This window comes from Bombus flavifrons, chromosome 9 (assembly GCF_040668555.2).
Source record: "Bombus flavifrons isolate JBK064 chromosome 9, iyBomFlav1_principal, whole genome shotgun sequence".
Lineage (NCBI taxonomy): Eukaryota > Metazoa > Arthropoda > Insecta > Hymenoptera > Apidae > Bombus > Bombus flavifrons.
The window spans coordinates 6,042,458-6,269,211 of NC_138450.1; the positions used below are offsets into that span (position 1 = coordinate 6,042,458).

The following is a 226,754-nucleotide window of genomic DNA, read 5'->3' on the forward strand; positions in this document are numbered from 1 at the left end:
CAAACTTTCGCGTTTCCTTCGAAGAGGTAGACATAGGGGACACAATCTCCTTGGACTGTAAACACAGTCACGGGCTGGTGGCTCCATGCCACGGTAAATAGGTTTTCCACGCGCATAATATCACCTGGAAAGTCGATCGAATTATACGACATCGAGTGATACAGCGGCGAACCGAGAACTTTCCTAAATTCCGGTCTATATTCAAAGGTAAAAGCGGCTACTCAAGAATTCGTGCATGGTGGTTATGCGAAATTGTAGTTCTTTTTTTTTAATCGAAAGAGCGTAGTGGAAAATCGAGTAAAGACTAAAGCGTGGATTGTGGAAGCTTCGACCTGAGAAGTCGATAATGTATATAATACTGCAAAAATCCCTACGTTCGCGAAAAGAAAGTAGTTTCTTATGCATAAAAAAGATAATGTAGAATCAAGAGGTGACTAACTTAAAACAGTGATATCGGGAATCCAAGTTTGTAATTTAATCATACCACGATCGTAGTCCTGCTGTGATCTCAATCTGATTGTCGTCTTAAAAATCTTTATACGCTGCATATCTGAAAAAAGCACTCGAGAATGACCTGAAACTTCCAATCATCTAATGTCAAGATAAATTTTGTCCAGGTGTTTTTGACGATTCAGATATTTACGATGATTTTTCCAAGACCATTTCACGATCAGACGAATGAGTGCATTTAAATAACTGATATTTAAACGATGAAGGTTTCTGCTCTATTACGATTCCATAAACTCTGTGAACACGCATTACATATGCGTAGCGGGTTCTGAAAGACATCGTTTAGATCAGGAAAGGCGATCCGATCACGTTCGTTCATCCCTACCGGTGTACCTATTTGCTTTTCTATATAGAGAAAGGGACGAGGGTCAATAGAGTTTCCCAAAGGATTTCTTGCGAGAGCTTACGGTTCTCCTTTCCGTTTCTCTTTCCCACTTCTGGACCAACGAGATTAACGAGTGTTTCGAGGTAGCATCAAGGGACTGGCGCTCTCACTCTTTTAAGACATTCCGCGGCGGCAGAACGGCGTCGGCAACCACGGCGCCGAACTGATAAAGTCGTTCAAAGATGCACATTCTGTATGGCATTAACTACTGCGTACCATATACGTACTGGGTGATTCCTCTAAATGTCAGAGCTTAAATTATTCTTCTGAGAATTTAAGATGATACAGATACTTGACATATTCTATTTTTGAAAGAGACATCTCTTATTATTGATATTTTTTAAATGAGGCGACATTTACAATTAGTACGATTTGTATCTTTTTTGTATTAATTTTCAGATAGATGTGCATGAGATAGAATCTTCGTTGTCTATGTTAGGTAATGGTTAGGAACAAAACAGATGTTCATTGAGTCTATTACAAATAATCAATCATCGCTGTATACCAACTTAATTAAAACGATAAACTGTATAATGTTGTCTCGAGGTAGAATGTTGTGTAACTTTTTGCGAGAGTCGTTAGAATTTCCAAAAGAATTGGAAATAATAATCATCTCAAAAGTCTATCCTTCGGTATGTACTTTGTTAAGTCGACAGATATTTTTCATGTAAAGCTACTTTCCACGAAAATATTTCAACTTTGAATGATACATGTAACATGTAATCGTCGTTAAAAGTTATGAGAGCTTGATGTGCAACACTTACTTTCGCGTCAGAAGTTTTAATAGCTTTGTAAAAACTTTGTACCTTGGTTGTTCCAAATGTTAATACTCATGATCCTAACTTACAATTAACAATCCCGGCATGCGTATTCTATAAAATAACTTTTGCGGGTGAGAGAGTTCTATCTTTTTTTCTAGTTATAATTATTAGAAGATGTTGAAGAAAAACTGAAAATCGGAAACAGATAATTGAAAGAATACTATGTTCTTAGGATCACATGATATTTAGTTATATAACTATAGTTATATAGCTTTTTAAAGTACATATAGTTTCTGTTGCTTGTGTTTCTATCTATAAAAAGTAAGAAACCATAACACGCACATGTACTGCTACAGTTGCAGAAAATGATATGGTCTTGGAAAGGTAGCTCTTTCAACCATTCAGCTTTTTCACCAACACTTTTTTCCGATTATAACCAGAAAAGAGGTACGACATGGCCCAGTTGCATGGCACTACTCTCACTACATCTATCTCATTTTTTACGTATGTATATGTATATGTACAATGAATATTGAACAATATACCATAAAATTTTAAGACCAAAAAATTATTATAAGAAATTATTATAAGACAAAATAAGAACTTCTTAAGAGACCTCTCTACTTTACGTATATTTGAATAAACCTATACTACGTGCATTAACGTATTCATAACTTAATTCGTACAATTTTTAATGCATGAGTATTCGTGTCTTAGGGAAGAAAGCACATATTTGCTATTAAAAATGCTATTTTATTATTGGTTAATTATAAATCCTAACGAAACGTGTAAATATCGTTAAGAGACATTAGATTGGAATTAGTTAATTTTATCTGTAACATGGAAATTTTGGAAGCTGTATGTATATTTGTTCCACAAATTACTTGGCTAAATATACTTAAATAATTTGGTGTCTATATACACAAATTAAAATATGGATATACCTGTACTTACTCGTCCATCTGACCACATGTGAATTAGAAACCCGAAATGTACACAGGTATTGAAACGTATAATTAACCCTATATTAAGCACACGAATTTTTAATCCGTAAGCTCACATATCTACACAAATTCCGAATACTAGTTTAAAATGAACTTTATTAGTTAATAATTAACGTTCTCGCTACGTAGCTGTATTATTATAATTCCAATAATATTTTACCGTTTGCATCGATAAAAATTTATTGTATTAGATAAAAATAATAAGCAGACGTAATAATCGTTAATAAAAATAAATGTACGTTCTTCAAAAATGTGCCAATTAAATTGGTAATTACTATAAAGAAGATATGGCGTCTCGAAACAGTTAATAATTTTATAAATTATGTTTGCTTACTTACTTAAGCAATTATGAACTGCAATCGTTCCGAATTAGTAAGTAACATAAAAGTAGTTTACTTGACGCGTAGTCACGCGAACTTACAAGCTCATTAGTAACACGTCCAATTGCACGTTCCACGACGGCGCGGCGCGGCGCATAAAGACTCTACTGAGAAATATCTTCTCCCTAATCGCAGAACGTCTACATGTTTGTTGATTATATTTCAAAGGAGAAGCTTTATGCAATGAACAGCTAAACGAGAAAGTAATTCGAGAAAAAGGTATAAACGATTTATATCGAATACGCGGTTCAACTGCTCATGCAATGCTCGATCGCTCGCGAGTTTGACCTCTTCGTTAGCATCCTATTTCCGTTTTAACAGATACACATTGTTAGTCATAGAAATTGTTATGCTTGTTTTCGTTTAATACAATTCGAAGCATTTATGGCTGGAAAAATTAAGCATTTAGAAGTATTAGCACGTTCGAAACGTATTTGCTACCTATCGATTTCGAAGTGTCTCGTGCGTATAAGTAGAGAAAATGTTACATTTCTCTTTTTTCGTTCAAACCTATACCGATTCGGTAAATTTTGTTTATTGGAATTTCCAATTTACGAAAAAAGAAAGATCATACTTGATTGCAGGTTTGTTTTAATCTGAAATCTAGGAATAACATAAATAATTCGTTTTGTACCAATGTCGTGATAAAATAAAATTACGCATAAATAGGTAGGCGATATAAAATGCACAAAATATAGACACACATACATTTCTATACAATTTCCAAGTTGCATGGTGTTGTAGAAGATTACTTTCCTCTGGCAGTTAAATGCAATAACTTTAAAATAGCATTTTGTGAAATGATTATTTATAATTCACTTTAAGAACTCCAATTTAGACGTGACAGTCTTCCCATTAAGCAATATACAATTTCTTATTCAAAACTTCGCAACTTTGCGAGTACGGCCAGTGCATATCGGATTCCTCATTAACAGGCGCTCAGAAACACATTTTCAAAACATTCGTTACCACAGGTAAGAAGTATTGTATACGTCTTTTTTCTTCAAAAAATATTCCTTTCATTCCCTGTCCTAATTTGCAATTTTTTTAAATCCTCTATAAAATAGGACGGTTACAAGAAATTTTATTATAGAAATCGTACGAAAGCTCGGAGAAGTGAATTTGTCCATCAAATCGGAGATTCACCATAAAGGGATCGGTATTGAATTACAGGATGAATAAACGGTAATCGAGTATTCCGAAGTTTTATACCAACTGTGAAAAAGTCCGGTCGATCCCGGACCGAATATTTCCTTTATCTTTTTCAATTTATCAAAGAGACAAATCTACCTCGTGAAAGCCATTGAAGGTGTCGAAGTTAAAGTACTTACATTTTAGCGTTCCGATAGTCGCCGATACGGGGGTTTTGATTATCCGGACGTTCACGCGGAGACGTGTCCAAAAAAAGGTAACGTCGATACGTCCATAGAAATTACCCGTTTCCCTTGCTCATTTTCGCTTTCTGTCCCGTAAATTGTGTGCGACGATAAAAATCAGGAAACGTAGCTCGCGCTTAAGACTCGTCTAGGTTGTCGTTCCCTTGGCACCATTCGCGTGGAACTAGCTACCAGATTCCGTTCACGAGATATCGAAAGGAAACGCACTCCGATAAGGAACTACGGATCGCTATTCAACGATCGTCGATCTGTGTTTCTCGTTTCTCTTCCAGGTTCTCTCTCTCTCTCTCTCTCTCTCTCTCTCTCTCCACCCCCTCTCTCTCACTATCTTTCAGTCTCCTTTCGTCTTTTTTTCTACCCTCCTCTCTGGCTTCTGTGTGTATTTTCCGGGAGCGGGTTTCGCGAGAATGAATGGACACTTTATCCAACGTTGAATCTGAAACACGCCGTTCGGAAAGCTTTGCTCACACGGACCCGGATAATTTCTCCAGTTATCGCGATGCTCCGCCGGGGCTTTTACAAAAACGGTTACTCGACGATGGAGATAAAGAGGAGGCACACGGTGAAAAAAAACCGTGTGCTCTTTTCGACGGTGAAAACAGTTCGCACACAGGCCGGCGGCATGAAAACCACGCGCACAACCTACTCGTTAACGTAGGAATTGACTTTCAATTACCGGTACTTCAAAAGAGATGAAACATTGCCGAGCTCCAACTTTCCATACTGTATTGTCAACCATACAGAAATTCACCCCCTCCCTCTCCGTTATCGTCCAATTTTCTGCCCGACAGCGACACAAACTCGGTTCAAAGTCGAACTTTATCCTGCTCTGACCACTCCAGAGAAATTTAATTCTCCACTCTGTAGACCGCGTGAATCTATGCTAAATTTCCCTCGCAGATAAAATAGTACCAAGAGTGTATTATAAACAAGTAGGCGACATTTTTTTTACAACTTATCAAAGATCGATCGACAAATTTATGTATTATCTTGCTATATGTTTAGGAATAATAATTGGTTTATTAACAAGATTAATTATTCGAATATTACGTTATACTACAATTAATGTAACAAAGTTAATGTATATTGCTTATATTTTATAAAACAGTAATTGTTCTTTCTGAAATTTAATATGTATACTCCAAGATAATATTTCGAATTCTGTAAGAATTGTAGATCGCTGTCTTTTCTAATGAAACTCTCACCGATTTGTTAAACGTGAATAGAATCTTAAGGGGAAGTATTTAAGTAGAGACACTTTCAGGGAATTCTTCTCGCTAAAGTCCGAAAGGTATAAAACAATACAACTGTTGCATCACTCAAAGTTCACCAGGAGATAGAGTCTGAAACTAAAAGTGTTCTTCCACTAGCCAACACGGTGTTCTTCATTAGTCAACAAGTGTCTCTTTGTTCTACAGATTTGCCACAAGGGGCTCCTGTCATTATCGTGAAATCTCAGTTTCCTTATACTTCAGGCTAATCAGATTTAAGTAAACTAACTTGCACAGTGTTGAAGATACTCTTAAAACAATGCTGTAATAAGCAGTTGCTTTATCCTTATACACCTTTCATTATGTTACTTCCAGTGTTGTTGTCGAATATAAATTGTTAATGTTAAGTAGATGATAGCTACCTTAGGTGATAATTGATGTAGACTGCGGTTAAGTAAGTTAGTAAAGTTATGGCTCTTTGCCAAACTTAGACTAATGCACTTGTAAGTCTATTGCATATGTCTGGTGTCCAGTTTATAATTTATCAATATTAATTAATTCTCATTATAACAACAATAAACTAATAAGATAATAAAACTAATTAAATTACATTTTATAAATTAGAAATCAATATACTATTTGGCATCAAATAAAGTTTATAATCCATAACTTTTTAATTCATTAATATTCTTTTAGTTGGTAACTTACTGTGCAAAAGGTTCCTGATTTAAATATCAAATCAGGCAGAATAGATTTGCATGGCTCTTAGCGTGCTATTGGAATAAAAAATCTGAAATTTCACTTATTATTAGCTAAATTGGAATGCTAAGTGCTTACAATCCTTAAATTCTCCTAAATTAATTAATTCAATACATTTTTCGTCTTAAAGAAAAATTCGCCTTTAAACAGAACAATTTACTTTTTTTCACTTCTAAACTAATGCTCTTTATATTAATTTATAATTTATTATTAATTAATTATTAATTATATTATTATAATTAATTATTAATTTATAATTTATAATTATGTAGTTAATTTATATTCTCTTCATAATTAATATTTCCGTCGCTCACATCCCATTTTTCGATTATTTTAGAACTTTCAGCGAAAACTTAGAGAGACCATACGTGAACACACGAAATATTTAGAGAAGAAATCGAAATAACGAGCGATACAATAACAGACCCAGCCAGGAATTAACTTCTACACTGGCGAAATTAAATGGAAGCTTTCATGGATGGCGTTTTAGTGCGTTCTCGTGTAAAGAGAGTGGGGAAGGTTCCAAGCAAAATATGCGTACACAGACATTAATTGTTTATGTTAGGCGTACGAGCAGAAGTAGTGGCGAAGTTTCCTCGTTAAAATTATTTCAAAAGGAACGTTTCGTACATTTATCACCAGACGAAAAAAATTCCGCGCTAGGTAATTAAAACGCAACGACGTTCTACGCGGATGCATTTATTTTCACGAACAATCTTCCAGCGAATCCTCTTATCTTTATACGGATCACAAAACGGCCGGCGAAGATAAATAGGCTCTCTCTCTCTCTCCCTCTCTCTCTCTCTCTCTCTCCTCTCTCTCTCTCTCTCTCTCTCTCTCTCTCTCTCTCTCTCTCTCTCTGGTATGTCAACTGTGCACTTTTGCCTCACATTATACTTTCTTCTCCTTAACTTCGAACGTGCCACGACAATGTTATTCTTTTAATCCACAAAACCTTCATAACAGAGTTCTTAATCGTGGTTTTGTGCAGAGTTTCCCGGAAAATTTCTGGAATGATCTCTTTCTTTTTTACGTATAACATACTAATGATCATCAGGATTTGTGGTTGTTGGTAACATGGCAAACAATTGTCTTGACATCTTACAAGCAGTAACTCTCCGTACATTTCCTGCTTTGTTTCGTTGTGGCATGTAGGTACTGCATGTTTTCGTTCTCGCAGATTTTTTACCTCGTTTTTCCGTGAAAAATGAAGCAACATAAGCGGAGAGTAATTGCAAGACTTATTTTAAACGTGGTAAGACAGTATCAAATGTTTTTTTAAGTTAATGCAATAAACTTACGATAATTAATAAGGCAAATAGTACACAACATTTAGAAAATGGTATACTTACGAGATCTCTGATAGGAGAAAAGATTACGTGAAATATATTCTTTGACACTCCTTTGACAGTAGAATAAAAAACACGACTTATGTGTCTTAACGTCTTCGCATATCAAAATTTTACATTTTAATAAATAATCATTTAATCAATTAACTTTAACATAATTAATTAACATTAACATCAATTAATCTTTCCAAGGAGAGAGAGTCCTAAAAACAATGTACAGAAAAAATAGAAAATGATCTATATATTGTTAACGGATAAACCAAAACGTAATAACGCACGATAGTAAGATGTAATGACTATGAGATTATGAATCAGAATGGGCGTGCATCTGGCCAGAATTTCAATGAAAAAGGAATCAAGTGAAATCTCATTTTCTTCATCGCGATGGCACAGACGTACATAATCGAGACCCCGCCGCGACTTCCCCTGAGAATATCGTGACTCGGATTCGCCGATCTTGCACACTTTTCGCGGCATTCCCTACCCCCGTGAGGCGAAACGAAGTTTGCGGAACGGTTCCTCAGACTTCGAGGCTCTTAGGGCTTCCCTCGTAGTTCCACGGAACTACGCGGATTTTCCGTTTTCACGGAAAATGTTCAGATTGCACGCGAAAACGTGTGCACAGACTGATATACCTATATACGAAAAAAGGCGCCGTCTTGTGTACACACTACGAGGAATTACGTGATGATTTAAGTAAACGTAAACGGATGATCTGGCAAGAGTATAAAATTGATCAACGGAGGTATGATTGACGATAAATAATATGCATAATAAATTTTCACCGATTTGGTCAGATTGCAAGGATTTTATATTGAGTAGGATACTGAGTAGAATAACAGATTAGAAATACCTATGTGTAAATAATACATTATGTGAAAATTAATTATAGCTTTTAAATATTTAAATATTTAAATATAAATACTATAAATTTCAAATTTTAAATATCCAATTATTAACATTTATTTCGTATAACAAATTAAAAATATATATATGGAATCTTATTATTTTTTCATTCTGAAAATTGGAAGTCGCATTATTGTGATGCTAAATTTAATGTAGGGTTTTAAACGTCACGCAGTCAGATCAATTTGATTCTAGTGAAATAGTGATGTAGTGAACGCTACATTATGGTCTTGTAATAATTGGCTAACTCTACTTCAAACTAACATCATGTGAAAATAGAAGGAAAATAGAAGGACCAGAAGAACGATTAGGTATTTACTTCTCTAGTTTTACAATTGTTTAAAACTAAAGAAAATTTAAATTTCTCATTAGTTTTTAAGAAAATTACATATATCCTTCTACAATAAAATTTTATCCGTACAAATATAGAATTGATAAATAATTGATAAATAAATAATAAATTAATATCATAACTATAATAAATTTGTTTAATTAAATGTATAATAAAACGTGGTTACACAGATTGGATGAATCGTTGTATACTTGAAAATAACAAGCGATAAGCGTTTCAAGTATCGTCAGAAACTCTTTCAGTTAGCGTTTTGTAAGTTCTCGCATCCACGAGACAATAAGGAAAAAAGGGAAGTTCCGATCTCTTTTTCGTTCGTCGCCGACCGTAGATACTCCAGACGAAACTGTCGTTGAATCCTGAGGGAATATCGTGACTCGCATTCTACGATCTCACATACTTTTTCCCACGCGACACGAAATGAAGTTTGCGGAACAGTCGCCGACTGAGGCTCTTGGGCTTCGTAACTTGCTTGTAAGTCTCGCCGATTTTCCATTGTAAAGAAAAACGGCCGCCTAATGAGACTCGAGAATTCAAGACGACCGTCGGATTTACTTAAAACGAGGCTTTTTAAACTACTACCTACGCTTACACAATTAACCTTTTACATTCACCAAACCCTTTATAAATAGCACAAAAATTATCGCGTAATTAGTAAGAAAATATTTGTAAAAATATAAAAACGTTTTACTCTTCAATGAAATTAAAATGTTGTAAATCATTAAAATATACAGTAGCGGATACAGGAGAATCTAAAATTGATACATTATGAATTTTAGTAACTTTTATAATAAACATTTTTCGCCATATTGCTAACAGTCGCTTATCGTATATGCATATGCGGTATATATATACATATATATTATATTCGTTCATTACCTTTATTAGATATAAATGCATTGTGTAAAATTATAATGTCTTCTTCTATTTCTTATTTTATGAACATTCTGTTGCCTGTCACTATATGTGTACAAGTTGTGTAATCGTTGCCACTGTTTGTTGTGATATTAAAACATAAAAGTAAGAGAGCGTCGAGGTAGATATGTAAATAAACACACATATAAATGTCGTCGAGAACGACTATAGGAAGTCAAAAGTCGGTTGTGCGGCCGAGGTGCGCATCGGGAATATGCGCATTTTACGTGATATCGATTTCACCTTCGACAAAGCGCACAATGTCGATATCGATCTCACAGTCCGCGGAATGACGCAGCGCGGGACGGGGCGACTCATTTCTGTTTCGGTTGAGTGCGCGACACTCGCATTTCGCGACAAAGGGAATTAATCTCATCGTTTTTCTGTGTAAGTGCGAATTCTCGTTGTACGAATATATAACGCAGCTTATTGGCTTCATCCGCCGTACAAGATTTCGCCCGAGAGCAAAAAGTTAGTGAGTAGACGAGACAATCCATGTTCACATTTACATGCATCGACTTTGTGTGTGCTATGGTGAATGTGATTTCGTGCCAGAGAGCCTGTCCAGCGAGGATCTTTAAACAGCCGGGAGGATAACAGGGAATAAAGGCAAGGTAGGATACTTACATTTTACATTATCTTCTATGGAGGCTCATCGGGTTCTCTCCCATTCACTTTCCGCTTTTCACGTCTGGCATATGTAGCTCCATAGTGTGTTATTGGCAAGGTTAGGTTTCGCGATAGAAGCGCCCGCCACTTTTAAAAGTTGACAAATTTAATCCAGATACATATTTCGGCAAGGCAAGGTCCGAAATAACTTTCTACTAGCGCCCAACCAACTGGAGTAATTTAAAATATGTATTGTAAATTACTCCAGTAGGCGCCATTTTGTAGACCAACGTTTTATGCTCGAGTGTCATAGTCACGTTGTACTACCGAATCATTTCTGTTTGGAAATATTTTCACTCGATGATCAGATTTATATAAATCAAAGTTAGCTATATTTCGTAATTAATAATTCAGTATATGTACAAATAGATTATTAAACATCATTTAACTATTCTTATATGGTGCAAGAAAATATATGTATTCCTATATTGTGTTTTAGAATTTTATATAATTCAACGAGACATTAAATTACACAAAATTTAGAATTAATTTATCATTACAATCTTTTCGTGGTAACAACAGTGTGAAAGTTTATCGAGTTCATACGTACACAGTGTTTCTGGTGGATATTAATCTAGTTATATGTTTTAAATGCTTTAACATTTTTAATTTTTCATTTTAAATGCATCTTGAGATGCTTATGTATTATCTAAACAATTTTCAAACTCTATCTTCTCTGACACAAAGCATCGTATTGAAAAATATGATTTTATATTTTCGATTTACTTCTGTGAGCAGAATTACATACCTATATCATTTTCGATTATACCATTTGTTGTAATATAGAGAAGTATGATAGAGTGTTAATACACGACGTAATCAGGATATAATCAACGTTAATCTATGATCATTACGGAAATCAATATAAATTATACCGTTATCGAAATAAATGCTGAGAAATTTCTCCGTACCATTTGCAAAATAAAATTTGCTGCTTAAAAGCGGTTTCGTACGCGGCTCTAGTGCTAAAAATTTGAACAAGCGTGGCATTCGTTTTCCACACACTAATTTTCCGGCGTGATGAATGATTAATGTTATCGTTTCTGCGAGGCAAACCGTTCGTTTTCAGCGTCAATTGCGTTTCAATTGAGAGTAATTGATAAGTAGCAATAGCGAAACGTTCAGACGTGTAATAAATTGTAATCAAGCCCTTTTGCAAGGCATTTATATGGACCATGACGCGGCAACAATAAATTCAGCTAAAGGTTGTGATGAAAAAAGATCGTTAGAAATCGGTGGCGCAGTTACGTGAGTAAAATTCTTCTGGGAATCGTACCTCGTTTCTGGTCCCTGAATTATCAAACCAATTGACATGCGAAGGTACTTCCTCGGTGGATCCCTCCATTTTATGGTACTTCTGTTTCCACTTCATATGCGTATAGATTTAGCGATAACGGCATATATTCTTTGACCCCTTAGAATTAGGGAGTTTCTAATCTGAATCCAATATTTTAACCCTTTGCCCTTCTATTTGAACATCTATTATATTGGACATATATATGCAAAAAATAAAAGTAATTGTAATCTTGATTTACAAACTGATACATTATTATATGCACATGTGAAAAAATATTCTTATTGTAGTCTATAGATATGTACTTATGTATGTTAAATAAAATTTATAAATATTTTCTTAGAGTACAGATGTATGTTGTAGCTGAATTTTATGTGCAATTAGAAAATTGAATAGACATTTCTTTACAGTTTAGAACATTTATGTTATGATTGTAGGATGCTCATACTGTTCGTGATACATATTCTTTTTAATGTGTCCTCTGCTGTAGAGGATTGATACAAAACGTCTACCACAGATCATGTTTCTTTCCTTTTAAGAATATAATTTTTTTTTATTATGAACTGTCTGAAAGTTGTTTTTTTAAATTAACGTTGGTTATATACATATTCATTTATTTTCCAGCTTGAAATTAAATATAGTTAATACATTTCATAGCAATTGTATTAGTGTTTACATATTAAAAGATCTAGTGGTAAAGAATAGTTCTTAGTTCTTCTTATTTGCACAATTATTTATCGAAGTAAAAATATTCCATACTATTATTAGACCTGTTGTGTATTACATATTTATTCTTATTGCATAAAATTTTTCGAAAATGATAATTAGTTAAATTGATACTTGTGTAATGTTTGTTTCACAGATAATCAATTTTTGCGAAGCAAAGCCGAATTAATTACACTAATAAGATAATATCAATAATATTGAACCCATGCTCGTATGATGATATAATAATCATCTCATTATATATTCTAACATAATAATAATACACATTGTAATATTCAATAGGATAAGTTTTGTAGACATTTATTATGGAAAAAATTATTTTAAACCAATCCACGTAACTTGTACATTTTGTATATTATTTAAAGCGTATTTCTTATACTTATACAAATTATTATATATAGTATATTCAAGGTAAATTGTATAATATACTTAATACATTTAATTACTCAAAATGCATGTGTTACGCCTTATTCTATTCTTAACGAACGTAACTAACACTTATAAAAAACTAAAAACATTAAAACATCCTCTAGATTACATATTACCTGAATAATAATTTCTGATTCCATCTCATTATTCTTTCATAAGAAATTAGATTTCGTGGAACATCTTGTGTGTTTAACACGTCGTGTCAATTTTTGCATGCGAACATTCGACATGCATGCTTTCAGACTAATTGAGGGCACGTAGCAAGAAGTAAAGAGGGCACACAGTTCGTGTTATGAGGATACATTCAAAATTAACACGAGCGACTGGCGGCGACGTCCTTGCTCGTTCGTGGTTTTACATCGTTTAGAGGCGTAAATAACCCTTGGGGGAATGACATTTGACGCTGCTCGCCTCTTTCGGCGGAGTCACTTTAGCAAAAGCTGTTGCTAGACGGTCGAATTTCAAATGTACACCGCCTTCTGTACGTTCTTCACAGGGACTCGTGTTTCTCAGCAATCCAATGGAAAAATGCCCGACGAAATTCCATTTTCACTCTGATATCGTTCGCTGACGGCTTCACGGAGTAAGATACATTTATTTTCTTCACCTTCAAACTCGTTAATCTATAGCATCTGCAATTGACAAATAACTTTACAGATTATAATTGCTTGTTAAATAAGTAACAGTAATAAACGATATTGACACGATGTTGGGTTTCTCGTATCTTGGTTCTGGTTGCAATTTGTGCAGTTGAGATCTGTGTTTTAATTCAAACTGGATTAAACAGATCAGACTACTCTTAAAAGGTTAAATTACGAATAGATTTGATCAAAATTGAGAATTCTATGAAGACAAATTAATCAACTTTTCTTTCTATAAATTCTTAGTTCCGTTCTTCATACACGCTGCTATAGAATTCTTATTCAATTCTTTAGAAACGAACGACTTATTGTCACAAGTCTGTGGTATATATAAATAATAATAAATTTCACCCATCTTGGATATTTTGAAAACTTAAAAAGAAATGTTTATAAAATCATTATTTCTTTCAATTTTTTTAATTAATGGAGTGGATCAGTGTAGTTCTGTTTCTTCAGTGATTCTGATTGCTTCAGTCACGATGCATATTTTATATTTCCAGATTTTTATTCCATAAGTAAATATATAAAACTATGTAATAGGGTCTCAAAAGACTCTAGTCTTCCCTACCTTTGGTATCTTCGGAAGGTCTTTCCCTAGAGAAGGAAATAACGTCCTTGTCTTTCAAGACAGATTGACGTTGCGGTATAAGTGTATCTATCTGAGAATTTATTTCTCCAGAAGATCCATAATCTTGGCAAATGTCAATCGTCGCTTCTGAATACCGCCAGCCTCTTCGCATCAATAGACAGATATAAAAAAGTAATATATGTATATATAGATTTATGTTTACATAGAATATACTTCTAATGAAATTCATTTTGATTTAATTTTATATTAATGTCTTTTGTATTAAGTCGTCTGGAAAATTCGTGCCGCTTTGAAAACGTAGAATTTTCATTCGTAGTTTTCACTTTGTGTCTTCTGTTACGATGAAGATGTCAGTTTCTATTTCGTTTTACAACTTGTTCCCATTTTTCAACTAACTTTGTTACGTCAGTTATATCAATAATAGTATTTCCTAAGCTTTTTGTTAACAGAAATATGTTAACATCTTTGCAGATGACTGCTGTTTCAAAATGTTTTTCTTGATAATGAGTGTCGCAGTGCTCCGAATAAATGGTAGTTTGACGAAGTTGGAGAAATATGGTGCTTGCTATACAACTGGAGTGACTTACTTTGATTCAAGAGTTATGGTGTTTCGTAATTTTTCTAATCGTGCATATATATTTCGGAATTTACAGCGTCATTAGATTATAGAAATTCTTCGTAATAATTATGTTCAAGGTCTTTTTTGTACCTTTCCATATCAATATTAATAATTTCTTTACGTATAATGCTCTTTAAAACGTGTTTATAGTATTACTATGGCGTACGATTTTATCTACTAAAGATCCCTATCAATAACGCAATAATTGTTGTTCTATGCTGTTCTATACCATCCGATATTATCCTACCCTTTTCTATACTAGTTCGTAATTACATTAATTCTCTCAAGCCTTATCCTTATAAAAAGTATGTGTATCACATTAATCATATTAATGTAGAATTCGATGTAACGTCAAAACGGAAGAAATAATTTTGTCTCCCATTTGTATGAGCTACGTGGCAGGAAACTTCGTTAAACTCGCATCTCACGGTAAAAGTGCATGGGAAAAGATCTTGGAAGCAAAACCAAGCACAAATCGATTACCCTCGTAAAACTGTATGCAACGAGAGATAGAGGGTGCGTTCGATGTAGCCTGCGGGGCTTTAGAATTTTCAGAGCGGTGATGTTCCCCAGGTAAATACTTAATCTCCTTTCTTCTCTGGTTGTTCCGTTTTTACGAAGCTTCATGTGTAATTTAAAGTCACATCTTATGAACGTATAAACTTTATTGCGTAAGTTTTACCAAGTGGAATAACAGGGGTCCTATAAGGGATGGATCGCGAGGATTTGCCTTCTTCTTGTAACTCCCTTCTTGCAAAGATCACGAAATAAACTTAAAATCTTTTTTGTTCATCTGATCTGATAACCAGTGAATCGATTTTGTTGAAGGATAGGAAGGTCAGATGATCGTTTTTGTCCGAAGACATTGCTTTATTTCATTCGTTTGTTTCGATAAGAATCCTATTTAAATGACATGGAATCATTAAGAATTTGTCTTAAGTTAATATCGGATGAATATTAAATTTAATCAACTATTGGATAAAAATTGCTGAAGACTGAAGTTTTATTTTCTAACGCAACTAAAATTTTGATTTTTTTATAGGAATTTGTTAGTTACGTAATAAATAGAAGGTAGATTTTTGTAAAACACTTTCAGAGGTTAATAGAAATGAAAAAAAATGAACAAATATGAAGTTTCCAGTATCTTTCTCGTAAGAGGTAGATTTCTGAAAAAAATAGAAAAGCTTAGTTAGATAAAGTTTCGCTATTTTTCATACGTAATTTTTGAACTTTAATGATCTTAAACCCTATTCGGTAGAGAGAATTCTAGAATTCTAAAAATTTTGTTTTTTTTTTTTTTTAATATTTTTCGAGGAATATACTACACTCACGACAAAACTCTAATGACTAATAACCTAAATGTTCTATATGTATCATATAGCGGATAACCGCAATATCTTAATACCAAATTATTATCCGTCATCAAAACATATTACACGTTCGACGAAACACCACACTGAAATATAATTTATCTATTATAATCTCTATCGTACACTGAAAAGCCAACAGCAGAATATAATCGAAAATTTTCTGTTCACCACCATCAACGGCACACAGTTTGATAATTGCCGACACTAGGAATGTCACTAAACACGTAACGGTATTCAATTCTGCTGTCGATTTCCTGTCAGACCGTGGAATTCGTTCGTTTTAAAAGGCAATGGGAAGCTGACGCCACCCTCTTGGTCAGGCGTGATTTTTGTTCGGACAAGGTCATGTTCGATTGACGCGTTAGACGGGGCTACTTTTACAACGACAGCATAATATGACGCGATAGGAAACGGCGAACGAGGCTGCATTTACGTGTCCAGCATGAAACAATGCTATTTTCAAGCGTGTGTCGCGAGCTCGTGTTAAGCTCGTCACAAATAATAATAATGGCACTGCGAACGAACAGATAATACCCACTGTTTCATTAGCGAATCCGCGGAATATACACGCGTCCCGAAGCTGCGTATATCTCTAGCTATAGAGTGCTTCCTTCCTTCGATACACCTCATCTGAATGGAGTAATTCAAGTTCATCGCCACTCATGTCCGACTTACATGTATGCATTCAATTATTTCTTAGTTTATCGACCAACAAGTATAGCAGTCCATTTGTTTAAACTCCGTTTACTCCGGCCAAAACTTTGCGAAAGCCATTGATTTACCGAACTTGCCGACAGAGACTTTTGTTTGTCGAGAATTTGGTCGAGCTGCTATTCAGTTCTACGAATTATGATTGATTTTCTTAGCCGTGGTTAATAGGAGGTATAATTGTTTTCTAGAGTAAATAAGGAGGCGATTCGGGCGACGTTTATGCTTCAATCATGGGGCAATTACGGAGTTTGGAATTCTGAATGTTTCCAGGCGTCGTATGGAATTTCCTTGGTTATTTAGTTGGAGTACTGGAAAGTAGTAACGTTTTTTGGTTGATTTAATGTCTATTAGGGATAGATTGGTTTAAATTGAAATTAATCGTCTCGAATTTTAAAATTGTTTTATTAGGATGCTTTAATTTTCGATTGATACGTTTGATTTGAACATTTATTTGTTTTGAACTTTCACTTTTCGTTATGGAAAAATGACATATCTATTTTAATATGACTGAAAAATTGTATGAGAAGTCATGGTTTGTAACAAATGATAACATATGTAAGTCAAAATGTTCAATTGTAGTTGGAAAATTTTAAGTTGGATAAAAGAAAAGAATATTCTAGATATTAGTTTTATGCATATTAAATTAAAGAGATAATTGGCGGAACCCCTATTACTTGAAGCGCCCCTTACATTTTCCTTGACAAGTTTGAACGAATAGGACTTTTGCAATCGATTTGCTAATTTGGAAGAAAAATTTGTCATAATTTAAAAAGTTATAATTTTGTTTCAGTCACTCGGGAAAAAATTTAATAGATACTTCGATAAATAAGTATTAAATGAAAGTGATGCAAGAGATAATCATTAAAAACGATAAAGTCGTTGACCTTAATTGAAATATTTGTTTTCAAATTTGCATTTATCTAAAGAATTATAAGTAATCAGACTTTAGTTCTGCAATTTAAAATAAATGAGATAGATAACCAAATCATACGTTTGAAGACCAACAGGAATTTTCATTTCTAACCAAAATCTTCACTAAAATTATCATTCATTTTGTTGACTGTGTTTTACCTTACGAGGTTTTATAAAGTTGGAAATCCTTATTTAATTGAATTATCTTAGTTATCTTTGAAAGTTCTGAAAGCTTTCTGTCTTACAAAGTCTCGACAATTTCAAATTTTTTCAAGTAATTTAGCTGTCGTAATAAATCTTAAAAATCTTCAAAGTTTTACGTTTCATGGAGATATTGGAAACTTTGACTGACCTGAATATTTCAATAACATGTAAAACTCTTGCAAGCTATGTATGCATTGCTAGTTTAACGTTTGAGCAAACAGTGAAATTACTATAATTCATTCATAAGAAATATAAAGTTACTTTTAAATCAAATTTAATACGTGATCGAAATTTCACATCTTCGTTATACACTCAAAGTTCTTGAAAGATAATAACGATTATAGGTCAGAGAGATACTAGAAGGTTTTAAAAGGTTTTACATGTATCTCTCGGATCAACATTCGATGAGTTAAACATCTTACAACCAACACAAAATATCACTTTAACAAATTTCATATTTATAAAGTTAAACGGTTTAAAATATGCAACGATTGAAAAACTAAAGCTATAAGGAAAAGATGAAAGAAAAAAGAAATGCAAAACGACGATAAGGTCAGACACTACGCCAAACAATATTTTCTGCATGTGTTATACTAACGTCTAACAATAGCTGGGGCAGAATACAGTGGTCGTTACGTTAAAACGTATTCGCACGATTTCTTTGCGGAAAGGACAGAATTTCAATGGGGCGCAGTTAAACCCGACGCGCAAGGGAGAATTAAATAAAACCTGCTCACTGTAAACCTGGTTAAAGAATAAAAAAAAATATGGGCATGTCACGTTGAATGTTTAACAGATATTCCAATGGAAAAGTAATATTTCCCTCGGCAATCTCCTACGTGATACTGGACAATGCGAGCTCTTAACCGCGCAACCTTTTAATTATGAACGCACGCATAGATGTAAAAGTGTTTTATTTCCAAACGGTACTACACGTAATTCTTTCCTCTTACGTGGATACGAATCTCTCTCTCTCTGACCATATATCATCGTTTTACGAATGTGGATGTGCCACAAAGTACAGTAGCCCGAGCTGTTTTTCCTTCTTCCTGTCTTCTTGGTTAGTGGCTTAATGTGTGAGAACGTCGAGGGTGCGAAGACATGTAACCTGTTTCACGAACTTTCACTGTTGACATCATTTTTATCCTTGTCAAATGGAGAGACTTTGGTATCGAAGTTACCTATTGGATACTGTTTTGTTGAAAATTGTTATACGATACTATTGTACTGTGTCGTGTAGAAGACGGAAAGAATTCGTTTTAATAGATTTTTATACCACTTGTTAAAGTTAATTTGAGTGAATAATGGGATAGCAAAGTAATGATTAATATTTCAATCTCAGTATTAACTTCTAGAATTTATATATTTATTGCTTGTATTTTATACATGGATTAGTGGGTGAGGTGATGTTACGCTCCGAGGCTTGCTATAGGCCGTGTTCCTAACCGTCTCCCTTGGTACTACAATGTTGCAGACAGATCGTCTTACATGACCGGCGAAATATACACAATGTAGCGATAAGCGCATAGTTATCGTCAAGCAGCGAGTTCTAAAAAGTATCGATTCGCCTTCGGTTCGTTATTTTACCTACACAAAAAAGGTAGCATACATGATCATAGGCGCGAACGGTCGCGAGACCCGAGCGTGGTGGGGGTCATCTTCAAGAGAAGACAAAGGAAAAAATCAAAGGGCAATCAGTATCATACGAGGAGTCAAACTGAATGCATCGAGAGGTTCAGAGAAATAAAATGAAGGTCGCTTAGTCAAACAAATACGTCGAGAAATACTATAAAGTCGAGTCGAATTATAATAATAAACTAGTTGTATCGTTGTTAAATCATTTGTAATGTGTTAATTATAATTTTAAATATTGTTAAAAATAGAAGCTTATATTAACCCTGTTAATTCAGTGTTACAATTATTTGAACTACCTCTGTTATCCTAATCGAAACAGGGGAACGACTGATTCGCGGCGTCGACTATCAAAATCGTAGTGAAAATCGTAGCCTCTCGCTGACGCATTTCCTCGCGATCGTGTCTCTCCCCGAACGGTCGTATTAGGTGGATTATTATACGTATTGGTTGGTTTATTAAAGAGACGAGTGAGGAATTCACGTAATTGTCACTTATATTAAAATCACTTTAAGTACAAGTACAGAGATAGTGTATGCCGGTCGTAATCGTCGCTCGCTCAATGCTACTGTTCAACTATACGCTTGCTATTCGACTATATGTGACTCGCTATAATGACTCGTTATACTCATTGTCCTAGAGAGCACGTTCGTCTATTTGTATCGACCGGTGGTATTGTAAAAAGTTCAGATGTAACTCCAGTTGACGATTACAAATAACGGCGATAATATTTTGTCCAGAGTTCGTTTACCTTTGAACCTAGTAAACCAAAACAACGTTGGCACTCTAAGGCACAACAATACGAGTCTCTTCCGATTCGAATCTTCCGTTGACTCATGTGCTGCTACATTTAGTTGAATACTTGAATCTTTCCTTTTTGTGCTTTGGCAATTATACAACTTCTTCTATTGAATTGTTGTGTATAACAAGAATGTTTTTTAATGTTAATTTATAGCTTCATGATTCACGAGATAGTAGATCTTCTGTTTTGAGGTAAAGTAAGGTTGTTGAGATAAGTTGAGGTAGTGATTTTTGTATGCCTTGTCTTTGAGACTATTATTTAGTTGAAATTATCTTCTATGAGATTATTGATATTCGTTTTGTAGAAATAATTTTCATTCGATAATAAACGTGAATTTCTATCTTTTATTCCAATTTGATTTATGTTTTGTCTCTGAAGGTAAATTACTGCTATGGAAGAATATTAATTCCATTATTTTATTATTATATTATACTAATATCAGTTCATATAATTCTAGATTCAATATATTTTTTCAGCTTCCAGTTAGTCGAAATGTTAATACTTAATGTATCAAAGGCAGTCATATAATTTTTCTGCGGTAATATGTCATCTACCAATGACAACTGAAAGAATAGAATAAAATATCTTTACTCCTGTGGCAGTTTAAAAGTTTGATTACAGAGTATCTAATATAAGATTCCTCTCCAACAGATGTCTACCATGACTTCATTGAAAATTATCTTCCTAGAAATTTTTCTTTTTAAAATGTCTCCAAGGGAAGATACTCCCGAAAGTTTATGTCTGCTTTATTTTTACCGAATTTATAGTAAGTGCAGTACATTTTTAAAATTAATATTCCCTTTTTCAAAATGGGAATTTTATATGCACTATAGTGTATTCCTTGTGGAATATCTTTATATATTACATGGATATATCGCACAGCAAGACATGTGATATGGTCTCAATATATAATAACACTGATTTAATTATACCAAGTGTAACTTATGATTTTTAAACTATTTCATACAAATTTCATTTAATATTTTAAATCACAATACATAATCAATTGTTACAAATTTATTAGTAGCTTAACTATAACATTGTAACTATTTTACTCGTTACGATATATAATACTGAATATTCTCCTTTACTGATTATATGTATAGAAGCTTGTATCTATTGTCTATAGCGATGGACAAGTCAGAAGAAAGTTTCGTGTTTCAACCACTTGGTAGAATGTCCTGTTTGTAGTTGCAACAGAACGATGTAATGTAGAACATAATAATCGATTTTCTATGTAAAATTCTACCCATAAAACGATTCTTCGTAGATTTTAAGAAAGTAGGAATTTTATTTTAATAATTAAAAGAAAAAAATATTTCACTTTTGATATTCATAAAACTGTAAATATTGTTTAAGTTTTAATCATACATGTTGATTTATTATTTATTATTCGATCGAAATACATTACTCTTTTCTGAATTCTTACGTGAAAACCAGGAAATCAAGGATTTATTTCAATATCTTTACACAGAATCTGAGAGTAGTTTAAAGTAAATATTCGCTTTCCTTTGAGCGTTACCCTTACCAGTTGTCTAATTTGTCCAGTGGGATAGCTTGTCGATGCCATAAATTCTCGATAGCGTGCTTGTCTGTTATATAATTACTCCAGAAATCCAATTTAGTTAAGCTCAAATAACTTTCCGAGCATAAACAGTGTGTTTGAAAGCGATTTGGTAAGACGAGTACTAATAACTACCTACCGCAAAAGATACCAAGCTATCCTACAATAGTTATCTTTACATGGGAAGATATACTGTGATTTTTAACCAATGAAATATAAATTTTTTAATGGAAAATTGCCGCAAAATTTCTATATTTAAGAAAAGAGAACCATTTTCGAGAAATAAATAAACTTTTTCAATATTTTTCGAAAAATGAATCTTTAACGGAAAAGATTATTGTAAAGACATAATGATAAAAATAAGAAGGTAATTTTATATTGTAGTTCATTAAGAGATTGTTTAACCTACACATATAAAAAACATAATTTGAAAGTTTCATTAAAATGTATTGGTGACCTTTCTGAAACATTTTCTGCGTAAATTTTAATTAATGGTTTTTCAAAATAATAGACATGTTAAGGTAGGAACAAAGGAGAAGCAGGTAGCAAAAAAATGAGTTTATGTGTTTATTTAAAATATAACATTTTGAAGCATGAACGTGAAGATTAAACATGCAAAGTACAAAACTATAAAATGATGGCAAGATATCTAAATATATTCTTTGAAGTCAAATGAAATGTAAGTAGAAACAAATTTATTTATGCTTGCAACATCATTTTATAAGAAAAGTAGTTGATGAGATATTTTAACAGGTGTGGCCAAGAGATAAAGTGGCCGAATGCACAAATCGTATTCTCTTTGTACATTAAATAAAGAGGAAGACTGATGAAGTGTAACCGTATGGAATATTGCTCAAATTCAATCAAGTTTTATTTATAAATTTTCCAATAAATTCCGAAATATAATACAGTCACCGTGAACCTACCAACGGATGCCTATATTTACTGAGTACACAAAGGTCAGTTTATCATAAAAAAAGCCCATTCGAATATGATAGGTCCTATCCGACAGCGCTAGGTATTCTTTTGGCAAACATTTCTCTTCGCGTTATTATACTATTCATGTTAAAATTTAGTCTGTCAATGCCGCTGGTTTAATAAAAATCGATTTACGTGAATTGTAAAACGTAAAGTGAAAATATAAGCGCTTAACGTTAATTTGTGACTATTTTAACATGAAAATGTTTGAAACAGTAGAAATCATGACAATGCTGTAGTTGTATAAGAACAGTAAAAGTAATAATAACAGTATAGTAATGATCCAGTAATAATAAAATAGAATATAAAATATATAGGTATTTTGTAAAAGAAGGAAAGCAATTTCTCTTTTGCCGGAACTGAACCGAAAGAACGAATTCCTGCATAATTTAGGTAAGCTATTACACAAAGGATGCGCATAATTTTTATGTTGCATTTATAAAATGCGCTCCAGCCACGCGACTCGACGGGTTAATTTTATTTCGTTCATTTCTTATTACACGAGGAATTTTACGAAAGAATAACCGATTTTTCCATAAATGCTTCTCGAGATTTTTAACTTTTCTCTAAAACCATTACAGATCTCTCCATTTTATCTACGGTTATCACAAGATTTATAGTATTTAATTATATTTTGACTACAAAATTCAAAATTAAACTTATTAGAATATTCTAGATTAAAATAAAGCAAAAAATTTTGTCCTAACTTTTAATATTTGATATTCCTGTTCTTACAAAACAAATTGATATAAAATAAAACTTTTGAAGGCACTAATATTGGTATGTGCGGGGAGGCATAAATCATTTCGGCACTCTAAATATTATTTTTCGTCTGCGTGAAATTTTACGCAAATATAGATACAATCTGAGGCGTGCAAGTGAATTTGCTGTGACAATTTCGATAATATTGATTTTAGCAAAAATTCGTTCAAATAAATATTCCATCGTTGAGTAACGATCTCCCAAACGATAGTCCATTAAATTTTTTTTTTGTATTTTTCGAGATTTCGATGTATTAAATTTGTAAAATAAATATTACGTTCTGTTAATGTTGAAATCCATTACGGGATTGGTTAAAATAATTCAGTAATCCGGACATTCGTGTATTTGAGAATTTCGCATAGTTACCTTATTTCAGATTCTTTTGTGGATTATTTTGTTCTACAATCTTGATGTTATTTTTGGATAATATCAAGCCAATATTTATTAACAAATATTGATAAAATTGGTATAAAGATAGGTTAAAAAAACACACATGTATGTAGTATCGTGGAGGGAGGACCTGTGATGGTGCTCGATAATGAATACCACCACTCGACACTAACTAGTGTCGGACGACGGTAGCGCAGTGGTTAGCGCCTTAGGTTGCGAACGTTCGGGACCCGGGTTCGAATCCCGGCGACCGGAGTCCGATTTTTCTTCCACGATACAGAATTTAGACGAAAAGCGGCCGTACCCAGCAGCGCCATCTGCAGTTTAAAATGTGCGATACTACAAATTGGTGTCAGAAGTGGGATGTAGAGCGGGAAAAACACGGTGCGCGAGAAGACGACGACGACGATGAGATTGGCTGATGGGAGACCGTTTAGACGTCAACGGTCCAGGAGATCGCGATCTCAATCAAGACGGGGCGGAGTTGAGGTGTTACTCCCTCCATTGATGAAGACGAGCCTTGAGCGCGCACAGTGTCAACGCTCAAAAGACCCTAGAAGACTCGCCAGAGAAGTTCAGCGAGTGAAGTTGGCGCTGACGAGCACATCTGAGGGCAGATGTGATTGTCAGGTATGGCCGAATGTAGTATCGTGGAGGGAGGACCTGTGATGGTGCTCGATAATGAATACCACCACTCGACACTAACTAGTGTCGGACGACGGTAGCGCAGTGGTTAGCGCCTTAGGTTGCGAACGTTCGGGACCCGGGTTCGAATCCCGGCGACCGGAGTCCGATTTTTCTTCCACGATACAGAATTTAGACGAAAAGCGGCCGTACCCAGCAGCGCCATCTGCAGTTTAAAATGTGCGATACTACATGTAGGAGTAATATGAAGGTATCATAATGAAAAAAAAAGTTTCAGATAATTTTGTTTGCTGTCTATTCTTTTTCACGGTGAAATCCATTCAATATGTTTATTCCTCGCAAAGTTTCTTATCTTTATACCTTTGGATAGGTATCAGTCATTTAAGATTCATAAACACGAGAACAGGACAGATGCAGGCGTTCAGATAATTTTAGTCTACGTACATTTTCGCTTATCTCTCTTTATGATAACTTTATCAACATCATTTGTTAATAAATGTTGTTTATATCGTCCAAAGATAACATCAAGATTATAGGAAAAGATAATTAATTCATGAAAGAAGCTAAAGTCGTAAGATGTTTATGCAAAATCTGCAAATACCTAAATGTCCAAATACTTATGGACGAGGGTGTACTTCTTATAAAACACTAGCCGGATAATTATTAAAATTGTTAAAATTATATATATGATAGCTAAAGCATACCTACCTAGCCGAGAAAGTTTATCCTAAAATCTATCGGCCTAAAAATGATGATAAATCAATGCATTCATAGAAATTACATTGATTGGAACGAGATCCTTGTAACAAATCAGGATTACTACTTGCAGAATCTACAAGAAAGCGATGTTCATCACTGTCAACTAGTGAATCCTGCTAGTTTCGAACAATTAACTCTCGCTCATTTCCAACTAGTCATCCTTCTTACTAGGTTTTTACAAGTGAGCATCTTGTAATTAGTGTTCATTTCTTCATGTGCGAATCTGTGTAAGCCAACGACAATAATCAGTTTTATAGCAGGGTGTAATAGCTCCTGTAACAATGAATTCAGTGGTTTGATATAATCGTCTCCATTGTATATTGCGTGTAGGTAAAGTGCTTTTAGTCAATTAGCAATATTTCCTCCAATTAGTAGATTGAACATAAACTTTAAATAAGACATTGCAAGATGACATTCAATGGAGCTGTTCATCCTTCAAGTTCTATTTATCTTATTGTATTTTCTTTCATATATTTATAAAAAAGAGGAGAAAAAGTATTACCCGTTTATATGTAGTAAGACAACGGCAATAAAATGTTGTAATAAGAATTATAAAAGATTTGGATATTTATCATCATTATAATATGTGATAACATGTCATAGTAAAGATATAAAGTAAATAGTAAGCCTTAATGGTAGCAGGTAGTTCAGTTGTAGTAATCAGCAAATTACACCTATGATCATCTCATCATCGTCATTACGGGACAGTCGCATACACTCTCGCAATTAAGCTACTCTCTTAGTATATCCCGTGGGCTACAAGCGCATGAAACTGCAGATCATACATTACAAAGACACGTGTTCTCGGGATATGTGAAATCTGTATGAGGAAATTAAAAATAAATCTTCTTAATTAACGCAACAAACTCGTATTATTTATCTATCCATTTATCTGACATCGATTTAAATTTGATATCAAGAGAGAAATTTAGTTAGAAAAATAAAGAACAGGTGAGGATTAAGGAAACTATCCAACTTCTGTGTCGTATTATCGTGCTACATACAATTATATGTATAATTGTAAGTATTTAATATACATGATTATTAATAACTGTTCATAGCGCAATTGTAATTGTGTACGATGTCATTACTTTATTATTGATCCTACGATATAGTAGTTGTCATTTGATTTAACATTTCGCTAGCCAAAATCTTTCTCCAATCCAATATATCCACTATGTCCTTTCCAAAACCACAAGAAATTGATTATTTTCATCTCTGTTAATTGATCATTAAAATATCCATGCGATCTATAAAACAATGCCAGTACACGACATGTGCTCGTGTAAACCACTCTAAATCGAAACAATCGGTATTATCCCACGTGTTTTCACTTAATCGTAACCCGGAAATAAATCATACACGAACCCCGCTGACCGCGGTTGATTGATTTTCTTTTCCTTTCGCGACGAGTTTCGACCGTGACATATTTCCCGTTAATCAGACCGAGGTCGGAACTTTTTCCATTTGTTTCTCTTTCGGTCGTGGCCACCTTGGTCCCGTCGTTACTTCAACTTTCTCGGTTGCGCCTCCTTTTTTCCCCGGCATGCTCGTTGAAATATTTAACCGACCGCAAACTTTTTCGAAGTGTACGGGGTCAAAACGAAACGTAGAGTCGGCACGACGATTTGTTAGAGGCTGGTTGTGAGACCGTGGAGAAATTTTATGAATACGCGATGCAAATTCCTCGCTCGTGACGATAGCGTTTCCGTCGTTTCGAATCGTGCGCGAATTACCTCTCGCTCGGAACTGAAAATTGCAGTTACGCTTAAAAACTTCCGTTCGAAGATCGATACAAATCGAGCATAAATGCTCAACTTCTCTGCTCGATTTATCTCTTAACGCGTTACGCGGCTGACAGCGCGCCTGTCGATTCCGGATTCCGCCATGTTCTTCGCTTTTCCCTACAATAACGTGGAACTTGAGGCACGTTCAACCGAAGCTACGTCTCCAACGAATAGAATGCTTCTCTGTTCTTGAATAGTTCCGTTTTAATTAAGTAAAGCGGATTATTCGAAAATCTTTTAAGGTGTTTATTATTTCATTATGGAGTTTTTCACGTGATTTAATTTTCAAATTAATTTTCTAGGTTCCATAATTTACCGACTCATGATCTATTTCATATTTGCGGACACTGAAGTTAACTACAAATGATTGTATTCGGTTTCAAAATATTGTGATTAATATAAAATTTACTATATGAGTCTCGAATTTTGTTTTCACGCGTAGTATTTTTAAATGTAAATTGCGTGTAATATTTTAATATTTTATATCCGATTATTGTACAATAACAAACAACAGTTTATCATTCAAAGAAATTTTGCACGTATTCTTTTGTTCTGCGCCGTTTTGAAAACGTAAGGAATTTCGTTCCTTTGAAGAGGAAAAAGTTAATGGCGTATGAGGAAATTGGGGCGAGGGAAAATTCCGTTTGTAAGTGAAGAAGAATGATCGCGGAAAACACGCGTAGAAAATACTTAAAAACAATTTCGTAATTTGTAGTGTTTTTTAAGCAAGGTGTTTGGTTTACCAACTTTAGTCCCTATTTTTTTCGTCCAGCGTCACTGGCATCCTTCCTTTCTCTCCTGCGGTTTTTGTACAAGGGAATAATGAATGAAGGTTGGTATATGTCATAAGTGTATATAAGTACGTAGCAAAAATGAGAACGCGATGGAAGAAAATATAAGATTACCTGCTTTAAGCTTAAAAATGAAACAGTGCAGTGCAAATATTTGCATGTTTCTTAATAAGCTGCATAATTAATTGTCGTTCGTGTGTAAAATCGTTGTCATAAACCTTCAGAAATGATATCTTACCATTTTGTGTAATGGTAATTTGAAATTATTATTGTAATACTACATTGTAAGCCGTTTTAAAAGGAAAATTATTCTGAAAAAAATTTCATTACGCAGCTAGTATAGTTCATAGTTTATAAATGATTTTCATTCATTTTTATGTACATAATATATTATAATTTTATGAATCGAGCAAGAATTTCTAATTTTTTGTTATAATCCTATACATCTAAATTAAATTTGAGTTTGCATGCAGTATTAAAATATTGATGTAAAAATAGACTAGAGACAAACATAATTTTCTTGTTTTCGAGAGCACAATTCTACTCTAACGACTACATCGACAAAAACATCGACAATTTTAAAGTAGAAGGTTCTTATCCATGTTTATTAAATTAACATCGTTTGAATTTCTTGGAAATTATTGTTTGATATTTACTTGTAATAGCCAGTACTATGAACATATTACGTGACTGTACAAGTTCCTTTTCAAGAGAGACATTTTGCCGAGTCGTCGGTTTAATGTAGTTCGCAATTCTATTAAAAGTCGTAGCCTTCTTCTCTGCGTCTGTCTGAAAACTTTAACAAAAGCTGGCGTTAATGTCAAAAAGAAGGATTTTCATCGAAGCAGTACGTAAACATTCTTTGTTATTAGGTCAGTCTATACTACTTTCGATGAAACTTTGAAATTTCATAAAATACGTCAGTCTTTTTTCTCACGACAACGATACATTTTTATATTTATTATTAGTTAGCAATTTTTTATAGCTTCGTAATTTTCTTCGGAGTAAAATGTCCATTAACTGTCCTGATAAGTTTCAAATGACATCCGAAGTATAATATTTTCAATCTATTTGTGTGTTTTAATAATAATTCTCCTTCAGTAAAATGTGATTAAGCAAAATGAAATTGTCACGAATTCACATTGTAAATAATTAAATTATAATTGATTAAATTACTGTTTAACATAATTAATTAAATCCTCTTTCTTGGTCACAAATCTTTATAATTTATTTTCATGAATTTAAATATTTGTACATTCCAAGATAAATTTCCCAAAAATATTCTGAAATGTTCTGCATTTCAGTCTACAGAGTTGATCAGCATTTCCTGTGAGTGGTTCGAACTTTCCTATGATTTTTTAGCAAAGGTCTATGCATACACCATACATGTATCTTTTACATTATTTATTTAGTGCATTAAAGTATTTCACCAAAATTAATCGAACTCTTCTCCCGTGTAATGACCAGCCTCCAAAATATTCTGCAATTTTTTGACAAACAAAATAAGCAGAGGAATTCGCGAGAAAGGCTTGACATTTAATTCGACTCTGCTACCCCCGAATCGGTGGTTCTATTCGCGAAGTAAAGAGCGTCCTCGAGAATCGCGACCATGCCCGTCGTTGAAGTCCTCTCCGGGCTATGACAGAAAGTTTCTACGGCAACTATGAACGGGAAAGCACGCTAAAATATTACTCGTATCGCAAAAAAGCCACTTCTCTCGGGAACTTGATGCCCATCCCGACGATTTGCCTACCACGAAACTTATTCCGTTACCCGGTTGCATGGTGCGCGCTCCCGCCTCTCTCTTCTTTTCTTTTTGTTTTCCCTTCCTCTTTCTCCACCTCTATCTCCCTTTCTGCTAACGTTCTCCGTCGTTCGCGTTTGTGATTGGAGTGGAGACTGTTTCGAATATCCTTCCGGTAGCCGGCTGTTATTTCAAACAACTCTTTCTGTACGCTAGGTTCTCGCCGTGTAAACGCGATACGCATATCTGACTGAAAGGGAACTGCCTCGCAGGAAGCACCCACGTATAAAACAAAAGAGAGGGTCGCCGGTACTGTTTCCGTGATATGTTTCTCGCTCACAGCTCACAACCACACAATCTTGAAGCAAAAGTATTTCGTCATAAGCTAAACTTTCACGGATGGCGTTTAATAGATCGTTTAACCGGTTGGTGTTATGTTATGCGAAGGTGGAGCGCGCAGGCTGCTGGGTTCTACAATAGATTGCTTGTCTTTACAGTTTTGGAATTTTAAGGTGGTAGTGTTACATATTTACTATGGTATAGAGATTTGAGAAGGATTTCTCGATATATTAACGTTTCTTGTTTTTTCTTCTTTTGATATATTAGTAAATTTTCTATTCGGCGTCTTTGCGCTATAATTTTCTCCTTACTGTCGTTCTTAACTCTTGTCTAGAATGATAGAATTTGTTATTTAGTATCTTGTAGTAATTTTTGTTAAACTATTGGAACTATTTTTTAATATTTTTTATGGTTCTCTATATATCTATAATTAGTATCGTTACTATACCGCGAATGTCCATAGAATTTTATATTTTTATAAATGTAACTGAAGAAATGGAAGTTGAATAAAAATTTCATGCTCACTTTCTACATAGCGTAGCGAATATGCTGTTTTGAGTATTTTATGTGTTTTTGCATATTACGCGCATTCTGTAGATTTTTACACCCTTGAGCTTCCCATAAATACATAAATATCTGCAGTCTAGCAGTTACGTTATTTCCTCATTACTAGAATTCTTTCTCCCATAAACGCCCTATGAAAGATGGGCTGGAATCGTTCCGTGCTAGGATTACTTCCCAAATGTGAAAACTTTTCTAAGTCTTCACGCTAAGATATACTCTAGGAAAATATTGTTGAAGGGAAGTTCGCGGAATGATCGATTATTCCCCCATCACTGATTCAAGGTGGACACTGTTCATGAAGAAAGAAATGAAAGACGCTTGCTGTGGTTAACTGTCTCGAAAATCTGACAGAAGCTTCTCCGTTCTTAAAATATTTCGTCGTCCTATAAGTCAAAAGAAGAAAAAATATTTTGCCATTGAGTAAATGCGCTTTGACATCAATCAAACTAAGTAATTCATAGAAATATTTAATCAAAATCTCATTACCTTTTCATACTTAAACCAATTACATTCGTCCTTTCATATCGTTTGAACGAAATTCTCTGAACTTATTCACAGATGGACCTCTACCTTTGTTAACTTAACAATGAAGTTCACCATATCGTTCAAAATCATGCAAATCACATCTCATTGAATGAATGTTAATTAACTTTTGTTAATTAAGAAAATTAAATTCATCATATACTTTTGAGAATCATCCAAATTATATCCCACACATTAACTTCTATCTTTGATGATTAACACAATCGTGCTTGTCATATTTCCCAAAATTCTGCCAATTATATTCTATGCATTCTAACTAGAAAGACAATTAATCATATCTTGACAAATTATTCAAATCTCGTTCCATGCATTCAGTTTTTACCCTAAATTGAAACAATCGAGTCGATCGTACTTTTCAAAATCATGCGAATCCTACGCATTGAACTTCCAGCCCTAAATTGTACAGGGAGATATTTAGCATCCCGTCCCCGGGGACTTATTCAGCGCGACGCTAGTCCGAAGTACGGGAATGCATTGCAAATTTTATCACATTATCGGGGCGATTCAATGTTGCTCGATCAGCGACGCAAACACCTCCGAAGATGAACGCGTCCCATCAAGGATTTCGCGTTAATTTCCATCGTAATGAAGATAGAAACGAAATTCTGCGTCCGTCATCTGGACCTGACGAAATACAATTAGAAACTGAAAAGGCGCGTAATGTCTTTTTAATGTTAAAGTTAACGGGGGGGGGGACTGACGAGAAGCTGGGGAGGTAGTGGTGTTTCCAAGGTCTATCACGTTTACAAGGCGGGGGAAAGAAAGTTTCTTGTCTTTTTGGAGGCTAAAAAACTGCCGCCGACAAAGTAAGCGTTTGTTGAAACGAGAGACTGCCTCATTATTCATAAGTTCTGCCAAAGGGTCTCAGTTTCTCCGCCCTCGCTTCGTCTCAGCTGTTAAAGAAGAAAAGGACACCGCCATCGTCGCCGCTCATTTTGTCGGTGATGCGATTTACTCGGGTTACAAATCGAAAGTGCTCTCCTGGTGATCCTTTCGGATAGTGACTGGGCTGTTTATGACACGAAAGAGGATCACGTAGAAAGATAAAATAAGGGGATCAAGATGGCTGCTATAATTATTCGGAGTACAAATAAAACGGTTAAATATTCGTTTGGCTATTCCTTTTGTAGACAGAATAATTGATTACAGGGCACGGAATATATATATTCTAGTTTAACCGCGGTGCTCGAATTCTTTTTATGTCTCCATCTCTTGGTTTAATTTCAACCGAGAAAAAAGACTTTTGATGTTTCGAGGAAATCTTTAGCGTGTAATTAAAACGAGATATCGCTATTCTTTCATATTCTCCTCAAAAGGAAATGTTATACCGATGGAAAACATACAGTAGAGAAACAAGCTTCCATCCGTGTGTTTTACATCAAAAATTATTTAAATTCCCAGAAATGAGTCATTATAAATCCATAAAAGTACGAAAAATTACGAATTGATTATTCCGTACCATTCCGTTCTCGTGTTCAACAAACTCATGTATCCACGAAAAATGTGGAATTCATTTCCACTAAACCATCCTCCCAAAAGGAAGATAGCAATCACCGTTCACAAATCTAAAAAAAAGCTAGGAACAATTTAACCAAAAGATTTATCCAAATCCGAAACGAATATAAATCCCGCGAATATCACATTGATTTTCTTTTATCTAGGAAAGCACAGAGAGAGAGAGAGAGAGAGAGAGAGAGAGAGAGAGAAGGTAGGAGAGTGAGAGAAGAAAGAAAAAATTCTATTCCATCTAGCTGGTGTCGGTTTTTTTTTGCGTGAGAGGAGAAGGAAGGAGGATGCGTGAAAATGGGAAAAAATAAAGTATAATGCTGCTGGCCATTCTCCAGCGGAAAGAGGATGGGCGGTCACCGTTTGTTAGAAACAAAAAGCTAATGCGGGGATACGCGGCATTGGATTCCGATCGACCATTACAGGACGATCGATTCTGGTTTTATCTGCTGTTGACTCGATGTTAAGCGAATCGCTCGTTCAAAGTCCCCTTCGAACGACAAATGGTTGTTGGTGACACGGAACGAGTATCGAGGAGGCGACCAGGTACACGATTTCACCTACGCGCTACACATTCCATACCATGTACAGGTATTTCTAAATCGGGTCGATTGGCGGCCTCCACTGATGATGCGCGTTACGTTCGAGGGGTTGACCACTTGAAGTGATAATTTTTTCTGCTGCCAACGGAGCAACACCCCGGAGCATTACGCGGCCGACATGTTGGCTCCGCAACCTGTTTGTTATGTTAGACGAGGTAATTTGTTGTTTCCCAGAGTTGGACCGATGCGATGGTCTTTCGAGATACACCCACAGTGGCTATACGCTCTGGTATATTCGCGAAGCCTGCGATGCGACGGAAATTGAGGTTGAAATTGCAGTTTTTGAACGGATTCTAACTCTACAAATAATCAGAAATGCTTGTTAACTCGAATCACAGACCTGCGAAACCTTCCATTCGAAGACGAACGTAGTTTCGCTATTTCAATTTGTTGGGTTTGTCCGCGTGAAATAGTTTCAGTGGAATAGGTTGAGGTTTTTTGTGGGAAATAGTAGGAGAAAATTCGTGGAGAAATATGGTTGAACGAAGCTTTTTGTAACTTTGTGCCTTTAAAGGATGGTGTTATGTTTGGAGAATTTAATAATATTGTTAACAATATTATTATTTCAAAGGAATTAAAATTTAGTGATTTTACACTAGGATATTTGGAACTTCTAAACGTTTTAAGGAAGAAATTTCAAACTTATTTATCAGAAGGAGATAGCGCAAATAATCGATAATTGATAAAAACGAAAAAATAATATTTGTAATTGTTATTCTTCAAATTTCAATTTATTGAGTTAATTTATGGGGTATGGCTCCTGAGAAACTCATATTTAGGTGCATATTACAGATCGAGATTTATATTAATTTGCATGATAATAAACAAACCGAAATTAACATGCAACTTTTTTCTCGATCAGAGGCAAATAATACATTAGTTCCGCGAATAGCATTTTCCCTTAAATAGCACACCTCGTGCACATACGAGCATGGAACAAGAACCCGAAGTTGTCGAATACACTGGCATCGGTATAATTTGCAAGCAAGATAAATAGGAACTTTATCGATTCCCGTGGAGGTTGCTGTACGCGCAAAAGCTCGCCTCTCGCAAATAATTGCATAAATTGAGACCCATAGAATAGCCGCGGAATAGCAGGTTAGCACTGTGAGGGATTCAGCAAGAGGCACGATAGAAACGGAGCAACCGCCATAATAAGGGGGAATGAAGCACGTACTACGTATATCCCATTATACGTCACATGACAGAATATTCATCGGTTGAGAACTTGCTAAATAGCGAATTTACTATCGCCTGCATTCACAACCGATCGGAAGTAAATCTCTGTGCCGAAGAGAGAGAAGTTCGAACGGTCGCGGTATTCCAGATTGAATTTCCTTTGATTACCAGATACAGCTGCCTAGTGATTTACCGTAAACCACATGATTTTTCGACATAATGGTGGTTCAAAAGAATAAAACGTTTGTTGACACTCGTCTCCCTATATGGCTGACACAAAGGATATATAGAATATTTATGCGAATATTCGAAGAATAAAAAGAAGCACTTTACTAGTTACAATAGTTGATTTGTTATCAACTATCGTTTGTGTAAAACATTTTAAAGTGTTAAATATGCAACAAAAGTTTTGGAGATTATTTTGAAAAAGAAATATGTATATGCAATGGTTTGATAAAATGATTATATAGGAAAGATTTTTTAGTGATTCTCGTTCTCTTATTCTATTGACTTTATATTTTCAATTTAGATTTTTTGATTGTAGCTTTATAATACACTTGTTTCTTTTGAAGGAAAATTTAAAGTTTCAAGGCTGAGATTCTTTGAGACGTATTCTGCTTGTTTATTCACTACGGTTCACTAATAAATTAAAGAGTATCAGCACACACAGACGAATAATACATTTTAGATCCATTTATTTTATTACGGTACTGTATAAAATATTATACAATTTTTGTCACTTTAGTATCAGCTATTTTTAATCCGTCTATCGAATTAAAGTATATTAACTTATCGCTTGAAAGGTCTTTTCGGATGGATTACGGTTGTGTATTTTCTATTTGTTTGCATGTATCCTCACCTTTTTCGTCTCTATAAACTGAAACAGACTCTATAACTTTTTCAAATGGGAAGTATTTTTTATAACATTCTAATAGATTTTCCATGATTTTTAGCATACACATACATATTCTTTATTAAATTTCATTACATTTCTGAAGAGGATTCGCGGTTGTTCATAATAATAGTATCGATTTCTTGTTTAATTATAACAGAGCGATGAACGTAGCTTCCTTGAAAAGTTTAATATATCTTACCAGTCCTGCGGGATCGGTACAGCGGTTTCACGAAAATTCGCACGAATCCCACGGCAGCAGCGCGGTAGTCAACGTGTTAATTTTGAAATTTTATGCGAGTTTGCATGGCGAATTGCTATGCTGTCGGGCAACGAGGTTCACTCGTATCAAACAGACCTTCGTTCTTTTAAACGGTGAGGTGCTGCGTTTTAAGCTGTAACGCGTGAATACCGACTACCATTTTTCATATAACGCGACGCGGAGTAAGGATGAAACACCTTCTGACATTGTTTATTAAAAATATCTCTCTTACGATTTAAAAATCAACAGTTCTAAAGAAGCAAAATTATAACTTGCCTATTGAAGCTTGAAAATGATTAAACAACTGAAAATAAAAATTCGACATAAACTGTTGGATTAATAAATTCCTGTTCTTGTGTATCCCAAAGAGAACAATTGAATAACGGAATTTTTCTGAATGTAGCTCGTCGTCCAATCTTTAAGGGGATATTCCACTGTAAAACACTATCTATCATTTAACTGGATATTCTACTGCAGACACGCTTAGCATCTTTTTACGAAGATCTATTTCCAATCACTCGTAGTAGCTCAATAATTTTCGTAGAATGTTAGAAGATAATAAATAGCAAATGAAATGTAGTGTCGCTATTTTCCCGCATAGCAGTGCACGGTGACACGGTATGCTTCCATATCTGGCAAAGACTCATACACGTATAAAATTTCGCGTGCAATATCCGTGAGCAAATTACAAGGAGTTCAAACATTTCCACCCCATCAAAGAGTAAATAAAGCGCTTGCAGTATTTAAGGAGCAAACATATCTTTCCGAAAGAATCCTCGCGTCATATAGAATGACGCATAACGTTCAAGCTGTATCTTTTTTTCTCCTCCACTATATATACACTATATTCCAGTTTTTTCTCTTGTCACTATATATACATACGATAGTTTATATACTATTTTTCACTTAATTTCAAGTCATTTTAGCAAGTTAGTCGAACAAACAATTTCCCACTGATAGACCATAGAAAAAGTAAAAGAGCGACGTTTTACGATAATTTATTTTAAATTTAGTTAGACACGCAATACTCGCATGTCGATGTTTTCCCACGAAACGAATGAAACAACACTTGAGACAGGGACTCCGTTATTGAAATATTATTAACGCAAACAACTTACCACAGATTAAATGATAATATACTGACAAGAATCACGCGATATTGCGTGCAAATTATCGCTTATTCAATTTTTTCTGTCCCCTTAATTTTTCATATTCCGCCCAGCCTATCTTCGCCACTCTCATGTAATATGATCCTCGTCTGTAGCTTTTTAATTAACCTCTCAATGGTAATATTGAAATTACATTGATTATCACACAGCAATTTAATAATTCTTGATGCAATGCGTCTTCATGGCAATGTAATTATTCCGTTGTCTGTTGTTTGATTTCACTCGAATGCAACAATGTCTCGTTAAAGTAGTGATGTTAGAATTCCAGTACTCGTTCCGTATATTTTCATTATAAATTAAATTAACTATGACGAAGAAAAGTTCATCCTTCTTCGATTGTGAAATATGTTCGTGAAATTTACACGGAAATATAAATATTCGAAATTGCAGTGCGTTTAATTAAAAAACTACATAGACACGAAGATACGTGAATATACTAAAAAAGTAAATCTCCCGAATAATTAACGTATTTAATCACGATGTGCAAGGATATGATATTAAATAGCAGGCTATTATAATATTGTATGAGCGATTTGATAATTTTCTCCAATGATATTTTATGTAATATACATATGTGAGCGTGGATTTTCATTCATAAATATTGGGACACACGTTGATTTCACGCGGGATTAACAAGCAATCTTAAATTAATTGAAATCAATTTAATCAAGGAAACGATCGTTTGTTTATGCTTCTCAAAATTCTGCTTCTTAACAGGTTATTTCTAATTACACAGAAAAATCCTATTGTTTAATCGTGAGCCAACATTAAAATCAGGAAATTAACAAAAATATACTTATCATGTTTTCCTCCTGCGATCTTTACTTATGAACGGGATTGTAATATATAGTTAATTTTAATTATTATTAGTGATACGAACACAAAGTCGATTATGAAACAAATATCAGTGACACCTTTGCAAGATACGTGCAAATGACGAAGGGACAGGTGTAATCGTTGTATTAATTGTGTAACGTGTTGTAACACTGGCAGTTGCACTGACGAAGTTTTGCCTCGATGTAACGGAGAGACGCGATAACGAACCACGTGTAATCGAGCGATCCTACTGAACGATGAGCTGAATACAATGAAATACCGTAGTAATTACTTGCTCGTTCCCTTCTGGCGATAGCTCGTCGCGTTTCTAATTTGGATTTCCTTTGCCCTTTGTCTGAACAAAGAAACACGTCTTTGCGCGTTTGTATGTGTGAACAATTAATTCACTGAAAGTACTCTCTTATTTCAATGGATGGAAATATCTGTTTCACTGCTCCTCAGATCCGTACGCTGAAGATTTAAAGCTGCCCAATGATTTCACTTTGGTCTCTGCTTGGATATCACGGTTGATGTACGTTTTGCTTTTCCATATTCCATTGTAGCTTATTAATTGTTTGATAGAATGCTTCAGGGTTTAAGACTCGAATTAAACGAGTTATTCAAATTCAAACGATTTGTATATCTGAATCGAAATAAGTTGAAAATACTCTATCAAATTGAATTCGATTTTGAATTCAAAAATTTGTGTTCATACAATTGAAATGTTAGTCAGAAAGTACATTTAGTCGATTTATCATTATTGATTATATGTAATTTTCAGGTTATTTTATTTTAAATCCCAGATATTATCTTAAACTGTTACTGAAGATTTAATTTTATTTTTTAAATAATTTCTCGCGTGATTTAAAAACGATAGATTGTTAATATATCATTCTTCAACGTATGCAGAATAATTTCAACTTATTGTTACAATGACATTATTATCATTACGTGCGCAAATCTTGTCGGTGAAGATACAAATGATTGGTAATATTGTTGAATTGAAGGTTTTATACTCGCATAACGCATAGTCATCAGAAAATCCAAGTCTGTCTGGCTACTCTAAAAAGAAAGGAGGCGAAGTTCACTCTGGAGAGCGTAAAAATGTCAGAAAATGATAACGTAAATGGAATTGGAAAGTGACTGGCAAAAAATTTACAACCTAAAAAGCTTCAATCTATGTGTCTCACAGAAGTGCATAACAGGAAAACAAACCTGCACTTTGTCATTCGCCCTGGGGAGCTATTTTCTCGAGACACAATAAACAAAATCTTAGAATCTTACCATCCACTGAAGAAAGAAGGGAAGGAGATAGAAACCATATTCCTCGGATTCAGATAACTGGCAATTTAAATATTTACTTCCTACAAACGCATTTTTATTAGATTCTAATAAAATCTACTCGCCGGCTCATTCCTTAACTAGACAATCTTATAATTACGAAACCGATGGCTACTAAGGATAAACCAATCTCAAATAATATATAATTTATTTTCGATATAAATAAATCGAGGCATTATAATATAGGGGCGTTATAAGTAAAGAAACAACAATATTGTATACATGAAATTGGAAATTGAAATCACGAGTTAGTTTGTTTTCTCAATTAACAAAGCGTACCAAGTCGATTTTAGATATACATCAGTTTCCATTGGATGGCCGCCTGGACTTACGTTACTCAAATTGAAGTGATTTCAAATAATGCATGTACTAAATACTAGATACTGAGTATAATAATTTGATTTCATATTTACTTTCATTAATAAGTAAAATAAATTACAAACGGAAACAAATTTTTCTTAATTTTTCTCTACGTTTCTGGGAATAGATTCGCGCTAAGTAGTTTATTACTGCAACATCCCTCTATTATTATTCGTATCTTAGCTTCTGCATTTTCACGTTATCACTGTATTTGAAAACCATTTCAAATGATCGACTCGTAGAGACTCGGCGAAAGCCAAAATTTCATGTTATTCCAGACGGATGATTAATGGATTATCATTGTGTACAGTAGGAAATGTTTGAGCGTGGAACGAGCGTTCCAATGGCATCGCGAGTATGTTTCAGTTTTAGCAACGTTGCTGTCTCACAGAATTCCCGTGAATTACGAGTACTAGGTATTCTTAAAGCTTCTCACGTAATGAGAGTCTCCGGGATATAAGGAACGGAGAAGCTTCCAGGTTCGAAATTCATTAACGGAACCTACTCCTTGCTTTTGCAGTCTCCGTCTACCTTACCCTCGGCTTCTCCACTTGTCCTCTTTCACCCTTCACCTCCTATTCTCGTCTACCGCCCTTCCTGCCGCCTGGCTGTGTGCGAACCGTCGCACTTGTGCCGCTGGGATAATGGTATTTTTATAGGTTTACTTGTTTCTCACCCGGTAAGTGGACACAGTGATCGACCGCGCTAATTATTTTCAGGGATAATCCGGCCGATGGACGTTTTCTTTTCGTCGTTGTCGTTGAGAAAATAACGGGCTGCTTCCCTTGGATACATCGATTAATTTCGCCTGGAGCTCCAGGCACGATTCCACTCGACAATATGTTTTTATTCCGTGGCCCCCTTCGAAAATCGATCTGTTATGAGTAGACTTCAGATATTTATGCATTTGTAAGAAATCCAAATGTGCAAAAATATATGAAATATATATGCCATTGACTAAATGTTTGCATTGCAAAAATATAAAATGATTAAATGTGCAAAAATATACAAAGTATTTATTATATCGGCAGTAATATACATATAACTAGTTTCACATTTTTGTCTGGGAATATGTCTATTTACGTACCCTACTTCTCCATGTCTCCATTTATACAGGAGATTACTCTTTCTTATTTAGGCCTAAGAAACAGTCTATATTTTTTCTTAATTTATGAAAATACTTTTTCGTGACTACATTTAAAAGCTCCTTCAAATAAATATTGTTTTCGAGTACGTCTATTTTAAGTGTCTCCTATATATAAGCGTCGACACTACAGTGCCTCAGTAATTTATGTTACATATCTCGTTTTAATATCGGAGTAAAAATTGTAACTGTAGTCAGATGTAATTCAAAAATACGTATTGTTATATAACAAGTACCTTGAACATAATATTGAAATTTCGCGCCACATCCTCGATACTAGTCATAGAAAAGTACCAATAATGCATCTCGTTGAACTATGCGATATTCGACACTAATATCTGAATCCTTGTAAATTGTAATTACATTCAGGATACAATTCAAATATTTCGCAAATGCCAGTAATACCGTATTCTTGAACATCGTATGCAAAGTTCGCGCAACATCAAAGAAACGGGAACTGTCCATGAAACACCACGAATTCCATTGTAAAGCCGAAACAAAACCAGCAATTCCTACCATCGTTGAATAATCAATAGCACGGCTGTCGGAAAATTTACATGGACGAAGGCGGTGATTTTGAATCTTGTTAAATTTAATTACTTCCAACAAAGGGGATACGGGGATGGGGTTATGAAGGGTGTCGGCGTAGAATCAAGCGACCGCTGGGTAAATAATTTTCTGCTACTTTTTCTCTCCTCGCAGCAGCAGCTAAGGGATGGTAGTTTTAACTAATTTTGAATAAAGTCTATTTCAACCGGAACGACGCTTAAAACGTTTCATTTTGTGCGTGAAAGAAATGCAACGGCAGGCAAATAAAAAGCGCAGCGTAAGGAAATTTAGTCTAATGGAAGCTTTCGAAGAGCTACCCGGGCTAGTAAGAGAAGATAAATAATACAGAAACGTAAGGCAAATAGTGATGGAAAATAAATTATGATAATAATGTTGCATAAATATAGTCTTCTTGCGATTCGATACAATTTGAAAATTTTATGCAATAACTTGCATCTTTTCCCTTTATTACTGTATATTGAAGCAAAGAATGGAAGAGAAAAATGTATTTTTCTTTGTATATATAGTACTATTTGTACACATCCATTGGATCTTTATGAATAACTTGATTCATGGAAGCACAGAAGAAAACTATTATCCACAATACTTCATTTTATCAGTGAAGGATCCTGACTATATAAATGTATATGCTATATATGCAGGACAGTCCGCAAAGAATATTAAGAAGAAATTAGTTTTCACTCGTTTGTAGAGTATTATGCTTTTGGTCGCACATCGTATCAGTATTCCGCCAGCTAATGTTATTGCAACCCTTCATACGAAATTATTAGAATGAACCGGTGGAAACAAACTGATAGGCCCGTAATTAATTAAAACTTGCGACGTAAAAGACTCGACAGGAGCATTTTATCTATTTCGCTTAACCCGTTGCATTTTCGCTGAAAATTATGAAGAGAATTTCCGAACTTTCGCCTGACAAAATTATTGACACACTACCGACGATAAATTATCGTTGGTTCGCCACTTTGTGTTCAATTCATCGTGATACGAGCAACTCAATTTAATTGAAATATATAACGTGCATATTTTCTTCGGAATATCGCGAAGCCGTGCCAAAATGTAATTAATGTAGTTAATGATTATACGTATAAATGTAATACGGACAACTTGAGTCGACATCGAATCCATGTATACAGTAAACAATAAATTATCGAACAGGGTAAACACGATATCCGAAAGGATTGATCTGCCAAGTATTAGAAATTATTGTGAGAATTAGCAAGTGACATTGTATAGATTTCTCTTTTATAATGTTACGATTTTATATCAAATAAATTAATCGGATAATCTGTAATTTATAAAAGTCACTTTATAAAAGATTATTTATTAAAAGATTTCATTTGTTATATCACTAAACTTCTTTCGATTATATAAAGGAATCTACAGTGGTTCACGAAAATATTGGAATATTTAAACTAGAAAACTTTTATGTCACGTAGGCAGAAAATTTTCATACCTCACTTTCTTGAAAACTTAATTTCGATCGACAAAATTTTACAGTTCATATTCTTTGTTCTGTAGAAGATATCATTTAATGTACATTTGTATAATAATTTTGATTGTTCCCTGTCTATTTGGCAATGGAAGCAGAGGCACACAATTGCCATAAGAAAAGTTATACGTTTGACACTCGACAAACTGAACGGTTTTATAAAATTTCGCGTGATTGTTACCTGGAAAAATCGTTTTATACCCGCTACGATATCTTAGTACTATTTGATTGAAGGCGGTTAGAATTGGTGTCGAACGAAATGGTCCTATGAAAAGAGTTTCAACGAGAACTAGGAACTACGATTGATCCTCGAGATAGCTTCGATCTGGTTGCAGTTTGCTAGATACCTGATTCTTCGAAAGCTATTTTTCGATATCTATTGATGCATCTGCCTGGTTTTCGTGCGTCGATCTACTGCTTCTTCTAGTTCTCGCATTTCCTCGTTTATTTCGACTTTTCGTAGAACTACTTCTCTTACGTTTTTTTTCTACCCTTCTAAGGAGATTTATGATCGTTCCGTCGAAGCTATAACTCGCTCACGGTCTTCAATCGTTTCTCGTTCCACCATTAACGATTATTGAGAAATGATTTCTATGATTTGTGAAATAAGCTTATTATATTCTCTTTTGTTATGTATGACTTTGATTATAACTTACGGAACACTTGATAGAATCGTAGATTATATTAGTTTTAGTTAAAAATACGTTTCGAATGTTGTAATTAGCATTTTTCATTATTTCATATTTTTTTAGACGTAATTAAAGAATTGGAATTTATTAGTACATTATAGTGCTAATATCACTTTATACCTTGCTTGTGTATTTTATGGTGTTTGCTGCCATCTTACACGTATATAATGTACACGTATAATTACGTATAATACATATATACATACGTAACAGTATATATACGTAATGTATATATATACGTTATATATGTTAAATATTATGTATATATAAATATTATAAGTATTATAATGACAAAAGAAACCAAAATAATAATCTTCTTGACGTACATAACGTTCTGACATTAATTCTACTGGAAAATTGTACAACATAGTAACGTCATTTACAAGATAATAAAAAAAAAAGAAAATAGAATTTCGAATCGTGCGAAAGAATTTTGAGAATTCGATTTGAAATCTTGTTAATTTGTTGCGAAATTGGCAAAATTATGTAGTTATCAAACAGCAACGGAGTTATTTCGAATGAAAAATGTTGAGAGTGCAGCTTTCAGTTGAAAATATTGGATAACTGTTATATCCGATTTATTACTTCCCTCCGGTATTTGTACAATTAAATGTAAAAATGCACAACAGATGTTACAGAAGTTTCTGTTGGATAGTACGGTGCGATTGTACCGTTAGTTTTAATTAAGTGAAAAAAAAGCACATTTCGAATGTTCAACACGTAACGCACTAACGTCACTTAGTTATGAAAGGAAAATCTAACGTCTACCAATTTACCCATCTGTTCTGTGCATTTCTCTAATATTTTATTATCTTCTGCATTATATCGTGATTCGTAAATCACATATCTTGTACAGAAACAAGACAATGGCGGATAGAATATTCTATATGAAATGTTATTTAAATATAAAGCTTTAGAAATTGCGTTTTTAATAAAATATCAAAAATTTTGCTTTTCTGTCGTGTTCAGTTGGAAGAAATCTCGATAATGACTTTTAGAGACACACATTTTTCGCATTGATTTACTTTTTAAGTTTATTCTAGAATTTTCTACTGCTTTATTATTGCCAATATTATGCCAATCTCTTAACTTTATTCTCAAAATTATCCTTCTGTAACCAAAATTTCATTTGCTCACACGAAGAAATACGCGAATAAAGAATCGACTATAATGTTTTACTTTAACTTGAAATCTGACAAGCAATAGTTATCATATCAATGAATGATTAATAGTTATATATTTAGGAATAATTTACTATGCTTATACACTAGTGTATTAATAAAATAAGTAGTTAGTTTTATTTAGCGTTGCAACGGGTTCAATAAAGATATTCCTTAGTGCATATAAAATATTCTATTTGTTCTAAAAATTTGGGATATGATTGCTTAAAAGTAGGTGTAGAGTTTCATTTAAAACTAAGAGTTTTCAAACTAGAAACACTTACGTGATTAATATACATTTCATGTATTTGCATAAAATCGGGGATATGAAAGTTCAGTCAGAACGTATAGTAGATAGAAATACAATTTTCCAGGACGAACGGGATTAAGGTTTGCGATGGCTGCGATCGAAGAGATGGATACAGCCTTACTTGAAATTTCAATAAAAATTTTCATCAATCCACGATTTCCTCTTTTCCACGCTACATCTACAGGTATGTCGTTGGATTACGATTCAATCAGATCGATTTATCGAATTGTTACTCACTCAGTGGCTGCATTTGTTTCAAATCGTAAAAGGAATCGCGTTCATTTTCGAACATTTTAAATTATTATATTAATGAAATAATAATACAAATTATATCTAATTTATTTAGAAACTTCTTATAAGTTACTATAAAAAGTTTGATCATATTTTCTTTCATATGAAAACAAGTAAAAATGATTCAGGAATTTGTCAGCAGTTGCTTTACTCGATAATTTAATTTTCAAACTGAAAGTTTACAAACACCTATCATTAAAACATTAAAAGAAAAAGAACCTATCACATTATCTAAAAAGACTCATACTTGCAGCATATAATATAAGAACAAGATCCTATTTCTGTTTAATCCTTTCCAATTATAATTCTTCTTCAAAATAAAAGTAAAAATTCTTCTCTAACCATGTTATGTCAGTTTCACGTAAAGTTTTACATAATCTAAATTGCTGATAATTCTATGTGTAAGAATTGATTGTAATTAATCGAAATATAATATAAAAGACTTACTTAGTTCCCCTCAAACCCCTTCGGTAAACAATGCACATAAACCAGCAACAACAATCTTTTTCAGATTCAAATTCCTTCCTCTCTTCCCGTGTTCATTCGATCATCTTAAATAGACAGAGCAAGTTCACCCAGCCACGAAATTCGGTTCAAGCTGGGCACACGAAAGAATCGATCAAGACACGAGCCATTTTCCAACCTGCTCGTAAACCTTCCTTCGATCCGGTTGGTTAATTATGGAGAAAAAGCCATACCTCACACACAAGTGCATACCATTTTGAGTGATCTTGATACATGCTATCAAGAACAATATCCCGAGTGATGTCAGTTATATATATAGTCGTCGCTCAACTTTAGTTAGCGAGATATACATCTTTTGGAGTTTGATGCGAGGAAGCATCTTTTGGAGTTTGGGTTATATCAAACTTTATTTAAATAATAAATAAGATATACAATTTTAATTTATATGCAATTTTATATTATGTTATTATAAGTATTTGTTGTGAAAATCGCAGCCATAATACTAAAAATGCAATTATGAGATTGTCATAGTCGTATTGCTAATGAAATAAAAATTCTGTGTATCCGGCAAAATGTTTTTTGCGATGTCAATGAAATCGACGAGGTGTGTTCTCTTTATTCCTCTCTCGTTTCTATAATATTACCATAAAATTGCACATAATGAAATATATTCATAACGTAATTATATTCATAATAATATTCATAAAAGGTGTCTACATATATATATGTATATATACACAATATAAATAAATAAATAAATAAATATATATATTTATTTATATTTATATTGTATATATATATACACAATATAAATAAATATATATATATATTTATATTTATATAATAATGCGATATACTGATTAAATATAACAATATATAATAAATAAGTACAGTAAGACCAATAATATCGATACGAGGGACGTGTCCTTTTTTATAAATTGCTTTTGCAATTCGATTTATTTGTAATTGTATCGAGCTTATTTCATCGCTGTTCTGATGCTTCGGAATCTACTGAAAACTGTAGGTCCTTCGTGTTCGACCATTCACGAACACATTGTCGCTCATTCTGCGTGTACGTACTGACACACTAGAATACTAGCATCTTATTGTCAGTCCTCGTAACAGAGATTTCTGCATCTTAGGCTACTGTTTGGCCTTGTACGTTTACCTTTGTGTTTACCCTCTTTACCTAAAGATTCTTGTTTACGAATGGCACAATGGTTATGTGTTTTGAAAACAAGGCCTTGTTAGCAATCTCAAGGTACTAGAGACTGTAACAAAAAGAAGAATAAACATGTGCCTTGGTTTAACCAAAATGTAGCCGCTAATATCCCTGGCAATTGATGCGACTTTCGGTGATAAAGCAACAACAACCTATCATTAACTTCCTCGCTGCCATTTAGCTTCCACATATCTTTGACTCTCGATCGTTTCTGTCTAATGTGCGTTCCAGGTTTCTCCTCCCTCGAGGAACACAATATTTGACCGAACAGCCGCGAGAAACTGCGAAGTCCGCGCGTAAATCCGTGATACTCGCGCGTCCTTCCTCGCTGAAGGATGATAACCGGGTCCACGTTTAATACTCGGCGCACGTAGGGACACGTTAGGCCGAGGGAGGACGAAGCAAAGCCTCGGAACATGCCCGCTATAAAGTAGGTTCGCACTTTATCGAGCAAATTCGCACGTAGCGATGGACCAACTGCGGATTTCTAACGAGCCACGATCGTCGTTCGCGCGACCCTCTGACACTGCTAACTGTTGCAACTGCGAATCCACGGGTTCTCGTTTGCAAATGTCGAAACAGGGATTCGCTTTTGTCGTCGAAAGGGCTGACGGAGTTTGTGGTTTCGTCCGGAATTTTGAGTGGAAGGGTAGCTCTGTGTTGCTCCAACACGTGTAAATTAGCTGGATACTGTGAAAATTCCCGTTTTGATTATATTTTTACGGAGAAATATGTTTTTGTATTTTTTAAATAAATCTCGTGAGAATATTTTATGTATGGTCCGATTGTTCCCTAATTTTTTAACAGAATTTTGAAAAATTCTTATTCTGTAAATTATATTCTATAAATTTATTTTTTACACTGTTCATCTTCTGCCTCAGATATGTACTTAAATGGTAGTTGAAAGATTAAAAGATATGCATTAAAAGTGTCAACTGTTAGCTTTCAAATATTTGTCGAAGCTTCCCTAATTCGTATCTTTTACTGTAATTATTATAGGAAGTATAGAAGCAAAGTCAATGGAAGGAAATTGAACTTCGTTAAAATTTGTATAAAATCTCAAAGCGATAAAAGTTGGAGTATGCCAGGTTAAAAGTAAACGACCTTTGATAACCTCGATTTTCTGACAAAGTAGTATAGGTATTGGAATAATAATATTTAAAAGCGCAAGATAAGCTAACTACACGAATATGATAGATGTGCCAATTCCTTAAAGTTTAAAAAGTTTGCAGAATTTTCGAAAATGAAGCCTCCTGTGAGACCTAATCGTTTCGTTTTCAGTTGTATCATCTTTACTAGAATCATTTTTCTTATTATTCCAGCTCAACTGAAAGTTCATTCAGAAGAAGCTAGAATGGTCTGAAATTATAATAGCAATTAAAGGTACGTCCTAAACTATCAAATAAGGTACAAACACTATAAAAGATAAATGCAAACTTATTAGTAGCAAATTATTAAATAGGAAGAAATATTTTTAGAAAAATAGAATCCAATCGGATAAAGTACTCTAACGCGAAAGAATATTTCTCACCGATACGAAACAATCACAGTAATCTAAACAAAATTCACATACGCATCAGCGTCACAAACAATTAACGAGATAATGTACGTTCACGTCGTACCGTCAAAGTTCTATCAAAGTCATTGTTCAGAAGGTGCTTATCACGAACTCGACTTAAATCACGGATCGTAAACGGCGGCAGAAATTGTGCAACGCGATTCTGCCACGTTTATTTTCAGGCACGTGCTCATATCGCGCGCATAACGGATGGAAAAACCCAACAGAAGAAGTCGCGTGTATTCTAGGAACAAGAAACAAGGGGAAACAGCGTTAAGCTTTGACCGGTGAACCACGGACTTGCGCGTTACTCTGGTTGAAAATTCTTCGAGTCCGTCTAACGATACACACATAAACCGGTCGCCCGTAGCCACGCTCACGTTCACACTACCCCGCGTATGATCCCGTAATGAAGAAATGCAGAGAATATAGGGTCTGTGCTTCCAGTTTTCCAGCCACGTAGAGCCGTCGGCTCTCGTGCATGCGTGAATCTGACGATTCTCTCTTCGTTTCCTGTACCAATCTTGTGTACGCTTATGAAGCTTCCTTTTTCCTCCCTGACATCCACACGACCTGTTCGACTGTGCTGGTGTACGTACACAGACGTAAACATCGCCTGAAGAGTCGCTTCCTTCTCCAACAGTTCCGAGTCTGTTCGTCGACGTTTTCTCGGTCGTTCGCCTTCTAGACCAGCGACGGCCCAGGGAACGAAAGTACCAAGCTAGAAAGAAGGAAGAAAAAGAGGCAAAGAGAAAGGGTTTCCTACGACTGTGCTGTTTTAGAGTCAGCTCGGCACCCGTCTTCAACAAGCCGGCTATATGTGTGGAAGATTACCTTATTTGTTACGTCCTTCTAACAAACCACAAACATCTAGCCGTGGGAAGAGATGGCATGGCATCCGGTGAAAAGGATACTCTTGGGAGACTCCGGAGAGGTGGCAGGCAACTCAGCTCTCTGGATGAAACTGTTGGACAACTTACGCGAAATTTCGTTTCGATAAAATTGCAGCTACACGAGAAGTGACGTTACCACAGCGGACCAACCTTTTTGTCGGATCTTTTCAGGGAGTAACAACACATAAGGGACGGAAGATCATAAAGAAAGAGGCTGAGGCTATAAGGAAAAGGATAAAGGATCAGCGTTGCGTTACTCGACGCGTCAAAGTGAATCTCTTCTGTCCTGACCCCGGCCCGGGATCCCGGAACAATCGATTTGTCTCCAGAGATCTATCCAGGAAATGAAATTTCTGGCCTGTCGTGCTAAGACCCGTTCAAACGGTTCGTGCATACAGCTTATCGAGCCGATAAACTTGATTTCCAACCCCTTTAACTTCGCATTGTCCACTTCTCTCAAGATGCCCGCAAACAATTATGCGATCTCCGTCGTTGGGAACTATTTCGTTTATTTAGTGATTGTCATCGGGGTAAACGGGATTGAATGATTGAAAAATATTAATTAATCAAATTCGATTTTTGTTCTTTATGATAATTTATATAGCATATTTAACTATATAACTGAACACTATACTTGATACGTTTATGTCTTAATAAAATTCAAGGCTAATTTTGTCAAAAATTTCGATAGGTTTTTAGTAAAGTAAGTAATTTCAAAAACAAAAGGTGTGTAACCACCAATCATTTTGAGTAGTTTAGTGCTTAGAATGTTAATTCTAATACTGAACTATTTATTTTCACGTATTATAATTTTATGGAATAAATTTATAAACGTACATTTACATCACATATTACAATTAAAAGAAATATTTTATTTTTATTTTTATTTTAATAATCGGCTGTTTCCACTTGCGAAGAGAATTATCCTGTCTCTTCGGTTACGCTTATAGAAAGTGGCTGGAACAGTTGCAACCCGTTGATTCACGATCGCTGATAATGTTTATAGGTCGCACCCTCTGTATTCAAAGAGATCGTGTAACTGCGATTGCAACCGGAACAATACAATCTAGTCCACGAAGACAAGGCTTTCGACGACAATTTCAATAACCAAATTTGACCAACCTGTCATCTTTGTCTATTATATTAATGATGAGGTTATATTAACCAGCACAATACAGATTTCGCTTATAGGTCGAGATAGCATGCTTTGAGGAGGTTACGTTCTTGCGATACAAACGTACACGTCGAACAGGTACCGGGGTCAAGTTAAAGGAATTTGCTCCTGTAAATATTGGTAATGCTGCGGTTAACTGTGGCAGACTATCTAGAGGGGACTTAGCTATCGGCTGCATCGCATTCTTGCTTAAGACATTAAACGAGATATAAATTGTGAATGTCTATAATGGCCGCTATATACAATACGATTTATACATGTATATAGTGTATATAGTTATAGTATAACGTGTTATTCATTAATTTCATTAGCACTGTATGGAGATTGTAAAGCTTAAAACAAATTCTACTGCAAATGTTAATATGAAACTATATCTGCAGTAAATATCTTATATAATTCCTATAGAGATTTTCGGGTAGATTCCACTTGTTTTTCTTATCTAACAAGTGAATCAAGATCCACTTGAACTAGCTATCCTCTGGAGTCTACTTACTTAGTCGAGTTAAATCCGGAGGGAGACAGAAATTTCACACTACCAGTTAGTTATGCGCATATCATGTATCCGCATTTATTGCTTACATTGTCGAATTATTAGTGCCACTTATATGCCATTCGTTCCTCTTTTTCCTAACGTCGCATTATAAAATTTTCAATCGTTCGCTCTGTACTTTATTCTTACATTTTTCTGCATTTTGCTATCATATGAACGTTTGTGTATATAGCAGAAATAAAGAATATTCCCAATTTCATCTGAGCTCTCTTTTGTTTCTACGAATTTAGAAGATACCCAACTAAACAGTTCCAAAGAATGCGCGCGTCTAATTTTCAAATTACACTCCATTGCCATTAACACGATTAAAATGCTCTTAGTACGCAGCTCGACTAGCTCTCTACCGTAACCGAAACGTGAAATTTCCAGAAAAATAACACATACTGCTTAACGTTATAATGACACTACACGATGTATCCTTTGTGCGACGTTTACGGTAAAGAAGGCCGAACGAGACCGTGCGATTACACGCGCGCATGCACAAACTATATTTGGAAAAGATCGTGCGGTAATCCAGCTGGACGTTTAATCACGTTAATGGACAAAAAGCGTTATCGGAGGCATGCAAAGCAGTCTAGTGTCTGAAGCTACGCTTCCGGTTTATCGTGCGACGTCTGTCTGTCACGCGACAAAATGTACAACGAACGGTTCGCAGTTGCGTGTCGCGTGAATTTAAGGTGTACTTACCTCATTAAGACACCCCGATTCCACCCTCTGCACGCATTACATTAATTAAAGTTGTATCAAGTTAATTGCGTTTTGGCGTCTTGTGTCACCTACCCCCTGTTATACCGAGAACGAACATAATCATTTCGCTATCATACCATCGCGGCCCTGTTAATTACTTTACTTTTATCGCGCTGGTATCGGCGCGGATTCTACGCGCGTTCAATTATTTTCTTTCTATCGAACAAAGCGATGTAATCTGACACGAGCCAGTACAGATACGTTATCTCCTACTGATACAGCACGTTATTCCGTGATAATGGAACACAGATAGTGTAACAAAGCTTAAGCAACCCTGATTAACTCACTTCACCTATTCGATCCGCCAAGTGGATATCCAAGCCAAACGATACTTAACACTGGTATAACGTATCAAACAATACTACGCGAATCAAGTGGATATTCCTAATTTCAATTTAACACCCAAGTTTCTAGAAAACGAGATTATTCGGATTTATTGGTGATGAAAAATTGTGTACCGTTTGTGTAAAATTTAGTATATTGAGGATCTTTATATCGCAACGTTCTGATTCGATCTTCTTCCTTAGTCACATTTTTTATTTTATAATATTGTTACGTAACTATTGCACATGCATATATAATATGGAATATTATTATATAACCATGCACGAAGTTACGGAAATTATTAACTAGTTTCTCTACTTAATCAATATTCATAATCAATGTACCTCCGGTAAAGTTAAATTTAAAGCTTAATTTTTGGTCCGCTACACGTTGCTTTTGATGTTCCACACTGTAACTGTCAAATACACGCAACAATATGCATGTTTACACGTTCATCGGTTTCTAGAACTTTACAGAGGGTGTCCATTTTCACGTCACTCATTCGTTCGTTTTTATATTTTGACATGCATTGTATGCTGCTGACTATCTCTTTGGAGAGTTGCGGTCATCAACAACAAGAGTTCGCCAATGAAACGCAGTGAGACATCTCGTATCAAATGTTAAATATAATTCTCATAAATTTTTCAAAAATCTATGTTATTCTTTTTAGTTCCGCACAAACGATATTCCTATAATATAAACGCAAATACCGATATATGCTCTCATGGAAAGCAAATGCTTTCTCCAAATAAAAGCTACTTGAATATTCCTTACATCCATTTATTCATGACAATTCTTATAGCGCTCGCGAATCTTCTGAGTTTTCTGATTTATTTCTATTTTGATGTCTCTATATAACCAACACTTTTAAAACTTCAACACGTGCTTAACACCAAAACTATCAAACTTTAATTTCTAAGTATATCTAAGATACTAGTTAATTAGTATCAGAATCACTGGGATTTTAGAAAGCAATCCCATGTTTTTATCTGACTGAAACTCAATATATAAAGTCTCTGTATTTGGGAGAAGAAAAAGTTAAAACCCGCCAGTTCGATAATTCCAGTATCAATCATTAATTATAACATATTTACGATCTGTAAATAAAGCGATTTTATTTGCCAATTAATCGGCTCGACGAGCCCTATGGAATTCTTAAAATTCGTGACGAACGAAACACGGAAATAAATCACGGCACACGTTTCGAATCCTTTTCATCAGGCACCGCTAAACTCAAAGAGACTCCGGATCGTTTCATAGTACACCGGGGAATAGTGGAAAGGAGAAGAAAGGGAAATAGAGAAAGAGAGGGGGAGAGAGAGAGAGAGAGAGAGAGAATAGAGCTGCAGGCTAGGTGGGACAAAGAGAGCGCAAGGGAAGGGTGTGAGACAGAGAGAGCGTCTTCATTGCCGCGGCAAAGTCGACTTCTCAAAGTGCTTGGAGAAAATCTTGGAAGCAAATCACCCACATCACGAGAAGTAAGTTTCAGACTGAACCGTAGCTACTCCTCTTCCCAGTCAGTATAACGCTCTAATGTCCATTATTAAGTTAACCGATCCGCGTTATTGTTCACCCCTTGACTCTCCTAATACCCACTTATCCAGCTCGAAGGGGCGAGTCTTCGTGGTGCCTTTGCTTTCAGGCGAACTCTCCATGGTGAACCTTTCTCCAAAGAGAGAGAGAGAGAGAGAGAGAGAGAGAGAGAGAGACAGAAGGAGAGGGAGAGAGAGAGAGAGAGAGGGAAAGAGCTTACAACACCAAGAGAATGGAAACTGGGACACACAGGTGATCCCCCGGTGGTTTCCCTTGATTTTCCACGGGAACACGCGCCCAGTCTCTCCACCACCGGGCGTACGAATTACGAAATTACTGCCGTATCAGCGAAACTGTTCCACAGGAATGCCGTGTAAAGCTCTTTGCGTGTCCTTTTCCACACTTGGTCTATACGTGGATCCTTCAGACCGATCTCCACACGCTGATAACCGTTCGATCCGCAAGTATCGAAGCGTGCCACCGTAGTTTAACATCATCGGGAATGGCGCCGAGACTGTTTCAAACTATTCTAACTATTTCTCGAGCGAATTTTCAAGATTCTCGCAAACAAGCGAGTGGTCTTCGCAATTCCTGATGCTCGACTATCGGGAACATCATCGACGATCGGGTATGGGATAGAGACAGAAAGAATTCGAGGATGGACATTCTTCGGAATCATACCTATGATCTTTTTGTAAGGGATGATGTAGGGGATTGTTATGATTTTATTGACAATTTTCGTACAAAATTTTTTAGTGTTCGTAATATGGACTTGTGGGAATAAAACTGAGGATACAAAAGAAATGGTGCGCATGAAATTACCGGGGAAAACTGTAATTCTGTGTTCGGCAAGCAAAAACGTAAATCCACATGACCCATATTACAAGTATTAAGCACACGCAATTATCTGCTTTTTGTTTTATTGGTTACAATGGACACATACTGGCAGTTTTTAGCAAAATGTATGTAGCTTGAACTATATTTAACCGACTGTGTCTTTAGATTTATTAATGGATTTATGAATTGATATACACAAGTTAGAATAAAAATTAAAAATCTATTTATCTAATTGAGATTCACGATTTATTTCTCTTTACGATGAAAGCGATAAATTTAGCTACAGCCTAAAATTAATTCTAAAATTGAAGTCAGTTAAATGCCCGAACTTGTTAGAACTTCGTGGTTTTGGAACTCATTCTCTCTCTCTCTCTCTCTCTCTCTCTGTATTAAACTAAAATCCTTAGATGTTATTGAACTTGTGGACTTACAAGAGACTTCAGGGTTCTAAACTTATCGAATATATTCTACTTCCTTATTCTCTGCACTGTTGTGTCCTACAAGTTTGTCATTCAATAAATCTTACTACCGTGGCGAATAATGGCACTACTTGTCATAGATATTCAGCATTGTTAAGCTGGAAGAAATTTCAGTTAAAAAGAATATCAGTTATGAAGAAATTATATTCAATTATAATCATAATACTTTTACCATCAAGTAAAGTATCATGTTCGCTATTTAAGTACAAAATATGCATTTATATCGTTTTACATTCTAGTGGAAATGATGCTATGTATCTGTAAGAATATTCGCAAAGAAATGAAAGCACACATTTTATCTCAATAGGATTAAAATATGAAATAGTACATTACAAAAGGTTAGCTCTGTGAAATGTACATAAATGAAGAATATTCTGGCGATGAGAAGTTTAATGAATCAAACAAATAAATTTAATTATTCAAATAGGAATGTTTCATTAGTTTTTTGACAATATTCAGGCGATCTTTGTCACTGGTATCCGATGTAATACTTCATATGCATAGAATTAAGTATACACTATCAAACCCTTTGAAATCGCGTGTTCCATGAAATTTACAACATTAGAAGATGATCATCTTGAAATTCTGTAATCTTAAAAAAACCCGTTAATAAAATCTGTATGAAAGTAAAAGATATTATCAGTGATATTGGTAGGACGAATTTCGAATTAATAGTAAAATCAGCAGGTAATTCAATATATGTATATATAGATACCAAGTTGTTGACCTGTATATATATTTAAAGTTTTATTTCAGAATAAAATATATCACATTGCGATCTAATACACTAATGCATCGTTGTAACTGTCTATTCTTTTTCAGAAGGCGTACAACTTCTTCGTGAGGATCGGTGAATCGCGATACACAACCGAAATAGTCGACGGTGTTTTAAAAGCCATCCGCTACACGTGTAGAGACGTTTGGGTTAGGCTGTCCGCACCATTCTTGCTGTATCTTTTCATCGTACGTGCCAATAGGTAAACTCTGTCTTTCTCTTTTTATTCTTCATCCTGTTCCCACCAAGTACATACATATATACGATTCCAGAGTATACCACCTCCGCTGGATTTTACGGTTCGGGTTTTATGGTTATATTTATTACGTCGGGCTTCTACGGGGCTCGAGGAACGTTTTCCCTGGGAGCGATTGCGACGTAAGTAGTCTATAAACCAATTCTCAATGAGCGAAGAAAACCCTTGTATACCAACACGGTTATGTTTGTACCTTCACCAACCGCTAGATGCGTTCAAATGTGTATATATATAACTGCATGTGTATAGTTTCATTGGTAAGTATCACGACATATTTTTACTTTATAGAAAGTGTGATAGTTCGTTCAGGTTATCAATTTCAACGATTAATCAATCAGAATTTTACTTTCATGTAGGATAACGATCTAAGAATTTTTTCATTTTTAAACACGATAATTTAAGAATTACTTGTTTGTCTCTGACAATCTCTTACTCTAAATCTCATTGGGAACGTGTTGAACGAATTAGAAACAGAATTTATGTACCATACATAAAATCAGAGACAAATGTGGACATTTATGAATGGAGCTGTACCTATAGATAACTGTACAAGTACATTGTCGTTCATAAATTTTGGGGCATCTATCTATGTCCTATAGAACTTGATGAACGATCCAGACTACCCATGATAGAATTAAAAAGCTCAGATTCTTATATTCATACAGGAATGTTATATTATTAGTTTGTAGGTAACAATATGATTAATACAATATCGTTTGCACTCACACGAAATCGAATATAAAACCCCGTTTCATGTATTCGTTACTCACTATTTCTACGACACAACAACACAGCGATCTTCACACGACAACGATAAATTCAACTCTGACTCTCTCAACTCTCGTTACAATGTTTTCCGTGCTCACTTTTTTTCAAAACATACCTTGGTAACGCTCACAACACTCTTTGACAACGTCAACATACCTTGACAACGCTAATAAACAATTACCCCTCACGCCACATCCTTCCCTGATGTCACACTATCCCATATTCATGATAATGATATAAAATATACTCAACTCGGATGTCTTCCATTAGGACTAATTGTTCATTCCTTTCAGTTACTTTTATTTATACTGATTACTATTAACTGTTGTTTTCTATTATCTGTACCACATGGTTGTCTGAGTTAAGATGAGAGTGGTGAAAATTAGATCGAAGAATTTCACCTAAAATACATTTATTTGATATATTGGCAATAATTTGGACGCCTCCAAATACTTATAAACGAGGGTGTACAATGCGTGTGATTGCGCACGTGCGAAAGCAACTACAGATGATGTCACCTCGGGACGTAAAATAATTGTATCGCAACATCGCAACGACGACTCTTTTAATATCGATTTGGCGATATAGTAACCACGGGTTGCCGAGTCGAATCGCAAATCCTGCGTATGTCGATCGATTCTCGTCAACCTGTACCCTACCGGTCATTTGTGCTTTCACGAGCGCCGCGGCCGAGTTTACACGACCCCTGGGAGTCTTTCAAACAGGCACTGTGCATTCGGAACCGCGGCAGGGATCTTTCAGTGCCATGTATATCCGGGTCATTTGTATGCATGCGTCACCATTTGCTTCGTTATACAAAGCCTACAGTGCCTCTCAAATAAGTCTTCGTCTAATGTTTACCATTTCTGCGGATACTTATAGCGAAGTGGTTATACTTTGAGCTCAAATTCTCCGAGATGTACCGCTGCGAATGCTAAATTTGACTTTGATCATGACTTTTGATGAAAATAGGCAGTTGCTGGAAGTATCTTTTTCATTTACTCAGAGCCAATGTTGCGTTAATTGAACGTTTTATTTGAAAAAAGATTTTTTTAATCAATACATTGTAATTCATTTATGTTTTTTAACGTTGCTACGATAAGAGTGTGAATCTCAAGGATTTGTGTAATATTTTTCTTGGCCATTACTTTCACTTACTCGAGGATATAAATCGATCATTTTTCGTTCCATCTTCATAAATAAATCTTAAGGACATAATCAATTTAACCCAGATGAACGACTAGATGTAAATGATTACACAAAATAATTATGATATTTTCGTAAGAAAATTTAATAATTGAGAATATACGAGTCGTGTAATAGCAAGTGCTGCTTCTGACTATTAATGTACCATTGATCTGTACACTTCATATATTTTACTGTTATAATATATATACATATTTATACAATTCACATATCGTTATTACGAATCGATACACTTTATATAGATACCCTCTTTTAAATACATCAGTCCTAGAAGATATTAGAGATATTTTAACAACTGTAATCTATCGTTAGGTTTACTGTTGAAACTGATTTTCCCACTATATTTTGTAATATAATATACAAAATAATGGTCGTAACGAAGCAATTGGCACGAGTTTGCGGACAAGCTGGATCATTTGAAAAACACAAACGGGCAATCAAGGAATGCGATAAAGCGGCTTACTGACGAACGAGTCGTTCCACGATCACGAGCACATTTCTTTCTGCTTGAATCGTCGTCCTTTCTAAGGTGCATATAACGAAACGGTCGAGCAATGGGCCGTTGGAACAATGGTAAGACCAAAAGAGCAGGGAATTTCAAACGATAAGCGTTTCCACGCACAGCGAACCGTTTTACGTTCGTTTCTATGGACTCCCGGTTTTACGGTGCACTCGGTCTTTGGGAATGATCGCACGGCGAAATTTCTTTTGATATTTAGTGTGCACGGAACCGTACCAAGACCAGCTACGTGTGTTTAATAAAACGAATATTCCTCGAGGCTTTATTGACAAACGAATTTCGTCAGTCCACCATGAAGAATTCTATTCGAGATTCTGTTCACGGTGAATCCTGTAAATCCGACGAAGCCGGAAGAAACGTCTATCTGTACCGCGGATTCTGCTTACATTTATTCTTCAAAAGTATCCCGATACGCTGTTAAAACAATAACGCTGATAAAACAATAAGATTCTCTGTGAATCTTAAAAATGATCTGAAAGAAGTAAGGTGATTCTTTCGAAAGGAATCAAATTGTGCTTTAAATATTTTTCATGTAATTAGAAAGAAACACGCAAGTCATAAAGAATGTCTTACAGAAACGCAATTAAGTTTGACCTACCGAAACAAAGCGAAGCATTTTCTATTTTCTTCTTCCACTCAATGATACCTCTTGCTTCTCATTCCTGATATAATAATGTTTGTAATTATTCAGCCTCTGCAAGTGTATTCATTTTAAACACGAAAATGTCAGTATTGTTTCGATGCTTCAATGTTTTCCCTAACAATCACTCTTGACATATTTCTACGTGGAACTGAAATTACTCGAACTTCGTAATACGGTATCGCGTCGCATCAGTCGACGATACGTAAAATCGTCTCGAAAGCGAAGTTGTTTTCAACGAGCGCTACGTCGCATTTTCAATTGGTCTTTCAACCAGCAGCAGCGGTAATTACCTCGACGGATATCGAATCGCTAAATAGTGGTCGCTATTCGAAAGACATCCTACCACTATTAGCCCATTCAGCCCTCGGGAACATACTCGTCTAGTTTCCACTCGGTCGAGTCTTCGTCCCATGGTTCAAAGGGGATCGCATCATTAACCAACAAGTTTTCATCTTTATCACTCTTTAAGATGATCGCCTTCGTTGCGCAACTTCTCCGTCGAGGACTCTCGTAACGGTGACCAAGAAGACGAAGGCGACCGATCGTTACATGTAACTGCGAAGATACTCTCGAGTGAGTGGAAAGTTCGCAACGTAAGGTCGAGGAGGCCTCTCTTTTAACGAAAGGATCTCCTTTAGTAAACAGGCGACCCGATCGTTCGTATTCGTTACTGCGTCGGTGTGAGGACAGGCCGATCTCAGGAACTGGGACAGGGTGTAACTGCTTTTTAAGATTTTCCGCGGCTTAACCATCTTTACGTTTCTACGAGTTTTATGTGGCTCTCCGTAAGGGACATCGATAAAATTGGAAATCGTGGGCGAGCGCCTTCTGTAGCAGAGTTTTGAAAAGTTTCAGAAGAGGAATCGACTTTTTTAATAGTTGATGGATGATAGCATTAAAGTAGAGTTTTTAGCGATAACTTTGATTTTTGGCATTAGCGTGGACAAAACGCAATTACGACGTTAGGTTGAGGTGAATATGAAATCCTCGATTGTAAAAGTTAGTCGTACGATAAAATTTCTTTTTCATAAAACAGATACCAGAAGACGAAAAAATTAATAGCTACTCATATTCGTATTCGCGTTTAAATGGTTAAATACGTGATAATAATGTCATGATGAATAAATTCGAGCAAAGTTAGGACAATTATAGTCTACTGAATGATGGGGGCCCGGTGTATCGCTTACACCGGTTCCCGGGCCCCTCTCGATCGCAGCCGTGACGGTCATCGTGGAGGTTTTAGTAGGTTGGAGTCCGGCACTACCACGCCGCTTTTCCCCAGAAGCGACCTGGTGTCCGCGCGGATTTCCTCCACGTTAAACAAAAAAAAAAAAAAAAAAAAAAAGTCTACTGAATGATATCTTTTGCTCTATTGACGATAGTGACATTGTCTTTCTTGATCTCATTACGAATATTTTTATCACCAGTCTTTTAAAATTTGTACATACTTGACTTACTGTCTACTATTGAATATTACATTGGAATATTTTCTATTTTCGGATTTATCGTCTTTTTCTTTACAGATATTTGGAGTAATATGCAAATTACTTGGTTGAAGATATCCAGAATTATAGCCAAGGTAGGTTCTACTTACGTTGAATTAGCATAAATATAATCGAAGTCAAATAGGTCAAGATTACATTGAATCGGTTAAGTCAGTCAGATTAGTTTAACAAATTGACCAAAGTAACGTGGCAGTATGGAAAGTAGAGCAAACTACGGCAATTTAACCAAAGAAAGTTGAATATCAAGCTCGTGAACAGAACAACTTTCGACCGATAAACAGAAACCTTCAACTATTTGGAGAATGTTGCTGTATTTTCGTATACAAATGTTCCTTCCTCGAGATAACGATCCCTTATTGTAACTGCACAACCTATTCATATTTTGAACTGCAGTAAATTTCTTTAGAAATACGTTTCGCAATTAATACACAGTCACCAGTTATTCAGATAAACGATAATAAAACTAAATTTATATGCGATAATTATTATGAAATCTTTTAAACTTATACTATGATATACGAAAAATATCTGGTGTATAAATATAATTAAAGAGAAAAAGAGCTCATAGATCTGACAAATGTTAACATTTTCTAGTCAAATAATGGAATTATTATAAGACTCCTGTTTATTTCTCAAACCATAAATTTCAACGTAATTACTATTAAACAAGTAGATTTAGTACTTCTAACGTAATTTACTCAATTCACTGCTTCGTCTTACGAAGTTTTCTTGCAGAAATCTCTCCAATCGTAATGTTACAAGTTCAGTATTTACCGATACCAAATAAGATGTTTCGAGTTGTGATTCGTTATAAGCATCCACGATCTCAGTACCGTGGTAATCAACGTTTTTCCTAGAAACTTCGCGCGATACTAAAACTCTAACTAATTCCTAGAAGCCACAGCTTGGTCGTAGACTTTACAAGTATATCCGAAAATTTGTTACTGGCACCTTACCACCGATTTCAGTTAAAGCGCGAAGATCGCGATAGTATGGCAGGCAAAACTGATAGACGCTGGGTATGTGTGTATGTGTGTGTGTGTATCTCGTTACTTGGGTCCGCAACCTCTGCGCACGGTTATCCGTCATTCCCTTATCTGCGTGAGCGTTTTATGCCGCATAAAATAGTCGTGAAAATTGTCCGTGGATTCCTTTTCTGATTTACTAGCCGGCATCGATTCTCGATTCAATTCGAAAATCGTGTTACCACGAAAGCGATAACAGGTAACCGCGTTTCTAGGCATGCTGCCTTCTCTTCTGGCCGACGCGATAAACGCGCCGTGCAACCGGCCTGGATAGCTGCTGCTACACCTAATCGAGTCTTTGCCTAAATGTATGCAGTAACCGAGTAACGCCAAACTTTAAATCGATATCTGGAATTCGTCTAGCCAAGAGAGGAAACCGGTACAACGGCTTCTCCTTCTCTTTCGTCTCTGTCTGCTTGTCTGTCCGTCTGTCTGTCTGTCTGTCCGTCTGCCTGTCTCTCTCTCTCTCTCTCTCTCTCTCTCTCTTTCATCATCTCGTCCTCCCTTTCACGCCTACCGTGTTACCCACCACTAAGCGTACTGGAGGGTGCAAATGGTACATCCATTACTTCCCGCAGTCTAATGGCTGGAATTTATTAGGCGATAAGTTACTCCGCGCTACCTGCCTTACTTGCCGAGTTCCAGGACTCTATCCGGCCGGAAGTCGAGAGGGACACATTTTCAGGCTGCTTCTCCATCCCCTAAGATCCGTCACCTTTCTCCGCTCTCCTCTTCCACCCTGTCCCTCCCCATTTTGAAGAGACGCGGCTCACCGCAATGACGCGAAGCGTGATTCCTTGGGATCACACTCTTTAATCCGTGACGAGGGATGAGAGAGACATCGAGAGAGATAGATAGATAGATAGATAGATAGATAGAGAGAGAGAGAGATTCACGGCCAGTAGGGCGAATTAGGAGGGTCGTAATTCATGCTGACGTATTTTCAACGCGGATAACTCGAGTGGTTTGGCCGAAAAGGGTTGACTCGCCCCCACTCGTCTTATTTTTATCGTGGCCGTTAAGGACGCGTCACTGCTGGGATATTCTGGCTAGAATTTCACGCTGAAAATACGAAAGTGGAAACTAAAAATAATGGACTTTTCTCTATAAGCAATATGCGTTAGACATCTTCTATCTTTATAAAACGTTAAAATGTCGCAGCAAACGCGGCCTGGTCGTATTTCAGCCAACGCTAAATGCATCCTAAACGTTTATTGCATGCACGCGTATGGTCGAGTGTACTTTATGGGACAGGCTTATACGTCATGGTATATTGTGTTTCACTTGGGCGTTACTCGTTGAGTGATAATTCAGTGAATTCTTAATTGTTGCATCGTTAGTTACGCTTTCGAAACGGATTTTTCTTTTTTTTAACGCTGAGTGCTGTAATGCGATTGTATGGACTGATACGTTAAATATGCGTACATATTGGCATATTTATGAATCACATATTCAAATTTGAAGAAAAAAAGTTGACAACTTTTAAGATGAGATATGCATGCATCGCATCGATATCAGTTTTGTGTTACACAGAAACCGGATTTTCTAATATTATTTCTTGTAGGTTTCTCAATTTCATAGTCTAGATGCGTAATCAATGTTGAATTTCTCGGAAAACAAATGATTTATTTCCATGAGTTCGTATGTTGCACGGACAATCGAACATCGATAATTGCAAATTCCATAAGTTTGAAAAAATAACTGTAACATCGTCATCTTTTCCTACTTTTTGATTGATGAACTTGACCAACTATATTAAACATCTTGAACATATATAAAACAAATTAAATCTTCCCGTACCAAGAGGATTTGCATTTTTATGTAAAAAGGATAATAATTATGGAGCAAGACTAAGCAGCAGTCAGTATTATGCAACAGTATTAAACATCGATAAACACGTATCGATATAAACGTATATACGTTTGTACAGCTGCAAAGAGTGCCGCAAATCATGATCTCTCGAAATCATCGCGATATACCAACACGATCGACGCAAATAAATGCCGATGAATCAGCTAAAGATTTATCGAGCGTCTAGTCACGTCTATTCGCAAGAGTACCAGAAGCTACGGACAGATTGATAGAGCGTGATCTTCACCAACAGGGTTCACTCTTAAGCGTGGACTCACGGCTCACTTTGTACGATTCTGCTTCGAACGTCCGACAGAGAAGTATTACGACGCGGAACCAGTCGGTGTTGGCAGATCGCACCGTAATTTCACCCTCACGTGCTGGAATCTGGAGCTTCGATTTGTCATTCGGCGCGACTCGCGGCCCATTTGTCAGCCGATGATTCAAGCGACGAGTAGTTACGCGGCCGTTTTCCGTCGCGCGATAACAACGCGACCTGGACCGGCCGCATCACAGGCCGACTATTCAATGTTACAATGATTTCATTGTTATAATTGGTCGCCTTGTATGCAAAATCGATAAACTTTCAATTTTGAGACTACGCCGACAGATTTACTGTTCGGCGCTCTAGAATCGTCTATTTTGTTACTGATAACCAATGACGTAGACGCTGGATTGGATTCGAATTCGAACAAGTTTGACACGCACTATGGGCAAACACCGGCGTTTTTAAATGGACGATGTTCTCTTCGTGGTCTCGCTAACACGCCGGTACACGTGAATTTCGCATACGGCATTATTTGGGTCTTAACGGGGACAGTTGGATGAATTAGATCCGGGTTGACTAGAATAGGGAGGTTGCCTAGTTTAAAGTGGATTAATTATGAATAATTGTGCTCTGGATTAGGCAGCTTTAGGGTGTAGACGACTTGGACTTGTATGGTACCGTATACATAACACGCGTAATTGTTTGGAGAATCTTATGTTTCCCTGTGAAAAAATTGTATTTTTTCATATGTAAAATATGATTTTTCATCCATTGGAAATAGTATATATATGTAAGTTGTATAGAGGAAATTGATTTTTACATTTTTAATTCTACTGGTAGAATATGTTTACTCAGATATATTATTTTGGATAGGAAACACGAGCTCGTTTCAGTGTAAGTTACTTCATATATATTTCTGGCTGTCGTAATAAATTATCGGAAAAGATAACTATCCTATGTCTAGAAGAGGCCCATGTGTTAGAATACGTCAAACAGATGAGTTTCAAGCCGTAGTCGTTCGTATTTTTATTTATATCTTTAGTCATCCTCGTCACATACCTTTCAACGTATAATTCTTCACAATTAATAACCATTTACCGGTTTTAAGCTTTTACTTTGTGAAACCACTTTTATTTTCTTTAAACCACTTTCCACATATACATAATTTTCATGTTTTAACAATCTTTAGATACAATTTCTTCGAACAAGTAACCCATGTACAACAATCTAATCACGAAACTCGAGTACAATCAAGAAATAAAAGAATCCAAATTAAAATACTTCCAAACCAAAAATCACGAAACGACATAAATTGTTATAGCGAAGCATGGGAATGGAAAAAGGTACGAGCAACAACGATCTATTAAGCGGTCGCGTTAGCGTTCCGTCGGCGTTTAAAACATATAGAGCATGTAGAGAAGGGTTGGTTTAATGACGTCGCCGAATGTTAATTATACGTTCTACCACGAATCGTTATTCCCGTTGAAAACACAGTCCTCGACCATTGAACAGTGTCGATGTACACGCGATCGGGGATTGTGTGCGAAGGTTTCCCTGGTTTTTAGCCCAGTCTCGATACGGGTGCGTGACTCCGCGGCCCCTTGCTCTCACCCTATTCGCTGATAGTTGCATTGTAAACATTGTGGCTAACCAGAGTACCTCAAAAGGGTTTTAAAAGTCCCGGAAATTCGGGCTACAGCTGATTCGGAAGCTGGTATTTACTGTTACTCATGAACCTATCTGGCCACCACCGGGCTACGATTGTTTGCACGTTCCTCCGCTATTCACTCTTCGCGGCCACACGCTTCCACGCGTTCGCGTGCGTCGATTCGTTGGTTAATTATGTTTATGGGCGATCGTAAGGTGTGCCTGACGCGGCTTCGCGTCTGGTTTACGTGCTGTAACCACGTTAAGGCTCGTGGGTGGGTCGTCAGTCTTTTGTTGCGGTTGCGAATTATTGGCTATTTTATTTACAACCGGTTTCAGGTTATAATGCCTTGCCGTGGGCTCTTCGTGGCGATGTTACCAGCGATTATTCGAAAATTCTGTTTACGCTTCGTTTACTTTACGGAATGGTGTGGGAGTATGGGAGTGGAATGGATTTGTGTTTCGAATATTTGCATTACGAAGCGGTCGAAAGCCTTAGGCCACGTCTTATCTTTAATAAAATTATTTAACTTAAGTTGTCAGTATGTTCTATGAGTACAGATGAGAAAAATATGATACACAAAACTAAATTATTTGAAGCATGTATCTATGATTTTTACACTTACGCTGAACACATAATCTTTATTTATGAACGTATAGTGCGTGAAACTTGGTGATCGATTAGTAATATCACGTTAAATATTGAATATTAATATTTTTGAAATTTTATTTCTTCTGGTACTTAAGAAGAAATTAATTATAAAGAAAGTTTTTATTTCATTTGTTCAAAATGAGTCTCGAACGAGAGTTATTCACTATGCTCCTTTCGCAATAGCGAATTGATGGGATATGAAAGTAGGAATTTTCAGAGCTTAAACTACGAACTAGTTATAACAGTTTCATGCTCTAATGATGTTATCAAGTGGCTCTCACCATTAACTAGCAGCTAATGTTTGGATGTTTGTGAAAAGCGGACACGACACGTTCAAATGGTTAAATTTTTTAAAAATTACGTCCATATGTATTAAGCTTCGTATCTTCTTCATTTCATCATATCTTCTTAATTTGTATAAATATTCGCAGTCTAATTACGTATTACTATTCGTATTTTCCAATTATCTTTCTTTCATAGTAACTGTACGAACGAAAATACAATTGATTGGAAAGAGGACGAAGTTTATTAAAAGAAACCACTTCCGATCGATCTATTATTAATCGTATCTCGTACTCTTCTCGTGTTGAAATTGCTTGATACGCGATTAAATGACAGAGGAATCGGAAGGGCGACAGTTCGATTGACCGTTTCAATTTGCGTGAAATGATCGGGCAGAACGGAATGCCTGGTATACATAGAGTGGCAATAAATTTCTGTGGCTCCATCGAAAATTACGAAAGTCCGCTCGAAGTTTGCCGTGGGAGTTCCATGTAATTTTATACGATCGAATTTAAAATATAATTCATTTAAAATTGGAATCGAAGCTTCCGACCGAAAATTGCGATTGTCCATTCACGACTATTCGTGCTCGAGCGCAGAAATATCCACTTTATTTGCAAAGTATCGCGAGACCTGATGCACCGGCGTTTGTTTAAAAATATGTCATAAAAGTTCCGATGAGTGATTACAGTTGCAATGCATATTTCAAAGTGATACACGGAACTATCGGTTATCGTACAGATACACGTGGCTGGTTGAAATTTTTCGTCGGAAATTCGTCACGAAGCGTCCTTTTGTAATCTCCCGTGAATTCGTAATGAACATAGTTGAAAGAGATCGTAAGTTATTTGTCGAACGGTAGTGGAAAATTGTTTGTTCGATTTACGAGTCGTGGAATCCAGTATTGCACAACACGTGGTGTAAGCTTACTTACATGTATTATGAATTATGCACGCCAGGTATAATAATTGGGTCTAAGTGTGTGCATGTTGGGAAACTGTAGTTAATTAGTTATTAGTAGCAAGTATGTACCTGGTAATTAATTTTAAAGCTAACAACTAGTTTTTAGTACTTGATATTACGCAATTAGATTTCTTTCTGTCTCGCAATGCATATTAAATTATCATGTTTTCTAGTGTTTCGAATTAAGAGATGGTGGACAGGTGGGGGAATCAGTTGTTTTCTGTGGCTTCAAAAGAAATTAAGATATAAAAAATTACGTCACCAGAAATAAAAACCTTCAGAAATCGTTCATTAAAATCCGTTAAAATTATTTCAAGTACAACAAATAATATTTTAGTCGTAAATTTAAATCTCCAAGGTGATGATAATGTATTCTTTAATCGTACATTTCAATTAAATACTATGTCGAACGATGTAAAATTAATAATGGTTATTATAAAATAAATATCCCAAGTAATCATTTATACTGTATGTCATTAATTAAAATTTTTGCTTGTTATCAATTTATGAATAATTTACAAAATCTGGTGCAACAGAACTTCCATTAATATTTTTCAATATACTGTTAATTACTAATTATAGGAGTCAAAACGAATTTCATATCTTGCTTTCTTACGACATTTATATACTTTAATATAGCTAATAATAATATAAATGAATTAAAGGAATATGTTTTCATTGATTTTGTTATTATTGTTATTGAATAACATAAAACATGAATTTTGAGCGTCGTATCACGAATAACACACTATGGTGTCGCAACTTTTTTTTCAGCAAGCGCGAAAAGAAAGCACTGATATATCGTTATCGATTTGGAAACATTTCATTGAAAAGTTATAATGAAACACTGAAATTGATATGGACCACCAATTTCATGTAACTTTATAGATTGCTATTTGATGTATTAATAGAAATCTGATATTAATTCAATATTGAATTTATAGTTCTACATATCTTGTACCTATTTACATATCACAGCAAAGCTTTATGATATTCGATCGATTTGAAGTAGCTAAATCTAAAATTTCCAATAGAAAAGGTAATTTCTTTTTCAGCCTGTTCAACTGAATAATTCAATTGCTATTGAATTACTTAATTTATACCTATTTAATCGTACTAATATATAATTATAATTATACATATTTCTAATTATTAAACTGAAATTCTTGATCACCAGTTTTGTCGATATTAGCAGTACATCTATATTTCTGGTAAAATCCATAATTTGAGAGAATATTTAATTTGGTTTCTTGTAAATATTGTTATGATACATCTAGATATTAAATAAATTAAATAAATACAAATTTAAAAAATTTACCACATCGAAAAATGTTAACTTTTATAGCAATCCTCTAGAGAAGAATACTATACGTTGTAAAAGTGCCGTTCACAGCAATGTGCACATTTTAATCAAACAAATGTTATTTTGTTTTACGTTATCAAACGATAATTTCACATACTGCATCGGACTACTAAAAGCAAAGTATAAAAAGATAATGGGATAAAAGGATGAAACAGACATAAAACAGAACCAATTAATTACAATATTTATACCTCTTGGTATTATTTCCAAGTATTAATCATGAACGTCTACTGAAAGAAGAAAATCCTCCATCATTTCCCATTTTTCTCAAAGCGCAATTCCTCGGCGTTCCACGATCTCGTTTCAACTTTGCAGCGAAGCTTTTAAGTAAAACCTTTCCCTCTTTCTCCGTTCATACGTTATACCGGCTAAGTTTATCGACAAACACTCGGACGCCCTCTTTCCGTGACCGGTTCAGAAGCTTTCACGGTGATTCGAATATAATACGTTATAATCCATTCGTCCATTCTGCCCGAAGGGGTAGAAACAATCTGATGAATTTGTTAAATAAATCCACAAAGACGCCTGAACTCGATGAATAGCGGAATCGGCGCACGCATCTCGAGTCGATCGAACCAACTTTCAATGTTTGAACTAACTTCCGTACTGAAGCTCGACTTTCGGAGTATCGCTGTACGCCGATTACTTCCGCGAATTTATCAACATTCACCGGCAACAGTTTCACGGTGACATTCATCGTGGCGTTAGGGCTCGTACGATGATCGATCTCGTTCGCATTCTATCGGTCGATTTCGTACGGATCGCTGTCTTCTGTTTTCAACGGCATCGTCGTCGCCGCCACGACGAGAATGGAGGAATTCGTAGGAACTCCGTGGATACTCGACAACTAGGTAGTTCGTTCAATTATTAAAATAAAGCCCCTTCCATGATTCCGCGGCGACAGAGAAAATGAAGTCTGAAATTCCCGACGATTTCATTCGCGCGGAATTTAGAGGTGAATAGCTCGAACGCGTTAAAAACTTTCGATTCCCCGCATTTTCGCTCGTGAACGTAGCTCCAACACGCGGTGGGAAATCAGTAAATGCTCTGTGATCGCCCTTCGTGAATTTTTTGGTAATTAATGGACGCGAAACGTTTCGATGAAGCGTGTTGGAGAGAGATGTTTTCATTTTATTAATGGAATTTAATTAATTATTGCGGTTGTTATCGCGAGAAATTTCTAAATTCGAATAGATTTTAAAGCAAATGTAGAATAGTTATATTTGGTGTTTCACTAGATTAGTAGGAGGTAAATCTGTAAATTAGTATTGTACATCTCCAGAAACAGAGTATTATTTCGATAAATTTATTTATTATGAGCAAATAGCATATCTGAGTAAGTACAAATTTTGGGACGAAATTAAATAATTATGTTGATAATTATCAATTTTCGCTGTATTTCAGTCGATGAAATTCATTAATTCGGCTTCTGAACGACTCATTTAAATTGCTCTATTCTATAATAATAAAAATGTTGATCGGTTTATTAAAATAGTCCTTTCTTGTAATCGCATACTGAACTTTTGAAAAATACGATAAAATTCATGAAACAGTTTTTATATGAAATTCCTCGTTATTGCTTACAAATACCCACTTTGTAATAGTTGAATTATTATTTTTTAATAGTCGATAATTTGAAGCTACGAATTAAAATCTTTAATTTTCCACAATTTCAAAATTTGACATAAATACAACATCACTTTTGAAATAACCGGATACGTGTAGAAATATAACTGTCCAAAGCTCGCGTGAAACCGTGAAAAATGCAAGTATCGAGAGCAAGGTTTGAAAGAACATTTGTCCACCGATATAAACGACAAAGACACGACAACGGTGTTGTATCTGTCCTACTCAAATCGTCATCAATAATCCTTCGATGTTTCGAGGTATTGCAAATAAAATTACGATCCCCTTTTCTAACTTATCAACAAACCAATATCGCTATTTCAATGGTTGTAAATCACCGTAAGGAACCTTTTCCAAAAAACACATTGATGATTCTTGTCTCGTGGTCCCTACGTTACACGCTAAACTCGAGCGTGTTAAAATTCCACTTGCGGCCAGCTTTTTATCGGTGTTATTTTGACAAATCCTACTCCGGTTATCCGGACCCGCGTATGAAAAGATTGCAATTCGTCATCTTGCCCCACTTTCATTTATGTGCCCGCTATGCGCAGCGTGAAAACGGGCACGGATTTACTTTACCTGTATGCATTGTTGGACCACCGCGAAGAATTCAAACGGAAAAGCGTAAAAAAGAAACACGCGCGCAGAGGAAAAGAAAAGAAAGAAAGGCTTCCCTTTTCCAATAAAAGAACGAACGCGTCTACTTTTTGTTACCGTATCGACGCTAAAAGAATTAAGAGATTTAACGTGTCGGGAGTGTAAACGTAAAATCTCAGTTGCAGGTGTGTTACATGGAGCAAGGTGTGACGTATCGTTGTGGTTTTACGAAAGTTTTGCGCGTTATAGACCGCGAGAAATGAAGAGATCATTATACAAGTAAAATGTTCCCCGCTTCACTTTCCTACGTTCGTGTAGTTAACGTTTTATATTTCGCGCCACTTGAAATTTTTTCTGGCGTGGTTAGCGCAGTTCAGCCCCTCGTATCACTCATTTTTTCTAAAAGTGCTTAACCAGACACTGAAATATCATTTCCGGGAGAACGTAACAATTTTCTGTAAATTCACACGTAATTGCGAAACTTTTCCTGCTTATTCCACTGTTTCCCAAATTATCGTTACGGAATCTTCGGACGGTATGATGGAAGATCTGCGGTTAGAGTTCCTCTGTGATTTTTCTTACTGGCTTACCGTAAGTACCGTATTCTTCTCGATGGATGCTACATGAACGTCTACCAAGTTTTCTCTGTAACGAATTTTCGAATGTAACTAACTGAAATTTTAATTAATTCTTTCATTAGCAAAGACGATTGCAATCATTCAATTTGAGAATGATATATACTAGAGAATATTTATACATATCGTAAATATATTTCAAAAGCGACGGAGTTAGTCATCAAATATATCGCTGTTGGTAAAAAGAACGAACTCTAGGAAACAATGGTCGAATTACATATGTGAAATGTATGTGCGATAATAATAATTTAATAATTCATTATATATATTATAGTACTTACAAGAACATGGTTAGAACTGTGAATTCTTGAATGATTTGACTGTATGTCTATCGGATGCTTCACGTCGATGGTTGAACAATCTCAAAAAGATTTTAGTGAAATTATATCGCTGGTGCAACAATTTCTTATGTTTCAAATGTTTTTATTACATATTCCAACCGCAAAATAGTACAAATATGCAAAATTATTATAATAAATAAATGTAATAAAGAGTGTACCAAAATAAATTGTAAAAATTTAATATTAGAAAGAAACATAATATTAATAGTAAAAGGATTTATCAAGATATAAAATCATTTATTAATTTCTCAAAGAAAACAAAAAGTCATGTACCCAAACCCTTTTGTGGCTGTTTTACCATTAACCTAAAGCATGGAACCGACATAGAGCGTACTCATTGAAGATTTCGCAGTTCTTGACATCTCCTTGTCGGGACAACCACGAAGAGGAAATCACGATAATTTCATCAGAAATTAAAAAACTTCTTATTAACCAAGAAGAATCATGCTCATTGAAATTTACTTATTCATTGCAACCTAATGTACCATTTTATTCTGTAAATATACCAACAAGTATCCTACGAATATCTTTATAATTAAAATCACGATGAATTCGAGGATCTACTTCTATTTCAATTCAAGAGAACGATAACTTTTCTTTTTATTTTCTAGAACCGCGCATAAATTCGTCGTGACAGGATTCATAAATATATTTCACTGCAACAGGGAGGAAGGAGAGAACGCATGCTTTCCTTCGATTAACTCTCTTGCACGAAATTGCCAGGTTCGTTGTGAGACGAGTTTTGAGTTTACTATCATCTTATGCGTAATAAGTAGAGGAAGACGATTACACAGGTGTTCGTTCTCGAGTCATGATTATACGTGCAAGGGCAGATGAGACGTTTTATATTCTCGATTCGACTTGATATGAAATGAACGTAGATACATTAATTAATTAACCCGCAAATATACGTAGCTCGACTGGAATTTTCTTTGATTCAATATTTTCCATGTGATAATGCACCATTGTTGACTTATGTGTCGTATATATTACATTTACTTTATCGACTGTTACACAAATGTAAGATTAGATATTATATATCACTCCTTATATTATTTCTTAATCGTAACCAAATTATTGAATGGCAAATTGGACATTTCAGTGGAATTTAATGTTGTAAATGTATCTTAAATAGGCTTTTTAATTTTGTTGCTATCTGATATGTAAAAATTGAAATCAAACACCAATGGATAACTCGTTGAAACAATTATTAAAAATATATACACATATCGTAAAGTATTGTAGAAATAAGATGGTAATCGATGTTAAAACGTTTGTCATTTCTTTTGAATACTTTTCATTCAGATCATACATTATTAATACATTATTTCTTAATTCTTAATTTTATACTCTAGTTTTTAAATAATTAAATTGATAATTCTCACGTAATTATATAATCTAGGTAATTAAGGGTATGTTTTTTTATACGGCGACCTACATTTTTAAATCATATCATCTCATTTTCTACCATTATTTAATTTAGAGTTTACCCATAAAAATTAATCGTATTTAAAATTCCATATTACCCGTATTTTATAAAATAATTACATACGTTCAATCTTTAGTTACTTTAAAATGGTTTTTTCTCTTCTGTTGATAATCATATAGGGTTTAGAGTTTGCTTAATGAATTTTAATCACGATAGATCTTTGTATAGATATATATCCATTTATATCCGCATAATCTTATCTGCAAGTTTATTTTTATAGCCGATGGAAATCTTTTGTTTAAGTAACGAAATGGTGGATCGTCTATCGTATGCATAATCAAAGAGTTTTTCAATCTGTGATCTTTCGAAAGATTACTTTATGATGGAGAGAAAAGTTTGAAATGGAAAATTAATATGTGGAAATTATTATACATTCAAATACGAAACGATCAAGTACTATTTATCAAATAGTAATTTCAATATTAGGATACTACATATTTACATAATTACAATATATATAAAAATCATTTATTAACGTCTCCTTATAATAGAAGGTGTATTATTTTGTAATTCATACAATACTAAATTAGCAATAGAACACATCATCCTGCACACAATAAGAGGAATTATATTCTTCATACAGAATCCAACAATTCCATACAAAATTTATCATAAAGAACAATTTAAAACATAACAAATCAATACAAGCGTTATTAATCGCTTAAAATTGCTTTGAAGGTACATAATAATTTATAACTCCATGTAACTTGCTCTTCTTTCATGTCGCTAATAATCCACACAAATAGTTAGTGCAATTATAAATAACGGAAGGTTAGAAGAAAAACTTCGGTGCAGAAGTTGCCCTGAATTTTGAAAAAAGTTATCTTGTTTCAATGGCCTTTAAAAAACTCTTCGAACAGATCAATTTTATTCAGCATAAATATTTTCATCTGCAATTTCTTTATATTGTCTATTATCATCTGTCTATTACAGTATATTTACATTTGCGATACTTACGTTAAATGTTTTACTACCGTACAATAAAATGAATAATAAGCTTGTTATCTATTCATTACTTGGTAATTAATCTATAACGCTGCTAATTACTTTCATAAGTGTCAACGTATTAACATTATCTAATAATTTCGCAGTTAAATATTCATAATTCATAATGCACACTGTAATATATATGTGTGTGTATATTATGGATAAGACATAATAATAACACAGTTACTACGTTGATACGTGTATTTACATACTTGTAAATATAAGTCAATCATTGTTTAAACGCGTATCAGACACAAAATCCTCTATAAATTCTTTATTGAAGTAGAAATCATTATAAGGAAAAATTCTTGAAATTATTTCTTTGCCTTTGTGTCGCACGAAAGTTTTAATTTTCGTATTTCTCCTATCGATTCAAACTTCCCTAGGAGTTCTATGATTTGGAAGTATATATTTTTCTATACGCATACGATACAACTATTTTCAACCGGTAGTAAATTAATCATTAATTTCTGTCCTACGTTTAAAGTTTAAATATATTTACGCTTACTTTAGGAAAATTCCTTTATTCTTGGAACTCGGAAGGATTTACAAACGTCTGCATTAGAAATATTGATATACGGCATAAAAAGTAATCCATACTAAAAATATCAAGAATATTATCTCCACCATAACTCACCAGACTCCAATTGTTTGCCGCATAATCATCTCGACAAACCTAAAAGTTTAAACGATTGATATGCAAACATTTTGGACTTAGGTTCTCTAATAATAAAAAAAAATCAAATCACTCACGTAAGATCCATCAATTTTGATTCGCAATAAGGAGATCAAGAAACGTCGAGAATAAACAATTCATTCCGAGTTACCACTTATCGTTGGAGAAACATTGGACGAAAAAAAGGTTTTTGATAAGCCGAAAGAGCCGAGGGAAGGCGCGGCTGTCCCCGGCCCAGGGCTGTTAAAGGGATCACTTTTCAAGAAACGGGAACACGAGAAAGCCTGTGGTACGTGCTCGTAGCAGGGGGCTATAGCATCTTCGAAGGGGTGAGAGTTCACTGTTCAGTCTTGCACCGGGCCATTGTAGGAGCAACGAACCGGCCAACCGGGGGCAAAGACGCCAGGCGCCTACTTGCTGCCACGATCTCACCAATCATTTGCGCATTCAAGCAGCTACACGGGAACTCAGTGGTTCTCCGGCCTCTCTCGCATGACCGACCTAATTCACCCACCGGTGGATCCGGCGATATTATTATTTCGGGTCCGTCGCCGGAACGTCGGATCGACGCTTCGGGGTATGTATTCATAGGCTTGGTTTCCCTTCGCGTTGAGAGGTTTTGGATAATGGAGGGTTGAAGAATGTTGCTCGACTTACGCGCTCGACTATACTTACGATATTTTGTGGTAGTTGTTATATTCATCCAAGCTGATTATATTTCCTATTTATCTTAATAAAATTATATGTAGAATTAGCTACGATGAATTTAGGAATGTTGCTCGACTTACAGGTTCGATGCTGTAGTAGTTTCTGTGGTAGTTGTTATATTCATACAAATTGATTGTATTTCTTAATAATATTATAATTTTATTAAAATAAATAATATGTAGAATTAACTATGGTGAATTTAGGAAACAAAAGTTTGAGAACATTGGACGTAGGTGTCCGATCCTGTACGAACGCTTTGGTGATCTTTGCAAAGTATATGTTCACAGAAAATATTTTGTAATTTCTACATACATCTTTACATCGTTTTTAAATTTGACCAATACAACCACAGTAGTCAAATGTCATTGTTAGCGTTAATGAAGTTTCAAAATGTTTCGTATAATTCATGAAAGGTTTTTATGGTTTTTTGAATACTTCTGTGAGTATTGTATGTAGTATTAGCTAAGACGAATTTCGTTACGATTTCTCAAAGTTTTGTCCTAAAAATTAGGGAAGTTTGTGTTGTAGTGTAGAGGTAGTAAAGCACGTTCGTGACCTGAATTCGTTTTTGGTCTCCTTATACAGATTGTGAACTGAAATTAGGTCGTCTGTATCACAAACTTTGGATAGTCAATTCTAAGTTCCTAAACAGTGATCGTGTAGTTGTATCGTGCTTTTTGATTCGTACATGTGCGAAGATGAAAATTCTGTATCTAGGTTTGCAGTAGTAGAAAAGATTAATATCATTAACACGCATTATTCACTTTTTTCGGGCTTTAACTTATTTTAATGAGCAAACGTTTCTATGATCCTATATTTGAGACTTTTTCTGCAAATACTGCTTTAAAATGGCTTTTCATAATTGATTGAGAGGTGGTAATGAAGGTAAAAAGTATGATAGATTAGCTGAGCAAAGTAGATTGTCTGGTTAGTTCTCGCACACCGTTAAACGTATTTACATTTTACAATCCTGGATGGATAGGTTCTCGAGTCTGTTTTATACTAGTCGTAAGACCTTCTGGGAATTACAATCGAAGCGAACCAGAATCATGTGAAATGAATATTTCTTAGATTAAGACAAATGAAAGATATTAAATGTAAAATGTCGATATCGGGTCGGGAAATTTACTGTAGATTTGCCTGCAATATATCTCACATAAAATTTCAGATTAAAAAATAATTAGCATTAACAAAAGTATTATCGTTTAAAGTTTGCCTTGATTTCTTTTTGTCGAACATTTAACGTCACAACAGAGACTTTTATTTCTGTAAAACGTAAATATAATCATAAAAGTGAAAGTGTAAAGTACGCAGATTGATATTGCAAACTCTATGAACGGAATTAATGGAGAATCTGCAAGGAATAAAGTTTACGTCAATTTTTCACAAGTTAGTTGTTTAACCGACACTGGCTTTCTCCATAATTGTGCAGCATAGAATAACTATCTCGCATAACGTTTACCTTGGAACCCCATTTACAGATGCTCCGATAACACAGCCTGACAAAGTTTTTCGCCATAAATCAATTACTTTTACTCGCATTAAAGTACCACCTATAAGGTTTCTCGAAAAGTTTCCGCCGCGTGAAACTTTTGTCTCGGTCTCCTGTGGAAACCTTCGAAACCACATAAATTTCGTCGATAGCAACACCACAACCGAGCGTAATTTACAAGCTATATCCGATATCAATAATCGATGCTTTCGAGTGTCGCGTTCTTGAATTACAAATGCAATGGTCAATCAATAAACAATAATAAAGCGATATAAAGGCAAAGGGGAGAAAGTCAGAGTGAGTGGACTTGCAAGCTTATTTAAATATCGATGATATTGGTTCGATTGAACTGTACAAGTGGCCACTTCGAGGTAATTAAATTAATCAATTGTATCCGATACCTTTGAGACTAAGGGCCCGTCGCAAACAAATAGAAACTCTTGTTCTCGAGTAATAAACTCCTGGCTGGAGATGTCCACAGACATTCTTGTATCTCTCTAAATATCAAAAGCCAATATTGGCGTGCTGCCTTCGTTCGACTTGCATTCATTTTTCCACGGCGACAGCTTTTGTGTTTGAACAACGCCAGCCGATTCTTCTACCCGGAAAAACTGATAACAAAAGTTAATTGACGATACGATATAACACAAAAGACCAAGTGCACGGATACAGGCTGAAAAGGTTCATAAGAATCGTGGAATATAAAACGCTTCATGCCCGCAACTCTCTTAAGTACGGGAATCCATAACGTCGATAACTCTTATTTTACGTATGCATCAAATGATTAAAAAAAGAAATAGAACATTGCCATCCAGTTATACTTGCAACTGGAAAAATGGGATTTCTCCGATTTCAAATAGATAAAATGTGTTTGTATCATGACAGAACATGAACGTGTGACAGAAATTACAGGCAGCACAAATGTAGTAGCACTTGCGAACATGATCTTTTGAATATGTAAATATTTGTAAATACTTGTATAATTTAATAATTAATATATTGAATTCTATGTTATATTTGAAAATATAATAATGAAATAAATTTTACTATTGTATATACGTACATGCTCGTACAAAACTTAAACCATGCACGTAATAGAATAGCTGACTATAATTATTGAATACAAACAAGTGTACATACGACGCCGCGCCATTCAATATGAACGCATTACATTTTCGGATATACAATTCGATAGACTTGTTCCAGAATTGTGATATCACGGTAGAACGGTTGTGTTTCGATGTCGATATCGAAGTTGCAGAGCTTCTTCGGACGTCGTGCTATAATTTTGAGACTCTGCAACTATGCTATCTTCGCTACAAGTTTATGCAAATAAATCATGCTGAATAGGAGGAGTTATGTCATTCGTTAAACAAGACTGAGCATTTATGCAACGAAGGCTCTGAATGGCATTGTTTTTGAAGGGAAAACGGGAATAATTAAACTCTGACAGTTTAATTATGTTTCAGCAAAAGATAAAAATGAAATTGTATATAAATAACATATACATAATCAAAGTAATATTTTTAATTGGCAATTTAATTTATATTATTCCATTCGGTGAATGAAGAAAAAGATCTTTCATCGATACAGGTAATGTGCAATTTAAATGGGTTTCATTTTCGACGTTCACTCTTATCCTTAATAAACTTTCAAATACAGTTATTCGTTTAATTTCTATGCTTTTTTTATGTAAGTTATGTAGTTTTATGTAAGTTAAGTAAGTTATGTAAGTCGCATCTTATTACTGCAAAAATGTTAGCATTCGGAAGATATTAAATCAGTTACGTGCATCGCTGTATAAACGCTACTTATAAATCAAATCTTTATAAATCAAGAGAAAAATTTGCGTACTTATTCGTTTTCTAAATGGCATATTCACTGTATCGTACTGCGTACAGTAATATTTTATCTTCGTCGTACATTTTTTATTTAAAATATCCTTAACATAATCCTTGTATATTCGTTCTTCATATATCAACATTGGCCCAGAGAATTGATCTATACTGCAGCTTGAACTTCATCTTGTTAGTGTAAATAATTAGTTTATATAATCAACACTGTTTTCTAATGCTGCTTTACAGTTTAGCTTCTAAAGTCTCTGTATGCGATATTCACGAACGTCGAGTTACGTTCTCGGTACGTTTCAATTCTTAAATCGCGGACCGGACACATAAGTAAACGGTATAACTCTGTGTGCTGTGTGTCTGTGTGTATGTGTGTGTGATATCACGCAGTCATCCGGTGAAAACGATAAATGAACTCGTGCAACCTGGTCGCGAGACGAAAGACGAATGATAATAAAAGGGTGAAAGATGAGGGTGGGAAGGAAAAGAAGGGGGACCAGGTTGCACGAAAGACAGGATGGGAAAATAGTAGTCCGTAATTTTCGAAGGAGAAAGATCGGTCAAAGAGTTCTCTAGCCTCTGTTCTTCCGTAACTACGAAAAGCACGGTGATAGGGTCGTGAATCGAGTGAGTTGGACTTGATGACACACGACTCGCTGCTACAGACTTCTAGACCGTTCGTTCCTCCATTCCCCTGCGAATTGAATCGAGAACAGAATTCGAAAATCGTCTCTGCTTTTGTCTCTTTCCCTTGCGCTTGCTTCCTTTTTACCACTAGTCGTCTTGTCTTTGCCTCTTCTGTGTTTCGATGTTTCTAACGACAACAGTTCCCCGATCGCTAGCGTTTGGACTTTTTAAATGTTTACATAAGTCCTATGAACATATCCTTTGAATAAACTAGCGGTTTCATTGAACAATAGCTCATAATATAAATTTTTATTCGATGTGAAAGTATACGTATGCCCTGAGGATATTCAATATCGCTTCTCCAGAATATGAAATATTCGTATATTGTATAGATATACGTAGGTAACTCTTTCGATTATGCGAAGCTAGTAAAATCATACAATAATAGTTACCTGAATCAACCATAAATCAAATTGAATAGCTATTTATTCTTGTGTATAAGAAACATTGTAATTTAAACTAGCACATTATCTAATTGGACGATAAATATATTCGTCTTCGGTAAAATTGTTTTTAATTATAATGCATTATGTCTTATAAGTGAATCCTAGAGAAAGACGTATCTTCATTTTCAATAAGCGACGAAAAAAAATTATTTCCTACAGGCCAAGGAACATTTTGAAAGAATTAATCTAATCATTGAACAGTTCACGAACATGATTTCATATGCCCAATCCACTAAAAGACTGGGAAAATCTGGCAGTCGAGATTCCCGAGCATTTTAGACGGAGGAATATTTTCTGAGAAACAACGGAACGACGGGTGTCCTATCACGTATTTCTCCCTGAAGATAGTTTCCTCTCGAAAATACTGAATGTACCTCTTAAGAAGTACCCTGTACCCTTTACACGTAGCCGATGCGGCAGATCCGCTCGCGTGTACGTGTGCACCGCTCGAAGGAGAAAGAAAGGGACAGACAGACACGTTACGTTCGATGCGAACTCGTCAAAGTGCCAAATCCCCGCGGGTACAGAAGCTGCGGGGTTAGAGAAAGAGAGAAATAGAGAGTCGTGTGTGCCATGGTCTCGTAGATTCGATCAATGGGGAACAACGCGACGTCGGTTCGCCGCTTCATCGACGACGCGATCGAGCTTCGTTTCTCATCCCCTTTTGAGCCCCTCACCACCCTCCTGTCACTCTCTACCTTGTTTCTTCGTACGTTCGATCTTCCCTCTCCCCGTCGGCCACTCTCGACACTCGCTCAAACTGTCAATCTTCCTGCAACGATCTAGAAAAGGCTTCCTTTGAGAGGAATCGACTCGTCGAAGCACTTGGAAACGACGTACCAACCATTACATACATACGTGTCGTCTACTTAGTCGCTAATGTATTCGGTCGAGTCGAAAATCAGCGAAATTCCAAAGGTCAACGAGAAAACTATGGAGACAGTCTGCCTGGTATATAATTTTAGCACCCGTGATAACTCTTCGCCTCTACCCCGGTTCTTTGATATGAATAGAATGGTAGAGACCGAGATAGGTTAGGTCGCCCTACAGATCTCAGAACCTTCTCTGATAAATTATTCCTGTTTTCAGTTACTGGTTGCACGAACGAATTATTCAACCGGGAGTTAAGTAGTGTCAAGTGTATATAGCGACTCATATGAACACATTTGTTCTCGTGATTTGTGCTACGTATTAATTTTAATGGAAACCGTGCTAGATAGATTTCCTTGGTTCGAAGCGAATCTTCCAGTAGATTCGTCTTTCCTTTAATAGGGTCAAATATTGGTTGTTTTTAAATAAATTTACTGCATCAAGTAGTATATTCGTAAAGAAATCGTATAAATTCTACTGGTACCGAATGTAAATCTTAACGACATTGATGTGATAGTTTTAATTATCAAATGTTCATAAAGGTAGGGGATAGTTTGTTTTATAATCGGATCACGTTTTTTCATCGTTTTAATATTTTATTTATTAAGAATTTGTTAACTGGCCATTAACAAACCTTGATTCTACTGTAATTATTACTCGACCATTACTTTGTATTTCCTTAAATCATGACCGATTCTCTAAATATTTAATTTCGCTTAAAATGAATCACTTCCACGCACAATGCCCACGAATTAGGCAAAATGAACGACAAAATATTATAAGATAGACATTTCCAGAAATAACTATCTAAAAAACAAGCATCGTCTAAACGACTACTAACAACTCTTGATTCCTTCGTAATAACCAGGCTGCCACATTCCGGTTCCTCCTGACTCTATGACCGTCCATCCACGCGTCTATCTGGTCATTCGGCTGACTTTTCCTTTTTTCGCGTTGTGATCCCCCGGCATCGCTGTCGAATGAATTCAGAGCGGCTGAATTCCTGGAACCACGAGGTGAGGCTGGCCTCTAGCGCGGAGGGGAGGGGGAGTGGAAATCGTTTCGCATTGTCTGCAAGGCTGGATCCCTTCTTCTATCGTTATCCGACCGTGGCACCGAAACGCTGCTGTCCTCTAACCTCGAAAAGACCGACCCGGTTTTCCATCGGTGGCAACCGACGCTCTAATTGCGACGATCCTCCCGGTGGACCGGACGACAGACCACCACAGGGAAAATCTACTTGTACCCGGCCAAACGGTGAATCGTACCTCATCCCCTTTTTCTTCGTTCCAAACCTCCTCTCAGAACTAATTTCCTATTGTGCAGGAAAAAAATTTGTTTTAGCCAGCTTCAGCTTCTTTCGCTCCCCTCTTTTCCTCGCTTCCTCGGCTAGTTTGCTCGTGTTTACCACGATTTTGTTCGAGGTTCGTTCTCTTTCCTGTTTTCATTAGGATCTTGATTTCTGGTAAGGTTCACTAGGCGTTAAAAGATCGAGGTGAAGTTTGGTTAAGATTTATTGTAGAGATTTGTGAGTCAGATGATTTAGTATGTGTTTGTGGTTCGGCGTAATTGGTTAAGTGATGATTGATATTGATATTAGTAATACGTAACGCATGTATTAATAATGTATTGGTAGATGTACTTCACGAAATGGGAATACAATTTCATGAAAGAAGTTAATGTGAAATCCAGAAATATTTATTTGTTCTTTTATGCATTTTTCATTTATTTGGTTGGTTTAAACAAGTTTTTGAAATATTCATTTATTGTCACATGCTCGTGAAATATAGCTCGAAGAACAAACGTGGAAAGTTTTTATAAAGGAGTCAGCGTTCTAAATTGTCCGTGCGTACATTAAAAATTTTCCTACATTTGTCGACTTCTTAACAATGGTTCCCAGGTGCAAAGGATTAAGACCTCGTCCATACGAAGGAATACCACGTTTAGAAGTACGGAAACTTCTTTTACCCATTTATTTGCCTCGCACTGCGGTTACTGTATTTTTTCTGTTAAACACAACGACGGACACAAATACAGAGGGTTGAAAAATATTAACGCGAACTTTGTTAAACATTTTGCGCTTCTAATGGATTAAAAATAAATTTTTTTAATGTAACAGAATATGTCATGTCTACGACCTTCGCAAAATGTTACAAGATTATAAATAGATTGTGGATGATTTATAGACAATTGAAAGATATGAAACTATGCAAAATGTAGAAATGTATAAAATATTTAGAGTAATCATTCTATCATTTCGTGAATGAAACAAACTGAAAATATAACTAATAGAAATTTGCGTTTGCATGAAAATGTTCGAAAAAAGGTTAATTTTAAAAATATCCTGTAAATCTGGAACTATCAAATGTATTCATTATATGTGAAATCATATTTGAAAGTATTATGTTTTTTATTCATGAAACAAAATCATTTAAATCTGCGATGTAACCATGTGAAAACATTTCTGAAGAATAATAATGCTATTGAAAGTTGAATCGCTTGACTGCAGTGAAGTGCTTTCCAATGCACGGAAGTAGAAACATTAAAATATTTTAAAAGGGAGAATATAATATTTGGCCGATTTTTGTTACCATTGTTGTGCTCCATATGAAAGCTATTGTTAAACACACATAAAATTCTACATAGATAAATGCAGTCGTTTGAAACATTAAAAAAATGTTCCACTTTATGGAAATAAGTTGCGGACCGTGTTAATTTGCGTGCAGATTCGACGCTTCTTATAATTTTTGTCGCGGGACCGAACCGGGAATCTGGGTCGGCGAATGGGTCATTGAAAAAGTTGGCAATGACGTCGATGTCGCGTCAGAAAGGCTGGAAATTCTCGTTTATATGAAAACTGATTCGCAGCAGTGGGGGTGAGTCAACATCAGGTCACATGGAAAGCAGCTGGCCGAAATATTCTGCAACTATCAAACGGTTTACAGTTTACATAATTTCATGAACAGCTCCTGTTAAAATTTTCATTTCGCTCGTGTACCATGGGCGGAAGGAACGCCAAAACGCTTCAAAATCCATCGAACAATATCGCAGAAAATTCATAAGAGATTTAAAAGAATTACCAGTCAAAATAGTAGACGTACCGAAGTGGATGAAAATATAGCAATATATTATTCGCTCTTTATCTTGGTGCCATTACGTTTGAGTTTATTATCATTGACAAACTTCTGAAAAGTAGTAGCAAAACCACGTACACTGGCTCCAAAAAGTATTTGCGCATCATTGTGCATTGTTACATACTAATTAATTAAGTCTAAGTATATCAAATTTTTGTACCTGTTAGTAGTATTTTCATATGATTAAAAAAATTTGATGTTATGAAAATGAAAAGTAGAATATGATAAAAAGTAAACTACGCATAAGTCACAAAACGTAACATGGTATAATTTTACGATGACACAAAGAAATTAGCATTTGTCACGTTATTAGTATCAACGAATCCCTCAAGGCGTCAGATTCGTCAGAGAAAACACACTGCCTCAGTATCAGAGGGAACTTTAATCCATTATCATAAAATATAGCCATAATTACCTCTTAATTATGTTTCCCCAGAGGGAAAACCGATAAAGCGACCGGTCGGTCTGTCTTTGCTTAAAATTGCTGAAAGGACAGAACTCGTGAGTTGAACGAAAAAGACGGGGAAAACGAATTGATAAGATTTCACGTTAATACAACTTTCCTTTTTCGAAATATCCCGCGAGACAGCCTATAGACTTCCTATATTTAATCTGGTCTTATCGTTGCGCAAAGTGAAGCCGATTATGCCGTTGAGATATCGTCTCATTGCTTCAGATGGATATGGATAATTGCGGTTTCCATCGAATTATTCTTTTCTCCGGAAAAGCCCAGCCCATCGACTCGCCTGTGCTAACTTACAGTGAAGCTTACGCTTTACAGTGACCTCGTCGTAGCTCTTTTGATCCGATCTAACCTTCATAATTCATCCGTCTTCTCTGTGAGCCAGAATATTCGGAAACGTTGGAAAAGAACGATCAAGTAGGACTAAGGTCAAGCGTTTCGAAAGTTTATCCACGGAAAAAGGATATCGAGTATACTCGACCGCATTGTGATGTTCGAGTGTCGTTCGAATTAGTCTGTTGACAATTTGATAGTGGAAACGTTGTTGCGTGTTACACGGTACTTACTCTGTCGTCGATGTTTATGGTGGTTTGACGTTGAAACGTGAAAGTGAGATTGAAAATATGAAGTTGGAATTTTTCGAAAATAGTGCATTGCTGTTTATTGTGCAGGGTGATTCGTGGAACTGTAAAAACTGTAATAATAAGTATCTGTTACATGATTAACGATATTGAAATATGAAAGATACAATTTTCTTCTTTTGAAGTGCAAACATACGTGTCTTGAATATATTATAATTGTTAAATTAAAATTTTTTAATAGCGAATGTGGAAAACTGAAATATAATTTTTCTATACTTTGTGTGATTTTATTTAATTAATTTTAAAGTAGTTTCATGTTTATTTCAATATAATACTTCTATGTTATGTTTTTGGATTCTTTGATAAACCAAATCGAATTAAAATTATTAAATTTTACTTCGAATATTCGGTATAATTGATCTATGAATAAATAGTTCATAAGAAAAATCTTGATAACTGATGATATTGTAGACAACATAAAAGATGTCATAAAAGAAATCCAATTCGTTATCTTTTATTTCATATCCATAAAAATGTCTTTAACAGATCGTAGCAATTTTAGTGCTAAAATAAAGACAGAAATATTGCTGACATTTAAAAATACTTTCCTTGAAAGTATCGTGTTCTTTGCAAAACAGCGGCGTGATTCCCTTTCAGGTTTCAGATCCGAAATAATACGTACAATTTGATCGCCTTTGGTGGTCTTCTAAAGGAGCACAAGGTTCTTCGATCGTGTGTAGGGCAGTTTTATTACTACAAAAGGAGTTCAGAGGCCACAAACTGTTTACGTACGGGTCCTAACCCGATAGTACCTAGTGGTCAACTTCCTGTCAAGGATACTGTCTTCAACGTCTTGGATTTATGACGTGGGTATGTATAGCGTTACAAAGTTTGCAATGTCCTTTCGTTACGCCAAAGTCACGTAATCCAGGTGGTCTCAATACTTGATCTGAATAGTTGTAACTTTCTGATCAACCTAGTTTTAGGGAGAGATTTCTTGATATTTAAGATAATTTCAAAATTATTTGTTAACCAGTTTATTTTATTTTAGTTTTTTATAAATCAATACAAGGACCAATAGAGATACCCTCTAAGAAAAATGTCTACATTAACGTAGAACACGCAATTGCAAACTAAAAATCTCTTCATATAATTCACAAAACAAAATAAAATATAGTTGAACCTGTATAGCTAGAAGAAATTTGTTCATTGCCTGTCGTTCCGCTGCAAAAACCTGTAGAAATCTAAGATATTGGAAATAAAACTTACTTTTACTCGAATTATTTCACACACGTCCAAGTGTATTATTTTACCTCTGTAACTCGAATGTAGAATAGCCGGACTTCGACGTGTCGAAGTTTTCCTGTATAAGTCGAACTTCTATCGCCGCTGCCTCTGCAAATCGAAGTGCACCTATATATAGCTATGCTACGTGTCACAAGATGTGAGAAACCAATCATTTGATATTGTCTCCTCTTTCCCAAATTTTGGGATTGTCTCAAATAACGTGAGACGACACAAGCCATATCCCTTTGGTCCTTCGACTATAACGTCCACGTGCAGATCCATAGAAGCCAATCGCTTTCTGTCAGTCGAACACATAATTGTCATTATCTCTCGCGCCTTTATCTTTTGCATTTATGTACGTTGAATAAAATGAGTTCTAAGAGGAAGTTTAACAAACACTTTCTGAAAAGGTGAATGTAATTGTGCCTTTGTATAAACTATGTGTATGTCGAATATTCTTTTGCTGAACCTCTGTTACTCGAAAATTTCGTTAAGTCAAAACGACTATTAACTCAAAGATTTTAGCTTTTCCCTTGTGGTACCAGTAATAAAATTATAAAAATAATAAAGTGATACACAAAGTTCGATACTTTGAAATCACCAATTAAACACCTGCTTCCGCAATTTAAACAATCAAACCTACTCACAACCAGGGTGTGATTTAATCTTCGAAACTCTTGTCAACCATAAGAAAACATCAAACGAACATCGCTATCTCAGTTGAGCAGAGACGCTCTGACTCCTTCAGCATCAATAGATATTTCAAGTTCCTTTAATAACGCTCAAATTCATCGTATTCGAAGATATATACAGATGCTTTACTGTCTAAAGTAACCGGCAGGACTTCTTTCCCTATTGACTCGTCGAGGATTAGAGAAAGTTGATCGAGTGAACACGGAGAAGGGGGTAGGGGAGAGAATCCTTGCCACTGTCTGATGCAGGGAAGCAAAAGAGTCGGAAGTTAATTCGTCGATGGATGGCTTCGAAATGGTTATGTAACTAATAACGAGAAGGGAGGGGGATGGGAGAGTGAAAGTTAGAGAGATTCTTTCATAACGGTAAATCGATGAAGTACAACGACCACGCCTGAAGGGCGAGGGTAGAGTGAAAAAAAGGGAAAGAGAGAGAGAGAGAGAGCATTATAGGTTAGTACGCAAACGGCCAACTATAGTCATCCGACTTTACGAGCGATCGTAAATACCGATCAGAAGCCCCGGTTTGATGGAAAATTCCTTCGGGATAGGCAGAGCTTCATCGCGTTGCTAATGTTACCCGATTGTCGGGTCTCTACTACCTACGTTTGGATCTAGGAGAGGCTGATTTAGGAACACGTATCCGTAGTCCGCGATTCGACGTGGCGTTGGCCAACTCCTGACGACCTATTGTCAAGCTGAAGAGGAAACCGAAGTCGCGAACTTCGGAAGATTGAATTCTTACTCGGACTAAATCTAATTTTTACCAGCTACCGACGCGAACTCTGTGTCCGAGACTAAATCAGTAGAGAAGCTTCGCACTCTTTTTCTAGATAGGCGAGTTCTCTCGTCAAGATCCGAGAGTCTGAAGCACGCGGAGTAACCCCTGGCGTCGTGAGAATCGCGGATCCTAGAGGTAAGATTGCCAACCTTTTCTCCCCTTGGTCGTTGAAAGAACGAGAAGTGAGGATTGCTCGCGCGGAGGGTAGAGTTATCGAATATCAAAGTTTCGAAAATTCCGCGTTGCCAGGAAAGTTCACTTGAAAACATAACTTATAAGTAAGTTCGGCTACGTCGGTAGGGTCCGCTCTGAAAAGAGAAGGAAAATTGGGGGATGATAGAGAGAAAGAGAAAGAGAGAGAGAGACGAAGATAGGGTAGGTTGGGTCAGTCGAGTAAGGGTGAAAAAGCAAAAGGGCGGAAGTCGGAGAGCCGGATGGAAATGTTGGTGGAAGGGGGAAGAGATCAGGATCATTCGTCTCTCTGCGAGACGGAAGTTAGGCCGGGTACGAGGACAAAGTTTGGTCAGAGTCCAAGTTGTTAAAAGGAAGAAAATTTCGGAAAATACGAAGGAGTCGCGCGTGTACCGCCGCGCTGACCGGGGCTGAGCCATTGAAGAAATTTAACAGGAACAGTGCGCGGTGCAACCGAATTCGCCAACTCGCGAAACACTTTTAAACGAACTAACAGATGGAGACTCTCCCCAGACTATCCGCAGGAAGGAGACCGTTCAACGAGACAAAAGCAAGACAAGGTAAAAGGCTGTTCTGCAAGATGGACTCAGTGCCGCAGTGCCGGGCGCCATTCGAGAATGCTTTTTCGACGACTGGCAGCTGTACTACCCGAAGATCCTGCCTTTCCAGTCGTCTGTTTTCTCCTACGGGCTATGTACGTTGTCGGCGATGCATTCAGAGAAAGAAAAAGTACAACTTATGTCCTTTTAGTTGCTAGTCTTACCAGTAACAATGGCAAACTCTATAAATTGGTTTAGGTATCGCGTATAATGGTGGATAAAAGAAAGTTTAAGCTGATACTTTTATATTACATATCTTTCACCGAGTTGGCCATGCATTCAGAAACGAACGTAGCTTGTTAAAAGAAATTTAATAGTAAACTATGTTCTATACATTTTATTCCTATATATCAATATTTTTGTTAGTTTGTGAGCAGAGTTCGGCTTTATTATTAGCTACATGCATACTAGTTAACTTTGCTTCTTTCCTCATACTACACGACTTGGTAAATGTGTGTTTTTCTTCTTTCATATTTTCTAATACATTATGTAACGAATATTGTCGACCTAATTTAAAAAATGTATCATTATCTAACATACTTGATATAAATATTATTATCCTATTATATTTATCTACTGCCCTTGTAGGCTATAATCTCGTTTTATAACATCGTAGTGTATAATTATTACAATAAGATTGATGCGCTAAATAGTTCGCTCTCACAGTCAGTAGAATATCAGAATGATGAATCCCAGGCTCCATTTAATTCCTTCAAAATATGTTAAAGTTTCTTTTAATTTTACAAAACATTTGATACGAACGTGAAACCACGTGCGACATATTATCTTCCAAAAAAAAAAAAAAAAAAAAAAAAAGGAAACTTGCGAGTATAGGTTGAAATTGTGCAATCACATTTCAGCAGATCTATTCAGCGCTCATAACTTTGTATGGTAAAGCGTGGCGCGCAGTGTTCTATAGGAAATTCGTACGGATCTTTACTTTTTACGATAACGGGGGACAAGAAAGTGCTTCCTTAACGAAGTACTCTATCAGATTCTGTCCTTACTCGCGCCTTTACACGTACTGCGAGACAAAACTTCGAAATTGCAGAGTTATCCCTCGTGTACGGATACATCTTTGGGAAATCGACTTTAGAACTGAAAGTCGAAGTGCTCGTTTCAGAGCTTACGCAAATGTCTTCTACCTCGCTAAATAATCCTCCTGCTTCCGGCGAAATTTCGCTGAAAATTTCTTTCACGAAGCAGAAATAGTCGGACGCTGTCGATTTGCCGTGAAATTTCCTAGGTCGATTCTTATTTGCGATCAGGATAGTGTAAATTTATGAATTTATATGAAATAATCAAATCTTTTATAATGTTATAACTTATATTAAAATATTTTCTGAATTTTTCTTTTCCATTTCCTTCGTTTTAGAAGAATTTTGAAGAGAATCGAATTAAACAAGTAATTTTAATGATATGAATCAAGTACGATTTCCATCTTGTTTCCTTTAATAATTTAGTCTGGATTAATTGAAACTTTAAATTCCCGTCGTTTCATTTCTTCTAGAAAGTGTCCAAACTAAAATGTCAGATACGTTCATCAGTATTAAAATATTTCTATTTGAGTTATGTCTACACAGTAAGCGGACACCTTCTAGATCTTTCAAGATTTATTCGAAATTTCATTGAATTTGCAAAATATTTGACACGAGCATAAAACCGTGCGAGTATTACTTTCTAAGAAAAGTAATTATGAAAATAAATCATACAGCCGATACGTGTAGGTATTTTCTATCTGCTAGCGCATTTTCATCGCTGCGAAACAAAGTTGTTAGTTCATAAACTAACCTATATAGCGCCTATCAACCCGAAAAAGAACAAAGAATTGGAAAAAAAACGGAAAAGGGTAGACAAGTTCGTGGTACATGACGTTCAGTGATCGCTGAAGGTCCACGTGACGCAACAATCTGCAAAACATTGGCCACCGAATTGGACATCGTATCGGTCGCGTCGATTGACGTTGGACATCGACTACGATCGAATCGACACGGGTTACGGGGGATTCCAGATATTTACCTTTCATCGCGTTCACACGCCAATATTCATATCGAGCGTAACTGGCTGACCTATCGTTATTTCGGAAGAGTGGCGACCGGCCGACGCGGCCGGCCCGGAGTAATCTGACCAACTCGTTGTTCGCGTTCCGCACACGACCATTCGAAACATAGATACATAGGAACCAAAAGCAATCCTGGAATACTATCGTCTACGTACACGTGTATATTCGGTCCAACGTTACAGTCCATCGGCCAATGTTTTTGCTGGCAGTCATAAATTGAATACTAATTGACACATGCGATCCGAGCTCGTAGTATTTCACCGTTGTGCAACTTTCGTCGCGCCCTTCCCCGGATTCCATTGTGTTTAAACGCCGGCACATATGTACCGAAGATATAAATTTGCGGATAAATACGTACGACAGCCGGTTAATGCGAGCCGAGAGTTGTCCTCCCCACCCTAATCCGCCTCTGCAGCCCGAAACTCCACCTTTGCCATCTGAATCAATACCTACTTGTTTACTGGACCGTTGCCAACGGGATTTCATCGAACCGACGATCGTCCCATCCTAATTAATTCTATCTTTTGTTATGGTTGTTTCGCAACTGCGCCCAGTTACCTCGTGATCGCGAGGAAGGAGAAGACCTATAGGTTGCCACGCTCGACTTTCCTCTGGCACGGACGTCGACTAATTATCCAAGTTATCCTGTCTTTCTTCGACACGTTCAAACACATATAGTCTCTCTCTGACTCTCTTAGATTAGCTTTTCTCTGGTTGAAACTCTGGTTTGGTGTTTCCCTTTTGTTGCATCCTGCCCAAGTAGATGAAAACGATAATCGGCAAGACCTCGCGAGAACCAGTTGGCAAGTTGCTCCGTTCAGCTTGTACCGTCGGGAATAATTGATATTCGAAAGCGACGAGATCGACGTAACGAGTCATTCGGGATTCTGCTTTCGATAAATTGCTATGGAGCTAATACCAAAGGTATTTATTATTATCATCTGGAAATTTCGTTTCTGAAAAATGTTTCTCGATGACGTTTCGCAGATCGATGCGACGAACGGGAATGTTTTAACGGTGCAAATGCAAATGAAATGACTGTAACCAGTCCCGCTTATTTTACTCGACGTAGTATAAGAATTACCGTCACGGATGAAGAGGGGAACAATGGACGTTTGAAATATTGAATTCTACTTCGCCGGGAAAAGTGGATTATTTCGAGTGTTTACGCGCTGTTGTTTAAGTGTTCGATCATTTACATTTATTGTGGCGATGCGATGTTTCAATTTTATGATTTGGTTTTGTACAAGTAGAGTTTGGATTGGTATGTATACGTATTTATTATGTAATATCTGGAATTCTTGTCACTTTAGATTATTCTGTTTAATATAATTATGATTGCAATGTACATATCGTATTTAATACAATTGTTACATATATATAAAATTTTTTATACAATGAATCGTTTGCATTATCTCCTCAGTTTAGTAGTATCTTTAGAATAGAAAAAATATTTTATAAAATGAAAGATAAGTATAAAATAATTATAAATTTATTTATAAAAAATATAGGTGATCTTGTGAACTTGGAAAGAAAAGAACAAATGAAAAATATACTACAAGTGTGCTTATTAGCAATCATGATATGGGATTAAGTAATATGTATATTATGGGAAATTAGATTTTGGGACATTGAATGTTTCACAGAATGTTTCACAATTTTATATTTTTTTCAAATAATGTGTTTCGCAGTTATTTGACAATGAAATACGTCAAAAGTTCGAGATTCTTTTTCCGTAGGTAATAACAAAATTGTTGCCCGCTTACGGGGAAGAAAACAACAGGCTTTTACCAAAGGTATACAAACTGTTTTGGAAACCTGTTATTTGGTTATCTCGTAGAAAATGGAAAAATAAATTGGAAAAAGATTGTAACATACAGATATTTCCGAACTTTTTCAGCTGATCCGAACTTGAAAATGCCTGAAATATGATACCACTGCACCAAATTTTCATTTTTACGCATCTCTATAAGACGAATAAAATTGATACCATTTTTTAAGATTCACGTTAAAAATTTTCCTAATTTTTATTTTATTGATCAATAAATCATAACAAATTCTACGTAATTATTAACATAGTTCGAACTTCTAAGTTTTAGTTTCGAAGCGCCCGAATCATATTTTTTGTTTGATGAAATTTTCGTTGTATCTTTTTTATTAAGAGACGTGTAGAGACAAAATAGAGACAATACGTTAAACCAATCTACAGGTACATCTACCTGTGTACTGGACTGTACTTTTTAACTCGCTTTTCCTGCAATTTAAAAAAGAATTGATTACATTTTCAATCCATTTTTACGCAAATATTCCCTCCAATTTTTTAGACAATTTAGTCTATTGAAATTGTTATCGTCAAATTGCCTCAACTTTTAACTGACTTTCCGGAATTTAAATCCTTAAACGTAAAGAGAGCATACGTGTATATAAAACTTGTAATATACCATATTACATTTGTATTATAGAATATAACTTATACATATATAACTTATATAACTACGTGTATTACAGTATATGTAATCGAATTCAATTTATGATAATTCGAGGAAAATATGAATTTGAAACATTGATCGACTAATTTTTTTCTTCATTGATTTGGTTTAATAAAATTACCCTTTAGAAATATTAAATAATTTCATTACAGCATCGTATCAAATGGCTGACTGAAGATTACAGTGATATAAGTCAAAATTTTGAGAATTTGAATTTAATCGGTTATTGAAGTTTTTAAAGATATTATACATTTAGTTTCAAAATTGTATAACTTTTTTACCACGATATATTCCTACGACTTGAAAAAGAAATCAAACGAACTTTTTATAAAATGCTCTTCGTAAATGCAGGAAATTATTTGATAGAATATATCGGTGAACTGGCTTACACCATTATGATTCCTAGTCCTCGAAATAGCAATCAATCCTCTATTATCGCTATTTACCTAGTTTGGAACAGTATTTCTTCGAATCAATCTACTAAAGCGAGTCCCCTAATCGCCGATATAATAGTATCCAGCGCCAAATATCGGATCGGTTAAAACATGGGGACGTCGTTGGTATCGCTAACGACGGTGGATCCCAGAGGAAAAATATCATGGTATGTAGGGAAAGGATGAAATTCCACGTCATTAAACCGTTCGACCGATACTATGATTCATGCGAGGTTCGAAGCAACCGTCAATCACGCAAGTGCAGCTTATCATTTAACTTTCCAAGTTATCGATTTCCAATGATTCCGGCTCGTGCCCCGTAGGAAAGTTTCGTGGTTGCGTTTGTCTATCTATCTAGAACGTCCGTGGAAACGCCCATTGAAAGGAACTTCAAACGAATCGCCGTACATGGTGGCAGTATGACTACGAAATAAATCCCAGTACCATAGGATGTTTCAGTAATTATGTTGAAGAGCTAAAGAGGTAAAAACGAAGTGAAAAATTTTGAAATATGATTTTTTCATATGATGCTTCTCTTTGGGGAAAATCAAATTTAAAATTTGTTAAACATGCGTAGACTAATTCCTGACGATACGAACGAACGATTAGTTCTTTCTACGTATAACAGTAAGTCAAAAAGCAAAATTTACACGATTAAAGCCTCGTTTTCAAGAAAATATTTCAACATATTTATCGTATTTATAATTTGCAACCATATTTCAGCTGATATAATCTAATCATTGATCTAACCTGAAAGTGTATATAGAAATTGCTAGATATTTATCGCAAACATATATTTAGTGTAAAATTAGTATAAAGCATGAATAGCCATTCTAGGTGTATAACAAGCGTTTAACATGGCCCGTTGAATATCGAAGTTTGTTAATATAACGAATCATAGATAATTATCTATTTAAATACTTTTCTAGCCTCTATGAAGTATACACGTAAAACAAACATCTGGTAATTTCTACATACACATATGTTTTCAGACTTCTTTCAAGTTTTATCAAAATAAAATTGTGATATTCTAGTGTCATAGCAGTGCTAATAAAATTTCAAAATGTCTCGTATGACGCATAATATTCGTAAAGAAATATTTACAGGCTTCGAATATTTTCGCAAGTATTCAAGTTCGATTTTCTCGAAAGCAAGACGTCATATAAAAAATACTATGGCATGTTTTCTATTTATTCTTTTTTTCACACATAATCATCATGTCGATTGTACTATTACCACTGAGACATCCTGTACGGGGTTTGGAATTCGTCAGGATTACAGGATTCCGCCGGTCGCTACGTATCACTTTAACCAGCGATAGGATAATCGAACCGCAAAAGCAGCATGACGAGTGTATCTAGCAGTAACGAGTTTGTCATGTCGCTTCCGCTTCGCGAGATCGGCCGCGATTCTTTCTATTTTACATGGACGGTTATCTATCTTCCGCATGGCGATCGCGCGTTTACCGCGTCGGTTAATTAAATCGTTTTTTTCGGCGGTGAAATTGCGCGGCTGCTGTCCCGCGTGCCGGTTCTGAAAATCATCGACCGGACCGAAACGTTCTCCCGTTTCCGCCGCGCCGTCATGTTCCCGCCGTTTATCACGTTCGAACGGAATGACACGTGTCACGAACAAAAACGCGTCTTCGCGGCCAACTGAACAACCGCCAGCCACTACCTTTCGCGTTTTATCGCTGTAAGGAGTTTAATGATTGGTAGACAATCACGTATTTCAGGCATGTGTTGATCAGAAATACAGTCGGAGGCAAAAATAAATGGAGTAGTGGAAAAACAGGTGTCAATGAAGTTTCGTTAAATGCCACTCTTTTACACAATATTTATTAAATAATCTATGTACTATAAAGATATATAATTGTAGTATCGTAATCGCTTAGGCCGTAGATGTCGCTGCTGGGTACGGCCGGTTTCCTTCTCACCTTTGTATCGTGGAAGAAAAATCGGACTCCAGTCGCCGGGATTCGAACCCGGATTTCGAACGTTCGTAACATAAGGCAGTAACCTCTGCACTGTCGTCGTCCGACACTAGTTAGTATCGAGTGATGGCATTTACTATCGAGTGCCGCCACAGGCCTTTTTCCACGATACGACATAATAAATAAAACTTATGCATATAGCATTAGTACTAGTTCGATTAAACTTCGTTAATATCTACTTCCACTATCAACTTATTTTGGAATTGTAGAATAACGATTCGAAATTTTGGCTCGAACTATAAGGCTTCTATTAAGTCATTGGAGAATCAGGCGGATAAAGGCTTGACTTGTACTACTAGTTCTTCAAAATGATCGATGTACTTATATCTGAATTAAATACATTTAATACAATACTGAAATTTTGTTTCAAAATACAATATGCAACATACGATACAATAGTAAATTACCGTACGACACAATAAGAATTTTATATTACTTGGGTAGTGAAGTTATAATATTAAAGTTACTCAGGATATATCGTCAAATAGTTTGTGAAATGTAAATTAGCTTTTGTCTTAGTGTTTTGCAGCTCTCGTATGATGCGAAGATAAATATTAATGGGGTTAGTACTTAGTTATGTGGAGCGTGGTAACGTTAGACTGAACATGCTAGAACTGTTATACATATATCTTTGAAAGTGATTCGGTAATATCAGGAAGCCAAGATTATGTAATTTACCTGGATCTGTCTAAACTCCAGAAGTCAAATTCATTCGCTTATATCGTCTTCGTTCTACTGACATAAGAACATTAGTCACGAAGAGAATTATTAATGGAAATATCGTATCAGGTTCGTTACGATATTTCGTAAATTTTAATAAATAAAAATGTGTCGATGTAAATAAATATTCTTATTAAAGACACATATTAATAAATATCTTGTAGTTTCGAGTATATTTGTAGTATCTACTCGCAATGAGGGAACATATCAAATACTTGCCAGTGTGTTATAGATGATAGTTTAAATAATTTAGATGGAAAACATGTTTTTTAGAATATTTTAGGCACAGTATATTTCCCTCTGCAGAGGAAAACCATTTTTTTTCAAATTGTGTGCTGCTAAATGAAGAATTCAATCACGTGGAAAATTTAAACAAAAATTCATTCGTTTATATGTGAAACAATAATACTTCATGAAAAAAATTTTAATCTTTTCAGGCAATTTTTCTGGCTGCCAGTTAATCAATTTTCGTATTTGTTTCTGTAAACCGTGGAACGAAATAGAGGATACGTATTTTTCGAAATTTTTTACTTGCTACCGTACAATAATAATTATTCACACATTTTTACTTTCCTTTGCTTTATTTTACTTTACCTCATTTTGCTTTTACCTTAGTTTACTCTACCTTATTTTGCAGAATATAGCACAACTTCAACTCCATTTTAAGCAAAAACTACACCGCAAAGAAGTAAACAATTTGGAGCATTTAAATGAACATATCATGTACATGTTAAATCTTGATATATAATCGTACGCTAGTTACAAGGGGGTTAACGAAGTATGGCCATGAATCTAATCCACAACTTCCGTCGTCCCATTTTCCACATTCTTTTCTTCACTTCGACTCAGTACCGACACACTTTTCTATTACTGCTGTTCAACCAGCATCGTACAAAATTACGTTATTACGTGCCGTTCTTCCAGCGGATCGGAAGCTGGTTTAGAACTGGTCGAGGAGCAGCTATGTCGATTCACTGGAGAATTATGATATTGGTTTGGTCGCTCGATTCCGGGGTGACCAAAGTGTTTTCCATTACATTTACCTGGGCCAGGAACTTCGAGGCTTGTGCCGCTGTTAGTGCATTACCTATCTCCTGATGCGAGAGCAAGCGGCCACAATCCAGCGAGAAATCAAGAAAGCATTAAACTATTAGCTGGCAATTGGTGTACGCTACCGCTTCTGCATCGTATCGAACCATTTCGTGAAATTGCTACAGCCTTTTGAGTAGCGAACGATGTTTAATAGCTGCAGCCTGAAACGAGTATTCGAGGCGAGGTATTCGAATAAACGGGAGTTGCAGTGAAAGGAGACAAGATCAAGAGACGGAAGGAGAATCTAAGAGAAGCTAAATTATGCTCGATCGATCCCGCCCAATTTTCTTTCGGGCGAAATCTTCGGCTGCAACTGCACCAGCTATCGAGACAGAGACATCGAAAGCTTGTTATGGAACTAGTCACGAATTGCTCGAACCGTTTGTTGCGGAATGCATGGATCTGCCTTGTACTCGCCGTCGGTAAAGACGCCAAGAATCTCCTGAATCACCAACCTCGCGGTGACAAACGTATCGGTGGTATTGTTGCTCGAATAACATCAAGCTTAAATCGTCGAACGTGCGTCATGATAGTTGCAAGCGTTTGGTATTTGATGTAGTCGAGTAAATTTTTGTTGAAATTATGTGTCAATTTAGCTAATCTCTCTAACGGATCATCCTAGAATAGGCGACGTAGCAAGGATGTTGGATGGTCTTAAGGATCTTGGATGCTTAAACTTATCAAGTTTTCGTTCATGATTTTTGAAAAAATGTAGCCCAACAATTTGAGAAAATAACGTAACTGCAATTCGTAACTTGTCGTGTAACGAAAAATATAAAATATACTGCAAAACAATGTTTTCATGGAGTTTAAATGGGAATTTTCGAACTTTGTTGTGTCTCATTCAATGTAGTGTAACTTCATTGTTGAAATTAACATCAAACTTCTGAGAGTATATTTCTTAAATGTTTCTAGAAATCTAATTTTTCAGTGTGTTCTTTCGAATTTATGAAAAAGGATTGATTTTTTTCACTTGTTATGTAAGAGTTCTTCCTTTTAAAAATCAAAGTAGATGGAATTTTTCCTTCGACTTGAAAAATGAAACAAAATTTGTCGTTTTTACTTCCTGCAATGTGTAAAAACTTCGAAATAAAGTTGTAATATTTCAAATAATAAGTTTTAATCAAATTATTTTAATTAATGCTGGTTTTGTATTTGATTTTATAAAGTGGTATTAATAATTGTAAGATATTATATTAATACACATACAATATTATTTCTCTGGAATTTGGATTTGTCAATGTCATTTAATTAATCAATTGTATAATTATTAATCGTCCTATCGTTCGCAGATATTAACCACATCAAAGTAGAAGAAATTTGATATAAAATATACGTAGTGAATGTTAACGAAATTTATAACAGAAACATTAGAATCTCATTATCAACTGTTCTGAATAATTTGAATATTCATTGGTAAAAGTCATGCAAAGCTTGTTAAAAATACAGATTTAAAATTCAGAGACATTTTAATGCGTGTATATATTTAGTTTAGGTAAACACGAATTGTTTTTGAAAATTGAATTATTAATATGCTGCTTCAAGGAGAAGGCAGTTGACATTCTTTGTGTATTTTTAAGAAGAAAATATTGAAATCTCTGTTAGTCAAATTCGTTTCAGCTGCTCATACAAGTAATACAATAACGAAAGATATGTTTTTCTGTTTACATTTACTTTATTATTCTTTGCAATAATAAATTTGTTAAAAATATATGAAGTAATATTTGTTAAATATAATATAAATGATTACTTTCTTTTCAAAAACTAGTTAGTTACGTTGACAACTTAACATATAAAGGAAAAAGAGTGGTTGCAAGCGTTTCTTTCTAAAAATTTTCTTTGTTTTCTTATGGAGAACTTTGACCTAGATTTTCTATAGCAATAAAACATTCTGTGAAAGAAACAATCTGTACGAAACAGAATAGCTTTTTTCAAATTGGACCAAACGACTTTAGTTTCTGTGAGAAGTTAGAAGCATTAGTTTATTAGATAATGTGTAAAAAAAAAATAGTAAAAAAGTTGCAATTGGACAAAACCGCGACGAGAAAAGTAAAGGTCAACTTTTACAACTTCTTTATCCTAGCCTGCAATGAAAATTTAAATAACATTTGAAGTGTCATGTGAGTTGCATACATACTGAAAATTTCATCGAAATTGACTAAAATTGTTATGAGCTACAAACGGTTGACAAAAATCGCAGTGTTATACGACTTTCGGCCTATAGCTGTAATAAATCTATATTTTTGTCCATCTTTGGGTTTCTATGAAAATTTCAATGTGTATATAACTGACATAACTCTTTAGAATATGTTGTTTAAATTTTCATTACAGACCCGGATAGAAAAGTTGTAAAAATTGACCTTTTTTCATTGCGATTGCAATATTAAAAAATTTTTTTACACGTTATGTAATAAACTAATGCTTCCAACTTCTCCTAAAAATTCAAGTCGTTTGGTCCAACTTGAAAAAGATGTTTCTGTTTTCAAGTGTTTTACGAATACTTTCGTTCGGTACTGTACATATGTCCTTCTTTTAAATAAAAATGAATTTAGATTACATAGTTCCCCGCTGTAGAATATTTCGTCTATTAATGTACGATTTATGCTTAGCGCTGATATATTTTTAACACTGTCATTTACCGAAAAATGATAAACTGTTGTCAGGAATGGGTTACCACTTTCGATAAATTTGTGCATCCTGATATATACCCTTGATAATATTATTATCAATAATTTATTTCGTTCCATTTGTTGTTCTCATTGTTTTGCGTCTGACCCAGTTTGCTATGCGGTAACGCAGACGTTCTTGGTGTGTAATTTTATAATTTTCACATAAATATTCCTATAAATTTTCATGTTAAATATGTTCCAATTAATCGTGCGACCGTTAGGATTTCCTTCCTCTCTTTTATTTTTTTCGTTCATTTAGAAATATATTTTCATTTTATCTTTGACTTTTTGTCAATTTGAGATACAGGCATAACAAAGCAAAACCCTGTGCGCATGCTTTATCAATATTTCTGAACGATGCGATAAATTTCATGCCTGAGTGTTCAAGAATATAATTTTTATATTTTCAATAAAGGAATGCATAAATTGTTGCCACTATATTAGTATTTTACCATTGTGATAATTTGACAATTACATTGGAGAATTGAAATTTATACCGCTTTTCACTAAAATAGACACATTTTCCTTTTTTGGTTACTCAATAAGTATCATATATTTATCATTTAAAATTTGTAATGTGATATTAAATTTATCTTCAAACACTACGAAATTAATTCATTCTCCGTCGTTACAAAAATTATATTTCTGAAATTCGTCAGAGTAAGTAAATAATTTTGTAAACGAACTTAGAGCATCGTTACTCTTTCACTCTTCATTTCTTCGAGTTCTCATTCAAAGATTGACGCCGCCTTTTACTTCTGTTGTACTTCACAGTGAAATATTTTAAATATTTGATAATTTATATTCATAATTTATATCTTATCTTTTATATTCGGATGTTGTATCGAACCATTTCGAATTCAACCAATGCTTGCGAAAGAACTTTCCGTGCGTGAATTTATATCATAATATACGAGATTATGTCGAAAGATTACAAACTCCTCGTTATAGATACCCAATAGATATCGATAACAGGTCCGCTCGTATCGAATATTACTCTACGACTCAGGAATAATGTTAGATACAGATAGGATGATCCTTGTAAAATATTTGGACGATTGTGAGTAAAATTTAAGGAAATATGAAAATATCGTTCCTTACATCCTTTTTAAAGGGAATGTTTCTTGTTGAAGTAATTACTTCTGGAGAAACTCTACAACTTTTCTTTTGTATATCCGTGACCCGAAGACCGCTGTTACAAAAAGAATAGAATTTAGTGAAGAAATTCAAAATAAGGAGAGGTCCATATTATTGTGCCCTTGAATATAAATTTTGTTTTGGATTACATGGTCTAGACACAAAAGAGCTATAAGTAGATTTCTATTGCTGTTTCTTGTAGCCTTCAGCTAGACCTACACACCAAGGTTAACTTTTTGCTAATATCCTTTGCTATAAATACATGAACGTGCTCCCTATTATCCTTCTTCCTATTGTATTGTAACACTGTAAGAGTGAGGATTTGGATCAGCATACACTATACTTGTACTTATATCTATACTTATTTCGATATTTTTTTCTATTACAAATTCATCCACTCGTTCTTCTATTGGTCAACCTCAACATTTTTCAACCCTTAAGATTATGTATGTATATTTCAATGTTTACTATAGAACATGCAATAATTCCATTGCATTACAATGTATTACAATAATATTATGTGCGTTAGATACCTGTAATCAGTTTGTATATTTTGACACTAGAACTGAGTATAGAATTATCGATAATTACCCAGAACTATTAATAACTATATAATATATTAATAACTATAAAACTTGCATCAAACGAAATCGAATGAAAGATAAAGACGCGAAAGAAGAAGTTAAATAATACAAAACAAATGTATATACCGTAAACACAAATATGCGTTTGTAAATATATCGAAATGGGAATATTTCATTTAGAAAAATTGTCAACTTTATTTGCACAAGTATGAAAAAACAGAACGACACTGGCTCAACTAGATTTTAGATACTGAATCATTTTTTAAATTACGTCATTAATACGTCATGGAATATACGAGATATCGAGATAATAAAATTCAACTTCGAGATTAAATTATGCATTTTAATTAAGTCCGTAACTGCTCAAACACCACCAGGATAGAGTTAATTTAAAATATTAGAAATTTTCACAGATTAAAATTTGTGAAAATTTCTTGAAAAGATTTCTGTGGTTATAATGTTCGAATTAATCAATTTCACTTTCGATATATCTCATCTATATTTTTAATAGTATTTTAGGTAAGAAATAATACGATAGTAATATATAATAATAAATTGAGCCTTCTTTATGTGTGCCAATATAATTTACATGATAAATTTCTATTATTTCAAACAATATAAGAAACTCATATAAGAGGATTTATTTCAGTTTTACGAATAATTTGTCTTCACTTACATGATAAATTAGATAAAAATAATGTTTAAATTGTATTCGATGCTTGTTGCGAATTTAACATGTTTTATGAAATTTATTCCGTAAATTTATAAAATTCATAGGCTTCGGGTGATTTTTCGAAGAAAGAATCGCTGTTTATCATAATCGTCCAGTGATACACACAGATAGTGTTCTTGCTTTATCTCGATGTGGCTGAAGTACTATACATCAAAAATGTATACACGCGTTTGATGTAATGCACATAGTGGCTGTTTGAATATTCATGTTGCGCAGTATGGAAATTGATGATCGTAAAATAGATAATATGCTTTAGGCTTCGTTCCAATCCGATAGTTTAAATTGCATTCATGGCGTGATACACATTTTAAATTTGATAATTTTATCGGTCGCTCAATAATCCGCGATATTTATCCAGGACGTAAACATTTCGTGTCGCGTGTGAATTTTAACGCGTTAAAAATCCGTGAAAATCCCGATGCGCTTGCTACTGTTGGAAAGATATTCCAGGCATAGATTTTTATGGCCATCCTGTCAATCAAATATTTGAAATCAGTTAATTTTTAAATCCTTATGATACACGTTAAATAAAATACCAGTTCGTTAGACGTCGCTACACGTTGATCTGTTTCTCGATGTAGTTTAATACTTACGCAAATTTTGTTTATTTTACCGTTAAATTTGTTTCTAACGAGCAACTTCTGATTTCGCGCGGTTTTTGATTTATTGCTTTTAAAGTACGTTTATGTTTTGATGGAATATGTGAAGTAAAATAATATGTAATACGAGTGAAACACTGATATTGGTATAAAATTTATGTTCGAATGTTGTAAGGGAGTATAAATATGAAAATTATCCTTAAACGTTCCAGTAACTACGTTAGAATAATGAATTTTGCAGAAGCTCATTCTGATTGACGCGTTGACGCATTACAGAGTCAATCCTAAAAGAAAACAGCGCTTGAAGCATTTTCCATGAAACTTGTGTAATACATAATAAAAGGAGCCGCTCTTTTTGTTTCTTTGTACACAATTATTATTCATCAGTCGCATACAGGCAGAAAAAAGTGTGTAATATTAAAAAAGAATATGCTAGCTTTGTTATTTAAACATATTAATGAATCAATATCTGTACATCGATGAATAGTTGAAATCCTTTCCGTTCACATAAGTGAATTGTAGTATTAAATTTACGTATTTAAATCTATTACGGACGTATTATAAAATTGTAAATAAATGACAACGTCATGCAATCTTATTTTTACTGTAATAAACATATCTTCATTTTTAGAAAACACACTTGATCGAATGAACAACTTTAACTTTGTTCACAAAAATATTTTACAGATATATGAGATCATTATATAATTTTCTTTTCGTTCTAATAAACATTTATTTCTGGTCGGATAAAATTGATCGTGTTTAATTGAAGTAAAATCTTCTTTCCGACAATAAATCGTCTGGAACGTTTATTTTACGCATTACTTGAATTCACGATTAACTTTGTACACTGTAGCGAAGCATTTAAATGTTGTACGTGGAGAAAAGATAGATTCTAGCTACTTCTTAAGCGGTAATCAAGTGGATTAGGAAAGCAATTGGTTCTCTGCGTCCATTGATCAGAGAACTACTCATCTAAATCTTCACTAGCTGCTCGCTCACAGAGAATTCGAGTTCCAATCGAGGTACGTTTAATTTGTAAATTTGTTCGATGCTTGCAATACCAGAACCATTGTCAATATGTCGAACAATACGTGATGCACTACGCGTTACGGGTTAGATTAAAGATTGTTATTTTCAGTTCCACTGTGATATGCAAATAAATAATTGTTGACAGTACAAATAATTTTAATTTAAAACAAGAAAAATTATATTTGAATAATCGTATCATTTTATTACCATAGGTTAAAAAGTACTTTTTGATGTATCGTATTTATTTATGAATCGAAAAATTGGAACACACGTGATATTATCGAAGAAAAATTGTCAAGATTTTAAAATCTTGAAACTTACAATATTTACAAGTTAGAAATTGTAAAATTTATTCTGATAATATGAAGGAGTAAATTATGTAACAAATTTTCAATATTTCTCGTTCAATAATCAATATGTTTCGTTAAACAAAATAGTATTTTTTATGAAATTTGTCTGAATTTCCACAAAGAAAGAATTACATACGTCGAATACGAAATCAACGGTTCCCATTGTTATTCTATCTTTGGAATAACGTTTCAGTTACTCGTGAACGATTTTCGTTGCTTGTTGATTTGTTAGAAATATTTTCCAAATAATTCCGGAATATTAACCGGAGCGTACGTACGATAATAGACAGAACGTTTCGTAATACTTTGCGTAATAATTTAGTAACATAGAAGTTCTTGAAGAGTTTTCAATTTCTCACATTTTCAAAAACACAAAGAGAGGTAACGAGTGAAGAAAACACCGAAAGTAAAACCTAAACTCCCGAACTTCTGTTATATCAGCTTAATCACTTTCTGTTTACGTTAGTCTTCTCAGGGAACCCTCGAAACAAAGTCTTAAAAGATGAAGTTGGGAGCTCAACAAATTTGGTGATACCTCCCGTAGAAGTTCAGTGAGGCTTTAATTATTTGAACTCGTTTAGAAGTATAGCACATATAGATAAATTGAATAAATAAATTTATCTATATCGAAAATCACGTGTCTTATAAATTTTCCAAGCTTTTTTCAAACGTAAATTTCCAAGCATTTTCTAATACACTGAGATATTTAAAAATATGCCCTATAAAAGTAATGTAACAATCTCGTTTAAATACATTTCACTGGTTCCCGTGCGTTTGAAAGGGTAGAACTCATTAAAATCAGAATATATTTTAAAACGATTCTTTTCTTTCTTTTGCCTGATAATAATCCCACATGAATTGAAACGTGAACTCGTATATTCTAGAACTCGCTTTGATTCCAATTTCAAAGGCCTCGTTTCATTTTTAACTTTCATCGAATCATTCAATCGCTAACCAAATATATCTCCAAAAAGAAAAAGAATGAATGATATTCCAACAATGCTCGGCAGGGATCTGAAAAATTATTATATTATTATAGGAATAATATTTTAGGAATATAAGCGAAATAACAAAATAAGGATTAAAATAACGTAGAAAACGTACTAAAGGAGTTAGATAAGGAAGTAAATGAAATTGCCCCGTTTTTCAAAATATAAATTATTTATAACAGAAGACTTTCTTGTTAATAATTACCTGTTAATATTATAATATCTCGTTTTATTCAATTTTTAACTGATACGATCTTTCAATGTTACATGATTGGGTGAATTTCCATCCATATTATAGTTACCTATAATTATTTTTTTATCTTGTTAAACTGTCGAAAGGTTCCGATCAAAATATTTCATTTATTAATGAAAATACGTCAAATACAGAAATATTGAATTAACAAAACGATACATCTGAAACGTAGATCTTCGTAATTTTGTAGAATCCATTATCTATATAGAGTTGCAGTGCATTAAGCGTAGATTCTATCAAAAAATTATACATCAGCTTTAATCCGCTATAAAAACGTCACGTTGTTAATATAGAAATTTTCTCCGATAAATTTTCATCTCTAGTACCAATTAAGGGTTAAAGCATGGGAGGAAAACGAAGAGCCCAGTATCCGCACTCGTGCTACTTGATTTGCCGGTGTAGTCTCGGTTTTGTCATCGTTAGGTGTTCATCACAGGCTTTATTCCGGAGAAAAGGAAAGAGAAGGAATGAAAAGGACAGAGAGCTGGAGAGGCGGTACGAGATACTCAAGATCTCGGCGGAGGTGCTGATGTCGGTGCGCTCAGATTTATCGGTTTTCTGAATCATGGCGACGTGGCTGTCGGAGGCAGTCTAATTGATTTTTCTGTCCTTTGCTCTCGCGCCGTTCAGAATTTTATAGCCTGGCGTGAAGCTTTTCGTTCGGCACGCCTCCCAGGAATACTCTGTAACCCTTCTGGGACCATCCTCCTCGTTGCCAAAGAAATTCAACCAACCGGCTCTGCAGATACTTGCTTCCAACAAAATATCGAACATTACAGCAACGGATCGTTATGCGAAGAAAAGCCCTCGAACGTTCTTTTCCTTCTTCTTTCTTTTTGGTAATAAGTCAAAATTAAGCACAGATTGCAATCTTTAAGGGAAGTTTATTATTAGACTGCGGATAGTTATGCGTTTATGGAAAGTTCAATGGTGCAAAGATATATATGATAAGCAGACATATGTAGTATACAGTAAGTACTCGTTATTAGATTTAGTGGATGGGGCATACTATGTACGCTTTTAATTGTTATCATAAAAGTCTGGATTTGCATAAATACTTGTAGTGCTCTTATTACAGACCGCTGTTTCAATTTTGATTTCTTCTTGCATATGTTGTACTGTATTTTTGTATACAATTGTATGTGTATAACCAAAATTACAGGGAAGATTTTCGAAGAGAAGTGTCATTTATTTGATAAATTTCTGACATTTGGTATCAAGATTTTGCTATGTATAAAATTTTGTTAAGTGAGAAGATCTTGAATTTAATTGCAAGTATGGCTCTTATTCTAATTGGTCTTTAATTGGTCGTTAGATAGATCCTGCAATTGTTGAAAAACCTTTGTAATTGATCGATTAATTGAACCTTACGTTTCAGTAATAGAAATTTCTTTGAAATAAAAAAAGTGGCTTTAAAAAGAATACCATGTGGAGTTACCAACGCTGGTCTGGTCTTTTTCAGTAGCCATGCGATCCTTGCCCTTATAAGAAGACAGTTCTTTGAATCGTGGCCTTCGTCTCTTTGATTGTTTCAAGAGGACTGCATTAAGTGCCTCTTTATTTAGACGCGTATTGATCGCAGATAATTAAGTAATAAAATTATGCTTTGAACAAGCTAAAGAAATTAAATTTATATAAGTGTCTGTTTTTCATCTCCTAAATATTACACACATACATACAAACTATTTTATTTGCAATATTTTGCACATATTTGTACCTTATGTGCATTCTATACATTTTTATATTCTCCATAAATGCATCAACATTCTACACACATTCTATCGTTCCAGCTTAATCTTACTATATAATTTAATATGCACACCAGGTATCTTCAAAGTATACGAAACACTATATCTATCGAATGATATCGTCAAATCGTAATCGTAATATATCAGCCAACTTTATCAAACTAGATGCAATAGACTACAATTTTTCTTCTATACAATTGCTTTCAATAACCCCATATTCAACCATTATTGAAACTTTGTTCTGATGTTGACATTCTGGAAAATTGTCTGCTCGTAATAAACAGAACGAATTCGTAATTCTTTTATGTTCGCGTCGCCATAGCAGTTACTTTGACGCAGGTTCAACATGCGTAAATTCGCGTTCCCGGTGTTGGACGTCGACACTCGAATCTAGGATCGTTGGCGAACGAACTAGGCAACGTTACGTGTAAATTGAACGCGAGTTTCTGCAAATGTCGTGGTACTCTTGGACTACTCGTTATACACGACGCGACACGGCGTCGATTTGACGCGCTCTTTTTAGAACGCCATTGAAAATAATGGGACAGCGGGGCCGAACGTTACGAGCCGAAATGACACAGCGTCAACGCTGTACTCAACGTTGGCTACTACCGGAAACGCAGCATCGAAAACAACACGGACCGACTCTTTCGGATGTGTAGTCGGCGATCTCCACTACCCTTTCAGCAAAGGAGAAACTGGTCTTTGATTGTCGCTACCCAAGTGACAAATTCATATTCTCGATGGTCTTCGCGAAACTTATTTTCGGAATTTCTCGGGATTTAATATTTGGAATAAAATAGAAAATATGATGAGCACAAAAGATACGTTGGCACGTATCGTTATTTTCGAACGAAGCGTCTTTTTATCACGTTTTGTATTTCTTTTTCATAGTAGTCAATTTTTGTAATCAAGTGAATATTCTGTTAAATGATACGAAAATTAATATACTTAATTAATTAGTGTGTACGTGCTATAATAAACAACATGTCGTGCCAATGCTTTTCCTAACCGCTGTATGAGAAATCTATTAGAAGCATCAATTTTGCCCAATTAAATCTTAATTACATAGTACTATAGACTCATAGGTAATTCATAATAGTTCAAATTGAGTTACTTAATTTTAAAGTACTCTATCTTAAAAATTGTATTCTCTATTTTTTAGATTTGTGTATGTAATACAAGTTAGAATTAAATAATTGTATTTAAATCTAATTCAAGGTGTTATAATTATCTATGACTGATCGGTATCAATGGAGTCTTACGATGTGATATAGCGTAATTGCATATTGTTTTAACTTAAAAAGTGTTTTTGAAATTAAAGCAAAATAATGAATCAGAATTTTGATGTTATTCTTTTCATTTTCAAATTATTTAACAAGAACAAATATCCAGGACTATATTCGTCCTAATATTTGTATAGAGTGATGAGTCTGTCTTGATATTATATAACAAATTAATAACGATACACCATATGTTCGGCTGTAATGGAATTTGTCCCTTCAACGTTAAAATCAATTTCTTATGAAGTAAGTTTGAATAGTTTGATTTCGCTATTTCTGCATTACGCGGCTTTACATTCAGAAACCTAATAATTTGGACTTAAACTTCAAACTAATACCGTACAAGACGGATTAACAAGTTCCTCTTTCAAATGCTCCTTCGAGATATTAAGTAGTTACAAAATTAAACTCATTTTGATGCTACTGCAATTCTTATGCCAATAGATTGCACTTGTAAATTTAGCTACAGTCTTTACAATAATGTACAAAATAAGGATGATAAGGATTAAAATATATGTAAATACGTAATTACAGAAAACGATTTTAATTAGTTGAATATTTTAAATAGAGGTTTCATAAAGAATACAATAAGTTCGCGTTATAATAATTCAAAAATTTTCTAATTTTTTAACCTTTTATCTTCTTATCTTAATTAATATATTTCAAATGAATTGCGGTTACAAACAAGTTATCTGGTAAGTAAAGAATTGAATAGAATAGTATCAATGACTAACGTTGAATTCGAATCTTAAATCTTCCGGTATCTTTGACGTTATCCTAGACTATAATCTCTACGCTATCACGTTATTGAAAGTAAAATCGATTTAATCTACCGACGCGACGTGCGGGTTTAAATCAATTTCCTTTCCCAATAGAATATTGCTTATAAATCTTCTATCATTTATGCAGATAACTAAATAGATCTAGTGGGGTTCAAAATAGATACTCGTTGACTGTAATTATTGAAAAATCATCAATTTTAAAATAGAATATGATCAATCATTGTACCAAAGTCTCGTCAGTCTTATCACATATTTACGTTCGTTTCGTATATTTCTTCCGTTCTATATATCGCAACGAATTTTACTTTCTCAAAACAGTAACTAAAATAAAAGGAAAGATCGAGAATTCTTCTATTCTATTTAAATTCTATCTCAAACTCTAACGATATGCAATGTCTCAAATTATTTTATTTCTTGAATTCGAATCCTCGCAACATATTCAGCGACATTTCCATGTCTAAGGAATTCCCAAGAAACAGAAAGTCCATGTGCATGGAAGAGAAATCAACACAGAGACACGCATACAACTTTACACGATTCTAATCTATCAACTTACAACTATCCCTATTGAAAAATTCATCAATCTAAACAATTATCATTTGCTCACGCGCATTACACCTTATGAACATAATTTGACTGACTTATTTAGGTACAGGGTATTTACTCGTCTAACGATTCCCTTCATTAACTTGAAATTTTCGTTGAAATTGAATCTATACGAGGAATATAAAGGTGTGCCTGCATTTTTCATGCGTCATGCGCCGTTCGATTAATTAGTAGCATGAAAGAGCACCTTTTTCTCCGATGACTCTCGGCGCTGCGCTGGTCGACTTATTTTTCGTTAAGCTAATGTGACTCATGAAATCCCGGGAATTAGCGTATATAAGCTGGGACACGTATAGCCATCGTCAACGCGGTGGCTCCGCCCGGTGAGGCTAGAGATATACATACGTGCATGAGCTTTTGACGCGCATCGGTGTAAGCAGCAGCCCTGATGGGTAATCGATTTTCATTAATGGACGTCGCTCGCGTAACACAGAATTTCAGCGGACACAGTCTCGGCCTCGGCCTCGGTTCAGGGGAAAGAGACAGGGAAGTTCTGTCGCAGCGCGTGTCCTCGTTCAAGTCGATGGTGCATCATCGTATACTGGGTGTCCGCCTAATCTCATCTTCTCAAATATTTCTTTCTCCGTTGAAATGGTAAAGCAAGCTTGCATCACAACAATTAATAAATTTCCTATTTTGCGATCTCAGTTGGATGTTATTCTAATTTAAATGTTTTACATCTACACTATACGCTCGAATTTGCAAAGTAAGTTTTCTGGATTAATTCTAAGATTCTTCTAAGAATTTAAGATAAGAAAGAAGTAATGCATGATTTTCTTCTTAGGTGAGAATATCGACTATATATTAGCATATTCCACGGTCGATTCTACTGATAATTTGTTAGTTAATGATAATGTGTTGAAACATACTTTTCCTTATATAACTGTGAAAGAAATATAAAGGATTAGTAATTTAATTTACTAGGTTTGTCAGAAAGAAGTATATTAATTAGTTACTTATTCGTGTGGCGATTTTAAGATTCCAGGGGAAATGAAAATTGTATTACATTAGGAAAATTATGAACGTATTTCCTTAACTGAAAATATTGACGATGTAATCGAGTCCCTTTCAAGATTAAGTATTTTCTTAAAATATTAATTAGTATTCGAAAAATTAGGCAGAAGATTAAAATATTGAATACTTAGTTGTAATATTATTTTCGTCAAACGTACATAGTGAAACGCGAATGATACAGTTCGTCAAAATATGTAGCTTTTTCTATGTGGTAAAATACGAATAGTTTGAAAGTGCAGGATAAATATTTCTCTCAGTAGATTTGCTTTCGAGGAAATCGAGTTTGAAAATTTGTCAAATAGACATGCACTTAATGAGGACACGGCTCATGGGAAGACACTGTAAATGCGACTGTATTTGCTTAACATATATTTCCAAGTAACGAGGAAATTAAAGGCAATTGAGTTATTAAAGAAGATCTAATAAAAAATTGGAATTTTTGTTCCTCTGTTTTTCAAATAACTCTTAAGATTTCTAAAATTCTTTTTATTGGTGTTCATTGCGATGAAACCATCAAATCGTATGCAGACTAATACTTGTGATACTTGATATTTGTACTTTTTGAAATATGAATCGTTCAAGAGTCACGTTGATCAATCCCATAAAATAAATAGAAGAATACAGAAAAGTGCTAATTTTACGAACACTGTTCCTGTAATGGATGAATTCATTGACGTAAGTCATTTGTCTCTTAAGAATTGAACATTAAACGTGTATTTAAGGAATTAAAAAATTAAGAAAAGGTGGAAGTGATCAGTTTGGTCATCGACTACATTGATTACATGACAAATAGAAATTATGAGATTACGATATCGTACGTTAAAACTAACAATTTCTATTCACATAGGAAAGAATTTCAAGAAGATTTCTGCAAAATCTAAAAGATGTTCCCGTAAAAGCGACTGCTAGATCCACGCTTTCTTTCGTAAATCGTGTACAACCTTTTAGAGGCACGCTATGAATTCTTTCGGAAAAACTTAAGAGGATCCCCTCGTTTGCATACTAACGAAGATTTAATTAGAAAGAAACGCGGCAATTACCATTGAAAAAGCACGCAGATAGCCGCGAAATATACGACTAAGCGTTTTCGTTGCGTTGCAAATGATTTCGTCCATTTAGACATCAAATATGACACGCGAGTTTTCAGAAAAAGTAACTACACCCTAGTCGCTGCGTTACCATCGATTACATTGATTTCGAATGCGTCACAACTACGTTGGTTTAATGCTGTAGTAATTGAAAAACATTGCGAAAACGCATTGATAACTGGAGTTTGCCAATGGAACGCGAAACCACCGCGGCTATCGATTTTTACTCGGCGCTTTTAATTTGTTATATCCGTCATAACAGTGGAGAGCCCGTTAGCATCGAGTATAACGAATCCAGTTGTAATATCAATCGTTGGCCCGAGTTATCTGAATTATCCATCGTCCAACTGTGATTTTATTCTTATGAATGATTTTACTGCGTTTAATTACGTATTAACAACTCCATATCCAGAAAGAAGTATTTGCAAGAATATATTGATTTTCGACTTTGTAGAATTCAAAGATACAAGGAAAACATGTAATGATTTACGTACTTCATTTTTAAAAGAGATCAATTTTAGAGTTGAAAAATGCCTGAAGTAATTTAATATTAGGACAACCTGTTTTCGTTTCGAAAGTTGTTACTTTCTTAAATTCTTAAACTCTTGTACTATTAAACAATGTTCTTGGCTCTTTACAAACTTATTTAAGCTTATTACCGATTCTTAAAAAATATAAGTACATTCTTGCACTTAAAATGGGTCATATCTACATGATATTGTATTATTCATTTTTAGTCATTGTCAGATAATATTAGAATCAGAAAATTAACAAGAAGTGATGTGGATTTACTCTGTTTCTTCCCTGTGGTTTCTAATCGATAAATACGTTTCAACGTCTGTCGTTTCATTGAAGCTTGCCACGAATCGATTCCCGAACGTTTGCGCGGCGATAAGCAAAATTATTCCGGCTCATGAAATTTTTCTCCGCCGTTTGGATCCTGCCGCGATAATCTTTAAAGCGGAACTCGCGTTTCCTGCTTATCGGCCGGGGACTTTGTTTAGCCGTGCGCGCCTAACGGAAGGTGAAATTGCGGTTCCTGCCTAACGAGATTTTCGAAAAGGCGCGGGTTCCCTCAGACCGACCAATTATTCGCGACATTTATAAAGTCAGACGAGATCCAATTACAAAGCCGGCGATGCGCACGTCTTTAAGAAACACTTAAAGCGGATGTACGCTATTGCTTGTAAGTATCTGAACACTTTAGTCGATTTTTATTAACACCAGAACTACCACTGAGTAAAGCATAAAATTGAAATTGAGAAAATAAAGATGAAAGGTATATGAAGATAAGAGGAAAAAGATATGCATAAATACATTTTCGGTGATTTTGTTTATTTTTGTGTCACTTTATAGGTTGAAAGAATATTTGAATATAAAATAGTTGGAAGAGTGGTAACAATTTGTTGGATTTAGTTAAACGTATAATTAAGTTACAGCAAATATTTGAATATCTTCAATACTTTAATGATTTCCAATATTTTAATATTGTGGCAAGCAATATTTTCTAAATTATGAAAAGGATGGAAAAATGCATGTTTAATCTCAAGATCAAATAAATTGATAATTTGGAAATAAAGGATTAATTAGCAACTGAATTTGAAAAAAAATGGCAAATTTGATTTATCGTGTTCTTCTCTATATTGACAGTATATTGAAATCAAATTTGTAATAAGTGAATTCCATTTTAAATTTTGAAATAAATTTTGTCTCCGTATATCATTTATTTTAATATATTATTATGGTTAAAGATACATACGATCTTTTCCGACAATTGCAGGAAAAATACGGACTGATTTATCGTATAATTCAATGACATTCGAAAAATATCGGAAATATTTCCGAACATGAACAATGAAGGGCGAGTATCAGGAAACGAACCTTCAACGAAGAGGAAACGCATCTGTTGTTTTTTTCACATCGAAAAATCAAGCTTGTAAATCAAGCAAACTGAAAATTAAGCTGAAAATGTGTGTATCTCTACCACTGCAACGAAACACGGCTATTAAAATAAGGAATACGTCTAAGTAAAAATTTTAACAAAACTTCGCCTCTTTTTTATATTATGTATTAAGCACCTTTTATATCTGTGCTTTCTACTCTATTAATTTTTCGGTTAATAAAATATCCAGATAAAATCTCATCACAGGCCTCTAACGTTGAATTGCTTTATTGTCCAGAAACGTGTCCAATTTTTAATTTAGAATACGATCGTGGCGTTGAAACGCTACGCTATCTGTGTCTATGCGCGTTTCTCTACTTTTTTCTCGTCTTTTTGTAACTCTCTCCTTTTTTCTCCAGTCTGACCGCGTGCATGTAGCGAAAAGTGAAATGCCGCTATTTCAGAGAACGATACCTCTTTACGGTAGCCGGGACATTTGGGTCGCTTGGTTAGCTAGGGCTTGGTTTTTTTTTTGGCCTAGCTTTTATGATCCATCGAAAAAACAGTACGCACATCTACGCCACGGCGATGTCAACAATGAATTCGCCCGAGATTTCAAATTTTTCTTGTCTCGTTAAACATTCATAGAGATGCAGAACGCTGAATGTACGAATCACGTTAATTGCACTGTAATGTTAAATTGTTGTAAAGGAAATTTCTTTCTCTTCAATGCAAAATTTCGATAAAATGTTCGAGAATTTTTTGTTGTTTATCTCTGTTGCTGGTAATTATTAATTTATACACATATTATTCGTTAGAGATTGTTAAAAATTCTTGGATTTTTATGGGTGGTAAGTGATGAGTTCCATTAAAGAAAATATCATTATCGTCAAATGTGAGATTATAATGTTTTAAGTTGAAACATGTTTTTAGAAAATGTTGGTGTTGTGGATGACTTTAAGATGATATTAACAAAATTTTGTCCCTGATGAATTTTAGTAGTAAGTTTCATTTCTAAACATTGACGACGTACTTGTAATTACGTGCCGAATAATCCCTGTAATGATAGACTTAATTTAAATGAAAGTTTGACTCTCTTGATCGACTATCCAATCGAGATTCAACCGATCAAGTTCATGTAGCGATGCTGTAACCTATGTATCATTAAGGTTAATGAATCTCTAACACAGCTTAAATAATTTGAGCTAGAACTGTATCAAACTTACTTGTGCCTTAACAGAGACGTGATCGAGATTTAAATCTCTCCAACTCCTCATCAATATCTTTCTACGTAATTACTGGGAAATCAACGTTTCAAGAATTCGTACGTATGCGTTTACAAATAATCTACGTGTTTTTGGTATGTAATTACCTGTTTTGATGTTTTTACCTCGTCTTATCGCATTCTTATGTACTACTTTTGCCACATTATTTTAAGTTTGTAAAACAAGAATTTTGAAATAAAAATAAATTTGAACGACTCTTGAATTCTTTGAATACTTTTATACGCAAGATATTCAAAGAATACAGTCGTTTGAGAAAAGATTAGGAATAGTCATTACTTAAAAAAAAATTCTTATTGAAAAACACATGTTAAGAACACTACTTTAAATTTTCATACATTACTTTAGGATATTTAATCTATCCGAATACTATATTCATTGTAAGAGATAATAGTTAGTGCCAATTATATATTTGCTCCCTCCATACAAAAATTATAGCACTACAAATTATTCTAAAATATTGTGTAATCATGTAATTGAATTAGAATGAAAAAGTGAAATTTAAATTAAACATTGAGGAAGAAGTTCGGATTCTTCCAATTGTAAGAAGCAACTATATAATAGTGTATACATTACGCAAGTAGTTCCTGCCATAGTAAAAGGGTTAGAACAAAGTTTCTGAATATGTTACGTACGAATAACCTCCAAAACCAGGCTATCAATAACTTGCTTCCCTCCCATCTAAAATCGATAAATTACTCCCATAAAATCTTTCTTACACAGCACAACGCTCTTCATTCTCAACGAAACTTCGATTCTCAAAGTTTCAAAGATATTTCAATGACCGTAACCGGACCGTACTCGGTATAATGCGAGCCATCAAGAGGGATTGTTTTCTATGCTGACACCGATTAGTTTGCAACTTGGCGAATAACGCTGCGTACACCAAAGCGGATACGCGGGAATGTTCCGCGATTCGACGAGAAGTAATCTTTGAATGCTGGTCTCGGAAAAGAAAGTTCAATTCATAACCGGGAAAGGAAAGAATTTCCGTTATTACAAATAGAGAGTTTGACCGATGGCAGGATGGAAAATAACGAATCGGACATTATCCGTGGCGAATTCGCTGCCGCGAGACTATTTATGCAACCGAGCGTTCGAATATCGTTCGAACAACGGTATTAGTACCATGCATAATAAGTCTATGGATTCTCATTTCCCGTAGACGAGAGTTACGCAACTTCGAGATGCTTTTCATTGTTACTGGCAAAATGCCGAGCGCAAATAATGACTGAATATGAGCGGCTCGCGTACATTGCGTTTTACCCGACACTTCGTTCCCTTAATAACATCATCGTTATTATTATTACAAAGGAAATAACTTCCTCCCGAGATACTTCCGTAATATATGTTTCCATGTTCCTTTAACTATCAAGGCGAGAAAGTCTTTTGTCTTCGTTCAGTTACTTGGCACACAAGGTGTAGTATAAGGTGAATTAATTTATCGTAGAAATTTGGTGATTCTGTTCCTTGGAAAATCGAATGTGGTCTGCGTTATTTGCGTTTTGCACGTTATTTCTATTGCTTTTAGTTTAATTGCAGATTTTATTGCGAGTCTACATAATACAGGACGGTATGCGTTAACGTATACAGTAGTATAGGTCAATTAACAGTGGTGGTCCCGTATACATTGTATACATGTGCATATACTATATACATTGACATATATTGACTTATACTACTTGGACCTGTATACGTAATCTATTGCAGATTTAAGTAGTATAAGTCGATATTCACCGTTGTGTACGGTAAAATAAAATAGTAAACAGCAGTATAGGTGTTGATTTACATACACCCACAATGGACGAATCTATTGGAGATGTAAGTAGCATAAGCGTACGGTAATATAAATCAACGGATGGTAATTCGTGCGTTGACTTATGCTACATGGGGCTACAGTATATAAACTGGTTAAATCAATCAGATTTCTTAGAAATAATTTCAGTAGGAAACATTAGTTTCTAATTGATCAATTATGTATTAATAAGAACCATGTAAGAAACAATCTTCTCACTGTCGATGACACAGTAGTAATACCAATGGGATACGAAAAGTTAATTAATGAAATACAATACGTTAACCGATTGATAACTCAACACTGATCGTAATTATATTTATAACAGCCCACGTGCGATCGAAAAAGCAAGACAATTTCAGAATTTTCAACGTAAACCTCTCATTCTCTTGGCAAATTAACAAAAGAATCTCGTAACATCAGCGGTTTTGGTGGACACTACGTATAATAGCTACATTATCAGGCTTCCTGCAAAATACGTCGGACGTACAAGCAGAGTAATTATGCTTGCGGAATTCTCAAAGCCGGTGGTTTCGGTACGTTGAGTTTACTAATTATCCATATAACGTTGTTCGCATTCTAAAATTTTCGTTCCCGCTGAATTTGATGTCCGCCGTTTGAAAAATTATCGTGCAAAGTAATTGTACGTAGCAATATAGATGAACACGCGAAGAGGAGAGAGAAAGAGAGAAATAAATGCCTCGGCGTGGAACGAGCCACAACGACGTCGCGTTGTCGCCTTATATTATAAACGATTCACAATTATTCCCTTTCTTCTTCGTTGTCGAGAGAAACATCCGAACAATTCCTCGTTTGGACCTTTTACACAAAGACAAAGCAGCGACGACACCGCGACTAACCAACGAAGTCGCTCGTATTTCTGCTCGAGATGATGCTGTCTAGAAAGGTCGTTAGACATTAACCCGGAACAATTATTTTATCGTGTTGGCTGGTGCTTCATGCACTTTGATAAGTTGCTTAACGAGACGACGAATTAAAGTTTGTCTTTGTCCTTCGGGGTTCTCCACTTTAGCTACAAGCCACGGGGACGAGGAAAGCAATAAACGCAGCTTAAATGCGACGAACTGATCTTTTAACAGGAGTACTGTCGAAGGGAAGCATACTCGATTGTAAAACTGCTGCAGTTTAAGGCGTAATTTTATAGATTTATCAGACAAATTCAAGCTTTCGATTAATTTATATCTTCTTTCATTTTACTTAAATATTTATCCGATATATAAAATTAATTTTAATCTGCGATTTTTATCTGTCACAATGGGATAAGAAAAATCTGTGACTTTGCTTCTATATTTTAGAATAATGATATTTGCTAATATTTAGATATCACTTAAAAAATATTTTTTATTATCATTACTTGTGTAAGAAAACTAATATTTTTGAAAACCACGAAAGAGAAACATACGCCTAATTACATACTTTACGACGACATATACCGAGAATTTTCTTGATCTCTGTTTGAATAAATGAAATTTCATATCAGAGAAGTAGGTTTTCTATTATTCAAACTTCGTTTTACCTTCCATTTCCTAGATCTTTACTCAGGATTAATATAGCTATAGCTATAGTATAAATAATTAAGATACGTAACATAGCAACACGAAATGCTATTTGAAAACTGCAATCAAAGGAAGTTATTTGAAAATGATCCGTAGTATCGAAATCATTTGCATCACTTTGTTTCGATACATAGGAAACCAAACGTAACTACATGTAAAGAAAAGTCTAAGAACACATAATAGTTCGAACAGAGAATCCACGGAGTAATATCGTACAAAGGAAACGTAACAGTTCTTCTGTATGAAAGGCACGCAATACCGAAAAATTCGCAATACCTTTTGTTCCTAAGTTTCGCGGTCTTGGAAGTTGCGTTCGGTATAGCCGGGTCTGCCAAATCTAAAGTAGTTCGAAATCGCAAAGCCGCGCAAAACATACCCGGGCGATTCAGTGCCGGTCGAAACTCGGCGTCTATGTTAGGAAAAAGAACTACGGAATGCAGTCGGTTGTGGGAGCTTCCGATTCGGTGCGGCGCAGGAAGTCGGCGTGCACTTCTTGCTCGCGAAACTTCTAGCGAGTACTCGTTTGCGACGGATACGAAACACCGTTCCATCGAACGACAGCTCCTGTTGTGTTTCTCTGTTTGCTTCTCCGAAATAGACCTTCCAGAACAAGTCGCCAACGATAAAAAGGACCGTAAATGTGAATTAGCACCTTAAGTATGTGTTTCCTTTCGCATTACATTTCCCAGAGTTTAGAAATGATGATGGAGAAAAGATACGAATGTATTGTAAATTAATATCCTAAGTATGTGGTTCGTTTTATATTTCTGAGAGTTTGGGAATGTTACGGAATAAGAAAACGGAATGTGTTATTAATTAACACTTTAGCACGTTGACTGCCACGACACCCGTATTCGGGTGTCAGCAAAGTTTCTGGTCGGGCCGCGTAACCCATATTCGGGTGTCGCTTATTTGACTTCTGAAACTGTTGGATTGTTATAAAAGTAATACGAAAATGGTTTATTAAACAAATTATTTAGAATGTAAAACTTTAAAGCATTTTATACGTAGCTGAGATTGGTCGGGACAATTTGGACAATAAGTTGTTGTTTTCTCCAAATTCTTTTGTGCCATTGTTCGGTCCATTCGACGTCTTTTATTTGCATAACATAGTTTGCATGCCTGTCTAATGCTTCTTCCGGAATCATTTTTCCGAACAGCGATATTATGCTGACTCCGACGAAGACAAGGATTTTTTGTATTTTCAGACAACCCTAATAATATTGCGACTAATAATTGTCTAAATATTCTAATATTTATATTCTTCCTTGTTGCAATTTTGTAAACCATTAAAGCGTTTACAACAGAAATTCCCAGAAGGAATTGAATGCCAAGTTTTCTGTACCATTTGATTCCTTTTCTAATTGTAGTGGCATAAGAAACCATTTGGTCGGAATAATTTACACCACACTTTTCTTCGTTATATTCAACAACAGCTAGTGGTTTTAATGTTGCGAACAAACGAAACGAGAGATCATTCTGGAGACCACCGTTTGAGCGACTCGCATTACTAAAATATCGATGGGAGCACCTAGCAGAGAACGCTTGGTACTGCTGCACGCGTGGCCTGACGGAGATTTCTTTGAAAACACGCGTGGCAGTCAACGTGTTAAAGGAAGCATTAACTGGCGTATCATTTAGTATTTATGCTATAACGCATATAATAGTATTCACAATAGAAAAAGTCATTAGTTATCAGCAGATATTACGTTCGAGTGGTAGAAAGTTTGATTTAGAGTAATTTGAATACTGTAGTTAATGAAGTGTTTTGGATAATTTCTAAGTTTTTAAATAAAACGTTCCTAATATTTCGACTTTTTGAAACTATTTCTTGCCTTCAGGAAGCTATCTAAAATCGGAATTCTGGCATAGACTCATTCAGCTCTAAAGCTATCAGCATTATTATGGATTAGATACTCATCAGAGGAAATCATTTAAGCGTTTAAAGCAATCAATAACGAAATCCACGTAAGATACTACACACTTTACGTGTCATGATGGGACGGATGTGGATGTACAGGGGCAATTGCACACCTCTTGAGAGATATGCCGTAAGTGCTTGCACCTGACGTTTATCGCTTGCAAAATTGTCTTGAAAATTGTATCTGCAAGCGACGTTCAATGAACGTGGATGAAAATCCGTGATTCACCATCTTCAGCATTGCAATAAAGTTTAGTATATACATATGAAATCCTTGTTTGGATTCTATTTATTACTTAGAAAATTAAATAAAGCGTATTTTAGTTGGAAATAATTGGATGAAAATATATTTTCTCGCACTTAGATAATAAACATCGTTTGATTGATGTCACATTCTTAAAATTATATGAAAGTATTTTGAGTAATGGAAGAATTATCGTAAACAAAATGTTATTCTTAAGCATTAAAAAAATATTGTAATCAAAATGTTAGAAACGATAGAAAAGCTATTAGATAGAGAACATTATAAACAATATAAACTGAGTATATTTGCATTTAATTAATCAATATCAAGGTACCACGAGAATGAAGATAATATGTAAATATTTCTTGTATTTATTGCGTACATCCGAAACAGATGCAACATCACAATGCCGGTCAAAGAGATTTTGTCGATTGTGAACATCCGAAGTAATTTTCTCTTTTACAATCTCGTTACGTGTTTCAACTGTATTCAGTTACATTTGAGACAAAGAGCCTGTGTCTGCAGGTTTGCGCTTTCTGCCTTTAAAACAAACAATGGGGTAGATCAAACGTGCTGTGTAAACACAAGAGATGCAGTGACAGTGTTATGGTGGAATTTATCCTTCAATGGCCTTAAGCTATAAGTTGATTTTACACAAACTAGAGTTACTTGAGAGAATTCGAGTTTTGCCATTTACTTTCAACCTGCCACTATAATGGTTGTGCATAAGATAAGAATATTCGGAAAATAGAAATTAAAAATTGTTATTTTTGTTAATTAGTTGACGATAAAAAGTCCAATTTTTTAGAATATTTAATTTATACAAGTCGAAAGTATTACGCGAGAAGACAAAAGGTGATTACTTATACAAAACAAAAAAGGTGATTACCTATAAAAAAAATATGAAATGTTTGTTCATCCACGAAAATTGATTATTGAAAGAATCAAATTTTAATTACGCGCTTGCACAGTTAACATGCTAAAGAAAACCTAAAGAAAAATTTTATGAATAATATTTTATTTTATGAATGAAGTCTTAGGTATGCGAGTACATATGCTTGCAGTAGATTCTTAAAATTGATCTACTCGAAAACTATGATTTGGATGAATAAATTTTATTTTACACATTTAATTTATTTTTGCATAAGTAATTACAATTTATGACAACATATTTATTTTTTTGCAACAGATTTATACGATACTGTTGGTTACACCTTGTATATGTCTATTAGTCATAGATATTTTTAACGCTTTGATGTTTAAAGCTGTACCAGTTATCTACAATTAATAATTAACACGGTCGAAACAGAAATTGAGTTAACAATGGGCCGAATTACAAAGAGGAATATATTAATCCGTTACGTTTGCGAGAAATCTAACGGAATTCGATATTAATTCCAATTAAATGCTCGATTTAGACTTTGGAAATATAGCACGATATCAATTTCAAGAAGTGAAGCCCTGTAATTTTAATAAATTAATGTTAGATATATAAATTGGAATAAAACAAACCAAGACATTATTACACAGTGTAATGATATTATTAGAGATTGTTATGCTTTGAATTTCTTTGTTTTCCTTTGTTGAAATTTATTTGTTTCATCCCCAGCGATGTTTGGTATAAATGCAATTTAAATCTTGTTTCACTAACAAATCGATACGCACCTAAATAAATATAAGTATTCTGAATCCTTTCGACTGCATAAATATCGACACGGATTAAGAAGGTGTACTCTCTTAGTTTATGAATATACAGTCGGAGACGAAAATAAGCGTGTTCGTAAAAATATAAATTTTCATAAGAATCCGAAATGTACTGATAAGAAACAATTCAACAGTTTATCTCTTCAATCTGTGAACAAATCTATTAAAAAATAATCATTTTTCTATTTATCACGTATTCTACAAATGATCTTCCACCCCGATTTACCAAAAGATCAAGAACATTTACCCACATTTTTCTTCGTCTCATTTCACCCTTCCTTCCCCAATTTTCCCTTATTCACAGCACGCGATAATAAATAATCAAAGAAGTAAATGATACATATCAGATATTAACGATGATACTCGTGAGAAGAAACGATTAAGAATAATTCTCGCGTGAAAAGGTGAAACGTGTGTATTTATACATATAGTGAAAATTAATGATAGAAACTCACCCGAATGTGGCCACTCGTCCACTCATGTGCAAAGATTCCGAAATTACGAGACGGATAACAATAGGGCAATTGGATTAAACGAAATATAATCACAGAGAAACAAATATTCGAACGTGAACGTGAAACGTTAGATGGAAGGACGTAATAATAGCATTGAGCAAGCAACATATAAAGGATTGTTGTCGCAGAAAGGGGCAAGTAGCTGGATAGGACGCACGCGAAGCAAGACAGAAGGGAAGTTTGAAGTTCTCCACCCTCTGAGAGCTTGAGGAGAAGCGACATGACTGGAACTGTACGTTCTGCAAACCCTGTGGCGAATTTGTCTACTCAAGTCAATTGAATTGAATGCAATCCGTTGTTTCTGTTATTCTTGTTCATGAGATGGAGCGCTAGGCTAGAATTAATAATTATTCATAAACTCGAGATTCCTTTCCCACGGATCCGATCGATTTTACGAATAGTTTTCGCATTCGCTTTGTAGTAAGTTCCTATTCATTTGTATAATATTTATTAGTTGTATGCTTCTGTCAAAAGTCACTTATCAACTTCGCATTTTGTAATTTTGTCAATCGCGTCACTTTGGCTTTAGTTTTATATTAATAGTGTGTTTGAAAAGTAGTTGTGTATTAATGTACATATATTGGTGTATATGTATATATTAAATAATTATTCATTACTCATTTCGATTTTATCTTGCATCTTATAAAAGTTATTTAGATGAGCAAATCACGAGAATATAATAAATCTTATGGTTTTCAATGTTTCTAATAATTTTCCTCTGACAATACAATCCTGTATGATCATTTATTCTATGTAGATCAAACGCAATTATTGTTAATATGCGGGAATTGAAATATGGGTAACGGTATATAATATATTATTAATACAGAATCGTTTCGACAAAATGAAAGTATAATGAATGAATTTAGCAAGGTATAGTATACATTTTCAGGAGTAACGTTTCACGAACTTACGAGCTTTTTGAAAGTGATACGACACAGAAAGTTGAAACGTAATCAATCATGGTAATACAAAGCATTTTTGGCGAATATTCTATTTTTCCGTTTATCAGACAGACAGACAGTTTCGAAAGAATATAAAAGAAGAGCAATGGAAATTTAATACACGATTGATATATTTGAAAACAAAGTATGTGTATACATGTATATACTTCGATAATTGGATAAATGAAATTTTACAAACGTCAAAATGTTTCAAAATCATGTTTTCCAACAAGATATTAATTAATAAAAAATGGTGATTGAAAGAATATCAAATGTAATATCTGCGTGGAGAACAATTTTCGTTTGTGACGGTATACAAAAATAATTTCGTACGTAATTCGTTTTTTCCATTCCTTTATCTTCGACCTCCAGTGAAGAAACTTGGGAAATAGTGCGATGTTTCGGAAGCAATCATCCGTTTCCGCCATCGAGTCGCATCGATAGGAGATTGAACTCCTTGCTTTTTCGAGTACCGACGCAAAATGGATACGGGCCAAAAGAAGAGCAGCTCTTTTGGATGGCAAGAATCAACCTGATTGATTCACGGATCGCGTTTAATAATGTTCACTGACTACATATCGAAAGGGATCTAATTTTACTTTATACTATGGAGGATTCTCTTTTATGTTCTCCTTTCAAGTTATTTTTAAACTTGTATAAAAGTAGATAGATCGTAGCTGATTTATAAGTATTGTTAGAGGTTCTACAATAGTTCCCTCATTTCTGGAAAGTTTTAATACGTAACTGCGAATATCAATCGATTCGGTCTTTCAAGAACATCGTTTCGTTGAAATATATAAAGATAAGTTCAATTTAGTAACGTCTGTGTACTTTTTATATATTTGGATGTATTGAATTAATGTGTAAATTACTATATCTGTGCCAGTAAAAGTAGATTTGTCGATTTTGTAACGTAATATTTTAGAATTTAAAATAATTTTATTAATAATTTTCTTATTTTTTATTAATTTTTATTTTTTATTAATTAATTAATTTTTTATTTTTTTATTAATTTTTTATTAATTGCTTTTTAATTGAAGCAATCCACATCACCATGAAGCATATAATACATTGTAAGACGAATTGTACAATAATTCATTAATTCTCCTCATTATTAATCACTTTTGGTTCACATGATTGAAGTTAAATTTTTAGATACGTATAATAAATAGATTCGATCGACCTTGAGTTCACTTCATCAAAACGCTAACTAAAATTTCGTTTGAATAAATCAAGTTCTAGTCGAAAATACTAAATATGGTAAAGAAATGATGACGACAGATCATAATAACGAAACTATAATAATGGAACAAAAAGTTAAATTCGTAAAAATTCAATAGTCTCTGAGCACTAATATAAATAATACATAATTTATAAAAGAATCTCATCGTGAACAAATTTGTACAAACACAATAGGACAAGCTTGCAGGATGATCACTAAGCAACTAACAAAATTAACCGGACCATACTCGACTGAGAGAATTACCGTAATAACATTCAACGAGCGTTTGACACTTTGGAATATGCCAAGTCATATGTAATTTAAAGTGTTACGGGCAAGTTTGGTCGAAGCTTATAGACGTGTCGTCTTGTATTGTGGCCTTCCGGGTCGTAACACGTCGCCGGTAATATGGCACACACATAAATTGGACCGTACTTGAACCCTTCGGTTGCAAGTGTTACGAGTCGCCTGTACTATTTGCCCATGAACACGCGTCGTAAGTTGCCCGTGTCTTAAGTGAACCAAGTCGGCCCATTATCTCAGTTTACGTCACGGTCTTTTATGGTTCAATATAGAAACTCCCTATAGGATGTAATCGAAACCACAGTGAACTCGCTAATTGTCCGCGTGGAACTCAATGATCCGAAATGTCGATTACGAACACGTTTTACCGCCTCGACTACTGGAAAATATAGCTTTGAAAAATATTTTAAAAATTTATTAATTAGTAATATTATCTTTCTCTAAAAATTAGTTCTCTCGTTAGATAAGTCTAAATAATATTTTTACCTTTTTCTTAATATGCATGTAGAATACATATAAAATATAGTAAGCTACAGAGATAAAATATAATCTGTATCATTGGTTCGTGGAAAATCTAAAGTGGCATAAGAGCGCACGTTCGTTAAACAAATTATATTATCCTACACATGTTGAAACGATACCACGACTAATTGGGGGATTGACGGTGCGTACAATCGAATTTTTCAGCTAACAGAACGATTGCTTTGCTGGTCGTTTCCAACTGAATATAACAGGATATTTTGTTATGATGTGAAGATTTTATAATTTAGTACGAAGAGCTTTCAAACCGCAGTTTCGACTATTGAAAAGCACCACGACCGAAATATTCGTTCGAAATGTGGTATTTCCGCAAGTGATATGTTTTCAAGTGGCGTGTATTCTAAAGAACATTGAATACTTTAAAAATCCACGCGACAAAAGTGTTATGGTGCAGAGATCAATATAAATCGTTTACTGTTACGTGATGCTCGTATTCGTTATTCGAGTTAATAATTCACTTTTTGGAAAAAACATTAAGACCTCTATGAATCTTCTTTTATGAAATATTTCACAGTTAAAAATGTACAAAATCCGCATACAAAATAGCATACAAAAATATATCAAATAATAAATGTACCTATAATATTCATACGGTGATACAAACGTCTATTTAAATACGATCTTTTTCGTTGAAAAATTTCGTTAAAAAATCCCCTTTAGGTAGATTGACAATTTATTTGAATTTTTATATAACTTTTTGTCAAGAAAAAATATGCATTAACATTCTGCGAATATTAATAATAAACTAATTACAAAATTACTGGAAAGTAATTATAAGTTACAAAGGATATTATACAGAAAACTGATCAACATATAGATTCATTTCAAATTAAAAGACGGCGAGAAAAAGAAACAAAAACAATAAAGTTTATTAAAAGTACATAAATCACTTCCATCATATCGATTATTACATCCAGAAAGAAGCACGAAACTAAAATATATTGAAAGAAGGCAATTGTTTGATATTGGGTACCATTGTCCTTGCTCATCATTTTCAAATTATAATAGAATTTCATGTACAACGTTGTGCAGTTCATATATATGTATGATTCGATCGCGGACAAAATGTTTTGGAACGCATGGCCTTGATGGTGGTGTTCGTACGACAACTACGAACAACGTGTTAATTTTCATTCATCTTTTGACAGCGTTTCGTACTGGTAATGAATGTTGCATGTCTGAGCGATAAGAATAAATTGGAGCCATATGAAATTGGCACAGCTATACATTGTCCGTACAAAAGCAAATGCTCACCTCAGCTATAAACAAATCAATGGTTGACAGCTGTGTTGCATTACACGATGCCAGAATTATACCTTCGAACGTTTCTGTTTACCGGGTACACGCGTTTTAATTATTTACACATCTACGATTCATCGCGATATATTTTGCAATAAAACGCTACCGGAGTTCCGCCAATATATCTTCGAAGTTAATGCTCGTTTTGAAACTGCTTCGTTGCAATGTTCCGCGGAATCGACGTTAACATTCTGTACGTCAACCTTTCCTTTGCATTTTATTTTTGTCTTCTGTAATTCATTTCACGCATTACCCGAGGACACGTGCACTTGAAATTTTTTATGAATTGCACGTCGTTCGAATCGCTTTCAAGTGGATATCGGTATCCGATACGAGCTGCGGAATCCATTAAGCCTTGAATCGGGCGTTAAGCACAGTTCATTGATCACGGTTGTACGAATTGGATCGTAATATGTTTTGTCTTTTCATTTTTAATAAGCCTCGTATGTATGGATTCCCAACGCAAAACGATTCAGATCCTGTGCATAAACTTGGGGATATTTTGAACAAGTATAAGCATGTTACTTTTATAGTGAGAATAAGCAGTATTTGCCTACTACTACTATTTATATATTGATTAATTATCTCAAAGTGTATGCAGTTCTAATTTAGGAACAATTGAAGATCAAAATGCAAATTTCCGTACGCTCTGAACAAGTATGTCACAATTATTTTTCTAGCTATTTTTCTATTTTATCTTTCTAGAAATGATGAATTTATTTAAAATAAACCAAGTCACATACTTATAAATATTCTCTATATATAGTCTCTATATATATGCTCTATATAGTCTCTAATATTCTATTGTTTCATGCTTAATCAAATATATTTTAAATCACGAGATTAGTATTCGTTGCAGCATCAACATATAAATTTGGAGACATTATTTTACATCTAATTATTATGAAATTTGGAAATGAATATAACTGCTTGCTCTGAGAGACTAGTTAATTACCCTGAGCACTTCTGGACGCGTTCCAAATTCTTACGAGACAAAAACATTGAGATTTATAATTCGATTTTATAGCTACCTCTTAATTTTCTTTCGTAATTGAGGAAAAATCTACTAGGAAGACTAGCATACTTACCGATACGTCCTATCAAAGTGAACACATAATATATGAAAAAGTTTTAAAAAGATCCATCGGACTAACTAACTATCTAAAGACGGCTATCAAATCTGCTTACATTGTAAATTTCTCTTACTTACCTATAACTAGTACAAAATACAACGCCTAAGATGCGCATTGTTACAAAGAAATTTATTAATCCAATTTTCTTATAGACAGTGTACGTTTTTTTTACGAATGAAATGTACACATTAACCACGTGCAGTTTGCAGAAACCTCTAACTAAAGTTGCAAATATACAAGTCAAACAGGACTTTCAGTTTGCTAGGAAGAGTGATATATGTATGTATCTAACTACGAAAAGTAAAAAGTTTTCAGAAAAGTGATTTGAAACAGAAAGTTTGAAATTGTAGATTGTTAATAATTCTATCATCTAGCTACGAACAAATTTCTTTTCTTTTACAATTTTTCTAGTTTCGATTTCCGAGCGCTTTTAATAAAATATCTTTTACGAATATTATGAATTTTTGGAATTCTCCTCAAGCGTCAAGTACAACAATGATATTTCTGTTATTTCTATTATAACCCTGTTCTAAGAAATAGTTCACTGTTACAGTTAATTCTTTTCAGATATCCCAAAATCGACGATCTTTTATATGGTTTAAATATTCGAATTAACGTATCACCGCCGATATTGGAGGTATGTAGTATACCATTCCTTTAGCACGCTATAAATCGATATGCATATTATACATATACTTAACCCTTCTTGGAATAGATCTAGCGCTATCTCTATGCAGATAGAATAAAGCAATAGTATGCAGCCAGAAATTATCTGATAGAAGCTGGACGATATCACGCTTAATGGAGTATCGACGAGACAGTGACAGGACTTGTTTTGATGACCGGCGCTCGTCGCGCTGGCTGCACTTGAAGCTGCAAACGATGCATCAGCAGTGGCCATAATTCATTGGCTCCAGCAGGTGTATCCTCGTTTCCCCGGCCTCTTCTCACGAGCCAGCACGCACACACAGCACGCGGATTCCGCGACGTGGATCAACGCTGATATTCACGGCGAGCTGAAAACTAATCGGGATCGAAGGTAACGGATGAGGATACCTAGCTATGCTGAATCATCTCGGATGACGTAGAAAGCTATCGAGGATATTATACGTGGACCTTTTTCAACATCCAACCTAGAATGACCGATGGTATCCCTGAGAATCTTGATGGCGTTCCCGAGATTTATTTTGCGTAGTTAGTTAAATGGAGAGATTCATTTTTATTAGAACGGAGATTTTAATAACAAATGTGGGATTTTACTATGTAAAAATGTTTAGGAGATTTTAATCGAGCCTTTAATAAGTTTAAGGAATTAATAGTGTTTGTGTAAATAAGAGTAGAAATCAAAAGAGCTGCTAGTGAAATATTTGGCATTAGTGGAAATTATTAATATTAGGGGTACAAGTTATATAATTTGATAGTTCGTAAGGAAAATAAAAATGTTCTTCATGGTTCGTAAAGTTAATCATTATTTAACAAATCTTTCATAAGATGAACAAATATTTGAATTGAAACTAGGAATGGATAACTCTAAGCATTTAATAAAATAATACAGGAACGTCTTAGAGAAATCGTACTTATATTTTTATATAGTTGTTTAAAATTCCAGATTGCAGGAATTATTGATTTTGTTGAATCTTTCGCTAGAAAAATTGCAAATGAGAAAATAATATATGGAAATGGTATTAATTCATAAATCGATTTCAGTCCTAATGCCCTTGTAAAAAATTTGGACGATTTTATATTGAATCCGCCTACAAAATACGTATATAATCCATATTGCACTAAAATAAATGAAAAGAAGTCATTAAAACCATTAAAATAACGCGATTGATAAAGGCATGTTTTATGAGGCTGCGGTAGGATTTCGAATCAATTAAGAACGAAATAATATGTTATATTATGGAGAAAGGATTAAATCTTTTTGAATGATAATTCCTGTATAAGTTCATTTATGTCTACGTGTAATAAAATGAAAATTTCTGCAAAAGATTTTTGCATTAAAAGATTAATTGAAAGATAATGGAATCGATACCAAGAAAATATTGTAACATTCTAAATACTATAGCAGAGGTTGCATTTTGTATATTCTTGCACATTGTGTGCATTCTATAGACTTTTGTAATTTAAATTTCCTATAAATGCATAAACATCTACCGTCTACTGACATATTAGAGACGCGGTATGATTTTAATCTGATAGTTTCACAGTCTAGTTAGTAATTCATAATTAAAAACACACTAACACCCAATATTGAAACTCAAAGTGTATACTTAATATTATAACACAGCATCATCCTGAATTTTTTCTTGTATAAAGAGCAATTCCTTTAACGACTCTGCTGTTACTTTCACCAGATTCTGCAGTGATCTACTAATATAAATCAAATATTCGAATGTCAGATGCATCGGATCGAATATATATAGGAAACGTTATCCAGTTCGTTACATTCGAGTTTCTTCCTTAAACCCGTTCCTAACAAGAAACTATCGGATCCACGGGTCGATGTATACGAATTCTTTGCTTCTTAAGATTTACTTTGTCTCTTCCTCCGGCTAGTTCTCGGTGCCACGTTCCAGGGCCGTTCGTCTTGCTCACAGTGGCCGTTCTTTCAGCGGAACGGTACCACCCTCGAAGACACCCTTTCCATCGACAGCGTTCTTTAAACTTTCCACTGCCTCCCACTAGCATTCACTTCGCATCGATTTCGACGTTCACGCCTCGATGCGTCTTCTTCGCCCAGGGATGTTACCTATCGTTCTGCCCCCACGTCTCTACACGATCGCGCCACCAAAATGCCACCGTTCGAATCGCGCCTCCTCTTTTCTCCGGGAAAACCTGAAAAATGGCTCTGCTTACCACGGAACTTTTTCTCGAAACGTGTTCTCGGGTCGAGACTACACTCCTTTTGACGCACGTGGAAGCACTTTTGGATGCTGTTTGATTTAGTAATGGGGCGATTATGTGGTCGATGATAGTTGAGATGATAGTTTTCTTTATCGAGACAAATCGATAATTCGCAAAGAAATGCACAGCGAGTTGGGAAAGTATTTGAACGTTTACCATAGAAAATTTGTATGAATGTACATTACATAATAATGAATTTAAAAGTAATCTGAAAACGTATGGATATAAAGGTGCGTATTGAAAACATGCAGCATAAATAACGAATATAAACATAGAATTAATGAGCTCGTTAAATATGACAGCTAATTAATATACTGAATAATTAATTATTTAAATACTTTCGTGAGTAAGTATTGGTACATTTCTTGAAAAACATCGTTGGAGAAATTAAGAAGCTGAAATCTTCCGATCTATTTATACTCAAACTCCTGCATATTGAAATGAAAACAAGACTTAATTAAAAGTTCATAAATAGAAAATGTGCAAAGTTTATGAAATTCAAAGCTGCTTATGTTTCACGAAGTTCTGGACCAAAGAAGACATGATTCGCATGCTATGAAATAATAATTGCGTGTGCATTACGTCGTATTTTATTTTGGAAAAATGCCATAAAAATATCCAAATTTCCTGTACCTCGAAAATAATTGCACACTGTTTCTACTTATGTTTTAAACTTACTTTTACGTAAAGAATTGTATCGTATATGAATTATTTATGAGACACAGAACATAATGTTTTCACTTTTATTTTCCCTTCCATAAAATCAGAGCACGCTCTTCATAGCAGCATTAGAATCACTTCCAAAAGCTTCCAATTTAGGCCGTACTGGTAAATTCGGTAGGGAATTGCAAAATTATGGAGCTGGTTAAAAGTAAAGCTCACACAATTTCTTTCTCCAACACGCGAGGGAACCATGTTTAAGAAATGTAGACTGCACTGAAGAGGAGTAGGGTACAATTCTTACTAGAAACCTGCTTTATTTCAATCGTTTCTAATCTTTCGCTTATCTCATTTTCGCGTCTTATAATATCGCGTAGCTTAAGATTAGAAAATTATAATTAGATTACCATGCATATTCATATATTACACGAGTTTCTTAAAAGGGAGACTGATTTCTGAAACTGAGAATTTCATCTACTGCAAGAAAATTATATAAACAATAATAAATTTTAAGATAAAATTAAAAAGTAGGATTTGTCACATCGTCACTTTTCTTTATTTTTCAATTTATGGAGTTGATCAAAATGTTTTCTATACGGCTCGTATTTAATTCTCATTGCATTATCGTATTTATTGCTAGATAAACATTTTATTCTGTAGCAAAATTAAAATTTAATATATTACGTTACAGACTTTTTTATCAAAATTACCAGAATTAATTTGTAAAGTTGAATGCTATGAAAAAGTAACAAACAACAAACCTATATAAATGCTTTCTCTAAACGTGTTGCGTCATTTTTCACGACATAACGCAACGCCCATTGCGGTACAGTTATGTAGAATATAATTACATAAGAAGTATATGTATACTTGCTACCTACATTCGCAGAACATTTCATCCTACGTTTATTCAGAGAACTGTAACACTCCCTACGAATAGTCATTATCACAGCTATCGTAAATCGTAGGGGCTGCAATTTATCGTTCTGTAGCGGAACAATCGATTTTTAACTTGTAGCAACGTGATATTTCAACGAGATAATTGAAACAATTTATAAGTAGCGGTTCTCGTGCGATTGTACACGATTAATTCTATCGTTTGTCAGAAACGTGGTAAACGTTCTCGCGGCTAAAGGAAAAGCGTTTCGTTAAATCGGCAGGACAATCGTTTTTCGCTCGATAATAAGCCTCCATTGTGCCGATCAATCGAAAAATCGCAGACTCATAAATCTCATCTCACGTTACGACGCGTTTCACGATGCGGGGGAATGCGTGGGCGTTTACGGCCGGGACGTCGTAATTTTTTCGCTCGACGTGGATTTCTTTATGTAACATCGCTGCCCAGCTTCCCGGGAATTACTGTGAATGAAAATAAAACGGAAGCACTGAGGGCTTCCTTTTTTTTCCTCAGCGTTTCTTTTTCTTCTCATTCTTCTTCCTTCATCCCTAACAGTGTACTCTACGTTGCTTCTTATAAAGTGTTTACAACTGCTTCGTTCCTACTGATCCATTTTATGTGTCTCTTTCAGAAAGGTTACATGACTTGCTGGTGTAGAGATGTTTCTTAAATCTTGTTGGATATCGTTGATGAATTCCATTTAACTATCAAACGGAGGCCTCAGGGAAAGGAGAGAAGTTTATTTTTTTAAATTTTGATGCTATTTGTTATCTAGAAGGGTGTATTTTAGAGAGGAAGATTTGTTAATCGTAACAAAGCAATGACATAATGGTATGTTGATCAATATATTTTAAACGTTCTAGGAAATGGTGAAGGTATATATACATATATTAAATATTGAAGTCGTATGAGGAGAGAGAAATTGGAAATAAAATTCATAATCAAAGTAGTCAATTTTCTAACAATAAGACGGCATGACTGGATCAAAAATGCCGTAAAGGCCGCAGCTGTATGACTAAACGACGTAAACTATATTCACCGCTAAACATGAGATCTTTACTTTACGAACCAAATATTGAAGCATGTTCTCATGTATACCATTTCTGCAAGAGATACGTGACCAAACTTCGTATTCGTAGATATACTAAATATATTTTCGTAACGTTCGTAAACATACTAAATATATAATATAACACCTTTATGTAAAAACTAATGTAAAGCCTTATATCTCTTTACCAGTATTTTTTCTTTTGGGCGTAATAAAAAGAGCGTTCCAGAGAAATCAGGAGCAGTCATACGTCATAAATAACATACGGTGTTTGAAACAGCGATTCTGATTCCCAGAAACGGACGACGCGACGATATCCGTCAGCTTTATGGATCTCCGTTGCTCCGGCATGGAGCAACGATCTCGCTGTAACGCGTGCTCATCATTCAACGCAGTTCCGGTTCAACCGAAGCAGGCGCCGGATAACAAGGATTCCAGGGAAACCGCTGAAATCGTTAGAGAGAAGTGTTACGTACCGACAGTATACATATATAGTTGTTCTGTATTGTAAGAACGAAGCGTACGACGATGCGCGTTTACAAGCGGCGAGCCAGGTGAAAAGCGAGTGCGTAAAACCCGTTAGTGGCTTTTGCCGTTTGCGCCCAGATTACAAGCGGACCAAGATGACGGACCGCAATAAAATGAATCGCCAACTCACGTGCTTATATCCTGACGTAGTTGTAACAAGACGCTTAGTCTTCACGGTAATATGACACGTAATACGTTGAAATTGCAGTGGTTCACGAAAGTATTCGAATATTTATCATAGAAAGAAGCTTCTATGTGTATATTGCGCGTGATATATACAATCTGGACATTAACACTGCAATGTGAGGACAACAAAGATTATGATGAAAAGATTATACAGATTAGCCTCTTTCGTTAAAAGTGTAATATATGTTAGGAATCGTAAACTGAGATGTTTGTAAACATCAGCTATAAAAATGAATTATTTTTTAGAACAAGAATGTTATTAATTTGTAGTAGGATGAAATTTTCAAGAATAATGCAAGAAATATTGGGTATACGGAATTATCTAAACAAAGTATATCAACTTTTAAAAATCATAAAGACATTTTTCTCTTTATCTAGGTTTACAGTATAAAGACTAAAGTATCCCATTTTGGAAGAAAATATCGTATTAAATAGAAATGAAAGTAATTTTTAAAAGTGCCCTAGACAATTTTTGAACAAAGAACAGTTCAACATTGGTGACAGATCGGAAAAGGATAGATTTTGTTGGAAACACAGTTTACTGAATATGGAGTGGAAAGGTAAAATCACGTGGTAAATTCGTGTGCATCTCGCGAACTGGCGTCAGGAAATGAAGCGCTTCCGTGGGCTGCTACGAATACCGCGTGAAAACGCATAATGTAATATCACGTTAAGGCGACGCGACCCTGTTGTTCCAAGTACGAAGTCAGGTAAAAGTGTTTTTCTGGTTACCACACGAAGGATCTTGATTTCGATAAAACTTTGCAAGGATACACAACTCTGGAATACGTAAAAGTAATCTTACTACAAAATGCTTTTGACAACTGTTACATACCAACTGTAGATGTACAAAATGGTATATCTATATTTAAGTTATGCGAAAATACGAAACTACGAAACTACATTCTCTTCGAATAGGTCGACATATATAAATTCCACGTTGATTAAGTATCCTGCATTGCCGATGTAAATGTTGCATAAAACATTTACAGTCAAACTTTATGTAATATTCTTTTCTTCTTTCCGCTTGGGGATTACGGTTCTGCAGTTTGTCGAGGAAAAAGAGTGGATACATCCTCTACTTATCAAGAGTAAAAGGAGAGAAAAAAGTGATTAAGCTATTTCAAGTCCATTAAAATTTTCAGTATGTTAATTTAAACATTTTAAATTTATTTATTTAAATTTACTTTATATTTCCTGCGATTTTTCATGACTACGAAATTCCCCATAATACCAACAAAACTGATTATTACGCAAAAGTATTTTCAATCACAGACCGCTCTAAATTAATTCCCACGTAAAGATTCGTGTTTAAAATTCTACGGAACGCTTAAGAAAAAGTCCTGCGAATCTTCAATGACGCCGGTCTAAGGTGTGTTCATCGAATTACACTTAAAATCAATGAGCTTAATCGTTTTTTCCGGCTTACTCGGTCTTACTCGGATCGAGGACTTTCTTCTTCCTCTTTCGTTACTCTTCTTGCATAAATCCTACCTTGGCAAGGATCTAAATTACCGCGCGTGCTCGGTAATTACCGCAGGATTTGGTAGCGCTACTGTGTTCACGTTGGTATACTGTCTAGTATAGAGCTAATAATCGGTCTGTCCTTTTCCCTCTCACGAAATTCTCGTTGGCTCGATTTCTCAACAGCATCACTGCTCTATCTCTCGTTCGCTAACTCTACCGAGTGGCACAAAATATGTGGAAAATATTCGTAGTTTGGTCATGCGCATCAGAGTAATGAAAAAAATTCAAACACAAAAATTACAGTTGAGGCTCATGGCTCGAGTTACAAACAATTTCTAATTTTATGCTAGAAATAGATTGGAATATCAGTAAATCGATTGATGACATTCACATGGATAAGTCCATAAATTGAATGGTACGGAAAACTGATGATAAAAATAGCGTCTTTTAAATGTACTTTAGACCATTCTGTTCTTAGTATTTACCATTTACCATTACTTTATCATTCTTTATGTCATGTCGTTTAATCTTCTCAAGTTTGAAAATATTTATAGTTGCAAGATATTTACTAGAAGTATATATCCGCAAAAGACATAAAAGTATATAACTAGTAAATTATCCAATAGACTAATATACCTTAACATTCAGTGTAACACCATTTTTAACACTTATATGCGGGAGATGGTTGCTCATGTTGCATAATAATTTTATATTAAATATAAGCATAGAATAAATACCTTTTCTGTATATCATTCTTATGTACATTTTCAGATTGGTTTCAAATTTGACCAACGTAATAACGACAGTCGTATCTGCTTACAATACTAACATGCAACAAAGTATCTTAATAGGGGATATCATATAGACACAAAATTTTTCTATAAAAAGTGCTCAATTATTTAACCAGTGTATTTTGCGACACCCTATATTCCCCAATGTCTCTTTCTCTGTTCCTATACTAGGGGTGAACGTGGTCGGGATCGTGATGACCCGCGGTTTCCGAGCTAACCGATAGCGATAACTCTAGGAAAAGGCCGCGATAGATTTTCCCCGGTCCTCACCCGTGTCGTCATTATTCCCGCGCGCCTCGTCGTGGTCAATATGCTCACGTTACGGTCCAACTTTGGACCCCAGCCTCTCCGGATAATCCTCGAAACTTTTATCGGATTCCCGTCGTCAAGTCGCGCACCCAGACACCGAGAAAGTGTTTCGGTGTAAATCGACGACCTGGAAGTACGATGCGAGACGTAGGAAAGAGACAGGGATCGTCTATCGTGTAGCCGCGATGCCACACGGCCTTCGGTATCAAAGTCACCAAGAGCTTTACGGAAATCTTCCAGTGGTTATCCTTTTTATTAAGTTTCCAAGACCGGAACACCTCGCTTCGTGAAGCCCAGAATACGACGATCCAACTTCGACCTTCGACGCGTAAATTGAAATTCGATCGTCGCGAAATTCTCGTCTACTTGGAAGCGGAACTTGCTTGTTTGAGTTGAGAGTCGCGATGGATCATGAGCACACTGAGAACTATGTTCATGCACCTCTGTCAACTAATTTACGTGCAAGTTTCTGTGCAATGTGAGCTTCTTTTTTACCGAGGTTTACGGTCTTGTTTGCTTTTTGAATTTGTTTCGTTAATAACGCGCACAAGTGATCAGAGTGTTGCACTTGTTGCGTATTCCCCAGAAATTTATTAAACAGGTAATCGTTTTAGAGGAGAACAGTGTCGTAAACGAGGAGTTTGTTCGAGGAAATGTGAAAGCGAGGTTTTTTTTTTTTAAAAGATTATTGAGTATGCATATTACGTTTGCGTAAAATCTACCTGATTACTCCTCAAATCTCTCGTGACATTGTCCTTTAACATTCTCTATGATACACATAGTATAGTTTAAAATACATAAAGTTCTAATAAATGATAGGAATTGTGAGAATATCGGTTATTTTTTCAATCACAGTTTTAACCACGTATATTGAAAATCATCTCAGTTTTAGAATCTTCTGTCTCTGTGTTTTTCATTTTTATAGAATCCTGTTAGCTTTAATACTTTTCTTACACTTTTCTTAATTTAAGAATTTAACACTTTTACTGCTTCTGGAAGTTTTTAGTTATAGATAAAAATAACGTTTTTATATCGTGAAATTAATTTTTCACGGTAGAGTACAGTAATTGCAAATGTTTTTAATACTGAAGATTAAAAACCAATGTTAAATTTGATATATATTAATACCAGAATTTATTTTCTTTCATATAGCGATATAATATAAATGAGATATCATTTAATCGAACAAATCGGTCACTACATTATCAAAGGCAAAGCGAGTAAATCGGTTTTTCACATTTTAAATAATATACATATGAATCGACACTTTATCGAGATCTAAAAAGAATTAGTAATTACAAATATATTTTATCCGTGCAAACCTCCATGAAGTCCGTTAACAAAGAATACGCGTTCCATAAAAAAAAGGACCCAAACTGAATATGAAGTTTCAAAGAAAAAATGACTTTGAACAAATTTTTTTCTCTACTGTGGTACTTACTCCTTTAACAATATTTTCACACCTTTGAAAGTAACAGAGATATCTGAGTGCACCCTTTTAACCTATACATTTTATCCTGTATGTCACGTAAAAGAATAGGTCACTATTGTTGACAAAAATTCATTGCAAACTTTTAATACCGATATTAAATTTTGATCAAAGTGATGTTGGGAATTTATTGACGAATAGTTACTGTAAGTTTAGTAAAACTTTGAAGTTAGGAACAAATCATAATAGTGAAATCTTTGCCGATCACATGTTTGGTTTAAAAAATTTGACTAATTTTATCAATACGTTATTACGAGTTTAGTAAATAAAAAATTCTACGTACCATTTGCCAACAGTGCGCTGATTGGGTTATATTTCAATTCTGCTCTTGTTTCAACGATCAAAAAACAATTATTTGAAAGCGATATTTTAAAAACGATTTTATACAAAATATGATTCTATCAAAAATAATCCGCAGAATCCAAGAAAGTCAACAGTCGTAAAGTTGATAAATAGAAAATTTTGGAAAATCGTTGCCTCAGCTCTAACAAATCTGAATATAGTAAATCTAAAAGTACGAAAGTTGTATTATTAGAATAATACTTCTTTTCCCAAATGCTGAAATTAATGAATTTTCCAAACTGAAAATACTAATTTCCACGTGGCAAGATATCTTTCTTTAACACAGGCGTAGTACCTTTAAATTTAAGATTGAGAAAGATTGATGTAGAATAAAGATTCTTCTTGAGAGACACGTAGAATCAAAGATCTCTTACCGCATAGATAGGTAGATAGCATTTTAATTTTCTGAAGTCTCGCTTTCAGGTTCACTGTAGCTAATCTGATATTAATAGATGCGAGGATTCTGCACGTCAAAGGGCAAATGAACGTAGGTAAGAGATGTGTCACGAATCTATGTAGGTATCAAGGCAAAAGACGAATAGAGAACTTGGCTTTCTGATTGCAGCCTGCTCGTGTATTAGAACCTTTCCACTTCTGTCTCAGATTCACCGGCAAAGCGTTATTCCGAAAGGAAATAGCTTTGTCTGCTTCCTTTCTCGCACTCAATTCATCGTCTCTCTTCTGTCTTCTTCGTCCTTCCTCCTTTGTTTGTTTCTTCCTCTTTTCTTCTTCTGTCCTTAGTGTCCTTCTTTGGATATCTACCAGTACAATAGACTACTACAATTAATATGAACAATGAGATATCTGCCTGGTAAATAACTTAGTTCTATTAAAGCTTTTTTCCAATATCGATGGTAAATCAGGACCAGCGGAAAACTCAAGTTGGTAATAAGATGAAATGCTTATGGAGATTTAGACGTGAATGGAACGAACAGGATTGTATGTAACTTTTGTTTTAATACGATAATGATAAACAGGCCGTTTTTTATTTGGTACAATTATAGCTGCAAGCGATTGAATTAATATCGTTTAAAATTTTCAATGTACCTTACCTTTTTAGTGGAATTGAGTCTCATTAGCGGATTGTGATAGCAAATTTTGCATGATGCCTCTTTGCCTTCATTACTTATCATTTCCGAGATGTTCTTCTTTGTACTACCTTTATGTGCTCATTATTTTGATAAATATTGTAAATTTTTGAATAATGACATATCTCCGTAATTTTATCCTACTATGAAATTTTATACTTCAATGTAACATTCATTATGTAAATATGTTTCGTAAAATTTAATATTATGTATGAAATCTTATTACATTAAAATACCGATTCTGTAAAATTATTTTATTCTAAACAGCAAAATTTAATAAATTTTTAATATGCTGTAAAATAAGTACTCGAATAATTTGACAAAGTTTTAGACGTACTTAGTATCTAGTAACTTGAATAAAACAGAAATTTGCCATTTCTCTGACATAAGATACGTACACATTACAATTCTGAAAGTGAAATTTTTGTATGTGATCCTGGTTCGATAACCAGAAACGATAATATCGAATATTTCGATTTTCGACAACATACAGAAACGGAGCATCCAGATGACGTATTTACAGCGCTATGCATGGAAAGTTAATTCGCTGGAATCTCTACGAGAGCACTCTCTAATGCTAATGAATGCATTAATATAAGGACACACTTAATAACCCTTACATAGTTACGTGCACCCGCGTATATGCATAAATGCATAAACGTATACAGCATGAACGTTCCTCGCGTTAATCTGATACGATGTATTACGTTTGCTTCTTTCAGAACATATGCTACATAAGATATATTAATCATGCCGTGCTCAAGAGCAAATACTCGTATAAATTTCCTTTTATTCCATTTATGCTATTTTTATACTCTTAACGAAAGAGCTATAGTGCCAATTGTATGGTGAATCCGAATTTAATGTGCAACAAATGTATAACCGAGAATTACATTGTAGAGAGGAAGCAATTTATTTGCCAACACTAAAATGATTATAGTTTGATTTTTCAAGAACTATTTTCTTATTCGACCAAATTATTCTTTTAGAATTATAGATTAATAATTAATGAAATTTCTAATAGACAGATTAGAAGTCTATTACTAGGTTTAATGAATAATCAGAATATTCTTCTGATTATTTTATGTAAGTTTGAACTTGGAAAGCTTGTTACAAAAGTTGTTGAAAACATAATCATGATGCTTGAAGAAGGTGATATAAATACTAAAACATTTCAGCATTGGTTCGTGAAATTCAGAACTGCTGACTTCTCATTAGGAAATGAACCATGAATGTTAGTCGGAAAATATCGTCGACAATAATGTTTTAAGAGGTATTACTGAGGATAGTGCGTAACAAACAGCAAGAGAAGCAGCGTTTGAAACGAAATTAAGCCATTCTACCATTAGTCGTCGCGCGAAATAAACAGGAAAAGTGGAGATGAATTCTGTACGAAGCGATATGCAAAAGCTCAATTGGAACAAATTGAAATTGTCATAAAAATTATTTTAACTTGTTTAAACGCTTCTGTCCAACACTTTCGCAAATAACTATATCGTGAATATTCAGGCAATTGCATATCTCTATGATCATAGTTAAAGGAGTGGATAAATAAAAATTCATTCCATTCGCTAAATATTATAATAAGCGCTCTACTTGGAATACTTTCTATATTTTAGCAGGTTGTCTGTATTTTGTAGATCTTTGGAAACGGCAAATTTCCCAAAGCTACATGTACGTATTGACAGTCTACAAATAAATTTTACAAATTTTTGCCACGTACTTAGAATCTTGTTAGCATGCGCGAAGACAAAATTCTGACCGTTTAATCATTTCCCGAATAATCTAAATGAATTACCACGCTTTATATAGCGTCCGTATGCACGTCTAAATATCAATGTACGATGCTGTACATTTTTATATTTTTAACTTGGTTCTCGGTAATAATTGCTACTGTCGAGAAACAGCGTATTTTTGCATCTCAATCCTATAAGCAAACAAATAAACAAATCTGTCAGTTTCGTGAAATCGTATGTTAAATAGCCATAGGAGTAAGTTATTTCTCACGAGGTTGAAACGTATACAGGTTCCTAACGCGATCGCTTCGAAAGTTAGACGATATTCGTGAAAGCGAATGCACAGAAGGCGGGCACTGCGGAAATCCAAATAGCCTGAATACCGCTTTTCTCAGAAGTTTTCATTGCAAATATTTCCTACGTTCGATATTTGGCCGTTCAATATCTAGATTGACGCACTTCCTCCAACCGCGTTTGCGTTGAGGAACCACCTATTGATATTTTTTCACAAAAAGCACAAGAAATAGGGTAAAGGAGAGTAAAGAGTAAAAAGATGAAACAAGAGAAAAGAGAAATAATGAAGTTGAGTTATATAATTTGTATACATTGTACAACAAAATTATAAAATTTGTAAAATTATGAAATTATAAAATTTTTAACAAAAAACAGCAACGCCGTGATGAAATGTGATATATTCCGCTATTTGCTAGCTTGCGTGCAGGCCCAATCAGTAAAAGAACGACGGTATTTCTTTCAACATATTGCTGATGCATCTAGTTTCAATCGTATTATCAGTACGTTGCACTGGCGTTTCGTGCGCGTTCCAATTCGCTTTCTCAGGATAGACATGGAAGCGTAACGTACTAATAACATGATTTAAACAGAAGAATTGCAAATATTATTTGATCATCGCGAAGATACTTTTCTACTACTTTTTCTAGTATTCAGTAGAAAATTACCTACCTATTTACCAAATATTGCGTCGCGATATCAATCTTGTCTTCCCTTCTTGCTCCTCCCTTAAACTTATCCGGATACACGACTCTTTATCGCTATGATCGGTACACAGCAGCCACGCCCTTGCTAGGAGAGAGATCTTTTCCATTCAGGATCTCGAAGTATCCTCCTCAATGCCAGATATGGAAAGTTAGCGTGGAGCAGCCTGTAAAAGGATCAAAACTTAAATGAAGTTAGCGGTTGGATAGAGAATCCCTGCCGTGCGGAAAGGAAATCCAAGGAAACTGAAAGGAGGGTTGCAGGGAGGGAGGGTTGCAAGGATTGTATAGGCGATTCAACGGTATATACTTGCCACCTGCAATTCTCCCTCCCTCATCACCGTTTCTCCATCATCGCGTCCTTTATTTCATCCACGCTTTCCGCGCTGTACAGCTATGCTTTAAATAATATTTTGCAAAACAGCCGGCGCAGAAGAGAGCGACATTCGCCCGGCGAAACGTTTTACTTAAACCGCCATCTCTGCGTCTCGGTTTTCGCACAATTTCACTTCTCCCTTCTACGAGTCCATTAAGGCTGTTACATCTTTCCGTACAATTTGTTTTGCCTTTGCTTTCCGAATGCCTCGGCTCGACTGATTCCACGGGAAACCAACGGCAGAAACGCGTCGGAATAAGTAATCGTGCTACGGCCTCTTCTAAGGAGTTCCACGGCTACGCTATTCTCGCGGCATTCTGAAAGCGGAAACGGGGGATTCAAAGAGGAACGAAGGACGGTCTGATCAATCCTAAATTGAAGAGAAATGGAGAAAAGTCGTGCGCGATAAACCGGATTTTGTGTAATTCAGTTGCAACGAGGAACCATGGTCTTTTGTTGCGCCGTCTACTTGTTGACACTCTTCATCGTTTGCGGTATGTGTAGGTGGCTTTGTCAGTGGCTGAGGTTAGAAGAGTAGACAAGATAACTGGTTCGTGAGTTTTCATAGACATATTATGGATTCGGGATAGCGCATTTTGAGACTTCTGAATGACCTTTTGTTGTTCTCTTTGCATCATGTACTTCTTCATGTGCGTTCTGTTTTGTAATTATTTTTCTGGTGTGAGCTTTACATTAACACGGTTTTGATATTTTATTCTTGCAAGTGATATATTCGTTGGAATATCGGCGTTTAAGAAATAATCATTTCCGATTAATAAACTGAAATATAAACATGATTTTTTCAATACGACTAATAAATTCCCATTTATGTAATTGAATTTTACAAATTACAACTGTTTGTGAAACAGCAGTCAATATCCACTCATTAATATTAACAGGAAATTCTTGTTTATGAATACTCAAATAAGTTAATTATTCAATGTTCCAAGAAAAGAAAAATTTCTTGTATTTATTTGAACTAACAACAAATTTGAACAAACTATATAAAGGACGATATCTGGTAGTAAATTTTCAAATTCCTCTCATTTCCTTAATTACAAAAACTTGCGATTTTCTATTCTAAAATTTCCCTAAAATTACCAACCACGAATGTGTGAGGAGGAAGAAATAAGACTTCAGTAGCAGACAGAAAAATGTTTATAAAATGAAAAATATAAAAAAACTTCATAATTTTACGAAATGGATTTGTTTAATAAGAGCAACTGTTAAATATGTATCACAGAATAGGTGACTGCTACCAATACGGTAAACAATTTTTCGTTTCAAGTGTTATTACAGTTTATAGTGTGAATTTTAAACTTTCTTTCATCTTTCATTGTATATACTGTATCGTTCAAGTTATCATAATATCCGGAATAAGTTTATTTAGAACAGTAGCTTGTTTGACAGACAGTTACCTCCTTTTTACCAGTGCATAAAACAACGGTTCGCATCTATCGTCTAGGGTATACAAATTTCTGTAACACTCACTTCGGAAATTCGCCAGCAGCGGTGCCCAAGTAACGTAATACGGAATCGTGGAAATATCGGATTCCCTTGTTCCCCGAGAGAGTTTAAGTTACAAATATTCTCTGTGTTCCGTGCCAGTTTTCCCAGTGTCTTTTTACCGTTTCACGTTTAAATCGAAGTAAATCGTCTCTGGTGCACGGAACAAAAGGCAAAACCGACGTTATTCGCTTCTTCTAAAGAGAAACGACGTATCCGACCGACTTGTTTCGCTGTCCAGATCGATACGATTGAAACGCGAAAGTTAAAAGTTTATCAAAAATGAAAGGCAGATAAAACAAAATGAAAAAATAGAAAGAAGGGAAGAAGGAATCCGCATACTCGGATCCACGTAACATGCCTTGTTTGTATTCACCGATTAGACTCCGTTCCATGTTTGCCTCGAGTAAAACATTTTGTAAACAAGCGGCCAATATGGACAACGGGGAGTTGTACATGAAAAAACAGGTTGCGTTTCATCGTTGGTGAAATAGTCGAAGGCTTTGAAATATGCGATGCACGTAGCATCGTTCGTTTATCCAACGTGTGCCGAGTGTCCGGGCCCTTTGTATCGATTTTCTTCAACGAATAGTCCTGTTTACGGAAAATACCGGTGGGATCAAACTCGACGCCCACGAGTATCGACTTAGGGATCTGCGTGAAAATTAACACTGGACTCTTACAGATTTACGGTTTGCTTTGAGTCATTTCTAAAAGATCAAATAATTGATACATAAGAAAATCCTACGTTACGTTGTAAAATGCATTATGCAGAATATCGCTTCAATGTTTGAGGAAAAATCGCATTCAGAGATATTTTTGGCGATTAAGTCAGAAAATGTAGTTACGAAAAAACGTAAATTTTCAGATTCATTCCTTTCCGACGGGTTGCTCGAGTATTTGTCTTCATAAGTTCGTCGGTAGTTCGAATTTCGATACAATATTCTACATGCGTGAAACTATAAAAAAATTGAAAATGGAATTCATTGCGTGAAATCTAATTCACTGTGATTATGTGGATATTAAAGTACTACGTTATAGAATTTTTTAAGAAATTCTCGTGAATGAAGAAATGTGTAAACGATAAAATATGTATTCTTTTCGGATCATGCAAAAATAATAGCATTTATAGGGAACTAATATAATTACTTCATCGTTAAATTGTGTACTTCCTTGAGAATCATTCACTAGAATTTGTAAAAAATTATGTAACACAATACTATCATATGCATATAACCGTAATGAATTGGATTTTAATTCAACTTTTATGTAATATTTGTGGACGCAACATTAGTGCCAAGCCAAGCTGCAACTTGACTACGTGTACTGCTTTTTCAAATTTTGTTCTGCATATTTCATCGCATTTCGAGATACGGCTTTACGATAAGGTTAATCCCTCTACTAATTGAGAAACCTGCATGGTTGAAAACACTGTTCCGGCAACAAACCACACAGATTAAGATTAGTATTCACAAGACAGCGTCCAAAGAATTATAAGAAAACCATAAATATTCGAATCAGACCAATGACGATATATTATCAACATGTTGAGAGATTGCAAAGGAGATAAAAAACAGGCATTTCTTATTTCTTAATAATAATCGATTTCGAACCTGTCATTATAGATTATATTTTTTATTCTACAGTATATATTTGCATTCTATAAATAATAGAGTTATGATTTAAAAGAGTAGAAAAATCTGGGACACATGATATTCACAAAGAATAAATATGTTTCCAATCGACATGGGTATTTGCAAAAACTATTGATCAATATCAATTTTATATGTTCCGAGAAATTCGTGCAACATGCAACAATTTGTGGATGTGGTTGTTGAATTGTTTCACAGTTATCCTTTATTCTCTACTATAAATTCTGTAAACCATTAATTCGAAACAAAAGGTCCAACTTTTCATCTAGGTAAAATAGATTCCAACAGGGTTTGTCTCCAGCAGAATTTGTTTACGGATTTATCTTGCTCGAAAGTTTTATTCATTTCGAAAGATACAAAATGTTTTCCAAGTTCTTTGTTTCCATTTGAAACTTCATCGTAACTCTGTTCCCACAAATCGTGGAAGAATTCTGTTACAAATGAGAGATGGAATCATTGTGTAAAAAATGAGTCGAAAATGTGATACATGCACCTTTTCTTAGATAAAATCTCTTTTCAAGAAAAAATGCAAAGTTTTGTAAACCTTAAAATAAAGTCAAGCGTGCTTTTTTCTATTGAGAAACTGACTGACTTATATGTCTTCTGTTAAAAAGAAATTATATACTTTTTCCTTATCTTGAGTGTACATATGTGCGTATGTTTGGAAAAGTCAAAAATAATAATTCACGCATTAGCATAAAATCATAATATTTAATGTATTAATATATGCCAACAAATATTAATTTGTGTAAAAGCTGAAATTGTGAGACATTATTTACGTAACTGGATTTATTTTGGACAGTTCTTTGATTTATGATGAATTGCACAAAAGTTATATTTGTACAGGTTCCAACAAACGAATAACACGTCATTCATAATAAATATACATAATTTTAGGCGGAATTAACGTTCGACAGAAGAATATCCAATGAAACGATTTAATATTGATTTTATCATTTTAAACAGAACAGAAAGCAATTGGATCCTGGTCGTAGAATCACAACATACAGTTAAGTACATACACATAATCATAAAAGTGTTAAAAAGAACGAACGAGTACTTTAAAACGCGCCGCGTTTTATTGCATCAGACGACGAAAGTTTCGCGACAATAACAGCAGAAAATAATTTTGGGAAGTTTAAAATCGTCTGCGTAAAACACGTTGATGTTCTTGGACAATAAAAACTGACAATTTACAAGCTGAATTATCATTTCAAGTATGAATTTACGTGGATAATGATCACTTATATGACAGGAATTCGTTTATATCTTTATTACAATGAGGTTTGTTCAACACTGGAAATTAATTTCTTAATTTCTTATCGTTAAATATATGTAAATTATCATCACTTGAAATTTTCGAAAACGTTTCAAATGTATTTAGCAAACTATCAAGTAGTTTGATACATATTTGCAAGTTATACATGGCACAAATGGGTTGCCTAAAAAATCTGGGTTCGCTTTCCTATTTTTATCTGCGTATACCGAATATTCTAATGAATTTTGTGATACATGAATATATCTAACTACTAAATTCATTGAAATGATTCATTTCTCTTTCTTAATACTTCATCTTCGGTATAAAAATTAAACCTCATCTCGAAAAATAAACTTTTCTTTTATCTGCGATTTGTTTTGAAAGTTAAATTATTCGATGGCCGTATTTTTCATGTTATATATATAGTGAAGAGTCTTTATTTAAGAAGGAGATAGAAGAACAAAGGTAGGAAGGAGCTATGTAGGAATCCGGATAGCGCGAATAGTTCAGAATGTTTCCATAGTTCGAATAGTTCAATCACTCGGCGCATTACTTTCGCAAAGAGAAATATTCAAGCATCACAGATCAATTCTCTGTTTCGTAATTGCCTGTTCTGCAAAATAAGTGAATGAGTTTTAAGTGATTTGAACGTTAGACATTAAAAAAAAGAACATAGGGAAAAGTGAAATTTCTTGCTGTGTGAAATTTAAGTGGTTCAACTTTTCTCAATTTAAATCAGTATATCGGTAAATCAAACGAATTTTTCATCACAGTTACGTTAGGAAGTAGAAGCTGTCCTAGAATATTCTAAACAATAGTAAAAAATACCAAAAAAAACTTTTTAGAATAATAAGTTTTCTTTCAAACAAGAAAGCTCTAAATATTTTTAGAAGTTGCAGACTTGATTCCAGGCACAATTTCATTCGTAGTTTGTGTCATGTTGAAGATTTCATATCCGTTTCTCTTCCTCCACCGCGATCGTTTCGTTAAATCGTTGGATTCGACAGGTCACGCCAGTGCGTGACTTCTTTTCGCTCGTGCGGCGAAACGCACACCTGTGGCAGTTAATCAAGAGCGTTCCCACCGAAGTACCGGGTTGCGATTGCAAGACCGCACACGGCAGGAGCAATTTGAAAAAAAGAAAAAAAATGCCCAGCCCTTAAGCGAGAAACACGACAAATATCAAATCGATACAGTAGTCCCTAGATGCGCGCGCAACCGATATAGTCTCGCTTTCTCATTCACGCGCACGCACACGCATCGTTATTACGCTTAAGTATCGATAAATGCTCGTACACACCACGTTCCTATGTTTACGTTCCGCAAGGATAACGAGCGTTTCATTTATCCTTTGCGGCGAAGTCGATGAGGATCATCCGCACGCGTACTGTATCCGTAATATATGTATTTTTCTGCCCGATAATATTACCTTTATAGCATGTAAGTATAATATTTAAACTAAAAAAGTGAAAATATAAAATTCTTGCCATATATGTGCATGTGTAATAACATTCCAAAACAATGTTTCTTAAAGTAACATAGTAAATGTCAAGAATGTGTTGGAAAGCAGTAAACCAGTTAACAGTATATTCACATCTCTGCACCAATACAATGTAAGTAGAGTGAGTCTACAGAGAATGAATCACTAGACATAACAAAACGGTAGGGTTTCTCTACAAGCCCCATAACCAAAGGAGAATAGATATATGAGAAACATCGCATTAGCTATTAAAATTTTTCTGCAAGTTTATAAACTGTCATGTTATTTCCATTGTGAAGATCGTTACTGCTCCTTTCACTCAATTAACCACCTAATATTTCATGCTGCATGCAGTTACCATTGACTGAATTCACCTCTCGCGCTAAATCCTTTAGCAATTCTCTTTTTTTTTCTTTTTGACGAAGAAATAAATATCGTGACTAAATTCTAAAGTTCGCGGTGCCATAAGTTTCAACACGTATTACCATTAACACGCCCATTGATTCAGGTGTAAAAGCTCGTAGACGCTTTTGAAACCAGACCCGCTAACAAGTATACCATTCTCCATTCCCGCAATTTTCCTCCATTGAATTTGCCCGCGTGTCGTAGTTTTTCGAACAGTAAACGTACCGGTAGGAGGACAAAGAGAATGAGAGGGGACACAATGGGGAAGTTGGTTGTAGCTGAGGTCAATTATGACCGGCGCAGCACGAGCCGTATAACGTTCGCCTTGTTAATTCCGCGCGACGCTTAACGGCTACGCCTGCGATTCGTAAGTTTCGCGCCTCAAATACAAACTAATACATAATTTACGTTGTTGGATGATGAGTGGTGTACAGGTCGCCCGAGTGAATTATATTCCGGAAATAACAACGGCTCGTCAAGCTAACGATACTAACGAAAACCGCGCGGAATGGCCACAAAGGATTGTAATTTTAATTACAGCCGGTGCGCTCTTTTCGCGGTGAATATATGTACGCAACGTGACACAAAGCTTGGCTAGGCGCTGTCATCAGGCCGTCTATCGGATGTGCAGCGACGCGTGAGCCTGTTGGCCTGCCTTTTTGAAATGCAAATTTTACGCCTATGTCCGGATATTTGCCATGTTTCCACGGTAAACGCGGCGAGGGGCGTGTGTGCGCGCGCGCACGCATCGTTTTAACAAATATGAGGGAAAACGCGGGAAACATCACGCGTACAACGCACGATGTACGTTATCAGCTCGAACATAAATCCTTGATTTTTCCGACGGAAGGAATTTAGTGTGCGCCGTCGCGGAAACCAATATCAATCTGCTATATTACCAATTTGGTCTGGCCCCCAGTGAAACGGCCGCTGAGGCCTGCTTGATTTACCGTGTTTTCAAGAAGCGATTCGTTAAACCGTCGGAATCGTTATTACCACAGGGTTTGTCGGTGATAATCCTGGCCCAGCCGTTCGACGATTAATTGAACCGGGGCTGCGACAGAGAAACAAAGATGAATGATTAATGAAGTATAACGTGAAAAAGATGTAACGACGCGGTGAGAAGGGTTTCAAGGAACGATTAAAAATCGAAGTACTTACACAGGGTGTTTGAAAAAGAATCCTACACTTTGAGAGCTTATAATACTTACCGAGAGGAGCAAAAACATCTAATCAATATACGGTGGCTCGTGAAAGTAGCCAATTAAATAAGCGGAAAACTTTTGCGTGTACGTATTGCATGCGTTTTGTAAAACATTCTGAAGTTTCATTAACACTGTGAATGAAACACGACTGTCATAATTATGTCGGAAGAACTTCGGAAGAAGTCAGTCTGTAAATGTAGACAGATGCTACGAGACATTTAGTACAAAGTAGATAATATATTCAAGAAAAGTCTCTGAAAGTGCCCGAACACTTTTCGTAAGTAAGTTAAAATTGCTTATCTTCCATTAAGATGTTGTTTCAATTCAAATGTTTTTCATATCCTCTCTTGGGAAATAAAAGCATTTTAACGTGAATTTTTATATTCGATATAACATATTGCAATATCTTGGTTTTATTTACATGTTGTTTATTACGGTTTTATTACGTATTTGTATACACTTTTACAATTCAATAAGTCTTGTTTATCTTACGTTTATTGCAAAAGCTTATTTAGGACATGGAGCAACTGATACAATTTTATTCAACAGTAACATGCAATAACAATAACGCCAATTTTTATGTGTAAATGATATACCAGTAGGTTTTGCAATATTTTTATATTTCCCTTCTTTTGTTTACCGAATAATAATAAATTCCCAAACTAAATTAATTGAATTTCAACGATATTCTTTTCTATTTATCTTCTCGTACATTTATTTTTTATTGCACAAATAATCTGTTTGTATTTCTCAAACAAAGATAATGATTTTCATTCTTTAACAGAGATTATTCAAATTCCTTGGAAGACAACTTTGCTTTATTAAAAATTCTGTGGATTTTAAATCAGGAACAAAGATCCTTCTTGCTTTGTGGTGGCAGTAAATCAAACTTCTTTAAACTTCTTCATATAATCATAGTAACATTTGGAAATGTTACCATTCATCGGACTAAATCTTACGAACACGGCGTAATTGGTAAAAAAATAAGAAGATTTCTTACCTTCAGGTGGGATCCGGATCTAAATTCATGCTGGTGCTTAATAACGTTTCCGAGAAAAACAAAAAGGTTCATATCTGGGCTATAGATTTTCGCCTTGAAAATTAGAGAAATTCATTTCTAAAACTTAAACGCGAAAATCTTAGTTTGAAAAGTTTTTTTACAGTAAAATCCAAAGATATGTATCTTCTCACTCTTTTGAATTTTCAAAATAGTATTAAGATGTTGGTTGTCTTGCTAATTACACCTCTTGTTTCTATAAAACTTCATCAGCTTAACAGCTACTTTTAAAAGATCTACATCTCTGAACGTAATATATTCGGTTTTTGATTATGTTATATTAAAATTCTTCCCTTTAATCATAAAGTGACATTAAAATCAAAAAATCAACAAAAATCTACTTATCGTGTTTTTCTCCTGTGATCTTCAATTATTAATTTTATGATCATTCACTCAAGAAATTTGTGTATCTCAATTAATCACTGAATTCTTTTAAATAAAACACGCGTCAATTATTAATTAAATCAATCAGTTTGATAAGAAATGTTTTAACAGCAATAACAAAGGCCACGTCACCTAGAATTTTAACTATTCTTCAAATGATTCTCTCTATAGTATATGCAAATATAACCAGTGTTGCATGTCAACTTTAATTTGATTGTAAATGTCATATAACTGGCGCCTGATCGCTAATTTAATTTTCACTCTACTAAAACTTGATTGCCAGAAACACCAGCTCACTATTTAGGAGTGAGAAACTGATTGCGCCAAAGTTTAAACAGTTTAGGTAACGTTAGTTGACAAAAAGCTTTGAGCTCCTTAAGGAAACGCTAGTTGACCGGTTACTGATTAGAAACTGATCTGCCAAAGTTCCTGAGCCTTGGAAGATGGTAACTGATTAAAAACTAGCGACGAACTTCTTCTGATGCCCGTTTGCTTCACGGAGATGTTGCCTGAGTGGTTATTGATTAGAGACTGATTTCATGAAAGTTATGAGAGCTTCAAGAGTGTGTTCATTCGTCGAAGACTAATTGACTGCTTGGAAATTTGAAGATTTCAGAAGTTATATCGTTTCTTAAATAAAAAGCGTAGGTGCTGATCTGTCACTTGAAACTAGATGCTGTTTGTGGATTTTGTTGGAAATTTAAAAATAATACCCGATCAATTCGTCCATGATTCCAAAATATTGTGAAAAATAATGAATGGTAGGTTTAGCCAGGAAAATCAAGAATATCGAACATCCATTTTATTTAATTGAATTACATACAGAGTTGAGTCGAGTAATAATATTTTTCATCGATTCAGTCTATTTGAGAAAGGATCGCAGTTTACTAATAGAAACGATAAAATTCGATGATATTCAAGATTTTTAACCATAACTTATAAAGATACCGTTGACGTACCACGAATAAATGGAAGTGTAACAAAGTCATAACGCGATGTGAAACAAAATCAAATAAAGGAAATTCCAAAGTAAACGCCGCCGACTTCCGAAGCATATTTCAGATTTAACCGAACGGCATGAGTAGTGTTTTCCAAACCATGATTACCACCAATGTTATTCATTGTATCAGGAGCAACATCATAACATAATTATTTCAGTATTTTAAACGTATGCAAACAAAATGCATGGTTTCCAACAATACCTGTTAAATTAATCGAATAAAGTGAACGTTTTCGCATCTCTGTTGGTTGAAATAAACGAAAATAAGTGCCACAAAACGACACGATCTCCAACAGGAAATATGTCTGTTTTATTTTCTGCCACTATCGCTGCTAAAACTTTCGTACAACATGCAAAGCACAAAGAAAAAAGCTGGCAGAAACGAGAAAGTTCGAAGGTCGTAATATTCGAGAAATCCATTTGACGCGTATTACAAAAAGGGATACACGTCATCGTTTATTCGTTTGGAAGTGGAGGGCTGTATTCAATTAAAAAGCGTCAATTTGCCAGATCGTTCGGGCCGTTAAGCGGTCCACGGCTTGGAGAGAAGTCACACAGATTGTTTGGACGTATCGTATATCGTTGAATATAAATCCCTGATTTCACGAGGAAAGAAAAACAGGCAAAAGGAAAAAGGTACAGAGCAGGACAGCTGGAAAGTTTTCCAATTAAAGTACTCGCTATCCGGCAGGACGATCGGCATGCTACAAGGTCCGTGTGCTCGGTCTCATTAACGCTTTTCCAAAGTGGATACAGTGGAACCGATCGAAAGTAGCGGAGTAGAATGGGAATAGAGGGTTAACAAATAGAAAAAGTCGAATTGAGCGACCATTTTTCTTGACTGTAGCCATAAAGTCTGAGTTTGGAATGACAACAGTGGATTTCCTCCACAACCCTATGCCGCCCCCCTCGAGATGGCTGGTAAACGTTTCAATTTCCATCGGCGGTCGGTTTGGCCTGTGTATCGCGGAATCATTGATAGCTAAGGGAAAGAGGGAAGGATAGGGTCGACCACGGCCTAGCAATTTTATTCGAAATCGTCCGAGTGTTAAACTATGCCCGATTGAAAATCGATATTTCATTCTGGCCGACCTGCCGATACGAACTAGCCTGGCAGAGAAGATCGACAGATTTTCTATGGCGAGTGGATGCTGCAGAGTCAGGCCAGCGAAAAAATTTGGCTATCCCGAATAGTTTTGTCTACCGTCAGGGATTATCTTCGATCCGCATGCAGATCGAACCGGCTAACCCGTGTTTCCGCGACATGCGAACGCTTTCGTTACTCTTCCACCCAAGGAGCGAGTTCTGAGCAATCAACGGTCAACCGTGCAGCGTGATTCGCTTTGACAAGATCGATAATTGTGTTTCGTTGGAGTTTGGAATGGTTTTTAAAAACGATATGGTTACGGTGTAGTTGGTACGCTCGCGATAAGGCTGAGTAAACGGAACTTTTAGAGAAATGAGTGCATAAATATTGGACAGGATCGAAGTAAGTTTAAGTAATTTCAGTGATTTTACAAGTTAGCGGTTGACCTTTCGTTACGTGAAATGGATGGTGTTCCCGCGAAATTAAATGTTTATTCTCTTCTTGGGAAATGAATTTTGTTAATTTTGTTTTTTATAGATGTATAATCATTTTCTGTCATACATTTTGTAATTATATGGGTAATTATTTTTTATGTAGACTTATGATCAATAAGAATGTAGATTGAAATTAAATATCAAACGAATGTTTCTTTAATTTTCAATAATTTAAACTTTCGTCAAAATACTTATTTTGTATTTGCGTTTTAATATTTCACCGATAAATGTTAATTAACTTATGCTGTATTAAATTACTATTATGTTTACCACATCAAATTACATAAAACTAAAGTAAGTTATTTTAGATAGTATAACTTTTTCTTTTTATTAATATATTAAAAAAATATACATCCTTGCCTATAAAAGAAACCGTCTTTGTTTTTATGACACTTTCGTCGTTTACAATCTGAACTTCTCAATCTTTTCATACCTTTTGATAGCTACTTGACAATATCGTGTAAGACACATGCTTCGTGTAAATGCTGGAAAACTGCGTGTAACACCGTGCATCGGATAAAACATAACATTATGGAAACGTATTCAGCTAATATTTGCAATCCGCATTGAATCAAGCGTAACAGGTATACGAATTTTCCGTGCGTTGTTTGGTGAGAAAACTATCGTCGTGTTGTCGACGTCGCGTTTTAACTTTGTAATGATACTGATTTCGTGTAAAAGCGCCCAATAGAAAAGCTTTCACGACGAGCAATAAAACAAGGTAGTAAAAGAGCTAACAGCAGGTTATCCGGTTCGGTTATATAGCGATACTTCATTGTTAGTAGATTTACAACTGTTTGTCGAGTTTGGTTCTTCATTTCCTCGTGCTTCAAATTTACAAAGTTGAGCAAGTTTCACTCGTAACGATATCAAAGATCAACTTTTATTGCGAAAAAATTAACTTTTAGTACTCGTTAATAATGCTGATCAAATATTAAATCTAAAGAAAATATCGAATGAGAATTATTGCTTTAGTTTAGGAAGCTTAATATCTTATAGTGTTTGAAATTTCATAGTAAATAATAAATGGAAGCATCTATTAATTTAATCAGAATAAATCTTAAACTTCCATACAAACAGCAGAGGACAATTTTCCAACCATGCCAGGTTCTAACATTATCTGAAATAGAATCACTATTACATCTTCATACATCTGTTCATATTTACAACTTTTCACAATTTCAATTCGCCAAGTACCCAAGTAGGAAACACGAACGCGAAACTTTCATAGCGATTCCGGAGTTTCTTATCGTCCTATTGCCCAGAAGAAACACTTGGCTACTGGCCAGACACGGTGTGTTCAGAGGACCAGTATATGTTAATTTAATAGGTGAGACTCGATTGGGAGCGATATGTGTTTGTGTAAAACAATAAAACATAAAATAGAAATTCGTTGCGATTGCTGGTAGTTTCGTTGTTAATGCAACTTCTATAAATATCGATTTAATGTAAGTTTATAAGAAAATACATACCTACTTAGAAAAAACGATAGAAAAATTCATTCGCTTCAAATAAAACTAATCCACGTGAGGACCACATGAAACCAATGCGGTACAGATTTTTCGTTTCATAATTTTGATAGTTATTCGTAGTTAAAACTGAGTACCTTGATACGACATAGTTGAAGAAGAGAACACTCATCTAGATTAAAAATTCTGACTTTCATAAAAATGATAAATCCACAAAATTGAAAAAAAAACAAGAACTTATAAGAGAAACTTATATCTAATCGCAAAATTAACAGAAAGAAAATTTTATTTAAATTTAATTGATTAACAGTATTTCAAATTTAGAAATCGCTTTCCGAAAAGGCCAAAGAGTATGGCTTACCATATTTCCCGTATGCTCTTCCTTTATGATTAGTATGTATAAGTGTAAGTGATTTTTTCGTGGATTACGAACGTTTCATCATTACTTTGTGGTTTCTTGAACAGAGAGACGTTTGTTTGAAAGTAAAATTCTTTATTCTACGAAGGAGGTGGTTAGATTCTATTTACTTGGCGGGCATCATGAATATCGTGGCGCCATAAATCGAGCAGAAGTTCAGCGGGCGGCTGCAATTACGGATCTTCTACAGCGCTGCATCGTAAGATATTAACAGCACTGTCAGTCGTAATTTTTATTCGGGCGTATTTTTCCCTGGGACGTATTATTGTCTCGCTTTTGTGTTCGTTCCAGTAAAAAAATAGCTGTGCCAGGACACACCGAGGAATTTACACGAGCCGGTTTGTCGTGGCTGGTCGGTAATTTTCTTAATTTCGGGTCTAATGCGGCCGCCTTATAGCGTGCCGCGCCTTGAATAATATTTCAACGTTTCATCCTGGTTTTTTCGCCCGTCTCGACTGTCTCGCACGATCAATTATCTTCGTAGCTGAGGTCCTTCTCGTCGAGGGGTCAAGGCTCCGCGAACGCCCAGCTAGTCAGCGTACCTAATGTACTGTACACGCGAAAACATCTTTTATTATCCGGCTCCTTTTGCACAATAATTTATTAGCTAACGACATTAATTAATTGCTAAGTCATTGGTTATAAATTCATTTTTTACAATTTTATAGTTTCTTGTCAAATAGAATAATCAGAAAATTTATAATTTGTAAAATATATTTGTGAAATTTTGCTTGTTTTATTACCAAACTTGTTAATATTGTGCGAGAGTATCTGACGATATTGGCTTCTATCTTGTTACTTGTAAATTTTCTTCTAAATTTTCTTGTAAATTACACAGAAACAGAAAATTTTGAAGAGAAACCGAACAATTTCTTTCAGTTTCTATCTTTGTTTTCCAGTCTCTGGCGGATCGTTTTCTTCTTAACCTGTGCTCTGAGAATCAAGGCTTTACTGCGCTTGCTTTTTGCTTCCTTATTATCTTTGATATCCTTGTTATCATATCGCTAAATTAGAAAATAGTGAATTTAATAAAAAGAAATCATATTATCTAGTTTTGCGTACGTTTGTGATTTATTGCTGCCTTTTGTTCGTCTAATTCATTCATATTTTATAATTGCTCTTCTATCATTAAACCAATTAACCAATTTGACCATTATAGCTTATTTATATTTATTGATTTTATTGTAGAAATGTATTTATATCGATATTACGAAGATTCATTTGATATAGTAGATGTACCCGTGTCATACGTTGTATAGCTAAGAGGACTTAATTAATGTCAAATTATTCAACACGATATAGGGTCAGTGTCTTGAAACTCGTTGTGGTCATATGATCGATAGGCCTTTCGACCTACGGGCATGTCAGTACGAGCTCCGTTGATGAGATTCCAGCAGCCATCGCATCGTATCAGTGTCGAACCGCACCATGACACGGTGACTGGCAAAGAGGTGCGAGTAATTAGCTCCCTGCAAGGTATCCAATCCACTGCATGACTAATTAATTATACAGGCCCTGTAATTTTCGACAGTTTGCCACCCGTGTTTTTATGGCAGCTAAATCTTAATCACGTTTGTTGCATCGTGTACCTTGCATGCAACTTTCCTCGTTCATCTATATAGTTGCCAGTATCATAAGTCTTCCGATATATGTACCTCGAAGAAATTAGGTTTCGTGCCGTTTTGTGAAGAGATGTTTTGTTTTATTCGTGGTCGTTCCTAAATTAAGATTTAACTTAATATGTTATCAATCACTCTCGTATTACCAAAATTATCGTTCTTTTTGATTTTCAGATTAAATATTTATTTTTCCCTGCTCCCTTGAATACCTCATTGTAACATTAACCTTAGTTTATTTTACTTAGTTTATAGTTTATTAACCATAATTTTAATCCAACAGGTTATTGTTATCGTTATTTATTTTACTGAAAATTACATCGACTATTATATATTTTATATTCGGTGGCTTATTAAATTCCGGTCAATATCTTAATTTCTCCAACAGTTTATTCTCGTATGTCATAACAAAATACTGTGGAAAGAGACAAGACCGTATTTTCAATAATTCTTGTATTTTCAATTCTCTTCGTAGCCAAGGTCCTTCTCGTCGAGGGGTCAAGGCTCCGCGAACGCCCAGCTAGTCAGCGTACCTAATGTACTGTACACGCGAAAACATCTTTTATTATCCAGCTCCTTTTGTACAATAATTTATTAGCTAATGATATTAATTAATTGCTAAGCCATTGGTTATAAATTCATTTTTTACAATTTTATAGTTTCTTGATTTGACAAGGAATAGGATAATCAGAAAATTTGTAATTTGTAAAATATATTTGTGAAATTTTGCTTGTTTTATTACCAAACTGGTTAATATTGTGCAAGAGTATCTGACAATATTGGCTTCTATTTTGTTACTTGTAAATTTTCTTGTAAATTGCACAGAAACAGAAAATTTTGAAGAGAAACCGAACAACAAAAAAAGATATACCTATGTCTAAAATAAAATAGCATATAATTGTGTGCATATATATGTATTAAATGTTTCATTAATTGTTGATGGTGGATCTTTTGTATCATGCTCTATCTATCTTTTGTAACATGTTCTAGCAATTCGAGGAAATCAGATAGTCCATGCAAATCAAGCGAATCAGATGAATCAAGTGAATCATATTACGTGAATTGGGCACTTCGAGCCTAGGTTGGACGCATCTGATATGTCAAGTGCATTAGGCTCATCATGTGATCGGGTACAAGAGATACCTAAGGTACAACAGGTACATTAGGGGCATTAGACAACTACATAGATTCATCAGTATTTGAGGTTCATTAGACACGTAGTTAAAATTGTCTTTTAATTATTACATTGATCAGCACGTAAAGAGAAAAATATTAAAAGAATGTCATTTCTTCGATATTATTTCATTTTATATTCTTAGGAATAGCTACTTCTCTGATGTACAGTAAGAGATTCCTCCTTTCTGTCATTTTTGACCTAATTGTATTGTTCCAACGTTAAGTTATTGGTATGCACGATTTCTTGTCTCAATTTTGTATCAAATATCTGCTCGAAACATTATAAAGCCTTCGTATCTGCCGAAATGAGGGTACGATGGAAATATAAAATTTGGAAATATGAAATTAAATATTACTATCTACATATATATTTAATCCTGGTAGAGTTATAATTATACTAAATGGGCGGTATATTACAATTTGTTAATTATCAATTAGCGTATTTATGTAGTATGTAAAAAAATAAATGTAACAACATGTTGTCGGAATTAAACGTAATTAACATTTGAAAACGGAGAAGCATGCTGCGCGCTGAACAGAAAAACTCTGTAAATAGAACTTGAGTAGAGGGTGGGAGCAGAAATTTGATAATCGTTGGAAGAACAATTCTAGGACACGTATTGTATAGGTATATTCGTTCCTTGGTCTCACAGATTTTCGAGATTCGTTGAATTTCACAATGAAAATGCTGAAAACGTGCGTAACAACCAACAGAAAATTGAATAAGAGTGTTTCTATTGTTCTAAGACCTCAAAATTATAATTATATCGCGGCTCGATAGCAAATCTTACCTAAACATTGAAATCTTTGTTTCCAACGAAATCAAATTGGAAAAAGGTAGGAGCCATTCCAATTGTTTTTCAGCGGTGTTAATGAAACCCTTTTTTCACCTGCCACCAGCGTGTCGCCTTTATTTCGCAATCCCTTTTTTTTCGATTCGCAGTCTATTGTTTCACAGCATTTTGATGAATTGTTTTACTCGTGCTGAATGAAACCCTTTTCCATCGACGTAATCTGCTGCATCGCAGTCCCTTTGGGGATTACTCTGACCCGACACAGAGAAGAATAATTCTATTGAAACTGTTCACCGTGTCTCGGATAAATATTATGGTCGTGCGATAGCGACGGAGTATCAGCATGTGAGTTTTGTTATATTTGAACTGAATCATTTATTTTCCTGTTGTATTCTGTAGAAACTCTTACCATTGATAACCTGCGGATATTTATGGAAATTTGTAGTCTCCTATACTAATATACATAGGTAACCAAGAAAAATCTGTCGCTTCTATTATAGTGGAAAAGAATGATATTCAAATATAGGGATACAATTTTATTTAGCAAAATAGTCATTCTTATTTTGATAAGTTCCTTTTTCTTTACATTTTTTGCATCTTTCATAGCTCTTACAGAAAATATAATAAGCACCTTTTTGGTTGCCTCATATACAACTCTGATTTCTATTTTATATGTTTGTTTTATTTTAAATAATATATAATTTGAATAATATGAAAATAAATAACGTAGAAATAATAATCAAGCCTCTTTAATATGTCTTAAAATTTTGATATCAATATTTGGATTAATTAAAGAAGTAAAATTATAAAAAAATTGTTCTTGTTATGACTATTGTACTTTAGTTGACTAGGAAACTTCCAAACGATTAATTGATAGTATAAATCTTTGGAAATGAGTTTACAAAACATTGATCAAGTTATATATATAAAAGAATTTCCACAGCTCTTATCTCTGTGTCGATATGTATAACCAAGACTCTGTTATGTGAATTGAATTTGCAGAATCTATCTGCATGTAACAGATGTAAAAACGCGGGTACAAAATTCAAGTTGGCGTGACAGCATAACGAAATTGATCTAACTTACACGCGTCCGCACAACACACACCGCTCCGCAATAAACACGATTTCTATAGAATTGACCGTGAATAAATTCAAAACGCATTGAACAAGCGTGCCTTTGTTCGAAACTAAAAATGAAATTTATTACAAAATAACGTAAACCTGGTCTCTACGAAATTGCACCCTTTCTGTCTGATCCACGAACACCTAGAAATTGCATCGACCGTCTAAATAGAACGAGAGTCACAGCATGGAGGTGTGTATCGAATCTGTTCGGCCGAGTCGATATCATCACGGTGTGCAGAAATCGCGGGGTTTGGGGACCTTGCACGCGTATTACGTTGTCTACGTGCTTGGAACGTCTCATGAGCACGATCAGTCGGCTCTATTACCTTGCATCCGAAGGAGCAAGTCCCACGGTCGCGGTGGTCCTTAAATTGGGCTGATGAAACGGCAAATCGCCGAGATCATCGCTGGGGAGACAAACGAGCCAACCATTTCTACGTCGATGCTGGCCAGTCCTCCCTTTGGGGATGCGTTCTGGCACAAAAGCACGGATACATAGATCTTGTAACATGTAGGAGACGTTGGTGAACCATGGACGTACCAAACGCGAAGGAAATCCTTAATATCCTATTCACAGGTCGCAGCGAAGTTGACGTGATTTGTTGGCAGTCGTAGACTCCCGTTTCTAAGTATGAAAAGGTCAACCGATCTGCTTCATTTTTTATTATCTTCTTGTCTTTGCTACGTAAACGTTCCGATTAATATATATTCAATTCTCGAGAAACAAATGATTCATTTCCATAAGTTCATTGTAAGAAGATGATATAAATAGTGATAAAATCCCCCCCCCCCCCAAAAAAAGAGAAAAATATATAATAGAAGTATTATTTTTTTTAAGTTATCTCGGAATTTACGATAAATAATCTTACGTAAAGCAATAATTCATTTATTTCTTAAGAATTAGATTCCGATTGTGTACCTGAAAATGAAATAGCAGAATTGTGTAAAAAGTGGACTTGGTTATTTTCGCGTTTGATGGGTTCGATTTTTCGAAGTTTTCATAACTTCGTAATCATTTTTTAGCTTTACCTAAGCTCCCGTAAGTGCCGTAATACTTATAAGCAGGGGTGTATGCCAACACAGATTATCTGAATGCGTCCCCAGGCAAGCCTCAACGAGAATGGCGAACAGGTCGAGAGTGATAGTTGGTATTGGCGAGTCCATCGGTGGAATTCAACGCCGCCAGGCCGTACATCCGTTCCGACGTCGGCGGAAAGCAAGCGGTGTGCTCGAACGAGAACAGGCACACCGTCCTATTCATGTTTATGGAAACTGGTCCATTTGCCGGGATCGCTGCTGGAAACTATCTGGCATAAGCTTTAACCCGACCGTTGAAACGTCCAGCTCTGCCGTACGATGCTATCCTATCGTGACTATGACTGGAGAACCAGCATGACATCCCGTTCGGGGAAAAGAAGCATGCGACCGAAGCTTCAATGGGGTACAAACTACTTCTGTCGGATCTATGTACTTGTTAGCTCATCTCGCGCATAATATCGTTTTTTACCTGTCGACGAATGGGCACAGATATCTTTTCTTCGCTTAGGTACAGGTTTACGCATGAATGAATTCTTCGATGTGTCTTTTATGTGAGGATTTCTGTTTCGGTTGAATAGTGGGAGCGTTTATGGCTGTTAATGTTTCGAGGAAAATGGGGAGGAATAGATGTTTGGAATATTGTCTGTCTTACTTGAAAAGTATGACACAGCTATAGCTTGTTTGAAATGTGAATTTATTGTAATTCAGACGAACAAATTGTAAAAATATAACTGGAATCAATACATTCATTCTTTTCACATTGAAAGCGTAACCGGAGTAACAAAATTAGTTTCAATAAAGGAATATTTCTAATAAAAAAAAAATGAAGTTTGTCATTAATTATGATTTGATGCAAATAGTTCATAACAATTGTAAAATTGTGAGAAAAATTTTCTGCAAAAATATACCTTTATACAATTTAACTTGATTTTAATGTTACAGTGTTCAATGTTATAATTTTAATGTTATATTTAAAGTTAATCGTTGTTAATTTTGGATCTTTCTTCAATGCTCCCGTTCCACTCTGACAATCTCATTCGATAAGAACTTCAGTTCCCAAATTTAATCAAGTTAAAATAGATTAGTCAATTGTTCTATTCAGAAATGGTTCTCAAATGCAAAGCAATCATTGTAAACCGAATGTAAAGATAACTACCACAATGAGATTATCGACGTAAATTATCCAAATGTTAGTTCGGTTTAAGAATCGATAGGTAGTACTACCGATAGCACGATTACAAAGCTATGTAGTCGTCTCCGAGTGGAAGATGGGCCAGCATGAGGCAACACTGCGGTCATAGGTTGTCTACTGGCTCTCTCGACGGTCTAATTAACACGACTAATTGACAAAGTCCACTTAGATCTATCGTCTTGTCGACCATGTGGTCATAATTAGAAGAACATTTCGTTACTTGGACGATATGCTGTCGAGTTTTATACTCTTTTGAATGTATTACTTTTGCTACCATACTTTAATTAACCACTAAAAAATGAGGCAAAAAATTTGGTCGAAAAATATTTTATAGGATTTTTATATAGTATTGAAGAAAATATGTTTTTGAAGATTTAAATGATGAATTTGAGCATAATAAACAAGTTCGGAAAAAGTCCCATTTTATCACTTCATTCTTCAAATTATTATTAGTATATCTTTTATTTTAAAAATATAATAAAAACTGATAAATTAGTTTTTAAATGATAAATCTTTATTCTAATAATTAAAAATAGGTTATAATATAGAATATTTATCCATTTGCAAATTTTAATTATTTTCTGTTCCAGTTTTATTAACATCGCGTCGTAAAAAATAATGAAATTTAATTAATTCTGCATGAAACTTATTTATATTTATGGCAAACCAATTTCCTAACTTTCTGCGACAATAATTATATGAATAAAAAATGCATGGTATCTTTGAAAAAAGCGATAAATGATAGTTTTTGAATTATCAAGATGAATTATGAATGTACATATTTGCATAATTTTCTAATTGAACTTCGAACTGGGACGTATCGCGATCCAACTAACTATGCTTGTAAATTCAAACATCCAAAATAAATTCATGTACATTGTTCACAACCGTTTCCATGTAACTTCAGTTTTTATATCGTCCAATAATTTCCAGGCAACGATATCGGGTTTTATCTTAATTGCTTTGCTAAATATCTTAGGAATTTTCATATTATAGCATGTTGTTATAGCGCAATACCAATCCTGACTTTCTCTCTCTTTCTCTCATAGTTAAGCATTATACTCGTACGTAATACTTGTAATAAGTAATAAATTTCGTTTATATTATAATTCGAAACTATTATTAAAATAAACATTTAAAATAAAGGTAAAAATTAAATTGTTATATAGTTCATCCTTATACGAAGTATTGTGAAGAAACAAGGATAGAATAAAATATGTGAAAATAAACTAATTTATAATTTTTGTTTATGAAGGAAACATAGCCATGCCATATATCTTTTACACCTTCTTGTTTGTTGTTACCAATCTAGTTGCATTTTTACTTGCACGCCAATCAATCTTCGACTAATCATTATGACTTGCCCGCACGCTCTGGTATTTCCGGCCACAGTTTATATAGAATTACGCTACATTTTTATGATTTTTATCGCATACGTTACAGTAATCTTCATCCTTCACATAAACTTATTCTTTCGTGACCACGTCGTGAAAATTGCGCATAATAACGTCTTAACCAATGATTTTCGACTTTAACGTAAGTGCCGCTGGTAATCTAGCCTTATTGCGAAAACGTTATACATAAAAGCGTCCTACTTTTTCATTGAATTATCATAAGGAGAACTTTCATTCTTTATTCCGTTAAGTTATTCATCTTTCGAGTAGTTACGTAATTTTTCCGCCTTTTCGAAAAAGCGTGATTTAATTACAATCTTGCGAGTGAAATAATTTTCGATAATCTTCTTATCCTTCATTGATATCACTCGTTGCATTAGAAAATTAATTTTTAAGTATTGATATGTAGAGACAGCCTAGATGATCAATAATTTTATTGTTAAAACTCAAACTATTCCTTTTATCTTCAGATTATTTAATTTCTAAACTGAATTTAATCGAATAATGAAGGTTCTTCCAAACTGATAGAAATGAGATAATCATTCGTAATAGTTTTAATAATTTTTTAATCTCCTACATTTCCTACATTTATTTCGTTTTTCTCAGACGTATATTTCGCCTGATATCATAAATTCATTATCTATTATTTCAGCTTCAGGTCAACTCGCAAAAAGTAAAAAAGAATGAAGCTAATATTAAAAATGAGTTTTTACTTGGAAACGTGAAGAAACGGCGCTCGTTTCTTCTGTCAACGAGGATCTAATAATACGTAGACATCTGCACACAAATCGTGACGAAAGGACTCAGAGGAAATAATAAGAATCGTCACATATTTGGGGTTCAAGAAGCATTTGGATTCGCGCCACGACAGCCTGAAAGAATAAAGCTGTTCGCTTCTGATACGTACACGAAAATCCATTGTAGGAGTGAGCGCTATTGACAAAATGAATGATGGTTATATGGCGCCAAACATCCCGTCGCCCCTTACTAACGCTATAAATCGTCTCACGCTGAACTACCGACTATTTTCAACCCCGTACCGTGCGAATATGTTTCGCATTCCCTTCTTTCCTTCCCCTGTCGCGTTATCTTCGACCCTTTCACTCCGTTTAGATACTGATCCTACTGATCTTGCGATTTTCGAGTCAACCGCGAAATCAAAGGGATTGAATCGCTTGCGTATCTTTGCATCCAGAAACGAGATTTCTGTAACGTTGCCTGAATTTTGATTATTCTTATAAAGCTTTATTTGACGTATAGATATTTGTTGATTATTATGTTTACTGCTTCTAGATTGTTACTGTTACGATAGTAATCTAATTTTAATAAATGACCATTATTTGTGCCGGACGAATTGAAGAAAACTTTAACCAAATAATATTCATTTCTTAAATTCTTTATTCTTGAAACTTTTATTCAGAAATATAACTTCAATCGAAGTTTTGAAGGAAGTTTCACTTGAAATCAAAGCTATGTCAGTTTTACAATAACATTCTTTCTGAATCGTTCGTAAATTGTTTCCGGAACTTTTAGTTACGAATATAACTTCTAATCGTGCAGTTGAAGAGAAATAATTGGAATTAAAAATAAGTAATTTAATTAATAATATTTCCTATCAATTCTACACAGTGTAACACAAATTCCATTTAGGGACATAATTTGCGAATGTGTTGTCACTTTTACAAAAAGGAAAATGGAATATGTTAAAGAAAATACCAAAAACGATAGCAGGTGGCGTAAGTAGTATTAGGCGGATTATGGTCAGACACTCAAGCAAGTGCGCATGGTCCTACGGAAAGGATTTATAAAAATTAATTTATTTCAACGAATGTATATACAAATGTTAAATGTACATATACGTGTAAAAGGTATTAAATTTACTTTCATCGTGGAAAAATTATAAAAAAGTTTTGTACGTGAATCATATGTTAATTATTTAAAATTTCGATAATTAAGAGATACTGCTGTATTGTTCATGATTTATGAATTCTATTTTTCTAAATCATTGAATTTTACACTAAGTCTATCCATATAAAATAACATTTAAATTTGGTATTCGTAATATTTTAATGATTTGCGCTTTTGAAAAGTGATATTGCATTTGAAAAGCAAATTCTCGATTTATTGACAGTATAACCGCACTAATAATAATATTCTTAAGTATATAAAGATCTACATACAGACTTTTTTAAAAAATATAAGAACGTATCAAATAAATTCGAACAATATAAACTAGCATAATATTACACGAGCAATATCAAAATAAAATAGTGATATTGAAATAAAACCGAACACCGAATAATACCTTTTTTTCATATTCGCATTATTAACAGAAGTTTGCTTCGTTCGTACCGTATATCACGTTAAAATCGAAGCTGTTTAAAAGCTGTCGACACAAGGGATTTTACAATCGTGTTTCGAGTTATTAAAACAGTTGCGCAGCAAAAATACATAGCATGCCGTACGGAAGCATTTCACTGCTGAATTAATTATTAACACATCTACTCGTAATTGAGTATCGTGAACGAAACATATAGGTATCCATCTGCCACGCAAATTACCGTAATTGAATGTAAGCAAACCTTCTGTTGCCGCGTACACGACCATGAACAGTTCTCTCGTCAGAAAACATAACGTTCCCCGGTTGATCGAAACTTGGCCATTTCGAAATTGGAAACACAGTGCTTACAGTGCATCTAGACGAATCCCTTTCCTCAAAGAGAAAATATTTCTCACGAGGAGGAAATTTACCGAAACACCCGAAGCGATATGAGAAATCGTGATATTGGAACAGCGATATTTAATAAAATATATACTAATTTGACAATTGTTTAATTTACACCTTGTCCACCCGATGTGTGCGAAACGAAATTATTGAAATTATCGACAAACATTCGAAAACGTGTACAGCCAGGTACACAGTCTGCGATAGACATGCATCTACGTCACAAAATGGATCGATATAGGTATAGCGAAGGGGTAAAGCAAATACTAATCCCTAAGGAATTGCGAAGCGTACCGTGGTATCGTCTGTTGCTGATGTTTGCCCTGTGGTAATCCTATGTATATATATATATTTATATCCATGCACGTCGGAAAATAACCAGCGTCGCGTACATACAGCGGTCGCAAAAGTACCAGACTGATTTTACTCGGTTTCTTTCAAGAAGAGTATTCTAGATATCCTACTTGATTTTAACTGCAAATACTTTAGTTGATCGAACGTAAACTACGTCGACAAATGTGGTTTTAATTTTGGTGTAAAACAATTTACGATATAATTCATTTTAACTGCATATAGTACTCATTTATTATTGCATATTTATTTATTTAAAACATTAACGAATTAACGTATCCCAGAGTAGTTTCATCTATCGCTTCAACTATTACTTTATCTACAGAATTTACGTATTCGAAATTTTACGTGATTTTGTTCGGAATTCATAAAAGATTATATAATGTTGAATGTAAAGTTAATTTGACGTAGATAAAATATGTTATATAAATGGTAATCTCTTATTTACTTAAATATTTAAATATTTCTCTACGTAAGTTTAGTAAAAAAGAAATTACTAAAATAATCTCAATATGATTTATTTCTATATATTTATATATACCATTTATTATTGCATATCTATTTAGTAAAATACTGTGAAATAAATAGAAAAATCTGGAAACATGGTCGAACGCCTTTCCACGCTACTCTATATGTATATACATACGTCGCGTTAATGTCTTTTTACCCGGACACAGCTTCGAAACGCTTCTCCATATTTCCTGTCGCTTCTCTGTATCTTTATCCAACATTTGATCTGTCTTTCCCTATCGTATTGCTTGCGCTCTTTACGTTTCTTTGGCTTTGTCTCCTTTTCTCTTCTCCGAGATATGATGTTTTAATACCGAAGGAAATCTGCTACACACTGTCCCTATATATAGCGGGATCTAGCAGACGTGGATTTTAGTCCGCGGATGTGGCGGCGAGCACAGGTCGTGCGATAAAGCTGCATATTCCGGCGTAATACGCTTTCGAGTTCCATGGGTGCAGCGGTGTGAAACTCGCGTAATGACTCGACAACGACGGTATACTTATGGTCACCGGATGAACAGGGTAAGAGAACCAATACGTGCTTTTTTACCGCGTTACTTTTTTGCGACATAACATTTAATTTCTTGGAAGATGTAGAGCGAAAGGAGGAGGTGCTCGTGTGAATGGAAATCGAAGAAATATAGACAAGAATTTCTGGATTATATGTTCATACCAGTATATTAAAGAAATGTGAATAAGAATTCCTCTTTTTTCTTCATTTTTCATTTACTTCACCTGTTTAATTATTTTTTTCTCTTTTCCTTTTATTTTAAACGAAAGTTTGTTTTAAATGTGCATACACTCCTGTTTATAGATATTAGGGCAGTTAGTTCTTTGTCTTGAACAAAATGTAAGTTATTAGGTATTTGTCCAGTCGTATTTAATCATATTTGAAGAAACTATTTGCAGGAGTTACAGAACTCCTACAACATCCATAATCTTCTAGTTTAAACTCGATTGAAGATCTTGATTCGAAATCTAAATCTGATTTGCGAAATCATTTTTAGCATGGACCCAAGTATTACCAAGTACAATGGTTATTTCTTATCATAAAAGTCAGTTTCTTTCACTCAGTCGTCCCAGCAATAAAATAACATAATTCCAAGAAGTAAAATAAACTAATTCTAACAATAAAGAAACGTAATTCATTAATCATATCAGTCATTTATATTTCATATTTCGGGTGAAAGAAATACAAAAATTAAGAGGATATTGTTAGAAGGTATATATTATGTTAAAAAGCATTGAAAGGCTATATTAATATCTACGTATTAGTCGCTGTTTCCATTCTGCAAAATCATGAAATATTGATAGCAACATTATGTACTAACACATGGGTGCACGATGTATAATCATCGGAAGCTAGTATGGTCTCTGCAAAGCAACATTTACCATGAAATTATATAACACGTGACATGGAAGACGACACGTAGAAACATCGATACTTTTGGTTCGAGTAATCGAAACTGGGACAAAGAATTTGAAAGTTTGGAAGTTTTGACTGTACAAGAACCAACAGGAAAGCACGCGAGCAATGAAAATTTTCATACAAATTTGGTGAATTTTGGTGAACATTTCAGAAAGAATAGGAGAACGTTGAATAAGGTCATTCTTGGTTGCATTTATTTACATAATTATTCTCTGTACCTAATAAATTATTGTTAAACTAACGTAAAGGGAGATAATTATATCGTGACATAATTTTAAATATAATTACAATTGAATAAAAATATTTTTTAAATTATAAATAAGATTTAAAATTCATAATAATCTATTGCTATATAAAATACAGAAATACATTATTCAAGTAATATGCACAACAATACTGGATAGCCTTGAAATATTATGATATTTTATTGATGATTGAATGATATTTTATTGTGACTTAACAATTACATGATCTGCAATAATCTGTATATTTAAAGATTAAATGAGAATACGTTAGTATAAAAAGATTCGTTTATCTGTAAAGTATGATACATCTGTATAATAGCAGCATCCTCATCGAGTTATATTTTCCGATCGAAGGGTAGGGCGCGTATAACTGGGTATTGGGTAGGGAAAAAAAACGATCAGAGTTATCGAATATCGTGTACTGTCGAAGAAGGAACGAATTGAAAAAGCTTTGCTGAATATGCGCTGACGCGTCTTAAAAGTATCACGATATATCAACATCAAGGATGCCAAAAACTTTGAATACACCAGCTACTTTGAAGACGGTGGTACAGAAGTTTTCCTCACTTCCCGCCACCTATCCGCGGAAGAATTATTCTCGCCATTTTTCTTCGACGAGTCGCGACGATAACGAAATAAATAAGCTAATTTTATCGTAACAACGTGGCCATTACTTTGGAAATATTGCACCGAGGCCGTGTACAACCGGAGAAATGGAATTTAACGGGACATTTAATTTCAAATGTTTAAATCTTTCGTCGTTGATTAATGAAACTGATGGATAGGAATGTATATAGAAACTTGAAACAACAGGGCCTAGAAGTTTAAAGACTTGTAGTATTTATCCCTATCCTTTGAATTTCCATGTTGACAAAGCAAACAGCTTTCCTTTTTTACGTATGCACATTACTGAAATTTATATTTTACTTTAAAAACAGAAATTTTTCATTTTTTATTGATTATACATTTTTTATTTCATTGAATTTTATAAATTATTAAACCCTTATTTTTTCATTATATGTATTTATTTAAATTTTTAGTACGTAAAGGAATATTGAATTTATCGAATACATACGAATACATTACGATATTGCTAAAAATAAATTACATCGTAATTAATATTTACCAAGAAACTGTTTCTTCAATTAAGCTAATTACACGATGGCATTCTTAATCAGTCGATGCTAAAAGGTAACATTTGTTCAAGATCTTCATAGAAATCTCTCTGTTCCACGTTGCATTGTGTCGAAAGCTTATCCGAGCTTTTTTTCATAGCTGTATCACGTACCACGTGAAATGTTGGAACACGAGACGAGCGTAGATAAACTTTTCGCGTCTGAGTAGAAAAATTGTAAATATAAAAACAATGCCGCGGCAGAGAAAGAGTAGAGGAAAAAAGAGAGAAAAAAATCTGCTTCCTTTCTATTTGTGGATGAAACGTCGAAATATTTTATTGATCGTTTCGACTGGTTGAATCGAAATTCTGTTTTCGAATAGCTTTCGCGATCAAAGCATCTCGAAGCGGCTCGGTCGTGTGTCTTTTAAAAAAAGATCAGAGTAAGTGTTTACTCGGCAGGGCGTACGATAATGTGGAGGATTCCTTGAGAAAAGAGGGTAAACCCTCTTAGACACGTTCAAAGGCTGACGAGACTCTGCTTCAAAGACTTTCTGTCGACGCTTTAAAGGAACAACTTCACACCTTCGTTCGAACGTTTTTCAAATCGAAAGTTCGCCTTTAGTTGTATTCTTTGGCTCTTTCGAGACAATGCCCTCGTGATCTTGGACCTTTCCTCGTTTACATCGCGGCTGTTCTCCGAGTTTCGTCGTCAAAGCCATCCAAAGTCCGTCGCATTCGCTTGGCGCGCGTATTAATCGTGCCTCTGGCTTTTATGCTCATTAAGTTACACAGCCGTCGTCGAGTACGGGGCCGTTAAACCAACGACATCACCAGTACATCCACGAAACAGCGGTTTCTCTTTGTCTCTCTCTCTCTCTCTCTCTCTCTCTCTCTCTCTCTCTTTCTCTAGTGCCAACCGAGTAAGACGATCGAGAAACCAGATTCCGTAGCGAGTTCCTCTGCCTCAAGCCTACACGCCGTTGCGCAAAGTTTATGCAGACTATAAGGCTTTCAACGGCAACGCGGTCTCCGCTGAATTACATTTGCGGTCTGCCTCCACGAACAACTCAATGTTTGTGGAGTTGTTTAGTGCGTGTAGGGAAAAACGAACAAACAACCACGTTTTCGATGTTCCTCCAGGAAATCGATTTCATTTGAGAATGATAAAGAATTTAACTGGCACTCGTGTGTTTGCTATGTAATTCGACTGATTATTGAGTAAATAGTATTGCATTTTAGAGTGATACAAAGAAGAGAAATAAAGTAGTATATAGTATATATTGCAAGTAATGTAAAATACTAATGTAGTAATGTGATAAGCAACATAAATAGACCGTAAACACTGGGTGACAGTAGAAGAGATTTGTAATGTTTTGATAGTAATATTTTTTTTTAATATATATTTACTCCTAAAGATTATTCAAGCGATCTCTGAATAATAATAGCACCTTTAAAGAGTGATGGTAATATAAATAAGTAAAATAAAATAATATATGCATACGTATGTCTATATATTTTTCAACATTAAAAATGAAAATTTGATATTTTTAAAAGGAACAATTATCGTTTGGAAGCAAGAGCATTGACAGGTAATCACAATTTGTAATATTACGCATATCTGATGAAGGTGTGCTATACAACGAATCATTTTAAATGCGAATACGTATCGTAAACTCTGGAAGTTGAAGTTATATGTAACATGTAAATCGTGAACCAAATGTCAACCCACCTTCAAGTTGACAGGGCGAAAGTGAGAAAATGCAACTTCAAAATTTACGGAACAACACTAGTCGATGTAATGCCTGGACAGCCAATAATCGATATACAATACGTAGTTGTTCTTCAAAGCTTATTTCTTTGAATTGCAGTGCCCTACTTCGTTTTAACGTTATACGATGTGTTTGGATACTCGAGACTGTGAGAAGTTATTGGAAATCGAAACACATACACGAATTAATTTTTCCAAAAATGTTTGTGTCCGATTTCTTTCTCTTAAATTGTTTAATTGTGTAGCGATCGAGGCCGCAATGTATTGCTTAAATATTTGTAAATAATTAATTGTAAAAAATATTCCATTTAATACTTATAATTTTCTATTAACAAATTTTATGTTAAAAGTATTACTTTCACTGCTCTTTTATTCTCATGTATATTAAATAGAAAATTCTACTTATCGTAAAATCAACCGCTGCTGAGTCAAGTGACGTATATTAATATCAATATCTACTTATTTTCCCTGAATCCTTATTCATTTGCTTACTCACGCTTCTCATCGTGTTCATGCCCCTCTTTTTCGCGCCTTCGTTTCAATTTCATAAGTTCTTACCTTTTCTTCGTCAATTACGTGACATATACATCGATTCATCTCCCCTATACTGTTACAGGAAACTTCAAATTAAAATTAAAAATTCATATATAAGGATTTAAATATCAGCTTTGTGGATTATATGATTCTATTATTGGCAATTTGTTACGTATTTCAAAACGCATTCAACAATGTATACGAAGTGATTGTTTGAGCAATGATTTATTGAAAACGCGCTAAAATATTCGTTTCAACGGCCTCTGACCGAGCACGAGGCTCATGCTTTTGTTCCTCGACATTTCCGATATTCATAAATCGTTGAAAAATTTTTCGTACGTGAAAATGTAAAGACTTAACCGCGAGAACAAGTGAAAATGCGATAACATAAAGTATAGAGAAATATTTTACCTCCATTATGCTCGGTTTTTATCGATTAGGATGACTTTTATTAAATTGTACGTAAACTTTTGTCACACAACAAACAATTTACGCGATTACAGCAAAAATGTTTAAGGATATCATGTTATCCCACATATTCCTTAACTTAAAATAGTAATTGTATTATTATACATCAAGTTTCTGGCGAATAATCATATGTGTTTCTTTCAATTATTCTCGAAATCAATTTATTAGGAATTAATGATTTTCTAAAACATTTGCAATTGAAAAATTTATCGGTACTGTCCATCAACTAGTTTAGAAAGAAGAAAGATTATAATCGTTTATATTGTTTAATAGAAGGAAGATTATAGATGTTCATGGAGTAGACTGTTTCTTTTTTATTCTATTTCTATCAACGAAAAGAGAGTTTAATTACAATTTTCACATTATGGTATTGCTACGCCGACGTCAGAGGAATATTAAGTGTCAATAAATCGCTTTGAACACAAAACATGCAAATAAACAGAACAAGTGCTAAGCTATTGCCTTTACTTTTTAATAGACTGTATAGCTGTACTAAATAAATATATTGATATTACAATCTCCATAAATAGCAATTTTGTGAAAATTTAAATATTCCATAAAGTGCTTTTCATCAAATAAAATAACTTCCACGAAAAGTTTTAGATACCTTCTCCAATAGCTACACTTAAATACAATTAAATACACTTAAATCATACACACCGTGTAACGATTACGACGCATACACCAAAAGAATCTATTTGACCATGCTTAAAAATAACATCTACGATCAAATATTTTCAATTCGAATGTCATTTCGTTATATCTTGTTCTTCCTCGATTCCATTTTCAAATCATGGCAAATATGTAAAATATCCTTCAGATACGAATGATGCAGGTATATTCCTTGTTTCAAATTAAATTTTGCAATCTGATACCAATTATAAGAGAAGTTAAATAATTAACAGTGAAGGAACATTCTTCTATCGTACCTTTAAAAATATAATAAAAATATTAATAGGATTATACCCGGTGTCCAACTACTTATGGACGGTACATCTACGTCTACATTATCACCTACAACACATCTACATTAATGGTCGTTACATAGAGAAGTTTCAGAGATGAAACCTTCTCACTTGAAAATAATCTATGTTTCACGTAATTAGAAAGAAATGACGAAAATCATTGAAAATGCAATGCAATCACACTTTCTACTAGGATAGCGGCGATTGTTCTCCTAAGCCTGCCGAGTAGAGACTCTGTTTCTGTATTACTCTCTTGAAGTACTGTTCGCTAGTCACTCTCGCTCGAGCGTGAAACACGTCGCATCTGTAATTTCCGTGCAGGAACTCTGAACCTTCTCTTCACAATGTCCCTTTCTCGTGTTCGTTCCTTCCATCTGTTCGTCCTATTCTCTGATCCCTCTCTTCTGCACGCTTCCACGAATCGCTGAAACATACGTTTCCCAGGATCAATGGAAATAGCCAGAACATCGTTTCTTCCACTTGTATATCGGAAATACAATGTGTCTTGATCCTCGTACAGATTTCAAGACAGGTTTCGTGATAAACAATAATGTTGTTTGGTGTGGTTGTAAAATTTCTAAGGTGAATAATACTGGATTAGTTCGAGAAATTTTATGATGGATAAATTGGACTATCCAATTGGTGAAGAAATGGAGATTGAGTTTCAATTCTGCGGTCGACGGTTTAAAAAATTGCAATATGAGATATGATACGAAATTTTCTATAGAGATAATTGTATTGCAAAAGGTAATTACGATGAACCTGCAACAGATTTTACAATTCCTTTGGGCATAAATATATCTGGGGAATTGATAAAATAATAAATCAAACATGTAGTCAAGCATGAAATTATGAATTACTCTAGTTTACGAACTATTCAGAATTGAAGACATAATTGAAGACAGAAGATATAATTTTATTAAATGCTGCATATCTTTCAAAAGAAGATAAAATTATATAACAAAATAGTATAAGACAGAAAGTTAGAAACGACAATTAGAAACATCGTATAAAGGCCTTTCTCTAAATTACTTGCAATCACGTCTACGCGCCTTTCCAAAAATACTAACGAGTCTTTTCAGGCTTGTTAGCAGCGTAGGCTTGCGTGTGTAGTTGCAAATTTATTACGTAATTTAAAAACGATTTGGGCTCTGCATGGATAGTGACTCGTATCACAGCGACCGTGTACTCTTAAACGGACAATAAATTCAAAGTGGCAAAAAGAGGGGACGAGGAGTAATGTTTTTGAACCTGTAGCCGTTTAAAATGTAATTTGAAAGGGATTCGAACACAGACAACGACCCGCCTGAAGGCTAATAATTCTCCGGATTTGTTGTTGCCGCGAATAGGTACAAAACTCTAGGATTTCAACGATACGCCAAGCATACAGTGCGAGTTCAAATATTTGTTCGTTGTTGGACTATTTGGAAGTTGCAGATTTGAGCCAGTATTTAACGATGGCGTGGTATCATTTTCTCATGACATATGAGAGTATTGCGGTAGTGTCAAAGTATGAACAGTTATGCGAATGTGATTTGTAGGTTGCGGATGTTTATGCGTTTGCGGAAGAATTAAAGGTAATAAATTTAAATCGTACGCTATGGATGAAATTAATAAATTTATTGGAAGAAGGTAGACAGCTAAATCCAATTTTGTTGAATTTAATCGTAGAGATATTAGATGAATATTTCTTCCGATTGCTCGCAGTTAATGCATTGAATTATGAGATCAAGTGCATGCCATGGACACTACGCATCCGTGACTTGTTTCTGATTGTACCTTTGGATTTCTCCAAGGTCTGAGGAAGACAGCAAATGAAACGATGTGGTTGCACTGCAATTAGAATTCCTAGAATCGTACCGCTCTATCCAATGCCCCATTGACACAAAAGGGTTGGCGAAAGAATGTCCAAACACAACTCGCAAAAGGAAAGATAGAACTCGACTCTTTTCTTTAACGTAGATTAGATGAATTTATGCGTAAAATATGTTAATTTAGTTTCACTTATTTAATCTTATAGTATATATAAATATAGCATATGTAGCATATATATTATATAGATGGATAGATTGATATTATATGTACATATAATAAATAAATAATATTGCTTCGAGAAATATGCTAAACGCGTAAAATTTGTATGTTTGAGAGAAAAGTTATTTAACATTGATGACGATATATTATAACTGATACTGAGGATGTCACGTCTATTTTGTTGAGATAGATCGATCTCTTCTGACAGTTCGCATATGAAAGTACCTGCTAACGTAAAATACTTTGGCAATTTTTAATACCTACTATAGGAGATGTTTCAAATTCTTTAATAAAGCACATCGATCAATGTCTATAAAGAATATATTAATGGAATATTTGAACACTTTGGGTAAAATGTATGTTATATTTTTAAAAAAACTCGGATTTTATTGTAAAATATTCTGTTCACCTTTATACTAAAGAGAGAAGCATATATACATTTAATGCAGGTAACATACAAATAGTAACACACAAAATCACAGGAACAAGCATACTTTTCGGTACATTACATACATGTTACATTAAACACTTTGATTTTTCAATTTCAGAAATCCTAAAAACAGTTTCATTTGATAAAACATTTATTGGAAAAATCTTCTTCAGTTTTTTCATTTTACTTTGTCGACTGGATGAAATGAAATCAATGCATAAGTAGAATAAAAAATAAATCAAAGAAAATGAAATCAATTAAAAGAACCTCAGATATATAAATTATTTAAAATGACTTACTTTACTCTGCAAAATAATATAGCTTTACGTGTAAAACTTTGAAATTTTGAATAAAACCACGAAGGATTTTATTTCATTGGCAAGTCGTCTCACAATTGATAATGATTTCTTTTTTGATACGCTTATTAAAATATCTACTATATCAATTTGCCCCGATTTCCGTTACTTGTATTTGTAAAAAAAGAATCATTAAAAAGCCATGCTACGAAAGATCCAGATCAAAGGATGGTTTAATTTATTCTTTTATCGCCTTTTTCCTGCCTTTGATCAAATGTGAGATGAAACTGACCTCGATCGCGTAATCCACCTCGTATATGCGTAGGCAAAGGATTTTCGAAGCTACATGCACACTCGTATGGACACGTAAAGCGCCGAACGACTGAAAGAAGTTCTTTTTTACGAACGAAAAATTCATCTTGATTCTTGGTTCTCTTTTGCTTGAATTGGTGTTGCTTCGAACTCGAAACCCCTGCTAAAGATCCGTGGAACAGTGGCTTAATCGATATCGGTAACGCCAAAGCCTTCGATATGTGATGTATCCGCTAACTTGCTCCTCGCAACTCCGCTTCCAACTACTGTAAAGTCCTAAAGCTTGGTTGGCGTATCGCTGTGGATACACTGTTCTCTCTCGCCTTGCTGTTACCTACACGAGCTGCCTTATCGTATTAAGCGTCTTATGATAAGCGTTCCTTGAAAAGCGATCAACGTCTCACTTGAAAAATTCGATCGAGTTCAGAGGGTGAGAGAGGGAAATATCAAACTGTGCAATAAATTTGTTTGTGTTTCTTTAACAATAAAATTATCAGATTGTAATGTGTATTTAAATAGTCTATATATACAGATGATTACAATTAAAATGGTATGGTAAGAGTAAATAAGTATATATGCGATTATGTTTCTATCTGAATAAGAATCAACATATGTAGATTTTGTCAAGCACATTAGCATTATATCAATGATTGTAAAAAGGAAAATCTGAAATCTATGATTTTAATGATCGGGGTAATTCTAGTATTAAAGGAATATTAAGATCATTATATATAAAATTCAATTAATCAACTATACATACATTGTATATTTTTTATTCATTATATTTTGTTCTGTTGTCTTTTGCAAATGATGACTACACGGGAAAAACGTGATGTGCCCATTTTTCCTGATTTTCTAATTCTTATGCTAGTTAGTGAACTTAGAAAGCAATAGCTTAATATAACACCGTCGTACAGTATTATACAAAATCAATGGCAAAATTAACGTTTTGACTATCAAGTAAAGGCTTTTGTTCTGTTTAATACAAGTATAAAATGGAATAAATATAGGAATATAAAGTATCAAATATTTTTTAAATCCTCTGTGAAATCCTGGTAATAGAGAAGTGAAAAACATCTGCTGTAATTGCAACGCAAACAGAGCTACAGACGAAAGTACTTGCTACATATTACGTAACCCTTTTCCGTCACTCTTCACGAACTGCCTATTTTTCATTTTACAAACACTAGTCGCATAGCACGTGAGCTAACTGAAGTACTCGTGTGCACGTAAAACCCATGCTTTATTCTTTCAAATTTTAATTTATATTTCTAACACGTTCAATCACATGTTACATCGCGCGATTTTCATTTATATTTCTAACACGTTCGATCGTATCAAATCGTGCGGTTTCGTTCTTCCCCCTTTTACAAAAATTTCTTAAATAACCAAACATGTGTCGATTTGTATGCATAAACAGCTATGAGATGCAATACGTTTGTTTATATTTCGATGTTACATTTCAATAAAATTTAATAAACATTGTTTCATTGTCGGATCTACGAATTTATATAGTAAGAGGAGATTAGAATCTTAATTATCCAAAATCTTGTATAATCGTGTTTTACTGATCACTATTTAATTATACAAGTAAACAAATTTTAAAGGAATTATGAAGAAAAAGAAAGATAAATCAATAAGCATATATCAATGAAAATTATATTTCAGGTGGTGAAACAGTGTATGTTAAACTTACTTGCTGGCTGATCTGACGGAAGTTTAAGTACTTTGTAAGTTGACTAATTATTACCGACGTAATTACTTCCCAGACTGATTAACAACTAATCGACGTAACCCGATGACTTCTGAAAGCAATTGATTTAAATTGACTAATTCTGCAAGTAGAAGTTACTTTAGAAATAGCACGTTGCTGCTCAATACACAACTAAATATTCAAATAAATTTCTTTAATAAAATCTACTATGCTATACTTCGTCAATATAAATAGAACGTACATATATGCAATTTCAATTGAAGTTCTAAATTTATAAACAAAGTAAAACACTAACAACTGAATCTGAAATAGTTTAAAATACAAACAAAATATTATTAATATTATTTTAATGAAACCCTGCATCATACAAGTAATATAATATTTACTTTGAGAGACGATAACTTTATGGTAATTGTATTATTTTTGGCATAAAGGAATATATCATGTTTCTCATTTAATATGTTTACCAGTATAAACAATAGCTTCGCAGGTTGCAAAAAGTCGTAAACCTGGTATGTTTAACGCCTTACGATGGGTTAGTTTACACAAGACCTAATCCGTTGCAGTAGATGAAAGAAACTGACGTTTAGACCCCTCGTGACGGGCAACATGAGGAAGAAACGTGGACCTGTCCAATAACTTGAAAGTGTATGTACATTTTACGAAAGGATTAATAGTTGCAAAACATCTAATTAGAGCAGCATGGAAAAATTAATAATCCAATTGTACAAAATAAGGGGAAACAAAAACATACAGGTCACATTCGTCTAACAAGATAAATAAAAATTTGTCCACAGAAAAAGGAACTTCACGCTTAATCCTCGAAAATTTAAAGATAATGAAATAATAGAATCAATATACGCAAGAAAATGGTACAAGCAATTGGAAAATAAAAATTAAGAACCCTGCGGTATTTTGCCTTTAAAACAATTAACTTTGAAGATGTTTGTAGTGTTTTTACGGTTGATAAATGAATCTCTATACAAGAAAAAATGTTCGAGGAGTTAGATTAGTACACTTCAGAGAAGTGAGACTTATATTCTCTAGCTTTTTTATTTTATTAATTGAAGAAGTGCTGAAAATACTTTAGTTAAGGACCCACGAACTTTGACCGTAGTTTGAGTGTTTGAACCCTTCAAACTCTTAAACAATTCTTTCCCTTCCTTCAACGGGTCTTTAATATTTTCTCAAGTAAATGATACTTCTCAATAGTATTCCTTATTCGTGCAAGTTTCATATTTGTCAGCTGCAAGGGTGATACTATTACGAAGAGTACACCTACAAGAAACTGACTTGAAACAAAAAATTATTAATTATTAGGTCGTTTATTACTGAAAAAATTCTATAATTTGTATTTGAAGATTTACGATAAGAATATCGTGTATTATTAAAACAGAAATTCGAATAGTTCTTAAATCGTGGTATATATTTTTCTTATTTTACGCTATTGACATTTTTTTTTATCTATCACCCTCCAAGAAGATCAACGACGACCTAACACATTATTGTATGCGAATACAACGTACATTACCCTCAAATTTAATTTCCGACAAATTGAAATCTTATTTCATTGATCCTAAAAATTTGTTTAATAAGAAACTGCATTAAAAAATCACGGGGCTACCAGGTGTGTGGAAACTACCAGAAAATTATGAAACGATTTGATGTGTGTTATGGTCGATTAAAACTTTTCTCCGCGAAAATATCGGCTTTTGCGTCATCGTTAAAATGTTCACGCGTGCAACAAATTAAATATCACGCTGTCCAGCATGTCTCGTTTTATGAGAAGCTATTTAAAAAGTGGTTCTCGTCCTTAATGCAAGAAATCTCTGCTTCAATCTAATTTCTCGACGTTCGCATCGATAATTCCCCGTAATGAAACTATATTACGTAGATTGTATATTATATGATGTATTACCATGGCAAGTTGCCATCAGGATGCAGCGAGATGTAAAACAGTAATTTACGCCGATCAAATCAGAATGATCGATCGATGTTCCATCCTGTCACATTCGAGCGCATAATTAACAGGGAGAACATAAGAGCAAAGCGATTCCATCGAATTCCACTTGTTCAAACTCTCGTCAACGCTATTCACATATCTTGATAGCAATGCCAAATTGCCATTATTATTGTCATGAAATCGTAATCGGTGTAACGTGTAATAACGAGCGTACATAAATTACATGCGAAATGTCTTCGACCAATGTATTAGACCTATTTCATGCTTGTTCTATCAACGTAATTCGGATGAAATGTCGCGTAAGATTTATCTATATACGTACTGGTTCCATATAAAGCGTATATAATAAATCAGAATTCAAACCACAGAGTAAATATCTGGAAGAACAATCTTCAAGGGTAAAAAAATCGTAATGAATTTAAGAATCATGTTTGTTCTCGCAATTCTTTAATCATGAACTACGTTAAGGCTGAGATGAATTAAATAGAAAATGCAGAATACAGAATCGTATAATAATCATAGACCTTTGATAATTAGCTAATTGTAAGTCAAATATCAAGAACCAAGAAAGCTGAGGTACACGTTGTTCAAACAATAAATTATACCATTAGTATACCAAAGACCACTAATAAAATATACTTAGTTATCTTAATAAACTGTTAAATAGAAAACCACCCTTAAACAATGATTCGAATTAAAATTGCTTCATCCTAGAGCATTGAGCCACGTAGCAAGCGCGTGGCGCAAGAAGAAACGAGAGATGCACGAGAACCATCAAGCATTGAACATAGGGAAACGGTACCGATCCATCCATTTCAGTGAACACGGCATACACGAGTTTCCGTACCGTTGAACGGAGGTATTAAAAGTCAGGCGACCGCAAACAGGGTGCTGCATTTGTTTGGCTTACACTACGAACAGATAATCGACGCTGAATCTATGGCGGTCGATTGAAACACACCCGTGTTTCTTTTTCACTTTCCCCGTTGGTCGCGTATTAAGCGAATTGCCATTTCAAGAATAGACAACGGGAAGGAGGTTTGCGTAAAGCGAGGCTTGAAAGGAAGAGACCTCGTCCAACTAAAAACACCGCAAATCCGTGTATACTTGCATATATATATATATATACCTCTGCGTGGAAGCCTAGCAATGTAAAGCAGAATGAGGAATGCCGAAGGTTGTTTCATTGAAGTGACCACAAGCCTGCATACGAACCGTCGTTTCAGCTGCGTAGCTCTTTCCCGCTGAACGATGCCTAGCTTGCAGCTTCATTGAGGCTTGTTTCATTCGTGTTTCGATTTTCACTGCGTCCTACTGATCGCTCAAGTTTGAAAAACTGTGTCTGCCGATTCTGTGCTTACGGCCAGGGCGTGGCAATCGCCATTTTTTTTTTTTTTTTTTTTTTTTTGTGTGTGTAATGTAGATAAATCGTGAGTTTAGAACTGCAGACTAAGCTTAATTTACAAGAATTTTAGTACTTCCACAATCGTGAGACAATTAACATCTTCAGGATCAAAATTGTGTTATGCAAGAAAGATTGCTTTTTATCAATTACGATCGTAAGGAACACGTTTCTTGGATGATTTCGTAAGTAAGACGCAATGCGCTAGAATTTGAGATTATTAAGAAATAATAATTGGTAAAACACAATCAAATTAAAATGCAGCTGTCTAGAATGAAGTAACTTAAATCAGATCTTTATTGTCTTACACCTCAGCCATAAGAATTGAGTTGAAATTTACTTTGTTGTTAAAGCTTCTGGTGTGAACCATGTCATTTGACCTGACTTCATTGTGCTCGTGTACTGTAAAGTACAAGCTTGCTAGGTACTTCTATTGACGGGACCACAAGCGAACTGAAAATGAAAAGGAATTATTCTTCGCCTTTTCTTTACTCTCTTTTCCCCTCTATCCTATCTTCCTTTGCAACTCCACAAGTGCGTCAAAGTTAGGCTGTTCAAGCGTTTCTCGCGAGTAAAACAAATTTTTTCCACTAGTACATATCGTCTTTCATTTAAAATGAAATGGAAGTAAAGTAAAAAAGGCAAGACAATTAACATAGATAGAGGAAAATTCATATTATTATGCGTAATTAACGAAATTCCTATTGCAGTTTTAAATATACGAATACTTTATAATTTAAGATTCCAAACTCTTGGTCTGTTTTCTGAATTTTTTTTGTCCCTCGCAGCGATATATATGGAGGAATTATAACGTTGTGAAAAGAGAAACCTGAACCGCAGTGTCATCGATTGACTGTATCAGAGTTCATTTACATGATGTGGCTTTATGATATTGCTCGTAAAACGGAGAATAATGACACGTTTCGTGTCGCGTATCTTTTGGACGATTTTTCATGATTCTGTTCCCCTACAATATCGAGTGTCACTTATCGTACACTATGAAAGCACACTATATTTTACGTTATATTTTTAAAGTTCGTGTTAATTTTAATTCGAACTATAAATTATCAAAATACAATGTAGAGTTCTAATTGTTAAAATGTATAGCTACTTCTTAATGGTCAATTTATTTACTTATTATTATTTACTTATGTGACTAAGTGAATCCATTTAATTGCAAATGTACAATTTGTTCATTTGTTAAATATTTACGTTTATACATAGAATAGAATTTTCATGAGTAGATTATAAATAGGCTTAAGTGTTTTCTACGAGTTACTTTCACGTCACGAAAAAAATGGCTGCTGTTTAGTGTTCATACAGAGATCGATGCTTTAGCAGTGCTTCTCACTTATCCTAAAGCATCGGGTTCTAATAAAAAGAGAGTATGTATATGGCCATAGATTCTTTCCCGAAGGAAATAAATGCTGACAAATTGTCCGGAGATAGCAACGATGCCATTGACGTCCTCGTTCATCACTTCTGCAGTTATTTATCTCGACCTGACTATCTTTCTAGCTTTAGGGAATGACATTTGACTGACAGATACATGTTCCCATATTTTGCATATTTTCACTGTTGCTGTTGGTTAACATTACATTTTTTGGAAAAGTCATAGCTTTTTGATAACTATTAGATATTAAATTCTATTGTATAAATATATTTTTCTTTTGTTATTTATAGCTATATCAAACCATTACATAGGTTATTGTCATTAGTTAAACAAAAATATGAAGTGTGTTAGCATCGATTTATCATAACGCCCAACCTGCAGAGGAGTACTGGATTCGGAGACCCAGGAGTAAAAAATCTTTTGTCTTTTAAGCAAACTATGTTCGATTAAAAAGTGTCGAATCTTAACATCTGGAACATTCAATTTCTTCCATAATATTCTCCGTACTATTTATTTTCTTTTTTTCTTAGTATAATTTCTATTATTTTATTTTATAACCAGAATCTATTTATACAGTTTCATGTAAATGTAATATTTTCTAAGATAAAATGAATTTCCTAAAACCGACAAGGATGGAGTTCAAATTGGTCATGTTTCCATCGCAATTCTTTAAAACTTTTCATTTGGAAACAGCTCAAACAGCATTCACGTACAAGAGCTATTGTAGAATATTTCAACACATGTATAGGATAGTCTCATTGTTTCAGAATTTCTAGGCATCCCTGCATCATTGTATCGCAACTCTTCAAAACTTACTTAGCATACGATTCTTTTTGAAAAACTTTTATCTTCTTTTTGAAATTCTATTTCACGCTGGTATCTGAATGTGAAAAGGAACCATTTAAAAGATAGCATTCTTCTTTATATGTTTCCCATTTGGAAGTGTATAATCAGATACCAATAGAAAAAGCTCAAAATATTTACAAATATACAAAAAATAAATCGTGTATCAGAAATTATTATTTTTAATCCACGAGTTGTAAATGAACGAACGTCAGTTTAAAAAAACATGGTAATTTTTAACCTGTCGCGACGCTTTAAATTCCGACATTAAAATACGTTCACAAAATTCATTTGGAAATCGCGTGAACGTTAAACCGTGATATTTGGCGCGTGTGTAGAAAAATCGTGCATAGATAGGAAAAATGGAGTGAGAAATTCAATCATAACAAAAATAAAAAAAAAAAGAAAAGCACAATACTCATAACGAAAACAATTTTCCGAAATAATCTTCCAATCAAAGGATGAAAGAACCGACGCAAGAGTAAACCAGTTTTCCCAATTTTGATTAAAAAACTTGGGTGTCTGGTGACGCGTGCATGCATGAAATAAAACGTTGCCGACGTGAAAGGTGGGGAAATGGGAAAAACGTCGTGCTTGAATCTCGACTATAAAGCCTGGCGACACACGTTCTCGATCGGACCGCTTTGATATGAATAGATTAATTCGGTTGGAACGCTTCTTCTGTGACCAGATTGATTTTAAACCTTCCGCTAATATGAAATCGGGAATCCATAGAATCTAATTTAAAGAAGATCAATCGCTCGGGTTATTTCATGGCGGAGATTTACCCGACATATGTATTTCTGTTGTATTCTGCACGACTATCGAAGCAAAAGATTCGTATTTGGATCAATGATTGCTGGCAAAAGCAAATATGTCGAGCTGATCTCCTCGTACGTTATATATACTTACATATGTCGCGTGTCTTGAATGAGAAAGTGCGAGGCCACGCTTTTTGACCATAGCCACTCGGTTTCTTGGCAAGAATGCATCGAAAACGATGGATCGTTCCTGGATATTCTTGTGACTTATTCGGAATATCGCCAAGTGGATTGCGAATGATGTAGATTTATACCGGAAGATGAGGAGGAGCCATTGTTTCCGAGCTTTTACCGCGTTTTCCTTTCGATTTTGACGTTGATGATTACGGAATGGTAATGTTCTATTTTTAATTGGGTTGCAATATATTAATTTATATTACAAATATACCTATATATTACAAATTACGTATATATACGTAAACATACGTATATTAAAATAAAATTCTAGTATTATTTCAAAGGAAAATTTATAAATGACTTAAGAGTAAAAAATTTTTGTAAGACGCAAATAATTCAAAATCTGAATAGTTATTAGAAGACTATAAAAACGTTTAAAAATTATTATCTTATTACAAATCTTACAATTAGTACAGTAAAGTTTGACTATTTGAGCTAGCTGAGCCAATCAAAACCAGCATATATGTATATGTATAAATATGTCAGCTGACTGTTTTTGTAACATAGTTTTAATCTGCTAGGCAAACACAAATTCCACCACTGCATTCCCGCTCAATTACGATTCCTGCTTTCACGTTAAACTTTCATTTCTACCGTTACGATTTCATTACACACAACTTACCGCTTAAATTCCATCAACACAGATATTTCCAGCACACACAATTAAAATCGGCCGTAGTCTGCATTAAGACTAATTTCCAAATTTCCATTATATTGTTTTAATAACCGGAACGAAGATTCAAAACCGTCGACTTCATCGACTCTATTCAACGCTGGAACATCGTGTTCCATAACAAAGCAAACAAGCGAGATCACTTTTCAGGCGCAGAGAGAGGAATGCACGTCGAATAAATCAGCATGATTACGCGAACACGTTGCAATTCGACGAAAGTGATCATTGCGCAAAAGGCTTAACGGTGTACGCATAGTTTCATAGGCGATTCTCACGAAGATTTAGATGTAGCTGGGGAGAATTGCTAAACGCACGCGCGGATAATCGACAGTGCTTACAATTGTACACATCTGATACATTCTCTCGTACACGTTTGGTCGGTCGTGCTCTACAAGAGTTAATCAACTAATGTGAACTAATCGCCGGTAATCGTTAATCAAGCTTGATTACACGCGGAATAAAGTTCGACTCGTAAGGGGTTAATCCTATCGATCGGTACGCTCGCGCGGAAACACCGATGATGACCTGTTTATTCGCTTCGATGACTCTACACATCGATGCAACTGCATTCGTTTCCGCCATTGGAAAACTCATACATGCGAGATGGACGTTCCTTCCTTCTCCTTCCCAGCATGTCATCAACTCTACTTCCGTCACTGTCACGCCTTTCTTCCCGATTTAAAAACGCACGAATCTCGTTCGGCTGTCTTTTGCATAATTGCTCTAATGGTTCATTTAGTGACATTTCACAAGTTACAGTATATTAGTATTGTCAATGGATCGTAAGCAAAGAAACCTTTGTCCATGTTCGTCTTTTTTCAAGAAAGCTGAGAAAGGAAAGAAGAATACTCTAGCATCTCTAATTTTTGTTCAATCTATTTCAATTATTTCTTCAAAATATTCGTTATATTACACAATTGTTGTATCTGTTGTTATATTATGGAAGAGCTGTGTTCAAATAAGTCGTGAAATTGTGGTACATTGATAAAGATTGTTTTTGTAGAACATATCTTCCCTTCATAAATATGATAATTTTCATTGCATCGTATTTTATAGTATGAAACAAAGTTTTCAATCATCTCGAATGTAACTGTATGTAATTAGTTTCGCTATCACTCGATGTCTATAGCAATCCCGTGTATGTAGTCCCTTGAACTTCACCTTAAAACTCTACGGAAGCGAGGAAATGTTGCGTGTATATAACTTTCAATCGATACGCTTTCCCATCTAACCATTAATAGAGTCGCGAGGCGTGCCAAAGCTGGTCAACGAACTATTATCATCGTACGCGTACAAATTGAGTTGTCACGGGGTAGCGCTCCTTTGATTTCCGCGCATACACTTGAGACAGGGGGGCCGCGTCTAGCTATACACAATCCAACATTCGCGGTATAACACGATAATGATTGCCGGAACTTCCATCCTATCGCAAAATTAGATCGCCTCGTATCAGATTCTAACTTCGTTGCCGTGGCTGTAAGCTTTCCTGCCGTCCCTGCGAGTTTACGCCCGAGGCTCGTTCATATCTTCACTCTCCTACTTTCTCTCACTCTTCCTCTGATCCCTTCTCGCTTGCACCATCATCCTAGCCCTGCTTCCGGTATCGTGGAATTAGCTTAACAGTTTCTGGTCAATGAGCCATTACCAGAAGAAAATTCAATCGTTTCGCCATCGAGGTCGATCACGTACAGAGCACTGCACGCTTCGAGCTTCTGCACAGGAGACATGAAAAGACTTTTTATCAGGTAGAAGAAAATTACAAATTTAGTACTAGTAATGTTTTATGTATATATATTTGTATATAAGTAGGCATTTGGATAGTTATAGTGATTCATATTAATATTCAGGCATTATTGTATTTTATTTAAAAAAACTCTGTATATTCAATAAATAAGATATATATTTTTATCAATTATAATACTTGTTTTAGCGTATTAAAAATGATCGAGTATTTAACATTATTATAAACAAATATATACAACAAAGACTACTGAAATTTCCAAAAAACGATGAGAGTAGTCAAAATCATCTAGCTTATAATTTAACGCTCGTGTTATAATATATTAATATAATATATATCTAGCGTATATGTTCAGTTTCACATAAGCGAAAGTTATGTCAATATTACGCAAAGTGATATTAACTATAAGTCTTTGCTTGCAGGATGATGCAATTGTTTGTAGTGCTCAAAGGCACAAAAGCATCTGTATGAGGAGGATTCGTGGTTTAAGCCAAACAATTCAGAGCAACTAGTCCAGTGTATAATACAAATATATAAGCTTAGTGCTTCTACGAATTGCAGACATCGTGGTGATCATATAATGGTGAACAACGAAATCTTCGATTCAATGCAGAATATGGACGAAACACGCGATGGGTATTCTGATTATCATCATGTCCCTTGTGTAAATTACATTTTTATGAAGAAAAGCAGCAATGAATTATTACTTTCGCTGAACTGAATATTAAATGCGTTGTATAATTCTTATAAAATATATACGAACTAACCAACTTCGACTTTGATATTCAATTCTCAAGAAATAAATGACTTACTTCTATAAATGCAGTCGTCGCAAAAAAATAAAAATAACGATAAATTCTAAGATAAATTTAAAAGACATTATCTGAAACATCATCGCATTTCTGTACTTTTCAATTTATGGAGTTGATGAATGCGGCTTCTGAATGGCTCATATATCACTCAATTTTTCAGAACTCATAAAATTTTTATGACTGGAAAAAAATCCGGAAATTTAATTACAAAATAAGTAATAATAATTTGGTAAGGTTTCTCCACTTGGAGCTAGAAACTAAACCAAAATTAATATTTGTAAAAATCATCTTATTAATCCATCGGAAGTATGTCGTTCGATTTTTGAAAAATTACACGTCAATTATGTACTTGGATAATGAAGTTGAGAAATTTACAAAATTTTGACAAGATAAATTTAATTTGGAGACGCTCGTGTTATAATGAAACAAAAAGAAATATAATCATAAACAATAAACGTAACACAGAAGGTAGTGGAAAGAAAATGGGAAGGTTGAACAATGTTTCGATTGTCTAGGGTGAAGCGAGTAGATCGATAGGCAAAAAAAGCCGGGATAGTTTTCAGAAGCAATGGAAGCAACGAGGAAGTTTCGCGGTCGGCTCCGGGTCTCGGCTCGTTTCCATATCGAGCGACATTCGAGAGGATAGCGGCGCGGTATCGTAACTCAATTTTCTCTGCTTCGCCTCTGACGACGAAGGGAAGGAAAGTTCCTCTGACGTCAATGATAGAGACCAAATGTCGTTGGTGGAACCGATCGATCGTTCATTGAGGCCGATAACATTCTCTGCTCTTTCCTTTTCCCTTTTTTACTCAATCTTTTTCATTTTTTCCTCTACTTCGAACGATATCCCAGTGTTCCCACACAGGAAGTCCATTAGTCTGGAGAATCGTCGTCGCTTGTAATTCAATTTTGCCAGACTTGATCGTGGCGAAACACAAAAATAGTAACGATATAAGAGGAGGAGGAGGAGGAAGACTGGAATATCAACGAGCGAGGTAAGTTTTTGGTTAGAAGAAAGAAAGAAGCAACGAAATCACGCGAGAGGGCAACTCATCTTCCACGCCCCTTGTTGTGGGAATGCTCCTTGCCTTTCTATCTACTCAATTAATTCGGCTCTTAGTCAGCGGACGTGAAAGATGCCGGTCGTTAGAAAATGGAAAACTCAATTATTCCGGCCGGGCCCTACGCCTTGTGTACTGGTACCAAGCCCCTATCGAAACTTTCCCAACGACTTTCTCGTTACAACGCAATCGACTATCCGGCCGCGAGTTTTCCTTCGTTAGTCAAACGTTAATAGGTGTAAAAACCATTACCGTGTACATCCGCTACCGCGACTCGCTCTTCACGGAGCCATTGAATGGGACCGTAATGCACAGTCGTATCTAACGAAAGTCTAGGGAATAGCACGGAATAAGCACGGAGAAGAAAAGAGAGAAAGTTTGAAGATGAAAAAGAAGGGAAGCAGGAGACGTTTGATGGCGCGAGTTGCCCGCTTCATTGATTCTAGCCTCTTGCCCAACCCTGTGCCCTTTCTCTAATGGTTAAACGGATAAATACACCGGGCGAAAATTGAAAATCGCCGAACTTTGAAGGAAGGAGATAGCATCGTTGCTCGAACCATCATTGATTTACGTGAACTTTCAAAGAAAGAGAAATTACGTGGCGATTCAAAAGAGGAAAGATTGGTGGATGAAGAGATAGAGGAAGGAGGAAAGTCGGCAGTGCAGAGGACAGACCTAATGTTCGAGTGGAACGAGGTATATTACAAGCTCAAGAAGCGAATCAGCCAGCGAGCGTGTGTGTACTACGTTGATGCTCGAGCTCACGTAGAGGCAATCGGTGTACCGTGCTGAAACAGCTATTTTCACGTGGCTACGCCTGATTGGATGAACCATAGTGACATCGAAACGTTTGGACGCCGTCCACTTGGCAACAATGAAGGATCATAACAATTTTACTTCGCGATTAAAAAGGGTACCCTTCTACCTCTTCCTTGACCGCCCATGCGAGGAAGAATCGTGTCATCGATCTTTTGCTTTAGCGGTGCAGACTTCGATAGCTGAGCAAAGGTGAAGTACATTGCCGATCAAAAGTTTTCGTACATCGATGTCGTTACCCGATTTCAACAGACACGCGAAATGGAGCATGGAACATTTGTTCGCTCTAAATAGCACAGTGGTAAAAAGTCGAGAGGGTCGCATATGTTGTAGCGAGATTATTAAATGTAATTGAGTTTTAATGTATCGAATCTATGAATTAGAATAGTAGAATTTTTACATTAGATTATTCGAAAAACTAAATGGCAGTGAATGTTAGAGTGGAGTATTATGACATTTATTTATTAATTAATTTATTTATTTATTAATTTTAAGTGCTTTACGCTATCTTAATCAATATGTACAAGTTTTAATTAATATATATAATCGCTCGTTAATTAAATTGATCGCCCGTTTTTCAATTAATCGATTAACAAGTTTATGTTTCGATTACCGAATTAGTATACACTATGCACATGAACGACTGATTACGTTTCAGATAGCTATATACTGTACGTAATCAACAAACTACAGTCCAAGTACAAAATTGATTTATGGAAACGTATATGGATTCTTTCAGACATACCCATACATAAATGCCTATATAGTTATATGATATAATATAAACTTATATTATTAAATATATTATATAAACTGATCGTTCCCAACGATATTTTGTGAATAAAATATCAACACTTATCACTCCCCCATACATTTTTCTACTCATGACTGAAATAGCCAACTGTTCCAGCAGGTAGCCAGTAAAAAAATCGCAAAGCGACCAGTTAATTCGACCGCGCAGCTGGCAACGAACGGGCCCACATAAATATCTCTTCGCGCGGGATTTCATTTAACCGCTGAGATATTGTTTTAAAGATGGACACGCTGGTATTCCGTGATTTGTCATTTCTTGGAAAAATGCCTGGCACACGACGTCGTATGCAGCTCGTATCTAAGACAATTTGCCAATTTGATGCGTCGTCGTGAATATTAGTCTTTAGATACTCTCGTGCCTCACTCGCAAATCTTCCCCTCTGGTTCTATCGTCCCATTCTCTCGTTTCTTCCTTGTCTCTTTCCGTCCCCTGCTGGCTGCCTGTACGGCTGCTGACCCGTGTGGTTTCTCGCCTTAAAGATTTATTTGCTTTATAAATGAAATCCGTTGTCCAACCCGCGCGCCGCACGGTCACGCTTGGTGATTCATGGCGTATCGCTTCGAGTGGCCCGTACACTTTCATGGTATACAGTTTTCGAGGCTGCGGATAATAGCCAGAGTGATACCGCTCTCCTCTTCCTACGGTTTGTAGCCGTTTGAAAATCGAACTTGGACGGAAACGCGGAGAAATGCCGGAACTATCGGTGAACACGTTCGGTCGTCTACTGTACTAACGAATAGAGAAATTTAATGTTCTACGTAGAAAGGAAACACAGACTTGGTGATCTACGACCTATGCAGTCGTAGTGTCGATATATCGAACCAGTTACTGTATTAATAGGAACATGTTGTATGATATATGGTCTACTTCGAGTTTTACGAGTTTTACGAGTTTTACGATTTAAAGGTCTCTGGTTAAAGAGCCAGTGTATTCGTTTTCTATTAAGTATTTGAAACTTCAAGGTTTATTTCAGCTGCACAAATATCTGAAATATTTGTATTGGTCAAAAGCGCGTAACTAGAGTAGAGTATCATATTTGTATGGATAACGAATACATGCATATTTTGAACAGTGTTTTAAATTTCAACAGTATTTTTCCGCCGGTGGAAAAATAAAACGACGCTATTGTTGAAGTAAAATATTTTTAATAGAGTTTGCAAAACTCTTTGCGAGAATAAATTCATGTAGGGAAATTTTAAATTGACTCTAAAACGATGCGTAATTTATCCTAATCTTCTTTGAGAGAACATAGTCAGCAGATTTACGGGCTTTGCATAGCTTTATTAGATGCGCGTCTAACTTAATCTCTTCGTGTGTCGACATCTTTGTGATTCTTTGTGAAACATGTAAGCAGTCCTACAATTTGAGAAAGCGTCACTCATGAAATCTCCACTCATGAAAATTGCATTCTGCAATCTCTGTTATATTTCTCTGCAAAATGTTCTGTTGTTTATACCATGTAATTCTTCTCCTTGCATGTTCTTAAAATTCAATATTAAATTGGAGTTGATAAACATTGGGAGAATGAGAATTTTCTGTAAATGTATGAAAGCTACAAGAAATATTTGCACGTACCCTTATTTTTCAATGAGATATTTTTTCTTATCTAACTCTACATTCCATTTTCATGAAAATCAAATTTTGTAGCCATATAAAAATACTGCCGAATGATACAAGTGGATCTAATTAATTAGTAATGATGTTCAAATATCTTTGCCACTGTATTTTCTTCCAATTCAGGGCGCATATTTTTACTGCAAATTTACAGTTATAGATGTAGAGAGAAGACCAATATTTATAAGCAATTTCATTTTGACATAAATTGAAAGACACACAAGAGTCACATGACCATGGATATGTTAATCCCATGCTGCGAAATACATAAATTTATTAGCCAATACCTGTACCGGCAGCGTGTTGTCATAGTAATTCCGGGCATATTGAGTTGTTACAAAGTGTGACACCTTGTATAGTCACTGAGCTCATCAACGATGTGAACAACATGTTAGTAGGATAAGCGATGAACGTCAGTCATTGGTGTTGTATCTAGCATCGACCAGTTAACACCAACTGTCGATATCTGTCAATCGTTCATCTCTTACGGACACCTGACCATGTAAACCACTTCGACTGACATGTAATTTCTTCCGTCTGTCAGGTGACGGCTCTATTTTCCTTTGTACAGATAGTTACGATACACATGGACACTGATGTATGAATGGCAACCCTCAAGTCTACGACACTCATGGTCATGTACGATTTTAACGTGAACTGGTCCCTTGTTTAATGTTTTATTAACACGGCTGACTTGTACCTTTTGCACATAATTTATTATGCTTTAGGGATACTAACTATAAGAATTATTTTTTATTTTTTCCTTTCTTGTTAAATATAATTTAATTCTACTAATTTTGTGTTCTACGCTTGGAATTAATTTACTTATAACCAGTGAAACATTGGAACAATATTACATTTATCTTAGTAATAGTGATAGTTATTCTTTTGAATAAATTAATTATTTTGTGACTGAAGCCGAACGTCTAATATATAATTCGTCTAAAACTATTTTCGTGCAATTTTGTTGTTTTGGTAAATCTATTGCAATAATAATACATTGCACATTCTCTAAATATATATTTTTTTTCAGTTCTTATCTTAGTGGAATTTACCATCTAAATATAAAATTAGTTAAATAGATCGATTAAAGTCAAAGTATTTAGTGAAATATTAAAGACTGAGATTGAGTAAATGTTACCTAGAGTATATCTAGGCTATATAAATGACATGGTAAAATGCAGATTCGGCTTGGCGAAGTAATTTACATCGAGGTTAGATCTGGATCAAGAGTACCTCAGAGTAAAGGGCTGCATCTCTGGCTAAGACTAGATTAGGTCCAAGATTACGTTAAGTTTATTTTTAAAGCGGATATTTATCGTAAGATTCTGTTTTTCATTTTTCAAGTGTATAGTTTCGTTCTTCCCCTCTCTCTCTCTTTCTTATTTTCGGAAGTCCTGCTACATATTATTTAGCTAAAAATTATAAAATATGGCCAATATGGTCTACCAAAATTTCTTCTTGAAAATTTATTTATCTTATTTTATTATTATCTGATCTATTTTCTAAATGAAATTTGTTTCACCAGTGCTAACCTTTACTCAACTATTGGATAGCAATTGAGGGAGCCGCTGCAAGAAAGAAGCAACTCCACTTTCTACTAATTTAAATAAACTAACGAAAACCAACTCAGAATTATTCCAAATGAAACCACATTTGTAAACGTGTTATAAATTCATTGTCAATTAATACTCGCAGTAATAAACTTTTACACTTCTGAATCTAAAACCTATACTTCTTTTTTCCTCCAATAAATAAAATTGAAATATTAAAATTGCTTCGTAATTCAGTAAGTCCTTTAATATAAAAAGTTACCTTTATTCCACCTCAGTCACAACCTGATCCATTTCAAGCTTTACAATAGCATGATTAACGTTGTTTAAACGTCGATAATCTATCTGGATATCTGACACACGGTCGAAATTTACTCCGGTTCTCTTTCAAGTTGGCGAAAAAAGTTTTATGACTAATATGCGATAATGTGCCATCCAATACATATATATTTTCCCGAAGTCTGATAGAATTGGAGACCCGTCAATACCAGCCGCCGCAGATGCCGAGTTGCCTTCATCCACCCTTGCAACCCCCTTCGCAAGCCAGCATTTCCTCCCTCCGTCGGTAGACCGACTAAACTTTCCTCCTTAGTTAAAGTATCAATATTTTTCGATGGCGCAGCTCTCCCTTATACCTGAGATGTTAGTTTACCGAACGCTATTGATTTTCTTCATTTGTGTTTCCCCTCACCACCGTCTCTTTACAATATTCCGAATAAATCTACTCGAAGTGGATACGTATCGTGTTTGGAAAAATAAAAATGGCAAGGCGAAGAGGTAAACAGAAATATCGTAATGCATCGAGTGGGAAGCTGGCCTAACTTTCCATCGCGTGTTTGTATAATCGGTCCATTTTTCGTGGAAGGACAACCCCGCGACGCGACACTTTCAATCGCTTGAATCTTTTCTTGCTGGAGTATGGGAGTGCGTAAAAAGTACGTATCACGCGCTCCACGAGAGTTTGGAAGGAGATATTTTTGAATAGCACGGCTTGAGATTTATTTTTTTGTCGCGGCAGAGTTTTCAGTCGAGTTTTTCTTGTTGGATGGTTGGTTCTCGAGATGGAATATTTCAAAGTTTAGGGCGATTATGATGGTCGTATAAAAGAAAGGAGATAGAATGGGAGTGATGCGCTTTGTGTGTAATATCGCCATAAAATGGTACAGAATAAAATTTCGTTTTCCATATAATAAATGTCTGATAGGGGGAGATGAGACGTTCGTAGACGAATGAGATATTAAAACATTTTTCGACATGTGAAAAATATTTCGATGACAAGGTAAATTAAAAAATTGAATATTAGCTAGGAACAATGCGTTTTAAATTTATTTTAGTCAGCATTTCCTCTGATGATTATAATTATTCCATTGATACCAAATAAATTTCTTAAATGAAGTTTAGCGATTCAGGAAATGTTAGGTACAGACAATAATTTTATAGAATTTATTGTTATAGTACAGGCATAATTATTAAAAACGATTCTTTAAAAAATGACAGCCTAACCAAAATTAAGTAAAACATATCTACATTTATAGCTTGCTATAATAAATGATTAAAGAAGATTGAGAAATGATACCAGTGTATCTTTTTTAAAAAAAACGAGGTGAGTATAGAAAATGATACATCTCTATTTATTTAGAATTTATAAATACTTACAGTAATACGTTCTCTTTAATGTTTGGTAACTTACTGATTTTTTTTATTAAAATTTAGATATACTTATTGTTTCTTCAAATGAAAGATTTTGTAACTTGTACTATTTTTTCTCTGAATACTCAATTGTTCGTTACCACTTTCTATTTTTACTTCGCCATTCAGATATAGCGGATGCTGAAATGTTTCTATTGTTAAGATTAAATTGAATCGCCGACTGTAATTTCTAAGATAAATTAACATTCTATTGTCAAGATATTTTGAAAAATTACAAGGTTTACGAGTAAAGAAATTGAAAATTGCAGAAAATACTATTTCAAAATTGGATATTTCATGTCAGTTAGATTCGTTAATGAAAAAATATTGACAAAGATCCATAAATCCTTCGAATTCTAATTAAAATGCCTGATATTCTTTTACAATAAAAAGGGAAGCAAAAAGTATGAAAGTAATGATGAAGAGGAGTTTGTAATCTAAAAAATAGGATATGTAACGCCTCATAAACTTAATTCAAGCGTAGTGTTCTTAACGTTCCGCTCGATAAACTCAGAGTGGCATTGGGTCCATTTAAAAAAGTGTATGATTTCTAAAAAAAATCAATCTTACCAACCAGCAATTCGCCTATGAACAATTTCTTTTACAGAGTAAATGATAAGTACGCGTCTCTTAACGCTGTCTTCAGATTAATAACATTAATAACTTAACGCTTCTTTTTGCTCTACGCAAATCAGACATTCAAGAATTGTAATTGTCTAATTTAAAATTTCGATGTAAAATTCGGTTTCACGTGTGATGTTTGCCATATTCGATATATTTCATGTAGAAACTTTTCTAGCGAAATTAATGATACGAATGACTTCGTAATGTTATGAAAGTGGAGTCTATAATTTATAACCAGTAACTTGTCAATCCACTAATATTAATAGATGATAAATTATTGTTTAAGGAGCTGAGCACGTTTCTTTTAAAAAATTGAACAATTTAGTACGACGTTTCAAAATTTCAAAAAGAAATTCGGAAACGACGGGGAGAGAGAACATGACAATTTCCAGTGAGTAAATCGCTGGCAAAACAGGCCGGAAGAGAAGTTCGTTGATCGCGTGGTATTCGTTGGAAGTAAACCAATTAATTGGTGGCAACTTCCGTGGAAAATCAGAAACTTAAGTCGCGCTGTTTCTCCGATGCTTCTTCTGCCAAATTGTGGGACCCTTCGTCTCTGTTCTCTTCTTGAACTGTCAACGAAGAAACAAAAATACCTTTTCGAGCGCGGATGATGCTGGAAGAGAAGCGAAAATAAGGTCGGCAGAGAAAGAGAAACAAAAAAGAAAGAGATAGACTGGGAGAAGGAAAGAAAGAAAGAAAGAAAGAAAGAGGAGAGTGGAATGGGGGGATCGAAGAGGAAGGGATGGGGAGGCAACACGATTGCCGTCGACATCCGGGCGTCGTCGTTGGGGAAGTCGACGCAGAAGACGCCGGGCGTCGTAGTCGACGACGACGTCGACGACGATTCGAGTGCTGCAAACGAATTACGTTGCGCGGCCGAACAAAAACAACAAATCCGGTAATCTTGTTTCAGAGTCACCGGTGAACTGTCGTAAGGAGAGCAAACGTTCCACTACTTCTAATTAATTTCTGTTTGCCTGGTGGGTAGCCGGGACTAGAGATAGAAAGGCGCGCGTCAGGAAGACAGGGGGCGCGCGGCCGTTAGACGCTGTCGCCATTTCCCTTCCCCTGCATACTTGGTGAAGGGAATTGACGTGACCTCCGGTACGTTTTTACGGACCCTCGTTAAAGCTCTGATGCGAATTATCCGGATAACCTCGTAAGATCCGTGGCACACTGCCGTCGCGCGTGCAGCCAATTCACCACGACGACTTCCACCCGTTTAGGAGACGGCATCGTTCTAAATTTTCTGCTACCATAAGCTCTTTTTCTAGTCTTTCATGAAAGGTGCAGACGGTCCAAGTCGAGGGTGTTAGATGAAACCGAGAATTTTTGAAGAATTTTTATCTTATATGTAGATCTATGTTGGCATGTAGGATTATTTTTTGAAATGATTTGGATCTATAAACCAAGAAATGATTTCTAACAGTACAACAATTTTTGGGAGATTTGCGAAAATCAAATGGTTTTTGGCTTTCGAAAATTTGTAGCGAATAGAGCATTTAAAGGCAATGTATCTTCATAAATTGATATTAGTATTAGTATTGATATTATTATATGTAGTATTTTTTCTTATATATATGTATGTATAGTATTGTACTTTAATTGATTGATTTGGACAAGTTACTGATTTATCTTTTCGAAGTTAAGTTAATTAAAAATTTTGTTTATGTAATATGAATCGGTGAAACTTTTAAACGAACGGAAAAAATATGTTTTGAATTTTTCACGTAAGTGGAGATTTTAACATAAGCATTTCTCGGACAATAAAGGCAAGTGGACCATTCTGTATAATCGATGAAAATTACAAAAGCGAACTATTGAATCAGTGAACAGCTTGTTCAAAGCATTGAAAACGTCATATCAATAAAGACTGTTTCACAGGAATACGCTTTCATGAATATGACATTTGATTTTTTCGCATTTGATCGCACACTGTCATCGATGCAAAATACGTCAAGACCCCAACCAATTGTTACTGATATTTTTATTTGCTGTTTAAATGCTGTTATACCATATTTATAAGCTCATATACACGCTAAATAGGAGGAAACAGCATTTCACTAAACTTTTACTGTTTCGATTTTAATGTTAAATTCTTTCGATGCAGCCTCTATATTCTCTGAAATATTAATAAACTCAACAAACACTAACTTTTATATTTCTTTACCCTGTAGTAAGCATTAAATTTTTTTCAATTTTTCAATATAAATATTGAAACAAATTAAGATAGAATTAATGCCTTGAAAAATAATAAATTTATAATATAATAATAACAGTAATAATAAAGTTATAATATTATGCGGTTAAAGTTAACCGAGGATTATTTTCGAGTCACAATATTTAAATTGAAAGTAACAGGTTTCAGCCAAATAAATAACAGTAATTTATATCTCATAACTTTTCATATGAAACTCTATTTTTGTCTGATTATATACATTAGAGCTTTTACGGTGCTTCTATGCTATTGATCTGGATGTTGAATCATGTCATATTTGTATGTAAAAGCGGTGAATAATCGTCAAAAGAGACATGAATTCAAATGTGCGTTTTTTTTTTGCTATTCTACATTTATAGCATGTACTTCCACAAGCCTGGCAATTTTGGCCTGTTCTTTATGGAACAACTATCTGTCAATCCACAGAGCTCTTCATGTGTCGTTCGTGTTCGATAAAACGATTCAAAATTGTTCGATTCAGGCGTTTTATGTTGCAAATTTGAAAAACTACGTAGAAAAAGAGTGCAGTGAATAGTAACTATTTAAATATATGTATATGCCTCTTGAAAAATACTCTCAAAAAAATTGAAAAGTAAAAAGATTAAGGACAATCAGTTTCAGGTATCTATTTATACAAATATTGGATTTAGTTAATTGCAGACAAATTGCGTCAAATAAAAGATGATTTATACAACATTTTTTGTCAAAAATTTTACTTTAGGAAGAATTCTAATTAGTTACTTTTTATGTACTCCTGCATAATTCTGGTAGAAATTAACCATGGAGGATAGAATAAGTTTAATAATGTTTAATACTAAAATGAAATATCCTTTTCACGTAACTTTGCACAGATTATTTCTTGCATTTATCTGCTTGGACAAATAAATAATACATCAGTTAGAATTTTAATGGTTTAGTTTTCTTTACTAAAATTAAAGAAAACAGTAAGCATAGTAAACTATTATAACCAACATCAATTCGAGCTATGCAAGCAGACAAGAACAAAAGAATCTTCCAACTGCAAATAGCAAAAGCGGCCAAAATCCATGACATGTATACAGTTCTTCTTTTCATTTTGGTCTTTGGACTATGTGAAATTCGTTGCTTTCTGTAATGATTCAAGACGAGTATACCATGCCACTTTAATAACTTTTCGTCATAGTGTTTTAATTTTATGTTTACATCCTGTATGTTGGAATATGGAACTCGAACATGGCGCTATCTTTTGAGGAAATATAAGCTTTATGGAATGAAAATACATTACAAGATTGTTTCAATACATAGCAATGATAATGAACACTATTCACATACAAATATACATTAGTCATATGTAGTCACATATAGTATCGAAATTATAAGCCATATACATTTTTTCATGAAATTTTAATATTGTTTCTGTTCTGTTAAGAGTAACAAGTAACATAATATTTAAAAATTTTCCGAAATAATACGTTAAAATTTATTATTGAATTATGTTAAAAATTCTAAAGTTACTCATAAAGGATCCTAGTCGAAATATTTTTTGAAATTTCTATCACAACAGCATATCCACAAGTACTTTTGTAACCAGGCTACGGATATTTGTGCAAATATATATTTTTGTAAACGGAGTTACTAAATATCATATTTTCAATGTTTTGCATGTATGCACGCATTTTTGAATTTTTGAATTTCTCATAAACGCATGAACATTTACACACAACTAATAAATAAAATTTATACTTGATTCATTCTTCTTTAAAACGTTTATATCAAAATATACCGGACTGCAATTTAACACGTTCGTCGGATTTCGAACGTGCCACATCAATATCCCATGTTGCTTGCGATATGTTTGACCCCATCACTAGTAGTCGTAGTCAGAATTTATTGGACGTTCTGCGTAACATATGAATAGCAAACTGCGCGTTGTATCATAGGGTTTCTCTGATAGAACGTTGTCAACAAAATGGAGGATGCAATTCGCGGTTTGGTATCTTTAATTTGTCGAGCGCACGCAGCGCCAACAGCATGCATATGCTTGAAAAACCCTATGTTATTCTACAAACGGAAACTCACGATCCACCATATTCCAGCTTGAATAACTACAGCAATGTAAAAATATTTTCGGCTTTTCAGCGAACATCGTGTGCGTGGTCCGCTTTACGTGTATGTTGCATAGAGAAAACCATTCAATTCTCCAATTTTTACCCGTATTTCTATCATTAATACAATGGAACACATATTTTTCTTCATTATGAAAAGTTTGTTAGTTTTAGATATATTAGTAAAGACTTCCAAAAACAGATTATTCAATACTACTGTGGAAAATTTGATTTAAAAATGTTATACCATGTGAAGTTTTAAGAATGTCTATTAAAAAAATAATGAGGGTTTCCGTGTTGTTGAATTTTTCTTTACTTTATTCAGAAAGAGGAAATTGAATTTACAGTTTACATTTTGTCGTAACAAAAGGTTGAAAAATTAATAATTCTCAATTATACTTTTAGCATGCATATATAATTTATTCGTCTATCCTTCATTCAAAAAATATGTTCAAAAATATAGAGAAAAAGCTGGCCTGTATTAAAACAATTAACTGAGAATAAATAGCGTAATGCAACTTTCCTATACAATAACGGAATATAGTTTGATAATACTACCGGGAAAGTTTCTACGTTACCACTATGTGGTAATATACTGCTTTATAGCAGCATATTGTGCTGCTACTTATTGCTGGAGTTCACGATTTCCTAGTAAGTGAATTAAACTATTTCAGAGTTGCACACGTGGCATTCATTTTTACGTGTTGCCGCACGAATTGTTCTGTTCTTAATTAGTATTTCATTTGGGAAATTAAATTACTAAATTCTATTGTCGTTTGCTCTATTTTCTGTACAGAATGGTAAGTCAACCTCCTACACAGATATAAACGAAGTAATACGTGTTCGCAATTAAGCATAACTGTCAATCGTTTGATTTTTCGTTTGAAAGAAGCCAACACTCTCGGTTCCGTGCTCGCAGATTGTCGTCGTTGAATTTTCAAAGGCAATTTACACAGCCGCTGGAAATCTCCAGGATTCACGAGCAAATTTGTGGAAGGATATTACGCGCCGCCCGATAAGAAAGTTCAATAGGAACGATGAAACCTCCTGGAACATTGTTAACCTTCATTGTTTTTTCAGCACGTCGCCGAAGAATCGTTTGGGGACACTTTATGGAATTTTAAACGAACCAGATAGGAGTTTCATGCAGAATGAAACACCAGCGCTAGTAGTGTATACTGGCATTAGTCAGGCATCGATGGCGTTGAATGAGCGGTTCATAACTCAAAATAGAATGGAGACGACAAATCTTCAGTTTTATTTCCTTTTGAATTTTAGTTTGTAATCTAACCTTATTCTTTATGTAAAAAATGCTAAATCAAGATCACATTTTTATTATTATATTACTATCCTACAACTAGATTATCCTTTGTCCAACATTCTTATCCTTCTGAAATGACAAAAACATCAAAAACTTATGTCAAGCATTTTACCACTCTCAACATATTTCTGTCAAAAGGTAATCGAATAAAAGTAGTCGAAAATCGTGTTAAAGCGAAATATTTTGAAAGACAAGTAAGATTACGCAAATATGTACGGGCTATATATTATAAATATGGACGAGGTTATAAATTATTATACGACGCTCGCTGAGACGAGACCGACATTCGCATTATAATAAATGAAATTGTATCTGCTTTTACTCTCCGCATCTTTATGAAGTGCTCGAAGCGCGTTTACCTTCGCTCCGAATACCGCATTTGCAGACATAATGAGGTAGTCGTAGCGAAGATACGCTAGTGTACATAACTGCTTTCCCACGGAGAAAGTTGGAGATCTCGTTTGTTCAAGGGCGGCTGACAGGGATTTCGATACGTAGTGATGAACATCGACGATGACATCAAAAACTTGTATGATAAGAGAGGTATATAGTATACTGCAGTATCGAAAATGATATGTGAACTAGGGGAGGGTGTAATATCCTATTTATAATCATTTACCAAAAACAAATTAGTATGCTGTGTTCGGGTAATCATGCCTTAGACAATTAATAATCGATATTCACAAAGTGACAAAGCGCCGGTTGCGTCAGCCGGCACAAGGTGTAGTGATGCGCTGACGAGAAATCATGTTGCACGACGGTGTAACAGACGTTTGATGAATAATTAGCCATGGATCTGATTAATAAAGTGGAGAAGCAATTAGTGGTTTTAGAATAAATTGTTGGTGGAACGTAATTTGAATATCATCTATAAAGGGAATGTGTGATATATAGGGGGTTAAATATTTTTGACTTATACTCTCCATTAAGAGGAATAAAAAATGCTTATTGGATATGATAGATCAATTGTTGTACAAAAATAGCTTTTTTTGAGTAAAATATAGCTTTATATTCGGTAGTATATTAGATCACAGTTGGCATCTAATTAATTTCCGCATTAAAAATGCTTCTATTATTCACGTAACTATTACAATTTCGTTCTTCCTTCTTTCAGTTGTGTATTCTGTTATCTAGATTCTTTCTTCGCCCTCATCTGTCTGTTATTTCAATTTTCCATCAAGAAACAAATTAAGTTGGTAAAATGAGGGACTGATGAGAGATAAAACCAGAGTCTTGCTACTAGAATCATGTTCTACTTAAATATTACGCAAACATATGACACTACATTATGAATCGTTGAAAATGTACGTAATATGAAAGTGAAATTTCACTTTTCTGCAATTATTATTATTACAATTCATTTTAATCATTTTTTTTTAGCTTGAGGTTCTTTTTCTTATAACTGTGACACAAAAAATATTAACAGAGTAATATCCTTTGCGATACATGTAATAATAGCGTTAACGACTTCCAACTCCTTCCCGTTGTCACAGACACGTGACCTAGTTTTCTTCGTGTGTAGCACGCCTCTCAAACGTATAAATACTTTTAACATATACCTTTCACAACGATTAAAGTCTTACATTGCTTTGAAATTTAAAATTAAAGGTACGAAGGAAGAAAGATAAAAGAACGCGTTTCTTTTTCGCTGTGTTTCCATCTTAATTGAAGAAGTGGAATCGTTTTCAAGAGCTGTCTCATGCAGTGAGACCGATGTCCTATGTATGCTTAATTAACATACATAAGAAAGTAATCTGAGAAGGGGCGTATTGAAAAGAATGTGATATTTTATGCAGACAGACTTGAAGGAACCAATTATGCAATACTTAAATTAAATAAAATTGCATAGAATTCTGTAGTCTTGTAATTCTTGTTGAAAAATCGTCTAAGTATATTTATGACAAAAATTCTAATATAATTCTAATGGCATACATTTGTATGTATATACTGATTAATATTATTCGCTGTATAAATATGATTTAAAAAATATTTAAATGATATTTAAACGTTTTATGATCACCAATTTATAACTTAAAATTACTATTTTCATTACTATTATAAAATTTGTTGTTCCTTGCATATATTTTTATATTTGTAATTATTTTTATCAGCCAATCTATAAAAATCAATTTATCGTGTATTATAAACCTTTGAAAAATATATTCTACTAATTTTTATAATCATATTTATTCTTTTATCCTGAAATTTTAATTAAACAATTAGTAATTCAACTGATATCCTATTTTATAGAAACCATTCTAATACATCTAATACATGCGTCATTGCATCATTTGCAATTATTATTCTCTTATCAGATTACAATTTCCAATATAGCATTCATTATATAATATTCGAAACTCTATTAATCAGTTACATGAAAATATCGAACTACTACGCTGTAACAAACTATTCATTTTCCCCGTGTTTCCGTTAACATGCAACTCGGTGAACGAAGATTGTCAGTTCCATTTCTTGCATCCGTCAGACACGTTCCTTCGTGGAAGTAAATATTTTTTACCGAATCGTAAAACCGATACACGTGTGTAGATCAATAATGAAATTACAGCGTCAGAAGGGAAAGCAATGGAAGAGAAGTTACGCGGGTTATTGCCGTTTAATAGCCGGGCAATTAATTTACACTCGATGGTCGTTAGCCACGTCCTAGGAGGAATATTAACTTCAGACACTCTTGATACATGCACGTCCCGGCAGACATGATGAAAGACGTGCAATCTGCCGCCACATTAATGCTACTGTCAGATGGCCAGGTGCTGCTTGACCCGTGTAAATCGATCTCGGACTAAATTGCATCGTTAGCCACTCCATCGCGCAACTGCGTCCCGCAAAACGGATCATTTCGCTCGATTTATTCACATGATATTATAGTTTAGGCGTTGTCGTGTTGCTATGTGTACGCATAACGAGTAAATCATATGGCAGAATGAAACTCAACTGGAGTCAAATTTTTTTCCTCCTTTTTTTTACTTTCTGAATTTGTATGTAGCGATTAGCTTCCGTTTCGATAAGATCTAAGTGCATTGTGTTGGCATTTTACGATATACCTATGTATTTTAATTTTTCATATAATTTACTGTCTGTAGAAAAATTGTATAATTAGAGGTGTTTTATTATTAACGAGATTATTATCGTTTGTATGTTGAAATGACTTTGCGTAGGTAATTATGAAATGGATTTGCATGGCCAGCATAATCGATGGGTTCGATAAATGCTCGTCTTTTATAGTCATTGGATAAATTAGGAATTGGTTACCGTCAAAAAAGTTGGCTATTGTGTAATTGTTGATCGATTATTGATTGGTATCTGATAGTTAGTCAGTTCTTTTTGTATAGTCAATGTTTACGTGTAAATATTGTGTGCGGTGTAATAACTTTGACAGTAATTATAGAATAACTATATAATGGAATATAATATATAATATAATAACTATTTAGATGGTGAATGAATAATAAAAGAGTAACAAATGAGTTTTGTTGTCACTTTAATATTTCTTTAACTATTGAGAGTATACATAACCGAAATTTTCTTGATTAAAAGTTAATTACAAAGTAAATTGCATTCCATGACGATATTGGATAATTTTTTACAAATTTTTCATGTGAAAGATAAAATCATCCGGTCAGGATTATATACATATAATTAAAAATAATGTAAAAATACTAGCAATTAAGAATTTCTATCAAAATAATTTAACTTAAAATAATTCGAATTATTATAAGAAAACCTACAAGTCTGGTTAAATAGCTTCCCTGTTGTCCTATACGATAAGTGTGAAAACATGCCATAGAAATATATTATTAAATGATATACATTTAAATATTTCTCAATTTCAAGATATAAAAAATTTTTTAACTTCTCAAGTTGAATCATTCCGGTTTTAATCTTTCCTGTTCAAAAATTTGTAAGTCTTTTGTCTCCAAAAGTTTCTCTAAAGTGAAATGAAAAGATTAAAAGATCGCAAACTGGGACTCAACATTCCATGACGTTTACCGCGAAACTTTTGCACGGTTAAAACGGCAGAAGGTAAAACGATACAAACTGTTTGTCCAATACTTTGGTCGAATGGTTTTGCATGTTTTGAACCGGAGATAGGGTTGGGTGTAAAAAAAAAAAAAAAAAAAAAAGGAGAGAAAGAATCGACCAGCAGAAAATTAGTATCCATTCAAGCTGAGTTGGCACGTCGTCCTCTCCGAGGCAATCGAAACGAATTATCGCGTGAACTTCCAATTGGAAATTCAAACCGGTACTCAAGCAGGTTTTAACTTCCGTATTCTGTTCTGTAGATTTCCTATCACGTAAGCTGGACGTAATTGAAAGGTTAAATGTACTGTCTGCAAAAGCAAGAGCGAAACCATTTGTGATACTTTTGACTTACCCTGCTTTACTCTTCGATTATAAAGTTGTATAAATGCTTTTAAGATCTTCCAAATTGATCGAGATCCAATTGTTTCTTATTTACCGCGTGTTATGTACTTCGAAAGTTTCATATCCTCGTTCGTTCCTTTTATCAGTTATGTTCATATCTTCTTCCTATATTTCATTTCTTTTAATTTGGAATATTTCATTGAACAGATGCTTCAATTTGTTTAAATTGTAATTTATGTAAAAGTTAATAAATATTAAATGGAAGTATCTTCTTCTCTCTTCGAATAAAAATTAATTAATAAAAAGTATATGATAAATGCAATTTATATTTTTCTTTGTGTTTCATTTTAAGATATTTACTATGTACGATACTCATTACCATATACTAGTACGATAATTCATTAAATATTATAAAATTTGGTATTGAAATATTTAATTAAATTGGTTCTTTTTCGATAATTCCTTTCTTGTTTGTTCTTCTTAAACAAACTATTCTAGAATAAAAGCTTTTAAAAATAGAAGAAGAATATTTCTTTTTAATTCAAGAACATACTTGGAACCTTGACTCCTTCGAAGATTAAACGATTTTATTTTACAGTTATTGGGTATTGATACAAGAACTGGACGTATTCTTGTAGAAAAATGTAGAAAATTTGTTTAATTATAACAATTGTAAATATTCGATGCAGAAAGGAAAGACTAGATCAACCGGAAGAACCAACTTATACGTTTTGAATTTGTCGAACATGCAAATGAAATTTTACGGCGAAAGATAACAATGTATTCTTCTCAAGAAATTTATAGGCGATCTTGTTCTTGACCCGTAGGTCGTTCGAAATTATTCATATATGGCGGAAAGAGTTCCGCTCGAAACTGTCATTGCTCTTACAATACACTCTGCGACGTACTTTGCCGTAAAATATTCTCGATATCGAGGGTGAGTCACCCTTCACGTTACTTGGTACTCGCACAAATGTTATTTCGAAACATCGACATTCAATGTGGATAAATTGAATCACGGACCTGCGACTTTATTCCTGCACTTTTACGTTACTCCGATCCGACGTTTTGCTCCTCGAATATCGAATAGCACCGAGTTTCTCTTGTATGCCACTGACGAGAGGTTCCGATTGCGGTTTTCTCAATTAAATTGATAGTGCTCTACGTTCTATCGAAACTTGTTATCCCTTTTTTTATCATAGGTCAAAAATATGGTCCATCTTTCAAAACTTGGGATACATATAGAAACTTTAGAGCTGAGATTCCGCTATGACATTTTTTTATTTGTAAGCGCACGATAAATATATCTAATATACCTAATAAATATTTAAAATATTGAATGTACCGATCTTTATATTACTTGTCTTTTCATATTACTTTATTTTCATTAGTTTCCTGTCAATTTCTACTTTTAATGTCACGTATGGTAAACATGTATGATATTATAAATACACACGCATTTGAGTCTCTTATGCCGCAATAGACTCATAATTGAAAATATTTCATAATCCTGGAGACATTGGTATTTGGATATTGATATTCATTTGATCTTGTCTACTAACACTTTTCTACTCTGTTTCGATGGGTATTAGATGTTCCTAGATTTTGAAACATGTTGTGTAAAGAGAAAGTCAGCGAAAAAGAATGATTTGTTAAACGAAAAGCAATTCACTGTGCTGGCATTTCTACACAGTCTTCATGGTTATTCGATGTCCTAGCCTTCCCCTATTCCCTCTCCTCTTCATACATCATTCCCGGTTTCTCCTGGATGCTCTTTTTTCGTCACATTCTACTCTCATCTTTGCAATTCCTGTCGGTTCGTTACACGTTAGTGCTGACAACACTTTGTCATCCTGCAATTATTTCGCAAATCTCTACCCTATCCCCAGCTCTACCCATCGCCATCGCCCATTCATCCCCCACTCTCGTATTTTAAACCCCTTCTCGCTATTTTCAACTATCACACAGGCTTCTATAAAATATACGTTTGTAGGCGGACCTAGAACGGTTACGGTAGTCGGTTATTTATTTTTCCAGTAACTGTAATTTTTCAAACACGTACCGGCCGCCGGATAAATGTGTCAGACTGTTTTTGACGCGCATGAAAAATACGATGTCGGCCTGTACGGCATTTCTCGAGATCTCACCCAGGCCAAGAAGAAGTATCATGATAAACTTCTTCGCAAGGTTATGGTTACAGTCAATACGTTTTCTGATGAACTAACATTGTGACGCGGGGTATGATTACGATGCGTGTTCTATCGAATGAAATGTATGCACTAATAAGAACCTGTACAGTGGCAGACAGAAAGAAGTCGAGTTAAAAACGTACGTTGTGGATTTTAGATTTTATTTTGTACTAACAATTCTATACCATGTTTATGACAGTCATCTATTGTATGGTATATATTATATTTATTGATTGCTCTTATTAAATACAGGATCCATTTTGTAAAAGTACGGCGTTTATACTTTTTATTTCATAATCTTTTTTTCATTGGTTACTGTATATGAGTTCACACCTAACACTGTTACATTATACATCGTTGCGTCTAACACTGATTGAGGCTTCCAGATGTAAGCCGTGTTCAACAAGAAGAGATTCCTCGACGTTTCGCCAACATTACAGTTACCTTTATCAGCGATCAAGAGACGTATTGATACTTATTAGGTTTCAAACAGTGTCAGTGTGATAACTAAACTGCGGATTTTTTATACAAATTCATAATTTTGAGAATATAATTAAAGACCTAACCCCAACCTAGGAAATTGTTTTACTTATCAAGTATTATAAATAGCACTATACTTTGAATATTTTCTATATCTTATCACATTACATGCGTTTTGTGCAATTTTGCAGTTTCAAATTTCAAATGCACGAAAATCCGCAGTCTGGTGTTAAGACATCGCACAAAAACATCCAGATTTCTGCATATATGTGTTCATCAGAACGACGTATGTATCTACCATAACAGTACCCTGACATGACCAAGTGATCCCATTATCAGTAAGAAGTAGCTTTTTTTTACTATTTCAGAGTTTACAATCCGTTCTCGAATCTCGACGATAGGACCAAGTTCTGTGACTGCATTCAAGCCGCAAATATCGGCCAATTTGGTGCCATTCTCTCGTCAGAATCTTGTTAGCGAACTGCTCTTTGAGTACCGTTACCGAGCAAGGTATCTGAATCTGTAATGATTAGATACGAAGCACCGGTTACCGAGTGGCTTACGAGTTCAGTGAGCATTGAATCTCTAGAACCACCGTTCGAATTTTATTACAACGAAGCCAGGGATTGTGCAGGTAAGTTGTAATTGGATGATGGATAACAATCTGTTAGTTGCTTATGAGTTGTCTGAATCAGAGGATCGATGTTAAAGAAGAATTGACATTGATTTATATTATATGTTATGGAATTGATAGTTTTATGAATGTGTACAATGTATATATATTGCCGCTTATAAGCTTGTTTGTTTGGTTTTTATATCAATCATCTAACATTTTCAACGCCCTTATTTTAAGTCTGAACATGGTCGGAATATTTGCTAAATTTATATCGCTCTAAATCCTACTTTCAAGCGCTATTTCTCTATCCATGCACTCGCAGGGATATATTTCGAACCATGTAATTATCGAATTTATGGCGAAAAATGACATAGTCCCTATGTCACATGCTCACACTGCTCTTCCGTTCCGGGATAGAAAGTAATAAACGGCAACAATGAAATCCTATCTTCGTCGAATGACAAAAAACGTCAGCGACAGGGGTCGGGGCTTACACCTTCCTGTTCCCACCTGCAAAGTTTTCAAAGGCATCACTGAAATCCCTGCGAATCCCATCTCTCCGTTTTCTACCTCAAAAATCTCTCTTTTGTCCTCTTCTTTCGTCTCCTGCTACAATCGAAGCGAAATTGACGCGATAACGCATTACGAGCCAACGTTGTGTTAACGCATTTCATCTTCGAGTTTCCGGAGTCTCAGATACTCAAATTTTCAAATTTCTAAGTTCTTAGATTTTCAGACTCTCAGATCTTCGCATCATCAGGCTTTTAAATTTCAAAGCTTTTAGATTTTCAAGCTTTAGGATCCTCAAATCTTTAGAATTTCAAATTATCAAACTTCCGAATGTTCGTATTATGAAATTTTCTTTTGCGCGTTTACGTATTTCTTACTCATTATTCCACAGTTTGATCCTTAATGAGTTAACGTTATTATAAAATATAAAAGACTTCGTTTCTGGAATTATTAAAGTGGAACCAGATGGACAGGGTACACGTATATCTCCACGGGGTGATCGTGAAAGATCGATCGATAAATCGGTGCGCTAGTTGCGGGGTACACGTAGCTGCGGGAAACTTCGAAATTGGCTAAAGTCGAATTTTACGATTTTATAGGAAACGCATATGTCCGGGTTTCGAGGGCAACGTTCCCCGATTTTCCTTACACTCCGTTTGAGATATGGATTCTTCGGTGAACAACGCAATTATCGGGATGGTTTAAAAAGAGCGCGATTTTACTCTTGCTCCAGTGCCAAATTACTGGCCCTATAAAGCATGGAAATTCAAAGATCGCATAAGTTTGCTTGAAGTTATATCGCAATCGGTTTAGAAGTATTTGGAAAGTAAAACGTTGGAAATGTAAATTTTTTTTCTGGGACAGATGCAAACTTATACCGTTTAAACGATTACGATTGTTTTTGATAGGCTGCAACTGTATTATAAGGTATTATAAAATATTGCAAAATAAAAAGATTATATATTGTTATTATTATTATAATACTCAGATGATCCCTGTTAAAGACCATATACTAAAAAATGGAAACTGATAATTAGAAAAATGTTCAATCCATTAGATCTGTTTGTTGGTTGTTCAAAGACTGACAAAAAATATCTTTCGATATTTTATATACTTTTGCACATTGTACGCATTCTATAAGTTTTTCTGTTAATTCAATAGAAAAATCATAAAAAATTAGTTGCGTAAAAATAGTCGACAAAATTCGAAGAAAGATGTCTAAAGCTGAAAGAAATAAGCTCGTGGAAAAGAATTCGGAATATGATACAATATTGCGCGAAATATAAACGATAGTATAAAACGTAGTGAGAAAATCCGTTTCGATAGAAAGTATCACTTGAAGGAATTATTAAAATAGACAGGAGAACGGATATAGGAAGACGTTCGACTTGTATACCTTAAGAGAGGGTGAGCACTGATACGTGGATGTACACGTGGCGATATATCTCGAGATTACGAGAATACATCGGCGACAACATGGACGACAGGCAGATATATTGAAATATGTCGAAGCTGGTAAATCGAAACACAGCGTTGAAGATAAATTTTCAATAATGTCGCCTTAAGGAAGTATGCGTAGATAACGTTTGAAGTTCGATAAAAGCTAGGGTCAGTTCGGTTGACAGAATGAGATTAAAAGAACTTCATTCCGAACTATGTATTATGAACAAAACGGGTGATATTTTCACACATCGTGTTTCAGTCCTTTATGACACAACCTAAGATATATCGTCAAATATAGTACTGTAAGTTTCATATCTTTCTGTAAGACGATTATGGATGAAATTTCATTTTATGTGAATCTTTTTAAATACTATTGTCCTGTTATAATATCATCGCAAACTAATTGTTTCAGTCAATTTATAATAGAAATATTGCTAAAAAATATATTTTGGAAAAATATTATATTTTTAACTTACTTTTATTATGTTCAACGCAAAGAAGAAGAACGAAGAGAAATAAAATGAGAAATTTGGAAAACATTTGAGATTAAAACTTCGAGAAATTTTGCAATTAGTGCAATTGGTAAACGTTAAACAGTAGATATTTGAACTTTCATAGTTCCAAATACATTTCAACTTTGAACAAATATCCTATTTAATTCCTGTAATAATCTTCAACTATCGAAATAATTAATCACCTTAAAGTACGTTGAATTATTGCTATTAAACGAAACAGTTGTTAAACTTACTTTCCCATTACTAATTCCAAATTACATTTCGTAAATTAATAGCGTTATTATTTTCAAGTTAGACCTGCTCTGATAATGGCGCGTAAATTATATCAAAAACTTTAGAGGGATATATTCTTTTTCCCCATTTGAGAATGGAATTTATCAAATCTTGACACGCAATTCAGCCAGACAAATCGATCTATCAGCGAGTGCGGTGGTGAAATAACGATGACTCTCGAATTTATGAAGCTCTAGCTGTTGATTTTGCTTACATGGAGTTCAGATTGGCGGATAGTCAGAAATAATGGAAATGCTTTTTAGTGGACGCGCCAATAAAAACGTCGTATACATATGGCGGCCAAGATTATTTTTCGTGGCGATCCGCCACGAATACGCGGAAGATAATATTTATCGTGGAAAACGATGTAAGCTGATGGACTTTGCAAAAAGAACCGAGGGTAGGAAAAAGAAAGTTACATTTACAAGGAAACAAAAACATGGTTACACGCCAACATGGAAATTACACTCGTTCGAATTATGACGTTCGTATGTTTAGGGTAATAACAGATAGCCTCTCCTTATATTTTTTCAACCTTTACATTTAAAGTTCTTCCGTAAAGTGAAATTTCCATAAAAAAGAGATCATGTCTCCGGGTTTTAAAGGCGGCCCGTGTTATTTTACACTTTACGCGGTACTGTTTTACTCATTTCAAAATTTGCATTTGCTGACTTTATTCTCGCCTCGGCTATGAACGATAAATATGAACGTTAATGTGGCAAGATGAAAGTGGATACGCTCTTTCATGGGCCAAGTTTCTCTTGTACCGCCCGTTGTTTGTTAAACGTTTTTACCTAAAATTCTATTTTACAAAAAGAAATTATTTTTTTTTTATTTTCAGAAAAGAAAAAAGAATATTAATCGAAAATTTTAATTTGCTAAGTAATTTATTGTTTAATTATTACGTACGTTATTGATATTTTGTTCATTATGACATATTGTGTATATTCCATCTATTTTTGTCTACTTAAATTTTCCATCAATGCATGAAAACCCGCAATTTAATTATTATACATACGATATTATTATTCAATATGTTAAATAGATATTTTTATGGTACGAAAATAACGTAATGTAACTTTATTAAATTTATATATGAAATGATATGATTGCATTTGATCCTGAATCTTCCCTTGACGAAAATATTATTTCTTTCTTCAAATTTAATCAAAAGTTGTAACTGTAGAAGAGGTATCTTATTAAGAGGCCAGGGTGAGAGAAACATAATCTCTCTCTCTCTTGAAGAAGAACTTGCAAAGACCGAATACGAAATATATAACTATGCTTAATAACGTTGAAGCGGACAGTAAAACGAGAGCACGTCTAATTAAACAATTTAAAAATCATGAAACCAAGATTGAATATTTCTACTGAAATTTCTCGTTAAAAGAAAGAACAATTAAATTTATAAATTTTTATGAACATTACGTCAATCATGAATCAATAACAAAAAACAATTAAATAAAAAGTTTCATTCTTCTTAGAATTAAAAAATGCCACAATACTCGATATCTTCGAGTATTCTTGAGCACTAGGATACTTCTCGACGTTTTCTTTTCTATACTTATAAACTGAACTGATATTTCATCATGATTGTATTGTATTGTCAATCATTGCTTATTCATGATAACGTACAGTTTGTTGCAAACAGTGACCATTCAAGAATTATTTCCTCTAACCAAGCACGTCAGTAAAATAGACACGGATTCTACGTAATTAAATCTAAATTAATCCCACACTATCGCATGCGCACCGTTCACAATACACGTTCGACGATCATCGTTTGCAAATTCCATTTATCAGAACCGACAAAACAATTTAAAATACATTCTGCAATGATTCCAGGTACCGGCCTCTGAAAGTAAACTGAAATAACAGAAATCATTCTTCGCGTCGCACGTTCAAGGAAATGAAACTTCAACATTTTCCCGCGTCTACTATCATTTAAAGCATATCCGATTCGTATTGGCTGGTTTACAGTGATCATCCGAAAGCGTTCCAGTTCGCAGGTATAATTGTCCGAAGTTTGCTGGGAAGCATCGGACAATCTGAATTTAAGCTTCCCTGATCCCTGTAATAAACTTACGCTCGCATTCGTCGCCGTACACGAGCCGTACCGAAGGGTTAGAGTATTACCATAAGGGCTGCGCGGGGTATTTGTCTACGATGTGTAAACTCTGGATCGTGGTATGTGCTCGATGATCAACCACCCTTCTGAAAGTCTAATAGGTCGTCGTCGTTGCAGCTAGCTGGTTGCCACTGGCAACCGGATAGACAGGAGCAGAGCGCTGCACAGTTCCTTCATCCTCTGCCTACTCGAATTCAGTCTGCCTTTACTAGCTGCTGAGAATGTTAGCGTGTCTTTGGTTTACCCTAGAATTTCCTTCAAGACTGACAATACAACGTACCTCGTATTATTCACTAGTTACCATGGAATCGAGCGTCTTGTTTCTTGTCTCTTCTTTTTCGTAGATCTTTTCACTTAGGCGAAACACAAAATGTTTTCCTCACTTTCTAACTATACATTTAATGCTGGGTATATACGTGTACACCATAATGCTGTATACGTAATGTGTACACACATGTACCCCATAAGATCTTCTTTCTGTTAGTCTGGATATGGTTTAAGTGGTTTTATGTGACCAATATTAGCTGCTTAAGAAATGAGATTTCGAATGTTTAATTGTTTCACACTATATTATACTGGTAAAAGGCGATTAAGCCTCTCTCGTTATGATACTTTTGTAACGATTTTGCAGCATCGTAAATGTATTACAATGTTTGTAAAGGTATCGCGATTGAGTATTTGTACGATGAAGTTTTGGAGAAATTCTCAACTTATTTCTGTGAATATTCAAACTTGATTGATCATGTTATAACAATTTTCGTAGATGAAGAAGGCGTAGATGAAGAAGGATTAAATGTAAATATTGAAAATAATTTGAAAAGTATTGTATCGTAACTAAAGATTGTCATTAACGAAGTAGAAATTGCACTAATTGATAATTTTATTTTGTCTTCTATAAGAGCGGCTTGATAAATCGAGATATGTATAGTTTCAAAAATTTCTGTTATGTAAATTTCCTATTAATTAAAAATATAACTCAACCATATTATTTATCAATATTCCTAATAAGTTAATCTAACAAATTAATAATGCCGTTTAATGCAAAATTGGTGTAAGTCAAAAAAGTAGATTACTGGATAAAATTGGATTAAAGTAAAAATGTTGTGAGAGATACTAATGAAGATATATTTATACAATGTCTGCACAAAACAGAATGAAGGCTATGCTTTCGATATGCGCTGGTAAACCAAATAGGCAAATAATAGACTTACAAGAGTTGTACATTAAGCGGTTGAAATGTTATTTGTGAAGACATATAAAATTGTGTATTCTCCATCGAAAGAATTTATTATAGAATCTATTTTCAGAAAATATTTCTTACTTTACATAGTAGACACTAGTTGTCATTAAAATCTTCGTTCTATCTTTCTTAATACTAATATATTACATTTTTAAAAAGGAATTAAGTCTGATTACGAATTACTAACATCGATGGTTCTGTTAACATAGAAATATAAAATTCAGTGCATTTTTATGACTCGTGATAAATGTTTACAGTTATGTTTATATATCGTTTAAACAACTGAAATTGCTAACATTCTCATTGTATATTTCCAAATATTATCGGAATGCATGGAGTATACATGCCATTATGTGTATGTGTTTCATTATTTCTTTTTCACGTGGCGCGTAATTAAGCTACTCAGTCGTTGTATTCTCTGATAAATGAAAGCCATTTCTGCTTGCAGAACTAGCATTATTCAAAGTGCACGTTGTCCCAGACATTCGCCAAACTTCACAGTGTGTTCACGTTTTAAATATTGTTCGCTGCGTTTAAAATACGTTCTACATATTTTCGCCCCCTCGGAAACATACAATATCTTTCATAAATTAAACTTTATGATTATACATATATATTCATAAATATTCATATATGTTCATAAAGTTAATACGTATATATACATATGTACGTATTAACCATACTCCGATTTATAAAATCGCAATCGAATTGAAAACAAAGCTACACAAAAATTTATAAGCACTTAATTATGATAATCAATTCAATCTAATATATTGTTATGTATTGTAATGTATACACATACAAATTTTCTATGATAAGTATTCAAATACTTTCGCGCGTATGTGTGCACGTGTCTGCCTTCTAACAATTTACAATATTTTAACTTCAGTGAAATAAACCATTTCCTTTTCCTTTCAAATATTCCCATCTATTCGGAGCGACTCAACGTTATCATAACTTACACAGGTTACCTCAAACATCATAGTAAAAAAAAACAAGCCAGATAAGAAAACTTGAGATGAACTTTGCAGCCCGTGTTAATAGCCGAGAAACCACGATACAAGATCGACAATAAAGCAAACTGTCTGAGAGTACACAAGAAGTAATCCTTTAGAATCCAAACAGATTAATCCAAAGCGAAAGAACTATTGTGGGACGAGAATCACACGATCTGTATACCGCAATCTTTCTACGATATGCCTGAAGGCCCTATGATAGAACATTGACATTAAGGTTCCACGGCGAGAGAAGATCGGTAATGAAACGAAGAGTTCGTTTGTGTCTTGCTAGTGAAAGGATCATTCATTCGGCGAACATCGGTCAAAGAAAGCAACACGGTTGGAAATGTACAACGCTAATGAGAAGTTGCACAGTATTCCGGTAACACGAGCATTCAGGATCGGTTAACCCTAGATTAGCCACGGATTGGTGTTGGTCTTCTTTAGCATTGAAACTAAAATAAAGTGCAAACACGACGATATTCAACCGCACCACTAGGGCACTGTCTTTATGAACGATTTACTGCGAATTTGTCCTGCACTCGTGGCCGCATTAAGTGCGCAAAACATAAAGGCGAATGGTGGCTGAATAGAGAACAAAATGCTACGACGGTTGAATGCGGCTGAATCATCGAATATCTAGCTCCTTGACTGATCATGCGACCAAAGAAATAAGGACTTTTGGTTAAAAATTTCAATGGCAATTATATTCTTGTGATTATTAAACCGAACAAAAGGGGAACGGGGGTGTATTCAACCGGTCGCGCAGTTGATGAAACGAGGCAGCAAGAGGAATCGCTCAGAGACTGGCAACGAGACGAACCAGTTGCCGGATATAATGCTAACAACCGATGAAACGGACCATTATCAGATCGACTCTTTTCCACGAAAGAAAAGCGCATCCGTTTCTGTCGCAGATATCTACATGCCGCGACAACTTTGATCACTGCTTCCAGAACGCGTTCCGTCGATTCTCGCAGAATGAGAGACAGCTCGTGAAAAACTAGGACGTGAGGTGCAAACAATAACGCTCGTGCAGACTCTGTTCGTGAAATTTAAATTACACGTTCGCGTTTCCACGCGCTGTTCAACGATATTTAGAGTGGCGACGGGGTTAAAGGTGACAGTTGTTTGCATCTTGCGTTGCGGATGCTGTCCTTTGACGTTTGTAAATCTTCGATTTTATCTTGTGCATGCTGTTTTCGATTAATGGAACGATATTTCCTCGTGTGTATAAATTGTTACATATAAGAATGTTAATTTCGATGTACAGAAAAATATTGAATTTATTCAAGAATAAAATTCAATTTACAAACTTCCTTTTCTTTCGCGTAACTAGAAAAAATTAATTGACTTGGCAATTTTTCCGACGCTTAAATTCCAGTTACAAAATGAAGTCGCTATTTCACTTGATATGTGAAAACGTTTTCATATCCACTCGTTCAATTAGCGGTTTCGTATTTCGCATTTCCGGCTGAAACCCGGCTGCAGAGTATACTGGTAACAGTTTTCCACAGGTAACCATCTGAATGAAATTTTTATTTCAAGCGTTCTTCACCAGTGTTTATTACAAACGCTCATCGAATAGATACGTTTAACCTTGTTGCAGATCCTCTCTAGTATGAAGAGAGAGATAGAAAAAGGAAAAAAGAATCGTGACTCCGTCCAATACGCTCGAGTAATATACCTATCTGTATAACGTTCCCATTCCTTATTTCTCTCATTTTTTTTTTCGCTCTCTTTTTACGACTGCTTTTAACGTCGTCCGCTGCTGATTGTACCAGAAATGACGAGAACGTTTAGACTGCAATTATACCGCTTTGTTTCTCAAGCTGAATCGTGCACTCGCGTGTTCTTCCATTCCCGAGAGTTATTTCTGAACTCGATTTACCCGCGGATCTTTACGGAAATATATCTTGGTGAAATTGTTTTTCAAAATGTTTGCTTTAATGCCTCTGCTTTCATGATGCATAAGGTCTTTATGTTTTTTATTGGTTAATATTTCGCCGCTATCGTCGTGTATAGGTAAAAATTTTTTCTCTAAAGAATTATGTTTTATATAATTTTGTTTCGCAATTATCAATTCTATTAAAAAGTAAGAAATTTGCTTTAACTTATACACATTCAGTATTAATAAGATCTATGATAAAAATATCATTCCTGATTCCATGATTTCTATCTTATGATTAATAATCAACGACCACGAGTGAAATAAATAATAATAAAAAAGAACAATAGAATTAAAAGAACAATACAAAATACAAGGTGTTATTGGTTATATTGTGTTAAATATTCTTATAATATTAAATGATGGAATACTACAGTGTAATATTAAACATTGACGCAAATATTTTTCTCTACTACTACAATTCGCAGGTTGAAATAAACAATTTTTTGTAACTGAACTTTACAAATATTTACTATACGATCAGTTTTGCCGAGGCTCTTCAAAGCTTTCTCCGTTCAAAAAATAGGGATCACTTTTAGAGCGGCTGGATGTGAAATAACATGGACATCGATCACTGTCAAAATAAAAGAAGGAGTCTTCTAGCTAGCCAGAACAACGGAACAACGTTTAATATAACTTCAGCTTTCTTATCAAATTCGCTTCTCGAATCTATACTTACAGGAATAGTGTAAATTTATTTTGAATAGTTTTATCGTTGTAGAGTACTGTTTCGCAATAAATTAGACCACAGTAGAGAAATTGACTTTCAAATGATGTTCTTTCTTCTGGAACATATTAATTCGATCAAAACATGAATTTTGATTGATGCGAGTTCATTATCTCCCACCCTTTCTTCCGAGTGCTTTACATACGCACTCGAAGTACTATGGGCCTGTTCTTGGAATAGATGGGAGATCTTTACAACACTCAAATATATGTTTCATTGTCAAAAAGAGATTGTTAAAATACAGATTAAAATACTTACAGAGAAAAGTTTCAAAAAAGTTTCCAATATAAGGAGATATGGATAATACTACTATTACGCATAAAATCAAGCTTTCGAACATTTCTTAAACAAATATAGAATGAAACAATTAGAATAATCTTTAATCTCTCTTTTAAAAGTACAAAAGTAGTCAAAAGTGAATTAAAACATCAAAATTATAATATCAATTTTTTCGATACTAATTCCTTTAAGAATGAAAATCCACCTTTCAATACCTCCTGGACACAATGATTCTAAGAAATTGGAATAACCTCTTACTGATTTCTTATCTTTATCTTAATTTTCCAATTTTCCTTTCATACTATACTTATTGAAAATTATTTTCTATCCGCAAGTTCTAAAGCTCAATAATTTTATAGTGTCGTATAATAACATTATAGTTGTTACGGCATTAAACTCCAGTTTAGGAAGATCACATTTTGTAACTAAGCAATATCTGATTGCGACATAAAACTGTAAAACGACGACAAAAATGGTAACGCAGGTTCGTTAGCCTCGCGATGGATGAAGATTACAGCGAATGATGAAACGAAAAGTTCGTTTGGATCCGCTTGGCGAAGCCCATGGGATGTTCGCCTATTTCTTCGACACGTCGTCAACTGATATGTTCGTGCAATATTTTTCCGATAGTCGATGATTCCGTTTCAGACTAAAATTAATGCAATGTATCGCGGTGAATCCGGGTGGAACGTTAAAAAAGAAAAAAGTAAAAAAGGGCAGAGGGAGAGAGAGAGAGAGAGAGAGAGAGAGAGAGAGAGAGAGGACATGGAAAGAGAAATCACTGAGCCATGCGCCACTGAAACAGAAAAGCTCATCGAATAAGTTCCGCGGGATATCGGGAGAAAAATATCATAGTAGCGCGTACGCAGTTAACGTATAACAGAGTTCAGAAAGAAGATACGATAAAAACATACGATAAAACACATTAAAATAAGTAATAAATATCCTCATATTAACGTACATATTAAAGCATTGTGTTTTATTTGCCAATAAAATTAATCGAAAGCTCAATTAAACGTTAATACCATCGCATATAATCGTGTTTTTAATCGTTTCTTTATTCAAGTGAAGGACGTTTGCAATTTATGTTAATAGCGTTTTAATAAAGGAGAATTCAAAGTATTATAATATCAAAGCTATCATAAGTACTTAGTATGGGATGTATAGAATACGATTGTTACGACTTTCCTGATCGATCGAAACGTGACCGAGGAACAGAAAGAACACGAGAATCGCGTCGTGACAAGTTGACGATCAATTGTGTTCCACGGTCCCGCCTCTTTTATCTCATCTATCGTCCTGTTCTTATCCAACGATTTCTGGGCCAGTAATAAAACTTCTCTCGAACTTTTAATAAACCTATTCTATCGGCCATTCAGTGTAAATACAAACTCGCCACAACGATTAGCGATTTTCCCATTGAGGGCGATCAATAAACTCGGAAGGATATCCAATTTAATAACTCGGATGGTGCCCGGTGCCGCCTTTTATACTCGGGGATCGTTTTATAAAGTAATCACTCGGCAGTTTGCTGCGAGAAAGGTATTGTTCCAATTACGCGTATCGATTATACTCGACAAGACAATTTCCACGAAGGGATATGTACCAGCTTTGTCCACGATAATTACGAGCGAGTTCATTCGCGATGAAATATGTTTAACTGGAACCGGAGAGGCGAGTTACAGGCGAAATAATTCCTCTCTCTCGGATCGTGGACAGCTCCGCGGACGCTGGCCTGGTCTGGTGTAACGGCCACAGTCATCGTCACTATCGCCATCCTCTCTGATCCATAGTGTATTATAGTAGGTGAAAGCGATATAGTGAGGTCGTAAAATCGGTCAGCGGTTAAGGTTTCCAATATACGACAAAGCATTAAGTATATATACCAATTGTTGTAGCCTTAGGTAGATATTATTAACGCTAACTGTATGCAAACGCACGATGACACTTTTACAACTTTCTCAAATCTATCTCTATCAAATCGACGATGAATTATAAAATCAGAATATATACAGAATATATACAGAATATATACAGAATATATACAGAATATATACAGAATATATACAGAATATATACAGAATATATACAGAATATATACAGTCGCGAAGAAGCAACGCCTGTAGATACACTCCAGAAATACATTATGCTAAATGATACATTTTACAGAAGTATTTAAATAGTCGATTATTCATTAATAATAATCTGAATAATCAGTGAAATCATACTTAACACTTGTTATATGCTTCAGATGGCTGTTCATCTTGTATATTAATGTTTTTATAAAATATGTAATTGCAATAACTATCCTGCAACTTAATATAATCACGAAATTTATATATAAATAATGAAATTTAAAAATGTTCTATTTATATAACACCTATAATATAGGTAAAAGATTTTTTATGCGTTCAAATATTTTCCTGAATCACTGCACATCGCTTCCGCTCACTATACGCCGCTTCACTGTGAAGATATGCTTTCGCGAGGAACTGACCCATATTCGTCCAGAGACACGTACCTACGAGGACCTATACTTATAACGGCCGCGATAGATACGTGGCAAATCGTCGTCGTGATTGCCGGCGTCGATAGGATATCCTTGAGCACGGGAATGAAATTAATGGCGCGCGAATGATACGAACACGCGAAGCACCAGCGAAATTTCATGATAGTGTTATGCGACGAGAACCCTTCGGAGCACGTCTCTACGCTTCCGGTATATTCCTGGCATCACATACCGACCGTTTCGTCGCACCTCGATGTCGGCTACGCAGCGGATACATCCCTCTGCCTGGTTAGGTTGTATCACGTGTATAGCATCATGCAGAATTATTCGACCGATATGGAGAATACAATGGAATCGTTATGCTGTTAAATGCCGCATTTCCTCGACCATTATATTTATCTATTTTTGTCCTATATATTGAAATTTAAGTAGGTGGTTAGGTAATTCGGATTTCTGTTTTTCAAAGCAAATTGTTTGATGCATATACACTGTGTTCTGTAGTTAAAATGATCTGTTTGATATCTTATTATTTTTCCAGATACCATTCATTTGTTACCTTTCCAGTGAATTTATGTTATATTATTATTAATAATATTACAGATATTACGCAGTAACAAGACAGGAGTAAATGGCAAAACAGCAGCCTTTCTCAGTTTCGAAATGGTAGATACAGTGTCTGCTTGTTTCAATTTTTGCCCTGAATTTGACTTTCTATTATACACTGAGTATCCTCACTTTTTCAAGAAGCTATTCTTATCACTACTAAATTAGCAAAATATTTCTAAACTGTTTATTCCCGTTGTTACGTGTAATATAAAAAAACCAAACAGTATGTCATCCGACTTATACCTGACCTATCGAACTTATTACCTCATTGTAACCTATAATTACTAATTTGTAAAATTTCACTAAGAACAGATTTGTATAATAATCGATAAATGTCTCACATAACGAACAAAATTTCCCACCAGACGCGTACAATTTATTTTCCATATCTGAGAAAGGAAATACATATAGTATTTAAAATATAAAGTTGTCGTTTGATGAAAAAGAGAATTGTTTCTAAACATTCAAGTTAAAAAGTTGGGTTTTGACCACGAAATGCTACTTTTCAGATCATTGTGCAGTCGTGATAGAGGCTTCCTAATTCCGAGAAAAGAAGTTATGTTTGATGGAATCGCTCGTGAGTCCCGTTCAATAAACGCACGAACAATGATCGCGTATATTTCTTAAACGGCCCTGTGGCGTTTCTCCGGCTCTTTTGTTACTTTACCGGTTTGGAGGGTGAGGCCGACACCGGAGGGGTCCATATTCATGAAGGAAGCACGCCCAAATAAGCATTCTAGAGGGTCGGGAAGCTCGGCCAATTTGTGCGGAAACGAATGGTGCGGTGTCGGAATTCTCGCCATTTTGCTGTCTGTTCCCTGCTAACGCTAGTTAACGACAAAACACTCGAAACTATTGGATAACGGGGTTAATTATTCCTCGAGATCAGACGAAGATATTACCGAAAAATCGTTTTCTCTGAATTGTATTGTTTCGCCTGCTGTTATTAATAATTCACCAATCATCTGAACACTCTCAATGGCAAACAAACTCGCAGTTGTGATCCGAATCGATCTTTAGAGCTGCTGCTTATCAATAATTGAATTGCATATTTAATGTGTATTTCGATAATCTGACTATTATATTGATTGATAATATCAAGGAAATTTGATGTAGGTCTTAATGATATTTTCTATCTTTATTGGCGACTTATTGTTATATTTTTAAGTTTTTTTTTTTGAGCGAATCTTATGTATTTTTAGCGAGTCGAAAGTTTTTTGAGAAAATATGTTTCGAATTTAACGAAATGATGATACTTTTTTGCTCTTCCCGCCTATCAAAGCCTACTTATCTCCGCTCAGATTTTAAGATAGAAAATATTATTTTATGCAACATACATATTTGAATATTTGAAACATGCACATTTCATATATGGCTTATGATATTAATTACGTGATTCTCTTATGTGTAAAACGTAATTCTTTTCAGTGACTATTATGCGTGGATTAATGTTCTTTTGACCAAAGGATTGGATAACGTTTAATTGAAATGTCAAAATCCTCTTTCCTCAAAAGATGAATCTCCGTAACGAGTGACCTTTTTGTTTCCAAGCAAGTAATCGAGCTATCAGGCTTGTTCTGCGTTTGATAGATATAATTACAGAATTCCGAAGAGTCGCGAACCTTATTTTCATCTTACTTCTGACATTTATCGCGTGGCTATCGATGACTTTGTCGAAGATTAAAATTATCCAATGTAATTCGTACTCAATAGGATTTCCTGAATTCTTATCGGCTTACAGTTGTTATGCTAAATTCTTCGTTTTAAATCAATCTTTAAAAAAGCCAAATATAACATCAGAATTTAAGATATTGGAAACATCTAGACGCAAATAAAAATCTTTACTGATTGCGTGATAATTATTAAATAATTCGTGAGTACTTCTAAAATCATGTTATGTTATATGATGTTCTATTATGAATATTGTAAATGCTATACTATAATATCATAAAGTATTAGCCTAAATGGAATTAATATGATTAAAGCTAAA

The 226,754-nt window shown here is 34.6% G+C and overlaps 1 long non-coding RNA gene across 5 annotated transcripts; it reads left to right on the forward strand.

The window, feature by feature from the left end:
• The first annotated feature begins 10,124 nt into the window (after positions 1–10,124).
• Positions 10,125–225,292, forward strand: LOC138183596 (uncharacterized). Of its 5 annotated transcripts, none has more exons than XR_011174090.1 (7): positions 10,125–10,540; positions 55,778–55,932; positions 56,003–56,108; positions 60,647–60,702; positions 129,396–129,465; positions 129,544–129,867; positions 225,274–225,292. It is a non-coding gene; the product is annotated as an uncharacterized LOC138183596 (long non-coding RNA). The 5 variants fall into 5 exon arrangements; XR_011174088.1 differs by lacking the exon at positions 225,274–225,292 and adding an exon at positions 134,638–135,370; XR_011174089.1 differs by lacking the exon at positions 225,274–225,292 and adding an exon at positions 133,925–134,249.
• The last annotated feature ends 1,462 nt before the right edge of the window (positions 225,293–226,754 follow it).